This window comes from Diceros bicornis, chromosome 17, assembly GCF_020826845.1.
Source record: "Diceros bicornis minor isolate mBicDic1 chromosome 17, mDicBic1.mat.cur, whole genome shotgun sequence".
NCBI classification, from domain to species: domain Eukaryota; kingdom Metazoa; phylum Chordata; class Mammalia; order Perissodactyla; family Rhinocerotidae; genus Diceros; species Diceros bicornis.
This window is the reverse complement of record NC_080756.1, coordinates 48,316,199-48,559,991: the sequence shown is the minus strand read 5'-3', so window position 1 is coordinate 48,559,991 and position 243,793 is coordinate 48,316,199. Positions and strand designations below refer to the sequence as shown.

The 243,793-nt window shown below is 40.8% G+C and overlaps 3 protein-coding genes across 8 annotated transcripts; 1 reads left to right on the top strand and 2 right to left on the bottom strand.

Moving 5' to 3' along the window:
- Window positions 1-18,304: 18,304 nt before the first annotated feature.
- On the bottom strand, window positions 18,305-51,757 carry MANSC1 (MANSC domain containing 1). 5 transcript variants are annotated; one of them, XM_058558740.1, is made up of 4 exons: window positions 51,706-51,757; window positions 30,303-30,623; window positions 26,282-26,422; window positions 18,305-19,702 (listed from the first exon to the last, which is right to left on the bottom strand). In XM_058558740.1, the coding sequence occupies exons 2-4, from the start codon at window positions 30,523-30,525 to the stop codon at window positions 18,765-18,767; spliced, it is 1,302 nt and encodes a 433-aa protein (XP_058414723.1). In that variant the 5' UTR covers window positions 30,526-30,623; window positions 51,706-51,757; the 3' UTR covers window positions 18,305-18,764. The 5 variants fall into 5 exon arrangements, with proteins under 5 accessions (XP_058414723.1, XP_058414722.1, XP_058414724.1 ...); XM_058558739.1 differs by lacking the exon at window positions 51,706-51,757 and adding an exon at window positions 34,995-35,111; XM_058558741.1 differs by lacking the exon at window positions 51,706-51,757 and adding an exon at window positions 34,761-34,870.
- Window positions 51,758-51,839: 82 nt separating this feature from the next.
- BORCS5 (BLOC-1 related complex subunit 5) lies at window positions 51,840-138,773 on the top strand. 2 transcript variants are annotated; one of them, XM_058558743.1, is made up of 4 exons: window positions 51,840-51,895; window positions 54,797-54,940; window positions 110,770-110,927; window positions 138,063-138,773. In XM_058558743.1, coding segments are annotated over exons 1-4 (534 nt in total). In that variant the 5' UTR covers window positions 51,840-51,894; the 3' UTR covers window positions 138,294-138,773. The 2 variants fall into 2 exon arrangements, with proteins under 2 accessions (XP_058414726.1, XP_058414725.1); XM_058558742.1 differs by lacking the exon at window positions 51,840-51,895 and adding an exon at window positions 51,939-52,287.
- Window positions 138,774-146,432: 7,659 nt separating this feature from the next.
- On the bottom strand, window positions 146,433-223,847 carry DUSP16 (dual specificity phosphatase 16). The gene is made up of 8 exons (XM_058558735.1): window positions 223,393-223,847; window positions 216,428-216,560; window positions 184,194-184,787; window positions 183,077-183,215; window positions 165,178-165,341; window positions 152,939-153,098; window positions 149,647-149,770; window positions 146,433-147,698 (listed from the first exon to the last, which is right to left on the bottom strand). The coding sequence occupies exons 3-8, from the start codon at window positions 184,419-184,421 to the stop codon at window positions 146,522-146,524; spliced, it is 1,992 nt and encodes a 663-aa protein (XP_058414718.1). The 5' UTR covers window positions 184,422-184,787; window positions 216,428-216,560; window positions 223,393-223,847; the 3' UTR covers window positions 146,433-146,521.
- Between the last annotated feature and the right edge of the window lie 19,946 nt (window positions 223,848-243,793).

The following is a 243,793-nucleotide window of genomic DNA, read 5'->3' as shown; positions in this document are numbered from 1 at the left end:
AAAATTAAAAAAATAAAATAAAATAAAATTTAGACAGAGTGATTGCAATAGGCCCTTCTGGGGAGGAAACATTAGAGCAGAGGCCCAAATGAAGGGAGAGTAAAGCATGCGAACATTTGGGCTCTAGTACTCCAGGTGGAGGGAACAGCAGTGCAAACGCTGAGGGGGCAGCATGTTTGGCAGTGTGGATGGACAGTAAGCAAACAGGAAGGTGATAGGAAAGAGCTCAGAGAACACTCAGAGGCCAGGTCCGGTAGGGCGTTGTAGGCTATAGTAATGACAACGGTAAGAGGGATGGGAAATGGAGAGAAGGAAAAAAAGGGAGGTACCTAAGAAAGGGGAGAAGAAGAGGGTCAGTTAAGTGGCCAGTCTCCCATCAGGGGAATATAACTGTGGCCACCCCCTAATAGAGCAGCTGCAGTGCTTGGTGTCATGCAGGAAGCAGACATCAGTCAAGATAAATATATTTTTAAATTTTTTAACGTATCGAGGTGAAATTCACATAACACATAATTAGCCATTTTAAGTGAACAATTCAGTGGCATTTAGTACATTCACAATGTTGTACAACCACAACCTCTGTCTAGTTCCAAAACATTTCCATCACTCCGAAACAAAACTATATTCATTAAGTAGTTTCTCCCCATTTCCCCCTCCTCTTGGCCCTTGGCAACCACCGGTCTGCATGCTGTCTCTATGGATTTACCTCTTCTAGACATATCATATAAATGGAATCATACAATATGACATTTTGTGTCTGGCTTCTTTCACCTAGCATAATGTTTTCAGGTTTGTCTATGTTATGTTGTAGCATGTATCAGTTACTTCATTCCTTTTTATGGCCCAATAATACCCCATTGTACAAGTATTTGCAATCCTGATTTTAAAATTTTTTAGTTATAGTAAAATGCACATGACATAAAATTTACCATCTTAACTGTTTTTAAGTGTACAGTTCAGTGGCATTAAGTACCTTTACATTGTTGTACATCCATCTCAGAATTTTTCTTCTTCTCAAACTGATACTCCTTACTCATTAAACAACAATTCCCAATTCCTCCTTGCCCCAGCCCCTGGTAATCACCATTCTACTTTCCGTTTCTATGAATTTGACTACTCTAGTGCCTCATAGAAATGGAATCACACAGTATTTGTCTTTTTGTGACTGGCTTATTTCATTTACCATAATGTCCTCAAGGCTCATTCCTGTTGTAGCATGTGTCAGAATTTCCTTCCTTTTTAAGACTGAATAATATTCCACCCCAAATGCATATACTACATTTCATTTATCCGTTCTTCTGTTGATGGGCACTTGGGTTGTTTCCACATTTTGGTTATTGTGAATAATGCTGCCACGAACGTGGGTGTACAAATATCTGTTCGAGCTCCTGCTTTCAATTCTTTTGTGTATTGTATTAGGGCTCTCCAGAGAAACACTAGGATATATACATATGATTTATTATGCTGAATTGGCTCATGCGATTATGGAGGCTGAGAAGTCCTGCAATCTGCCCTCTGCAAGCTGGAGACCCAGGAAAGCGGGCAGTGTAGTTCCAGTCCAAGTCTGAAGGCTTGAAAAGCAGGAGAACTGACGGTGTGAGTTCTGGTCCAAGTTCAAAGGCCTGAGAACCGGAAAGCCAACGGTGTAAGTTGAGTCCGAGTCTGAGGCCTGAGAACCAGGAGTGCTGAAGTCCCATTCCGACAGCAGGAGAAGACTGATATTCCAGCTCAGTCAGTCAGGCAGAGAGAAAGAATTCTCTCTTCCTCCACCTTTTTGTTCTATTCAGGCCCTCAAGAGATTGGATCATGCCCACCCACATTGGGAAGGGCCATCTATTTTACTCAGTCCACCTATTCAAATACAAATCTCTTCCAGAAACACCCTCGCAGATATACCCAGAAATAATGTATAACCAGATATCTGGGCATCTTGTGACCCAGTCAAGTTGACCCATAAAATTAACCATCACAGGTATATACCCAAAAGTAGAATTGCTGGATCATATGGTAATCCTATTTTTAATTTTTTGAGGAATCATCACACTGTTTTCCATAATGGCTGTACCATATTACATTCCCACCAACAATGTGCAGTCATGATATATATATTTTTTTCATAATTTTTATTTATTTATTTTTTCCCCAAAGCCCCAGTAGATAGTTGTATGTCACAGCTGCACATTCTTCTAGTTGCTGTATGTGGGACACCGCCTCAGCATGGCTGGAGAAGCGGTGCGTTGGTGCGCGCCCGGGATCTGAACCTGGGCTGCCAGCAGCGGAGCACGCGCACCTAACCGCCAAGCCATGGGGCCGGCCCCGCAGTCATGATATTTTAATGTTCCCCAATTCAGTACATGTGAGGAGGACCGGTGGCTCTGGAATAGGCAATCACCTACACATTGCCTGATGGGTCTCTCTCATTGGTTCAAGAGGGCAAGGTCAGGCAGACTGGAGCAAGCCAGGTGCTCATTATGAGTAGCTAGGGGGTTGGGACAGGAAAAAACAGAGGTTGGTAGTGCTAGAAGAGGTTTGGCGTCAGGGACCAATGGGCCAGTTGAGGGCCTGGACTAGGATGATGCCTCTGAGAATGGAAAAGAGATGGAAGCAAGAGACATCAGAGGATGGCTAGAATCAAAAAGTCAGATAATAATGCTTTTACAAAAATGTGGAGAAATCAAAACCCTCATAGACTGCTGTTGGGAATGTAAAATAGTGCGTCTGCTTTGGACAACACTCTGGCAGTTCCTGAAATGATTTAACATAGAGTTACCATATGACCCAACAATTCCATTCCTAGGTATAGACCCAAGAGAAATGAAAATATATGTCCACACAAATGTTTATAGTAGCATTATTCACAATAGACAAAAGGTAGAAACAACTCAAATGTCCATCAACTGGCAAATGGATAAACAAAATGTGCTATGTCCATAAATGAATTATTATTCAACCATAAAAGGAATGAAATACTGATACATGCTACAACATGGATGCACCTTGAAAACATTATGCTAAGTGAAAGAAACCGGTCACAAAAGACCAAACATTATATGATTCCATTTATATGAAATATCCAAAAGGGGGAGATCTGTAGCGATAGAAAGTAGATTAGTGGTTGCTTAAGGCTGAAAGTTGATGGGGGTATAGGAAGGTGATAGCCAACGGATATGGCCTTTCTTTTTGAGATGATGAAAATATTTTAAAATTGCCTGTGGTGATGGTTGCACATAAAATGGTTGAATTGTTCCCTTTAAATGGGTGAATTGTATAGTATGTGAATTATCTCAATACAGTTGTTTGAAAAAAGAGGGACATTAGCAAATACAGCTTGAACTTCATGAGTGTCTAGTTATGGGGGCTAGAGAGAGGAAGGGGACAAAGAGAATGGCAAGTATTCAATTCATTATGATAGGAAGAATACGATGATGATTTCTGCTGATGGAAATAGGACAGTGTGGAAACCAAAAGAAATAAAAATACAGTTTGGAGGAAGAATCTAATAAGGTTAGGGAAAAATATCATGGCATTGTAAGTTATTTTTAGGTTGATTTTAATTTTACTAGCTTCTTTCCCAGAAAATGTCCTTTCATACATTTTTATATCTCATGGGCCTATATTAAGTCATGGTCCTGGACCAAACACTGAATCAATCTAGGTGTGGCAGGGATGCTAATTCTCCCTCAGTTTCCACACTCCCCTTTTCCCTTTAGCAGAAGAATCTCCACTTTCCCCAGTTTTAGCTGAGAGCACAGCAACTTCCCAGTTTTCTCTTTCTGCTGGCTATGACGACGTGGCTAAGTTCAAGCCAAGGGGATGGGAAAGAAAGTGATGTGTGCAACAACTTCTAGATCGTCGCCTTAAAGATAAAAAACTGCTCACAGTGAACTCTCTCTTTGCTTTTCCTGCAGCCTGGAACGTGGGCATGGAGCAGAGCCCGTCTCGACCATGTGAGCAGGAGTGCATCCCAGGAGGTGATGGTGCAGTAAAATGAAAGTAATCTGCGTTCCTTAACGGCAGGTAGAACAGAATTACCCAGCTAGCCCTGGATCTCTGCGCACTGACTTTCATGAGCGTTAGAAGTGAATTTCCAGGGCCGGCCCCATGGCTTAGCGGTTAAGTGCGTGCGCTCCGCTGCTGGCGGCCCGGGTTCCGATCTCGGGCGTACACTGACACACCGCTTCTCCGGCCATGCTGAGGCCACGTCCCACATACAGCAACTAGGAGGATGTGCAACCATGACATACAACTATCTACTGGGGCTTTGGGGGAAAAAATAAATAAATAAATAAAAGAAGTGAATTACCACCTTATTTAAAGCACCATTTTTGGGTCTCTTTGTTATCATAGCTTGGCCTCTCTACCCAAATTAATACACTACAGGAAGGGGATGAGCTGACTGGTTTAATCCAATCAGGGCCCACCTCTGGGTTTGGAGGTGGGGTCAGTTTTCCCCAAAGCACATGGGTTCTAGAGAGGAAAGTGAACACCTGAATGAAAAATCAAGGGTGCTTTTCCTTGAAGAAAAGAAGAGGAGGGGATGGACATTGAGCAACCAAAAGCAGAAACTGTCCACTATACCTGAGAACAGGGTGTCTTGACTTTGGCACTGTTGTTATTTTGGGCTGGATAATTATTTATTGGGTTGAGGGGGGGTTCCTGTACATTCTAGGACGTTAGCAGCATCCCTGCTCTTTACCCAATAAATACTCTCTGTCATGAAGTAAAAAATGTCTCCAGACATTGCCAAACATCCCCTGGGGGCAAAAGTCTTGCCTTGGGAACCACTGCTCTAGAAAGAGCCTTGAAGCTGCCTTTTCTGCCTCTCACCTCTAGTCTTCTTCTTACACAACTGGTAGATTTTCTTTTGTAACAAAAACATGACTTGCTTGGAAATAATGACTTTATTCTGTACACTCATAGGGTAAAATCTGATCTCCCAAGTAAAGCTTACAAAAACTCTTCACAAAATACTACCTTGCTAGTCTCACGTACATTCCTATTCTCACGAACTTATTGGTCTAGTGATACTGAATTGCTCACTATTCTCAAAGTTGTCATGCTTCTCTTTAGCCATATGCTTTTGTACATGCTATTCTTTCTGCTTAGAGTACCATTCTCCACTTTTCTCTTAGGGAAACTCCCGTAGACTCTTCAAGATCCAACTTGAACCTGACTTCCTCTATTTAAAAAAAAAAAGGCCTTAAGTTCTCTAAGAAAACGTTGTTTCTCCATACTACTTTGTTCATACCTCTAGGGTTATGTGTGGCACAGTTTGTTGTAATTGTTTGTGTATTAACTGCCTTTGAATCTCCAGTTCCTAACACAATGCCTGACAACAGAGAAGTTGCTCAATCACGGCTTGTTAAATGGGTGAGTGAAATGAGAAAAATTGTCACAGGAGTACCTTCAACTTTCACCAGTAAAAATTGTAGCATAGCCAGAGATCATTGGCTTTTATTAACTCAGACTTGGTGTGCAACAGGTGTCTCTGTCACTAAACTGGAAAGCAGGTGGAAGGCTAACCTCAGGACACGGAATTAAATACTTTCAGCACTGTGCCTTGGTAGCCCATGGATCAGCAAGCATGAAGTGTTTAAGCAGTAATTTCCAGCTGCTGCTGCCAGGGAGATATTGAATGATGATCCACAGAAAGTATCATGTTATAGTTTGTTATACATGAACCTCTGTGAGGGTAAACTGCACGTGGTTTGCATCCCAGAACGTGGGCTCATTCTTTTCAAACAAATCCATTTGTCTGTTATCTTTGTAAAGTCTTGATTTAAAGAACTTAAAATATATATTTTGGAGATATAGTTATATCTAATACCTGGACCATATGAGTCCTATGTGAATATCTGAATCAAACTTCTGGTATCCAGACAGTACAAAAATTAGAAGAGTGTGTGTGTCCTTTCACAGAATTACAAGGCTCATTTTTATCTCGTTGGGCAATCTCTCTCTCCAGTTTAGGGTACGCCTATCAGAATATGCCCTCTACACCCTAGCAACAGCCTCCAGATGGCCTTTCCTGCTTCTCATCATTAGTCTTCTTATCACGAGACTGACAGAGTAATCTTCCTGTTAACCCAAATTTGCCATGCTTGGGAACTGAAGAGTCTGTTTAGGATAACACAAACCCTGCAGTTGGGTCTCAGAACAATAAAAATGTCACAAACTCTAGTGGTTTTTTTAAATCTAAAAATCTTAACTCTATATTAACTTTACAGCACAGATACCCACTTTATAATATGGATAAACCAGATGGGACTTCAAGAGCAAGAAAGACGGAGACAGGTGAGAGACAGGAGCTCTCAGCGTCCCCACTGTCATGGCTTGCTTGCTCTGGTCCAGTGGATCTGAACCCTGTCTGCACACTAGGAACACCTGGGAAACTTAAAAAATACTGATGCCCTGGCCCAGAATGAGTCAGAATCTCAGGGGATGGTTGGTACAGCCACTGCTTAAATATCCAGTCATATGTCTGGAGACTGAAAAGTCTCTGTTTCATAAACATGGTGCCCATCCTCATGTGAAGGAAGCAGAGCACTAGAATAGTTCCACCATGACTATATGGAGCCAGGGAAGGATTATTCCCCTCTTTTGCCCCCTACTATCTCCTACACTAACCAAAAAAATAGGATAGTGTTACCAGAAGAAGCAGAAGGGATGCTGGGGAGGGAAAAAATGAAAAAAAATGACTATAGTTAGTATAATCGTGCCTAGGGCTTAAAGTTCATACACTGGGCCTGAATAGCAATTCCTAGCTGCCTAGGTCTTATTTTAGTTCAGGACCTGGGCAGAGTTGAGCTTGAACCTCTAAGTAAACAAGGCTGGGAACACAGGATCTAATACAGGTAGCAGCAAAAGGTGTGGGCATATTTTCCTAGCTTTGAGTGAAGGGCATAAAAATCAGGAGGGAAATTCCCATTTTTTTTTTTCTGTTAAGGGTGGTATAATCCTGGAAATTTGAAGGTAAACATTTATAATCCCCCCCCAAAAAGTTTCAACCGTGTTATATAACGTATAGCCAATTGGATTAAGATATGATTCATAATCTACATGTATAATTCTGTTTCTTAATCATAAAACGTGTGATATTTGTCAATGTTATGATTTAAGGCTTAAGAGAAGAAAGTGAACTCTGCTTTGGCTTCCTCCTGCTCCAACAGAGACAAACTAATAAAAGTAAAGCCTCATTTTTACAGATTGCATATACAGGTGTGGTGCAGAGAAGGCGTTGCTGCTCCAGGTGAGAAAGCCTTGCCCGAAGATCAAATAATCAGCGTGTCACTATGAGTTCCCCTTGACCTAGGCTCCTGCAGGTCTGGAGGGAACATGTATCCCAGGTGGTCTTTACTGAAGAAGGTCTAGTCTTCATCCGTTAGGCAAAATGACCCTGAGGAACGTTGATTCTTACCTACATGCACTCAACTCCCCCTGTGATGAGAGTCGAGAAAGCAATAACAACAATAATAATAAATAGTGACTTCAATTTGTTCTACTATGTAGGTTCTGTGCTGGATATTTCACCTGCCATTTGCTATTTAATCCCCACCATAACCCTGTGAGGTAGAAGTTAGCACCACGTCACTTGGCTGAACTGAGTATGTCTGAGCTAGGTCTTTCAGCTGTTTCTCTGAAGCCCAGGTTTTCCCACTTTTATCCACGACCCAGTGAAGTGGAGGACTCGAGCTCTGGTTCTGTCATTGTCTCAGATGAACCACAAGTTCCAGCACCTAAGATTGGCCCCTGAGTCTCTGCTGAATTTCCCTGTTGCCAATGGCCTCTTGGGCCTTCTTCCAATCACCTGCCTTTGCCTTCCCCGCTCCAGCTTGGGCTGACCATCAGTTTCTACTGTGACTTGGATTCTAGAAGTGAGAGTCTGTCTGTCTGTCTTTTCCCCATAGGCTTATCTTTTGGTCTCGGCATTTTCTCCAAGGCGTACATCCTTAGCCATGCACCTATGTCCAGGCCAGTGGCCTCTGCCTGTTCCCATTGGTATGCCTAATTTCTGGTCTATCCTGCTTGTAGTTTATGAAAGAGGTGTTTTATTAAAGAGATGACTTTTCAGACTCCAGACACAAGATTGGATATTTAAGCTGTGGTTATAGAAATTTTCCTACTCATAAGTGCTATAGCAAATGCTCCTTCTCCAAAAAAAATGTAAATTGTGGATCCTTGTCCTTTTGGAGGGCTAGAAGCTTCCGTGTTAAAAATATAAATGTGGTGTTATAAGCATTTTAAAAAATAACTTTTGGGGGCCGGCCTGGTGGTGTAGCAGTTAAGTGGGCGTGCTCCGCTGCGGCGGCCAGGGGTTCACAGGTTCAGATCCAGGTGCGCACTGATGCACCGCTTGTCAAGCCATGCTATGGCGGCGTTCCATATAAACTAGAGGAAGATGGGCACGGATGTTAGCCCAGGGCCAGTCTTCCTCAGCAAAAAAGAGGAGGATTGGCAATCGGATGTTAGCTCAGGGCTGATCTTCCTCACAAAAATAAAATAAAATACTAAAAAGAAAAAAAAAAAATTTTGTGTTTTTCTAATTATAAAAATATTTGAGGTTTTTAGAGATAACACGTAAAATCAGATAAATATAATGAAACAAAATCAGCCAAAGTCCAATAACTCAAAGGTAGATAATCACTGTGAATACTTTGGTGTATCTGGTAAATTTTCTTTAAGCCTTTACACACACATGAACACACATATATACAAAATTGGCATTATACCTCATATGGCTCATATTTAATATTATCCTGCTAGCATTTTCCCATATCATTAAAATTCTTTTTTTCCCAGCTTTATTAAGATATAATTGACAAAATTATAATGTTAAATGTACAATGTGAAGATTTGATATACATATATATTGTAAAATGATTACCACAATCAAGTTAATTAACACATTTATTACATCACAGGTACCTTTTTTTGTGTGTAAGAATGCTTAAGATTATCCTCTTAGCAAATTTCAAGTATACAATATCACTAACTATAGTCACTACACTGTGCATTAGATCCTCAGAACTTATCTTACAACTGAAAGTTTGTACTTTTGACCGACATTTCTCCATTTCCCCTCTCCCCTTCCCTCCAGCTCCTGGCAACCATCATTCTACTCTAGGGTATGAGTTTGACCATTTTTTTTTTTTTCCAGATTCCACATATAAGTGATACCATACAGTGTTTATCATTCTGTGTCTGGCCAATTTCGCTTAGGATAATGCCCTCCAGGTTCATCCATGTTGTTGTAAATAGCAGAATTTCCTTCTTTTTATGGCTATATAATATTTCATTGGGGGTAAATAGGTAGCTAGATCCCACATTTTCTTTATCATTCATCTGTTGATGGACATTTAGGTTGTTTCCGTACCTTGGCTATTGGAAATAATGCTGCAATGAACATGGGAGAGCAAATATCTCTTCAATATCTCTATCATCTTCAAGATGGTGATTTCATTTCCTTCAGATATATACCCAGAAGTGCAATTGCTGAATTATATGATAGTTCTATTTTTAATATTTTGAGGAACCTCCATACTGTTTTCCATAGTGGTTGTACCAGTTTACATTCCCATAAACAGTGCACAAGGGTTCCCTTTTCTCCACATCCTCACCAGCATTTGTTATCTCTTGTCTTTTTTATAACAGACATCCTAACAGGTGGGAGGTGATATCTCATTGTGGTTTTCATTTGCATTTCCCTGATGATCAGTGACATCTTTTCACGTACCTGTTGGTCATTTATATGTCTTCTTTGGAAAAATGTCATTCGGGTCCTTTGCTCATTTTTTAATTGGGTTCTTTGGTTTTTTTGCTATTGAATTGTAAGAGTTCCTTATATATTTTGGATATTAAACCTTTCTCAGATATATGATCTGCAAATATTTTCTCCCTTTCCATAGGTTGCCTTTTAATTTTGTTGACTCCTTTGCTATGCATAAACATTTTAGTTTGATGTAGTCTCACTTGTTTATTTTTGTTTTTATTGCCTCTGGTTTTGGTGTCATATCCAAATAAATCATTGCAAAGACCAATGCCAAGGAAATTTTTCCCTATGTTTTCTTCTAGGAAACTTCTAGGAAACTTTTATGGTTTTAGGTCTTAAACTGAAGTCTGTAATCCATTTTGAGTTGATTTTTGTGTATGGTGTAAGAAGAGGGTTCAATTTCATTCTTTTGCATGTGGATATCCAGTTTTTCCAACACCATTTTTTGAAGAAACTGTTCTTCCCCCATTGTGTATTCTTGGCATCTTTGTTGAAAATTAGTTTTTCATATTCATTAAAATTCTTTGAAAATATGTTCACTAACTATATAGTATTCTACTTATGAATGTACTGTGAATTATTTAACTAATCCTATTTAGAGACTTAGGTTGATTCTATTGATAAATGTGCTACAATGAACATACTGTGCATTAATTTTTATGTGCAATTCTGTGCCCTTAGAATGGAATCCTAGATGTAGAATTACTAGATGGGACAGAGGGTAAGATTATCTAAAGTAGTGGTTAACGAATTTTTTAGTCTCAGGATCCCTTTACACTCTTAACTATTGTTGAGGACATAAAGAGATTTTGTTTATATTGATCATAGCTATCAATATTTACTATATTAGAAATTAAAAATGAGAAAATTAAAAAAAAATTATTACTTAATTTAAAAATAACAATAAGAAACTCATTATTTTTGAATAAATGGTTGAATTAGTGAGAGGTACAAGTCAAGAATGCAACTTTCCTGTAGGGGTCTAAAGAAATTCTCAAGTTCCTAGTGGTCCCATTTAGTGAGATGGAAAATGGAGGAGCAGAGGGGTGGGAAAGAGGCAGCCTTAATGGAGGTGGAGGTGGGAAAGATGGGGAGTCTGAGGGAGAATCAGCCAGTCTCCCCACAGACACACAGAAATTTTTTCAGACTGCAGTCCACTAGGCGGAACTTCAAAGGTTCATGCCCCATCTTGCTTTGCAAACTTCTAAAATGCCTTCTAAAATACCTGCTTTATAGAGTTTTAAATACCTGCTTTATGGGTTCTTTTACAAAGATTAAACCACTTATCCTCAAAACCAAACGATGAGATAGGCTAGACAGATAGAAATTCTCAGCCTATTCATGAGGAAACTGAAGCCCTGGGAGGTTATGTGACTCGTCTCAGGCCCCTAGGGGGATGGGGGGGAGTAAGAGAGTCACCGCCAACGCGGTTGTCCGGATTGCCAGTCCAAGGATATGCCCACTGATTCTGGAGAGTGAAAATTGCTGGTTCAGCAGTCTGTCTTCTAAATTTGCTGCTTCTAAAAATGACTGAAAGGTATAAAAGGTACAAATCATTCCCTAGCTACTAGGCAGGTGCCTAGTTGTCTTCTGGGGTAGTCCAATCCCTCTCAGCTTTTATGTATTTTCCACTGAGAGACTGAATATGCAAACAGACAGTGGCCAAACCATATATGACAACAGAACTCTGACCCTCAACCTCTGCTGCAACCAGCTCGGGAAGCCAAACCACTTGGTTTCCCTCTCAGGATCCCCACCCCCTCTCCAACCAGGACCAGCCTGAGAAAGCCAAATATACTCCCAAACCAATCACGCAGGATGCCCCACTTCTTGGTAGCCTGACTCCCCCATCCCCATATCAACACCCTGCAATCAGAGCATAGCTGAAGCCTTCCTTTTTTCCACTCTAAAGCTCCCCCACTCCTCTGCCTGCCTTCAGTCTCTGCCAATTGCAAGTGATGGTGGCTGAGTCCAGTCCCTTACGACAGCAAACTCTGAATAAATAGCCTCTGTGCTCATTTGGCTTGTCTTCATTGATTTCCACACTGCTGAATGAATAATGGAGGATGTTATAAAGCCAAGTTATGAAAAATCATCAGTTATTGAACATTCGTAAAGTGCTTCACAATCATTTTAGCATGCCTTGTAAACACCTTGTGAAATACTGATATCCCCATTCTAGAGCTGAGAAAGTTGAGAAGGAACCAGGAGATTAAGTGATTTGCCCAGGGCTGGGCTCAGAACACAAACCCCACTGTGTCTGAGGTCTGTTGTTTATGCACTGAGCTGGGGCTGCACTCTGGACTCATTACCATTTTAAAGCATTTTACTCTGGGTTGAGTGAATATTAAGAAGTAGATCACATTTCAGCCTGGCAGGCGCTAAAGTATTGTTTTTAGTTTGTTTTTCTAAGTTTTAGCAGGCGACATATGGGCTCCATTAACTTTACTATGTAGCACAATTTGGAAGATAGTTTCTTTTCCAAAATATTTTTCACCGTAATTTAACATTTTAAAGTTCAGCACACACCATCAACCCTTGATACTTGTTTTTCTCAAACTTGTGCCCTTTCTCTCTCCACTGCAGGGGAGAGGCGGGGGAGGGGGGTCACAAATCCAGCCAAGGGTAGGCTCCGTGACTGTGGGGGGGGTGAAGGTAACCGTGCCACACTGGACAAAGTCCTCTTAATGCAAGGGCTCTCCTCTTTTTTTTTTTTTTTGAAATATAAGAAGCTTTTTGGTTTTTTTCTCCCCAGGTCTTAGGATTGCTGGTGATGTTGACTGAAGGGGATGTGAAGACAACTGAGACATGCAGAACCTGACTGGAGTCTGAGAAGGCCTGCCTAGAAGGGTGGGAAAGCATGATTCTTCGTAGCACCTTGCTGTCTGCAAATAAATGCGGCTGTCTCTGTTCCTTTCTACCCTGGACATTCACAAAGGAGGCTGTGTGGTCACAGCATTTGGCTTGTGTGCCACTGTACCAGCTGAGCCCAGTGGGGAACATCATAGTGGTTTCTTAGGGGACCCTGGCTGAGGCTGACAAATTTAGCACTGTGTACAGTTTCATTAAATATTAAACAATAACATGTGTTTGCTGGCTAATGGTTCATCTGTCCAGTCCCTGGAATCCTCTTCCTCACCCTCACTCACTCACTTATAAACTTATGCACTAGCTCCATTATTCCTTCTACATTATCCTTTCAGAGTTCTTCTTTCTTTTTGTTTTGTTTTTTTTAAGCTTATTATGCATAAGTCTGCATAAAAGGCCTGCAAATGTGTGATCAGGTGTGTATTGTGGTAGCTGGGAAGGTTTCCTTTTTTCCTCTGATGGTGCAAGTGAGCATCTTTCAGTGACTGTGGGAACAGGCCATCTCTGAGACGACAGGCAGCTCAAGCAGAGCCTGCCCATTCCATGTGTCTCCCCATTCGCAGAGGAGCCAAGCCTCTGAAGGGAGAGGGGATGCTGGAGGGGCAGGCAGGTCTCAGGGCCTGAGGAATTGAGGGGGGTGCTGGGAAGAGAGGGGAGGAGGAGGAGAGGGACGAGGGGTGGCCTAGGCCAGACCTATGGAAAAGCCCAGCGCTCCTAACTTTTATAATTCTTGTCTGGCTGCATTTGGGCTTCCTTTCATCCCAGGAAAGAGAGGCCAAAAACCCAAAGAGTTTAGAAGTCTAGAAGATGTTAACATTAACAGACCTTTACTGATCACCTATTCAATGCACGGGCCACCAGGAGTTGTCACAGCAGAAAAAGCAAGGATGTAGAGCAGAGGACGAGGTTGGGCAAGTCTTTCTATCCTCTGAGCTGTGGTTTTCTTATCCTTTATTGCAGTGAAATTAGAACTAGATGAGAAAAAAATAACCATGAGCTCTAGCCACAGGCGGCAAACAATAAATGATTCTAGCAGAGTAAAAAAATAAAGGAAGATGGCGGTGCTAATCTTCCAGGCACTTTCAGTATTGCTGGGAAGACAAGTTAGCCACATAAAAAAGTGAATACAAATATAAAGTTGCATAGGTAATTCTACTGGCCCTTGATAAAGACAGTGTTTGCATATAATCATTGAAACAGAATTTATTCTTTGATGAGTCCTATGTGTTTTCATTTTCTATTATTTAAATGTAAATGGATGCTTCTCATTGAGAACAGATGAAAAACAAATGTTTACTAATGACATTATAAATTACATAATATACAATGAGACTAAATCTCAAAATTGGACCTCCCCCCTGTCATGTCTGGGTGTGTGTGTTATGAGATGCATTATTTCTATAGGGACTCAGCCCTGCTCACCAAAGTACAGTGTGGTGGACAGAATATTGAGTCAGAAGGCTGGACTTCTTGGTTTCAGTTTTGACTGGTTTGCTAACCAACATCATAATCTGGGGACCCATCACTGATTCTGAGCCTTATTTTGGCTATAAAAGTGCTCTCAAAGTTACTTTAATTTAAAAATTAACAAAAATATAAGAGTACAAACAAAAACACATTCTGTCAGCTCACCTTCTTATAGGCTAAGTGAACTGTACTACCTCAACTCTAAGGAGAGAAATAAACAAAATCAAAATGCTTATCTACTGATTCCTCGGCACATGGTCTTTGTTAAAATAAGAGTATACACTTCATCATTGTGCACCTGGATTGCATCCCACTCTCCTAAAAAATGCATATACGTGGGGTCTTGCCTGGATTTTCTCTTCGTGATATAGAAGCTGTTGCATGGACAGCCGATCACATTACCGCCCATTGCTGAAAGGAATGAACTTCAATGAACAGCTTTTAAAATTCACTCATGATCATTTATGGAGTATCTGCTATGTGCCAAGGACACTATTAAGCATGGGAGAATCATAGAAACACTGCTGTCTCACATATCACAGGCTATTGGTGTAATATATAAACTGATACGTCAGAAGATACCATGGAAGTGTCTTGCTAATGATATACATCAAGCGCCGTGCCAGAAATCCGGGAGGAATGACAGCTCTCCTGAGAGGGTCTGGGAAAACTGTGGTGGAGGTGGTCTTTGAGCTGAGTCTTGAAAGATGAGTGGCAATTTGCCAGGTGAAGAAGGGAAAAGGGCACTGACAAGCAGAGGGACTAGCACGGCTCATGAAAGTGAGAAGAGGGAGAAGGGGCCTGCCGCTGCAGCCCAGGTTGTGTGGGAGGGGGGTTGGAGCTGGGGCATGGTTATGTTATGCTGCGCTCAACGGGGAATCACCCCCGTGGGTATTAGGGAGGCCCAGAGTATACTGCACGATGTATCGTGCGGGTTGTGTTTTAAGGTAACTGGAGATCGTATGGAGGGAGTGTGGGACGTGGGAGTAGAGCAAGGAGAAACAAGTTAGGGAGACCAAACAGGAGGTGGCAATGGGAAGGGTTGACTCTGAGAAGCATTTATGAAAGGGAACAGATAATATGTGGTAAACGCTGGGTGGGGAGGCTGGGGAAGAGGGAGAAGTAGGGTATGATTTGGAAGTTGCTCAAAACAGGGAGACTGGGTGGCTGGGGGTGCTATTGATGGAGGTGCGAGAACATGGGAACAGGATGGGTCCTCCACTCCAGTGAGCCTCTGACTAAAGAGCGACCGTTAACTTCGGCACAGGTGGTCAGTGACGAACAAGAAGCCAGGACATCAGTGGCTGAGAAAACGGAAAAGCCCACCCCGGCGTGAGACCACTGATCTTAATTTCCATGCTTTTGCTCAAGGTAACGTTCAGTTCAACATCATTTAAAAGTTGTTATCTAGAATATAACTGATCTACTGCAAACCTCTTTTTTGGTTACACTGTGTATCATTCAGTTATAAGAATGTCAACAGTAAGAACTCTTGAGCTAGACTACCTGGGTAAGTGGTCTCAGGCATGTCACTTAAACCTCTCTGTGCCTCAGTTTTGTCATCTGCAAAATAAGGATAAAAATTCTTCATGAGGTTGTTATAGGAATGAAATGAATTAGTACATGTAAAAGTGTGCCTGGCCTATAGCGGAAGTACTTTGTGTTTGCTATCATTATTAATAAGTAATGGAATACTAGACTAAAAGTGATACGAATACTAGAGACTTATTATCACAGAACAAGATTGGAAGTGGGCAGTTCCAGGGTTAGTGCTGTTGCTTAACCAAGTTATCAAGGACCAGACTCTTCCCATACCCCACTCTGCCATGCTCGGCTTGTTAGTGATTTCTCCCCTCATGGTAGCAGAAAGGCTGCAGTAGCTCCAAGTATCAAGTCCTTACATGACCAGCATTCCAAGCAGGAAATAAGGGGTCGGGAGCAAAAAGGGCTTTCTTCCTTGGTGCAGTCCTTACTTATCAAGGAGGAGAATCTTTCCTAGAAGCCCCCAGTAGGTTTCTTTTCAGCTAGACCTGGGTCAAAGGCTCGTCCCTAACTGCATGAGCGGCTGGGAAAGAATCAGACACTTCCAACCTATAACAGATGAGGCAAAAGTAGAGCTGGGGCTGGCTGTTGCGTAGATAACCTGTAGTGCCCATCACATTCTGGGAGTGAGTTGCAAGGACGCCTCACTCAGGCCAGGGGTCACTGAGAAACAAGAAGGTACCAGTATTCATGCAGAGTGAATGAGCCATTGGCTTCATGCTTCAGGGATCATTAGCTTTTTTAAGAATAGCTTTTTAACCCAGGTGAGTATTTTGTTGGTGAAATATGGAGACAGGATATTTTTGAGCAGTAAGTCCTTCCTAGTCTTCTCACTGTCACCTTCCCTTCCCACAAACCAAGGGAGGGGGCTCAAAATTCAGTGCACCTTGTCTAAAAGGTTGGCTAGGCTAGTCACTGTTAAAGCTACTTAAAAGAAAGCAAATGGGGCCAGCCCCGTGGCTTAGCAGTTAAGCGCGTGCGCTCTGCTACTGGCGGCCTAGGTTCGGATCCCGGGCGCGCACCGATGCACCGCTCCTCCGGCCATGCTGAGGCCGCGTCCCACATACAGCAACTAGAAGGATGTGCAACTATGACGTACAACTATCTACTGGGGCTTTGGGGGAAAAAAAGAGGAGGATTGGCAATAGATGTTAGCTCAGAGCCGGTCTTCCTCAGCAAAAAGAGGAGGATTAGCATGGATGTTAGCTCAGGGCTGATCTTCCTCACAAAAAAAGAAAAAGAAAGAAAGAAAGAAAGCAAATGCAGGCTTCTTACCCCTCTGATTGCCCCTTGACGCAGCCTCACCCCCTGTGATAGGGGTAATAAGCAGAGAATTGTGTGAGAAGAGCTATTCTTTCCTCCTTAGAGGCACGTCTTAAAGCCACCTGTTCCCTACAATTGCATCACTACAGTCACTGCCAGAGTTTGGGCCCATAGCATCTCTCATCTGGACCACTGCTACAACCTCCCATCTGGGCTCCCAATCAGTTTCTCCATCACAAGAAAGACTGCATGCAGCAAGGTGTACGGAGGGCTACAAAAGAACCAGGAGAAAGCTTTTAAGAACACCCACGGAAAGCCTTATTTCCACTATCTAATTCCATTAACAAAGAGAGGAGAAATTTTAAAATTCCAAGGCACTTAGTTACTAATCTGATTCTGGCCTACATGTGGCTATTCAATAAATACTTGTTAAATTAAACTGATTCAAGGTTTTATTTACTCAACCTACTTAAAGCTTATGTAAACCCCTTGGAGATTTGTGTCAAGCTGTTAAGTTGGAAAATATATGAAAAGTAGTATTTTCAACAGACCGGCTTTCCTCTTAATGAGCTTTATGAGCTTAGGGTAAACCGGGGGGGGGGGGGGGGGGGGGGGGGACGGGTTCTAGGAGAGAGGACGGGAAGGAGGAGGTGAGGAGGAGAGAGGAGAAAAGCCTGTTTCTGTCATTTCCTGCATTTGTCTTCATTGCTATACTTATTAGCCAGCTACTGCCCTCTAGCGCTCATTGTATAAAGATCTCACCTGAATTCCATTTTTATCTTTAAAAATCCTGGTGACACCAGGAAGGCACCAAAGTTCTCGTTTTGCAGATAAGCAAATTGAAGTTCAGAGAGGTGAGGGGTCAAACAGACCGAGACGGCCTCCGGGATTCTTAGTTACCCCACTGTAATGAGTCTGGCAAACTCTCTCTATTAAAAGCACTTCTCAGATATTTCAATAACTAATCAATAAAAACTACAGCTTACTAATCATTTAATAATAATTTTAAGTGCTATCTATTATTTCAAATGTTATTCCAAATAAAGCCAAAATTGACTGTTGGTCAAGTTTAGAAAGGATTTATAAATAACATTGTTACACTTTAAACTTAGTAAAGTTTAGAAAATGCCTATGTTACTTTTTTGTCTGGGAAAAAAAAATAGTTAACCAAAACAGACCCAAAGCAGCTTTGGTCATTTATCAGAACTGACTTCTCATCATCTCCACGTAGGCTAATATTCTGCTAGGATTCTCCCAAAGGAACCTCTTTGCTCACTGATGGGAAAAGGGGGGGGTTGTCATTTTAACTTAGAAAACATATTTTCATCATTTAATCATTTTACTGGTGGGAATAAACTGAAAGTTATCCAGCTGGATGTGTCACTTACAAGAACGTTACTGAGTAACAAAAGATTTATTCAAACATTTAATTGGAAGGAAATACATCTGGAATAAGTTTTATTGGAATTCATATAAAAAGGAAAGTAAATCGATGAGAATTAATATTATAAACAGTTGACTTTATCTGGAACCAGAAATATTAACGAATTGGAGCCTAGAAGTCAACCATTTTTCCCTGCAAAAAGCCAGTCGCTTTCCAATTTATATGGCAATTATACTTTATTACTTTAGGGAGAGCTTTGTTTTCAGATATTTTAGAGACAGATCACTCAAATTACCTATTTGTTTCCTTTCCCCGCTTCTCTTCAAAAAATAAGCAAAAAGAAAGTGGTAGAGGGCATTTGCCTGTCTTCAAAATACTTCAAAAACCCTGCTGAGATCAGCGAGTCAGCAGAAACTCACTGCATTTGGGCCACTAGGAACTACATGAATTAAGAGACATCTAGTTTCGTTCTTAGATGTCAACATAGATCCCATTGATCAAATAATCAAGTCTCGAGTAACGTTTCCTGCGGAGGGATTCTGAGAGCATTCTACCCAGGAGGACAAGGCCTATGGCGAGGAACAGAACACCAAAGAGCAGGGTCCCAATGAGAAGCCACTTTTCAAATGGAAGGCCGCGTAGACTTTGTGGAACACTGCTCAGGGAGGAACTGCCTGGACTGGCCTTCCTATTTTCCTGGGAAGCAGTTTCGTTCACAGTGGAAGAATCCACATTGGACAAAGGAAGTGTAGCAGGGTTATGGGCAGCCTCTGTGCTCAAAGTTAGGTTGGAAATTTCTCTAGAGGGCACCGTTTCTCGTGGGCCTGTGAAACTTGTAGGTGCCTGAAAGATGGCAGTTGGAACGGCTGTTGTAGTCATGCCAGCTTGGGGTGTAACCACAGCACGTGTCAAAACTGTAAAAATGAGGGCTGTGGGAGGCTGAGAAGTGACCGTGGCAACAGGTAGAGATGAGGTGGCCTTCTGTGGCTGAGAAGTCACAGAAGGTACCACGGGAGCACTGGTGGCGGGGAGAAAGGCAGGCTTTGGAGTGGCAGAGATGCTATGTAGAGGTGCCTCAGCCACTGTTGTGAGGAATGTTGTCACATTTTCAGGCAGCAGATGAGCTACGTTGTGTTCTGAGGAAAACCGTGAACTCGGAGAATGGCCTTCTTCTTTATAAACAGGGAACCGTGTACTCGCTGGATCAATCTTGAATAGTTTCTCTGAGTGATCTGAGGACCCAGACTTCTGAGAAAATGCCTCTCTCCATAAGATATCTGTGGGCTCTAAATCACCTGTCAGAGGAGGGGCCGTGGGAGCAACTGCTTGTGAAGACTGGCCGTGGAAGAGAGAACCTTCCTGGGCTAACTCTTGCTTCGGGAAGTCAGTTTTGGCCAAAGATGGAAAATCTGCAAATGTAAAGAAAATAAAAGGGAGACAAATATTTCCACGCTGAGGTAGGTTAAAAAAGTCAAACGTATCAGCTTGTTCCATAAGTCCCCAAAGTGTTGACACTTGCCATTTCACTGAAACTTGTGCAAAATGGAAAAATACAAATTGCTAAATCAGAACCTGATGACACTGCCTCTCCACCACATGCTGTGGTTTATTTCTAGAGCGATGGGACAGGAGAGAAGAAATGTGTGGAGGAGGATCAGGCAAATTAAGGAAGAGGTGGGAGAAGCAGAGCAGAGCTCAGCACGGGCAGCAAGAGCTTTAGGCAGAGGGGGACGCTGAAGGGGCCAAGGCCAGGGAAGAAAGCTGGCCCACAATGATGTGGCAGGATGAAGACTGGCAGGGAGATGGCAGTGTGAGGCACGAGCTCCTGCAGGCTGTGCCAGCTGGGACTGCAATGACAACTGGGAAGCAAGCACTCACTAGGAGAGATGTCACAGTGGGGGCGGGCACAGGCGAGAAAGGTACATGGAGGCAATGGGACAATGAGGAGAAGAGGCAGAATCCTGGGTTTTCGCCTTTGACAGGGAGGAGGAGGAGGGAGCCAGGAGGGTCTGGTCTCCTCTGAGGGCAGAGCCCACAGCAGCAGCAGAAGGCTGATGACATTCTTCCATCAAAACCCAGGTTTCAGCAGCATGCTCAGGGGAGAGAGGCAATCTGGGAGATTTAATTTTGACTCTCAAAAATTAAAATTTTAGGGCCGGCCCCGTGGCTTAGCGGTTAAGTGCATGCGCTCTGCTGCTGGCGGCCCGGGTTCGGATCCCGGGCGCGCACTACTTCTCCGGCTATGCTGGGGCCGCGTCCCACATACAGCAACTGGAAGGATGTGCAGCTATGACATACAACTATCTACTGGGGCTTTGGGGGGAAAAATAAATAAATAAAATCTTAAAAAAAAAAAAATTAAAATTTTAGCGCCAAAGTCTCACGGTCTGAGGACAATGGGACCAATATTTGAAATCACGACGGCCACGCTGCTGACAAAAAGAGCAGAAAACCACACAGTCCCGACTCCTGCTGAGGAGGAATCAGCCTCAGATCCTCCCCACACGGGAGAAAGTTTAGTATTTTGCTCTCCGTCACACACACAATTCACCACAGCTCAAACCAGAAAGGCTTGCTAAGGCAATCAGGTGCAGGCAATGATCACTGGAATCGCTCTCTTTGCTCTGCTGCTTGGCTAATCATTTCACTTACATTAGAACTGCAGAAAACCCAACGAAGGAAGCAAAGGAATTTCTTCACATTTATTGGTTCATTCTCCCCTCGTCTCTTTCCCTTTTCTTCTTCAGCTCCCCTCAATGCCAGTTTCTAAGCTAGATCTCACTCTCCTCTCTGCTAACAAACTGATCCAGAGGCAACTTCAGATGTGTAATACCTTTGACTATTCTATCTTCACACCTCCGAGAGGTCCTTTAGAACTGTCACTTATTAATCCATCAAGGACAAGGGTCAGCAAATTATGGCCTGAGGGTCAAATCTGGCCTGCCACCTCTCTTTGTATGGCATGTGAGCTAAGAATGGTTTCTGCATTTTTATTTTTTTATTTTTATTATTTTTAAAATTTTATGACTCTTTTTTTTAAATGACTGCCTTTTTTTTTTTTTTTGAGGAAGATTAGCCCTGAGCTAACATCTGTTGCCAATCTTCCTCTTTTTCTTTTTTCTCTCCAAAGCCCAAGTACATAGTTGTATATCCCAGTTGTAGGTCCTTCTAGTTCTTCTATGTGACGCCGCCTAAGCATGGCTTGATGAGCAGTGAGTAGGTCTGCGCCCAGGATCCAAACTGGCAAACCCCAGGCTGCCGAAGCGGAACGTGCAAACTTAACTGCTATGCCACCAGGCCGGCCCCCAAGTTTCTGCATTTTTAAATGGTTGAAAAAAATAAAAAAGAATGACATTTTGTGACACATGCAAGTTATATGAAATTCAAATTTCAACGTTCATAAATAAAGTCTTATTGGCACACAATCATGCTCATTTGTTTACATATTGTCTGTGGCTGCTTCGTACTACAAGGGCAGAGATGAGTAGGCACGACAGATTGCATATGGCCCACGAAGCCTAAAACACTGCCCTGAAAAGCCTAAAATACTTATTATTAGGCCCTTGACAGAAAAAGTTTGCAGACACCTGCTCTAGGATATAATACACTACTCTAAAATAATTTGGATGCCTGAAATTCCTCTTTCCTCCAACAATGACAAGAGTTTCTGCTGCAGGTGAATTCACATTCATAGAGACAGCATCACAACAAGATAAACAGCACTTATATTTTTAGGTAGTATCAGATATTGAAAAAGAGAGCAAGACTCAACATATTTCATTTATAGTTTAAAAAAAAAACTATTTAAGAAATTGCTCTGTAATGTTTGTGAACTCAGAACTTAAATAAAGCTGCTGACAAGAATGACCAAAACAGCTGTCTTCTTTCTCAAGAACACAAGCTCAGGGGCCAGCCTGGTGGTGTAGTGGTTAAGTTCAGCACACTCCGCTTCGGTGGACTGGGGTTCACAGGTTCAGGTCCTGGGCGCAGACCTACACCACTCATCAAGCCATGCTATGGTGGCGTCCGACATACAAAATAGAGGAAGACTGGCACAGGTGTTAGCTCAGGGCCAATTTTCCTCAAGTCAAAAAAGAGGATTGGCAACAGGTGTTAGCTCAGGGCCAATCTTCCCCAAAAAACAATGCAAGCTCAAATAAAACAAACCTAGGGCTAGTCCCATTTCTTGATAAGATTCATCTACAGGCAAAGAGCCTAGAACCACACAGGGACCTTCCACACCTGCTCCATTTACCTTACCGCTGATGTTTGCCATTGGGGCGTGGTGCTTTCTCTCTCTCACACGGAAATGAGCCACAGAGGGAACTGGGAATTAGCCTTGTGCCCTTATCCCCTCTTTTCAGTTTTATTTTCAAGTGACTTCACTAAATAAAAAACTTAGGGACTGACTACTACTTGGAAACCAGCTGAGCAAACAGACTCCCAATTTATTCTATTTCTGAATTCCCCTATTCTAATCCTTGGTAGAAATGACATTCCACAAAGCAGCAAAAAAAAAAAAAAAAAAATTAAATAATGCCAAGCTGCAATGGTTTTATAGAATGAACAGAGTACTCTGTCATCTTCCAAACTTTCAGTCTGTAAATATTAGTCAATCATTTATAGGAAATAGAGTTCACCTGGAAACAAGCCACCCAACAGATATCTATTTCATTTCACTCTAAACAGGAGGCAGATCATTTATTTTTACGGGATAATCTCAGTCCATCAACAAGGGCAGATCCATAAATAGAATTACAAACACAATTTGTAAACATCCTGTAGATATAAATAGGCTGCTGCACACTATGTCCCTTTGTCCCTAGATATCAACCAACCTGCTCTGAGCTGATGGCGCCCCCTGGCGGCTGCCACAGGAACTGTCTGATTCTAATTCCACTTCATTCACACTTGACCTTAAAAATAGGTTTATGCACATGCCAAATTCCCTTTCCTCCCATTTCCTTTGCAGAGAATCTTTACCACATACTCTCTCCTTTATATACACATTACAAAAGCAACCACATTATAGAAGTATTATGAAAATCATAAAACAAATTCAACTATAATTTCTAACATTACATCCCAGCAACTATTAACATTTCTGTATACTTCAAAGTCAAAAATTTTTTCATGTAACTGAAAAATAAGTGGATGCTGTTCACTTGAAATTTAGGTGAATTATGGTTTATTTCTACACCTCAAACTTATTTTTTAATATCTGCATCATCTTCCCTCAAGTGCCATCATACTTTACACCCAACCATTCTCTCTGACAACTGGACATTTATGCCGCTTCTAGTTTTTCACTTTTTAAGCTAATTATACAATAAACAGCTTTACACCAATAGCTTTTTCTTGTTTTGGTGGTGTTTCTTTGGTATAGATTTTATGGAAGTAGAATTACTGGATTAAATTACCTATAATTTCTTGAATATTCTGCTTGAATTGTGAAATAGATGACAGACATAGAGAATACACACTGATAGTGGAAGAAAGGACAGAACGAAGAAGAGGTAGTGAGGAGGGATAATGAGGCGAAATGTGACGGTCCAACTTCCACATGATGGGAGCTCCTGCAGCTGAAGAACAAATGTTCCAATCAGTGTCTTGAGCCCTGACCCCTTTGGAAACTCAGACTGGGGTATCCATTTCCTGCTGGATACCGCCCCCTTGCCACGCCCCCACTCCCCGGGTATATAACAGGCTCTGCGATGTTCCAGGTGATCAAAGAGGAACAGTGAGAAGCCATATCCATACCACACTGTGGGTCCCCAATGTTTTTAGCCGAGATTACATACATACAGGCAGCAGAAGTGAAGGAGCCACACAGATCCAAGCAGCCACCCTGGCTGCCGAAGCCCCAAAAGGGCAGGAGGAGACAAGATACTGTCCACGCAAGGTAGGGTCTTGAGTGTCCTGAGACGCCTAATTTGTTCTGTTCCATAGTCTTTTAAAAAAATTATTGTTTTTTAAAACCGTGGTAAAATATACATACGATTTACCACTTTCACCCTTTTTTAGCGTACAGTTCAGCAGCATTGAGTATATTCACACTGTTGTGCAGCCACCACCATCACCCATCTCCAGAACATTTTTCATCTTTTATGTGCCGGTCCTTTTATACTCGGGCTTCCATCACTACTTAGGAAGAATTTACACAAAAAATCTGTGCTTTATGCTCCTCTTTAAGGGAATGTTTGATACATCAGTTTTCCTGGTTCAAGAACAAAACTCAGACACAGCCTCACCCAGGGGACGAAGCAGAGTCAGTGCCCAGGCACCCTGGGCAGTATCATTCCCCGAAGTACTTGCACACAATACAGTCAAGGGAGGACCCTCGATGACACTCCCCCTCCTGACCCCAAAAGCACTTCTCCTCAAATCTTCCCCAGCTCAGCAGACGGTGCCACCATCCATCTAGATGCTCAAGCCAAAAACTAGGACTCAGCTTCAGCGCTTCTCTTTTCCTTGTCCCCCACAGCCACACTATCAGCAAGTCCTGTCAACTCCACCTCTGCAACAGCCCACATGTTTACTTGTCTCCACCTCCTCTACCAACTCCCTGGTCCACAATACCACGGCCTTTCACTTGGACCTCGCCCCCGTCTCCTACCCCTCTTCCCACATCCCCTCCTGCTGCTGTGTCCTTGTCACAATGAGCTTTGAGAAATCACCTTTAAAACACCACACTACACGTCTGCTTAAAAACCTCCAACGGCCTCCCATTACATACCTAGAATCAAAACTCTCTCCCTGGCCTAGAAAGCTGTATGTGACCTCCCTCCTTTCCTTCCTTCTTGCATATCACTCTTTACATGGCTCACTATGAGTCAGCCAGCTGGGACTGGAGTGTTTGTTCTTCAGACACTCCAAAACCATCCTGCCTTAGGATATTGGAACAGCCTGTTTCCTCTGCCTGGAAGGTCTTCCCATGACCTTCTCACAGCAGGCTCGTCACTGTTCAGACCTCAGTTTATGAGTTACTTCTTCACAGATGCTTCCTCTGATCACCTAATCAAGAGGGTCCACCCAGTGATTATCTATCACACTTTCTTAGCTCAATTATCTGCATAGCACTTGTGACTATATTTTCCTGATTATTTATTTATTAAAGTTATTCTCTCTCACTCCTAAAACAGAAGTTCCAGAAGTGAGAACCTTGTTTTCCACGTTTAGTGTTGTATCTTTGTATTCTTGGTGCGTAAGAAGTGTGGGGCACACAGGAGATGCTAAATGATATTTGTTGTTTATTGAGTAAATGAACAAATAGAATATTATTAATAGCCAAAGGTTTAATGACAAACACTTTCTAAAACTCAAATAAAAGGAAATTTGATACTACAAGCATTTCATTCTGAAAAATTAACAAGCCAAAATCTCACCAAGATATATCCAAATAATTATATTATTGTTTGTTTATTTTCTGTATTCTGAACAAATATGTAAGTTCCAAACATGAAGACTGTATTTCCAATGCCTTGCACAGAATTTGGCACACAGTTGATGCTCAATAAATACTTCCCGAATGAACTTCCCTCCAGGTCTGGACAATAAAATCTAGTGAGTTTTATTTCAGAAAATGTGATTGTAAAATAACTGGAACCTAATGACAAACATACTAGAAATTTATATATTCACATGGGTCTTAAAACCCTTTCAAAACAAGAGACCTGTACGCTTATTCCAGTGTGGCTAACGTTGTTCTAAAGGGGTGTTTCAAAATGTTTTCATGAAAGGTCTGTGTACCTTTTATCTTAGGAAAGTAAAAATAAAAACAAAAACAAAATACTATCATTCAGAGGTCTTTCATTGGAAAAAAGATGATCAGTTTAATAAATTGAATTTTAAATGATGAGATTTTTCTGGTGTGCCTCTACATTTGTGACCCCCTTTGGTAGTCTTATTTCGACTCTTTTGTAGAAAATCTTTCACATGAATCATGTCCTTAAATAATTCCAGTCACAAAAGAACAACGTTTTTATTACCTCTAATTATCCTGTAACTCATAAGTCCCTTTGCTGGTTTCAGTGGACAGGCTTCCTCACTGGGACAGAAAAACAGGTAGCAGTTGGGTTGTCTGGCTGTTTTTCGCGTGTCGAAGATCATCAAGTTACACGCCTTATCCCCTGCAATGAAACATTTCATAAGCATTATTTTGAAACAGGATTTTCTTAAGAGTAGGGCCAGCAGGAAGAACTTCATTTATTCTGGTGTCCAACACAAACACCTCTGTTCACTTGCTTGCTGACTGCTGAATCATTTCCTTTTCCTTAGTTTAGTCCTTAAAGCAATTTATAAAGACATGGGGTTTAAAAATCTGAAGTAAGGAAATTTTGGCAAAACCAATGATTAATAGTACATTTAATTCTTTAGGCATAAGCCTTCTATTTGCTAAAATATCCATCAAAGTATACATAGAAATCCTGACTTTGCAATCTTTACACAACTCACAGGTGAGTTGGGCCTTTAGAAACGGCTCTAACCCTAATGATTGATGTATCTCTTGCAAGCTGACGGCATCTCAGACACCTATGAAGCCAGGAGTCTGGCTTTGTGGGGTGAAGTCGGTAAATTCTGCATCATTCATATCATGCCTCCTTCCACATAGGATCTGAGTACTATATGGAATGCAAAGTCAATGTTTTATTTTTTATTTTTTGCTGAGGAAGATTGGCCCTGGGCTAACATCCTGCCCATCTTCCTCTACTTTTTTTTATATACGGGACTCCTGCCACAGCATGGCTTGATAAGTGGTATGTATGTCTGTGCCTGGGATCTGAACCTGCGAACCCTGGGCCGCTGAAGTGGAGCAAGCAAACTTAACCACTACACCACCAGGCCGGCCCCCCTCAATTTTTAATTTTTATCGGAACTATTCTTCTTTTGGTTTTTTCTCCACGTTTCTGCTCTTCCTTATCATTTTTGCTTTTCTATTTTCCTTCTTTCCCCACTTTTCACTCTTAACTTTCATTTCTGGCCTCTTTTTCTCTTCCTCTGACGTCCAGTAGAAATTACTCTTCTATTCATCATGGCCCAGAGTTGGCTTTGGCCTCAGTCTGGTGCAGTCTCACATCTTGGCCTGTAACCCTTGAGGGATCAGTATACCCCAGGATAGGTTGAAGGTTAGGAGGCATACAGCCTAATTATTAAAACCCATGCTCTTTCTCACCACACACACACACACACACACACACACACACACACACACACACACACGACGTAACTGTGTTAACTAACCTTATTGTGATGATAATTTCACGATATACACATGTATCAAATCATCACCTCTGTATATCTTAAATTCACACAATGTTATGTGGCAAATATACCTCAATAAAGCTGGAGGGAAAAAAACCTACATGGTCTGCCAACTGTCACTACCACTTCTTCAAATCAAGCCATGGTTAGGGATCAACCTTGACTCCCTGGATGGGAAATAAGACTTAGCTTCTGAAGGGTTTTTATCATGTCATCTCTCCACTACCCAGGTAACAAGAGAGATACTTTAGCTTTTCCTTTCTCAGTAATGTGATAATTCTGCAATACCATTTTTTGGGGGCACTTGGGTAAAGGTGAGGTATAAGTCCCCCAAATTGTATGCAAAATTTTTTGTCCTTTGCATTTATAGGTATTTTTCTAGAGTCCGTGGCTATAAATAAATTACTTAAGTGTTTTTTGAAGCCCCACACAGTTAAAAACCATTCCTCAATAAATGAGGAAAAAGTCAAATGCATTAACTGAGACCACAATTACCTCTGCTTACAGTAAAGCAGTAACCGCAATTTTGTGTGCAGAATAAAGCAGCAAACCCTCATTTCCTACTAAATGTGCATCATGGAAGTGAAGAGAAATGCAAGGTTTCCTACGGGGCCAGGAAATAGCCACACAGCCTTCAGTCCTGTTTGCAGGGGAAGTTTCTATTTCACATAAATGTTGATATCGACATTTCAAGAAAAACTAGAAATTTAAATGAAATCTCTGTAATTTCCACAAATCACTTCTATAAAGAGTGTCCCAAAGTATACTGCTCAATTTGAGAAGATCATTGAAAGGTTTTTGCCTCCTGACACCAAATACGTGGTGTCTTTTCCATACTAATTCTCCAATTCTCTGATTCTTCTACACTAACTGGGTGTCCTACAATTCAATTCAATTCTGACACTAACTTGTTAGTGTCAGATCCCACAGGTTTCAGAGCTCAGTCCTGCCTGCCCTCACTTCAGATGCCAGTCACAAGTATCAGGTTACTCACATTTCTGCCAACTTAGCTACAAATTCAGGTTCCCACAATCCCCACCCCAAGTTCAATAATTTACTAGAACTACTCACAAAACTCAGGAAAATGCTATACTTACTATTACAGTTTATTATAAAGGATACACATGAACAGCCAGATGAAGAAGTACCTAGGGTGAGGTCCAGAAGGTTCCTGAGCAGAGGAGCCTTTTTCCCTGTGGAGCTGGGGTACACCATCCTCCTGGCACATGGATATGTGTTCACCAACTTGGAAGCTCCCAGAACCCACTGTTTGGGGGTTTTTCTTACATAGGCATAATTGATTAGATCATTGGCCACTGGTGACTGAATTCAATCCCCAGCCTCTCTCCCCTACCTGGAGGTGGGGGGGCAGGGGGTGAAAGGTCTAGGCTTCTAATCAAGGCTTGGACCTTCTGGTGACTAGCACTCATCCTGAAGCTATCCAGGGCCCCATCAAGAGTTCTCTCATTAGTATAAACTCAAGTATGGTTGAAAGGGGCTCATTTGAATAACAAAAGCAGCTCCTATGCTCAGGAAATTTGAAGAGTTTTAGGAACTCTGTGCCAGGAATCAGAGACAAAGACCAAATATATATTCCTTCCTTCCCTCCTACCCTCCTTTCTTCCTTCCTGTATCACAACCATTATAGAAAGAAAAGGAAGTAAAGATCAAAGGGAAAACATATGATTTGCTTGACTAATAAGTCAAGTAAAAATCACTAGTCCAACATTCACTAGCTCTTTTAGGCTCTGATGGCAAGGCCTTGTCCATCTTATTCCCTGTTTTATCTCCAGCACCTAGCAAGGCATTAGGTGCTCAATAAATTTAGTGTTTTTTCCCATTTAGGGAATTAGGAGAGGGTCATAAACAACTGAAAAACGACCACTGTTTCACTTAGGTATATACTTCTCTTTTCAGGTCATGGGTTTAGAGCCTGAATCATGCAAAGGTATGGTTCAAACTTGTGGGCCTCAGTTTCCTTCCATGTCATGGGAATGAGTCAGACTGAACGACTTCCCATGCCCCTTCGAGTCCTGGAAGCTGCAATTAGTGGCCAGTGTGTCCTGACTCACCTTATGCCAGCAGCTCCAGGAAAGGGAGATAAAATGGAAGTTTCGTACTTTCACTTAAAAACAAATGCTAGGGGCCGGCCCTGTGGTGTAGTGGTTAAGTCTGGCCTTCTCTGCTTCGGCAGCGCAGGTTTGCAGGTTCAGATCCCGGGTGTGGACCTACACCACTCATCAAGCCATGCTGTGGTGATGACCCACATACAAAATAGAGGAAGACTGGCACAAATGTTAGTTCAGGGCTAATCTTCCTCACCAAAAAAAAAAAAAAAAAAATCAAATGCTGATTTTTCTATGGGATGAGTTAAGAATTTTATTTCTTGTCTCAACTCCATTTCTCTGTTTAAATGTTCTTTGTAATATCACACTGTATTCCAAAACCCCATGATGATGGTAGCAAAGGATTTAAATAGGATTTTGTTTTCAACATCTTAGATGCCTGTTAGAACATAACACCAGTGGTTCTCAACCTTTTTTCTACACAAACACCTAAGTGATATACTCATACACTCATCAGCTTAGGGGAGGGGAGAGCACATTTGTGGAACATTCCTCCAGTGATTGTGTCACCCACCGTTCTATCCCATTGAAAATCACTAGTATAAACTATTTAGCCACATCAACCAGCTACTTATGTCACAAAACACATGGGATAAAGAGTTGCCACGTGACTACTACTTACCTGATATGCTTTTTGTTGAACAGCAAGAATCAATGCAGTCTTCTTGAGTTAAGGTATGGATGGGCTCATTGCCCCTGATTCCCTTAGAAAGAGATGCCTGGATGTCAATGACAACATCTTCTAGACTCTTGGTGGAGCAATTCTGACTGGTGGACAGCCTTAGTGTCAGGAAACAAATTATTACAAAAGTGTAAGTCAAGCTCCATTCTTGCTTGAAGAACATTTTAGGCTTCAGTGTGGTCAGCCTTCAAAAGTCAAGGATAACCCTCCCTCTGGTCTTAATTTGCTTCAAGAAGATTGCACAGATGATGGAATTTCTCTCTAGAACAAAAATAGAAAATCAACAATGAGTTTTGTTTCTTTTAACAAATTTACAAATTTGTTAAATAACAAATTGACTTGAATTTCCTTCAAGTCAATGTAAATGACTCACAATTTATAGAAAGACAGAAATAAAAATGTATTTTTTATTCATTTCACTTTTAATAGGTTTGAGACAACTTTTCATTAAAAACTTGATAAAGAACTAATAGGCACAAACACGTATACTACCCCATCAATGCTTAAAAGCTGACAAGTGTCTGTGAAGGAAGAGGTATAAACAGTAGGCCTGCCTCAGAGTTCTGGAATCCCTCGTCTTCTTGCCTCTCCTGACCAGAAGGGGAGAGGACACAAAATCTCAAGACACTGATGAAGCAGTGACAAAAGGAGTTATTTTGAAGTATAATTATCAAATTAGTTTTTTAAACAAGTGTACAAAACTCTAATGAAAGAAATCAAAGAATATCTAAAGGAATGGAGAGATACTCCATGTTCATCAATATTGTTAAGATGTCAGTTTCTTCCCAACTTGATCTATGGATTCAATGCAATCTCAATCAAAATCCCAGCAAGTTATTTTGTGGATCTCAACAAACTAATTTTAAAATTTACATGGAAATGCAAAAAGGCCCAAAATAGCCAACACAATACTAAGAAGAATAAAGTCGGAGGACTGATACTGTCCAACTTCAATACTTACTATAAAGCTACAGTAATCAAGACAGTGTGATATTGGTGAAAAAACAAACAGATCAATGGAACAGAATAGTAAGCCCAGAAACAGACCCACACAAATATAGTCAACTGATCTTTGACAAAGGAGCAAACATAATTCAACGGAGAAAGGATAGTCTTCTCAAAAATGGTACTGGAACAACTGGACATCCACATGCAAAAAATAAATCTAGACATAGACCTTACACCTTTCACAAAAATGAACTCAAAATGGATCATAGACCTAAATGTAAAATGCAAAACTATAAAACTCCTAGAATACAACATAGGAGAAAATCTTTGTGACCTTAAAGTAGGTGATGAGCTTTTAGATACAACATCGAAAGCACAATCCATGATAGAAAAAATTGATAGGTTGGACTTCATTAAAATTTAAAACTTCTGCTCTGCACAAGACACATTAAGAAAATGAAAAAAAATGCCAAAGACTGGGAGAGAATATTTGCAAAACACATATCTAATAAAGGACTGGTAGCCAAAATATACAAAAACTCTCAAAACTTAACAATAAGAAAACAACCCAATTAAAAATGGGCAAAAGGGGGCCGGCCCGGTGGCGCAAGCGGTTGGGTGCGCGCGCTCCGCTGCGGCGGCCTGGGGTTCGCTGGTTCGGATCCCGGGCGCGCACCGACCTACTGCTTGGCGGGCCATGTTGTGGCGGCGTCCCATGTAAAGTGGAGGAAGATGGGCACAGATGTTAGCCCAGGGCCGTCTTCCTCAGCAAAAAAAAGAGGAGGATTGGCGGATGTTAGCACAGGGCTGATCTCCTCACAAAAAAAAAAAAAAAAAAAAGGGCAAAAGAAGTGAAAAGACATCTCACTAAAGAAGATATACAGATGACAAATAAGCACATGAAAAGGTGCTCAACATCATTGTCATCAGGGAATTGCAAAGTAAAACGAGATACCACTACTCACCTATTAGAATGGCTAAAATCAAAAAAACTGACAGTACCAAATCCTAACAAAAAACTGCATGCAAATGCTTACAGTAATTTTATTCATAATTGCCAAAAACTCGAAGCAACCAAGATTTCCCTCAATAGGTGAATGGATAAACAAAATGTGGTACATCCATACAATGGAATATTATTCAGCAATAAAAAGAAATGAGCTATCATCCCACAACAAGACACAGAGGAACCTTAATTGCATATTGCTAAGTGAAAGAAGCCAGTCTGAAAGGTATGATTCCAACTATATGACACTCTGGAAGAGGCAAAACTACATTGACAGTAAAAAGATCAGTGGTTGCTAGGAGGAGGGGAGTGATGAAAAGGTCGAGCACAGGAGAATTTTTAGGGCAGTGAAACTATTCTGTATGATGCTGTAATGGTGGCTACATGTCACTACATTTGTCAAAGACTGTAGAACTGTACAACACAAAGAGTGAACTCTAATGCAAACTGACTTTAGTTAGTAAAAAATAACAAAATAGTTTAAAAATAAAAAAAATCCAGCATATGGTAATAGAGCAGAAGTCCTTGTGCCAGCACCTTCCTTGCTAACCGTTATGTCCAACTTTTGAAACAGTAAAATAAGTAACATTTATATTTCCTACACGCCAGTCTCTATGCTAAGCACTTTACATGTATCATGTCATTTAATCCTTATAAGAATTCTAATGAGATACATCCCATTATTATCCCATTTTTAGTTAAAATAAAAACAACCGTGTGATGTATATGCTTCTTTATTAACCTATTAAATAACAAGTGGCACGTCTCAGAACTGCCATAATTTTGAGGTAGTGTCAAATGTAAATGGTATTTTGAGATATGTGCAATAAGTAATACGACACGAAAATATCTGTGATTTCTACTGGCGGCAAATCAGAGCTACCTCTAACACTACTATCGCTTTTGCCTACATGCCTCTTGAAGAAAATGCTATGTTTCAGTTAGACGTTAGTAAAATAAACTTTTCCACAGAAGTTCACACACTTTCTGAATACTATCCATGGACTCCCCAGGTTAAGAATCCTGACACAGGTTACCTTTTTATGCTGCCACATTTTGTAAGTCTCTTTTCTAGCCCTAAAGAAAACAAAAACAGGAACAAAAGAGAAAAACCAGGCCAATACTTTACTTTGAATGGATTCTGACAGAATCTCTTCTCAAGCTCTTGCAAAGAAACCTGAACTATGCAAGGGGATGCAGTAGGAGCTGTTTTCAGTATGCAGCATCTTCACAGCGCCTGGACTGCGAAAAGAACTAAGGAGTTTATCTTACGAAAGATACTCAACAATTATTAGGTAAATTAATTTTCCTAATCCATTATTATTTAGGCCTTAAAGGCCCAAAGTCAAGTTGAATCTTGTTGAAAGATAGAGGGAAAAGGATACAAGTGGGAGGGAGAGGAAGCACCGGACCTCCAATACCTGCTTAACGATAGTCACTAAAACGTACATATACACAACTGTGTCAAATACTGCAAATCATTTTACTCACTGCATAATCGAACCTAATTTATCAAGATGTTTATAACTACACACACACACCCCCTATAGAATATTAGACAATTAGCAGGTTCAATAATGAATACAGGAGACAAATCATGCAAGGAAAAAATTTCCCTTCCTTTGAGGATATGTATGTCGCTCACTAAACTATTCTTCTGCCTCTCCTGATGACGACGCGGAGCCAGTGCCATTTATGGCAGGTGCTGCTTGCCTGCCTGGAGACCCCCTCTGGGATGCCGCAGCCCCGCAAAGACCCCGCTCAGTCCTTCCTCGCCCCAGCCTGGTCCCTCGCGTGCTCCCGGAGCGGTGGGGGAGCCTCGCCCAGGGCAAGCAGAGGAGCCCCTCTCTGCAGGAGGCGACGCTGCCCGCGGCCGGTCTGGAGGACAGGGCGGAGGCGCCTTTACCTGGCGGCGAGAGGACCGCGGGGGTCCCGGCTGCCCTCCCGGTGCGGGGACAGCTCCAACGCACTCGCGGGGAATGAGTGACGAATCCGCGCCAGGGTCTCGGGAGGGCGGCAGGGGATGCGCCGCAGCTCCAGCCCGCCCGGCAGGTTTTGTGGTGCCCAAGTTCCTGCTTCCGTTGCAGAGGCCGAAAGTTTGCCGGGGGGGAGGGCACATTCCTGCACTGCAACCCGGAGCTGCTTCCTAGCAACGTGGAGCGCGGTCCCCTGGGCACAGGCGGGAGGCGAGCCGCTCGCCGCGGCGAGTCCGGGCGCCCCCGGCCGCGCTGAGCCCCGAAGCCGCCTGCCCTGCAGCCCCAATCCACTCCCCCACGCCGAGCACGGAGGCTGTGGGCGCTGCGAGGGGGCGTGGGCGGGCGCTCGTGCTGGCCCAGGGGTCTGCCGCTGTACCTTCTCGCTTCCTGGAGGCCAGAGAACGCGCAAATACACATGACCAAAGTCAAACAGTACAAACATGTATACAGTGGCAATCTGCTTCTCACTTCTGTGTCCTAGTCTAGTCCTCCTCCCCAGAGGCAGCCACTGAGCGCAGTTTTTCCACATTCACGAGTTTACGGTGTATTCTCTCTGGGGCATGGTTATGAGAATCCCCTTTTGATAATTGGAAGCATGGAGGGTCCTCAATTAGTTGGGTTAAATATTATACGCAAATCAAGCCTCAGAGAAGACACGTGGGATTCTGCAGGATTTATTCTTTATAGGTATGGATTACTGACCTTAAACAAATAGACAGCCAGTTATTTCTCCAGCAAAAATGGGTTTATTGAGGATCAGCAAAGAAATGCAATTCAGGGTTTGCAACCATTGTGAGCCACCTGCAAGTCCCCCCAACAAGCAGAGGAGAAACTCTTCCATCCACACCAAGAGGAAGTTGGGTGGGCCACTGTAAACAAAGAGTTGAAGGTGTAGTGGCTTTTCACTCACTGAATTGTGACAGTCTTTCATTGGCTGAGCTTCCTGCCTGTCAAGAAGAGGAAGTCTTGGGGCCGACCTGGTGGCGTTAAGTTTGCGGGCTCCGCTTTGGCAGCCCAAGCTTCACAGGTTCGGATCCCACGTGTGGACATACCCATGGCTTATCAGGCCATGGTATGCCTGGTGTGGCAGGCATCCCACATATCAAGTAGAGGAAGATGGACATGGATATTAGCCCAGGGCCAATCTTCCTTAGCAAAAAGAGGATGATTGGCAGCATATGTTAGCTTAGGGCTAATCTTCCTCATCAAAAAAATAAATAAATAAAAAGAAAAAAGAAGAGGAAGTCTTTCTTCTTCTTGGGCTCTGCTATCATGTAGGGCGTAAAAGCTTCTCCTTTTGTCCTCCGGACTCCAATTTAATGAGGTTTCTGTTTATTAATTTCCACATTTTCCCCTTTTGATCAAGATCTTTCTCTGAAAGCATTGCTGATCAAGAGTCAGGTTTTTCCGGTTTCATCAGCATTTTGTCCCTTGATGCCAGGAAGTCGTGTCCCACATTGGAGGGAAAGTGCACAGATTGGAAACCTATTGTGGCCACATGTGAGTAACAAGGAAGGGTAGGAGGGAGAACCCTCAGGCACTTTTTATCTAAATCCAAATGTTATTAAGATCATAGGCATTGGAGAACATTTGAAGTGTTATGTCATCATTAAGTTTTGGCAGACAAACTTCCAACAGGCCTGGTCCTGACATCTTGTGAAAGCTGTCTCATCAGATGTCTTCTGCTTCAATTCCAGGAAATCTTTACTTTCAGGTCACCAGATGATGTGGAGGTCCAGTCAGGGTTTGGCGCTTTCTTTAGGTGTGTCTCATGAAGCCAAGGGTCTATTCCCTGGAGTTTGGCAGCACAAGGGTTGGTTAACAGTACCTGATAGGGGCCTTCGGTGAGGTTGGCAGTGTCTTTTCCGGTAGACAAAATCTCCAGGTTGCAAGGCGTGATGCTTAAGGTTTTCATCTCCCTGGAGCACACTGTGAAAAGATTGCTACCAAAACATGGTCATTTTTAATAGAAGCAATTAGGCCTTTGCAATATTAGAGTATATCTCCTTTTATCAGCTGTGGGTCAAAAGAGACAGGAGCCAAGTGCATTGGGTGTCCTGTGACTATCTCAAAGGGAGAGAGTTTATGAGTTCCAAAGGGGGTGGATCTGAGATTCAGAAGGACCAATGACAATGCTTTTGGCCAAGATATTTGGAGGGTCTCTACAAATTTTGCCAATTGACTCTTAATAATGCCATTGGTGCATTTCACTAAACCAGAGGATTGAGGGTAGTGAGCACAGTGAAAGTGTTGTAAAACCAGCCAAACAGTGCAGACTGTTGAAGTACCTGACCAGCAAAATTGGTTTGCCAATCGCTATGAAGTTTGAGAAGAGTTCCCCAGGTAGGGATAATCCTTTCCAAAAGGACTTTAATCACAGAAGAGGCAGTAGCCTGTCTGCAAGGAAAGGCTTCAGTCCAGTGAGAAAACAAACAGACCATGACTAAAACATGCTTATATCCATGAGACCGGGGAAGTTGAATGAACTCCATTTGCCAAACCTCAGATGGTCCATTGGGCAGTTTGAAATGTCTGGGTGCAGTATGAACAGGCTTCTCTGGGTTGTATTTTGGACAAGTGGGACAAGTGAGTAGGCACTTTTTGTGGCCTTATTAATATTTCCCCACCAATATTGATTCTTGAATGCCATCATTTTGTCAGTAGACCAATGGTTTAATGCATGTACAGTAGTTAGCAGTGGCAATTTTAGAGTCTCTGGTAGGACTGGGTTGTTATTTGGTCCAAACCAGAACTTTCTCTTTTTATCAAACCAACAATTGTTGAATTTCCAATCTTGTTTTTCCTTTTTGGAGGCCAATTTTTAGGCTTCTCTAGTCAGTTTTTCTAAGTTATCATTTGGGGCAATATCCCTTTGGACCATGACAGAGGTTTGGCTGATGTTGGTTCCTCCAAGGGCTGTGTTTCTTGCAGAAATATCAGCAAGGTGATTTTCTTTACCTTCCAGAGAGTCAAGTTTAGCATGCCCTGGGATCTTAATAATAGCTAAAGCAGCAGGTAAAAGTATAGCATCTAATAATTCCTGAACATGGGGGCCATTTTTAATTTTATTCCTGCTGGAAGTAAGGAAGCCATGTTGCTTCCATAACATTCCAAAATCATGAGGTATTCCAAAAGCATATCTACTATTAGTATAAATAGTGGCAGTTTTGCCCCTGGGTAAAGTACAAGCCTATGTAAGAGCATATAATTCAGCCTGTTGGGGCAAGGTAGCCATAGGTAAAGGTAGCCAAGGTAGCCATGCTGCCTCAAGGATATCAAAAGGAATTGAAATAGCATACTCAGCACAATATTTACCATTGTCACTTTTTAAATAAGAACTATCAGTAAGCCATGATCCATCAGTGTTAAGCAGTCGTGAGGGACTTTGTTAGTAATGGAGGGGAGAATAGCAGGGTTAAGGTTGTTACAACATGAAAGAGTTATGTGAGGAGTAGTTAACAAAAGGATTTCATAGGAGGTGAGGTGGCTGGCTAAAATATATCGAGTGTGATGAGAATTCAGCAGGGCTTCTACAGCATAAGGTACAAAAATGGTTAAAGGGTGTGAAATGAATTAAGAGAAACCTCAACTAAACTGGAGCTGGGAAGGCATATTGGGGGAGCTCTCACACCCTATCGTACATAATCAATTACTCCAAACAGGGAGAGACATGCTTACATCTCTGACAGGAAGTACAACTACTTTACTAATGAAGGAAGATTTCTCTCCCCACCTGGCAACAGCCCAGCCAATGAGAAAGGCCACAGCTCAGCCAATGAGAAGCTGATGCCACCCTGAACTGTTGCTTTTCCCCAATGGACTTTCGTTTAGAACAGCCCCTCCCTACTTCTCCTTTTTCTCTATAAAAGCAAGCTCCCCTCCTTTGTTCTCTGGATTTGCCTATGGTTCACCATAGCATTCACATCCCAAATTGCAATTCTTTTGACTATTCCCGAATGAATTCATTTTGAGGGTAAAATAACTGGCAAATTTACTTTTTAAGTTGACAAGGGGCTCCCACAACAATTTTCTCAGTGGAACTAACCAAAAGGGCAGTGGTAGTAATGGCTCTAAGACAAGGGTGGTATCCTCGTGCCACAGGGTCCAGTTGCTGGCTATAATACCCTATGGGTCACTGGTGGTCCCTGTGTTTTTGGGTGAGTAGCCCAAGAGCATTCCCTTCCCTTTTCATATACAAAAAGGAAAAAGGGAATCTGATAATTAGGATGTCCAAAGGCAAGTGGGCTCACCAAACTCTCCTTTAAGGCCTTAAAGGCTATGTCATGCGGTTCTTTCCCTAAAATTGGGTTGGGATTGTTGTTGTTTAGTAAAACATACAGAAGTTTGGCCATAGGAGAGAAACTTGGAATCCAATTTCTGCAATAACCAACTAGCCTGAGAAAATCTTGCATTTGGCACTTAGTTTTGGGTTTGGGGAAACTTAGGGCACCATGAAGCCTATCTGGATCTAGGTATAGCCTTTATTCTGATATCACATGCCCTAAACATTGAACCTGGGTTTGGGCAAAGTGCAATTTCCCTTTGGCAACTTCCCTTTGGCGACTTTATGTCCTTTTAAGGCTAAAAGCTTTAGCAAGTGGATGCTATCTTCCTGTGAGGAAGCTTGGGAAAGAGAGCAAAGCAGCAAATGGTCCACATATTGCAACAAAGTAGAGCCCCTAGGGAACTTTATATTATCTAGATCTGCCTTCAGGATTTGTGAGAAATAAGAAGGGCTCTCAGTAAAACTCTGAGGCATTGCTGTCCAGGTGAACTGTTTTCCTTGCCAAGTGAAGGCAAAAGGTATTGGCTAGCTTCATCAACTGGAATGCTAAAGAATGCTGCATAAAGCAATTACCGTAAAGAATTTGCTTCCAGTGGGAATGGATGTTAGTAGAGTATGAGGGTTAGGAACAACAGGGTGTCGAGGGATAACAATGTCATTTATTGCTCAGAAGTCCTCGACAAACCTCCCCCCCCCGGCCTTCGGGTTTTCTCACAGATAAAATAGGAGTATTACAGGGACTAGTACAAGGGAAAATGAGGCCTTGAGCCTCGTAATCCTCTAATATGGGCTTTATATCTTGAAGGGCTTCTTTACTTATAGGGTATTGATAAATTATGGGAAGAGGTTTTGAGGGATCTATTTGAACTTGATGGGAGATGTGCTGTGAATTTTACCAATATCAGTTGAAGATTCTGCCCATAAGGAGGGTGGTAGCTGATTCAATAGGGACAAATTGTCTGTGTTTCCAGAATCAGCTCTAGTACCGTCAGAGACAGAGTAAATAAAAGATGTCAAAGGGTCATTTAATTCACCTGGTTGTGTCACCAACTAGGTGCCTGGAGAAACTCAAAGGTGGGTTTGGAAGCAATTAACTGTTTTTCCAAGTTGTTTCTTTTCCTTTTGTGTGTTAAGGAGATGTAACCACCAACCACCCTGAAACTGACCAAGCCTCACCACAAGAGCTATGCCCATGACCTTTGCCTTATTTTTAATGCAAAGATCTCTCCAGGAGGAGCTTAAGCCTCATTATGTGGGAGCATGTTCTCCAGCTGAGCCCGTGCAAGCAAATACCCACCTCTCCCTTTTGAATATTCATTCCCCAACCAAATAAAAGTTCCTGCTTTCCTTTGTTTGGGGATGCCATGCCTTTGGAAATGATTCCTCATGGTCTCCTATTTGTTGCAAATACATTTTACTTTGTGAGACAACTTTCACTGATGTAGAGTCTTATTTAACTCACTAGGAAGTGAGCCCTCTTGGTTTGGTATCAGTTGGCCATTCTGATGATTTCTGTCAAATTCCAGAATTATTTCCCCCTTTCAGGAGGAAGAAATTCTGGCGTGATACTTTTCCAAGAAGTCTTGGCCTAATAAACGAATAGGGGTGGAGAAACTAAGGAGAAAAGGGTGTGTCTTCCTCAAAGGGCCTAAAGAAATGAGAATAGGTTCAGAGAAGGAACTTTTTGAGGTTGTGGGAGATAAAGATTTGGCCACCCTGAAATATATCTCTTTACCTTGATTGTTTTCTCTGACAGACATTTGACCTCCCCCACTAACTGCCTAAAGAATTTGACATGGTGGCTCCTTCCTGGAACAGATCTTCCATCTGATGGCTGTAATATAATGTAAAATAGATGTTACAATGGGAAAGGCACCAACAAGCCCATCTTGTCAGAAATTCTGTCTCTCTGGCCACATTCTCTAGATGGCCCTGCAAGGAGTTGCCAGACAAATATTTACATTTATAAGGGAAATCTCCATTTGTAAAGGTATCTTCCTCTCTGTATTAGAAAGAGGGAGGGGCCGGCCCCGTGGCTTAGCGGTTAAGTGGTGCGTGCACTCTGCTGCTGGCGGCCTGGGTTCGGATCCTGGGCGTGCACTGACGCACCGCTTCTCTGGCCATATGAGGCCGTGTCCCACATACAGCAACTAGAAGGATGTGCAGCTGTGACATACAACTATCTACTGGGGCTTTGGGGGAAAAAATAAATAAATAAAATTATTAAAAAAAAAAAGAAAGAGGGGGGACCACCTCATTTCTAGAAACTTATCAATGTGGAAGGTGAGGCCTTAAATCTGCATAATAACCTTACTCTTGTTTACTATGCTTTAGCGGTAATCTCCTGTAACTGACACCCCCGACCCCCAACATTCTCCTTTGTCTTTAGCTGAAGATGGTATTTAAAACGAGAATTTCTGCTATTGTGTTGAGAAGCGCAGTGTCCCTGGTTTCTCCCATGTATACATGTTATTAAACTTGATATTATTTTGTCCTGCTAACCTGTCTTGTTAATTATTTGGCCAGTCATAAGAACCTTAAGGGAAAGGGCAGAGGGGGATTCTCCCTCTTCCCCTACAAGGTCTATTAGAAATCCCCAGTCTCTGAATTCTTTTAATACTCTAAGGTACGGGCTGCTTTATAGTAGTGGGGTTGAGCACCCAGAGTGTGGCTCCAGTATCAATCAGAACAGAAAGAGATTCATGTCCAATCTGGAGAAATGTTTCTGCAAGCCAATTAAGAGGGATGACTGAGAAGAGCCCCTGTAGTTCCTTGGAGCCCTGTCATTTGGAGGACATTGGAAAGGCTGGTTAGAGAGCTAAAGGCACCTGAAGTGCTTAAATTTATAACAATCTCTTTTCCAACATCCTGGCTGTCTGCAATAATAGCAGAAACTAGGAGGTTTTTGGTTTCACTTAGGGGCCTTCATTTGCTGGAGGTGAAAATTAAGAATTTTAGTAGTGTTTCTTTTAGGTGGCTCATCTAGAATGGGAGAGAGTTGGTTTGCTAACTAACTAAATCTGGGGTGGACATAGTTTCCATTCCATTCTCATCCTTTTACTACAAGGGAAAGGTCCCAGTGCAGCCCATTAATAAACATAGAGTTAAAAGCTACCTGGGTAGAATCAACATCTGAAGGAAGACCAGATTTTTCCTTAAAAAACATTCTGAAGTCAATTGTAATAGTCATGAACAGGTTCACCAGGTTTTTGTGCATAAGCCTGAATTTTGTGCCAGTCAAGAGGCTTTGAGAAAGCTCTAGGAATTGCCCGATGAAGTCGTCTAGCCATTACCTGAGCCTGATCATACAAGTCAGCAGGTTGGTCTCCTGGTTGTAATTCTAGAAACCTTCAAGATTTTCCCAGTTAGCAGCTTTCATCCACAGCTGGGCCTGCCTTCACCGCCAAGCATATAAACTAGCTGACATAAGTCAGAGAAACCAGGCTGATAAATTTGAATGACTGTTTTAAATTCCTCAGCAAATCTGTGAGGATCTTCAGTTATTTTGGAAAAATCTTTGACTATGGCTCACAGTTCAGCTTTAGTTCAGGGAGTATAAAAAATTAGGTGTTTGGCCTTTGGATCCTCAAAAGCCTTAATTTTAAAGGGACAAGTTCTGCTAGGTTCAGAGGAAGATGGAGCCGGGAGAGGTTCAGGGAAAAGGGGAAGTTTGGTGAGAGAGTTAGTATGGGGGAACTGAGGCTATAGAGGAGGTGTAGATGGTACAGAAGGGAAGGAGGAAGATGGTACCGGAGGTGGGGCCTGAGACAAAGAAATTGGGGAACAGGAACAAGATGGTACTGGAAGAGGGGAATATGAGGATTCTGAAGCCACTTTATCTTTTTTAAATTTTTTGCCTCAGTTAATCTTAAAATGTTATCTTGCAAAGAGGCAATTTTAGTCTTCTGATAACGTTTGGAAGCCTCAAAATAGCAATCGAAATAGGCATTCCATTCAGTTTTGGAAATTACAGATCTATGGTTGTCCAATTCAGTTTTAAGAAAAGTAAGTTTGAGGAGTTCAAAAGTTCCCCACAATGGCCGTTGATATTCTAAATTACTTTTGGTTAAATCGTTCCATTTAGTTAGAAATGCACATGAGGAATGACCGTGGTTTTTAAACATACAATCTGCAGGGATCCCTATGGGCTGGGGGGCGTCCTCTAAATATTCAGATAACTGGGATCCCATTTCTTAGAGATTTTTCTCTAGAGCAAAGGAATAATTCTCAAATAGCTTAAACAGCTCAAACAGGCTGCAAGCTTATTACCAGCCAGTTCCATTAGAACAGCCTGATTTTATTAAGATGGACTGAAGGTTGAATCAACGCAGTTCCAAAGAACAGTCCAGTTCCAAAGGGAGTCAGGCCAAAGTCTTGACCAGCACAGTTCCAATGAAACAGTCCCAAAGTCAGCCCGAAGGCTAGCACAGTTTCAATAGAAATAGTCTGGTTCCAAAAGGAATTGGACTGAAGGCTAGCGCAGTTCCAAGGTACAGCCTGATTCAACAAGTCTGGCTGAAGTGCTACTTGAGTACTCACAGACAAACAAGGCCTTAACCAGAAAAGAATGAAGGCTTAAAATAGATCTTGAATAAAGCCTGGGGAGCCTCAAATGCAAAGATGGGGGAAGCTTGAATCCAGGAGAAAGATTCACCCTCAAACTCCAGGCTGGCAAGAAAAGCAGCGAGCTCAATGGGCTCTGTTGTGGGTAACGCACCTGTTTGCTCACCAGCATCAGAGTCCTCGGGGGTCTTCTCAGGATCCCCGTATGGGCCACCAAAATGTTGACTTTAAACAAATAGACAGCCTGTTATTTCTCCAGCAAAAGGGTTTATTTGGGATAAGCAAAGAATTGCAATTCGGGGTTTGCAACCATGGTGAGGCACGTGCAAGTCCCCTGCAACAAGGGAAGGAGAAACTCTTTTACAGTGTGGAAGAGGAAGTTGGGAGGGCTATTGTAAACAAAAGTGCAGTGGCTTTTCGTTGGCTGAGTTGTGACAGTCTCTCATTCCCTGAGCTTCTCACTGGTCAAGAAGAGGGAGTCTTGGGGCTGGCCCTGGCTCTGTGGCCTAATGGTTAAGTTCAGTGCACTCCACTTCAGTGGCCCAGATTCGGTCCCAAGCACAGACCTATACCACTCATTGGCAGCCATGACGTGCAGTGACCCACATACGAAATAGAGGAAGATTGGCACAGATTGGCAATAGACACTAGCTCAGGACGAATCTTCCTCAGCAAAAAAAAAAAAAAAAAGAGAGAGTCTTTTTTCTTCCTGTTGGGCTCTACTATTGATATAGGGCGTGAGAGTGTCCCTTGTGGCCTCCAGACTCCAATTTAATGAGGTTTTTGTTTATTAATTTCCATGGGCTACTAACAATGAAAACAATGGTATCTGTTATAGTTATTAATATTATATCCCTAACATTTAGCATAGTACCTGGTGCATACTAGGTACTCAGTAAATATTTAACTACAATATATTTGTGCATTGAATGAGTGAGAAAGAACTACTAGGGCATAGGCTGTAGAAGTGTGCTTCTAAATCACTGCTCACTCCACCCCCACTCGCATATACACATACAAATGCAACATTACTAAACCACGAACACTTAACTTGCCAAGTGGTCAAACCTTTGACAATATCTCCACCTTGGTTGGTGTGAAAGAACTTTCAAACCTAAAGCACTATGCAATTGTAGATTATTATTCTAGGCCTGATACAGCCAACAGTTTACATCCTAGTTTTAACCAATAGCTACAGGAAGCATATGTTGACAGAGAATGCCTGTGAACAATGGTCCATTGTGTGAAACTAACTCTACCAGCTGTATCCAGAGGATGACCTACTCTTGAATTACAATAATGTTGCGAACACTTGGTTTTAAAGAGTTACCAAAGACAAGGAAATTCCACAGTGATTTCCCATTGGAGTGATTTTCCTGTTGCAATAAGACACTGATGTACACAGTACATTTTATCTCAGCAGATGATATACTTAAGGGTCCAGAGTATACAGAGGTCACATTCAAAGAATTCATAAAGAATGTGACCTCTCTTTTCTATTGATATAAAGAGAAATGTGACCTCTCTTTTCTACTGATATAAACTAGGTGTTTAAATTAGAAATTATATCCATTGTCACCTCATTGCCTGAAGAGATTCCTGATCTTCTTCTCCTGATACTTAAAAGTCCCATTTATGTGGAAGCAGATTTTTTTTTAAGTATTTTATTCAGAAAACATATATTAAACACTTGCAGGGGAAATTAAAGATCAATAAGACAAGGGATCTACTGTTAAGATGCTTATAGTTCAGTAGGGGAGACAAACAAGTAAATCAATTGTGTAAAGAATAAATGTTATGATAGAAGATGCTAATTACGGAAGCTCAGAAGAGGGACATATAATCCAGACTTCTGAGAGGAAGTGCATAAGCTCAATCTTTTTTTTTTTTTTTTAAGACTTTATTTTTTTAGAGCAGTTTTAGAGTCACAGCAAAATTGAGAAGAAGGTACAGAGATTTCTCATATACCCCCCTGCCCCCACACATGCAGAGCCTTCCCCATTATTAACATCTCCCACGAGAGAGGTACATTTTTTACCAAGGATGAACCTACACTGACACGTCATAGTCCCCCAAAGTTCACAGTTTACCTTAGGGATCACTCTTGGTGTTGGACATTCTGTGGATTTGGACAAATGTATAATGACATGTATCCATCATTACAGTATTGTACAAAGTATTTTCATTTCCCTAAAAATCCTCTCTGCTCAGCCTATTCATCTCTCTCCCACACCCCAGTCCTTGGCAACCACTGATCTTTTTATTGTCTCCAGAGCTTTACCTTTTCCAGAATGTCATATAGTTGGAATCATACAGAATGTAGCCTTTTCAGATTGGCTTCTTTCACTTAGTAATATGCATATAAGGTTCCTCCATGTCTTTCCATGGCTAGATAGCTCTTTTCATTTTAGTGCTGAATAATATTCCATTGTCTGGATATACCAGAGTTTGTTTATCCACTCACATACTGAAGGACATCTTGGTTGTGTGGGAGATCAAGATCTGGCCACCCTGAAATATATCTCTTTACCTTGATTGTTTTCTCTGACAGACATTTGACCTCCTCCACTAACTGCCTAAAGAATTTGAAATAGAAGACCTGTTCCACGAAGCAGTTACTATCTGATAGCCGTAATATAATGTAAAATAGATGTTACAATAGGAAAGGCACCAACAAGCACATCTTATCAAAAATTCTGTCTCTCTGGCCACATTCTCTAGATGGCCCTGCAAGGAGTTGCCAGACAAACATTTACAAGGGAAATCTCCATTTGTAAAGGTATCTCCCTCTCTGTATTGGAAAGAGGGGGGACCACCTCATTTCTAGAAACTTATCAATGTGGAAGATGAGGTCTTAAATCTGCATAATAACCTTACTCTTGTTTACTGTGCTTTAGTGGTAATCTCCTGTAACTGACTCCCCCCACCCCCAACATCCTCCTTTGTCTTTAGCTGAAGATGGTATTTAAGACGAGAATTTCTGCTATTCTGTTGAGAAACTCAGTGTCCCTGGTGTCTCCCATGTATACATGTTATTAAACTTGGTATTATTTTCTCCTGCTAACCTGTCTTGTTAATTATTTGGCCAGCCATAAGAACCTTAAGGGAAAGGGCAGAGGGCGATTCTCCCTCTTCCCCTACAGTTGCTTCCAAGTTTTGGAAATTATTAATAAAACTGCTGTAAATATCTGTTTTTAGGGTTTTGTGTGAACATAAGTTTTCAACCATAGGTTAAGTCTTGAAGAATGAAGTTCAGTTCGCTAGATGGAAAGAAAAAGGCTGAATATTCCAGACAGAGAAAACAGTATGACTATTCAGGGAATTTCATCTTGACTGGCACAAAGGTTGCCTATGTACATAGAGGAATGGAGGGAGAGACTGGGGTCCAAGCAAGACGGTTCTCATATGTTGAATTTTAAACTTTATCCTGAAGCCAGGGGGAGTTATTTAAAGTTTTTACAGGGCAGTGACAGGTCCAGAGACCTGATTAATATTCTAGAAAATTCTCTCTGCCAGCCACACGTAGGATGGATTGAAGAAGGTGAGGCCAGAGGCCTTCTGTTTTCAAAGATATTGAAGACGTGAGGAGGCTCTGAACAGGGCATGGATATAGAAGAGAAATTAAAGAGAGAGGCTCTTCAGACTTGGTGACTGGTTGGATGTGGTGGTAAGGGTAAGCAGATTTCTGGCTTGGGAGACTGGATGGATGGAGTGCCAGGCAATAAAAAGACATGGGAGAAGGAGCTGGTCTGGAGTGGATAGAGACATAATGAGTTTTAAAAAACTTGAACCCTGGTTTTATTACTTTTTAGCTGTGTGATCAAGAATAAAATCCTTAACCTCTATATAAAATTAGGAAATTATTACCTACTTTATAGGTAGGTTATTCAGGGCCAATATATATGAAAGTTCTTTATAAACTAAAAAAGGCTGTTCAGTTGTTAGTTATGGCGTATACAGGCCACATAGGCTGCTATTGAGAGGGAAGTGATTTTAAAGGTGCTAAAAGGCATCAGCCCCAAATGTCTCCTACCTCTAAGCCCCTCTAGCAGAATCCTGGTATTATAAATGCCCACTTAATTTTCTTGCTGCCAGACTGTAAGCTTCCTAGGGATAGGGACCAGGTCTTGTTGGATCTTTTATCTCTAGCCTCTAGAAAGTGCATGGAACATTATAGGCTACCAGTGAATGTTGAGTCACTGAATTAAGGCATTTTATCTTCTGATATCATTTTTCTGAATAACAGCTTTACCGAGATAATTCACCTATTTAAAGTGTACAATTCAGTGGTTTTTAATATATTCACAGATTTGTACGATCATCACCACAATAAATTTTAGAACATATTAATCACTTCCAGAAAGAGATCCCCACACCCAGTAACACTCACTGCCTATTTCCCCTCCACTCTCCTCCTCCTGAGCTTTAGGCAGCCATTAACGTATTTTTGTCTCTATAGTGCCTCTTCTGCATGTTTCATATACGTGGTATCTAGAATACATGGTCTGTTGTGATAGACTCTTTTCACATAGCATAATGTTTTCAAGGTTTATCCATGTTGTAACATGTATTAGTACTTCATTACTTTTGGGGAGGGTGGAAAAATAATATTCTATTATATGGATATACCACATTTTATTTATCCATTCAGCAAAAAAAAAAAGATAGCAAAGTAGGAGACCTTAGCCTCCCCCTCCCCCAACACACAAAGATCAACAATTAGACAGCTATCCATGAACAAAAACAGCTCTGAGATTGCTCTGGAGTCCACTTAAGAAACTTCAGCAACACAGTAGAAACAAAACCCTGAGAATAACTGCACATAAGGAGGAGGAAGACAGCTTCATTTTGACTGCATCATCCCATCCTCCAGGCCAGCACTGCTCAGCACCAGGAGGTAACTTCCCAGCTAGAAAGAGTGCCCCTCACCAGGAAAAGAAGAACTGGGTGAGTGACCAGCTTCCCCAGCCTTTCAGGTGCCTCATGAAGGTCCTGATTCAGTTTCACCCCACCCAGACTGGCAAATCTGAGACATAAAGATATAGCTAGAGATGGCTAGGAACAAGGAAGAAAAGCAGGAGCTACCAATACAGCCATGCAATGGGAGCAATCGCAGTTCATAGTGACCTGCTCTGCAGCCAAACCTAGCAGCTTTCACCACTGAAGACACCAATGGCTAGCACGATTACCAAAGACCCCTTGCAGATCTCACTGGATTTTGCCTCACAGGCATTCACATTCACTGACACCAGCTACCTGAGTCCCTGCCTGCCCCCCCTCAACCCCCACCTGGAGCCCAAGAACCACACTGGCAGCCAGCCCAGGCCTCCACAGCTGCACAAGAGCAAGACGCCAGCCTAGACCCCTGTGGCTGATCTCCATCATGTGTGCATGCTCGAGCCTAGTCCCTTAAGCTATGCACTTGCATGCCACCTACCTGATGCCCATACCCAGCCTCCGCAGCTGTGCACATGCCCAGGGGGAGACTGTGCAGCCACAGGAGAGCACACTGACAGCAAGGGCCCCCACAGCTGCTTGTGGGCCTGGATCAGGCCCTGTTTTCTGTCACTGGCCTGCACCACTGCGCTCACCTGCAGCTAGCCCCTCCAGCTGTGCACCTGCATACTCCTGGCCCTAGCCCTGTTACTGGCCTCCACTGCTGTGTACTCATGGCAAGACCCAGCAGCCATGGTAGCGCACACTGACAGCCAGGGCTCCTGCAGCTGCCAGCGAGCATATAGTTGGCACTGGCCTTGGCTGCCTGCCCTGGCCCCCACCACTCCATGTGTGTCTGCAACTAGCCCCTGACACTACACAGGCACCTGCAGTTGGCCCCCTGCAGCTGAGTGTGCACACACCACCAGCTTTCGCCACTACCACTGCCTGCTCAGGACCCTTGCTGCTGGACCTAGAGGTGCTGCTGAGGACCCCAACAGCCCTTGAAGACACTGTAGACTCCCCAGTGCTCACCAAAGACCACATGGTTGTCAATGCTGTGGATCCCAGCAGGCTGAGCCAAAAAGACATCATGCCCTCCCTGCTGGAACCAGAGCCACTACACACCCCCACACTTGGTGCCCTGCACCACTAGACCCAGGGTCACAGCATGCTCCAGCATGCCCCCACCTGAAGGTGAAAGTCTTCTGTTACCGAAGTTAGTCCATAAAGTCTGGAAGGGGTGACTGCTACTTTAAGTGTGCAGACATCTATGCAAGGCTACAGGGATCATGAAGAATCAGAGAAACATGACTCTAGCAAAGGAACACAGTAAACTTCCAGTAACTGGCCCCAAAGAATGGAGATCCAGGATCGCCCAACAAAGATTCAAAATAATTGTTCTAAAGATGCTCAGAGAGCAATAAGAGAACATGGGTAGACAATTTAACAATATCAGGAAAACAATACAAGAACAAAATTAGAAGTTCAAAAAGAGATAGAAAACAAAAAGAACCAAACAGAAATTTTGGGGCTGAAGAATACAATGCTTGAAGTGAAGAATTCAATAGAGAGCTTCAATAACTGACTTGACCAACCAGAAGAAAGAATCAATGAACTAGAAGACAGATCAATTAAAATTACCCAATCAGAGGAGCAAAAAAGAATGAAAAGGAATGAAGAAAACCTAGAGGACTTATGGGACATCATCAAGAGAAACAATGTACACATCATTGGAGTCCCAGAAGGATAAAAGAGGGAGAAAGGGATAGAAAGCCTATTTAAAGAAATAATGGCTGAGAACTCCCTAAACTTGAGGAGAAATTTGGTCATTCAAGTTTATGAAGCTAATAGGTCAACCCCAAATTTCAATCTAAAATGATTTTCTCCAAGACACATTATAATAAAACTGTCTACAATCAAAGATGAAGGGAGAAATTTAAAACCAGCAAGAGAAAAAAAATTTCTCTCATACGAGGGAACCCCATAAGGTGATCAGCAGATTTCTCAGCAGAGACCTTGCAGGGCAGCAGAGAATGGGATGATATATTTGTCTATTATTCAGGTGATGAACAGAATATCTCTTTTAGAATGAAATGTTCAGGCTGGCCCCATGGCTTAGCGGTTAAGTGTGTGTGCTCCGCTGCTGGCGGCCCGGGTTCGGATCCTGGGCACGCACCGACGCACTGCTTCTCCAGCCATGCTAAGGCCGTGTCCCACATACAGCAACTAGAGGGATGTGCAACTATGACATACAACTATCTACTGGGGTTTTGGGGGAAAAAATAAAATAAATAAATAAAAAGAATGAAATGTTCATCCAATGGGAAGCATAAAAAACACTATCCCATCAGTATAGATTAGGGTATGGAACACAAGATAAATATACTTTGATATGGAAGAGGGGGAACAAGAGCCAGAATATGAGTTATACTCCCTCCTTTTCCCTCCTCTCTCACCCACCCCCAAAGAGGACAGATCTGGGAGACGAGCCAATGGCTCTCCAGGAGGGAATGGTCACATTGCTTAGTGGGCACTTCCCAGTCCCATCACCCTGGTGGTTTAGGTAAACCTGAAGACTACAGTCAAATACCACCTCCCAGGAGCCTACTTGATTTCTCAGGCAGTTTTTAGTTCTATCTTCATATTCCCACAGAATACTGAACTTACATTCATTTGCATTTTTCTCACAGTACTGTAATAGTGAGTAGAGGAAAGAGTGTGCGATTTGAAATCAGACATTCCTAAATCCTACTTCCACCACTTGCTACCTGGTGACCATGAGGAAGTTACCTGTTTGTGGGCCTCACAACAGGGTTGTTGTGAAAAGTAAATGAGGTAAAAATAGGGGAAACGTCTATGATATGGTAGAGTAGAAGGGACTTAATCATTCAGTCAATTTTGGCACTCCCTCTGCAATTATATTTATATATGTAAAGTCTCGGCATTTGCTTGAAATTTCGCGAAGCAAACAACATAAAATGAGTTGCAAAGTTCTGAGAACTCCAGAGCCACTCAACTCCTTGATGGTACTGCATTACTAGGTCTACGTCCTTGACCTGCCAAAACTGGCAGTTTCTGTTTTGCATTACTTGTACTCCTTCCTCACCTTCGCTCGTTTCAGAACGGCTTGTGGCTAATTGTCAAGGTCCCCAGAAAGCTCAGAGACTGTAGAGGCATCCACTTTCCTTTCAAGATGCACACACACCCTAACACGTGAGTCAGCATTCTCTATTTCTTCATTTTTCTCTCAACTCCAGCTCCTTGCTTCACCATCTAGTATTTTCTGTATGGTCGTCCACTGCCAAACTCCCAGCTTTAGGAACTGAGACAGAAGCTTTGCATCCAAACAGTTGTGGATTCCAAAGCTAAGTCTATCTAGCCCTCTCTCCATCTGTAAAAGAGGGTTTAAAATTTCACAATATATACAAATATTGAATCATTATGTTGTACACCTGAAACTAAAATAATGTTATATGTCAATTATATCTCAATAAAACAAAACAAAACCAAAAAAAACCCATACATACAACAAAACCCATTTTGTAAAGTTCTAACGATAGGGATAAAGTGCCTAATGTGTGGCTGATGCTTAAAGGTGACGCATCATTACACCGGTAAAGGGCTTACCCTCGAGGGCGGTTCTGGCTTTGAGGCGGTGGGGCCCTTTAAAGCTGCGTCGGGCCTAGCAGCCAGCGCGAGTCTCCCCGCCCTCCGTCGGGTCAGGGGCGGGGGCTCTCCAACCCGGAACTGACGGCCGCGCGCTGCCGGCGCCGCCAATCCGCGTCCCGGAAGGAGCGAGCCTGCGACGTATGAGCAAGTGAGTGAAAGCCGCGCCGCTCGTCGGCCGCAGGCGCGGCTGAAGCCGGGCGTACCCCGCCTCCTCCCCTTGGGTTCCCCCAAAGAAGGCAGGCGAGCAGCGTGCAGCCGCGCCGCGCCTCCTTGCGCGTCAGTTCCCCAAATAGGGCCTGCCCATCCCCCGCCGCCCGAGCCCCTCGCGTGGGCTGGGCGCGCCCTCTCCACGCTTCGGCCCCGCCGCGGCGTCCAGACTGTGTAGCATCCCTGCCCTGGTCCCCGGCCCCTGCTCTGTCGCCCGCCGCCGGGGCGGTGAGCGCCCGTCCCGCCGTTCCTCCGCTGCCACCGCTGCCGGCACCATGGGCAGTGAGCAGAGCTCCGAGGCCGAGAGCCGCCCCAACGATCTGAACAACTCAGGTCGGTGTCCTAACTCCCACCCTCCTCCAGCCGGCCCTGTCTGCTTGCGGAGGGACATGCCTCCCGGCCTAGTGGGGTCTGGGACCGGCGAACAGGAGCGCAGAGAAAGCGGTCACCATGCTTCTTTCTTAAAAAAAGAAAAAAAAAAAAAGTCACCATCTGTGCTAGCCTTGATTCCCCTGATGGAAGCGGTGCCTGTGACTGCAAGCTAAGCCAGCGTGGGTGCCCATGTCCATTATTTATGTTCAAAACAGCTGTTTCTCCCAGCTACAGCCTACTCTTTAGAAGACGACCTAATTGATTTTTGGCTTTAGTAGTCGTAACTGACATGGTGCGATTTGGCTCACACAGTGGGTGGATCGTAGACAGGACCTCTAAGGACAGGTTTGTTCTTAAAAACGGATCTTAGACATGCCTTTTCAGAAGGGATGTGTGACAGGTGTACAATCGCTCTGAATCCTGGGGTGCAAATGTCTCTAGAAACTGCATTTTCCACTTATAAAGTGTCTCGGCTCCTTTTCTGAGATGATGGGAAGTTGGCCAGGATACTGTATAAGTTGGATAAGACGGCGGGCGGTGGTGTTTGCTTCTCTTCTCCCTGTTCATATTTTTAGGATTTCTCTCAGCATTTAAGGTAGGAAGGGGAGGATTATTGTGCCTGGACTGTGGTGAGCACTCAGTAAATAAAACAGCTGATGCTTAATTGAGAATCATTTGCTGCTTTTTTGTTACCCAGAAACCCTAGGACAACTGGAGCTGCTCTGGGTAAACTCCGGGGTTGCTAGTCCAAATTGGGTTAAATCTGGATCCTAACAGGAGCCCTTGATGATAGACCTTCTTTGTTTCTGGTAGGCTCTGTAATTCGAAAATGTAGAAGCTGACAGATCTGGGGTATTCCACACTGAAGCATGTCCTTCAAGCCTAGTTCATTCTAGGGGCTAGATTGGGACAGCTGTTAATGGTGAGCAACATCTGCCAGCTTTGCTGCATTCTTTTATTTCTTTGGAAGACCCAGAATATGGTATCCGTTATACAAATACAGTAATAACTAGTATTCCTTGCTTTCTTGCCTCTGCGTGAGGCCCGAAGCACATTTTAGGGGAAGAAGTGTGGCATCTTTTTAATGTGCTTGCTCACCTACTAACCAGCAGCGTGGGCTCTAACGAATACTATGGCGTACTAACCACTACTAACCAATAGCGTAGGTTAGGATTTGCCTGTTCCCCTGTGCCAAGTGTTTTACATGCATTTACGTTTAATCCTTACAGTAAGCACATTTTACAGACAAGATGACAGAGACTACCTAGAATCTAGTGAAAGCCATTTCTTCTGGGGTCTGGGGAACGAGGAATCATTTTGTAGTAGGAAAGATTTCTGGCTTGAGATTTGTAAAAGGTTAGGTAAATTACCAAAAGAGGTTGAGATATTTCTTGTGGAGCAATAAAAATAGAGATTCTAAGAGGGAATCCAAGCCACAGGAGTCTCTAGCCTCCAGGAGGAGCTGCTCTGGCATCCCTGGATCAACCTTTGAGATGTGACTATGAGGAGCCGGCAAATACTACCTTCCAGAGTGTAAAGCGCGTTAAAAGTTCCTTCTTGCCGCAACCAGAAAGATACTTGGGAAGGGGAGGATGTCTTGGTCTGGGGAGTCCTTGATAGTTTGAATCACTTCCTTCCAGATGGGTTACATTCTCACAAGGGACCTGAAATTGACGTGCCCCTTTAGCAGTCCTACAAATGTATGAATTTTGCCTCAGCATGGAATGGACCTTCTGTTTATTTCTGCCCTTCTTGGACTAATGCCTGTAATTTTATGAGTAAGGGGGCTGTGCCTCAGGATAGAGCCATCGTCTAGGGTAGATAACCAGGGATTTTTCCCATGACTAGGATCTAGTTAAACATTCCTGGCTTGCTGGGATAGGGTGGATAGACAGCTTTGCAAGCCCAGTGTCACAGGGATGGGCCGTGTATAGCAACAACCGTAGACCTCCAGTTCCTTTCCTAACTCTGTTTCTAGCACTGTTGACCTTAGGCACGTCACAGCCGAGTTTTGTACCCTCATTTCCTCATTGATAAAATAGGGACAAATGTCAGGAGGATCAAAGAAGTAAAAAACGTATTTTTTTTTTTGCTTATATTTTTATGTACTGAATAAGAAAATATTTTTAATTACAACAGCAGTTTCATACATGTTATAGGTTCCTGTTAATATTTGAGTTTTTTATATTATAGAAAATAATATAGAGTAAATATATATATGAGTATATGTGTATATAATACATATATATATGTATAAATTATGTATATGTATATTTGTGTATATAAATATATACATAAAATATATAGAAAATAGTTCATCCCCCCTACTCTACCCCCCACTGCAGGATAACTATAGTTAGCATTTTTGTGTGTAAAAATATTCTTTTTAATGACTACCCTGAAAACAGCTTTGGTGAGGCAGAGGTGGCTAACTAACATGCAACTCCTGAGCATGTAACTTTATTTTCAGTGACCCCCTCTCCAGCTAAGCACAGAGCCAAAATGGATGATATCGTGGTTGTAGCTCAGGGCTCCCAGGCCTCACGGAACGTCAGCAACGATCCCGATGTCATCAAGTTGCAAGAGATTCCAACCTTCCAGCCGCTTTTGAAAGGTAAGGGCTTGCATTTTGTTTTATCTGGACTTGCTGGAAAGGTTTGCATAGCCCCCTGCTCTCTCTCCAGATATCCACGTGCCTTACTCTTTCATCTCCTTTAGGTCTTTGCTTAAACGGCATCTTCTCGGTGAAGTCTTCCTTGACTGCCTTATTAGGATTGCAGCCTGTTTTCTCTGCAGCACTTAATCACCACTGGCCTACTGCACAGTTTACTTACTTTTTTACTGTTTGTATTCTCTGCTAGAATGTGAGCTCCATGATGGCAGGAACTTGCTGTGTTTTGTGCCCTGTTGAATCCTCAGCACTTGGAATAGAGCCTGGATAAAGTAGAGACTGAGCAAATGAATGAGTGCATGAGTGTTGTTGGAGTTGGCACCCATCTGTTTTATTTCCACGAGATTTTCATTCTTTTTTGTGGTCTGGACTATGGGTTGACTAGTTCAGATCCATGGAGAAAATCTTTGTGACCACTGGTATACTTGTAATTCATCCTGGCAACTATTTTGTTTGAGCCTTCCTGATTTATGTGTATTGAGGTAGTTACCTTGTATTATGAATTTTATTATTTAATAATCTTGTTATATATTTTTATTTTATATTAATAAATATTTTATTTTATTATTTTCATATCTCCATTGAGTAGTGGCCGTTATTTTCTATTAACTGAATGAGATTTCTGCTGTAAGAATCCCTCTTTCTGTCTCCCTCTCCCCCCAAAAGATTACAAAATATAAATGAACCTAAGGCCCTGGTTTACTTAACCTGGTACGGTATAATATAAAACATCTTACATCTATATAGCTATTTGTATTGAAAGGTATCCCTCTGGCCCCGCAACACACATATCATCCCTTTAACTCTTACATCATTAAATATGTTTGAATGATTTGTGCTAGATCAGACAGATGGCAGAGAGGTTGAACTTGAACCTTCATCACTGATGTGAAATACTATACTAGTTACGCTATTCCACGCTGTACTTAAAAAAACAAAAATAAAAACAAATGGGGGCTGGCGCCGTGGCGTAGTGATTAAGTTTGGTGGACTCTGCTTCAGCGGCCCGGGTTTGCGGGTTCCGATCCTGGGCTTGGAGCTACACCACTCGTCAGCCATGCTGAGACGGTGAGCCACATACAAAATAGAGAAAGATTGGCACAGATGTTAGCTCAGGGCGAATCTTCCTCAAGCAAAAAAAGAGGAAGATTGGTGACAGGTGTTAGCTCAGGGCTAATCTTCCTCACCAAAAATAATAAAAATAAAAATAAATAAAAACAAGTGGTGCTTTATAGATGATCCATATATCATCTTATTCCTCCCAGCACTTTATCAGCTTTACGCATGAGGAAATACAAGCTTTCAATCTTTTCCCACAGGCCTAAGTCTTCGACTTTGGTAAACTCTTCCAGCTCTCACATAAAGCAACACATTACATCTTGTTACCCATCTTATTAGTTTTTGTTATTTTAAGGAATAATGTGATTCTGCAAAGAAGCCAACGTTAATGAAATTTCCATCTCCACATATCCTTGTACAATCAGATTAAAAGACAATCGGATTAAATTTATCTTTAGAAACCTAGAGGTGGACATTTGTAGTCTGTACTCCATCCCTTCTGGAGTTGCACGTAGTACTGCCCAGTCACAATTTTCCTGCCTCTACTTCCTGTTAATTATGTCCTTTCTCCTCCCAAAGTCTTCCAGTCCTGGGTGAGGCCTTATGTGACCAATTTTTGTCCCCTCTTTAGGGAAATGCCAAAAACAACAACAAAAACACAAGAACTTTTTTTGTTAATTGATGTCTTAATAGTTTATAACATTGTGAAATTTTGGTTGTACATTATTGTTTGTCAGTCACCATATAATTGCCTCCCTTCACCCCTTGTGCCCACCCCCCAAACCCCTTCTCCTTTGGTAACCACCCTCTCTGTCCGTGTGATAGTTTATCTTCCACATATGAGTGAAATCATGTGGTGTTTGTCTTTCTCTCTCTGGCTTATTTCACTTAACATAATACCTTCCAGGTCCATCCATGTTGTTGCAAACGGGACAATTTTGTCTTTTTTATGGCTGAGTAGTATTCCATTGTGTGTGTGTGTGTGTGTGTGTGTGTGTGTGTGTGTGTACACACATACATACATATATATATATATACACATACCACATCTTCTTTATCCAGTCATCAGTCGAGGGATACTTGGGTTGCTTCCATTTCTTGGCTGTAGTGAATAATGCTTCAATGAATATAGGGGTGCATGAGCCTCTTTGGATTGTTAATTTCAGGTTCGTTGGATAGATACCCAGTAGTGGGATAGCTAGATCCTGAGGTATTTCTATTTTTAATTTTTTGAGGAATCTCCATACTGTTTTCCATAGAAGCTGCACCAATTTGCATCCCCACCAGCAGTGAATTAGGGTTCCCATTTCTCCACAACCTCTCCAACATTTGTTGTTTTTTTGTCTTGGTGATTATAGTCATTCTGACGGGTGTAAGGTGATATCTTAGTTTAGAAAAACCCCAGAACTTTGAGATATATTTAATAATTTTGGGGGATTAGTGTTTCTTTTATAAGCATTTAAAGTAATACATATTTTATGATGATAAATTGACTAATAGGAGAAACAGCTAGGAGAAGGCTTGGTGTTAAGGGAAGCTAACTTCAGGTTTAAAATCGTCACTGGGAACCTTAAAAGTGAATAATGATGTAGTGCAGTTAATGCAACGCAGCTGGACTTGGTTGCACTGATAGCTGGATTTTAACTGGGACTTGGCCGTTGACTAGCTGTGTGGCCCTGGCCTTGTTTTTCACTTCTTTGAACCTTGGCTCTTGGGAACATTGTGGATAGCTGTGGGAGAGAGGAAAGCTGGCAAGGCGCAGGTTAGGAGGTGATCTGGGATTTGGCGAAGAAAGGTGGTTGATGAGGGTGGTGTGAGAATAGAATTGGCAACGTGTGGCAGTGGCCAGACTGCAGGGAACAGAAACGGCCAGTGAGCATTGAAGTTGATGCTCATGTTTTACTTGTGAAGAAGAAACGTCTTGGACAGTGATTAGAAAAGATTGGCAAAAGAGACAATTGGGTGGAAATAATAATAAGTAGAATTATGATAATAGTAGTAGCTAATCCCCATCCCCCGTACTTCTGCGTGATAGCTATTCTTCTTTCCATTTATAGATTAAAACTTCAAGGCTCAGAGAGTTAAAATTCATTGCATACGGGCCGGCCCCATGGCTTAGCGGTTAAGTGTGTGCGCTCCGCTATTGGCGGCCCAGGTTCGCATCCGGGGTGCACACCGATGTACCGCTTCTCCAGCCATGCTGAGGCCGTGTCCCACATACAGCAACTAGAAGGATGTGCAACTATGACATACAACTACCTACTGGGGCTTTGGGGAGAAAAAGCAGGAGGATTGGCAATAGATGTTAGCTCAGAGCCGGTCTTTCTCAGCAAAAAGAGGAGGATTAGCATGGATGTCAGCTCAGGGCTGATCTTCCTCACAAAAAAAAAAAAAAGAAAAATTAAAAAAAAAATTCATTGCATAAAGTCATGGCTGTAAGTGATGGCCATCTCAAGATGGCATCGACATCGAGTTTTTAAGTATGTTGTATGGAGGAGACTCAATTTCCAATTCTAGCAAAGTGCTGTAAAAACCTCTAGGCTGTCATAGGAAGCAGGGTGATGGGTGTGAGGTGGTTTGGATTTTTAAGTGCAGCATTTGTCGCAGAGCCTCCCGCTTTGACATTGTTCTGCTTGGTGATTTAAAGCCCTGCCGTGTCCTGCTGGGCTGCTGCAGGGGCCACTCATCACTGCCGCCTTTATACTCTGATCTCGTTTCCCCCTTTCCTGCTTTCAGGATGAGGCTATTTCTCAAACTAGTAAAAGGGCCACACAGTGAGGGCTCTACCCCCCAGGTTTGATTTCAGAAAGCTTTTATTCAAGTTAATGACAGTTTATTCTTTCAAAACAATATATTCCAGTATTACACAGAGTTCACTATTGTTCCATAATGTCATATGATGTAATGCTAATGCTGGTGGGTGATCTGCAGAGGCAGTGGCTGGGCGAGTTTAGGGCTATTTGTATGACTGAGGTAATGTTTGCATTTTTAATAAGCAAGCAGATTCTTTCTTTGGTCTTAACTCTTTTGGATAAATATACCAGAGTATAATTTATGCTCCATACTCATGCCAAATATCTGTTCTTTTTTGTTTAGCCAAAAGAATTTCTGGTTTTCATAGCAGTCTCTGAATTAGCAATTTATTTTGAAATGTGAAACGTTTAATAGAAAATGAAAAATTAAAAAATTACGAAGTAGCAGTAAGTGACCACAACAGAATACAAAAGCAAAATGTATTTGATGCAAATTAGTTAGATTCCCAGGGGTTAAATAGGCCCTATAGATTTCTTACTTAAAATGCAACTGCTCGTATTTTTTAATGAATCACACTATTTTCTGTAATTCTATAGAAATGAAGTATTCAACAAGAGAAATGCAACATTGATGTTTTATATATAAAGTTATAAGAATAATTATTCTTTTCACTCCTGGTGATGAATATTTGCATACATACACCAGACACACACATACACACACACGCACATGCATGGGCGTGCATTCACATAGGACATTCTTTGCAGCTGACCTATTGTTTTTGTTATTGACCTTGGTTACAACATAAGATTGTCTTGCTGCCTAAGGAAGGACTGTCCTTATTACCAACAAGGAAGATCAAACATATACAGTGTAGATGCTTAAGTGATACTAACAGCTTTGTTGGGAATTTTGTGTTTAGTTGCTAAAAACATAATATATGTGAAGTAGATTTTGATGGTTAAAAAGAGCCTGGGCTTTTCTCGGTGGAGCAAAATTTCATGGAACAGCAGTGAAGGCTCTCAAATCACATGGAACATTGAGAATTAGTGTTGAAGTTGAAGCTGGGGAAGAATGAATCGATGGAAAATGGTGATAAGAAGAACATGAGTGAGCTACATTTCGAATGACCAGTTTATTCCCATCTTTCTCACCCACTCATCTATTAGCCAGACAAATAAAACAGGTAGAAAGTCTGCATTTATCAGACACCCGTCTCTGCCAGCTGTCAGACCTTATCTCTGCTTTGGAAAATGGAGTGCCAAAGGAGGGGATGAATGGACCTTTTTTGTTTGCTGAGGAAGATTTTCCCTGAGCTAACATCTGTTGCCAATCTTCCTCTTTTTGCTTGAGGAATATTTGCCCTGAGCTAACTTCTGTGCCAGTCTGCTTCTATTTTGTATGTGGGTTGCTGCCACAGCATGGCCGTGGATGAGTGGTGTAGGTCCGTGGCTGGGAACCGAACGCGGGCTGCCAAAGTGGAGCGTACCAAACTTAACCACTGGGCCACAGGGCCAGCCCTGAGAGAGTGGATCTTAATCAGAGCACAGTCTTCTCCAAATGGCTTAAAGGTGTCCTCTGAGCCCAGAGTTGATCCTAAGAGTATATTTTCCCCAAACACCACGTTTGAAAAGTTGATAACTTACTCCTGATTACCTTGTAGATTTATTTGTGTATGTAATAGCTCTTCAGTTAACTTTGTAAACATAGCTGTTAACCAGCAACGTGTGAGCCTTACTCAGAGGACTAGGAAGCACCAGGAAAACGATCGCTTTAAACCAGTTGAGAGGGCCGGCCCCGTGGCTTAGCGGTTAAGTGCGCGCGCTCCGCTCCTGGCGGCCCAGGTTCGGATCCCGGGCGCGCACCGACGCACCGCTTCTCCCGCCACGCTGAGGCCGAGTCCCATATACAGCAACTAGAAGGATGTGCAGCTATGACATACAACTATCTACTGGGGCTTTGGGGGGAAAAAAAAAATTAAACCAGTTGAGAAGGTGAAGCCATTTTGCAAGAGGAGCCTCCCTTTTCCCCTCACTCCAGTAAATCTCCGTACCTGCATCCATTCTTGTTTCTTTCCAATAAATCTCAGAGAAGATGTGTCTGTGCCTTTCGCCGAAACTTAACGCCTCTCCATTTCACTTTTATCTTTATCTGCTGGAACTTTGCCTCTGTACTTGACTTGCCTCTAGCATCTAGCTTAGTGAACCTCTTTCCTCTTGTGCAGATACACAGATCTTCCCATCTTTTAAATAGAAAAGACAAAAATACCTTTTGATTCCATTGTCCCTCCTGGCTACCATATTTTCTCTTTTCTTATCTCTGCTGCCAAATTTACTGACTGCATGGCCACTAGACGCTGTCCCTGCACCCTCGCTACCTCTTCCATTCTTGAGGTTCTGTGGTCAGGCTCTCACATACATCATTTCATTAACATTTGCCTCTTTGGAGGGTTACTGGTGGTCTCTTTTCATGCCTAAAGTTTTTCTCAGTTCACATTCTTTTCTTCTTTTCTGTATTTAACATAGGTTTCCATCCCACTTATTAAACCTCCCTTCCTTTACTTCCGTAACTCTCCCCCCCATCATATTCTGGTTTATCTGTCTCACGCACTAGCCTCTATTCTCTGCACAGCATTGCCTACTGCTCTTGTGGAGAACTGAGGTTCTAAGAGCTTTAAGTATTTTGAAATGTAGACATCTAGATGATTCTAAGTCTACATCATCAGCTTCAGCTTCCTGTGCATTTCTCCAACTGTGAACTAATCAACACAGCCAAGAATTTGAACGCTTTAAATGCAGCATGCCCCATCTTCCTCCTGTATATGTATTAATTTATTTGTTTCATGTATTTATTCAACAGACATTTACAGGGACCTTGTTTTTATTAGGTGAGTAAGACACATTCATGCACAATTGAAAAGAGTGTGTTCTGTAGTTGTTGGGTATAGTGTTTTAGGTTAAGGGATGGGTGATGGTATTTAATTAATTAATTCTATCACTTATTGATAGGTATTAAAATGTCCAGTTGTGATTGTGAATTTGTCTATTCCTTTTATTCTGACTGTATTTTGGAAGTCTGTTATTAAGCATGTACACATTAATGACTATTATATTGACCCATTTATCATGATGAAATGTCCTTCTAGGTATGGTATGATCCCCTATCTTAAAGTCTATTTTGTCTTATAGTGATATAGGCACTCCAGCTTTCTTACACTTACTCTTTGCATAGTATATCTTTTTCCATTCTTTTATTTATTTATATTTTTATCTATTCATCTCTGTATATTTAAAGTGCATCTCTTATAGACAGCATATAGTTTGGTCTTGCTTCTGTTTCTAGGCTGACAGTCTATCTTTCAATTGGAGTGTAAATTGATATGGTTGTATTTAGGTGTACCGTTTTGTTCTTCATTTTCTTTTTGTGCTCCTTTTGATTCCTTTCATACTCCTTTCCTGACTTTTTTGGATCAATTGACTATGTTTTAGTATATCATTTTAATTTCTCTATTAGTTTTCTAATTTTATTTATTTATTTATTTTCCCCCCAAAGCTCCAGTAGATAGTTGTATGTCATAGTTGCACATCCTTCTAGTTGCTGTATGTGGGACGCGGCCTCAGCATGGCCGGAGAAGCGGTGCGTCGATGCGTGCCCGGGATCCAAACCCGGGCCGCCAGCAGCGGAGCGCGCGCACTTAACCGCTAAGCCACGGGGCCGGCCCTCTATTAGTTTTCTTCGTTGTACTCCTTTGCATTATTTTTTTAGTGGTTGCTCTAGGGATATACATCCTTAACTTATAGTTCACATGGAGTTAATATTGTACCACTTCACATAAAATGTAAGAACCTTCCAATGGTATGGTTTCACTCACTCCCACTCCTCTGTGCTGTAGTTGTATATAGTGCACCTCCATGTTAGAAATCCCATGTGGTTTTATATATTTATATATATTTTTTAAACAATCATATATCTTTTAAAGAAATTATGAAAAGAAAAACTATATGTAGAATGTAATGTTTACCCACATATCTACCATTTCCAGAATTCTTAATCCTTTCCTGTAGATTCTAGTTTCCATTTGATGTCATTTATTTTTAGTCTGAAGAACTTCTTGTAGCATTTATTTTTATTTTTTATTTAATTTTAATTTTTTGTGTGTGTGTGTGGAAGATCAGCCCTGAGCTAACATCCATGCTAATCCTCCTCTTTTTGCTGAGGAAGACTGGCTCTGAGCTAACGTCTATTGCCAATCCTCCTCCCTTTTTTTCCCCAAAGCCCCAGTAGATAGTTGTATGTCATAGTTGCACATCCTTCTAGTTGCTGTATGTGGGACGCGGCCTCAGCATGGCCGGAGAAGGGGTGCATCGGTGCACACCCAGGATCCAAACCCGGGCCGCCAGTAGCGGAGCGCACGCACTTAACCGCTAAGCCATGGGGCCGGCCCTCTTGTAGCATTTCTTGTAGGGCAGATCAGTTGGAAACAAATTCTTTCTGTTTTTATTTATATGAAAATGTCAGTTTTCATCCAGTTTTGTTATAAAGTTTTTTCCTTTTTTTTTGGTAATTACTAGGTTTTTGAGGAGAGATTGTGAGACTCTGTGAAATCTCATTTTTCAGCACACTTTTTTTCTCCAGTTATAATATCTATTGATGTTTCTTGCTTGAATTAATTATACAAAGATGGTTGCCAAATAGTGATTTTCTAACTTTATCATTCCTTCTATGTTTATTAGTTTGTATTATGCCATCAGGAAGAGGTTTCTCTTCTCTCTATTTATTTATTCATTTATTTATCTAAGTCAGTCTGGAATGGTGAATTCTTAATTTATTCAATGAGTTATCATCTGTGGCAGTCATTATTTTCAGTCTCAAAATGCTCCAAATTTAGCCAGAGTACCGTCAGTTTAGCTTTCTGTGTCCTGTTGACATGTTCTCATTATCCTTTGAACATATTTTTATTTTCTGACGCAAGATAATATTCTAGACTTATCTGGTTCTTCCCTGGCCCCAGCCCTAGAATCAGGCATTTCTCCAGGAACCCTGGATCTTATAGTGGAGAGTGGTATTTAGAAACCACTCCTAGGCCCTCAGTGGATTTAGCAAGGAAATATATATATGTGTATATACATACATACACATTCACACATTTACACCTGTATTTATTTCTGTATTTACCTATATTTTGAAAATGATGAGTTCACACTGATGTGTTCCATATATTCTTTGATCTGTAGGTTTATAGTTTTTATCAAATACTTTGGCCATTATTTCTTCCAATATTTTTCTGCCCCCAACCCTCCCTCTTTGTGGGACTCCAATTTCTATGTTAGACCACTTGATATTTTCTCACAGGTCGCTGATGTACCTTTCAATTTTTTTCTTAGTTGTTTTCCTTTCTATCATTATTTTGGGTAATTTTTATTGCTCTGTTTCCAGGTTCAGTGGTCTTTTTTTCTGTCGTATCTCTGCTGCTCGTTATCCTATCCAATGTATTTTTAATTTCAGATAATTGTATTTTTCAGCTTTAGAGGTCCCTCTTTTAAAAAAAGTCTTCATTTCTCTGCTTGTCATGCTTATGTTTTCTTCTACTTTTTGAACTACTTTTTGTATTTATAATAACTCTTTTAACTCTTGACTGCTAGTCCATCATTTCTAGATCTGTTTTTTATTGAACAAACTTTGTTCTTGGTACAAGTCATATTTTCCTGCTTCTTTGCATGCCTGGAAATTGTTTATTGTGTGCCAACGTTGTATATTTTATGTTTTTCGGTGCTGGACTTTGTTTTAGTCCTTTAAGGGATATTGGACTTTGTTCTGGCATAAGGTTAAGTTACTTGTAATCAGTTTGACCCTTTCTAGGCTTGCTTTTTAATTTGTTGGGGCTCATCCAGAGCAGGCTTTAGTCTAGTGTGATTTAGTTTCATTACGAAGGCAATACCCTCTGAGTACTGTACCTGTTGCCCCATGTATTATGGGGTCTCTCCACTCTGGCAGGTGGGAACGTGAATTACTCCTAGCTTTACGTGAGTTTCAGAAATTGTTTGGCCTCCTGCTTTCCTGTAGTTCTTTCTCCAGCCTTCTGGAGTTTTACCTCATAAAGTCACAGCTTGGTGTGCAGCCAGAGATTCAAGGTGCCCTGTGCAGATCTCCAGAGTGCTCTCTTGGTGAGCTCCCTCCTCTCCCATATTCTGCTCTGTAGATTCTGATACCTTAGCCTCCCCAGACTCTGCTCCCTCTCTCTGCAACTCACTGAGGCCGCTGGGCTCTTTGTGGATCTCTCTCCCTGGTCTGCATCCTGAAAACTGCCTTCCAGCAGTAAGCTGGGGAAGTGATAGGGCTTGCTTGCTTCCTTCTCTCAGGGATCAAAGTCCTGCGCTGCCTGTTATACAATGTCTGAAAAGACTGTTGCAGATATTTTGTCTGGTTTTCTAGTTGTTTACGACTGGAAGGTATTGTAGCAGTTAATCCTTCATCGACAGAAGCAGAAATCCTCTAAAAAATGCTTTTTTTGTCCATTAACACTTCTCCCATTTTACTTCAGAACATCATGCCAGCGGCCTTTGATTACTACCTTGGTCATTCATTTCTACAATGTGTTGGTAAACACCTGCCAACTGTCTGTTCCAGACAATAGAGATACAAAGAATATAAGACACAGTTGCTGCCCTCTAGGAGCTTTGTGAGTGATTTAGACAGGTAAATAACTCATAATAATGTAGTATGAGTAATACTGGCCGTATGCCCAAAAGACTAGGCATGTGTGGAGGTGAGAATCATTAATTTGACCTGGGAATTTGGGGCAGACTTCACAGAGGAAGTAACATTTGAGCTGGGCCTTGAGGGCTGGGTAGGAGGTAGCTACATAGAGAAGATGGGGTCAGGGAGGGTATTCATGGTTTAAAGAGTCTTCTATATAAATAAAAAGATATAGTTAAAAAATGCCAAAAGAATTCTTTTTTTTTTGTGAGGAGATCAGCCCTGTGCTAACATCTGCCAATCCTCTTTTTTTTTTTTTCCCCTGAGGAAGACCAGCCCTGGGCTAACATCCGTGCCCATCTTCCTCCACTTTATATGGGACGCCGCCACAGCATGGCTAGCCAAGTGGTGCCTCGGTGCGCGCCTGGGATCCGAACTGGTGAACCCCGGGCCGCTGCAGCAGAGTGCGCGCACTTAACTGCTTGCGCCACTGGGTCGGCCGCACCAAAAGAATTCTTGACCAGAATTATATCTGGGATGTACAGCGTTATTTTCTTTTCTTGGTCTAGGTACCTATATTTATGGAGGTTAAATTCTGATTTTAATATCAAGCCATATTAAACATTAACTTCCTGGAGTACTTAACTGTCAAATAGTTTATGTACTGATTATTCATTCTTTTTTGTTTTTTTAAACTTTTAATGTGTGTTATATTATGAATTTAAACAAAATATACGTGGTTTACTTCAGCTAATATCCAAGGATATATCTTTCTAAGCAATATCATTTCCTGCCTGAGCTAGCCAATTACTACTGGAATATGATTGGAAAGATAGATGTATATATTTCCTTTTAAGGCCCTGATTTGTCAGTAGTTTCTGCTAAGTGACAACCTAGAAACATTCTAAGGCTGAATAGTGTAAAATTTTGTCAGTCATCTTCAATTTTTCTACTTTTCCAAAAGTCACATAAAAATTCTTCTATTTTTTGTGTATGGTGATGGTTGTTAACTAGACTTATTGTGTTGATCGTTTTGCAGTGTATACAAATAATTGAATCATTATGTTGTACACCTAAAGCTAATATAATGTTATATGTCAATTATACCTCAATAAAAAAAATTCTTCAATTTTTAAACACATTAGCATTTGAGACCGATATGTTTATTTAGGAAAACTGAGGTTTAGATGTGTTCCTAGAATTAAAAAAATTCTATTCCTCCCACCCCCCAAATTTTAACTGATTATTGGACAAATTAATTTGATGCTAATTTTTTAGTATTTGGAATTGGAAATAGATAAGGTTTTTCACTCCTGGGTACAAGTGGAAGTCACATGCTGTTTTTAGAACTGTGATGTTTCAGAAATTCATTTAACCAAATTCACTGGGCTCTTGCTGTTCATGAGATATTGTTAGGCTAGAGATAGAAAAATGAAAAACATTCTCTCCCATGAGGAGCTCACAGTCTAGTGAGGGAAACTATATTGTTAACAGATAAATTGTGATTCAACATGGTAAGTGCTATAAATAAAGTGTAACCCTTTAGAGAACCTAAAGGATGGAAAACTTATTCTGTCTGAGAGAAGCAAGAAGGTTGACTAGAATCAGAACAACTTAGAAGAATTTATATTCGTGAATAATATAGAATAATAAATAAATAATAAAGAATAATAATAATAATTTCCAAAACTTTATTACACATAAGAAGCCACTGGGAGAAACTTTTTTAAAAATGCTGATTATAGGGCCCCAAACTCAGTCCGATTTAGCAGAGTCAGTTGTAAGGCGTCCGTATGTTAAACTAGCATTCCAGGTGATTTTGAAATGGGTTCATGGACCACACTTTGGAATACATTGAGCTAGAAGTTTATGAATTTGAATCCTACTTGAGACCACAGAACTGTTAGATCATTCAACGGAATGATTCTAGATATGTTTTAGAGATGTGGTCTTCAAAAGAATATTCTGGAATATATTTTTAGGTTTTTACTATTTTGGGATGAACTCTATTATGAAAACTACGATTCACATTTAATGCCTGTACATTAAATTTTGGACTCATTGAGAATTCATTATTTGTAGAAGAATCTGTTAAAAATCACAGGTTTTTGATAATGTTTAAATATTTTTTTCCCCACCAAAATTCAATTTCACAGAAAGGCAATGAAATGCAAAGTGATATTTTAAAGAATAAGTTTGGATAGATAATTAATTATTTGCCTTACATCAGCTGATGAAAATCATTAACAAAATTTTCTAACATGTTTCTAAACATGTTTACTGACATATGAAAGTGTCAGTAAGCAAATATCTGTAAACAAAAATGCAGTTTTGATTTGCAAGATATTTGGAGCAGACATATAACAATTGTGGGTTGCTTTGTTCCTCATTTAGTCTTTTTAATTGAGGGCTTTTCTCTAACTTACAGTTGAAATAGTAGTATATTTTATTCAGTAAATTTTATGGTGTATCAAGATTAATATTTACCAGCTACAAGAGGAGGAAAAAATCATAAATGCCAATGAGAGGAGTTAACAGTTATATAAGCCAAAGAGACATTAAAACATTCTTTAATGCTAATAAATACCATAATTCTTTCTCATATTTTGCCAATTTTTTTCATAAGATGGCCTCCCTTTAATGTAGTTTAATTTACAAGAGTGCTCTTTTTAACAACACTTTTGCCGCTAGATGTCACTAGACTAAAACAATTGGTAAGCTAGTTGAAACTGCTACAACCTGTGGCCTTTGGTTAATTAAGTTTACTCTGTAGCATCTGGATTTCTCATAAAACCAGGTCACGGCTTGCTTCAAGCAGAAGCTGGTTGGAAAATATACATGTTCTGTGACACATTAGTATTCTATAATTAGTTATTTTAGTGTTTATCAGGACAGAAAAGGAAAACATTTACTGACATAGGAAACTTTTAGTGACCTTAATTTTTTGGAGAAAAAACTACTTTTAGTCTGTCACTATACTCAAAGAAGTACTTAGTACACCAAAAATTTCTCCAGAGTTGGGATTTCTCCAGAGTCTTAATCATCCCAGGTTTCTCAGGGCCTAGCACAAAGCTTGGCACTTGATAAGTGTTTAGTAAATATTATTAAGCATTAGGGTAGTATACTGGATGTCGTAGGGGAAAAAAAGGCCACGAGTCCTCCTCTCAGAAAGTCTCATTTGGGAGACAAGAATCTACAAGCCCACGGCTACCGTAAGCCCACAGCTCTGGGCAGTGTGTATGTACCAAGTGAGTACTGCGGTCATTACATTCTGTGGGATTTCAGAGGATCCGTAGCTCTTGGGAGCTGGAGGCAGTGATAGAGGTGTCCTCAAGAAAGGGTATTTAGAGATGTCAAGGGAGGGCAGGTACAAGTGAAGAAAGTAACGAGCCAGGGTTCAAGGGCGGGAAAATGCGGGCAGAAAGATTCAGAAAGATAAGAGCTCAAGGGTCCTGAATTTAAGGCTTGTACTTGGACATAATATTTTTGGGGCGGGGGAAGGGGTGGACATTAAAGAATATTTGGGTGGAAGAAGAGTAATACTATGTTGGGTAGTGTTTTGTAATTTACAAAACACTAGCACGTGAGGAAGGCTGAGTTAAAGATGATTACTCTGATTTTAAAATGCTTCTGCTCCCAAGTCTATTAAAAACACTTCTGCTTAGAAAATATAATATAGATAGAGGGCTTAGCATAGTGCCTGGCACTTAGTCAACCCTCAATAAATGATTCTTGTTGATAATAAATCAGAAAAGAATATTAGGAACAGTCTACAAAATAACTGACCACTGTTCTTGATAAGAGTCAAAGTCATGACAGACAAAGAATGGCTGAAGACCTGTCATACTATGCTTGATCTTAGCCAAAAGGCTGAGAAGTGATGAAGAATTGTCATAGATTGGAGGAAACTAAGGAGACATGCAATGTGGGGTCCTGAATTGGATCCTAGAATGGAAAAGGACATTAATGGAAAAAATGGTAATTTGAATAAGGTGTGTAGTTTAGTTAATTGTATTGTACCAATGTTAATTTCTTGGTTTTGACAATTGTACTATGGTTCCGTACTATGTTAATATTAGGGGAAGCTGTTGAAGGATGTATAGGAACCATATACTTTATGCAAATTTTCTTAAATTATTTTAAAAATAAAAAGTTTTAAAATATAATACTGTCTTAGAAAAGATTACGATTCCATATTTGGACTAAATTTTCTTGAGAGCTCCGGTGTTAGAAGAAAGGTTTTAGAATCTCCTACCTTGTAGAATTTTTAGGATAGACTACTAGGATGACTTAAGGCAAGATGAGTTCCCTTGAACACAGGGAAGTAGAACTTCTGAGGACCCTGAGTCCATTTTAACACCTCTACACATATTGTAGTTAACAGATAAATTTCCCCAATGTCCTGGCCTTTTAAGCCACTTGAAGTTTGACTCTTCAAACTGTTATTTAATACTCTCACCCCCTTTTTCAGGATGTTCACAGTAATCTAATGAGGTTTCCCAGGGCTTTACCATCAACTCATAGCCTATATTTCAATAAAAAATGCTTTCTTACAGAATTCGGCCTATGGGCCTTCCTTATATATTTCATCATATTAACTTAGATTAATTACCTGTGGGCACAGAACAGCAGTGGAGGAACATCTCCTGTTTGTAGAGGTGTTGGGCATAATTAGGTTCTAAAATCAATGCATGAATTTTCTATATACTTATAACCTTGGAAATTTTTAAAATCCTCAATAAAGCATACTTTAAAAATATATATACTCAGGGGCCGGCCTGGTGGCGCAAGCGGTTAAGTGCGCGCGCTCCGCTGCAGCGGCCTGGGTTCGCCGGTTCGGATGCCGGGCGCGCACCAATGCACCGCTTGTCAAGCCCATGCTGTGGCGGCGTCGCATATAAAGTGAAGGAAGATGGGCATGGATGTTAGCCCAGGGCCAGTCTTCCTCAGCAAAAAAAAGAGGAGGATTGGCGGATGTTAGCTCAGGGCCGATCTTCCTCACACACACACACACACAAATATATATATATATGTGCACACACTCCTGTACTTTAAAAGTTTATAAGGAAAGTTTGTATGCACATATCTGGACATTCAGACCTTTTTTTTTTTCTTGTGAGGAAGATCAGCCCTGAACTAACATCTGATGCCACTCCTCCTCTTTTTGCTGAGGAAGATTGGCCCTGGGCTAACATCCCTGCCCATCTTCCTCTACTTTATATGGGACGCTGCCACAGCATGGCTTGACAAACGGTGGGTCGGTGTGCACCTGGGACCACCGCAGTGGAGCTCACGCACTTAACCACTACACCACCGGGCCGGCCCCATGGACATTCAGACCTTTTTGACCTATCATAAACAAGGGATTAGTTTGTAGCTTTTGTTTTGTTTTTCTTGGGATGCCATTGGTATGAGAGTAATACTGGATTCATAAAATCAGTTGGGAAGTATTTCTTCCTCTCTTTTCTGAAAGAGTTTGTGAAGGATTGTTATTATTTTTTCTTTAAATATTTGATATAATTCACAGGGATGCTACTGGGCCTGAGATTTTCTTTACTTGGTATAAGTCTAGATTTTCTCAAGTCAGTTTTGATAATTTTTGTCTTTCTAGGAATTTGTTCATTTCATTTAAGTTATCTAATTTGTTGGCATAAAGTTTTTTGCTATATTCCCTTTTAATCCTCTAACTTTCTGTGAGGTCAATAGTGATCTCCCTCTTCCATTCCTGATTTTGATCATTTGAGTCTTTTATCCTTTTTTCTTGTCAGTTTGGCTACAGATTTATCAGTTTTGTTGATTTGAATAAATCAACTCACTGAATAGTGAGTCAAGTTTTGGTGTCGTTGATTTCCTCTATTTTTGTGTTTTCTCATTGCTTTCTACTGTAATCTTTATTATTTTTCTTTTTTCTGCTTGGTTTGGATTTAATTTGCATGTCTCTTTCTAGTTTCTTGAGGTATAAGTTTAGTTTATTCATTTGACATCTTTCTTTTTTTTGAAATAGTCATTTAAAAGCTATAAATTTTCCTCTAAGCACTGCTTTAGCTGTGTCTCATAAATTTTGATATGTGTTTTCATTTTCATTCAGTTCAAAACACTTTCTAATTTCTATTTTGGTTTCTTCTTTGACCAGTGGGTGATTTAGAAGTATGTTGTTGAAGTTAAAAATATTTTGGGATTTTGCAAACTTTTTTTGATTTATAATTTAAAAAAATTTCATTATGGTCAGAGAATATGCTTTGTAGGATTTAAATCCTATTTATTGAGACTTGCTTTATGGCTCATTGTATGGTCTATCTTGAAAAATGTTCCATGTGCACTTGAAAAAAATTAATAGATTTTATTTTCTAAAGCAGTTTTTTAGGTTTACAGAAAAACTGAGCGGGAAGTACTAGAGTTCCCATGTACTTCCTTAACCACTCCCCCTCCAGTTTTCCCTATTATTAGCATTCTTGCATTAATGTGGTACATTTTTTATAATTGAGGATACCATTTTGATACATTGTTATTAACTAAAGCCCATAGTTTACATTAGGATTCACTCTTTGTGTTGTACATTTTATGGGTTTTGAAAAATGTATAATGACATGCATACACCGTTACATCTGTATCATACAGAATAGCTTTATTGCCCTAAAAAATCCCACCTGTTCATCCCTACCTCCCTACTCCCAGAACCCTTGACAACCACTGATCTTTTTACTGTGTCCATAATTTTTCCTTTTCAGAATTTATATAGTTGGAATCATACAGTACGTAGCCTTTTTAGCTTATTTCTTTTTATTGCTGAATAATATTCTATTGTCTGGATGTACCACAGTTTGTTTATCCGTTCACCTATTGAAGGACGTCTTGGTTGTTTCCAAGTTTTGGCAGTTGTGATAAAACTGCTATAAACACTCATGTGCAGGTTTTTGTGTGGACATTAAGTTTTCGATTCATTTGCGTAAATGCCAAGGAGCATGATTCCTGATCGTATGTTAAGAGTATGTTTAGTTTTGTAAGAAATTGCCAGACTGTCTTCCAAAGAGACTGTACCATTTTGCATTTCCACCAGCAGTGAATGAGAGTTCCTGTTGCTCCACATCCTCACCAGCATTTGGTGGTGTCATTGTTTTGGATGTTACCCATTCTGATAAGTTCGTAGTGGTGTCTTATCATTGCGATTCCCTAATGATATATGATGTTGAATATCTTTTCATGTGGTTATTTGCTATCTGTATATCATCTTTGGTAAGGTGTCTGTTCAGATCTTTTGCCCTTTTTTTTGTGTGTGTGTGTGTGAGGAAGATCAGCCCTGAGCTAACATCTGCCAATCCTCCTCTTTTTTTTTTTTTCGCTGAGGAAGACTGGCCCTGGGCTAACATCCATGCCCATCTTCTTCTACTTTATATGAGATGCCGCCACAGCATGGCTTGACAAGTGGTGTGTTGGTGCGCGCCCAGGATCCAAACCGGCGAACCCTGGGCTGCTGCAGCGGAGCGTGCGCACTTAACCACTTGCCCCACCGGGCTGGCCCCTCTTTTGCCCATTTTTTAATTGGGTAGTTTGATTTCTTATTGTTGAGTTTTAAGAGTTCTTTGTATATTTTGGATACTAGTCCTTCATCACATATGTGTGTTGCCGATGTTCTGTGGCTTATCTTTTCATTCTCTTAGTGTCTTTTGCAGAACAGAGAGTTTTTATTTATTTATTTATTTTTTATTATTTTTTTGGAAGGACCTGCTGTTTTCTTTTTTATTTATTTATTTATTTTTTTCCCCCCAAAGCCCCAGTAGATAGTTGTATGTCATAGATGCACATCCTTCTAGTTGCTGTACATGAGACGCGACCTCAGCATGACCAGAGAAGCAGTACGTCGGCGCGCGCCCGGGATCCGAACCCGGGCCGCCAGCAGTGGAGCGCGCGCACTTAACCACCAAGCCACGGGGCCAGCCCACGAACAGAAAGTTTTTAATTTTAATGAAGTCTAACTTATTTTATGAAGTCCAATTTTTTCTTTCATGGATTGTGCTTTTGATGGTGTATCTAAAAAGTCATCACCAAACCCAAGGTCACGTAGAATTTCTCTTGTTGTTGTCTAGGAGTTTTATAGTTTTGCATTTTACCTTTAGGTTTTTGATCCGTTTTGAGTTAATTTTTGTGAAAGGTGTAAACCATGTGCACTTCTAAAGATTGTGTACTCTGCAGTCATTGGATAGAGTGTTCTATATATGTCAGTTATGTCAAATTGGTTGGTAATGTTCAGTTGTTCTGTATCCTTACTAGTTTTCTGTTTAGCTTTATCGATTATTGAGAGTAAAGTACTGAATTATTCACCTGTTATTGTTGAATTGTCTATTGCTCCTTTCAATTCTGTCAGTTTTCCCTTCATTTTTTTGAGGCTATATTGTTAGGTCTGTACATTTATAATTATTATATCTTCCTGATGTAGTCACTCTTTATCATTATGAAATGTCTTTTTTTGTGTGTGTGTGTGTGAGGAAGATCAGCCCTGTGCTAACATCTGCCAATCCTCCTCTTTTTTTTTTGCTGAGGAAGACTGGCCCTGGACTAACATCCATGCCCATCTTCCTCCACTTTATATGGCATCCCGCCACAGCATGGCTTGCCAAGTGGTGGATTGGTGCGCCCCCGGGATCCGAACTGGTGAACCCCAGGCCGCCGCAGTGGAGCGCGTGCACTTAACCGCTTGCACCACCAGGCCGGTCCCCCATTATGAAATGTCTTTTGTCTCTAATAATACTTTTTGTCTTAAAATCTGTTTTATCTGATATTAATATAGCCACTCACCTATAGTTCTCTATATAGTATTTATCTTTTTTCATCCTTTTACTTTCAACACATTTGTGTTTTTGAATCTAAGATGTATCTCTTATAGAAAGCCTGTAGTTGGATCTTGCTGTTTTATCCAGTCTAACGCTCTCTGCCTACTCTCTGCGTTTTGAACTTGAATTTGCCTTTTTGCTGTTTCTTTTCTATACATTCTGTTCTTACCTCTTTTGTTCCTCTCTTTCCTCCTTGACTGCCTTCTTTCATATTAAATAAATATTTTTAGTGTACTGTTTTAACTCTGCTGTTGATTTTTTTTAACTATATGTATATATTTGTGTGTGTGTGTGTGTGAGGAAGATCAGCCCTGAGCTAACATCCATGCCAATCCTCCTCTTTTTGCCGAGGAAGACTGGCCCTGAGCTAACATCCGTGCCGATCTTCCTCCACTTTATGTGGGACGCTGCCACAGCATGGCCTGACAAGCCGTGGGTCGGTGCGTGCCCGGGATCTGAACCCAGGCCGCCAGCAGCGGAGCGCGCACTTAACTGCTGTGCCACGGGGCCAGCCCCAACTATATATTTTTTGAAGTTGTTTCTTATTGGTTGCTCTAAGGGTTATAATATGCATCTTAATTTGTCAGAATCTACTTCAGATTAATACTAACTTAATTCTGGTAAAATATATAAGCTTTGCTCCAATATAGCTCTATTCTTTTCCCCTCCTTTGTGCTATTATCATATATAATATCTATAATATTTATCTGTATAACATCATATATAATATCTATCTATATATCTATATCTAAAAATATAAATATATTAAAAATATATATTGTAAACCCAAAAATATATTGTCATAGTTATTGCTTTAAAAATGTTTACATCTTTCAAGGAAGTTAAGAGAAGAAATTAGTAAAAACATCTATGGAATCTTTTATATTAACCCACATATTTACTATTTTTGGTGTTTCTCAGTTTCTCTTGCGGCTTCGAGTCACCAACTGGTGTCACTGTCTTTCAGCCTGAAGAGTCTTCTTTGAGGATTTCTTGTAATATAGTTCTATTAGCAATGAATTTTTCTGTGTTTATCTGGGAATGTTTTATTTTATCTTTAGTTTTGAAGGATAAACTGGCAGGATATGGAATTCCTGGTTGACAAAATTTTTTCCCCAGTACTTTGTGTATGTCATTCATCTCTCTTCTAACCTCCATTGTTTCAGATAAGTCACTTTTATCTTGCTGTTTTCAAGGTTTTCTCTTTGACTCTGGCTTACAACAGTTTGTTATATACCTAAGTGTTGATCTCTCTGTATTTTTCGTACTTGGAGATTATTGAGCTTCTTGAATGTGTGGGTTAATATTTTTCATCAAATTTAGTACACTTTTTTATTCTTTCTAGGATTCCCATTGTCTTTGTGTTGATATGCTTGATGTTGTTGCACAGATCTCTGAAGCTCTGTTCATTTTTCTTCAGTCTTCTTTTACTGTTATTAAGATTAGATAATTTCATTTTCAGGTTCAATGATTTTTTTCTCATCTCAAAACTGCTGTTGAACTGCTCTAGTGAATTTTTCATTTCAGTTATTGTACTTCTCAACTTCAGAATTTCTGTCTCCTTGTGGAGAATCTCTCTTTGTAGATTCATTGTTGTCATCCTTTTCTTTCTTTCATTATGATTTCCTGTAGTTCTGTGAACTTATATATAATAACTTCTTTGAAATTTTTGTCTGCTATATCCAGTATCTGGGATACTCAGAGACAGTTTCTATTGGCTGCTTTTTTCTTGAGTATGAGTTACACTTCCCTGTTTCTTTGTATGTCTTGTAATTTTTTGTTGAGAACTGGACCTTTTAGAAAATATATTATAGCAGCTCTGGATTCTGATCTCCCCAAGATTTTTGTTGTTTTTTTTCTTTAAATTGAAGGATATTTGACAATTAAAAATTGTGTATATTTAAGGTATACAATTTGATGATTCAGTATACATATTCATTGTGAAATAATCACCACAATCAAGCTAATTAACATATCCTGTTTTTACTTTTTTATTTGTTCGTCGTATCTTTGTTGAGTAACATGCTTGCTAAACCTATGAAATCTCTTTTCCCTGTGATTTGTGGCCATTGATGTCTCTACTCATTTTTTAAACTTGTTTTTATTTTTAAGTCTGCTTTCCCAAGGGTTGTCCCTATGTCTTCATGGGTTACTAGTCAGTGAGTGATTGAACCGAGGTTATACTCAACCACCTTGATCCAGTAAGGTTTCTGTCATCTGTCAGTGGATCTGTGTGTGGGTAAGTAACACATTCAAAGTTCAGGTTGTTTTCAAGTCTCGCCCATCTTTTACATTCTGGTGAGCCCTTTCGCCTCTCCTCTTGGCATGCGCACAGCCTCATTGTCACCCAGGAGTGTGTGACTGGTTGGACTCTCTTGGGTCTTTGCTGTAAAGGCACACATCCTCACCCAAAAATGAACTTGCCCTAACCATGATCACACCCTTGTGCTAGTAGAGCTTTTGGCCCTTCCCATTTGCCCATCTCTGAAATAGTCAATTCCACTGATATCACTGCTGGTGATGGGTGTTAACTCACTGCTCCAAATCAAGTGAGCCTCTTCCTACTGCAACAGAAAAGCTACTTATTCTTTTTTTTTTTTTTTTTTTTTGCTGAGGAAGATTCACCCTAAGCTAACATTCGTTGCCAATCATCTTCTTTTTCTGCTTGAGGAAGATTAGCCCTGAGCTAATATCTGTGCCAGTCTTCCTCTATTTTGTATGTGGGTTGCCACCACAGCATGGCTGACAAGTAGTGTAGGTCCACACCTGGGATCTGAACCCGTGAACCCGCGCTGCCAGAGTGGAGTGCGCTGAGCTTAACCACTATGCCATGGGGCCAGCCCCTCTTTTTTTTTTTTGGCTGGAAAGATTTGCCCTGAGCTTACATCTGTTGCGAATCTTCCTCTCTCTTTTTTTTTTCCCTTCCCAATGCCCCAGTACATGGTTGTATGTTCTAGTTGTAGGTCCTTCTAGTTCTTCTCTGTGAGCCGCCACCACTGCAGCCGTGGCTACTGACAGAGAAGTGGCATGGTTCCGCGCCTGGGAACCGAACTCTGGCTGCCCAAGCGGAGCATGCCAAACTTCAACTGCTAGGCCATCAAGCCTGGCTCAAAAGCTGCTTATTCTTATAACCTGCCCCATTGTGGCACAACATCTGCTTCAACTGAGGCAGGAGGGATGGGACAAGCCCCAGGTCAGAATGCCACAGATTCCTACTGTTCTTACAGTAGTTCATCTGCTTTTTAGACATAAGTGCTTCTCAGATTATTGTATGCCTTTGGTTGATTTCTCAGGCCTCACAATGGTTGTTTTTATGAATTTTGTCTGGCTTTATAGTTGTTTTTTATAGAGAGGATTTGTTGATGGCCTTACTTGGCTATAGCAAGAAGTCCTACCTGTCCCATCCATTTGCTTTTAATCTAGCTATGTGTTTATATTTAAAGTGAGTTTCTTGGGGCCGGCCTGGTGGCTCAAGCAGTTAAGTGTGTGTGCTCCACTGCGGCGGCCTGGGGTTTGCCAGTTCGGATCCTGGGCACGCACCCACGCACTGCTTGGCAAGCCATGCTGTGGCGGCATCCCATATCAAGTGGAGGAAGATGAGCACGGATATTAGCCCAGGGCCAGTCTTCCTCAGCAAAAAAAAGAGGAGGATTGGCAGATGTTAGCACAGGGCTGATCTCACAAAAAAAAAATAAAGTGGGTTTCTTGTAGCCAACATATGGTTGAGTCTTGCTTTGCTATTCATGTTGAAAATCTCTGTCTTTCAAGCAATATCTTTAGCTTTCTTCCATCAATGTAATTTTAATATAGTTGGATTAAACTCTTCCATCTTGCTGTTTTCTATTTGTTCCATCTGTTCTGTATTCCTTTTTCCCATCTACTTTAGCATTAATCGAATCCTTTTATGATCCAATTTTTATTTCCACTATTGGATTATTATTTCAATCTTAAATATTTTTTTGTGGTTGCCCTAGGGTTTATAATACACATCTTTAATTAATCACCACTTCGCATATAGTGTAGGGTTTTTATCACAGGAAGGTTTTTATACTCCAATTTCCTCGTCATACTTTGTGCTATTGTTGTTATATATTTTTCTTTTACATATGCTGTAAACCCACAATACATTGCTATTTTTGCTTTAGACCAAGGGCAGCAAACTTTTTCTGTCAACGGCCCGATAATAAGTATTTTAGGCATTGTAGGCCATCTGGTCTTTGTCTCAACTACTCGACTCTGTCGTTGTAGCGTGAAAGCAGCCATAGACAATACATAAAAGAATGGGTGTTGCTGTGTTCCAATATAACTTTACTTACAAAAACAGGAAGTGGGTGAGATTTGGCCCTTGAGCCATATTTTGTTGACCCCTGCTTTAGACAATTATTTAGAGCTATTAAAAATAAGAAAAAAGATATTTCATGTTTACCTTCATTTCAGCCATTTCTGGAGATCTTCATCTCTTTATATAGAGCCAAGTTTCTATTTGATGTCATATTCCTTTTGCCTGAAGAACTTCCTTTAACATTTCTTGTAGTATGGATCTTTTGGTAATGAATTCTTTCAGTTTTTGTTGGTCTGAAAAAGTCTTTATTTCTCCTTAATTTTTAAAAGATAATTCTTATCTTTGTTCCTCTGCATGTAGTGTATCTCTTTTCTCTGGCTGTCTTCAAGATTTTCTCTTTTTTCCCTTTTTCTTTTTTTAAAATTAAGATATAATTTAAATACAGTAAAATTTACCCATTTTAATGTATAGTTCTATGAATGTTGATGTTGCTGTACAGTTGTGTAACCACCTTAACAATCAAGATATAAAATTGTTCCATTGTTCCCCAAAAGTTCTCCTATGTCCCTTTGTGGTCAGTTTCACCTCTCACCTCAACTTCTTCTTTTTTTTTTTTTGTGAGGAAGATCAGTCCTGAGCTAACATCTGTGCTAACCCTCCTCTTTTTGCTGAGGAAGACTGGCTCTGAGCTAACATCTATTGCCCATCCTGCTCCTTTCTCCCCACCGCCCAGCAAAGCCCCAGTAGATAGTTGTATGTCATAGCTGCACATCCTTCTAGTTGCTGTATGTGGGATGCGGCCTCAGCATGGCCGGAGAAGCAGTGTGTCAGTGCGCGCCTGGGATGCGAACCCAGGCCGCCAGTAGCGGAGCGCATGCACTTAACCGCTAAGCCACGGGGCCGGCCCTCACCTCAACTTCTGACTACAGTTGATCTGTTTTCTGTCCCTATAGTTTTGCCTGTTCCAGAATGTCATTTAAATGGAATCATATGGTAGGTGGCCTTTTGAGTCTGGCTTTTTCACTTAGCATAAAACATTTGATATTCATCCATGTGGCTATATCAGTAGTTTGTTCCTTTTTTTTGCTGATCAGTATTCCATCTTATGAATCTACCATAGTTTGTCTATAAAGCCACTATAATGGTAGTTTTATGGCTCTAACAATGTTGGCGGGATTGTTTTCCAAAAGTTTAATAAACCAATTCATAGCAAGATCGGCATTGTCTGAACATAGCAGTTTCATATAATATCCTCTTCAACACTGGGCATTATTTAAATATTTTTTCTCCAAAATGGAAATATCTTTATTCTGATCATAAAAGTAATATGTGCTCATTTAAAAGTTGAACAGTCTCTTCTCTAGGCTGACAGTTTCAGTTGCTTGTATAACATGATTTTGTGTCACCCAGCCCTCTGATCTGAAACCTAAATGTACTCCATTTTGGCCCTTTTAGAGTGTGACCCCTAGCACTGAACAGAGTATTCCAGGCGTGAACTGGATCTTCTGCCTTGCTTTGCATGCTGCATTTCTTTTAATACAGCCCAAGTTTGAAGTTGTGTATTTGGCAGCCACATACAGTTGAGTCACGTTGAATCATCTAAAACCCTGCAGTCTTTTTCACATGTGCTGGTGTTAAGCCACACCTCCCTCATTCTGTATTTCTCTGGATAGTTTTTTGGACCTTCAGTGCAAGACTTGACAATCATCTGTAGTTCAGTGTCAGATGTTGTAACCTGTGCTTCTAGCTTGTTGAGGCTTTTTTTGAACCCCCATGATTAACATACTATGAATGACCTCATTCATGTCATTGGAAAATGTTTAATAAGACAGAACCCAGAGCAGAGAACCAGAGGAGAGCTCATGCCATATCATAGTCAACAGACACAGAACTCTTGCCATCTGTTAAGGATAGTTTTTTGTTTTCTAGTTTCTATTTATTATTTTTGGGGATAACAAGATTGCCATCTTATATGTAATTAGTGAGAAGTAATGTCCAGTATTGTAAAATTTACTGAAACTCCTTTTAGTATCTTTTTATTAACACCATGTTTTATTATATATATCGTTAATGCAGTATTTATTATGGTATCCTATGTGTTGCCACTATGTATATTTATTATTAGTACAGTACTTATTTAAAATGTTGAGATGTTTTCTGAGACTTTGAACCATATTATGGACCACAGTTGCCAAACATATGGTGGCAGTGACTAGAGAGAGAAAAATCACACCATTGAAGGGAGAGTAAAACTTCTATTTTAAGACCTGCCCCAAACCTAAATAGGATAGTAGTGTCATGGCTGCTGTTAATTTAGACTGCATGAAATCAACAAAGAGGAACTGCTAGCCTGGGATAGTTAATATCCAAAAGCAAAAGAAATAGGTCTGTAAGTAAAGAAGATAAATTTAATCATGACATCCACTGTTTTCTTTGGCTTTGGTCATTGAGCAGTAGTAGATAAGCCTATTAGTAAAACCACTGTGTCAGGCAGTGCTCCATAGCAATGCAATAAGAGAAAACAGGACAAGGCATGAATAATTATGAAAAGGAAACCAGACGCATAAGGGGCACACATAAGAAAAGGTAAGAGTCATTTGGAAGTCTGATCTGAGGGCTGGAGGAAGGCTAACATTAACATTGTGGCCACATAGGCTTTATCATTCTGCTGTTCTTTCCATTTCCTGCCAATATACTGGAAGAGATTGAAACAGAATATCAAGGCAGCCTCACACATTAAAAGTGTTCCATGGACGTGAAAAAAATGTTCCCAGATATGAGCCTAACTCTCTTTGGTTAGACAACTAAGCCATTCTTTTAGCAAGTTGAAGCCAGTCCCCTTCGACTTGCAGTAAATTCTGGCAAGAAGCTACAGTTCTAGAGACTCTTTATTTTGGCTATGTTTTATCCCTACTTTTGTTTTGGTAACACTCATTGACTCTTAGTCCTTCCAACATGGGGACAGAACACAGGGTGTTGAGGTGAATACTCGGGGTTCCAATAGAAAGTATGTAGAAAGATATTAACTCTCCCTAGCCAGAGTTTTTTCCTTAGGCCTGTATAAGTAAATACATTTTTAATGAACATTTATAATTCTAATTAATTTTGCCCACCTCTGACAGAATCTTTCTTAAGCCTAGCTTAGATTATGTGATACCTGCTGAGAATGGTTGCTCCAAACAGCCTTCTGGATTCAGATCTGAGCTCCTCAGCTTGACATGAAGATCTCAAGAAGTGTTTCTATCCTTATCTCCCACTGCATGCCATGTGTTTTGAGCTCCAGGTTGGACTGCTTCCTTTGCTTTAGCACCTCCATGCCTTTGCTCATGCTGTTCTATCTGAAAGCTATCTTCTCCATTGCAGCCTGATAAAATCTTACCATTCTTTAAGATTTTGATTGTTCTTTTATTCAACAAATATTTGAATGGCTACTCTGAGCTCTAGGCACTGTTCTGGTAGGTGAGCCTCTAAGCAAAATATGAAATCTTTGCTCTTGTAAAGCAAATTATTTTCTAATGTTTCACCCCACTAGAATGTAAGTTTGTCTCAAACCATCTCCTTCATCATCTTTTTTACTTTCTCTAAATTGATATGATACATCTTTACACAAATCATTATGGTGAGAAAGACAAAGGTAAGATATTTGAAGGGATCACTGTGGCTGGGCAGAGAACATTCCAAAATGCTCTAGTTTTAAAAGTATGTGTCCTAAATGTAGAAAGAAGCAAATGTAACCAAAGACAGGTATAAAAAAGTGATATGGACTTGAATGAATAGTGTCAGGATATATAAAAGCTAGGATAAACAGAGGCTTCTGAGGTGAGGGGCATGAAGGATAACTAGAAATACAAAAAGCTATTTTGAGAGCCAAAGCAGCAGGAAGTACATGGAGTCATCTTCTTGTGCCAGCTGAGGTCATGTTAATGTATGACAGAGTAGAACTATTTAACAGCTCTTTGCTTCCATATTTTCTGTCAAGAAGCAAGGTAATTAACTGGAAATGATAGAACAAAGGAGTAGCTAAAATCCCATGTAGAAGACGTAAGTGCAATTAGCTGATCAAAATGCATTGTTTTCTGGTGCTTGTCTCTTCATACCCACTCTATCCCTCTGCCCCTTCCCCACCCCTCCAGTCCAGGGAACTGAAAGAATTTGTAGATGAAATTACTAAACCGACATCTTTAATGAACTGTGGAGAACAGAAGAGGAGCCAGAAGCTTAGACATAGAAAAAAGTATTCCCATTAAAAAGAGGAGGGATGGGGGGAGGGGGCAATTGAAAAAGGGGAGATGATTCCGAAATGTGCATCACTGTAACATTCCATCTGTTGGTTCCAACTCTTTGTACCTACAGAGCTTACTCCTTTTAAAAATATTTATAGACTATTATTGTGCCTCCATCAGCCTTGTCTTTGCAAACTAAAAATTTTCAAGATAAGCCCCCAAGAAGATCACCGGTAAGATGCCACAGGGTTTTGACCTTGACCTCTATCTTAATCAACATCCTATCAGTTGACATAGCTGTTACCAAAGGACCCTGGATATACTTGACACTCATTAAAGATTTGTTGATTGACCTTAAATAAAGAGGTAGAGGCATATTAATCAAATCTGCAGACAATAAAATGTTCGAAGGAATATCTAACATGATGGATGACAGATCCAAGGTTCAAAATGATCTCAACAGACTTGAAAGATGGGCTGAAACCACAATGGCATTTAAAAGCAATAAATGTCATATCCTGCGTTTAGATAAAAAACAATCAATTGCATAAGGACAGGATGTGGGAAAACAGGCTCAACAGCAATTCAATGGGGGCTTTCATTGATATCAGGATCAGAAAGTGGAAGCAGTAGTCTCAGGCCCAGTACTTGGCACTGGTCACTCTATACCTGCAAGAGTGTTCTGGTGTCATGTTTAAGAAGATATTTATAAACTAGGGTATGCCCTGAATAGAGTGACCAGAAGGTCGTTGTCTGGAAACCTTGTCATGTAAAGAAGTCTTGAAGCAGATAAGAGTTTTTAGGTTGGAGAAGAGATGAGTTAAGGGAACACATCTCTCTTCTAATATTGAATGCCTACTGAATAGATAGAGTATTAGATCTACTTTTCTGAAGTCCCAGTGATCAGAACTAAGGCCAATGGGGAGATGTTATTTGGAGGTAGAGTTTAGCTTGATGTAAAGAACTTTCTATAATAATTATTTTAATGGTAATATTTATTGAGCAATTACAATACATCGGGCAATGAGCTAAGCACTTTTCATGCAGCGTCTCACATTTAATCCTCGCAGCAGCCTTGTCATATGGGTACTTTTTGTCCCATTTTATAGATAAGGAAACTGTTGTGCAGAGAAATTGATTTGTTCAATATTGTGCAGCTAGAAAGTTGCCAAATAACTGTTCTTAACCTAGATCTGACTGGTCTCAAAAGCCTGGGCTCATAACCACTATGCTGTTTTGCAGTGGTGCACTCACCATTACCAGGTATGTCTAAGCAGAACTGGAAGGATCCTCTTTCATAACGTAGAATCAACTCTTGCAGTTCACAGAGTGTCGAGGGGCAGTGTGGCATAATGGGAAAACAGCACAGACTTTGGAGTTAATACAGGGATAGAAAATGTCACACATTGGCCATATGATCTTGGGCAAGTCACTTAACCTCTCTGAGCCCCATTTTCCTCCTCTAAAATAAGGATCCTGATACCTACCTTCTTAATGGGAGGATTGACTTATGTGAATAGCATGGCTTATGTGTAGTATGTGTTTGTGTATATCAGGGGCTCAACAAATAATTGCTCTAATTGTGCAAAAATTCCTTCTATCTTTAACAATTATGATCATTGGACTTAGACCACCATTATTTTAACTTTGTATCTTTCTATTTTTTTTAACATTAGGGCTACTTTATCTCTGAAACAATACTTGCTAATACTCCCCAGTTAAAACAGAAACTTTGGTTGCTAGACTTGATTTTGTTTACAATTTTGTACAGATCAGGTGTGTATATTTACTTTTTATAGTTTTTCTGTTGTCTCCCTTGCTGATAGCAAGTAGCAACCACCCTCTAATTTGCTACTGTTGGCTTGGAAACCAAAATAAAAATCAGTAGGTCTTGAGGGGCAGTCCAAAGGGCTTCCTGTTACTAAAATACATAGACGTTAATGCGTGGAATTGTTAATAATTATTTGGGTGACCTGTAGGCCCTTTCCCTGTTTCTTGGCTGTCTGGGAAATTGAAATTATTAAATAAGTGAGATGCAACTGGATATGATACTATTTTTGCTTTTCAGGAGTTTTACAACCTAGTAGAAAAAAAACCCACGGTAATTGACTTAAAGTCTAGGATTTTAGAAGCATAGTGCTCATATATGTTGTTATAATACCTACCATTTGTTGAATGCCTGTTTACCATGTATCAAGTGCTAACACTAGTTGTTTTCCATGCAGTCTTTTTTCTGCTGGGAAAGATTTGCCCTGAGCTAACATCTGTTGCCAATCTTCCTTTTTTTTTTCCCTTCCCCAAAGCCCCAGTACATACTTGTATATTCTAGTTGTAAGTCCTTCTAGTTCTTCTATGAGCCACCACAGCATGGCTACTGACAGAGAATAGTGTCTTTCCACGCCCGGGAACCAAACCCATGCCACCAAAGTGGAGTGCGCTGAATTTGAACCATTAGGCTGTCAGGGCTGGCTCATGCAGAGTCTTTTTTAATCTTCAAAACAGTCCTGTGAAGGAGGTATTAACATCATCCTCGTTTTGTAAGTAAGAATACTGAGCTATGAGAATGAGAGAGATTAGACAACTTGTTCAGCTTCCACAGAGATTTAAACTCAGATCTGTCATATTCCAAAGACCCAGTTCTTTTCATCACGCTGGGAGAAGTGCACGGTAGTTGTAGAAAACAATTATGTAGCGGAATTATTAATTGAGCTGAGTCTAAAAGAACAGGCAGGATTTTGGTGGGATGTGTTTGCTTGGGTTGGGAGGGGTGGAGGAAGGAATTCCCAGGTGGGAGGATAACGTGAGCAAAGTGGGCCTGAGTATGCTGCTCTTGGGGAGGTGGGGTGGAGACGGTGAGATAGCTGCTTGATCCAAGAGAAAGGTGCATCTTGAGGAGGAGTAAGAAGTAAGGCTAGAAAGCTAAATTGTGGCTAGATCAGGGATGCTCTTAAAAACTAGGGAGAGGAATTTGGAGGAGATGCTGTAAGAAACAGTTGTAGTTTTATGTTTGTTGCAATAGGGAGCAGGGTGTTGACCCGATGAAATCTGTGTTTTTTGAATGATTGGTGTGACAGTAGCCAGGGATGGGCATACCAGGTAGGAGACTCTTGTAGTTTTCTAGTGATGAGCTGATGCAAGTCTGGACTAGGGTGGGGACAGTGGAAGGAAGAGCATATTTTCAAGGAAGAAATGACGGGACTTGACAGATTGGGTGTTGGAAATAAAGAAAAAGGAAAACCCTATAGGGTTGCTTGCTTGGGGAAGCAGAATGATGGCAGAATTGGGAAGGGAGATTAATTTTTTAAATTGGCCCTGCAAAACCATAGCTAGTAGGAGTCATTTTGGTGCCACACGCTTATGGTGTGCCTAGCTCCAATCTAGTGCCCCTCTGGTCGTGGAGAACACTTCAGAAGGTGGTGCTGGGGATAGGGTGGGGTGGGGGTTGTGGGGGGCAGGTGTCTTTCAACATTTGCTCTGTTTTCCTGACTTGATTTGCCGTGGGTCCATTAAATGCAGTGTTACGGTCATGGCAAATGCCTCTATGCTGATGTGCTTAAACACAGATGTAATGTTTTATAAAGGGAAGCTAAAAATCTTGGATGGGAGTTGGGGGAATTATGAATCTCTGTATTATTATTTTACGGTTCATGCCAAGGGCCAATTCATCCTTCTGGGTCTGTATCTTTAAACAGAGTAAATGTTAATATGAATTTACAGTACTCATGTTGGAAACTGCTACCCTCATTTAGCAGCCATTAACCTTTACGTTGATAAAATAATGTTCTTAACTAAGCACATGAAATCTGTGCTGAACAGCTGCAGTCTTTCCGGAACAGTAACTTAAAAAGCGCACGTCATACTTGTTGAAAATCAAAAGCGTGTGGGTGGGATGAAGTCACCTGAGCCATTTTCTATAATTACAACTTTCAAGGCCTTTTCCTTTGTCTTTTTCAGGCTGACTTAAAACACACACACACACACACACACCCCAGAAGCACTAAAACACACACGCACCCACACACACACCCCAAACACACACACACCCCAGACGCACAAACCTATGATTTTTCTTATTTTTCTCTATAGTCTTTTTGCCCTTGTTTCTGTTAAATTGTTGCAGGCCCCCAGGAAGGTATATGTTTTCTTGTTCCTCTCCTAGTTTATTTGAAACCTTGTATCTCTGAGGACTTTGGAATCCTCCAAACAGGGCTAGCTGTCTACCTGAAGACTTCCGAGCTATGAGTGACCCCATTGAAAGTATGTCTTAAGTGCTTTGGATCTGAACTGACTCTCTAGGGTATCCCTGGAAACCCCAAAATGCCTTGACATCCTAGGAAATGAGCCAGGAAAATGTTAGCACCATTGCACAACATTTTGTATGTGTATTAGGTTCCTTGGTGCCATCCTAGCCAGCCAGTACTGGAATGTGACAGAATTGGCGCTCATGCCCAGCACCAACCCACACTGGGAATTAACCTCTCCATTCTGATAATTGAGGCTTGCTGCTAATATTCCCCAAAGGAAGGAGAAGTAGAGACTGATATTGTTTCCAGTTGTGCCTTTTAATTAACAGAGGAATGGAATGGAAAGGGTTTTAAAGAAGACTGCATGAGGAGGGATTAGTACCTGACATCGTTCAGTAGTTCCATCATAGTTGGACACGTGTTAAGAACACCAGCACCATTTTTTCCAATAAGCCAGCTGAAAATAACTCGGAATTTTAGCTTATTTTATGTGTAGAATAAAATTGTTGGCTTTATAAAATTATTCATTAAGTAGTACCTTGCCAAAGTGTTGTTAAGCATGAAGGAGTGTAACATGTCTGTCTTACTATTTTAAGGGTCGTTCATTTTTCTTCTTTTTTTCCCCCCTAAGTAACAAAAGTTCTTCACCTAGAATAGAATTTTGGGCTTGCATTTTCTTTAATGTTGATAGCTTTTTCTTGTTACTGAAAGCAGAGGTATCTTTTAAAGGGAGGTTTAAATTATCAAATTAACCGTTATCATATTATCTTTTTCCTTCTTGGTAACAGAGGCAATGCTTTGTCTTCTTGAAGCAGTGTGAAAAGATCTTTGTATACATACATGTATAGTGCCTTGGGTCATGGAAATGAGGTGTTATGTCATTTGTTTTGGAAGATACACTAATGCATCAAAAACAAGTGACAGGGAAAACAAAATGCAGTCAGTAACCTTGTTGCTTCAAAACGAGCAAACGTTTTGGGAGAGCAAGTTCTTGTTGGACATCACTAAATAAGAATGAGTTGATGTCACACTTGGCAAGAAGCAACTCTTAAATTTTTTTTCCATACAAATAGTACAACATGGCGGGGAGGAGGGATTGCGGGCAAAGGGTAAAGAATTATGGGGAAAAAATAAGCAGGAGCAGGAATGTGAGAATGAGTTGCTTGCTGCAAAAGAATTACTATGATATAAAAGCCATGTTTGTTTTTTCGAGAGGAATCTGAGTTGGAACATGAACTGATGAAGGGGAGACATGTTTACCAGGCTCCTCCTACACTCCCTCCGAGACTGTTGTGCACGGATCCCTGTGGAGGGTTGTGTAACTGCCTTGACTCATTTTCAGGGAAGAATGGCCCCTGTAGCTGTTTTGGCTCAATAGAGAGCTGCATCAAGTATGAGTGAAGAAGTCTCTGTAACAGTGATATCACACTCAGAACATAGTCATTTTAATTAGGTTTTCCAAACACCAGGAGGTTGTTCTGCAGCCTGGAGCATGTGCCACCACTACCTGCCTCCCCCTTCCCAGAATTCTGTGCAACACTGGGATTTTGGGCCTGATGGTCAATTTTACATATTCCTAAAAGCCAAAAAGTGTCAAGATTAGCCAAATATTTATTGAAATTAGCTGGAGTTATCTGGCTCAGTGAATGTCTGTTGTCCAGTCTTGCGTAACAACAGTGGGGGAGTGGGTTGGGGGCACTACTGGCATTTTGGGTGGACCAGTCTTCATTGTGTGGGACTGCCCTGTCTTTTGGAGGATGATTAGCATCCCTTCCCACTAAATACCAGTAATACCCCTCCCCTCTCGGATAGCCAGAGAGGCCGTCATTCTTCCAAATCCCCCACCCCCTCCACACCCCAGAGAGGGGACAGAACTAAAACCAATGTGTGCTTTACGGTATTATTAAGCAACACAGTTTTCTTTGATTGTTTCTTTGTTTTGCATAAAAGTCTTGGAAAGTCTTAGGAAGTTGTGCATTTATAATATAGTATAGATTTCATTCAGAATAGATTTCATAAAAAACACTGTTGGGAAAAGAAGTTTGGAAAGATGGATGGCAGGGAAGGACATTGTCAAGAAAGAAACGAGTGAGGTGGAAATGGCTTCTTAACTAGCCTATTATTGTTCCCCCAATCTTTAATTCTGTGAGTGGTTCCTCTTTTTCTGAGAGGCAGCAAATGTATAACCCAGGAGTAGAGGCAGGGGTAGGAGATAAGTTCGGGTACATAACAGGACAGAGAATGTGGGGGAAGAGGCATGTGTGAAGAAAAGATTTGGATTGGGATATAAAGAGGGAAGACATGGAGATAATAAAAGGTGATAACAAAGAAACTGGAGATTTTACATGGCATTGTTAAGCTTACAATGTTGGTATTTCCAGGAAAATGTTGTGTATCACAGATATAGAACTTCCAGGGGGAAAACGCGCCTGAGATAAATCTATTAAAGAGCTTCACATGCACATTGAATTATAGTATTTACTGCCCCTTTGTAGGTTTGAGTTTTTAAGCTTTGCCTTCAAAAGATTCTGCCTTCAGAAATCTGTCTAGGTACTTAGCCAGCCATTGAGGTATACTGTCAGCCATTGCTTTCATTGTGGCTTCCTGGTCTCAACAGCCATTTTCTTTAGACTTTGTTAACTGAGTCACTAACCAGAAGTGTCATATTTTTCCATTCATCTGGACTTTCCAGATAATACAGTGCTTTATTGGGAAAGCTAAGCTTAAACATTAGCCAAATATTAGCATAAAAATTAGCCAAATTAAATGTTATTAGACGTGCAAATAGAGGAAAGTTTTGAGAAATATGAACAAAAATCTCAATAATCTTCATTATCAGTCACTGCTTAACTTATAATCTTGGTTTCGCACCAAGGCTTAATTAATTAAGAATAAGAACATTTCTTTTAATGCTTCCCAAACCTTTTAAATTAGTTTTGAAAACATTCAGTTGTGGGCGTGTCACTGGGTTTTTGGCTTTCTCGCTAGTTGTCAAACACTCTGGCAGTCTTTCTTTAGTGAAAGTCTAGTTTTGTCACAGGCTGTCTTTCTGAGCAGCCAGTGTATCGCTCCCTCCCCTAACTGTCTAGTCTTGCTAACTCTTACCGTGAGTAGAAGTTACCTTGGTCAACCACATGGCTAAAGAGAGAGTATAAGTTTTCCTGAATGTCTCCTAAGATGGCTGAGGGTGGAGTGATGTTGGCATAATAAACCTTCATGGGAAGTGGAACCATAGCTTCCATCAGATTTGCAAAGGGGTCTCAGACCTAAAAGAGTTTAAGAATTACTGCTGTGGACAGAGAGCCTTGCCCTCAATAGAAATTGCCAGCTGCTACCTAAAATTTCTTTTTTTTTTTTTTTGTGAGGAAGATCAGCCCTGAGCTAACATCTGCCAATCCTCCTCTCTTTGCTGGGGAAGACTGGCCCTGGGCTACCATCCATGCCCGTCTTCCTCCACTTTATATGGGATGCTGCCACAGCATGGCTTGACAAGTGGTGCATCGGTGTGCACCTGGGATCCAAACCGGCGAACCCTGGGCTGCCGCAGTGGAGTGCATGCACTTAACCACTCGCGCCACTGGGCTGGCCCCCTAAAATTTCTTTTTTCATTTGGAATATGTCAGCATTTAGCAAAAATAACAAACACTTGAGTCTTCATTTATCAACGTGTCAGATTTTCTTCTTCTTTTGGCTTATATTTTTGAGATTTACTCATGTTGACATATGCCTCATTTTTAACTGCTCTATAATATTCCATTGAATGAATATTTTACAGTTTATCCATTGTCCTGTTAATGTTTGAGTTGTTTCAAATTTTTTCACTATTAAACAGTTTTGCAGTGGGCCTCCTTGTACATGTCTCCTTGTGCATATGTATGAGAATTTTCTCTAGGGTATGTAACAAGGAATAAATTGCTGTCTAGTAGGGGACACATATTCTCAGCTTTACTAGATATACTAAAATTACTCTTCAAAGTGATTATCCTGATTGATATCCTTACTGGCTATGTATGAGAGTTCCTGTTGTTCCACATCCTCAATAAAACTAGATATTGTCCCAGCTGTTCCTTGTTTGCTGGTTAATTTAAAGACAGCGCTGTGCTTAGCAACCATCTCAAACATAGGGTCATATGCAAACTTGTTTTTTTATACCAGGCTTCTTCCTTTTAAAGGACTTGTTTTTGCTTTCAGAGTTACAAATCCACAATAACTATAACATATCTTTTTTTGCTCATATTTTAAAAAAATAGTGTGTTTTTTTTTGTGATCACAAAGTAAATATATGATTATTTTAGATAATTTGGAAAACACAGTTACAAAAAAGAAAATTAAAAATTCCACCACCTAGACATAGCCATTGTTAACATTTCTTGTGTATTTCCTTCTAGTGTAAACATATATATGATATACATTTACTTTATAATTAGAATCATGCTGAATTTGTCGTTTTATATCATATTTTCACTTAAAATTATATTGTGGCATTTCCCATGTTATTTAATATTATTTGAAAACACCATTTTAATAGCTGCATAACATTTCTTTGTATGAATGTGTTATAGTTTAATCATGCTCCCCTTGGAGAACTTTTTTGAATTAAAATAGTACTGGCAGTAAACAATCTTGGTACATAAATCTTTCTCTGAGTTTTCTCTTTGTTTCTTTGGGATAGACTTCTAGAAGAGGTTAGTAAATATTTATGAAATTTGAATAGATTATAAGCAGGGTATTCAGGGAGGAAAAAAAGCAGTCAAGAGAGAGGAAAACAACATGGTTTGGGGGGTCATGAGATCCATTAATTCACTTTCTCTCATATTTGAATTGAGTGGCAAATCTGTCTCTCCCATGAATTTGGAGATCCTTCTCTTATTAGGGACAATGTTAGAGGAAAACTCTACCCTACTGTAGACACCAGAAAGTTGTTTGTTTATTGTAGTATTTAAGGATTGTAGAATCTTAGAATTGGAAAGGACATTTAAAGTTTTATCATCTGGTCCTCTACTGCTTACAGAGTCCCTGAATTGAGTGTATTTTGCAGACTATCTCATTAAAGTAGACTTCCAGCCTTGACTTGCCGAACATCTAATCTCAAGCAGCTCATTGTCATGCAAGGCAGTCTGCTCCTTTATTGGACAGCTTTGCTTGGTTTGAGTGCGGTTCCTTCACTTAAGCCCAAGTTTGATTTCCTATAACTTGCACTTATCGTTCAGTTTGTTTTTTAATAAAAGGCTCCCTAAAAATAATTCTGGAAATATTTCACCTTTATGTATTTATCTTTTAGCTTGTACTCTAATTAACATGAAAACAAACATATGTTTGACCTACTTTTAGTCTGTTTTCTTCCAAGGTATAATTTAGCTTTATCTTGTCTTTATAGTGAAAATTATATTGTAAACACAGGTAGGATAGGATAGAAAAACTTTTCACATGTTTTTGTACTTGGTGGACAGAAAAGTTCCAAAGTATTTATAGGTACTACTCATTTTATTATTATTTCTTAGAAGTTGCATATATGCAGTGGTTTTGGTATATACAGTCCCACTTTTCCGTTAATAATAATAACCACCTTTATCTTTTTTTATTCCTGTCTCTCTCTTTTTTTTTTTTTTTTTGCACAAAAGTGTTAATGTATATTATCTCCTTTAGTCCCTGTACAACCTCTTGGGGTAGCATTTTCACCATTTGATAGATTAGGATGCTGAGGCTCAGAGAAGTTTAAAGACCTTTCCTGTAACACAACTTTTAAAGGTAGAGCCAGGATTTAAACTGAGGTTCTGGGTTTAAATTCTAAAGCCTGTATATTTAACCAGTTTGCAAGTCTGTCTCCCTAACTTACTTATATTAATTCCATCATAAAATCAGATGTATTTCTCTTCAAAAGATGTTTGTGTCTTTGGGTTACTCCGTCAGTGGGTCACGTGGGTAGTGTGTGTGTGTCATGACTGGAGGTGTATTGCTTGGACTTGCTTCTCCTTAATAATCCCAGCTCCTCTCCCCTTGGTTTGGGCACACCAGGGATTTCCTTCCCAGGATCCCCCATCTCTCCCTAGTCGCCTATGGGGCTCCTTCCTGTTTCTGGGGACACTGAAGCAAGGAATGAGAAAAGAGTAACAAATAATTACATAATTTTTTTTAAATATTATCAACTGATATGTTCCATAAAGGAGGATGTTTTCACAGCTGTGTGCTTTAGGGGTAGTGGGAAAAGTCTGAATTTTTATAACTTGGATGTCTTCTACAACAAAGGCACGTGCTTGATGGACTTGGAATGTGGAAACCCGTCCTCAGCCCTGTGATAGGAATCTTTGTGTTTATGGTCATATTGGGATTCGGATATGTTATCTCAGTGAATTTGAGGCCAAGGGTCAGAGAACCAAGGAGTGAGCTTGCTGAATAAATGATTTAATTACCCTAGATCAATCAAGCTTTGACTTCATGATGACGGGATATATTGTGTGTGTATTTTTGCATAGTTGCTAGGGAAAGGAACAAAGTTTAATTCTTGGTATTGTTGACCTTTGGTATCACTTTTATCTTGTAGTTCCATATAACTGCCTTTGCTGAATTTTCAAAGGCTGCAGTCAAGTGATTTATAGATAAGACCTCATTCACTACTTGCACAAGAAGGGCCCATATCTTCAAATATGGGTGACGTAAGTTTACTTTAGAGTCAGGAGTGAGTTCATTTCTTTGGAGAGATATGAACAGAATGTGTGTCTCTTGCTCTGGTGAGAAATAAATTTAAATCAGAACTTTGGAGGAAGTGGAATGGAGTAACTGGGCACTGAGCTTTCAGAAGTTGGGGATCTGTAGCCAAGGCCAAGGGGCACCAATTGTGTGTTTGCAGAAGTTATCTAAATATGAGCATTTCTCAGTATATGAAACCGCGAACGTCTGTGGAGAACTGTTTTGTGTACTTCTATAAGGCACTTATGTGCCTTGGGTCTTTCAGAGATAAAAATACATGATTCCTTCCCTCAAGGACCTTACCAGGTTACTGAGGAGAAAGGAAGAATGTCAATAATAATACACAAAAAGGATGCTATGGTAAATGCCAGAAATGAACCTTCAACCAAGTGTGTTCCAGAGATACAGCCATAAAGAGTAAGAGTTACTCTTACTCATAAAGAGTTAGTTATAAAGTTACTCATAAAGAGTTAGTCATATGGGTCGGCCCCCTGGCTTAGCGGTTAAGTGCGTGTGCTCCGCTGCTGGCGGCCCCGGTTCGGATCCCGGGCGCGCACCGACGCACCGCTTGTCCGGCTATGCTGGGGCCGCGTCCCGCATGCAGCGGCTAGAAGGATGTGCAGCTATGACATGCAGCTATCTACTGGGGCTTTGGGGGACAAAATAATAAAAAAAAAAAAAAAAAAAGAGTCGTAAATGAGCTATGTTGCTATTGAAAACATTTTGATTCAACGTATAACCAAATCTCAAATAAGGAAAACTGTCTTAAGTATAAATTAAGAGGAAAATGGTATTTTAAATTAATTCCTCAAGTAAGTTGCCAAATTATGGACACTAGAATTTCAAGAATTGGTAACTGCAGAGCTCTCATGGCTTGGCTAGTATATTATTTCCCTTAAATTACAGTAATATTTCTGTCACCAAAAATCATTAATTTACAGTATTTTTTCCTTATGTTAATTCTAGCACTTATTTCCATCACTGTGATTTGTTGTCATGATTATTATTACTGTTACTTTACTTACTTAGTATAGGGGATAACATCTGCCTCCTAAGGGTCTCCTGACAATTAAATAAGGTAAAATATATAAAAAACATGCTTAGCACAGTGCTTGGCTAAGAGATTGCCATCATTAATGTTAGCTATTGTTTTTCATCTCATGAAATGTAATGCTGCTTTATATAGTGCCTGACATATAGTTAAATTTTAGTAAATTATGGTAATATGTGGCTTATTGTTTATAAAGGACTTTAACATATATTATCCCATTTAATCCTCTCAGTTACCTTCAAGGTATGTAGTATTATCCCTCTCTTACTGATAGAGAAATGGAGGTAAAGTGTATCAGTCAGATGTTCTGGCTGATTTAAGCAAATACAGAATTTATTGAAAGAATAGTGGAAAGCTTACAGAATCTCCAGAAGAGCTCTAGAGTCAGGTTTTGGGCTACCTACCCAAGCATAATTGCCAAAATCATGCCACAGAACCTCCCATTGAGGTCACTACTGCTGTCATGACCAAGCACTTGACACGCCTTGTACCCAAACAGTGCTAGCTGGCAGTGGAGACTGGACTTTGCCACTGGTTCTGCTTCTGTTGCTGCCTCAGAAACACTTTTTCCAGAAACTGCTGTCACCAGGGAATGTACCTCATGGAAGGGTCCCTGTTTGGCAACATTTGCTCCCTATTTAGCGTCTGGGGTGGATGTATAGATTGTGGGACTTCTGTCACGTGCTTGTATTCGGGCTGCAGGGCTCTTGGTTCTTCAGCTTCTTGGTATAGTAGGCAAATAGGCTCTCATAGGTGACACTTTGCTTTATTGCCGGCTCCTTGGGTCTTAAGTCTCTCTATATATAGAAGGAATACTCTATTTCCTGTTAATTGTATATAAGCTGAGTAGCAATTGAGATTGTTTTCCTTATTAATAGACTTCATGTGTGGAAAAATCAATTTTTTTCTAAAATCCATCTTTTCAGAAAGTAGCTTTTATAAATTAATGATTTGCCTCAGCAGTTTAAGCTACTAATAGGTGAGAACTTTCCATCCAGTCGGGGTGTTTTCTGCAGTGTAAACAATCCTGTGCTTCCCATTATCCATTGGAGTGCAGGGTATGTAATCCTTCAAGGAAGCCATGAGTTAACACCTACAAGAAGGGCGGCCCCTTTGAGCAAGAAAGTCCTGGCATCCATATTTCAGATTTCTTTTTTGTTGCATCCTTTTCTTAGTACTTCATTTGTTTTTATTTAAAGTGAATCTGTGGTTCATCTTTGGGCCGGCCCCGGGACTTAGCGGTTAAGTGCGCACGCTTCGCTGCTGGCGGCCCGGGTTCGGATCCCGGGAGCGCACTGATGCACCACTTCTCCGGCCATGCTGAGGCTGTGTCCCACATACAGCAACTAGAAGGATGTGCAGCTATGACATACAACTGGGGCTTTGGGGGGAAAATAAATAAATAAATAAAATCAAAAAAATTAAAAAAAAAATAATAAAGTGAATCTGTGGTTCATTTTTCTAAAAACCTAAAAAAAGGAATTTCAGGTCCCCAGGGTGGTTGCTGTTGACTCTGTAAAGATAGCCTCCCCTCTTTTTTTTTTTTTTTTTTTGTGAGGCAGATCAGCCCTGAGCTAACATCCATGCTAGTCCTCCTCTTTTTGCTGAGGAAGACCGGCTCTGAGCTAACATCTATTGCCAATCCTCCTCCTTTTTTTCCCCAAAGCCCCAGTAGATGGTTGTATGTCATAGCTGCACATCCTTCTAGTTGCTGTATGTGGGACGCGGCCTCAGCATGGCTGGAGAAGCGGTGCGTGGGTGCGCGCCCGGGATCCGAAGCTGGGCCGCCAGTAGCAGAGTGTGCACACTTAACCGCTAAGCCATGGGCTGGCTCAGCCCCCCCTCCTTTATGGTCGATCTTGATGTGCCCTGCTAAGTCTGTATTTCTAAGAAGTTGTGTATACTTCAGACTACTGTAAGTAGAATCATGTGTTAAATGCCAGTTTTTAAAAGAACACTTTCAGTTCCTTAAAGCAAACTCTTTTAGAAAGGGAAGAATCCAAACAACCATCCTCACTTTGTCTGGAAAGCTGCAGTTTTGGTATATTAACATTTCAGCAAGTGGAGAACACCTGGGTGGGGTGAACACTAGCTGCCAAGTTGCAGGGAGGACCCAGGTCCCCATTTTTACGGGCTGGCGTTCATTCTTCCAGGAAAATGAGACAAAGTGGGCTTTCTGCGTTCATTCAGTGAGAGATGATGAAAGGTTGTGACATCTGAACTATGAATGTTTGTAATGGACTGCATTTCTTTTATTTTCGTACTCGGAATAAGGGTCTTCTGAATTTAAATATGTTCCTTTCTGCAAATAATTCTAAATTAGTCTTGATCCTGTAATAAAAGAACCATGATATAGCAGTATAGAATAATACTTTATCTCTCTTCTCATAGAAACATGGAGTTTTCAAAGTTTAGACTTGGAAGAAGACGTGGTTCAACTCATTTGGTTTTCAGAGAAGGAAATGAGACTTATTTTTGCCGTGGTTTGTCTTTTTATATTTTTCATTTTGTTCCCTGTTGGCCACATTTTTTTTCTTGGCCACTTTATTAGAGGGGTATTGTGCAATATTTTTGCTTAGCAAAAATTAAAATCAATCTACTTGACTTTTTTTTTTATTGTGGTAAAATACATGTAACATGAAATTTATCATTGTAACACTTTTTTTTTTTTTTGTGAGGAAGATCAGCCCTGAGCTAACATCCGTGCTAATCCTCCTCTTTTTGCTGAGGAAGACCCGCTCTGAGCTAACATCTATTGCCAGCCCTCCTCCTTTTTATTCCCCAAAGCCCCAGTAGATAGTTGTATGTCATAGTTGCACATCCTTCTAGTTGCTGTATGTGGGACACGGCCGCAGCATGGCCGGACAAGCCGTGCGTCGGTGCGCGCCCGGGATCCGAAGCTGGGCTACCAGTGGCGGAGCGCGCGCACTTAACCGCTAAGCCACGGGGCCAGCCCTCATTGTAACACTTTTTGAGCATACAATTCAGTGGCATTAAGTACTTTCATGTTGTTGTACAACATCACCACCATCCATCTCCAGAACTTTCCATCATCCCAAATTTAAATTCTGTACCCATTGAACAGTTACTTCCTATTCCCCCCTCCCCTCAGCCCCTGGAAACCGTTATTTTACTTTCTTTCTCTATGAATGTGACTATTCAATGTACCTCATATAAGTGGAATCACACAATATTTGCCCTTTTGTGTCTGGCTTAATTCACTTAGCATAATGTCCTCAAGGTTCAAGCTTCATCCATGTTGTAGCGTATGTCAGAATTTCTTTCCTGGGGCTGGCCTGGTGGCGCAAGCGGTTAAGTGCGCACGCTCCGCTGCGGTGGCCCAGGGTTCGCCGGTTCAGATCCCGGGCGTGTGCCGACGCACCGCTTGTCAGGCCATGCTGTGACGGCGTCCCAGATAAAGTGGAGGAAGATGGGCACGGATGTTAGCCCAGGGCCAGTCTTCCTCAGCAAAAAGAGGAGGATTGGCAGATGTTAGCTCAGGGCCGATCTTCCTCACACACACACAAAAAGTAGAATTTCTTTCCTTTTTAAGGCTGAATGATGTAACATCGTATGTACGTACCACATGTTGCTTATCCATTCATCCATTGATGGATGCTTGGGTTGCTTCCATGTCTTAACTATTGTGAATGATGCTTTTGTGAACACAAGTGTGCAAATATCTCTTCAAGACCCTGCTTTTAGTCCTTTTGAGTATATACCCAGAAGTAGAATAGCTGGTAGTCATATGGTAATTCTATGTTCAATTTTTTGAGGAACTGCCATGCTATTTTCCACAGTGACTTGTATCATTTTACAAGTGGTACATTCCCATCAACAGTGCACGAGGGTTCCAATTTCTCCACACCCTTACCAACACTTAGTTTCTTTTTTTTTTTTTTTTGTAATAGCCATCCTAATGAGTGTGAGGTGGTATCTCATTGTAGTTTTGATTTGCATTTCTCTTAAGATTAGTGATGTTGAGCATCTTTTCCTGTGCTTATTGGTCATTTGTATAATCTTCTTTGGAGAAATGTCTATTCAAATCTTTTGACCATTTTTGAGTTCAGTTGTTTTTTTATGTTGAGTTTTAGGAGTTCTCTATATATTCTGAATAGTAATCCCTTTTCAGATATATGATTTGCAAATATTTTCTCCCATTCTGTGGGTTGCCTTTTTACTCTGTTGATAGTGCCTTTTGATGCACAAAATTTTAAAATTTTCATGAAGTCCAATTTGTCTGTTTTTTCTTTTGTTCCCTGTATCTTTGGTGTCATCCAGGAAATCCTTGCCAAATCCAATGTTGTGAAGCTTTTGCCCTGTGTTTTCTTCCAAGAGTTTTATCTTTTTAGGTCTTTGATCCATTTTGAATTAAAATTGTGTGTGGTGTTAGGTAAGAGTCCAGCTTCATTCTTTTGCATGTGGATGTCCAGTTTTCTCAGCACCATTTGTTGAAAAGACCACTGAATGGTCTTGGCACGCTTGTAGAAAATCATTTGACCATATATGTGAGGGTTTATTTCTGGGCTGTCTATTGTATTCCATTGATCTATATGTCTGTCTTTATGCCAGGACTACACTGTTTTGATTACCATAGCTTTGTAGTAACTTTTGAAATCAGGAAGTGTGAGTCCTCTAGCTTTGTTCTTCTTTTTCGGGATTGTTTTGGCTAGTGGGAGTCCTTTGAGATTCTCTATGAATGTTAGGATGGGTTTTTCTATTTCTGCAAGAAATGTTGGTATTTTGATAGAGGTTGCATTGGACCTGTAGATCACTTTGCGTAAAATTGACGTCTTGACAATATTAAGTCTTCTAATTCACAAAACGAGTTGTCTTTCCATTTATTTATGTCGTCTTCAATTTCTTTCCGCAATGCTTTGGAATTTTTATTGTATAAGTCTTTCACCTCCTTGGTTAAGTTAATTCCTAAGTATTTTATTCTTTTCGATACTATTGTAAGTGTAATTGTCTTAATTTCCTTTTTGGATTGTTCATTGTTAGTGTATAGAAATGGGAACTGATTTTTGTGTGTTGACTTTATGTCCTGCTACTTTGCTGAATTTATTTTTTAGCTCTAAAAATTTTTTTTGTGGAATCTTTAGGGTTTTCTACATACAACATCATGTCCTCTGCAAACAGAGATAATTTTACTTCTTCCTTTCCAATTTGAATCTCTTTTATTTCTTTTTTCTTGTCTAATTGCTCTGGCTAGAACTTCCAGTACTATGTTGACTAGAAGTGGTGAGAGTGGGCATCCTTGCCTTGTTCCTGATGTTCAAGGAAAAGCTTTCAGTCTTTCATCATTGTGTATGATGTTTGCTCTGGGTTTTTCACATAGAGCTCTTATTATGTTGAGGTAGTTTCCTTCTATTCCTGGTTTGTAGGTGTTTTTATCATGGAACGGTGTTGAATTTTGTCAAAAGCTTTTTCTGTATCAATTGTGATTATCATGTAGTTTTTATCCTTCATTCTGTTCATTTTGTGTATTACACTGATCAATTTTTATATGTTGAACCATCTGTGCATTCTAGGAATAAATCTCACTTGGTCATGGTGTGTAATCCTTTTAATATACTACTAAATTCTGTTTGCTACCATCTTTTTGCATCAATATTCATAAGGGATATTGGTCAGAAGTTTTCTTGTAGTGTCTTTGGCTTTGCTATCAGGGTAATGATGGCCTCATGGAATGAGTTAGAGTTCCCTCCTCTTCAATTTTTGGAAAATTTTGAGAAGGATTGGTGTTAGTTCTTCTCTAAGTGTTTGGTAGAATTCACTAGTGAAGCCACCAGGTCCAGGGCTTTTTTTGGCAATGGGGGAGAGAGAGATTTTTGATTACTGATTTTATCTCCATACTAGTTATAGGTCTATTCAGATTTTCTATTTCTTTACGATAGTCTTGGTAACTTTTGTGTTTCTGGGAAATTGTCCGCTTCATCTAGGTTATCCAATTTGTTGATGCACAATTGATCATACCACTCTCTTACAATCTTTTTTATTTTTGTAGATTCAGTAGTAATGTCCCCACTTTCATTTCTGATTTTAATAATTTGAGTCTTCTCTCTTTTTTTTCTTAGTCCATCTAGCTAAAGCTTTGTCAATTTTGTTGATCGTTGCAAAGAACCAGCTTTTGATTTTGTTGATTTTCTCTGCTTTTCTGTTCTCTGTTTCATTTATCTTTATTTGAATAATTATTGTTTCATTCCTTCTGTTAGCTTTGGGTTTAGTTTGTTCTTCTTTTTGTAGTTTCTTAAGTTGTAATATTAGCTTGTTGATTTGAGATCTTTTTTGTTTTTTAATGTAAGCATTTATAGCTAAGAATTTCCCCCTTAACACTGCTTTGCTGCATCCCTTAAGTTTTGTTATGTTGTGTTTTCAGTTTTATTCATTTCTAAGTATTTTTAATTTCCCTTGTAATTTCTTCTTTGATCCATTGCTTGTTTGAGTGTTAATTTCCACAAGTTTGTGAATTTTTCAGTTTTCCTTCTGTTATTGATTTCTTTCTTTTTTTTTTTGTGAGGAAGATCAGCCCTGAGCTAACATCCATGCTAATCTTCCTCTTTTTGCTGAGGAAGACCAGCTCTGAGCTAACATCTATTGCCAATCCTCCTCCTTTTTTTTTTTTTCCGCAAAGCCCCAGTAGATAGTTGTATGTCATAGTTGCACATCCTTCTAGTTGCTGTATGTGGGACGCGGCCTCAGCATGGCTGGAGAAGCAGTGTGTCGGTGCGCGCCCGGGATCCGAAGCTGGGCCGCCAGTACCGGAGCGCGCGCACTTAACCGCTAAGCCACGGGGCCAGCCCTGTTATTGATTTCTAACTTCATCCTATTGTGGTCAGAGAAGATACTTTTATGATATCTATCTTTTTAAATCTTCTGAGACTTAATTTGCAGTCTAACATATGGTCTATCCTGGGTAATGTCCCATGTGCACTTGAAAAGAATGTGTGTTCTATTGTTATTGGGTAGAGTGTTCTGTATATGTCTCTTAGATCTAATTGGTTTACTGTGTTGTTCAAGTCCTATCTTTTCTTACTTATCTTTTGTCTTATTATTCCATCCATTATTGAGAACGGGATATTGAAGTCTCCAACTCTTATTGTAGAACTGTCTATTTCTCTTTTCAATTCTGGCAATTTTTGCTTAACATATTTTGATGGTCTGTTATTAGGCAAATAAGTGTTTACAGTTGTTACATCTTCTTGCTGTATTGAACATTTTATTAATATATAATGTCCATCTTTGTCTCCTGTAATTTTTTTTGATTTAAAGTCTATTTTGTCTGAATTAGTATAACCACCCTTACTCTCTTTTGGTTACTATATGCATGGAATATCTTTTGTCTTCCTTTCACTGTCCACCTATTTGTGTCTTTGGATGTAAAGTGAGTTTCTTGTAGATAGCATATAGTTGGATCATGCTTTTTTTTTTTTTTTTTTGTGAGGAGATCAGCCCTGAGCTAACATCCGCCAATCCTCCTGTTTTTTTTGCTGAGGAAGACGGCCCTGGGCTAACATCTGTGCCTATCTTCCTCCACTTTATATGGGACGCCGCCACAGCATGGCTTACCAAGCAGTGTGTCGGTGCGCGCCCGGGATCCGAACCAGCGAACCCCGGGCCGCCGCAGCGGAGCGCGCGCACTTAACCGCTTGCGCCACCGGGCCGGCCCCGGATCATGCTTTTTTTTTTTTTTTAATCCATAATGCCAATCTCTGTCTTTTGATTGGAGAGTTTATTCCATTTATATTTAAAGTAATTACTTATGAGGAGGGACTTACTTCTGTCATTTTGCTCTTTTTATTTATGCCTGATAGCTTTCTTGTCCCTCATTTCCTGCATTACAGTCTTTTTTTATGTTTAGTTTATTTTTTTTGTAGTGGAATGTTTAAATTCCTTTCTCATTTTCTTTTGTATAGTCTATTTGTTGTTACCCTAGGGATTATATTTAACATACTAAAATTATAACACTGTAACTTGAACTTATATCAAATTAACTTCATTAACATAAAAATGTCTGCTCTTGTACAGCTTCATCTTCAGCCCTTTCAGTTGTCAATGTCACAAAATTACATTTTTATACATTGTGCAAAAACATAATAACTTTCTAAAATGTATTAGTCTCTTAAATCATGTAGAAAATAAAAAGTGGAGTTATACACTATTGTTATAATAATGCTAGCTTTTATAATTGCCTGTATATTTACCTTTACTGAGATCTTTATTTATTCATATAGCTCTGAGTTACTGTCAAGTGTCCTTTCATTTCAACCTGCAGGACTCCCTTTAGCATTTCCTGCAGGGCAGGTCTAGTGGTAATGAACTCCCTCAGCTTTTATCTGGCAATGTCTTAATTTCTCCCTCACTTGTGAAGGACAGTTTGGCCACATATAGGATTCTTGGTTGACAGTTTTGAATATAAAAGTACTTTGAGTATATCAGCCCATTGCCTTCTAGCCTCCAAAGTTTCTGTTCAGAAATGTGCTGATAATCTTGAGGATCCCTTGTATGGAATGAATTACTTTTCTCTTGCTGCTTTCAAAATTCTTTCTTTGTCTTTGACTTTTGACAGTTTGATTATAATATGTCCTGGTGTGGATCTCTTTGAGTTCATCCTACTTAGAGTTTGTTGAGCTTCTTGGATGTTTATATTCATGTCTTTCTTCAAATTTGAGAAGTTTTTAGCCATTATTTCTTCAAAGATTCTCTCTTTCTCTTTTTTCCTTCTGGGACTTGTGCAATATGTTTGTTGGTCTGTTTGATGGTGTCCCACAAGTCCCTTAGGTCTGTTTACTCTTCTTCAATCTTATTTCTTTCTGTACTTGGTAATTTCCATTGTCCTATTCCAAGTTTGCAATTCTTCTGCCTGCTCAAATCTGCCTTTGAATCCTCTAGTGAAAATTTCATTTCAGTTATACTTTTCAGTTTCAGAATTTCTTTTTGGGTTTTTTTTTTAGGTTTTCTACCTTTTTATTGATATTTCTATTTTATTCATACATCATTTTTCTTACCTCTTTGTATATCTTCCTTTAGTTCTTTTTTTTTTTTTTTTGCTGAGGAAGATTTGCCCTGAGCTAACATCTGTTGCCAATCTTCCTCTTTTTTTCGCTTGAAGAAGATTGCTAAGCTAACATCTGTGACAGTCTTTCTCTATTTTGTATGTGGGTCGCCGCCACAGCATGGCTTGATGAGCAGTGTGTGTGTCTGCACCTGGGATCCAAACCTGCAAACTCCAGACCACCAAAGCAGAGCATGCAGACATAACCACTACTCCGCCAGGCTGTCCCTGATGTGGTTGCTTTTGAATGTCCTAGTGTTCAATATCTAGTTCCAAAAGTGCAAAAAGAGAAAAATAAAAGGGAGGAAAAAAGGTGCTGGCCCTTTAAATCCCCTGGAAGTCACTTCAGCTGGAAAAGAAAGGGCTCACAACAGTGGAAGATGTGCAACAACAGTGGCCGCTGCCTCTTTGTCTGCACATTTGTGATCAGAAGCACCAATCAGTGATCAGAACATAGATCCCTGATGTTTGGAGGACAGGGTCCTTTTTGCTCATGTTGGCTCCTACAGGCTGTGTGTAGGTTGCTCCAGGAACAGGTGCACAGCTGCCTGCCAAGGGTTGGGGGATGGATAGCTCCTACTATGCTAAGAGCTGAAATTGACCGAAATTAATCACAATTTACCATCTAAGCCTTCCCCTGGAAGTTGCAAGCCTTCAATAGACTCCAGAGTTCCAAAATAGTTATATCAGACAGATTCTGCCAGTGCAATTGTTGTCTAGGTGGGGAGACAGATTCCTGGTGCATCCTACTCTGCCATCTTCCCAGAATCCTCTCTCTCTGTAATTTTTTAAGGAACTACCGTATTGTCTTCCACAGTGAGTGCACTGTTTTATATTCTCACCAGCAGTACACAAGGGTTCCCATTTTTCCACCTCCTCGCCAATACTCATTATTTTCTGTTGTTTGGATAATAGCCATTCTGCTGGTTAAGTGGTATCTTGTTGTGGGTTTGTTGGGCATTTCCCTAATAATTAATGATGTTGAGCGTCTTTAATGTGCTTATTGACATTTGTATAGCTTCTTTGGAGAAATGTCTACTTAGGTCTTTTGCCCATTTTTGAATTGGGTGTTTGGGTTTTTTTGTTGTTCTATCTTACTTTTTAATTTTAGCTCCTATTCACATCTGCCTTCCTTATATTTAACTCCTGCTTCTTCTGGTAGTCTGCTCTTCAAGATTGGGAACACTTCTTTATTTTTCCTGCAATGCTGGTACATAGAAGGAGGTGTTAGCAAATACTCATAGTGTGGTAGGGTTGGCCAGCCCTACAGGCAGATTTGAAACCCTGCTTATTTGTGGCAACAGTTGGTAGTTGAGGACTTGGGGACAGTGAGGAAATTAATATGAATTGAGTACCTACTCTGTGCCAGATACTGTGCTGGGCATAATTTCATGTAATTCTCACAATACTCCTTTAATGTAGGTAGTATTTAATTTATAGATGAAACGTTTGAGTTCAGGGAAGTTAAGTGACTACCCTTACATCACACAGGTAGTAATGGCAATCCCTGGATTCAAATTCCCAGATCTACCTGACTCCAAAGCTTATACTTTTTCCATTATATCATGCTGCCTCCCTTCCCTGACCTGTAAGTTCAACCAGAGAGCAAGCCATTGAAGCTGGAAATTGTTGAAGGAGGATGAATTGAACATTTGACTTAATTCTTTGAGAGGAAAACGTAGAGGAGATTGTGAAAAGCTAAGTTTGTAACAGTGGACGGGATTCCTTGAAGACACTGAGGTGTCTTATTTGTGGATGCTGGTCACCTCTGTGAATGCTGATTTGTGGAAGCTGTGTCTGCTTTTGGCTGTGACATCCTCTGTTCTTGTTTCTTTGGTAGCGTAAACCAGGGTCATTGGCCATGGACAAATGGGTGCCTGAACCTAGATGGATGAAGTGCTTCCCATAACCTATCACAAATTCCCTTGAAGCTGAGTGCCCTTTCACCTCTCTGAGTCTTAAGAAAGGAAAGTGTAAAGGGAACAGATATTTATCAAGATCCTACTGTATGCTAGGCAAACCCTAAAAGGGCAGTGGTTATTATCCCAGTTTTGCATATGAGACAACTGAGGCTCAGAGATATAAGGTAAACTGTCCAAATTCACACAGCTAATAAAGGGTTGAATTTAGCTTTTCCTGTGCTCCCTATCTTAGTCCATTTGGGCTGCTATAACAGAATGCCATAGACTGGGTGCCTTATAAAAATCAGAAATTTATTTCTCACGGTTCTGGAGGCTGGGAAGTCCAAGATCAAGGTGCTGGCAGATTCAGTGTCTGGTGAGAGCCCCCTTCCTGGTTCATAGACAGTCGTCTTTTTGCTGTGTCCTCACGTGGTGGAAGGGGCAAGCGAGCCCTCTGGGGTCTCTTTTATAAGGGCACTAATCCCATTCATGAGGGATCCACCTTTATGATCTAATCACCTCCTAAAGGCCCTACCTCCTCATACCATCGCATTTGGGATTAGGTTTCAACATACGAATTTTGGGGGGACACAAACATTCAGTCTATAGCACCACCTCAGTGAGAATGTTATTCTCTCTTGCCCTCTGGTAGTTATTGGAAACTGAGGAGGCAGATCCTGGGAGCGTTGTTTCTATCCCCACCAAAAATTGTGGGGGGCTTGCATGTTATCTTGGGCTTGTTTGCACTTGCTGTCTCTGCCACATAGTTCAACCAAAACAATAATGATAGCCATTCTGGGTGGCTCCTCCTGGGTGAGACTGGTGCTCCTCTGAGGTGACGAAATGGAGATAAAAGTCCCTAAGGGAACCGGTCATAGAGGGCACCCTTTTTCTAGATACCCCAAAGGAACTGATCACTAAGACCCATCACAAGATCCTGTCCAAGTTGGGCGAGTGTTTTTAGATTTTTCGCTTTCTTTAAGAGAAGGCGAGGGAGTGCCTTTGAGAACTACAGTTGATATTAAGTAAAGAATACTCGTGGCTTATGTGCTTGTGTCTTTGAAATATAACGTGACCAATAGAGTCAAAAATCCCTTATTACTTCTGGGGGGGATTTCTTTCTCCATAATCTGTTGCTTAATTGTACCTTCACAATAACTTTCATCAGTTGCATGGATTCTGCTTTCTGGATTCTGTAGCAGGAAATGGAGCTTGCTGTACTGTTTCTCAGATGTGGGCCCCACTACTTATAATACTAATTTCTAGTCCTGGAAGTGGCTAAGCCTCTAAAAGTTAAGGAATTCAGTTTGGTAATAGCCTAGGTTAATACCCATATGGTTCTGAACTATACTTTAGAAAAACTTTTTTTTTCTATCTGATGTTTCAGAAAGAAAAAGATTGCTCAGCAAAATATTTTCCAAATTTCTAACCCTGATGATTTTTCCACTCAACACTTTACACAAAGAGGTAGGTACAGATGGCAGTTTGCTGGATCTGTGTAATACTCAGTCTTGGTCCTCACCCATCCCCTGGAGCCCACTCTCCGTTCCTGTAGAAACAAAGTGGTTTCAAGAGAGTCTTAGGAAATGTCTCCAGTATTTGCTATTCGCAAACCCAACCCTTAATATATGGAATCTATTAGATCAGGTTTTTAACTCAATAAACATCTACTTTGTGTGCATGACTGTTTTAAGCCAAAGAAGAGCTAGAAAACTGAGGGTAATGGCCCTGTTCCCTAGCACAGTAAGAAAGACATAATTTAGAAACTTTTATTTAACATGAAAAGCTAACCATAAATATATGGAAGAATGGAGGATTAGGAGTGAAGTGTCATGATGTCTGTAATTTTTTAATGGCTCAGGAAAAGAAAAAATACAGAGAAAGATGAAGTAGATATGTTAAAATATTAGTTGTTGAGTCTAGATGGCATTAGAGTATATGTTTTTTTCCTAGTTTTCTATATGTTTGAAAATTTGTGTAATAAAAAATAAAAAAAAGAAACAATCTTATCCATAAAGAACATTTATAAACTATACAAAGAATAATTTCAAGGTGACATATGGTTCATTCTCTATTACCTAAGGGTTTAGGTTATTATTAGAGTTGGTAAGTAAGAATTACAACAGAAGTGTAAACCAGAGGCCCCCAGAGGCCAGGCAGGTAGTGTGGATAAGTGAAGCTGGCTGGCCATGAGACAGTAGGAAGTGGTGGGGAGAGTAGACACCGCACTGAAAGCATCTACAATTTTTTAAAAACTTTATTTACGTTCAGAATAAAAACAGTTCTGAGGGCTGGCAGTTTGTGGTCTCCTAAAAATGACAAAATTGACCATCTCTAAATTTACCCAGCTTTCTGTTCTGCCTCCTCCTTTTATCAGAAGATGCCGGATTGGTTCTGTCGTCAAAACGAGGAGATGAGTTCTTGACACTGGAGTGATGGAAAAACTTTGTATCCATTGCTTCTAGGATTGGCCTGTGTTGCCATAGCTTTGTAGCTTTAGCTGTAGAAAAATTGGCCTGTCTTCTTTTTTTCTGTCTTGCTCATTCTATGATCTGGAGCAAATTTGTGGTAGGTTTTCAGAGATTGCTGTGAGTCAAAAAAAGCACATTCTGATAAAAGACCCATCTACCTGGGTTTTGTTTTTAGGTGATTAATTAGGGGGAGGGTATAATTGTTATTTATAAAGGTGATTTAAAGTATAATTTCTTTGACTTTGAAGTTGGCTGGGCAACTTCATTTGAAGACCTTTGTGTGCCTTCTAGATTTGGCAACTTCCTTGAAATCCTCCCACCCCTTGTTGTTTTAAGAGGTAGAGTAAGGGTTTTGTTTCGTGAGCTACAGTTGAGTTCTAAGCCCTCTGCTTCAGCCTTCTGGAAGTTAGGCTGGCCCCATGGCTTTTCTCCTCCCCATTCTTCAGTATAACTCCCATAGTCTTCTCAAGCACTGGAAATCTTCCTCATTCACTTTGTAAGAGCAGATCAGACTGAGACCAGGCCTCACTCTTAAGCATCTGTGGAGAATACAGAGTAGGGACCCTGAGAAGCCTTTTTTCCTCCTAAGTCTTCCTCAGCTCACTCTTTCCTTGGAATTCCTGCAATAGAACTACATCCTCTTAACCTCATTTGACAGCCTTTTACGTCCCAGGTGCTTTATGCTAGAGACAGGAGATAAAAAGATAAGTAAAACATGGTCCCTGCCCTCTACCATCTCATAGTTTGTAATGAGGCTTTTAATCGCCTTGGAGAAGGTATTATTTTAAGATGTGTTCAGCCAGATAAACCTTGGTGAGAATGAAAGACATGGAACTTGTTTTGACTTATAAAACTGGGGATACTTGGGGTGAGGGAAGAGGGGAGAACTGCTCAAGAAGACATTACTAACAGATGGGAAGGATGTTAGCCACTTTTTTGTTAAAATGAGTTTATTTATTTAAAAAATTTTAAAAGGGAAATACATTCATATGGTTTAAAAAGTGTTAAAAAGATACTATGAAAGTCTCCCTCCCTACCCTTGTTCCCTAATTCTTGTCATTTCAGAGTTTGTTTATGGAAGTATATGCCCATAGGAATATATCTTTTTATTTGCTTGTACCCCCCCCCATTTTTACCCAGTGCTAGCACACTGTACACACTATCCTATATACCTTTCTTTTATTACTTAATATCTTATGGAGATTTTTCTATGTGAATATATACAGAGCTTCCTCATTTTTTTCTGTGGTCATATAATACTATTTATGGATGTACCTTGATTTAATTAACAAGCTCCCTACTGATGGACACTGAGGTATTTGCTCATCTTTTACTATTACAGTCATTGCTGCAATGAATAATCATATGTATATATTATACTTCATTTAACGTGTGCTAATGGATGTGTAAATTTCTAGTAGTGAAATTGCTGTGTCAAATTTTGATATCCAAGCCAAATTACCCTCTATGGAGATATTATCGACTTACACATTGATCAGCATGCCTGTTTCCTCATAGTTCCACCTGTGTTCCACCTGTGTAATTTTTATCATACTTTTGGATTTTTACTGATTTGATAGGTGAAAAATGGCTTGCAGTGACGTTTTAATTGCTATTTTTCTTATGATGAATGAGGTTGTGCATTTCTTCTTATAGTTGAGGCATTGGTATTTCCATTTCTATGAAATACCTTTTCATATCCTTTGTCCATCTTTCTTTTGCTGATTTTTTACTTGCCAATTTTTAGGAGCTCTTTATATAATAGGAAGCTTACCCTTTGTGATATAAGTTGCAAATATTTTTCTCAGGGTTTTTGTTTGTTTGTTTTAACTTATGGTGTTTTTTGCCGTGAGGAATCTTGATTTTTATATTGTTGAATTTATCAATGTTTCCTTTATGGCCTTTGCATTATCCTGGCCCACTAATGATGGCACAAAATCATTCACTTCTCTTCCCACGATGTAAAGAATAGCTGACATTGTGTTCCCTTTTTAAATTTTTTCATTTCTGCATCTTCTCCTAACAGTTTCCTTATACATTTTATTTTTCTCAGTTTCTTAGACAACCATTTTAATTATTAAAAGGTATTAAGTAAATACATCTTCCAAAGTTTTCAGTCAAGAAGGAATTTATATTCCTGATACCTTGAAGCAGTGTCATAAGGTCAGGAGCTCTGTATTGGAGAAGCCACTTAACTAGCTATGTGACTTTGGGAAAGTTACTTAACCTCTCTGTGTCTTGGGTTCCTCATCTGCAAAATGGGCTAATAATACCTTACTTTCCAGGGCAATTATGAGTATGAAAAATAATGCACATGCGGCACTTTGCTAAGTGCTTGGCACATTCTCGATGTTCCATAAATAATAGTTGCTATGATTATCATTAGCATATAATAAAAAGATGCAAGATTAAATTTGTCTCTTACCTTGTATTCATTAAACTTATTAAGCTACTTTATTCACAAGTTTATTAGTAGCCATTTCCATTTTATTTGATTTCATTCTTTTTTTCTGCTTTGAAGGGCTATTGAGTGGCCAGACGTCCCCAACAAATGCCAAATTGGAGAAATTGGATTCTCAGCAGGTGTTGCAGCTCTGCCTCCGATACCAGGATCACCTCCACCAGTGTGCAGAGGCCGTGGCTTTTGATCAGAATGCTTTGGTTAAACGAATCAAAGAGGTAATATATTGTGGGAAGATAACATCGCTGACTCATCATTGGGATTCCCTCTGATTCCTGAGTTCTTTTCTACCGGGCAGTAGAGCCAGTGATCCCAGCTTTATGGGAAGTAGTCATTTTCTGTCTAAGTCTTGACATTTGTCCCCATGGCTTTGGGAGATTGTTTTTCCTAGCAGTAAAATGTGATGATGAAAAAGAGTGGTCCATGGAGCTAGACTAATCTGGAGGTTGAATCCTTGTTCACTGATTATTTGCTGGGCAAGTTACTTTACTTCTCTTGGTTTCAGTTCCCTCATCTGAAAAATGGGGCAATAGTAGTATCTTACCCCAAGGGTCAAGTGAAGATTAAATTGCTTAGTAAGCGTTAGCTATTATTAGTATGTATAAAGTCCTGCCATACTAATTTGCTCTAGCTAACATTATATCTTCAAATCGACTTGAGCTGTTTCCTGTATGTAATTTATATTTTGTTTTCCAATAGCTTATCAGTTCTTTGAGTGCAGGAGCCTTGACCTCTCCCTCAATTATATTTTTCACTGTGTTAGCACATGAAAAGCTCAGTGATTCTTGTTGGTTGGATGGAAACAATTAGGCCTACTTAACCCACAAGGTTTTGTGAGGAAAGAAGCAAGATAATTCATGTGAAAGTACTTAGTAAACTAAAGAGCATGGTACAAATGTTGAGTAATTGTTAATAACAGTAAGTAGGTTGTTCTTTTAAGCGCTTAAATATATCGTTGACTGGGCCACTGCATGGCACAGCTCTGGGAGCACTAAGGTATAAGTAAAGACGTTTTTCAAAGTTTTCAATCAAGAAGGGATTTATGTTCTTGATACCTTGAAGTAGTGTCATACAAAGAAGAGGTCAAGAGCTCTGTCTTGGAGAAACCACTTATGTGAATGGCACCTTTTTGGAGGTGTTTAACAAAATAGTCCTGGTCATTGACTCAGGCGAGAGAAGAAGATGGACATGAGGAAACACAGGAAAAGGTTTGAGAATCACTACAAATTAATTATCAATTAATAATTAATAGACATAGTGCATCCTTGAGATTACAAAGTTGTCATCAGTTATATTGATTTAAATTTGCTAACACCTCCAATATTTTATTACTTATCTTTCACAAAATGTTGTATGCATATATGCTTCTCTCCTGAATTAAATACTTTTATTTGGAAGACTGTTAAATATGACCTTTCATATTGGTTGGCATCGATGTGGCCTTTCAAATATTATAAACTTATTTTACTACATTATGATCTACTGACCTTTAAATCCCAAACATGACTATGGATTAGAATCACTTGGGTTTTTTGTTGTTTGTTTTTTATTTTTTATTTTTTGTGAGGAAAATCAGCCCTGAGCTAACATCCATGCTAATCTTCCTCTTTTTGCTGAGGAAGACTGGCACTGAGCTAACATCTATTGCCAATCCTCCTCCTTTTTTTTTTTCCCCCCAAAGCCCCAGTAGATAGTTGTGTGTCATAATTGCACACCCTTCTAGTTGCTGTATGTGGGACACGGCCTCAGCATGGCCAGAGAAGCGGTGTGTCAGTGCGCGCCCGGGATCCGAACCCGGGCTGCCAGTAGCAGAGCACGTGCACTTAACCGCTAAGCCACGGGGCCGGCCCTGTTTGTTGTTGTTGTTGTTTGTTTTTTTAAAATTTTATTTATTTATTTATTTTTTTCCCCCAAAGCCACAGTAGATAGTTGTATGTCATAGCTGCACATCCTTCCAGTTGCTGCATGTGGGACGCGGCCTCAGCATGGCCGGAGAAGCGGTATGTCGGTGCGCGCCCGGGATCCAAACCCAGGCCACCAGCAGCGGAGTGCGTGCACTCAACCGCCAAGCCATGGGCCAGCCCTGTTTGTTGTTTTAATACTGAGTTCTCCTCTCCCCCCAGTAGGTCTAGGAGGTAGTCTGTGAATCATTATTTTAATATACTTAGCAAATGATACTGATGCCTGTCTCCATTACCTGGGATTTGGGAACCACTGGTCTAGAGCACTGTTTTCCAAAAGAAGTTTTACAAAACTAGTTCCATGTAAAGGTCAAACTCTTTGTGTATCTCATTGCCACCCTTGGAAACTCACAATGTGTGTTATCTTATTAAAAATTCTTAGTAATCTCCCAGTAAAGAAAACCAGCACTTTTCAAACTTACTTGATTTCAGAACGTTTATTTTAGGTAACATCTATTAACATCTTATAGAGGCAGTGTTTTTTAGAACATTCTTTGGGAAATGCTTTTGTAGACGTAAGACCTTATCATTTTTTACTATTGTGCTGGAAATTAACTATGACATTAACTCTCAGAAACAGTATTTTAGAATAAATCAACTTTTTAATGCTTCTTATCTTCTTTTTGAAAGCTCCTCTAATTCATACCTGTCGTTTTGTAGTTTAGGAAAGTGTGGTACAGAAAACTTCAGTGACTAGCTCATTGTCAAAGAGCAGGGTAAAGTATTTTGTAGCTGATAGTACCAGACAGAGGTCCTCATAATACCACATTTTCAAGACTCCAGAGCAGTGTTGCTTGGCCCTGAAGGTGTGTTAGAATCACCTGGGATTTTTTTCCTCCAATATCGATGATGAAAAATTTTATACACACGCTAAAGTAGACAAATAATGGGAACCCTCGTGTACTCGTTGCCCAGCTGCACGGGCGTCAACTTTTGGACACGCCTGTTTCATCCATACCCCTCTCAGCCCCTGCCACTGCCCCAACGGGGCTCTTTTGCAGTAAATCCCAGGCATATCATTTCATTCATAAATATTTAAGTATATATCTTTAAAAGTACAAGAGTCTTTTAAAAAACTTTTTAATTTGAATTACTTTTAGACTTAGAGAAGAGTCTCAAAAATAATTCAGAGAGTTTCTGTATACCGCTCACACACCTTCCTCTAAAGTGAGGATCTTCAGATCTTTGGTACAATGGTCAAAACCAGGAAATTAGCATTGGTACGATACTGTTCACTGAGCGGAGACCTATTTGAATTTCACCAGTTTTTCCACTAACAAAAGACTCCTTTTTTAAAACACAGCCATAATACCATTATCGTACCTAAAATATTTAACAATAATACCTTAGTTCATTCACTATAGCTGAGGTGCTTTTAAGAAAATACTGCTGTGTAGATCTCATTTGAAACCAATTAGACTGAAATCTTTGAAGGGTGGTGGGTGGGGAAGGGAGGAGCTGGGCGTTGGTATTTATGAAAGTATTCCAGATGATTCTAACACTTAACCAGGGTTGAGAACCAGTGTTGTGGAGCATTCATTTAAAATTAATCTGAATTTAAAATTCTGTTTGAGGAAATTGGAGATTCACTTTGAGTAGACAGTAATGACCCAGGATTGTTGCAAAACAGAGACTAGTACTCACAGTACTGAGCAGTACCTCGGCAGTTCTCTTAGGGCAGAGGAGGTGAGCACTCTTAGGGTTTTTGTTGGTGACTTGTTATCTCTATTGGTGAGTGTTATTAGCAAACTCCTGAAACATACACATCCATCTGTGCTCACTTCGAACCTAAGGGTTGAAATTAGTCACTTCCAAATGAATAAAGCAGAGGATGTAGTTTTGATCAAGCACCAACTCTCTGATATTATTCCAGATGTTTCCTGGAAATTTGGCTGCAAGTGTGAGGAAGTAACATAATGCTATATGTGTTGAAAAGTAAGGGAACTTAATAACCATGGAGCTGTGTGTTAGTGGAAGTGTAGAACTGGACCAGCCAGAGAGGCCTATAAAGTTATAGTGTTTGTGATCACTGAAGTTTGGATCAAAGGAAACGTGGCTCTAACTGTTTCTGATTTAGATAAAAGAAAATCAAGGAGTTAGCTAAGCTTTCCTGTTGCTAAATTTGGATGATGCTCTTGAATGGAAAGTTTCTGTTTTACAATCGTTTGTGTATGAGAGAGGAGTAGAAGGTAGAGGCGCTCTTCCTTCACAATCAGCCAGTCTCGTAATATACTTTGACCACTAGTTTCCTTAATGGCTATAGGATGACCCCTCAGCCAACCAGCCAGCATTGCTGAGCAACTGTTGCAGGCCTGCTTAGTGTGAGGTCCTTTAGGGGTTAGAGAGAAATGTGATGTTGTCCCTGCTCACTGAGAGCTTAGTCTAGCTGAGAGAACAAAGATACACGGAACAGTAATATGAAAGATGAGGCACTGTTGATGGAGAGTGCTCAATTGTGATTTATAGTTGAAGTTCTGTAAGAGTTAAAGATCAGGATCTGCTGGAGCAGGTGAGGTTAGCTAGGTCTTAAAGGAAAACTAGGATTTGGGAAATGAATGGAGAGAGAGAGGAGAACATTGCCGGCTAAGGAAACAGCTTGACCGTCTTAGAAGAAAATTAACTTTGGGGCTTCAGGGGACAGTGAAGAAACTAAACTTATTCAAAGAAATCTTCTCTGCATTAAGAACCACAGAATGTTGGACTCGGAAGACCTTAGAGACCTTCTGGTCCAGTGCCCTCATTATTTAGATGCAGAAATTGAAGGTTTTTAGAGAAAGTAAGCAATTTATCCAGGGTCACAGAGTGAGATAGTGGCCAAAATTATGGAATTAAAAGTGGATGAAGATCAAAGGAGGTTTTGTGTTTTTTGTTTTGTTTTGTTTTTGCAGGTGGCATACTTGACCATGTTTACAGGTTGAGGGGGAAAGAAACAGAAGAGAAGAGATCAAAGATAAAGGTCAGAAAGGGGATTCTTAGAGCAAGGTCCCTGAGGAGGCGAGAGAGAGTGGGATTTAGAGCCCTGGGGCATTTGTTTTGAGAGAACAGGGAGGAGATGGGCAAGTTTATAAAAAGAGGATACCTGGCAGAGATCAGTCACTCGAGAGGAGCTTGTGGGTTCTCTGAAGAAGAAGGGAGGTCATTTGTCAGGAGTGACTGTTGTGTAGTAGTCCAGTTGTGAGGACTGGGAATCCCTCATTGAGGGCTTGGCTGAAGGGGGAAAACTTCTACCTGTGTTTGTGGGCGATTTAGCATAGTGGTTCCGAGTGTGAACTCCAGAGCCTGGTTGCCTGGGTTTAAATCCTGGCACTGCCTCTGACTAGCACTGTGACCTTGGACAAGTTACCTAATCCTCTGAGCCTGAGTTTCCTCTTCTGTTACGTGGTGATAAGAATAGTGTCCACCTCAGAAAGGTTTTAGTGAGAGTTAAATGAGTTACTCTATGTAAAGTAGCTAGGAGCACGTCTGCCCTATATAAACACTACAGTGTTAGCTCTTGTTATTGTTTTAAATATAAATAATTACGGGGCCGGCCCTGTGGCTTAGCGGTTAAGTGCACGCACTCTGCTACTGGCGGCCCGGGTTCGGATCCCGGGCGCGCACCGACGCACCGCTTCTCTGGCCATGCTGAGGCCGCGTCCCACATACAGCAACTAGAAGGATGTGCAGCTATGACGTACAACTATCTACTGGGGCTTTGGGGAAAAAAAAAAAAGGAGGAGGATTGGCAATAGATGTTAGCGCAGAGCCAGTCTTCCTCAGCAAAAAGAGGAGGATTAGCGTGGATGTTAGCTCAGGGCTAATCTTACACACACACACACACACACACACACACACGCCTAACCGTATTGCCATGAATTGGCCCATATGAAGTTTCTTGATACCAGTAGCAGCCTAAATGTTGACTCATTTTAACCTCTACTCTCAACAACCCAAGTGTGATAAGTAAATAGAGGCTAGATGGATCATTGTTAGCCCACCCTGTTTTCTTCAAACCTTGCGCGATTTCTTCCATGCCCTGGATCTATGACTTGTGGAATTTTTGTAGTCAATTTAACTGTTCTGCCTTGTGAATAGCGAACTGGTAGCTGGGGAACATGGATCATGAGGAATGTGGAACTGAATGGCAGCAAATGATTAGTCCTTGGCTTCTAGGCTGTGGAGTCATCATTTCTTATCATTTTCAGTGATTCTCTGTGATATCTCATCATTTCTAATTAAAGATTCAAGTTGACAAGCAAACTTTCAGTTTCAGGTCCCACCTGTCACTGAAATTTGGGTTAAGTGAAAGGAGAAAGGAACACGCGTCCTCCTCTAACGTGAGTGCTTTTCCCCAGGGGTGCGGGAGGTAGGGGAGGAAGGCAGGAGGCAAGGCCACAGCTCCAGGAGGACAGAGTTGAGACATTTGGAGCTGTTCTTGTCGCTGACCTGGATCGTGTTTCTGCTTTATTCTGGTTGCTGTCGATGGGTAAAGATGTTCATAGATTAGAATACCTTCTTAACTAAGACAAAGCCACCAGGTTTATTTTGTTACAGTTATTGTGTGCTTGCTTAAAGGCCTTGAGACTAAATTCATGATATGATTCTGGAAGTCTCTGTGTTTTTCATTCTTAGATGTGTTGATAAGCAGGTTATTTTAGCATAAACCAATGTGAAGCATTGAATGGAGGTTCAGATGAACAGGTAAGAGAGAATTGCAGTTCTTAGAATATGATTACATAGGATTATAAAGAGACCCTGCAGTTTCTCTAATTTAGTCCTTTCATTGCATAAATAAAGAAACCAAAGTCCTAGGAGTTTATTTGGGACTTGCCCAAGGTTTTTCTCCCAGTAATGACTAAGATGATAGAAGATGAGTCTTCCGGATCGCCAGTCCTCTTTGCCAGTTTACCATACTAGTTATGTTCTGCTTCTTTGGAATCTTCCATTTCATTTTTAGTTATTCCTTTTTCATGCAGTAGGCACTCAACTAGTGTTTGAAGGAGGCAGCTCCCATTCCTGGGCCCGCACACAGGGCTGGGCAGGGATTTCTTTCTGTCGACAGTACTGTAATGTTTGAGAACTAGCTGTAGTCGTTTTCCAAGTATTTGACCTGACTTCCTGTACCATGTTTCCTCCCATGGGGCTGGGGGAGAGATTGATCAAGGTTCAATGAGTTGCTTACAGTGTTGCACAAAGAATCAGTGTCTGATCTGGCATCAGCATTCATCCTGAGCTCCTTCAATTAAAAGCCTGGTTCAAGCGAACCATTGGCCAGGTAAGGCTGTTACTCTTCTGCCACCTTGAGCTGAGTCTCCTTTAAATGACAGCCTTGTTGGATTCCTCTTGCTGCTTTTAAACATATCCTGGCATTGGTTGCTGCTTGCTTGACCTCATTCTAAAATGGGTTGGGCTTGTTTGTTTAAAACTACAAATTTTGACAAAAGCATTGAGATGTTGGACTTCTTTTTGCTGACATACTGAAGGCAAGGCATTTCAAGAAAGTTTTGTGTTCCCTTTCTATCTTACAAGTTACGCTGGTATAAATTTCAGATTGAGACCTTCCAGTATAATTATAGTTTTCCCCCTTGTCCTTTGGGCAGCCTTTCCTTTCGGTAAGAAATACAGCTGGTCCCTTGGGTGGCAGGAAATACAGATGGGGGATTGGGCTCATTCTGGTTTGTCTGGCTGTAAGGTATGCCGTGTGGTACTTCCTTGGGCCTAGCCCCGCGCTTCCCTTACATCAGCACTGTCCTGCCAAAAGGCAGAAATCCTGGAAGAGGGCCCAGTCTAGTTTATTACTTGCCTGTTGGAAATGTAGGCTTGTGTTGTTTTGGCGATGCATGAGCAAAGCCCAGTTATTTGACTGTTCCGAGATTTAACTTCATGCAGATTCTTGGTACTGACATATGACCAAGTGTGAAAAGCAGCCCCATCTCCCCACAGTTTGCCTGCCCCAGACATGGCCCTAGACATCTGGCTCTGCCAGCTTTCCTAGTACCGGCCGCATGTGCCAGGCACTACAGCCCCTGTCCCTCTCCCTCCTGCAGCTCATTTCCAGTCTGCCAGGTTGGGCAATGCTAGAGGCCCCATGTAGCCACCCCTCTTGTGAGGAGTGTCAGAGTAACTGCAATCTATAAGCCAGCAGGTAAGCAGTATTCAGGGTACATGGGTTATAGAACTGGAAGTAGGCTGGGAAAAGATATTCCCTGTCCTATATCTCTTTCAGTGAAGAAAGACAAAGAATTTTAGCAAATTTGAGTGTTGCTGCAATGCCGAGAGCAATGCGTGGCACATAGTAACATTTAATAAATATTTGTTAAATAAACAACTTAATTATTTCAGTATCTTCATCATAGTGACTGATAAGCTTTCTTATTCTATTAGAGAAAATAAAAGGTTATAAGGGTTGTATTAGGTAGGGTAGGCTAGACTGCTACTATAAATAGACTCAAAAATGTGTAATGGTTCAAATGCAACAGAAGTTTATTTCTTGCTCGTGTTTCTGATTAGCAGATGACTCTTCTCCGTTGAGTTCAGGGATTCGGGCTCCTCCCATCTTGTGGCTCTGTCATAGCCAAAGACCCACATTGCTGATGGCATGCAGTTGGCGGAAAGGGGAAAAAGAGTGGAATAGCACAGATGGGAGGTTCTTACGGGCCAAACCTGTTGGTGTTGCACATCACTTTGGCTAGAATTCAATCACAGGGCCACAGCTAACTCCAAAGGAGGCGTAAGTGTGCCCAGGGTTATACTAAATTTTGAGCTACATTTTGAGCATCTGTGTCATCTTTGAACTTATATTTCAAAAATGCATCTGTAGCCCAACTTTGAGATTCAGAAAAGCTGGTGCAAGGTTCCATGGTAAATTTCACTTGGTTTAAATCTTCCTGTCAATGAAAACCAAGCGATATAAAGAACACTCTTAAGTTTTTAATGTTAAGTGAAAAAACTAGGACACAGCATTATATAGTCAATATTGGCAATTTCAACTATGTTAAATGTCCTTAAAAATTAGAAGGAAACATGACAGTTAGTTGTGGTTGCCCTTTAGTGACGAGATGATCAGTGGTATTTGTTTTAGCCTGCTTCGTTCTGTTTTTCTATATTTTACAAATCTCTGTCTTGAACATAGCCCTGGTGGTCTAGTGGTTAGGATTCTAGTGGCTGTCACAGCTGGGTTCATTTCTGGTTAGGGAACCACATTACCCATCTGTCAGTTGTCAGATGGTGGTGGCTGCATGTTGCTGTGATGCTGAAAGCTATGCCACCCGTATTTCAAGTACCAGCAGGCTCACCCATGGTGGACAGGTTTCGGTGGAGCTTCCAGACTAAGACAGACTAGGAAGAAGGGCCTGGCCACCCACTTCCAAAAAAACACCAAAAAAACTGGCCACGAAAACCCTGTGAATAGCAGTGGAACATTGTCTGATGTAGCACCAGAAGGTGAGAGGATGGCGCAAAAAGACCAGGCAGGATTCGCTCTGCTGTCTGCAGGGTCACTAGGAGTCAGAATCAACTCAATGGCAGTATAAACAAACCTTGAACATGCATTTTTTTCCAATTTGCAATACTTCTATTCTTTTTTTCTCATAATATATGAGCCTTATTAGGGTTCTGTCTCCATGGCTACACGTTTTTGACTCACTGACATAAGAATATGCCTTTCAGAACTTTGTATGCATGCTTTACATGTCTACCTCATTTATGAACTCATTCAGCTCTGTGCCAGGCTCTTTTCTAGGTGTTGAGGATATCTCACTGAATAAAACAGACAGAATCCCTTCCTCATGCACCTTCCATTCCATTGGGGAAACAGACAATAAACGAGGTAAAAAAGTAAAATATAGGGGCCAGCCTCATGGCATAATGGTTAAGTTCAGTGCATTCTGCTTTGGCGTCCCAGGTTTGCAGGTTTGGATCTTGGGTATGGACCTTTACCGCTCGTCAGCCACGCTGCGGCAGCGACCTGTGTGTAAAGTAGAGGAAGATTGGCACAGGTATTAGCTCAGGGCTAATCTTCCTCAACAACAACAAAAAGTAAAATATATAGCATGTAAGATAAGTGCTATGAATAAAAAGCAAGAAAATAGATTTGAAATGTCAGTGGGGTGGAAATTTTAGATAGGGTAGGCCAGGAAGACCTTACTGGAAAGGAACTTTTAATATAAAGACCCCGTGGCTAGTACAGAGTGAGCCAGGAGACTCTTCTTTAAAACTCTGTCTATACTGAAAATTTATCAAATTTTTTGACCAGTGACAATCACGGTACCCAAGATTCTGTTCATTATTAACAATCCAGTCATTGTCATATTTACCTGGTTGTTCTGAACTGGAGACTTATTAGCTATCTCTGTCGTCAGTTGGAGGACACTTCCAGATCCATACTGCTTTTAAATGCATCTCTAATTCTTTCAGGTCTCAAAGATTTCTCTAGGATGTGTCCCTAGAGGTTGAGGCAGCAGTTAACTTTTTTCTGCCCATGTTGACAGACTATACTTTAATATTGTAAGATCTTAGATGCCATCCTGGCATCACTCCACAGTTCTCATTCTACACATGAGTAGAGAGAGCTTATCACTGTCTGAGGTCATATCAGACCATTACTAGAAATTGCTCACACAGAAAGTTAAGGTGACAGCCACCCTGCAGCCCAGAGCAAGTGGAATAATGAATGTACTCTGCAGGACTACAAGGAGCTGTGTAAAGGAAAGGATTATTTTAGGCAGTGAAAATGTAGCAAGACCAACAAGGAGGTGATTGCAAGGTGTTATTCTGTAGAAGTATGAACATTAGTGGCACAATTGCAGCATAGTTTCAGTAATGATTTCTTCCTATATCATAAGGTACCTCAGCCATTCTCTGTCACCTTCCTGAGACCTAGATTCTCTGTAAGCAGTTATTTGCCTGCCTTTCCATCTTGAAATAGTCATAGTTGTATTCTGCAAAATCCACTAAATTCAGACTGCTCTCTGGTCTCCACTCCTGCCCCATGCCTTCTGCTGTGCTCTCTCTCTAGAATCTGCTCCCCATCTCTGCCTAATGAATCCTGTACTCCCATCAGTATATGTCAGCAGCCTGTACATAAAGCATTCCTGGTTTCCCTTGGTCAGAGAGGATCTCCTGCCTCATTTCTCTCCTGGTGCCTAGGAAATGTTTGCTGGATGCATTTGTGTAGTGAAGTTGAGTTGTCACCTCAGCTCTCTGCATGGGGAATGATATGGGCCCGTCCACTCTGGATCAGGCTCTCGCATGTCAGGAGAGGTCATCCAGCATAGTGTTTAGGAACACAGACTCGGACATCAACTGAGATATACCAATTCTATTAGTATCACCATCATCATCATTATCATCATCACATGTTGAATATCTACCCATTCTTTCCTCAGGCATATGGTAGAGGATTTTAGCTGTAAAATATTTACCTCCACAAAATCTCCAAAGTCTGTTCTTTGCTCTGAGTCAGGAAAGGGGTTGTGTTCATGGATACTTTGGGTACATAAATGAGGGAATTATAGAGCACATAAATAATCCAGTTTTACATTGTTTAGTCACCTTAGCTCAGGTTTTAAAATATTGAATGTGTCACTTAGGTCATACAAACTTACTTTATTGCCCTTTAATCCTGGTCGTTGGAAAGGAGAGTCCCGGTTGCTGATGGGGCTCCCCGATTTTCTCCACCGTCCAGTTACTCCCTCTACCAACATGGCTTCTCCAGCTCCTCTCCTAAGGTAGTAGGAATAGTAGTAATAATAATACAGCTGTCATTTTTCACGTTCTCCTTGTGCCAGGTCTGCAACAGGCATTTTACATATGTTATCATCTGCATCCGACAGATAAAGAAACTGAGGTTCAGAGCCCCGAAAGGTAAACCATTCAGGGTTACACAGTTCTTAAATGGTGGAGCTAGGACTCAAACCCCCATGAAAAACCCACATTTGAGACTCCACAGCCCGTGCTGTTTCTACTGTTCTTTTTCATTTCTCTTCAATTCTTGATCCAAAAGCTTTTTACTTCCCAGCTCCTCTCCTTATTTGTGCGTAACGCTCAGATGCTTTCCCTGACCAGTGTTCTCTCACAATCTTCTCCTCATGGTTTCACAGTATCCTTTTATATTTCAAAAGCAATCCTTATAGGATGCAGCCACACTTAAAAAAAATAACCCTGAAGACCCCACGTTTACATCTTTAAACTGGCAGCTCTGCCTACTTTGAGGCTAACTTTTCCACACTCCCAGTTGATCAGTTTTTGAGAAAGGACCTTTTAGCAGCATCTCAGAGGACTGTGGCTGGAATGAAGGTGAAGCCAGAGAGTGGGCTCGTGCAGAGGGGCTCCGTGCTCCCCACCCTGCTCTGGAAGGACTGCAGAGCAGAGGGTCTTTAGTTAGTCAGACAAAAAGCAGAACAGGAGTTGTCAAGGAGGCAGAAGTTCTTCTGAGGTGTCTGTCTGCCCTGAACTAAGATCTTTCATGGAGTCCAGGTAAAGCTCTCCCAAGGGAGAGGGGGGAGTGCAATTTCTGCCTTCAAGCTTTTATTTTTACCGTAATCTTTTTCTTTCCCTGATTTGCTGCCTTTCAGTGTCACTCACTAGCCCTTTCTTGGGGAGGGGGGGGGGGGAGGGTAATCTGCCTGCCTTTAACATGTTTAGCTTTGGGAACTGCTTAAAGCTTTTGAGATTTCTCTCCTAAACATAAGGCCGAGGGGAAGAAGGCATAAGGGGAATTGGGCAAGTGATAAAATAATTATTGGAACAAAAGGATGCAATTCAAATTCCTGAGGTCCTAGTATCTCTTAATTCTCTTGAAGACCTGAATAAAATTTGTTCCTTTACGAAGACATTGCGTTTAGATACATTGTTTGAACAAGGAAACAGGGTCACTTCAAAATGTCCACTATGTGGTAATCGATGCCATGCAGCTTGTGGTGTAATTAATGAAAACATTGGCGGCAGTCTGCCCATTGTTTGTGCATTGCGCAACAGGAAATGGCAGACTAATAAGGAGCTGGAGAAGGCTTACGTAATTCCAGAAGGAAGCAGAAACTGCGCCCAGTTTTGACTGATATCCTCCTAATTGCAGACCTAGGCCCACCTGAGCAAGTTCCTATTCTTAATAGACATGGAGATTTTGTTTGATTTGACTTTGTCGTTTGATTTTGACATCAATTAACAAGAGTTTTTCTTATGACCAGAAATGGTGTCTTGAAAAGCTTTGTTTTGGATCACTGTTTTCACACACAGTTTTAATTTGTTTGACAAGGGAGAACAATGGAAAAGGAAACATCAGTGACTGACTTTTGTCGCTTAGGACAGTTGACAGTGAACGTGGTGTGGTGGCCCTTGGACTCAAGAGATCTGGAGTCCGGTCCTGGCTCTGTGGACTTAGGCAAATTGCTTAACCACTCTGGAGTCATTTTTATCTGTAAAGTGAGGTGAGTGGGATTGAATGGTCTCTCAGGACCCTTGCAGCTCTAAAATTCTATGTTCTAAGCCCCCTTGGTGAAGTCAAGGATTGTGAAATGCTTGTACAAGTGAAATGTCAGAGTACAAAGTGTACAGACTGACTTTGCTAGTGAAAATGCCATTCAAGTTTATCTGCTGACAAATAGTTTATTCCCTTTGGTCTCCGTTCTCAGTTTTTGTTTTGTAAATGTCCATGTTATGTCTGGTAATTTGTTATTTCTATTATTAGAAAAATAAATATTGGTGGTTAAATTAGAAACAAAAGTGTTCTTTCACTCCACCTGAAAACTGTAAAAATGACCATTTAAATTCATCTGCTGAGGGTTTCAAAAAGGTATTGAGCATGTTGCTCAACATAGTATATTTTAATTGAAATGAATTGACATGTGAATTAATTAACTCTGTAGAAAAGAAAGGCGGAGATAACGCGAGAAAGCACAAGTTTGAATTCTGGCTTCCCTGCTAGTACTAACTGTGTGACCCTGGGCCTGTTTTGTGATCTCTGAATCCCCAATTCCACAACTCTAGTAGGAGAATTATATTTTTCCTATAGGATTGTTGTGAGGAATAAAGATAACACATATATAGTACATGGTACAATGCCTGACATTCAACAGATTGGATCCAACTCATTGGATAGTAGTTGTAACTATTATGCATTGTTTTATTAAATTAATTAAAATAACTGGGGAATAGCTGAATATTACATACTGTGTTCTACCTACTTAGTCATCCTAATATGATGTACATAGATTACTCAAAGAAATAGTCCCACAAGTATAGATTTCAGTTTTTGTTTTTGGTAGACCATCCACGTAGACTGAGATTTGCCAGAGATTCTTGTCTGATTTACAGATCAGAGGTATGATATGAGAATAAATGACAAGAGTTTACTCTTATAAGCTGTCATAGCAAACTATTGTCTTCAGAAACAAGGTCACTTCAAAATGTCCAGTATGTGGTCATTGGTGCCATTTAGCCTGCGGTATAATTAATGAAACCATCTGCTCATTGTTTGTCCATTGTGCAAGAGAGAGGCACCCTAGAGCAGATTCGCACAGAGAACTCTGCGGAAATGGTGATCTGGAGGAGGGTTAAAAGCCAGAAACACACAGGTGACCTTGAAAAGTTTTTGTTGCAGCCTGGCATACCCTGATCTTTATAATCTGCCTTAATCCCTACTAGAGGACAAATGGAAGATATGGTGGGGATAGAAGGTGGAGGGTGGGCTAGAACGTGCCAAACTTTGATTGGTGGCAAGGGGCGTTCCACTCTCTGAGTAGAGACAGCTAATTAAAAGTCAAAGACAAAATCAGGAGGTAGCTGATGTATGAAAGCTAGAGCAACTAAGACTAAGCACCAGGTTCTTAGAGTGGAAGAAAGATCTTAAGAACAATGTACCCCAGTCAAAAGTGAGATTAAGAATGTGGCCATCATTGAGTTAGTTTAAGAACAAGCAAGGAAGGTTCCAGGAGATTGCTGACAACTTGACTTCGAGACATCTCACCTTTTCATAGTGTACAGTTCAGTGGTTTTTAGTATATTCACAAAGCTGTGCATCTAACACCACTATCTAATCCAGAACATTTTCATCACCCCCAAAAGAAACCCCATATAAATTAGCAGTCACTCCCTATCCCCTGTTCTCCTATCCCCTGGCAACAGCTAATCTACTTTCTGTCTCTATTGACTGCCTATTTTGGGCATTTCATATAAATAGAATCATACAATATGTCCCCTTTTGTCTGGGACTTATTTACTTAGCATAATGTTTTCAAGGCTCATTCACGTTGTAGCTTTTATCAGTATCACATTCCTTTTTCTGGCTGAATAATACTCTCTTGTATGGGTATACCACATTTTGTTTATCCTTTCATGAGTTGATGGATGTGTGGGTTGTTTCCACTTTGGGGCTGCTATGAATAGTATTGCTGTGAACATTTGTGTACAAGTTTTTGTGTGAACGTATGTTTCAGTTCTCTTGGGTATATGCCTAGGAGTGAAATTGCTGGGTCATATGGTAACTCTGTGTTTAACTTTTGGAGAAACAGCCAAAGTGTTTTTCAAAGCACTGCCCTATTTTACATTCCCACTAGAAGTGCACAAAGGTTCCAATTTCTCCACATTCTCAGACACTCGTTATTGTCTGTCTTTTTATTTTAGCCATCCCTAGTGAGTGTAAAGTAGTATCTTTTTGTAGTTTTGATTTTCATTTCCCTGATGACTTAGTGATGTTGAATATCTTTTTATGTCTTTATTGGCTGTTTGTATATCTTCTTTGGAGGAACAGCAACACAGATTTTGCCCTTGGGACAGTACTAATTTATAGAGCTATGCTAGCTGTTCTCTCATCAGGGAAATTGGTAGTTCTGAGATCCAGAATGCGTGAAAGGGTGAAGCTTTATGTAAAACACTGAAGCAGTTTCCTTTGAATGTGGTCATATAATTTGAGAATTTCTTAGTTTTATTTTAGTGCCATGAAAAACAAATGTCGCAGCATATTTGGCCATTCAGTGGAATTTGTTATAATAATATAACATGCTCTGTTTTGTTTTCACATCACTCTTGTATATATCTTCTTCTTTATAATCTTCATAATACCACTGTGAGATACGATGGATGGATGGATAGGTAATAATATTATTATTATTACCACTTTTAAAAAGTAGAAGCCGAGATTCAGTTTGTGATTTGTCGAGGTCGCACGACTAGTAGGATTTAAATTCAAGCCTCTGACTTCTGTCTTTTTATGGTAATAAATTATGAGCCATATCAAGGCTTTGCAGGGTGAGCCTACATTGCTAAAAATCAGTAATGTGCCCATCTCCAAACAGACATTTGAGGCATAGCCAAGTGCCCACAGATTGTTAGCTGACCTCAGAAGTCATTAGTTGTATAGCTCTAAAACAGGATGTTGTCATTTTTCCTTTTAGCTCCTTTAGCTGGAAAAACCTTACAATACAAGAGCAGAATTGTAGGGCCATCCCCAGTGGCCTCGTGGTTAAGTTCGGCGCACTCCACTTCAGTGGCCCAGGTTGGGTTCCTGGGCGCCGACCTATATACCACGTGTCTGTCAGTGGCCATGCTGTGGTGGTGGCTTGCATAGAAAAAGAAGAATATTGGCAGCAGATGTTAGCTCAGGGAGAATCTTCCTCAGCAAAAAAAAAAAAGAAAGAAAGAAAAAAAAGCAGAATTGCATATCACTGTGTATTCATTACATTTTAGGGCATAGAAGGATGTCCATGGAAAGGAAGAACAAAGCTGGGGCTGGATTTGGAATGTGAGAAGAGAGGCAGACAGCCCTTGGTTAGCTGGCCTCAGCCCATCATGGCTTCCATCTCCTCACCCCTTTATTCCTAAAGTGACCTCCTTGGGAGACAGGGATTTAAATGTAGAATGAGTGCAGAGAGAGTGAGCTATTGCGACCACATAAAAATTGACCTTGAGGCTTAACTGAGAGACATCACATTTAAAAGCTGAACATTATTACTTTTAAAGGGTAGAAAAGATGAGTGACTTTTTAAAATGTAGTCTCAATTAAGTCCTTAAGCAGTCTTTTTTCTTTTTAACATTTTTTTTAAACTTAAGTACGTTAGGGAGAAGAAAAGCAACAGTCTATCGATTGTATAGACTTGAATTTTGTTAACTGCAGAACACAATTTACCTACTCATTTTTCTTTTGACCTATGAAAAGGTTATTAAACTTGCTTGTGACTGCCTTGTACATATCTACAATGTTAAGGTTTTAGAATTTAGAAGATGTATAATATCTTTATGAAGCTCTTATGGTTGTATCACACATCTTTTCTAACGTAAAACTATAGGCCCTTGTAGTATCTATCAGTACTTTGAAAAAATTACCTTTATGTTGAAAAGGAAATTACATCAAGCGTTTAGACATATTCCATAGAATGGCCCTCCTGTCCTAAACCAGCATCAAAGCTTACTTTATCAGGAAATTTAATTTAATTTAATTAATTAATTTATTTATTTATTGTGAGGAAGATCAGCCCTGAGCTAACATCCATGCTAATCCTCCTCTTTTTGCTGGGGAAGACCGGCTCTGAGCTAACATCTATTGCCAATCCTCCCCCTTTTTTACCTCCAAAGCCCCAGTAGATAGTTGTATGTCATAGTTGCACATCCTTCTAGTTGCTGTATGTGGGACGCGGCCTCAGCATGGCCGGAGAAGCGGTGTGTCGGTGCGCACCCAGGATCCGAACCTGGGCCACCAGTAGCGGAGCACGCGCACTTAACTGCTAAGCCACGGAGCCAGCCCAGGAAATTTTATGTAACAAATTTTTTGAAGCAATGTACTCTTGTTGGAGAAGATACCATTTATTAAAGCTCTTGTGCTTGCTTTCAAAATATTTTTTGAAAAAATATATATACATGCATGTCCACTTACATATTTTTATTTTACCATGTTGGGTAGCACCAAACAGTGGTAATAGTTCCTCATTCTTATGGCTGGGTATATGAATCAAAAACACATGGAAGGACTTATAGGTAAATAATGATTTCAGTTATTACATAGTGTGAAATGTTTCTGTAAGGAAACTTTGGGATGAGTAATGTGACTCTGTTGTAAGATTTTCAGTAGCAGAAATTCAGAACAAAAATAAAACATGTCAGCAAAAAACACAATGGTAAATTGTCATCTGAGTGGTTGTGTAAGCCTCGCAGATAGTTCATGTAATAGAGATGAGGCATAACGACAGCTCCCCGCCTTTGCACCAGAGATATTACTGTGTCTATTTGGATACCTTGAAATGTCATCATTTTTTTTTTATAATTTTATTTATTTATTTATTTTTCCTCCAAAGCCCCAGTAGATAGTTGTATGTCATAGCTGCACATCCTTCTAGTTGCTGTATGTGGGACGCGGCCTCAGCATGGTCGGAGAAGTGGTGCGTCGGTGCGCGCCCGGGATCCGAACCCGGGCCACCAGCAGCGGAGTGCGCGCAGTTAACCACTAAGCCATGGGGCCGCCCCTCGTCATTTTTTTTTTCTGCCCTTATTTACTAAATTTCTTATCTTGCTTTTCCATTTTGCACGTAAAAGAGATTTCTCTATATAGTGTCTATTTCAGTTCACATATATTTTATAATTTATGGAGCTCTGTTTTTCTGGGAGCTGTTCTGGGTGTTTGTACGTGTTATCTCCTTACGCCTCATGTCAACCCTATGACGTGTAGGTACTATCATTATCCCCGTTTTAAGGGTGAAGAAGCTGAGGCTCAAAGAAGTTAAGTAATTGGTTCAAGGTCACAGAGTAGTCAGTCATATTGACCCAGTTCTGACATCACTATCTTCATCTGCAAGCTGTGAATAGTTGGTCGTAAAGCTGGAATGGTTACTTCACATTAATTCTTTGTTTATTTTGTTGCTTCTCTAGAAGCCCTCTCCCTTCTGAGAGATGCCCACTCCTCTCAGAGTGACTCTGAGTCACTCACCTCCAGCTCAAGAATGCCTTCAAGATGTCTAAATAGGTCATTTGCAGAGTCTGGATGGTCAGTTCACACCTGCGTTAAAAGCTCTGTTCAAACCTTGGAAGGTGAACTATTGAGAATTTAAGCCAGTGGGTCTGAAAGCAACTGAGTCCTGTTCTGCCATTCCAGCTCAGTCAGGACAGAAGCTTCCATGGAACAGGTCCCTCCTGAGGTTAAATGTGCAACCTCGGTGGGCGCTGGTGTCATGAATAGCCATGAATAGCCACTTCTCATTCAGGAGCCGTCACTACCCAGCCATAAAGGATTGGATTCAGGATAATCTTGGTCATGGGCTGGAAGTCTCCAGAGTCCTCAGAGTGATTTGAGAATCGGCCAGAATTGTCCCATTCCACACTGTGTCAGGGTTTCAGCAGGGGAGTTCTATTGAGACTACAGTCTGGTTAACATCTAGCTACTCATTTTTTTCTGAGCTGTAGTCCAGCTTACTTAACCATGCCTGTTGGTACCATCCTCAGACAAGTTTCACTCTTACACCTCCTTGGATCCTTTGTCCCAAAAGAGCCAGATGCCACTTTGAGGTGATTGCTGGCACGACTTTCTCTGGGCTCCTAGCCCATTTCCAGTGGCTCTTCACTGGCCCCATCCCCTACTTTTCTTTTTAATAAATTCAGTTGATATTCACTTGATCAGCTGGAGGCTCACTTTCCTGGAAGGGATCTTAATTTTTTTTTTGGTGAGGAAGATTAGCCCTGAGCTAACATCCAATGCCAATCCTCCTCTTTTTGCTGAGGAAGACCGGCCCTGGGCTACCATCTGTGCCCATCTTCCTCTACTTTATATGGGACGCCACCACAGAATGGCCTGACAAGTGGCGTGTTGGTGCGTGCCTGGGATCCGAACCTGCAAACCCCAGGGTGGCGCAGCGGAGCGCGTGCACTTAACTGCTGAGCCACCGGGCCCTTAATTTTTTTTTTTTTAAAGATCTTAAAAGGATATTTTCCTTAGAAATTCAGTTAATATTGTAGTGAGACAGAGGCCCCAGGTCAGTTCTTCTGAAAAGATCCCAAATTTGGACTTTGTGTTAATAGTGAGTTGTAAGAGTTCTTTATATATTCTGGATATGTCTATTATTGTATATATGGTGAATATTTTCTCTTAGTCTATGGCTTGCCTTATCATTTTTTATTTATTTATTTATTTCCCCCAAAGCCCCAGTAGATAGTTGTATGTCATAGTTGCACATCCTTCTAGTTGCTGTACATGGGACGCGGCCTCAGCACGGCCGGAGAAGCGGTGCGTGGCTGAGCGCCCAGGATCTGAACCCTGGCCGCCAGCATCAGAGCACGCGCACTTAACCGCTAAGCCATGGGGCCGGCCCCACCTTATCATTTTCATAATAGTGTCTTTCAAAAAGAAGTTTTAAATTTTGATGAAGATCAACTTAACCATTTTTTGTTTTATAGTTAGTGCTTTTTGGACCTAAGTAATCTTTGCCTACCTCACAGTAGCCAAGATTTTTCTCTTATGTTTTCTTCTAGAATTTTTTTAGTTTTAGCTTCTATGTTTAGGTCTGTGATCCATTTTGTCTTAATTTTTGTGTATGGGGTCCAGGTGTTTTTTTCCCTCCGTATAGATAGCTAGTTTTCTAGCACAAATTTTTGAAAAACTTACTTTTCTCTGTAAAAAAATCAGTTGACACAAATGTTTGATCTATTTCTACACTCTCTGTTCAGTTTCATTGATCTGTATGTCTCTATGCCAGTACCACACTATCCTGATTACTGTAGCTTGATAGTAGATCTTGAAATCAAATATTATAGGTCTTTAAACTTTGTTCTTTTTCAGAATTCTTTTGGCCGTTTTGTGTGCTTAGAGTCAGCTTATCAAATCCCTGCAAAAAATGCCTTCTAGAATTTTGATTCAGATTGCAAATGAATCTGTAAATCAATTTGGCAAGAATTGACATCTTAATGACGCAGAATCTTCCAATCCATGAACATGGTATACTTCTCCATCTTTTGAGATCTCCTTTAATTTTGCACAACAGGGTTTTGTAATATCAGTGTATAGGTCTTGTACAGATTTTTTGAAATTTTCCCTAAGTTTTTCATATTGTTGATGTAATTGTAAATGGTACTTTTTTATTGCATGGTCCAGTTGTTCATTGCAAGTATATGGAAATACAATTTATTTTTGTATATTGACTATATATCTTGCAGCCTTGCTAAATTCACTTGTTGGCTTTTTAGTTTTTGGTGGATTCTTTACAATTTTCTGAGTACACTAGCATGTCATCTGTAGATAAAGATCTTTTTTTTATTGATGTTTTAATAGTTTTTAACATTGTGAAATTCTGGGTTGTACTTTTTTGTTTGTTCTGGGTTGTACATTTTTGTTTGTTCATCACCATGTATCTGTCTCCCTTCACCACTTATGCCCACCCCCCACCCTCATTGTCCCTGGTAACCACAATACAGTTTTCTCTGTCCATGTGTTGGTTTATATTCCACATATGAGTGAGATCATACAGTGTTTGTCTTTCTCTTTCTGGCTTACTTCACTTAACATAATACCCTCCAGGCCCATCCATGTTGTTGCAAATGGGATGATTTTGTCTTTTTTTATGGCTGAGTAGTATTCCATTGTATATATGTATCACATTTTCTTGATCCAGTCGTCAGTCGAGGGACACTTAGGTTGCTTCCACTTCTTGGCTATAGTGAATAATGCTGCAGTGAACATAGGGGTGCATAAGCCTCTTTGGATTGTTGATTTCAGGTTCGTTGGATAGATTCCCAGTAGTGGGATGGCTGGATCATAGGGCATCTCTATTTTTATTTTTTTGAGGAATCTCCATATTGTTTTCCATAGAGGCTGCACCAGTTTGCATTCCTACCAGCTGTGTATGAGGGTTCCTGTTTCTCCACATCCTCTCCAACATTTGTTGTTTTTTGTCTTGGTGATTATAGCCATTCTAACGGGCGTGAGGTGATATCTGAGTGTTGTTTTGATTTGCATTTCCCTGATGATTAATGATGTTGAACATCTTTTCATGTGCCTATTGGCCATCTGTATATCTTCTTTGGAGAAGTGTCTGTTCATTTCCTCTGCCCATTTTTTGATCAGGTTGTTTGTTTTTTTGTTGTTCAGTTTTGTGAGTTCTTTATATGTTATGGAGATCAACCCCTTGTCAGATGTATGTTTTGCAAATATTCTCTCCCAGCTGGTGGGTTGTCTGTTCATCTTGATTCTGATTTCGTTTGTCTTGTAGAAGCTCTTTAATCTGATAAAGTCCCACTTGTTTATTTTTTCTTGAGTTTCCCTAGTCTGGGTAGGCATGTCATCCGAAAAGATTCCTTTATGACCAATATCAAATAGTGTGTGGCCTATATTTTCTTCTATGAGTTTTATAGTGTCAGGTCTCACCTTCAGGTCTTTGATCCATTTTGAGTTAATTTTTGTGAATGGCGATAGCAGATGGTCCACTTTCATTCTTTTGCATGTGGCTGTCCAGTTTTCCCAACACCATTTATTGAAGAGACTTGCCTTTCTCCATTGTATGTTCTTAGCTCCTCTGTTGAAAATTAGCTGTCCGTATATGTGTGGTTTTATTTCTGGGCTTTCAATTCTGTTCCATTGATCTGTGTGTCTGTTTTTGTACCAGTACCATGCTGTTTTGATTACTGTTGCTTTGTAGTATGTTTTGAAGTCAGGGATTGTGATCCCTCCTGCTTTGTTCTTAGGATTGCTTTAGCTATTTGGGGTCTTTTGTTGCCCCATATGAATTTTAGTATTCTTTTTTCTATTTCCGTGAAGAATGTCATTGGGATTCTGATTGGGATTGCATTGAATCTGTAGATTGCTTTAGGTAATATACACATTTTAACTATGTTTATTCTTCCAAGCCACATGCATGGGATATCTTTCCATTTCTTTATGTCATCATCGATTTCTTTCAATAATGTCTTGTAGTTCTCATTGTATAGGTCTTTCACCTCCTTGGTAAGATTTATTCCTAGGTATTTTATTCTTTTTGATGCAATTGTAAATGGTATTATCTTTTTGAGCTGTCTTTCTGTTAGTTTGTTATTAGCATACAGAAATGCAACTGATTTTTATAGATTGATTTTGTACCCTGCAACTTTGCTGTAGTTGTTGATTATTTCTAATAGTTTTCCAATGGATTCTTTAGAGTTTTCTGTATATAAAATCATGTCATCTGCGAATAGTGAGAGTTTCACTTCTTCGTTACCTATTTGGATTCCTTTTATTCCTTTTTCTTGCCTAATTGCTCTTACCAAACCTCCAGTACTATGTTGAACAGCAGTGGTGAGAGTGGGCAGCCCTGCCTCATTCCTGTTCTCAGAGGAATGGCTTTCAGTCTTTCCCTGTTGAGTATGATGTTGGCTGTGGGTTTGTCATAAATAGCCTTTATTATGTTGAGGTACTTTCCTTCTATTCCCATTTTGTTGAGAGTTTTTATCATAAATGGATGTTATATCTTGTCAAATGCCTTCTCTGCATCTATTGAGATGACCATGTGGTTTTTATTCTTTGTTTTGTTGATGTGATATATCACGTTGATTGATTTGCGGATGTTGAACCATCCCTGTATCCCTGGTATAAATCCCACTTGATCATGGTGTATGATCTAGATAAAGATCTTTTTATTTATTCCTCTCCAGTTTCTATGCCTTTTATTTCGTTTATTGATTTGTTGCACTAGCTAGGACCTCTAGTACCATGTTGAATAGAAGTGGTGAGAGTGGATATCCTGGCCTTACTCCTGATGTTAGGGAGAAAAATGTCTTTCACCACTAACTATGATGTTAGCTGTAGCTTTTTCGTAGATGCCCTTTATCAGATTGAAGATTGTTCCTTCTATTCCTAATTTGCTGAAATTTTTCATAATTGAATTTATTGAATGTTTTTTCTGCATCTATTGAAATGATTATATGATTTTTAACCTTTATTCTGTTGAAATGGCAAATTATTTGGTTTTCAGATGCCGATAAAGCTTACATCCTTGAGATAAACCTCACTTGGTTGTGATGTGTTATCATTTTTGTATATTGCTGGATTTGATTTGGTAATATTTTGTATCCGTTTCTGGCGGTGGACCAACCAGGTGGGAAAATAGGCTACACCATACATACAAGGTATTTGGAACAAGTTGGAGTGCAATCTACAGATAACTAATATCTTAGTAAAGCCTGCAGTAACACGTAAAAATACTCTCACCACCTTTTTCACCTGTTCTTTGAAATGTACTGCCACCAGGGACAGTATATGAATATGTAGAGCAAGGCTTGAAGTTTGAGTTTGAGAGTAAACAATGAATTCCTTGAAGGCAGGGACTTGATCTCATTCATTTCTATCAGAATAAGATTAAATTCAACTGGTGTTACAGTGGCTTATACAGAATGGAAATTTATTTTTCTCTCCCAGGCCTGGTACTACTCTCACCCACAAAAGTCCTCACGGACCCAGCTTCTTCTAGCTTACTGCTCTGCCAACCCAAGGATGTGACCTGAGTTATTCTCATGGTCTAAGGGGGCTGCGTCTGCATTTTGGCAGCAGCAGAGTAAAGGAAGGGACGAAGAAGACGAGGAGCAAAGAGTGCGTGCCGGCTAATATACCCAGAAGATGCCATGAGAGATGTCCACATATACGTACCGCTGACGAGAACTTAGTGTGGTCACACCAAGGCAAAGTTTTGAGGCATGAGTCATGGAGAATAAATAGTCATTCTCTGTTTTTTGGAAAATTGAATCGTTTTCTCATTTAAATGGTTTTTCTGGAAGTTCCTGAAACAAAGTTATTTGCAACATTTCTGCTTCTGGGCCTGAGTTTCTTGGAATAGTAAAGTCATGTTAACAAAGACAGTGGAAAAGAAAAGTCATATTAATGTACACAGTAAGTTCTGTAGATGTTATCTAGTTTGGTTCTCAATATCTATATACCTAGGACCTCATGTGACCCATGATAGTACTCAGTAAATGTCTTTTGACTAACATATATTAAATATGTCATTCCTTGTTAGAATCTTTGTGCCAAAAGTAGCTTTAGGAATGGTGAATGAGGGTATGTTCTAGCTTGTCACAATGGTAAAATTCAGATTGTGTTACATACTGACTGACTCCTGAAGTCATTTCAGATGTGCTAGACTAAGTCTGTACCTGGATTCATGGTACGTACAGAGATGGGGATTAGAGATTAGGGATTAGGGTTCAGGAACAGGGTTGCCTCAAGAGAGCAAAGGGAAGGGCATGAGAAATAGGCATGTCACCAGTTTTATTACACTTTTCCTGGTATTAAAGTTTTACTTGCACCAAATTGAGACTTTCTCTGCAGCAATCAGAAAGAATGGGAAAAGATTTAAAAGGCAATAACTTTTCCATCATGTGATTTGATGTTGTTTAATGCCATGCCATGTACCAACTAAAATCTCATGTACCACTAATGGTACACTCTCTCGCTTAGGAAATACGTGTAAAAGGAAGATGCTGGAGATCTGGGTTCTAGTCTTGGTTCTGTCACTGTGCGACCTTGGAGGTCACTCACCCTTACATTTCCTTTTCTGTGGTTTTTTTTCTTCCATGGACTCTCATGGAATTGGCTCTTGAAAGACATACTGTAAGCATGTACGAATAGCATGCTTGAATTACATGTGCTCACCTGAGCATTCAGCATGACGTGGCTTTGGATAGAAGGTCTGGATACATTAAACATGGCCCCAGCTGGATGTGGAAATGTGGAGGGAAGTGTATGCCATTTGAAGAAGTACCTTGCTAAGGTTGTAAAACCTGTCTGATCAGCTGTAAATCAGGGGGAGTGGGTTGATTGCTTAGGGGCCTTAGACATGATAAGTTAGAGCCTTGGAGGCCATTTCAGAAAAACTCCTCAGGTGCCTGTCCAGTCTGATAGAGTTGGGGGTGGGGGGACAGGAATGCCCCTGCCAAGTGAAATGTGAAAGCCCGAGAAGGTTCTGAGTTCTGGAGTAGGCTGTTCAGTGAGCTGTGCTGGTTCTTATGAGGATTCCAGCTGGCTCCCGCATCTACCATTGTCTCTCTCAACGTGGAGTATTTCTAGGTGCTGGATTGAATTGCCATCCTGATAGTTGACTTTTATGGACACAATAATTTCCTGGCTTACTACCTCCATGAATGACTGAACAGGGTTGCAGAGAAACCTCAGAAGGTGTAGGTTATTTAGAGTCTCCTGTTCAAATGGATTTTTGTTCCCCTGTGCCCTCCTCCCACTAGCTGTCTTTTTGTCCTCTCGGCATTTCAAAACAAGTGAGAGAGGAACCAGTGTGGAAAAAACAAGCACTAAGCTCTTCTAACATCTGCCCTCCTCACCATCCCTCTCTCCCCTACACACAATGTAAAATAGAACTGGTGATTTTTTGTTGGGGCTGGCTTTGGTCTCTCATATATTAGTACATTTTGTTTTTGTTTATATCACACCATTTTCAGAGGTGCTGTGGTAACATGCACTGAGTGCCAGCATGATGCTAGGGTTGGCAAGGGGGCATACTCCTGGAATAGACAAGAAGGAAGGGCTGGACTAGCATTTGAACTTTGGGATAGAAATGTGAGTCTTGGTAGATTGTTTCTTCCCTGGGCGGGGAAGGAAACAAGGCGGGAGGGAGTGGGTGTGGGTACAGTGCAGAGGAGGGATATAGGCATCCAGCATGCTAGAGGTTCCTCTGTTCCTCCTATTTCATCCAGATGATAAGTTCCAAAGAACTTCACCAGGGAAAGAAAAAAGGTCACAAAAATGGGGAGACCAGACCATAAAGTTTGTTTAACTAGGGGAGAGGGTGCACGAAGCGTCCTCACAGTTTGCCTCACATGGTGTGGACCTGAGCCTTGGTTGGCATTTTGGTCCTGGCAGGGAGAGGCCCCTCTTTCCATGCAGTTCGCCCCTGAGTGACCGCCGGTCTCAGCCGTGCAGGGAGGAGAGGGAGGAATGAAGAACGCGTTGTAAGGCTCCTCTATGCCGTGCCCAGTCCCATGCTCGATGGGTTTGCATGTGGTATCTCATTTCATCCTCACAACGACCCTGCAACTCTGGAATTAGTTCCCTGTTGTTTTGCAGATAAAGACCCTGAGACAGAAAGGATACGTATATATCATCTCAAGTAGAGCAGAGCCAGATGCACTCTGATCTGTGATTTCCAAACCCAGGATTCTTTCATGTCGAGACAGAGAGAGAAATCCCAGGGTCTCAACAAGGTATAAATGGTCACCCTCCCAAAACACAGAGCCAGAAACAGTCATCTCTTTGTCTCCCTCTGAAGATGGTTTGGGGCAGAGGTTGATAAAGTGTGTTCGTGAAGCGTTGGTTTGTTTTCTCTCCCAGTGCTTCCTAGAAAGCTAGGCAGCTTCCATCTGACCTGTGGGACTCGACCTCATGCTGATCATCTGATCACCTCGTCCTCTTGAGAGGACTGACTTCAACTAGATTTAATATGTTTCACTTCTTTTCCCCTTCTACAGATGGATCTGTCTGTAGAAACTCTCTTCAGCTTCATGCAAGAGCGCCAGAAAAGATATGCCAAATATGCAGAGCAGATCCAGAAAGTCAATGAAATGTCTGCCATCCTGCGCCGCATACAGATGGGCATTGACCAGACTGTGCCGCTGATGGAGAGGCTCAACAGCATGCTGCCAGAGGGCGAGAGGCTGGAGCCCTTCAGCATGAAACCCGACCGAGAGCTCAAGCTGTAGAGTGGCTCCTGGCCTCCGGCCTGGCTGTGGTTCTGGGGACAGAGCCTGGCACCCCCCACACCCTGTGGACATTTGGAACCGAAGTCGTGTCACGTGACCACGGCTTGAAGCTGGTTGGAGGTTTTGGTTCTCCCTGAAGCAGAGGTGAAGCAGTCTGGCTGGCCTGAAAATCTTTGTCCTGTCCCTTTCCTCTGCATTCCCCCTATGCAAAATGAACCAAACTAATTCTCAGTGATAACTGAAGTTGGAGCGTTCGAATTATTAGGAATTTGTTACAGAACTCTGCATTGGGAATTTTTATTTTGTTTAGATTTTTTTTTAATTGAAAGTGTATATTATCTAGTCTTGCTTGTGGATGAAAATACGGAAAGAAGGGGAGAAATATTTTAAGAAGCTCGGTGTCCTGGATGCCTTTATGAAATTGTACTCAATAGGCTCTCCCGGTTATTGGTTGTAAACATAAAGAACCAATTTAATCCAGGTCTGTGTGTTGTTACTCTTCCTACTGACGATTTACATCAGATCAGGTCTTTATCTGGGCACCCTCTTCCTGCCCTGGTGAAACACTGGTATTTTTGTTGTGTCCCTTGTATGTTGTCATTGGAAACTAAAGACTCCCTTTCTACACCCTCATCGGGTGGTTCATCTCCCACTGATAACTGGTTTCCTTGATGCAGACATAGTTTAGGTTTCTTTTTACTACATCAGTACTATCATGTATTAAATTTCCATATAATTGAGGATCTAGTGCTAGACTATATTCTAATCCATTGATCTTTCTCTCCATACTGTTTCATGCTGTTTTAATATTATAATTTAGCAGTACGTTTTAATATCTGACATGGCTCGACTAGGTCTCATCTGCCCTCATTACTATTTTTTCATATCTTTATTTTTTTTTAAATTTTACATTGGAGAAAAGTTGAAAAAATGATACAAAGAATACTCATGTTCCCTTCACCTAGACTGACAGGAAGTGGCATTTTTAAGCCATCACCATCGTTGTCTTTGTTTTGAGTTCCTGGAGTATACAGAACCCAGTTCTGAACAGAAGGACTTGCTTGTAGCTTTCAAAGGACGAAGGGCTGGTTGTCTACAGAGCTATAAGAATAGCTCAGGAATCAGGTGCCGTTACCCTCACTGCACTTGATACAATTTACAAATAAAATGAGATGCAGACTGAGCCTGTGAGGATGGAGCTTTCTCACTGTGTTTCAGCAGTTAATGGTGTGAACGTGGCAGAAAGGTGACCTAGCATGGCATGAAAACCTCAGCCAGCTAGCTCTCCAACCAACTGTTTTTCTTATGAAGAAGTTAGACAAAACATGGTATTAACTTAGATTTGGGTCCTAAGTAGTTAGGCCACTTATTACTGGGGAGAAGAACAATAGGCAAACTTGATACATTTTTTAAAAATTCTAGTTAATTTAATATTTATGGTGTGTGGTTTTGCAGTGTTGTCAACTTGGCTAAGCCGAACTGTTTCCCAGAATTCCCTTCCCTGTTCTTTCTGGGTAGGGTTGGCCACAAGAGAAATGTGCATGAGATTTGTTAGTGGGAGTAAAGGCATATTCCCACTAACAAATAACCCACGCTTATTCGCTGCAAGTCGCTGTGGGTTGGGTCTTGTTGCACCTCGTGCACGTTTTCAGGGATGTGCAGCTCCCTGCTGCAGCTGGGCCCACAGCCCCTCCAGCTCTCATAGCACACTTCAGCTTTTCCAAATCCGGGGCCAGGTATGCTACTAGCTTCTCCTTCAGGTCATCTGCAGCAGGGAGGATGAAGGCCTGGAGAAGAGAGGCCAGTATGGGTTCTGCTGAGAAACACATGCTGGTTCCAGCTTGTTGCTTGCAGGCTTCAGTTGTCCTGGCTCTCCCTCACTGCATATCCAGCTTCTTTCCCAACCACCTGCCCGGTGACTTCAGCTGAAGAAGAAACAGCTGAACCAGGACTCTTACCAGCCGCTGAAACTAACTGCTTAAGGTCAGTCCCTGTAACCACCCCCTTATTCCACGTCATTCCTAGTGGTTCTTCTCTGATTGAACCCTGACTGGTAAGATGTCATTACCAGTCTTTGCCATCCTCAGTATTTTACTTTTTCTGATGGATTCTGGGAATCAGAGTGATTTGCTGTTTCCAGAGCCAGTCATGCGGGGTGTCTGTTGGTTAATGCCCAGTGACCTACCTGGATGCTACAGGATATTTCAGGGATGAGGAGGCAGCCTGGAGTAGCCAAAGAGCCCTGGCTGGAAGTGTCCAGCCTTGATCCTTGATGAGTCATTTAAATTTCCCTGCGCCTTAGTTTCCACCTCCGTGCAGCATCAGCGGGTCTGGATGGGCTCTCAAGCCCCTTCCAGCTCCAAGATTCCAAGTCTGCAATTCCAATACTTCCCTCTTTAGTGACGATGAGGGGGACATCATCGTTGTCCCCCTGTTGTCTTTACCTGTTGTCTCTGAACACTGGCCCTAGGTCTTGAAAGTGACGTTAAATTCTGAGTCCTCGAGGGAGAGCTTCTTTCCTCCTTTTTCTTAATTATAAATTAGATAGGAGTCCAGTGGCTCCCTTCTTTTAAGAACCTGTTTTGCTTATCAGTCTATTCAGCTATATTTATGAACACCACGAAGTAGGCCCCTGCACTGCGGTCTTCTTGTTTCACTAGTTGAAGTGGAAGGTCAGTGGGAGCTGGCCTTCACCCCTTGTATTACGTGTATGTAAATTTACAATAAATGAATTGTGGGGTTAAGAGCAAGTGAGATTGTAGATTTCATGAGCACCTTTATTATTTGACAGATTTCATGTCTTTGTTTCCCTCAAAAGTTGTATCATGCTTAGTAATTTAGATTCTCTGCCAGAGTTTGCAGCCTATACCCTGGGATATAGGAATGCAATCAAGAAATGAGGGGTTTTTTGTGAAGTATCCTCTAGGCATTTCTTTGCTTTTTTCCTCTGATGTATGAGAAAGGTACACTCTAGGTATTACAAACATGCCATTTCCAAGGTTACACAAACTAATGGTCCCGGGGGACTGACATGTGCCACTGTTGTGTTGATTTGTAGAACTTACTTAGCTTCGGTATTTCCCCCAGCAAGTCCCAAGGCAAAACCAGGAATCTTCAGAAATGAGGGCTGTGAGCAAACATGTATTAAAATTCTCGCGACTGGAAGTTTTGTCTTCCCAATTTGTTTACACCTCAGCTAAACCCAGATACAGGGTATTGAGTAGGAAATTACTGAAAATGTTGATAGTGAGGATTGAAGGGGAGAGTGACGTGAAAACTTTTCTTTGTCGACTTTCTAGGTGTGAATTTTTTTAATCAAGAGAAGTAATTGTGCTTTTCTTTCCCCTCCCGACTTTCATTCCTCTGTTAAGAGCTACATAGTGACAGAGATGTCATCGTTGTTCACTAATTTATAATAACACTTAATTTCTTGCACACACACAAGGCATGCACCTTCATTCAAATGTCATCACTACAGAGGGGAAGCGTGACCAGTAACTTGATTATTCACATGCTTCAAACCAAAAAATCAGAACTTCTTTGGCAACTAAATCTAGCTGCCTAGTATAACAGTACCTCACATGGTCTGGTGGTGTGTGTATCACTCTCAGGAATTTGCTCAGGATCATCAGTGTCAATATAAGACCTGATAGAATTGACTTGATGACTCCATTTTCTTCACCAATCAAGGCATATTCCTACTGCTGCCTGTTTTTATATAGTGAAGCGTGATTTATGCTGGAAGCTTTTATGAACCAAATACTTTAAATTCAGTCTCTGAAACTGTCGTAATTCCCCGACCAGAGAGGATTCAGGCGACAGCTGAACTAACCCATTCCTTACCCTGTTTGCCTGTGACACTACTCCTACAAAGTCACCTTCTGCATTTCCTGTGGGACCACATTTCCGACTCCAGTGTTTTAGCTAGAACCAAAGGGATGAAAGTTGTTTCTACATAAACCCAATTTGATGTCTATCCACATAAACTGCAACAATATGATTGACTTGTAAACATCCTCCGAGATGAGGCTGTAATTTTCTGTAATTTTCCGTTGATTTCGCAACACTTTAAAGATATAACCAAGTATAATTATGCTGTACAAGGATGAATGGGCGCCACAGAATGCCAGAAATAACTTACTTCCCTCTTCCATTTATAGATGCAGAAGAGTAATATTCAGAGGAAAGCACCTAGACAAGTTTTGTTTCCTAAACCTAAAACGTTTCTGCTTAGTGTCAGAAAAACAAAACTAGACAGGCATATTTAAAATAAAATGACAGTGAAGTTTTTTGTTTCCTTGAGGAAGATTGGCCCTGCACTAACATCTGTTACCAATCTTCCTCTTTTTTTCCCCTTTTTCTCCCCAAAGCCCCAGTACATAGTTGTGTATCATAGTTGTAGAGTTGTAGCTCTTCTATATGGGACGCTGCCTCAGCATGGCTTGATGAGCGGTGAGTAGGTCCTCACCCAGTATCCAAAGTGGCAAACCCTGGGCCGCCAAAGTGGAACCTGTGAACTTAACTGCTACGCCACTGGGCCAGCCCCGACGGTGAAGTTTTGAGGGTAAAAGGTTTTCATCAACTAGTCCCAGTATGCACACCCTCCCTTTCACATTTACACCTTCCCTGTCTCCCCTTAGTCTAAGCCCTGTTCTGATTTTAGTTGTCAGACCCAAACTAGTCCTCCAGCACCAGCCTACTCAGTCTGGTCTCCAGTGTCTGCGTCAGTAGTAACTGGCTTGCCCCGCAGCCCGTCCCAAGATCTACACCTCCGCATCCGAAGCCTCTCCCTGAAACACTGCTCCCTCCTGCCACCTTCCATCTGGAGGCAGACTTACTCCACACTCCTTCATTGTTCTGTCCCACGCCCACCTCCATTTTTTCACAAGGTCCTGGCCAGCACAGCTCTTCTAGTCTTCGCTCATCCAGTCCAATCCTTCTTTTCAATTTTCTTAACTCTAACTTCAACTCAGAAGCCTTTCACAACCAACTTACGTGACGTTACTTGTGATTCTCTTTATCATCATTATTCCCTCTGCTCACGGTGGAGGTAAATGCTTTATTCCTTCAATGCGTAATTCTATATTGACAAACTGATGAGACTAAATTCTAGTCTCATAAATCATCATGATAGTGTCATTTATAAGCAGAGAGATCACTAAGATAGATAGATATACATGGCAAGGATGGAGAACAGATTTTTGAATAACTATTTCTCCTCAGTTTTTCCTATAAGAATTATAAAACTGGTTACATATTACATTCATATGTACCATGAATGTGTATATCTGGTCTTTTTTCTTCCTACCCTGTACTCATTCTGCATTGAATCAGCAAATATTTAGCAAGTGCCTTAGGTTTCTACAGTGTCGTGTGCATTTGGTACACACAGTAAAGAATGAAGGCTGGCACTAAACTGTTAGCTCATGATCCTGCCTTTCGTGTGAATGACACAGCACATATCTGATGACCTCACCACTTGATTCTGAGCTAAATCCTCTTTGGCGTGAGAACAGCAGGACGGGCTCCACTGCCGCCGCCTCTCACAACTTGGACGTTGCTGTTCCCACCAAGTTTATAGCTTCAAAGAGGGGTCCTTTCTCATATTTATGTATAAACAGGTACCAGTTTTGATTTTATTTCATCATATTAACATACATGACACATCAAAATGAGAAATGCACAATTTAACCATTCAACAGCTTGCCATACTCCCAAAGAACACTATATTCATATTAAACATTTATACAGTCTTTCCACCTAATTTTACAAATGTCCTAAACCATTTTCCAGCATTTCTCACATAGAAGTCTAGTTTTGCTCTTTAAAATGACCATTCTGTATCATCCTAGTAGACTCCAGGGCCTCCCCACGATTACGTGCTGAAGAGGCCAACCCCACACGGCCTGCAGACACCCCAAGCAGCTCCAGGGCTGCACTGAGGCTGCCCTTCTGCAGGGTAGTCTTGATTCCGAGAACTGATTATTTGACATTAGCAATCAAGGACTACGGGTTGTAGTGTCTGACTACATCACAGTCACAGGAAGGAAGGGGACCGTGGCCAAGAGAAAGCCCAAATGATGGAAGGCAAACTGCTGCCCAAAGATCTCATGAAAACCACGTCCCCAACCCTTGAAACATACTAACATTAGAGCTATTGCTTTCATTTCTTAACAATGTTTGACAGTTGTGACCAGACTCTGGAAACAGTGAGCTGTTACCCATTTGGTGTGCGTATACACAACACATCAAAAATTGCTGTGTGAAACCTTGAGAATGTCTGATTACATCCAAAATTTAAATGTATATAGAAAAACCAACTTACATTTAACAGAACTTTTTCAATATGGTAACAATGCGCTCAGTTACCCTCTTTCTGCCCTCACTTGATACCCACCTCACAGCACGTGACTTGTGCATGACCAGTTCAGTGAGGGTCATCGTCGTCGTGATCAAGTCAGTTTTGAATCATGTCATTCTGTGCTGGTTTTAGCAGTCACCATAGGAAACATGAAGTCACATCCTAGTCAAAGGACTGTCCATTTCTCAAACATAGAAAAACCTGAGATATGAGTCAGCAACTAGCTACACTTACAGTAAAGAACAATGATAACACCACCCCCCACCTCCAAAAAGCTGCTGACATGAATTAAGGCTTCAGAAGAGGACCACACTGTTGACAGAACTCAAGCCAGGAAGTTTAAAAGCAGATACATACTATCACTTGTGTACTTGTTCTAATCACCGCCCATTTCAGCTGCCAGGATTGATTCCATACAGTGATTGTAGGTCAAGGGCTGAGAGATGGCCTTGGTCCCGCTCCATTCTGATATGTCCCTTCTACTAAAAAAAATGCTGGGGACAGTTTCTGAGAATAGCTTGGCCGTGGCTTTCCACTCTGCTCACAAGGAAACAAATCCAGCCGCCGTCTCCTCACCTCCCTATACTGTTTGGTTCTGAACCTTCCTTGCTCACTCAAGCCTCCCAGCCCTATTGGTAAATCTGAAAGTCTAAGGAAGTTATAGAAATACCACCCTCATCACTTGCTAAGGGGAAAAAACCATCAAGAAAAGAACCGTTTCCTGCTTCTCCTCAGCAATTTTACCTTCTTTAATCTTTCCATAGTCTTCCTCCTCCTTGGTAGTTTCCTATAAAATTCTGCCTTATTGTTACATTTTTACAAAATGTATCTGTGCGATGAAACAAATGAAAAACATCTACTTTGGCTGAGAACTTGAAGGTGCTGCTGCTCTGCTACCAAGTAAATTCACATCGGGCTTGAAACCAAGTTAATCTTTACTTCAAGGATTAACAATCCCATTTTGAACAATTCTTTGATTTATAAAGAGGGAGGCAGACTTGCTTAGCCTCCCAACCTTAGCTTAAATCATTATGCTGCCAGATTCCTGGCTGTTAAATTGAATCCCAGATGGTTTCCCTTCTCTTTCTTCATAAAGCTGAGAAGAAGAAAGAAAAACTGAACTACCTCCATCCAGGCCCAACTGGAAATTTGTGCATAGACAGTTGAAATTGGTCTGAAAAGTGTGACTAGCTACCTACCTATTATTCACAATGCCTAGAACACGGGCTACCAGACATGGGAGTGGTGAAAGGCCCGACTTTCGGTCTGAGGTACTGGGTTTGCTCTAAAGGAGATCTTGGCAAGGCCCCCTAATGGTCCGTCCAGCAGAATGATGCTCGTGTCACTCAGCTGTCAGGTGAGCGTGAATTTGTTAGTCAGCTTTGGATGTGATCATTTCTCTTGGATTTACCATTAGGTTCTGTCCCTAATAGGGTCTACCCACCCGACCCTCAAGCTGGCTCAGTCTCAGCGCTAAGGTGCACTATGGAAGGGACTGGACAAAGACTAGCATTTGAGATTTCTTTGTAGCGCAACATGAAACTGGTAGGGGATTCTGTCTCCAACACCAAATAGAACTTGATTCAGTAAGCACAAGAGGATGTGCAATTCATTGCAGAAAACCGTTTCAGCTGTTTGGGGGGGAATCTAGCATATGCCCTTCCACTTTTGTTGGGAGAAATATTAGCAGATCTCTCAAATGCAGATGTTAAGAGAACAACGGTGTTGATCCATCTTTTGCTTTTACACCATAGCTCCATTTTCCAAAAATATATATGTATGTACATATATATATTTCAGATTTACAGGGAATATTTTTTGTGAACAAGAAAAAAACTGTCCATAGAAGTCACAAGAGCCTCTCTTCTCAGGAGACCTCGATGATCTCCATGCTGCCCGAAAAGCTGGACTGGCTGCCCACCTTCCCCAGTTCCTCCCGCGACCTGTTCTCGGACATGATGCTCTCTCCAAATTCCATCTGGCAGCTTCTGCGTTTAAATTGCTTTTCAAAGGGGCTCTCTTCGTGCCAGCTTCGCCGCGAGTCAGCTCTGTCGCTTGGCTTCTGCCGCCTGCGCACAGAATAGACTTGGTCACTGCAGGTGGGCAGCTGGCTACAGCTGTAGGCGGAGTAACTGGCATTGCCTCCATAGATGGCTGAGGCAGAGTAGAAGTGAGAGGACTCTGTGGCAAAATACCAACTATTGGTCAAGGAAGGGGTGGAGGTCTGGGGAGCCAAGATATCCGAGTGCCAGCCCTTGAGGCCCAGCCCTGCGGCAGACTTCGCGAGGTGTTGCTGGCTGGTGGAGAGGCCAAAAAGGAAGTTAGTGTGGTAGTTGTCCTCCACACTTCCACTTCGATGCAGCGGAGATAAGAGGGACCTTTGGGTGGCACCACTGTTGCTGGTTCTTACTGAGTGTAATCGCTTGCTCTGGCTATCTGAAGGCCTGGTAGTCTGAGGTTTCTTGGGGATGTTGGCTTCCTCCTTATCGGGACTGGTTTCTGGAGTCTGCTCTGATACTTCCTCAACTGGAGAGAACTGGCATAGCTTGTTGGTCCCATCCAGAGTGGTGGAAGGTTTGTAATATTCCAGAGCATCTTCTGATGAGGAGAAACCATGCAAGGACGCTGCCATACTGGCTGAGTACGAAACGGATTTGATATCCAGAGAGAAGGAACGCTTGAGCTTACTGCTGTCTTCCAGCTTGTCTGAGGCCAGGTGGAGGCCGTTGAGCGCCTGTACCAGCGGGCTGTCCTCCAACAGTGATGGCTGTCCGCTGGGCACACTGGCAGCGTGCACAGGCCTTTGCCCTGCTGCCTCTGAGGTAGCAGAGTTGGCACAGGGTGGACTGAGGGACATGTCGCTTTTCTGTCCACCCTCTGAGACCGCAGGGACAGGGTCATTCGGCTTCTCCAGGTGCAGCAGCTTGAGTTTGCTCTTTGGCCCTGATGCTCCAGTCTGCTTCTTAATCTTCTTCTCATAGTCCAGGAGTTGGCCCAGAAAATTGAAGTTTGGAGATATAGTAGGTCTTTTTTCTTTCACAAATCTATGAAGAGAGGAAAAAAACAAAAAATTTTGAATTTTATAACCACATTTTATCTTAATATATTAAGAGAATAAATGAGATAGGGAATTATTAGACCCTCCCAAATACCTTTGGAAGATGACTGGTTTAATCAAGGAGACACCTCAAGGTGGAGAATACAAGGGCCTCTTCATTGGGGGAGCTTTATAACATGCCCCTGGAGCATCCTAGAAAGAGGGGGGCCAGGTCCCAAAAGCCCTCGTTTTAGCCCCCTTATTTTCAAGGACCCAAGTCTTCCAATGTAACTGGTAAGAGATGATTCTTTCCTCACCACCAGGACTGCCCCCCAACATGCCCCCCATGGTACCACCATCAGAAGTGCAGTATAACAGCCACTCTCCAGCTTCAATTTTCCAATATCATGCTTCTCCAAGCCCCCAGTCACTTCCTCAAAACATTTCATATTCTTAATTAATGACCAAAGAAGAGGGTATCAGATGGTCAGAGCATCAAAGCATGCATTTCTGAGTTCCTTCTCTTTGTACTCAACATGACAGAGTAACCAGCCACAAAATGGTCTCTGTGTGCTAAGCACTATGCAAATACATTAAACAGAGCATTATCTTATTCAATCCTCAAAACTACCCTAAGTCAGGTGGGTGTAATTATCCCCATCATTTAGGTACACACAGTCCTTAAGTGACTTTCCCAAAATCACACAGCTACTAAGTGATGGCACTGCGATTCAAAACCAGGTCTAATGTCTGGGTCCATTTGTGTAACCACCATGTTAAAGAAGATTCATCAGGGGGTCGAAACTTGTAACAAATAGCTTGTATGTTTCACTGCAGAAATAAAGACTCTTATAGACAGTAGACATTCTTTAGTGGCCCCTGACCCTCAGAGACACTTCTCAGAAGATGCAGAGTGAAACTACACTGAAAATTTGTATTGAATACGGAAAGAGAAAAATCAAAAATAAACTCCTTGGCAATTGAGTAACCTAAAGCAAATTAACAAAGCCAGAAATAACTGGCTCAACTAGAACAAGTATAAAGGCAGGATCCTTATAATAGGACTTCGTAACAAGATATGAAGGTGCCTTTTCTTCTGGTTTCTACGTGGCGCAAGAGGACTTCAGAGAGAAGAGCCCGAATGGAGGACGAGGGGGCTGGTGCAGACAAATGGAGGACTCATCTCCTCAGGCTTCTTCCTCAAATGAGAAGCTGTTCAGGCAGCTTGTTTCTTTTTTCCAAATTTTCCACTTTGAGAAAAAGTTCAATAGTTACAACAGGCCTGCTCCATGCGACTACATTTATTGATCCTTTATCACATGAAAAGTAACCAGCTCTACCCAACAAGACATGCAGAGGACTCCGATTCACCAACCACTAAACAAAACCCCAGTCCTTGGTGCTATTGCCATTTGCCCCACATTTTGAGAAGCAGGGGTCAACCCAGTCAAAATTACACACTGCAAAATCTGGGCAACTCCAGAAGGGAGGAGATTTTACTCAGTGAATGGAGTTTGACAATTATTTGGTTTTACACTTGCATGTATCAGGCTCTTTCCTCACAGTGAAAGAGACACAAATTTGAAGTAGAGTAGAAATTCTATAATGAGTATTCTCCAGGAGGTTTTTTCCCATATGTCAATTAGAAGAAATGGTACTTCCTCAATTAGGGAAAAATATAAACTCACATAACAGGATACAGATCTCTGGATTTCTTGTTTCTTAAACTTAAAAAGTAGTCGAGGATGAATCTAACACACATTAGGGTAGAATTAATGCTACATTATAAAAATGCATTCTTCTCCAGTCTTTGAAAGACCATTTAAAAATCCACAGTCACAAGAGTGTAACTAAAATCATCATGATCTGCTTTAATTTGGTTTCTCACCATCATAGCTCTTCATGTTTCGGGTCAAATGAAAAGACAATCACACAGGTGTGGTTCGTGCCCTCACCTGTAAGCTTCATCTAAGGACATGTCCATCCTCTTCATGATGTAGGCAATAGCGATGGTGGCGGAGCGGGAGATCCCAGCTAAACAGTGCACGAGGACACACCCATTGGAGGCTTTCGCTTTCTCTGTACGAGTCAAATTCAAGAAGGGTCACTAACAACAACTTCGTTCAGCAGTGAAATCTTGTTTCCATTTACTTACTCAATGTCTTTCATCTGACAACTCAAAGTAAATCTCATTTATTCACCTATTTTTCCTTTCAATATTCTTTTAAGGAGATAGTGGAAGATAATTTGCCCACTATTTACATATAGGACAATGAAGGTCCAAAATGTTAACGAGCAGTTTGTCCCTAACTCAGATGGTCTGACTCTTAGTCAGTACTTTTCATCATGTATTTTTTACATTATTTATTATTTTAATAACTTTCCTTGAGTATAAATCCTACATTGTGATTATGTGATTCTCCCTGTTTAGTGTAGAAAATTTCAGAAATACAGAAAAGTACAAAGAAAATAACATCCAAAATCCTAAGATTTAGCTAATATTTAGTTTACCCATGACACTTCAACTTTTTTCTAGTTATGTAGGAGATATTAAATTTTTTTCCAGTTTTGAGATATAATTGACATATAACATTGTATTACTTTAAGGTTGTACAACACAGTGATTTGAGATACAGAAGAGATATTAAATTTCTAAGAATATTTTTTCATTTCAAACATATGTGACATAACATTACTACTATTTAAAAAGCAGGGAGGGGCCGGCCTGGAGGCGTAGTGGTTAAGTTCGCATGCTCTGCTTCGGTGGCCTGGGGTTCACAGGTTCGGATCCTGGGCGTGGACCTACACACTGCTTATCAAGCCATGCTGTGGCAGGCGTCCCACATATATAAAGTAGAGGAAGATGGGCATGGATGTTAGCCCAGGGCCGATCTTCCTCAGCAAAAAGAGGTGGATTGGCAACAGATGTTTTCTTCCTCACAGAAAAAAAAATAATAACGTAACTTTAAAAAAATTGAAAAAGGGAGAGGGGGCCAGCCCGGTGGCACAGTGGTTAAGTTCAGCATGTTCTGCTTTGGTGGCCCAGGGTTCGCAGGGTTACATACATTATCTATTTTAATCTTCACAATATCCTTATAAGGTAGATACAGTATCTTCAGTTTCCAAATCAGGAAACTGAGGAACAGAGACGTTTTAAGTTAACTTACCCCAAATCACTTAACTAATAACCAAGGAAGACGGGACTCAAATACAGTTTGGCTCCAAAGTACAGACTCTTAATTACCTCTCTGTATTGCCTACATGCAAAGTCATGAGTTAGGTGTGGTGAGGTGGGGCAGGAGCCAGGGAGACAGCGAGGAGGGAGGAGAGCCCGCACCAGCAGCCAGCTGGGACTGGGGGCACCTCATGAGGGTCCCACAGCACAAACAGGCAAACCGTGTTTACTGCTGCCTACATTAACTAAAAATAGACATAAAACTCCATGAAAATGTGAGTCCTTTCAACAAACCCAGACACTTACTGAAATTTAACCTAAGTAACAAGAACAAAAAACCTACGGGCCTACAAGTTATTACATCCTGGTATGAGGGGGTGTCTTCAAATGACATACTCTGCCATGACTAACGATGGCTTAAAACGCCCTGGAGGAGCACATGTGGGCTGGATTCCAAAAACGGGCTGGAGATTTTGCCCTGAATTATCTGGGTGGGATAAGGACGGTGGCCCTAGTAAATAGGGCCAACCAAGTGAAGTACTGCTAAGTAAAAATATTTTCAGATGTTACAAATAAATTATGATGTGTTTGTATGTGTGTATTGAACGAACTTGCAACATGGTAAAATTCCTTTTGTATGAATTAAAAGTGGCAGGATGACTCCAATATCTCCCACGAGAGAAGAACTATGTTGGCAGCAAAGTTACTCATATTCTCTCTTTTCTGCCAACCCTCCTAAAGCTTTGACATTGTTATGACTTAACAGAATCAGGTTCTCTTCTAAATAGATCCTGAAATCGAACTTTTAGCTGAAATTAGAGCCAAATGTCTCTGGATTGATGTGACATACAATGGGAACATTAACCAAAATTGTTATTTTGTCAAGAGGCAAAACTGAATGATATGCTGACTATTTCCTAGAAGTACAATGGTGGGGGGATTAATGTGGGGAGTTTTGTTTGTGATTATTTTAATGTCAATTATCTAAGCCATTTATCTTCAGATGGTTCACAGAATGTAAATTAAAGGTGAAAACTCTTGGCAATCTGGAATCTTGAAAAAAAGAGAACTGTTTCAGAATTATCCAAAGTTCCAAAAACATCATCTAGAAAATTCCTCTCACAGGTGAAAGGATATAGTGAGAGGTTTAATTTACATAACTTCACTTTTTAAAAGGAACTAGCTCTTTTTTTAAAAAAAAAACTACAGTAACCAATTCAGAGTATTTAATTATGGATTTGAGTGCTTACACTTATGTGACTAGGGGGAAGAAAATAACACAACTCCTCCCATGGAGCACCAAGAGTCACACCTTGTTACGTTGCTCAGGAGCCAGCAGTGATTCTCCTCCACTGAAACCACATTTCACATACACCCCACCAGTTTACTGCCAGCAGACCTGATCCTGTGGCGCTCAAATGTCACAATAGCACCTGAAGCCAAAAGTCAGGGAGGCTCCAGGACTGACAGGCCCAGTGAGCAGAACAAAGTATGTACAGATCAGATCTCGTCACAACCAACGCCGAGGAAATGAGCAAGTGTGTGTGCTGGAATTTTATTAGATCCAGTAACTACTTGAAATTATTGGCACATGGACTGAGGCTTAGAAATCTTGTGACATAAAGATTTTAAATGTAATGGGATTTGTTTTCACAGGGTTTAACTTTTCTCTGGGGAAAACATAGCAGCAAGGCAAAAACAGTTTGAGGAATGCCACCAGTTTCCAAAGTCTTTTATAGGATTTGAGAAACTGGGTAAAATATTTAACCCTAAAAGTGGAACTGATTTTCAAACACTTACAAATACATAATCACAGATCCCATCCGCTTAACCTGGGTGGTGTTAAGTTAGCTAGAATGTCACATGGCTGGTCCCTTAGGGACGGCATGGCACACACAGGTGGCCGTGGCAACTAAATGAGATAAGCAGCATCATGTGTTGTTTTTGGATTTCTGAAATCTCCGAAATAGGCTCCTTTTCTCTAAAGAAAAACAAAGGGGAGGAAGAGAGGGGGTACACTTACACACGAGACTATAACCCAAAGGACCTGTGATGTTACTTGAGCTACTTACCAATGAAATCGACTGATTTGTCCAACCACGGCAAAATCTTCTCACAAAAGCTATCATTCACAGGCACTCGCAGGAAATGCGACTCGGGGATAAAGTCGGGCTTGGGGCAGGTGTTGCTGGCATTTAACACGTAACCAATCCCATTCTGCTGCATCAGCTCCTACGAGGGGATGAGCAGTAAAAGTGACTAATAATATACACACTCATTACAAAACACACAATCATTTTGAAAGAGCAAAGTTTGATCATAATGATAAAAGTTACTAATTTCCTTGAAATAATCAGAGTTCATTCAATCGGTAAAATCCAAAAGCTGAGCAGGCACGACGACATTCAGAGACATAAGTTCAAAGCAGATTTTTTTTTAAGGGCACAAAAGGCTGTTTTAAAATAGTATGCATGAAGATCACACATCATCAGTATAGTCAACTCTCTAGTATCTTCATGACTAGAGAGACAAGCGGAATAAAGAATACAAAATAAAACCACAACCATTTACCATGACTTGAGAATATATGCACACACAACAAGAACCCTTTCTTCCCAAACTGAACATGCTGGTTGTTCTCTGACACCGTACTAGGCAGTCTTCTCTCTCTAAATACTCTCTTTGAAAGCTGAATCTATTTCCACAGCTTTAATTATCAGCTCTACCTGCTGATGACTCTTGAATCCTCTTCAATTTCCAACCCGTATTTCCAACTACCTACTGGATGGTCCTCAGGCCCTTCAAACTCAAAATGCCAGAAACTCAACACACTATCTTTCTCCTCTCTCTGCCCCAAGTTCCTGATTCCTTTCTGTAATCCAACATTGGTTTATGGTAATAACATCCACCCAGACACTTGAGCTAGAAAATAGGATCATTTCATTTCGTTTCTCTTTCTCATGACCCCCATCCACATATCTGCCAAATCCTTACGGTATCCCCTCTCCTATTTATCCTCTCCTCTATTCCCAGTCGCCCTCAGTAGTCAGCCCTCACCATGATGACAAAGAGCCACAGGGAGCTCTTGACGTCTGCAGTTTTCCTCCCCAAACCATACACTGAACAGAAGCTGGAGTACCCTTTCTTATCATCAAACACGGGCTAAGTGCTTTATCCATCGTGTCTCATTGCCTGCCCCTGTCCCATACAACCTCCACATCCCCAAACATCACATGTTCACACCCTTCCGTGCTGCTGTTCACACTGCTCCTGTGCCTAGCAGGCGCTGGTCCTCTTCCTGATGATTCTCTTCCACTTTTCCCACTTTGTTTAAATTAACCCTACTATGAACTCCGTCCCCCTGATGCATAATTCACACTACAGAGAAGGACCCAGCGTACTGTGGGTATTCTTGTCTCTCCCATTAGGTAGTGAAGTAGTGAGATCTTGGACTGATTCTTGCTTGTTTTTCTCCCTTTAGCACCAGGTACACAGCTGCATTCAATACGTACGTGTTTGTTCACCTAACACTCGGTCCACCATCTTCCAGGCAAGTCCCACTCCGTTTCATCACCCATTGCTCCTCTCAGGAAATGTTCTAAGCCTGAAATAATTCTCTTCTAAGCAACTCTGGTCACTTCTTCCATTTCTTGGAATGCTACCTCCTCTACAAGTCTTTTCCAACTACCTGAAAGACAGTGGGTAATTTCCTTCCTACTTTACCCTCCCGAAACATGCCAATTCCCTAATCCCTTCATTTACCGCATTTGGCATAATAAATACACTTTATTTTACATAAAAAGTAGACTTAATAAATCCAGATCATGTGTGCAGCCCTTGATCAACTGAGACGACATTGTCAAGAAACAGCTTCTGGAACCAGGCGAGCTTCTGAGAGTGACCGACCCTCCAGTCTTCCGATGTCTCGTGTGCTTCTGTAGGTTAATCATCAGGCTGTGAAGATCTTAATGGTGTTTGCTGCTAAACTTTTAAACGTTTGTACATGTAGCAAAGGTCACATCTGTTTTTCTACGCTGAGATTATCTACCACTGTCTGACCAACCACAGTGTCTGGCCTGTAGAACAGCAAAGGTCACTGGAAAGGTTCAGGCCTTTCTCACCAACGGTCCTTAAAGACAGGAACCATTTTATATTTCTTTCTCCTTTCCACCAACAGAACTACAAAAATTTATTAAATTAAAAGGAAGTAGTAACATCACTTTCCAGTTCTGAGAAAAGGGGCTGAGACTAACTGTGTTGTCTGCTACACACAATCAACAGGCAGTTCTCACTAAGGACAAAACATGTCACAGGTCAATAATGACTATCCAATTTGATTTCCCCATAGGAACAATAAAACAATGGACACCTCTGACAAGTAGCCTAATAACCTACATTTTGTAGAAATGACCACTTAACCTTAATTCAATAAAAAAATACTTGTTGGGTACCTTTGCTAGAGGCCTATTAATAACATACTATTATGGCACATGGCACATATTAACAAAATACCTTCTAACATTCAATGAATGCCTACTATGTGCAGGCTACTATGCTAAGCATTTAAATGGACTGTCTCCTTTAATCCTCACAACCACCCATTGATGTGGGTACTGTTGTTATTCTCATTTTAAAAATGAGGAAACTGAGGGGCCAGCCCAGTGGCATAGGAGTTAAGTTCACACGCTCCGCTTCAGTGGCCCGGGGTTCACAGGTTCGAATCCCAGGCATGGACCTACCCACTGCTCATCAAGCCATGCTGTGGTAGCATTCCACATACAAAATAGAGGAAGATGGGCACAGATGTTAGCTCAGAGCTAATCTTCCTCAGCAAAAAGAGGAGGATTGGCACTGGACGAGCCAGTCTTCCTCACAAAAAAAAAGGGCGGGGGGGGGGGGGACTGAGGCTTAGAGAGGTTACACAATGTTTCCAAAGTTAGGCAGCAGGCAAGTGGAACAGAGTCAAAATCCACATCCGAGCATACTCATCTCCAGCATCTGTCCTCTGAATGGCTGTACTCTCCTGAAGTCCTTCTTAAAGCAAATTAGACGGAGCAATAAAGTAACTAGCCTACACCCACTTTTTTTTAACTAAATGAAGTATTAGAATATAAAGTTTTAATTTCATTCTTTTTTACCCTTTTTAACTGTAACAAAAGTAGAAAGTAAAGGAGCACCTCTGGGCAAGGACTCTTGGAACAGACTCTCGGAGGGCCTCAGGATGCCAGACAGCTGCTTGAAGGGACTTATCCCAGTCTTATTTGGCCCCCTTTGATCCTTACTGTCACCGCAACTGCAGCTGGAGGCATTACAGAGCTGGTCCCTCTGCCACGTTTACTCCATTGCCTGCCATGGGCTGAGGACGGGCTGCCCACACGCACGTCCACGGCCCTCACGCTGACCGCCCCACGCACGCAACTGCAACAGCGCAGCCACGGCTGCACAGCAAGGATCATGGGAAAGGGCAGTTCTGACTGATTTCAGCAACAGCAATAATCCCAGCTTACAACGCTGTTTATACCTCAAAAGTATTCTTCACTTATAGAACAAGGTACCATAAAAGATGCATTTATTTTTTTTAAACATTTTATTTATTTATTTATTTTCCCCCCAAAGCCCCAGTAGATAGTTGTATGTCATAGCTGCACATCATTCTAGTTGCTGTATGTGGGACGTGGCCTCAGCATGGCCGGAGAAGTGGTGCGTCGGTGCGCGCCCGGGATCCGAACCTGGGCTGCCAGCATCGGAGTGCGCGGACTTAACCGCTAAGCCACGGGGCCGGCCCAAGATGCATTTAAATAGTAGCTTTATTTTAGATAACTGGCAAAGGGGGAGGGGAAAAAAGACATTAATGTGTTGAAATTGAGTGATGATAAAATAATTTAAACAAAAAATGAAATGAGAAATAAATGGAATAATTTCAATAGTAAATAACTTGATTTATAAAAATTTTACTTTAGAAAAATCTATTTATTAAATCAATTATCCAGCTGCTACCGGAAATTCTCTTTGTAATAAGATGGGACTTGATAAATAAAACATGGTCAATTTTAAACACAAAAAAGCCAACACAAATCCTAAAATGTCATCATATAAAATTTAAATGTAATTTGGCTACTAAATTAAATATCATAAATAAGTACCCTCTCATGGATTGTACTTACTACGTCAGTGGAAAAAGTCAGTTAAAGAAGGAAATCATTAAAAATGATACATATATACATGAAAAATTTTTATTTTTAACTCAGAACAAATAAATGTACATGAGTTCCCTAATTTCTGATGCAGGATCGCAGCTTTTTCTTTTGTTTTTAATAATTAGCTGATTGGAGTTCTTAAGCAAATCATGACCAAATGCGTCGACCACTTACAGATTCCTTTTCTTTAAAGAGCAAGAATCTGTGAGACGACACCAGCACAGAATCCTTCTAGATGACGACTGTCCCCTAAATATTTTACAGTTGCCTTACTCCCCCTCCCAGTTTAGACAGAAAAAAAAAGTAAAGCAATTTCTTTCCTGAATCTTTCGAAAACATTTAACTTAGGTCATAGAAAAACAACTCTATTCCCTCATTCATATTTCATTGGTGTATGTAATATTTTAATGTACGTAATTATAATAACAAAACACTGGCCTAAACAGGTTTGAGAACAAATACAGCTGCCTCCTGGTAAGCACACCATTCAAAGGGTGCAAGTAGACAGGCTACAGCCAAGAGCCTACTGCCAGCCCCGAGGCAGCGTTCACCTGCTGGGGCATCAGGGTGGAGAGGTCAGTCCATCTCTGAAGTCAGTTCAGGCTTCTGCTGCAGTTTCATGTAACTATCCCATTAACTCGCTCTCCTAATTATTTTTATGAATGTCCATATAAGTGGTGGAAAGGGCATCTTACGTCAATGTTTCTGACTGGAACTGGGATGGAACTACAATGATGAAGAATGCGTCTGACTGTTTTGTAGAATAATGATTGTTTTTATTCATAGACGGATGTCAATGACTCTTAGTAACTATTATAAAGTTATTTATGTAATTCATTCAGTTTTGTTTCAGTATGTTGTGTAAAATATTACAACTGAGCATTACACTGTCCCATAATTAAACATAATCTTTAAGCTTCCAGAGAGGAGTCATCTTATACTGTTTAATATTTAGAAAACTTTGTGCTAAGTCTACTCACACTTGCTTTCTACTGATAAAGTAATCTTTCTTCTCTGGCCTTCAATTATCCTTCTAACACCTTGGCCTCTCTCTCAGTTCTCTGAACCACTCACCTTAACCCCTCAGTCCCATGAGACCTAGTCTGGTCTCTGCCATTGCCAACCCCTCCCTAACCTCTGCCTCACACAAGCCACTCTAGGACTCCTCCTCTCCTTCCAGCTTACTCTCTCTCACGCCACCACTCCTGGAATCCTTCAGTCCCCCAGCAACTACGATCTGTTATCCTACCTCCTTTTCTCTCTCCTTCATCCTCATCACGTCTGTCTCCTTTCCTTGCCCAACTTAAATTCTGTGGTCAATTATTATAACCACTTCCTTGCTTTCACTCTCAATTCCTCTGTCCCACTATCACTTCTTCACACTCACTTGGCCAGATTACAACCCTGGTGAAATCTAATTCTCCACCTAGTCTGCCGCTGCTCCCACGCGGCTGAATGTGGCCAGAGAAAAACACTCGGCGACGCTGCCGGATCTCACTCCCACGTCACGCTCCTCAGCAATCATTTTATTCCCCTAGTCCATTCACTTTCTCTCTCTCTTAGATGCCGTTCCACCCATTTCCCTTTTTCTTCAAACTCTCTATATGTCCGCCTTTCACCCTCACTCTCAGCTGAAGGACGATCTTGTTTCCCACTACACTGGGAAAATTGAAACAATCAGAAGCAAATTTTGATAAACTTCCACCACCACATTTAGCCTCAACCTGCATGTGTACCTATACACTCCCCCTTCCTCCTGTTACTAAGGATGAACTCAGTGGGGCATGGAGTAATGAAACGTATACGGGTACTGGCCCCAGAAAAACCAGAGCACAGCTTAGCACGTTACCGTTCATTACCTGAGTGATCTTGGGTAGGTTAGCTGACCCCCCCTCAGCTTTAGTTTCTTCACCTGTAAAATAGGGCTAATGATGCATATTTTATAAAGCTGTTATGAGGATAAAGTGACTGGCACATAATATAAGAAAGAATCTCATTAAATGTTAGTTCTCTTTCTTTATTCTTATTTTAAAAATAGCTCATGGGAATATAAATTTGTGCTGCCACTATAGAAAACAGTATGGAGGTTCCTCAAAAACTTAAAAATAGATCTACCACATGATCCAGCAATTCTACATCTGGGTATTTATCTGAAGGAAATGAAACCACTAACTCGAAAAGATAACTGCACCCCCATGTTCACGGCAGCATTCTTTACAATAGTCAAGATATGGAAGCAACCTAAGTGTCCATCAACGGATGATTGGATAAATAAAATGCGGAGTGTCTGTATACACACACATATAGGTGTATATATGTGTACATATATGTATATGTATGTGTATGTACATATACATGTATATATACACACACACATGTATATAATGGAATATTATTCAGTGATAAAAGGAAGGAAATTCTGCCATTTGTGACAACACAGATGGACCGTGAGAGCATTATGCTATGTAAAATAAGTCAGACAGAGAAAGACAAACACCGTATGATCTCATTTATATGTGGAATCTAAAAAAAAAGCAAACAACAACAACAAAAAACAGATACAAAGAACAGATGGGTGGCTACCAGAGTCAGGGGGCGGAGGGGGGTGAAAGGATGAAGGGAGTCAAAAGGTACAAACTTCCAGTTATAGTATAAATAAGTCATGGGGATGTAATGTACAGCATGGTGACTATAGTTAATAATACTGTATTGCATATTTCCAAGTGGCTAAGAGAGTAGATCTTAACAGTTCTTATCACAAGAAAAAAGAATTTGTAACTGTGGTGATAGCTGTTAACTACTCTCATTATGGTGATCATTTCACAATATATACAAATATCCAATCATGCTGTATACTTGAAACTCATATAATGTTACATGTCAATTACACCTCAATAAAAAAATAGCTCATAAATCATATGGTATGTGAATTATATCTCAATAAAGCTGTTGCCCTCTCCCCCTGGCCAAAAAAGCCAGTAATGTATATTTTTCACTAATTCAAACTGTCCTTTCTCCTAATTGGCCTTAAGCAGGGAAATTACACTGAATGGAGCAGGCTAGATATAAAAAGTGTTCATCTGCAAAGAAGAGATCACCCCTAAGAATTTAAAAAATGGATTCTAGTTTCAACAGACAATTAAGAAAACTTTCAAAAAATAATATTTGTGATTCAAAATTATTATTGATTATGATTTCCATTCACTATTTCTTCCCTTCAAAAGTTTTTCTCTGGGGCCGGCCCTGTGGCCTAGTGGTTACGTTCCGTGCGCTCTGCTTCAGGGTCCCAGGTTTGGTTCCCAGGTGTGAAATGACAACACTTCTCAGCGGCCATGCTGTGGCGGCGACCCACATACAAAATAGAGGAAGAATGGCATGGATGTTAGCTCATGGTGAATTTTCCTCAAGCAAAAAGATGAAAATTGGCAAAAAAAAAAAAAAAAAGAATTTTAGAAAAGTCCTTTCAACTTGAAAAATAAAGTTTATTTTCAAACAAACAAACAAACAAAAAGTTTCTCCTAAACCATGAAATAAACTTTCCCTTGTGGTTGGACCAGTTTCTAAATATGGGCTCCAGGAGCTGTTGATGTAGACTGTGGAGTAATATATGGAGTATAGCTTAACATATGGGCTTAATAAAACTGCTCTATTTAGTCAGGTTTCCCAAGTTGAGCTAGGCTAAGGACAGAGATCCCATTAAATCACTGTGCGCATTGCAATTCTAGATAACAGAATTGTAATTTTTCAATTCAACGAGTAATTTTGCATCTGCCACTCCTTCTGCCTTCACAATTGACCTTAAGTCCTACTTCCTCCTTCTAGCCTTCAACCCACCACACCCGTTGTATCCACTGCTCACCTTAGCATCTGTATACTCCACCTCGTGATGACAGTAATGAGGGTCCCTATAAACCAGGAACGGCACTTGGCGCTCAGCATGTCATTTCATTGGAACCTCACATGAACACTGGGAGGCAGGAATCATTACAGTTTGTAGGGAAGAAACCGAGATTCAGTAACTTGGCTCAAGTGATATGGCTGGGAGGGTGGAGACCCGAGGTGCAAAACCGCTCATCTCCAAGGCTGGCTCTCAGCTGTGCTGCCGCAGTATCGGGGGTTATCCTGTGAGTCCGTCACCTTGTCTCGTGAACTACTGTTGAATGAACAGGTCTTGTCTAACCAACTTGTACACTGCATGGTGTTCTACACATAGTGGACAGGGAATAAATATTTTTGCTGATAATTTTGATGACCTTTTGTCTTCCTAGGTCACATGGAAACCCTGAAAGCAGCATTTGGCTATCTGGGGTCTAGGCTACTGCCTAACTCTCATAAGAGAACAACAGAGAAAGTGGCAGTAGTCCTAGTGGCAGGCAGAACAATAAGGTAGCATAGGAAAACCAATCCTACATGTTAAAAGACTGAAGTAAGAAGCCACACAGAGAATGCTGACAGCACACTGTTTAAAATGGGGAAGGGGGCGACAGAACTGCTTTAGTGAAGAAGCTGACGTGTTTCACCGCAGATGCAGCTCTGGGTTGGTAACTACTCGCCATCGGTAATTCCATCATACACTACGTGCATTTAAGTGAGAAAAAAGTCCCTATTTGACATTTTAAGTGATAGGCGAGAAAAACGATCAAGAACTGTTGTCTTTCACATAGTAACTAGAGATTGTTGCTCAAATCCCACGCAGTTCAGAGGTGAACTGGCACCAGCAAACCACTTTTAGTAGAATAGGTGTTCCTGTTCCAACTCTAGTACAAAGACTAGAGGATCAAAGAACAGACTGCAAGAAACAAAAGTACAGTTGTGAGGAAAAAGGAAAATAAAAGTATTCTTTTTGCTACCAATGACTTCTTGTGGTCTTTTACAGAAGAGCCATGTCTTTGAAACCCAAGTAAAAATTAACACACGCTGAGAATGCCGACCTGCACTGTCCAATGTGGTCGCCACAAGCCACATGTCGTACCGATCACCTGAAACGTGGCTAGTCCACACTGGATGTCCCGTAAGTATACAACAGACACCAGATTTCAAAGAAAGCACCAAAAAAATGTAAAATAGCAATAATTTTTTATATTGATTGCATGCTGAAATGATAATATTCAGATATACTGTGATAAATAAAATGTTATTAAAATTAATTTCACCTACTTCTTTTCACTTTTTTAATAAGACGAGTGGAACATTTTAAATTATGGATGTGGCTTGCATTATATTTCTACTGGACAGTGCTGGTATAGAATATGATGTGGAAAAACCAGGGAAAGAACATCTCAGTTGTAATTCAATAGACTGTTAAGATTTGTCAGTCCTTCACAGCAGTCCTTCCCTGTTCTGGAGAGGTCCATTTTCCAGAAGATGAGTATTTCTGGTGATATAGAAACACAGGACTTACAGCCAGAGCGGCGTGGGTCTGAGCATGATCTCTGCCGCTGACCAGCTTCGAAGTCAGTGACTTCCCAGCCAAAACAGCGTGGGTACGTGACTGAACGCTCAGGGCCAACCCATCTCCTAATCCTATTATGAGGGTTAAATGCAGTAACATAAAGAGCCTAGCATTTTAAATGGTAAATATTATGATCCTCCTAAGAAAATTTCTGTGACATGCTTTTAACATATTTTGGTGGCACTTTATTAAAAAAAGTAATAAAATTAGTGGCTTTGTGGTTGCTGTTTTTAAAGACTTCAGCTTTTAAATTTTAATTAAAAGGAATGTACTATTAGGAAAGATGATACAATCTTCATCTTTGGATATCTTTAAGAAAAGAATGCATGTTATGTCTTCTGGAAAGTTTAAATCCGAGTGTTGAGCAGGAAGGTTAGTTTATGCTATCTGTGAAACAGAGGCAAATCTGGTTCTAAAACTCATCATCACCTGGGTGACGTTGCAGAACTCATTTAACATTTCTGGAATATCGATTTCCTCATTTATCGAATAAAAGAGGCTGATTAAATGCTCTCTAAAATCCCCTTCAGCACTAAGACTCTTCTCAACCATGAATCTAGAGGTTAAATATAAATTTCTATTCACCACTTTCAAAGCTGCCAGCCTACCAGTGCCTTTTTTTTTTTTCCTGTGAGGAAGATCAGCCCTGAGCTAACATCCACGCCACTCTTTTTTTTTTTTTTTTTGCTGAGGAAGACTGGCCCTGAGCTAACATCTATTGCCAATCCTCCTCCTTTTTTTTTTTTGTCCCCTTTTTCTCCCCCAAAGCCCCAGTAGATAGTTGTATGTCATAGCTGCACATCCTTCTAGTTGCTGTATGTGGGATGCCACCTCAGCATGGCCGGACAAGTGGTGCGTTGGTGCGCACCCGGGATCCAAACCCAGGCCGCCAGTAGTGTAGCGTGTACACTTAACTGCTAAGCCACAGGGCGGGCCCCTATCAGTGCCTTCTTATCTCTCACTGTCCCCTGTCTATGCACCTGTTTTAGAGAAGCTTCTGACAGTCTCCCATAACAACTACTCGCCCAAGCTGTCTTCCCTGTGAACTTCCATAAACCCTACAACCATTTCCTCTCAATGCATCTGTGGATGTATCCTGTTTAATATACATTTAGAAGCCAATTAAAATAGAGAACTACCCTCCTCACCCTCAGCTCCAGGTTTCAGTTGAGCTGCTCTCACCTTGCAGGCACTTAGAAAGTTGTTACCTGACACATTTGTTAAATCTGGAAAAGGGATATAGCAAAATAAATGTACCATTTAACGTCAAAAGTAACAGAAATGATCAGTAACACAATTATTTGTAAAATCACCTGCTGACTTGTTAAGTTTTACTTGGGGTAATTCTGAACAGCATCTTTAACTAGGAATTTTATTTCTTGTTTTTTATTTTTTTTGACCTGAGGATTAAATGAAGCATCTCCAACTTTGTCTCAGAGATGCATGTGACTTTAGGAAATTAATTTTGCTTTCTGTGACATAGTTTGCTTATCTCTAAAAGAGAATTAATAATAATCACATGCTCAAGGCACTGTGACCCTACCAGAAAGACTCAGTACAGATTAAGAACAATAAGCTATCAGATTTCAAATATCTCAAGGTGAGAGCAGACACAGTAACAACAGTGTCGAGGCAAAATTTTGAAGAGGCAGGAGTTCTGAGAATAAAAAAGAGAAAAAAAAAAAGCCTCATCGCTGCCCAATGATAGGGTATTTTTGCTTTCCATGTGCTAAAACAAGCCAATCTGGAAGCTTATTTTATAGTCAGCCCAATTCTCTCAGTGACTCAAGGAGAAAATGTTAAGGTCCTGCCCTTCACATAGGAAAGCAGCAATTGTAAATCACGAACAGCTGAATTAAGGTCTTTGCTTGCTTTTTCAATTAGAGATGATATAAATAAGAGGCTTCAGAGAAAAATCACTTTTTCAGGCAGTAAGAGCACTGTTTTCTAGCACTACTGGTTAAGAGCATAAAGCCATGGAGGCAGACAGATTTTACTTCTACTACTGTTATGCTTGTACCATTATATGCAACGGCCTCCATCAGTATGGGTTCCTGTATGGGGCACACCTTGCTCAGCATGGCCCACATCCCTTCCAGCAAGAATTATTCTCTTCCCTCTTCTTTCTCAACCAAACTGCTCCTATGAGCTCCAGACAGGGCGTGCCTACTCTTGCCCCTGTCCTCACCATCTTGTTATCACCTCCCCCTACCCCTCCAGCCAGCGGTCATCATGAGGCCCTTCCTCAATCCAAGCCCACCTGAGTCCCTTTCTAGTGCACTGCAATAAATAAATACATTTCTAAATGTGAAATAACCTAGGAAGCATCAGCCTTCTTGAGGGGGCCCAATTACTGGAATAGAACAATTAATACCCTAAGAAAACAAGGCTAAACGTCTGAAAAATCCTGTCCTATTCCAGGTCTCTGGGACCTATGAGGAACAAGCAAACATGACAGCAGTTTAGGTTTCCTATGGCAATCAGCAACGTCAAACAAAACAGGCTCCAAAAGATGATGCAACTGCTCGCTGGGGAGTCACAGAGGACGGTGTACTTCCTTTCTGGGAGCGGGTGTGTTCGCAATGACAGCTAATGGGCAAGCGCTGTTTCTCCAGCTGCTAACAATAAACCCTGCAACGAAGGATATTTTCAAAGCACCCACCTTGTTGAGGACATCTCGCTGGCAGCCAAGATAGAGATTGGGAAGAATTCGGGTTGGCCCAATGTTGGCAACAGGTAAGCAAGGCTGAGAGATGCAGGTAGGGACTAGAGTGGACTTTCCTTCACAGAGGCCAGGGAAACAGCGGGAGAACTCAGCAAACCCACCTAAGAACAAACATTATAAAATTATGCCATGCACAAAGGTAAAAATCAGCCTTCTGTTAACTACTCAAATAAAACTGTTTAGAAAGAAAAATCAAATCCCAGAGATGCAAGTGGACACCACTGCACACGCACTCCTGTCTCAGCTGCCAGCTGCTGAGTCTGATGTATAATCCAGCACTGAGTCTTGGGTGTAGGGCCACAAGAGGGATATGCAAGCCCTGGAGGCACTTTAAACGGCTCCCTTCTCCTCACTCTCTTCATTCTCCCACATCCTACACTTTCTCCCTGCTCCCCAGCCCCCACGTGAATGCTTCCTTGTGGAACTAAAGAGGATTTAAAGTAGCAAATAACCAAGTCAAGACAACTATGCACAGAAGCAAAATGGGGATATAAAAACATGTGAACTGAGGCCAGATGTTGTTTCTTCAAAATAAAAGTAACTTAAAAATTCTTTCTAGGGCCGGCCCCGTGGCTTAGCGGTTAAGTGCACGCACTCTGCTGCTGGCAGCCAGGGTTCGGATCCCGGGCGCACACCGCTTCTCCGGCCATGCTGGGGCCGCGTCCCCCATACAGCAACTGGAAGGATGTGCAGCTATGACATACAACTATCTACTGGGGCTTTGGGGGGAAAAAATAAATAAATAAAATCTTTAAAAAAAAAAAATTTCTTTCTAGAATTAACCTTAAATCTTCCTGCTATGTAGGTTTTTTATTTCAAAGGTATCACACACATAGTCATCCCTACTCTTACAAATATTCTCTACATCAAGGTTCCCATAATTACCACTGATGCCTGGGTCTCCCCAGGCATCATTTTGCTGAGCACTATGAAGGAGTGCTGACAGACCCTAATAGCTTAGGGTATATGAAGCCCTGGCGGCAAGACTGCCGGACTCAGAGGAATTTAGTTCTTTCTAGTCCTGTCCTTATAATGATCTGCTCTATGACTTTCATTAAGTCACCATCTTGCCACTTCTCAGTGCAGAGAAATCTATCTAGGCATAAAGGCACACTCACCTCCTTTGGGAAAAGAAAAAATGAATAAGGTCTTCACTGGGTTTTCCAATCTAAATATTCCTTGCTATCCAAATCCAAACCCAGGAACTAAATAGATTCTGATAAATTTTCAGATAAGTCCCTTGCTATCCAAACCCTCACTACTCACTAAGTTCAAACTCAGGAACCAAAGAGATTTGGATCATAGAGAATACTTGTATATTTTTCATACTCTTTAATTAAAAAACAATTAACATGTTAAATCTTATTAGAAGACAAGGCAGCCCCACTTTTACCTCTTTAATCAAGCCTTAAAGACTCTACAATCTCATTACATATTTATCTCCATCTCCTTGTACGTCTATTAGCCTCTAGTCCACTTCCAGAAGCACACAAAATACACCCTCAAAAACTGCACAAGTGCAGGGAGTCGAGGGGAAAGTGTCAGCCCTTATCATCCCCTGTGTTATGTCCAATTCAAGCAGAATTCACTAGACCCTGTGTCTATCGCCTAGGCTCAGTACAGTTCTACAGCACAAGCTGGGATGGCAGGAGTCGGTGACAACTGTGCCCCCTGCAGAATGCAGAAGTGCACATTCCTAGCCTCCAACCTGACTAAGTGTCTACACCGTTTTTACCCATAAGCAGTTTGCTTACTGAAGTTCTAAAGGTGACCTGATGGCAAGAGTAGGTGGTTCCATTATAGAAATCCCAAATTCCTCTGTGTGACAGATGAGGCCCTCAGGATCTGAACCTGTACAGAGTCACGGTTTCATTTCTCATCATTTCCAAACATGCCCTCCAGCCACACAAACCTCACTGTTATTTCACACTTTCACACTGTTCCTCATCCAGGAATATGACGACCACCAGTGCCCTGGCCCGTGCATGCACACACAGCATACAACCACACACACACAAGCCCCACGACCGTGCGGGCTTCACCCCTTTCTGGTTGTCTGATTTGGCCAAGCTATTTAAGCCCTCTGGCTATTAGTTTCCTAATCTATGAATGGGGATAATGATCATACCTACCTCACAGAGTTGTTAAGAGGATTAAATTAGTTAATACATCTAAAGTACCTTGTGCCTGGCACATAGTAAGCACTCTATAGGTATCAGTAATTATTATTTCAAGATGGTGATCATATACATAGGACCCGGCCTCCTCTGTGAGGCCTTCCTCTGCCCTTGATCTGCAGTGAATTGTGTAGCTACACCTTGTCAGGATTCACCAGAGAAACAAAGGGAAAGAGGCAATGGTTCTAAGGTTACATTTCCAAAGTGTGCTCCAGAGCACTGGTGTCCTGCAGGAAGCTGACAGATGAGATATTGGTCCAAAAAGTAAGAGAAATACTGCGTATCGCATGTCCCTGGGAGAGTCACGGCAGACATTAGCATACTGACGGCTCCAAAAAGTATCTCCAAAGAAACTGGTTTAATTTCTCTTAACTCAAGTAAGTTTCCCAAACTCATTTGACCATGGAATGCCCCCTTCTTCTTCCCCCCCTAAAATCTATTAATAGCTAACGGAACTCACACTGAAGGGAACACTATGCTAGAGCCACTGCCACTACTGAAATGGAGCCAGAATTCCCACACCCGAGAGTATAACCCACAGACAATCTCAAAAAGGGGTCGGCCGATATTGGCACATGGATATGAGTGTCACTGTTTAAAATTTATCCTTTTGTTTCTATTAGGGTTTTGTTCCTTTTCAGTCTAATTACATAATACAGTTATTTAAGGTGAGGATATTTTCCCAAAGTAGTTCTTCTAACAATAAATGTTAAGTCTCATCATTCTTTGCCTATCTTACACCTACCCAACAAAAAAACAGGCACTATTTTGATTATAGTTTAGCTGTATGAGTTTAAAGTTTAACTTCTATTAATGTCTGTGGTTCTGGTGTTTCTCTAAAGAACTGTTTTCATATTTTTTTCTACACTGGTTCAAAAACGGTTCATGGGATGGTCTCTCATTTAAATCCAACAAACCAATATTCTAGTAAATGTGCTCAGAGAAAAGAGGAATCAGATGATCCAAGGAAACTCCACTTGAATTCCATTTTATTTATTTATTTTTTATTTATTTTTTTTAAAGATTTTATTTATTTATTTTTTCCCCCCAAAGCCCCAGTAGATAGTTGCATGTCACAGCTGCACATCCCTCCAGTTGCTGTATGTGGGACGCAGCCCCAGCATGGCCGGAGATGCGGTGCGTAGGTGCTCCCCCAGGATCAGAACCGGGGCCGTCAGCAGCGGAGTGCGCGCACTTAACCGCCAAGCCACGGGGCCGGCCCGAATTCCATTTTAAATGTAAGTAATCAGAGAATTACTGAACATTTACTATGTGATGAGCATTGCTCTAAGCACCCTACCAGTATTTATTCAATCTTTACAACTACCTATGAGGTAGGTGCTATTATTATCCCCATTTTATGGATAAGAAAACAGAAGCTCAGAAAGACACAGGACAACACTGGGAGAGCAGGGAGCCCAGCAGTCTGGCCTGGAGACTGCACTCGCAATGACTGGGCTCCATCGCTTCTCTGAATTCCACGGGATTAACTCTCTCCAGGACGTGGGGACAGCCTTGCTGACACCTGCGGGGTCCTGCCCTCAGCAGCCGTGACCTGCTAGGTCTCAACACCAGGCAGAAAATCACCACAGGCCTCTCCCAAACTGAGAGAACAGGCTTGCTTCCCCACAGCCATCTGGTTCAAAAGCTTCCACGAGAAAAAAGGGAAGGAGGTCGGACATGACCAGAGGCACTGAGACGCACTAATGCGCTTCGCATGAAACCAATAACAAAGTTTACAAATGAACTAGTTGAAATATAACTATAGTCACTGGTTTTCCTGATCAGAGTTTGCAGGTTGGTAGTGAAACTGAATCTCTGTCTGGACGACTTTCAGGCCATCCCCACAGAACCAGAGGGGATACAACCCTGCAACAACCGCAACCTGACAGCCAGCCAGCCTGGGCTGCCCCAGGTCAGCGCTATCGCTAATGAGTGCAGCGATCTTCAATCCCCGAACTTTGGTAGACCCCAACAGTGAGTGTGGCTCTAGAAAATTCTAAGACAGAGAACAGAAACAAATGAGAGAAAGGATCCAGTATTCAGCCTCAAAACAAAACCCCAAAGCCAAACAAAACGACAATAAAACATTGTAAAACACATTATAAAACAAAAAGAAACTTCTTTTTTAGAAATCTTTTCAACTAGTCTCTAGCACAAACCCAAATAACCTTAAAATATTTAACAGATTCCGTTGAAATCAGACCATTCATTTAGTGCTCAGTCTGGCTTGAAATGTCCCAAACCATGGCTCCTAGTCACTTCCAGAAAACACTACCTCAGCCAAAGAGTACATTTTCCCTGATCTTTATCTCTGACAATGTTCCACTCTGCTGACATCCTCCTTCATTGACAGTTTTTTCCATTCGCTGACCTTTCATTCATTGTTGTACTCTGGTGACCCCAGTTTCATTTCATTAATTAACAACAGATGAGCCACTGCCTGATTTCCCCGAACCCTTGAACAACTATCTGCGGCCTCATCAGCAACTCAGTTTTGAAATATGTCTAAAATGCCCCTCTTCCTCTTACAAACTAGATCTAATAAGAAGAAAAGTACAATTCACTTATGTAAACTTTTTGTTACAAATGGCTGACAGATGCACAGAATAGAGTCATCTTATCCGCCCTTGTCATAACTCTCCGCTGTCCCCAAGACTCCAAGTAAGATTCCATCACAAGAAGACAACATCAGTTCATTAGCCTCCTTTGTTTACTGTAAAAAACAGTCCTGAAAAACTCACAAGCTTCTTGAAAAAGTTTTAAAATATTTTTTAAAGTTGTTCAAGGATTTGACTCATCGTCCAATCTTGCCAAGTTTCTCTTATCCCTAGATTTTATGCTGTTTATCATCTGGGAATGTAGAAAATAGAAAGTTGTATAACCCATATGTGCATCCTTAAGATAAACCTGAATCTAGGAACAGCTGTATCCACTATGCCCCTTTATGCTGGAAGTATTTGTTTTTAAGAGAAGCGAAGACACACAGGCAGATACCCTCGGTCTGTAGAGAAATGTGGATGGAGAGACTGGCAGACAGAGACATGCAGACACCTTTGGTCTCTACAGATATGGATGGACAGGCAGAAAAACTGCATTGTTAAAATCCACATTTGTTTGTTAGTGTTCCACAAATCCAACCAGTAGAATGCGTGTTTATAAATAAAAACGTATAAATTACTTCGGACAGAGAAAATACTTGGTATAACTTAAACGCATTCATATGTGTATATCACTTTATTCTAATTCAGCCGAGAAAAATTTCTTCCCTTAAGAGCACCTCTTTCACAATTCCAAGCGTAAATACCATTTTCTGTAAAAGCCAATGTGAACCACCTTTCAATTTTCAGAGAGAAAAAATCTTCCAAGTAAAATAAAATACATACAACAACTCTACTAAACAATTAATCACTTTTCTCCTCCCTCTGACCCTTGCAATCAGTTACAAATCACGTTTCTTCTTAAAATGAAAGAATATGTACATATTAAACAAAAGTAGCACTTTCCTACAGCTTAGCGATGTTAAGGAATTTTTTTAAGTCCCAAATTCTAAAAATGGGTCTGTATCCTTGTAGTTCAACTCTAGATAAACGTCAGTTCCATCACTTTAAAGATGGGTCCCTGCAGGGAGAAACAGAGGACTTCCCCACCGACGCTTCAGTTCAAATGGGTAGCGCGTCATTAGAGCTTCCTCAATTGACAGAGCTGCCCAAAGCAGGAAGGAAGAATCAAAGGCAACTCCCTCCCTCACTGTGAATGGATTCTGTGGTTCTATAAAGAAACAGTATTTACACAAAGCTCTACTTTGTGAAAGACATTTTTCTAAAAAGTCATATACAAATTTAATTTTTGTATATTAAATTATTTTCAGTTTATAGTTTTTAAATTATTTCAGTTTCATAGTTTTTAAATATAGTTCTCATGTAGTTTAATCCTTTTGTAAAACAAAGACTCTCTATTTATGACGTAAATACAACCCATTCAGTTACTTATTCTAGAATGTATGAGAAAGATTTAAGTGGAGGTTGCCTGCACCTGTAGAAAACATAAAATACTGAAAACAAAATCCGCTGCTTTGCTATTACACAAAAGAGACAACCCTAATACTAAAAATTGAAATGCTGAAATGTATATTTCACAATAAAGTATTTTAATTGCTCCTAAGAGTAATTATTTTATGCTTTAGTCTGAAGTCACTGATTCAGGCAACTTTGTTCTCTAGCCACTTAAAAACAGACTCCAGTTGATTACAATTCTTCCAGGGTAAGCAGACTACTCACATGGAGAGTTAAAACTAGTTAAATAAAATGAAAAGGAAAATAAAGGCAATAATTCTGTACTCCCAAAAAAGCAAAAATATGTAACTGTAACATTCCAATGTATACAGGTTGGTCTGTAAGCCAAGCCACACAGGTTTGATAAATCATTTCTGGGAGTGTAGAGAGCATGGCATATTTTTCTCAATGACATAAGCAATGTTCCATCTACGTCCTATCTAGGCAACTCTCCACTGAGCAGCACTGAATCAATGAGCAGCACTGAAGAGAAAAATCCCAAATGATATAAAGCGTTAATTTTAACTCTTATTCCATCCACCTAAGACGCAAGTGGACAGACAGCATTTCTGTGGAGACCCTCCAGGAAGCCTGACAAGTAGCCTACATCTCATAAAAGTTGTCGCATAAATAACAGCTCCAAAAAAGCTCCTTTTGTATTAAACAACTCGACCACCTGGTACAGTTGGGGAATGGGAAATTCTAGCTAATCTAATTTTTGGATTAACAGTTATCACATATACAACAAATGAATTAAAATTTTTCAAAGTACCAGCATAAAAAAAAATCACTAAATACTAAAATAACGCAATTTATAATCTGTGATTCATAACGTCTAGATCTTGTTATTCCTCAAGATAACATTATCTAGATCAATTCAATTGGCAAAATCCAGAGGTGTTGTTTACTAAAGAGTTCTCAGAGGATGTAGTGATATTTTTACTATTTTACTGACCTTTCCAATGGGCAATACTCAACCATGCCCAGAAACTCCTCCTCTTACAACGCACACACACACACAGAGACAGCCAGGCAGGACTCTTAATAAGGGCCCTCAAACAAAGACTATTCTGAAGAGTGCAACCAGAATAACCAACCAAAAGGAATATGGCCAGAATCCACCGCTTGGCAGAATAAAATCAACAAGTGTGGTAGTAGGAGAGCCAGATTCACAGAAGCAACCCCGACTGGTCCTCCAGTAACTTTAAGATATGAAGACAACAGCCAAGCAAACAGTACCCTGGGACTTGCGGAGGAGGAAGGATTTAGAAGGCCTCTACTTCCATCAGCATGGAAGGGGGAGGTTATTAAAAAGATCATATTTGCTCATTTTCACCTGAAAACCAAAGAGTTCCAAGATTGTATTTTTGGACTTGATGTCCCAAACTCCATTCTAACATCTTCAACCCCCTTTGGTCATTTTCACTGGAAAGACTTACTGATACTTTTTAAATAAATTTAAAGCCAAAATCTCCCTCTCTTTCATTCTGCATCCCTGTTCATGCCAGCCCCACTCTCCCAGCCATCTCAGCAACATGCCAACACACTGATTTTCCTTATATATAATATAACGTCTCTTCTATCTGTCCCTGCCTTTCCACTGTCCTGCCACCACCCTAGTCCACGACCTCTGCAGCTGATTATCAGATAAATTCAGTAATAGCTCTCTCTGATCCACTTGGCCTTTTTCCAACTTCTTTCCACTCTGCTGCCAGATAAAGCATCTTAAAATAAAGTTTTGATGTATTCTCTGCTCCCAAATACCCACAGAATAGAATCCTTAGCCAGACATTCAAGATCCTTCATAATCTAATCTCAATCTACCGTCCAACCTAATTTCCCCTACCACCACCCTACATGTAACAGGCAAATTAGTCTTCTTACTGTTTCCCTAACACACCTGTGCTTTCCCATCCCAGGCCTTTGGCAATTCAGTGCTTCGAATCCATTTTATAACTCCTTCCAAACCACAGGCGAACACAAGACACACCTCTTCTACAGCAGTATATTCCAAAATTTTTTACCATAACCAATAAAATACATTTTACATCAAAATCTTCTGAACACCCACATACACTCACCACTGAAACAAATTTCACGATACAATCTTCCCTAACCATGTGAGCTGCTCTTTGATACTTTCAATTCTATTTTGTTGCATTAAAAAAAAAAACTTGCCTGACCAGAGTATCTAGATATGGTCTTGCCAACTTAGAACTTCTATAAAATTTACAGCAATCATTTGGCAATAGCTATTTACCACTGACTCGATAACCGTGAATTATCTTCGTGTGTGTATTATGACCTCTTTTTTCTCTGGCTGTAATACACTGTAAACTAGTTACGGATAAGAATTATGTCTCACACTCCTTTGTAATCACCTCAGCATTTAGCACAGTGCTTGGTACCTAACTAGAATTCAACAAATGTTTACTGAATCCTTCCTTGTTACAATGAATAGTTGTTGATGGACATAAGTCTTGTATATTTTTGGTGTTCAAAAGGATTTCCTGATTCCATTCAAAGCTGAAAGCTGTGTTGGCATGGGTGGGGGCCCAGAATCTGCTTCCTATTCCTAGATCACAAAGCCCCAGAAGACTCTCAGGGAGAGAGAGGAGGCACAGGGCAAGAAAAACATTTTTCTGCTACTAAAGGAAAAAAGGTAAAATTGGTAAATGCTGCTTTGGTCATCCAAAAGCAACAGTGAGTCCTCACTGCACTTCTGCCACATCCAGGCGACTTCACATGAAAAGTGGAGAGAGAGAATTTTTTCTGATGTCCCTAAGTGGCTCAGAACTCCATAATGGCCTGACCTCCATGGCTCAGGGAGTCAGGGGCACATCCCTAAGGAAACTAGACCAACTACAATCATCCCCCAGCTGAGGATGAAGTGGCTGCTAGATACGTCTACAGTGACCATCAAAGGGCTCAATGAAATGAGATTATCCATCAGGAGATAACTCTACGAGTCAAGAGGAAAAGGGAATACGAGTCTGGTGTCTGGAGAATGACTCTTAAGAATCAAATTTGACTAACGTGTGAACTGTCCATGAATCACCATACAACTCATTTCTTAGGCCTTTCTAGGTGAAACTCAAAGCTTTCTAATCTGTCCTGTAGTAAGCTCTCCCATAAGTCCACTTCTGTGAATTCTACTCGATCAGCAGTCCTCCTCTTTCGCCAACTGCACAGCTTTCCTGGAGACTTCAGAGAGCAGAGAGGAAGAAAGGAGTATCTGTTCAGTCAACCAAACACTAGAGACCACCGGGTCACACATAAGTTCAAAGAGACATTTAATGAGGACCTGCTATGAGCTGGACACAGTGCTAGGTAATGGGGACAGTGGTGACCAAGACAGAGGTCCTCTTTGGAAACGACAGTTTAGTGGTCAAACTTTAAATAATTAGATGAATACCTAACTAATTATGGTAGGTGGCCAAAGGAGTGCGCATAACAGAGGAAACCAACTTTGCCTGGTAGCTCGGGAAGGCTTGACAACTACACTGAGTCCAGCAGGAGACACCTAGGTGAACTGGAGAGAGGAGAGCGCCTCTGTGAAGGTCCAGAGATTGATGCTGGAGATTTAGAGCAACGGAGATCAGGCCTAAAGAGCTGAAACAAACATAAAACAAACTGAAGGCTTAAAATGGCATCAGATGAAGTTCAAGAGGTAGGCAGGAGCCAGCCACTAAAGGGCCTTGTGAGTCAGTTAGGGTTTTTGGAATTTATCCTAAGAGCGCTGATGCATATTAAACTGAGGAGTGATATAATCTGGATTACATTAAAAAACATAAAATAAAAATATAACTTTGGTATAGTGTGAATAATGGACTGGAAGGTGGCAAGACAGAGGCTATGAGAAGACTAGTCAAGAAGCTCTTGGTGCAATCTGAGGGAGGGATGATGTTGGCTTGACTTGGTAGCAGAACAGGAGAAGAGCAGACAGACTTGAGAGATCAGAAGAAAGATCTGGTGACTGGGAGATGACGGGTGTCACAGCCTTATCTCCAAAGACTCACAATGCCCACCACAACAAAGTACAAATTTATCCTTCTGGTATAAAGGGCTTGCATAATTTGATTTCTTTTCCTCTCAATTCCCATTTCTCCCCTTCACAAAAAATTCACTCTAGTCTCCTCACTGCCCCCTAAAATCTATGTTCACTCCTGACATTTTTAATCATGTTTTTCCCCCTCAATTAGAATGCCAAGGACCCTCCCCACCAAAATCTTGTCATCTTTCAAGGCTCAATTAAAATTCCATTGCTGTAATCAAATCTTCCCCACCTTCTACAGACTACACCAAGTCTTCCCTCACCACTGTATCACACAGTTTAGCACATGACCATATGCCTCTCTGTTTCATCCACTTGAGGTGTGTTTTCCCGAATTAACCGCTAAGTTCCCAAAGGCAGGGACAAGCCTTTTACTTTTCCAGTACCCCCTCCCCCAGAGCCTAACCACAAAAGTGTCCAGAAAACACTGAGAGACTGACTGAAAGAAAAGGCCTGGACCTGGCATTCCTCCAGAGCACACGGGTGACAGGACTGGGGCAAGGGAAGACTGATGTCATCATTGTCATCTAGGGTGCTTTTGTTTGGCTTGTGCAAAATATCAGGATAAGGAACCAAGGAACTATCTTTAGTCTGGTCAGTAGTCCATTTTTTAAAAGACACAGCCTCAGGCATTATGTCTTAGCCACTGGTAGCTGGAAAGTGACATAAACTGGCTTACTACATGGCAGGTAGCAACTGGAAAAAAGATGATCCAATTTGGTTAGCCTCATGCAAACCGAGCTCAGAAGCAGAGCCAGCAAATACATGGCAACCATAGGGCAAAACAGTACCTATTTTTAGTCTTTTTTCAGTGGCTCTCAGTCACTGCAGCTTTTTAAACACAAAAAGAGCCAATTCCTGAATAACTGTAGTGCTTTTACTGAAATCCATTAATTTCAATCTCTTTCACCAACTACTACAGGGTTTGAAATGGAACGACTGAAGACTTCCCTTCTCTAGGCAAAGGGACAGAAGAAATGCCAAACTAGATAAGAGAACTGATGATAGCAATAGCAGGTACAGCTCCATTTGTAACCAGGAAGGTCCGGTTCCACTATACTTCCATCAGGGAAGAAAATAACCGATTCCATTAAACCAAAACTATCCACTAATTACACAGAACTGTTGACTGGATCTAGCTCCCTGTTCAATTAAAAATGTATCAAGAATCAAATGCATTTTTATTCACTCCCAGCTCTAACTATAATAGCAAATCTAACTCAAAACAAAAAAATACGTATTTGGCCTCTAACCATAGCAAACATTACTCTAAGACCCTAGCTGTGTTCAGAGACTAAACGTTTATAAATGCCCTAAGCACTGTACACAACATTGCACCTAATAATAAGTGCTTAGTAAGTGGTATCTTCTATCAATATTCAGAGCTAGACTTCAGAACAGAGTAGTCAGACTTTTATTTGATGATCCCCCTGGCTAAAATACTTTAATGCTTTAAAATCTTTTATATACAGTATATTTTTATATATTCCTTCTTCCATCAAATGTGAAGAATATGACTCTGAAATCCACAAAGAGGCTGACAAAGAGCTACCACAAAAAGAGCCTTTCGGGATAAACCTGATCTGAAATGGGCACCCTTGATCCACAGTCCAGCCTCCTGGTAAAATTCCAGAAGACTCTGGGATTATTGTGGATACGGGCCTGGGCGCATAGTGAGAACAGTGAGCTTGGGAGAGCCTTTCAAGGGCTCTGTTATTTTCCTCATTTGTAAATGAAAGGGCTGAAGTCCGTGATCTATTTACAGCTGTAGGGTTCTAACCTGTGCCTCCTCACAGGACAGAAATGAGCGTTATAGAACTAGTAAACTGTTGTGGGTCCTTTGTGCTTTTACTCAGAGTGAAACAGTGAGGAAAGAGAAGGAAATATAACACAGTATCTTTCATTTGTAGGTTGATCTTTATTGCTACTAAATTAATCCATTTATTCTCTTTTCTCTATGTTAGCACAAAATAAAAGTCCAAATTCAGTAGTTTTTCTTTTTCTTCTATTTTTCAACAGGCACCTTAGAAATATAATAGACAAAGGCAAGCAGAATAAATTAATACATAGTGAATAAGTGAAGGCTAAGAGGGGCCAGCCCCGTGGCTTAGTGGTTAAGTGCATGCGCTCCGCTGCTGGCGGCCCGGGTTCGGATCTCGGGCGCGCACCGACGCACCGCTTCTCCCGCCATGCTGAGGCTGCGTCCCACATACAGCAACTAGAAGGATGTGCAGCTATGACATACAACTATCTACTGGGGCTTTGGGGGAAAAATAAATAAACAAAATTATTAAAAAACAAAAAAGAAAAGAAAATTGAGAACTGGTTTTTTAAAAAAAAAAAGTGAAGGCTAAGAAACAAGATTATTTTTTAAAAACTAGTTTCCTGAAGGTTAACAAGACCAATAAAGTTGATCAATAAGTCAATGTTGGCAACTGTTTTCTAACTCATAATGATAACAGTTTAAAAAAAAAAAAAGACTATTGATATAGAGATTTCGCATGCATTATCTAATACAATCCTCACAATAGGATCCTCAGTTATAAAGTCCCTTTTGTGAAACAAATGTTTATGTCACACCCACTCTGTCACTCCATTAATTCAAATTCTTAAGTCTCGTGCTTTTTTTAAACATCTTGTTAAAAAAAATTTTATTGAGGTCACATTGGTTTAAAACACTGTGTAAATTTCAGGTATACATCATTTTATTTCAGCTCTTTACAGAATGCATTTTGTTCACCACCAAAAGTCTAGTTTCTATCCGCCTGAAGTGTTGTTTTTAAAGACCGCTGTGGGAGGATGCATGCATCTTTAAACTGTGCTGATTCAATAACTAACTTCAAATTGGAAAAAAATGGTTTTGCCATTACCTAGCCATCAATGACGATGGAGAACTTTCCAAAGGGATCCAAAATCATTCTTTTTGGCTCAGACGAGGCTGCTACTGATAATGAAAACCCTTTAATCCTCTGGGGGGTGGGGGTGGGGGGGGACAATGCTATGGTTTGGTTTGGCTTGGTTATTGGGAAACTTACTAATGGCTAAATGAATAATCAACTTACATTTACATTTTAAAATATAAAAATATAAACCATTTCAACCATTCTCAATTCATATGGATTCAAGGACTTGTATCTTCGTATGAGCGGAGCTAGGTTTCTAGAGCTGTTAACTCTTTATCAAGGTTCAGTATTGAAGGATCACACAAACTTAGCACTGTTTAACTGCAGCAGCATTTTTATTAGATCTTAAAAGCATGTTTAAATCTACTTAGATGGAAACATTTTCATGTTAGATACTCTTCCCACAGCAGCTATATGTTTGCTCTATCCGAGCAAAGACATTTTGCAAATCATTTATTTCAAAACAATCTCTCGCTTTCACTACATTTTCAGATTAGTTTCATCACTGTTTAATACAATCACTTATATTCTAAACTAATAAATCATATGAAATATAAATGGTATAAGCCTACATGTAAGCTAATTTATATATCAAACATTTACTGAAAACTTAAGAAGTGCGAGGCATTGTGGGGAACACAAAGATGAACAAGACATAGTCCTCAGCCTGAAAAAGAGAATCCAGTAGCGGAGGTAAGCTAACAAATGAAAAAGATAAACAACAATATAAGGTTTAAATAAGATTTTAAGATAATAATGAAATACTTGTGACAGGATGGCATATGGCTGTCAAACATTAAACATTTTGTTGAGAATACTGACTGGGCTTAGAAAAGGGAAAGTAGGTCAGGCGGGGGTCAAGGTCCCTGAGCGCACAGGCCCACAGATGTGGCCAAGAGAGGCCTTCACTGCAGAACCAGGTTCTAAGTTTCAGGATTAGAAGGCTTGGGAGTCGGTCTCATTGATAATCAGCTGTCAAAGTGGCTTAACAGAACCCCTCTCACCTGGTAGAAGCTAACGTGTACTGGGCCAGCCACCCCCGCAAGCAGGACCTGTTCCATATGAAAGGATTAAGCCCACCACATTCCAAGATAGCTTCCTCTAATCCAATCCCCCCGCTTCAGGAAGGCTTCAGTTTTTATGTCCATGTAACTAGTCCTATAGGTAAGTTGGGGTCTCCTCTTGTTTGAGGGAAAGAGCTCATTCAGATGCTTCCTCTATCAGTTCCTTGGGGAGGGCTTCTTGTTCCCCTTCTTCAAAGTCATTTTTTTCTGGGTAAGGTAGCCCTGCAAATGTGAATGGAATTCAGGCCACAATTCTTCACTTCCATATATAATAACCATAAGAAACCATTTCACATATCTAATGCTTTTTTCCTGAATAATCTCAGAGTAGCGGAAAGCTCTAAACTGATGGAGAAATTATTCCAAGAAACCACTTAGTCTTTCTGTTATCACATACATCCACTTGAGGCTGACAAGCATCTCTAACCGTTGAAGCAATAGGGGCAGGGTGTAGTGAAAATCGTCTTGTGACCTTGCCACTTCCTGTAGCACCTGTGAGAAGCTAGTGTGCTTTTCCATGGTCAGTGATCTCCCCTCAAGCAAAATATTTAAGAAACATTTGTTGATATGTCCTTCCATCCCACATCCCTGGAATGTCCTCTGAACAGCTGGACCTTGACAAAAAAACAGGCTGCCAAGAATTGAAGGCCATACCTTCCCCAGCATTCTCTCCACTTACTCCACTTTTCTATCTCTCCAAGGAACAGACTCAGTAACCAAGGGAATTTCCAATTGGTCAGAGGCTTTCGGGTGGCTGAGGAGGCTTTTAACCATCCGGAACCCTATCTTCGGTGTCACATGAGATCTGGTTGCTCAGAAACTCCCAAACAAGGCAATTCAGTCCCTGAAGCCACCTCTTAAGCTAAAAGAAATACAGTATTCTAGGGCGTGGATGACAACATGGTGCTGTCAATACATTCTGCGTGGTTCTTGGTGCTGCCTCAAAGGACTTTCGTTTAGGCCTAGAAAACATTTCCTACATGAAGTGGGGATGTCAGGGTGTTCTGACTCAGAGTGTCATTCCGTGTGTCCCTCGGGTGGATCTAGAGAATCAGAATGAGTCCTTTTTCTTCCTTACCGACCGATCAGTGCCCCTCCCAAAGCTACACATGGCTGATAAGAACCTTCCCCAGTAACAAAGGAGTGCTCTTTGGTAAAGGGGAGAAAGGGCATTCAGGTAACTAAAACACCTGTCCTGGAAATTCAACACGAGCTCATTCCTCCATGAGAGTATCTGCTTGGCCAAGCTGTCAAGTCAGAGCCCTCCAAAGGGAAAAGTGCCTCAAGTAAGAGCGAGGTGGGATAACCACTTTGCTGTGAAGCACATCTTGGTGTGTCCTCCTTGAGCACAACCCTGATCCCATTAAGAAGATTTCAAGGTAAAGTCCCTCACAGTGGCTACAAGAAGCATGAAACGAGTTCCTAAACTCACCCTCCTGGTCTCATGTAACTCTAATAACAGTTGTCCTACTGAATACTCCCAATAAAAGAATGTGCCCATCAACGAGAGACAGAACCTAATATTATAATTCTCAGTTACAGAATTCTAAAAACTACACTCTAAGACAAGCTGGCTTCACTTAAGGACACTAACGAGAGATCAGGCAGAATCACAGCATAAACAAAAGGTGTGGCAACAGACGATGTGAAAGAGACAGGAAACTATGCTTGTTCTCTGAGAACTGAAGCGAAAGCTGATGAGACACTGGAGACATGGAAATCTTATTTAAACATGCAGAGTTTAAAAGTGTTAACACACCAACAACCGATTAATCCTATTCTCTTAAAACCGAAATGTTTATACTTCTAACAATCAATTGCCAATAGTACCAATTTCACTGTACCCCCTCTTTGCGACAAAAGACTAAAGGTGTGAAAATGATGATACCTGCCAATATTTGGTTTTTCTTAGATCAAATTTTTAAAAGCGCTCGTGCCTATCACTGTAGCAGAATCTAGCAGACACAGCAGCTTTGTGTTAAAGGTTACTGTGCAACCAGAGATCTAGATGCTATCCCAAACTGAGCCACATACCCCCTACCTTAGATGGGTCCCCTCAAATACAAGACTGAAGCTTTACTGGGAATTTGACTATGGACAAGTCTTTCTGCAAGTTTGTGTTGGAAGGAGAGGGTGAGCTCTATACATTCTCTCCTTAGGAAGGCTCCAGCCTAACTGAGGAAGCGTATTCCAGCTGCTCAATAAGAGACACGTTAGCCTTTGGGATCAACCCAAGAATTTGAATATCAAACTCATTGCCAACTCCCAAGATATTTGATTTTTCTGAAAAACTAGTTTCCTAATCTAAGTCTATCCCTTCATTCACTCTACAATTCTGACTCACACTGATCCCAAGCTTTTAAACGCTAAATACTGACATTTAGCACTAACTGTCTTGTCAAGCAAAGGGCCTTTTCTACAACCTCGTCCATCTCGTTTCTGGTGCTACCTCAGTTGGACAGAATTATAGCTCGTGGTTGCTAGAAAAGCAAGGCCTCTGATCACAGAAGCAGATAGCTTCAATCCTGCTCAGTCTAGGCCTAGAGGAAAGAAATGACTCATTGCAACTCTTATTATTTTCCAATTTCCTTTCTCACACACTGTACACAGGTAGTATTTTCAATGTGAATCCAAAGCTTGTCTGGTTCTCTGAAAACAATTTTTTTTTTTTTTTGCCTTTTAGGTCTTTTACATTGTGATAATGCTGTACTTAAAGAGAATATTTAAATGTAATATTAAAGAAATATTCAAAAGAAAAAAAAAAAGGTTACTGTGCATTGTCAAATTGTATTCCCCACTCTGAGCCAGTGGGATGAAAGGGCTTTAGCAATGTCTGCAACACAGGGGAAGCAAAGGATGAACACTTTGCTTTGGAATTCAATGAGATGGAACTCTCACACCGCCCTCCTTTAGGGCAGATATAAAATATTTAGTCCTTCTCATGCATATTATAAAATCATCTGGTTGCTCAGCATTTGCAAGTTGAGACTTTTTTAGTTGTTTAAAAAAAACCCAAAAATACACACGTAAACAAGTTTTAAAATATTCCCCCTAATTATTAGAAGAAATATTCTACACACATTCTTTCCCTATCTCATTGTTTATAACATCCAAGAATGCTGATCCTGATTGCTGGAGTCCACTTTAACTATAAATGTTTAATATGAGTTTCACACCGGAATACTGGTCTGGTCCTTGCTACATGAGGTGGGAACTAAGAGCAGGAGCTGAGACGTAGAGCATTTGGTGGCTTGATCACAGGTGAACGTAAAAATTCCTGGGCAGAAGCAGCTGGCTTTGAGCTATCTCTATGGGCACACAGTTCCATGTGGCACTTCCAGCTAAGAAATAGCAAGTGAAGAGGCATCTGAGCTAAGTCAAGACGCATTGACCAATGTGGAAGAATGATACCATTCAAGTTAAATAGAACAGTTACATCAATCAAAAGCCATAAATAAACCATTTCACAGAATAACTTCAAAGTTGTGATGATCTATTGTACTTGGAGCTCACTATGACATACTGCTTTACTCACAGAACTCAGTGAGATTCCAAGCCCTTTCAACTCTCCCACGAGCCTTACCTGCAAGCAGGTGAACCGAGCTGAAGCTCTTCTCCAGTTTACCCAGAAGTACAGTGAGAAAACAGTCTGAAGACAGAGAGGCAACATCTTGGGAGCTTTGATCGTAAACTACAACCTTCTGACTGCAATCGATGTCGACCTACAACGCAAATGTGAGCTGTTAGGAAGGAAGGCGAGGAAAATAATCCCATAAACTACCGGTGCTGACGCAAATAACTTCTCGTTTTCAATTAATAATCTGAACACAAATGAGACGCGGGTGACTTGTGGATAAACCTAACATACAAATGGCTTACGTGCTTGTAAAAATCAACGTTTAAAAGGCAATCTGGATGCTATTTCTGTGTAGATGTCCTCAAAACTCTTTGATTTTAAATCCTTTATGCTCTAAAAGGGTAAAATGTGTACAACTAAATGATATGCAAAATAAACATAACAATCCTTGAACTAAAGAAACATTTTAAAGATGGTTTCTACGTAACAACAAAGAAATCAGTTGTTTAGTAAAATTAAAACATCAACTCATTTTTACTCCTGAAGAAGAGAAACAGCCTTACCTACCACAAAGATGACAGTTTGGTATCCCAGGAATAACTTTCCTTGAAGATAATATCCTTAAGTCTTGACCAACCTCACCTTACCTTCCCACAAATAAAAGCACTTCTAATATAATTAGTTTCTACTTTTTCCCAAGGCACTTTAAAAAATCATTTCCTTTCAGTAATTTGTAGATAATACAAAATAACATATTAATATATTAATTATTAATACACATGCTATATTATATAGTAATAATTACTACTAATAATACAATGTATTAATTATAACTTTTTATTAGTGTTTAAATTAATAAAACAATTTTAGCAAGCCACTAATAGGAAAACATAGCACTTGACCAAATTAAAACAAGTTAACCTTTCTGTATAGTTTAGAAATACTCTTAATGGTGACAATATGGTTAGTAAATTATTTTGAGGTATCATAAGGTACCAAAGTTTAAAAAGCAACTAAAACTTCCTCATATTACTTTCTCCCCTTAAAAATGAGGCTTCACTTAAAATTATTCCTCCTTCTGTGTGTCTATTTATTTTAAAAAGGAAAAAAAGAAAGCCTTTACCTTATGTTTCGCTGAATGCTGGATGAGCTCTGTAATTAACACTTTGTCCTGTTGCAACCTTCGCTTCATAAGCTTGGAGCAGTTGATATTAATGGCTTCCAAAATGTGGGATGTATTGTATTCCACAAATGGCCGGCTATCAATTAGCAGCACTTTTTCCGTTCCACTTTCCAGCAGAGCCACCAACCTCTCAGTAACAATTTGAGTCCCAATCATCTCATGGGCCATGACAACAATAAGTCCTCTTTTCCCACCTCCCTCTTTAATTTGCCACGATGATGTAATGGTGGTGTGCTCAAAGGCTCAGCCACTCCATTGTACTACAACTGTATGAGGTCAGGCTGGTGGTGACTGGCAAAAGCAGAGTTAAACCCATTTTCAGCAAGAGCCCTCCAAGTGAATGTCTCTTTCTCTTTCCCGCTGATGTGCTCTTGCAAAGGGCTCCTTCCACAAAGCAGCCCCTCACATCTGATTCATAAAGAGATGACTGGAATAACCATGCCACAACAAAAGATGCTTTGGGGCGGCCAGTGCATTACATCATTCTTTACCTTTGCTCCCTCGCTCTGACAGCTTCGCACTGAACTGAAAAGCCTACACGAAGGGAGAAAGAGAGACAGAAAACAAAACATGGGGTCAAAAAAAGAAAGAGCATCAGATTAGAGAGAGTGTATGATTCATAATATTTACTCCATTAATCTAATTCCACACGACACACTGTTTCATTGGAACAAACAAACAAACAAAAAGGACAAATAGGTATGGCTTCGGAAACGTACTAATGATAATTCAGTTTTAACTCAAAATACAGAAACTCAAAGCAGAAAAAACAAGACATCTTCATGAATTATAATCACATGGGGCCCAGAACTAAATGACTCGTAATATGAAATCAAAAGAGCTATAAAAAGCTGCTTGAAGTATTATTATTCCAAATGGCTTTCCTCCATTTTATTTGTACTCCTTGAAAAGAGCACAAAAAACAACAGCCTGGGACCAGGTTGGCGATTCCATATTATCAGGACAAAAAATCTTTTTTGATGGCCTGAGAATTACTGTGATGGTAGGAGTGTGCGCACGCGCACGCGCACACACATACACACACACACACACACACAGGCACAAGAGCAGCCGGAGGAGAGGCAGGAAAATGAGAGGTTCTATAAATTTCAGCTGCCTTTTAAGGAAGAGGAGGGACAACAAGGGCTGATATGCCTGTCATACAAACCACTGAGCTAACTGCTGGGGCCTGTGATGTACCCAGCTCCACCCAAGGCGGCCTCACAGCCGTGACCCCGGCCGGCCCATCCCCTCCTGTCCGTGATGCTTCACAGGCTTACCTCTCCCTTTCTCATGCCTCATTAAGAGAATCACCCACTCCCAGCCTTAGAAAATCTCACAGCTTAACCTAGGACTCTGGGTCAGCAACCTAGACATACAGAGCCCTCAATACCGGACCCAATGCTTCCCTATTCTTGCCAAACTCCTCTACTCGACCATTTCCTAACTAACACTAGTCAGAGTTTTGTGCCTGTAGCTTGGACCCCACCCCGACCTTCAATATTCTCAGATTTCTATCTCCCCTGGTCCATCTCTGCTTATATGAAATCCTCTACTACATAAAACTAGATGTCTACTGTTTGCATTCATCTTCTGGAGAATAAACTATGTGATGGCAGAGGTTCTGTATGTATCCTACCTCTACAGTGCTCTGCACATAAGATACTTAATTTACATTGTTACAAGTAACTAAAATCCTCCAAAAACGATTTAAGAAACTGAATAAATAAATAAATAACTGATTTCAGATCAGGATGGTAGAACACTCAAACCCCAATTTCACTGGATCCTACTTCCTAATTTCAGACTTACAAATCAGAAACTGAAGCATATGGAGAAGAGGGAGCAGGATACAAAGAGAAGTGGCCTTGCCACTGACTTGTTACGTAACTTGGGACAAATCCTATAACTTCTCTGAACCCCACTTTCCTCACCTATAAAATGTAGATTTAATATTGGCCTTGTCTCCTCACAAAGCTTGTTTTGAGAATAAAATTACCTAAGTTATCTAAAGTGAGTAAGTAAATAAGCACCTACTCCTCATATACAGAAAGAAAGAAAAATGCTCTCAAGATGCCAGTGGGCGAACAGAGCTGCCTTGCGTCTGGAACCTAAAAGATATCACTCAGCAGATAAAAACAGAAGCCATTCCATCCTCCTGGAGTCCAGCTTCAACCCAGCTGTGCCCTTTCTCACAGAGCCAGACACACGCGGAGTTAGAAGGCACCTGAGACATCATCTCATCCACCCTCACATTTTACAAATCACCTCCACACAATACATGATTTGTCCATTTCTTCTCTTCATTATATTAATGTATTTATTTTTTGTATAGCTTAACCGCAATGAGGTACAAAAGTCACCTCTATCTTCAATTGAAGAAACTAAAGCGGAGAATTTGTCCTAGTCAATCAACCAATACATTTTTGCAAAGCACCTACCAAGGATATAGCACTGAATCAAGTCTTGACTGCTCAGTGATAGCTCACAGCAGTGTAAGGTCCTGTGTTCAGATTGTCTGATTCCCCAACGAGGGCTCCTACTACTGGGTTACCCTGTTTCCCCTACGTATCTGTTCCCATAATGAAACTGAACCGAGAAAGAACGACGTGACTTGGCCACGAGGATGCCCCAGGTGGCACAGAAAGTGGAAATTCGAGAAGAGCAAGTTGATTCCAACAATGGCACCGAGTCTCCAAGTCTGATTGGCTCTTCTCAATGATAAAAAATCCGGATGAGACAAAGCAGTTATCTGGGTTAGCAGATAGAGGGACAAAGGAAGGGAGAAGACAGCAAACATGCAAAAGCTGAATCAGAAAGTTCTCATCTTTGCTTCCCTTCAGCCAAATCTCATAAGCCCAGATCACTGAAACCAAAGATAGGCAACGGCCAACAGTTCTACCAGGCAGAAAATGGTCATTCTCACCCAGAGCACCAGTCAGTAGTTCCAGATACAAAAAGACTCCTTCCCTGACCATGAAATGTCTGGTCAAAGTGACCCTAATCTGAGGATGTAATTGAAGCAAAGGAGTGAACGTGCAATTAGGATAAAGCTGCACCTTTCATGTTGCACTGAGGCCAGCTGGAGCTCGCCTGTTACACCTGTATGTCCACGGTCTGATTTTCCGTGATCCCAAATCGGTTATGTGAGAGGCAGAGCCCTGACAAGGGGGTGTGAAGGGTTGGGTAACAATAGCCTTAAACCTTTTTTTTTTTTTTTAACAGCTAGAGAATTTTGGTTAAGTCCTCATCCCGGGCTACAACTCTAATTTAGAAATTACTCTACATTCACTGTTCATTCTGAAGAATGTCAATACTCTGAGACCAAGGACACGTCTGTGACAGTTTTGTTTTCAAAATCTTCAGCATCAAATAAGATTGAAAAGATGACAAGAGAATATTTTATTGTTGGCAAAACCACCAAGCTAATCTTACCCAAAATTTCTACAAGAAGTCAAAAGGAATAAAAATTCTTAGACTGAACCACAGGGGCCCAAGTACATATAATAAAACCCAGGCCGGCTTTGTTATTTATCTATTTACTTAGCCAATTTTTAAAGTTTTAATTAACTTCTTTCCATTTTTAATAGGCAATGTATTCACATTGTTCATAAAAATAACAAGTATAAAAACGTATATATACTATGAATACATATAGTTTATTGTATGTCCATTATATTTCAATAAAGCTGTTACTGAAACTCCAACAAATACATTTAAATGAAAAAAATGAATACATTGAAAATCCTCCTCCATCCTTGTCCTCCATCTGCCCGAGTCTCCCCAGACCCGCCCTCTAACTGGTGATCACTGTTGACAGTTTCTTCTGATTTCTTCCTAAGATTTTTTTTTAATGAATACAGAATAAAACACACATATTCTTTTCCTTTTGCTTCTTTGTTCAACTGGTTACACAGTATATACACTGTTGTGCATCTTGCTTTCTCTTTCACTTAAAATACTCCAATTTGGTGGGTTTTTGCCCATATTTAACTAGAATGTGATACAATCTATATATCCATAGGTCTTCGTACATGCACTTTTAGAAATCTAAATAAAACATGTAGAAATACTTACCCTTGAAAGGCAACCCCCCCTTTCCCCCAGCATTACACCTATTCAGTTAGCTGTCTGCCTGAGCACCTGAAAGCTGGAGAGTAATTCATGACAGCGCGCTTGAAGGGTCAGCAAATTATTCTCTGGCCTCCTAGTGAGGGAGTGTCCTCTGTAATTACTCGGACTTGAATGTGACAGTGCACATTCACGGCAGTATGGAATTATCTTTTACACAATACCCTGTTGTGACTTTGGCTGTTCCCACCCAAAGAGAGAGCAACACCATGAGTTCCTGGGGGAAGGAGACATCTACATGGTGGTCGCGGGGCCACTGAAGGTCAAGAAGCCACCATGTCGTGGTTTAAAGCCTCCTGCAAGATGCTGAAGGACTTGCTGGCGGTGGCCCTGGCCACTGCTGTGTCACTCTGCTGCTGATCCTGAGCAGGGTGCTCACGGCCTCCCAGCTGTGTTGCCCTCTTGGCTGCCAGGGGAAGATGCTGAGGGGGCCCCTGGCCAACCCCGACAACCAGGAGATGGGCCGGTGGCCGGCGCAGCAGAGAGACTTTTCTGAGGAGGAGATTGGTGGGGTGGCTCAGCCTACCATCGAGGAAATCTGAGAGGGAGCAGGCCCTTCAGAAAACAACTAAATAACCCTTTTACATATGCACAATAAAGTTTTCTATTTCTCTAAAAAAAAGGTCAATAAACCAGTATTTATCATACTGAAGACTAGTAACTTTAACCAGGGCCACTAAACAAATATTTGCGAAGTATCCCACTTTCAGAAATAAAGATTCTAAAAGACTTTATTTACCAAGGGATAGAGACAGGCTGAGGCAACATTTTAGTATAACAAAATGACTGTACAGATCAGGGAACAAAATGGGCAAATCCCCTAAAGAAATGCCAATTTTGGTATATTTGACATTTCAGAAATCAATTTATGTTTTCTAACATTTAATATTTACGTAAGTTGTACAAGAACCTTTCCCCTTTAATAAACAATTTTTTAAGTTTTTCTGTATAATTTATGTTTTAGATTCCATTCAGTTATCTATGGAAATGTAGCTATGATTTATAATGGAAATCCATGGAGTTTTATTTATTTAAATTCACGCTACATCCAACTTTGCAAGAATATTAATGGAGTAAAGTATACTACTGAATTAAGTTATGTCAAAGAACCAAAAGTCTACTATTTTAATGATAAGATGAACCAGTGCAGTCTGTTTTAATTAAAAGAATGATATAAAGTCTAACTGTATAAAAAACAATAGCTGCCATTAGAGAAGTTAGCTAAGAGGAAAAATTTTTTGTTTTGATTTTCGTCAGGACTTGTAGGCTTTTTTTTTGTGTGTGTGGGGAAGATCAGCCCTGAGCTAACATCCATGCCGATCCTCCTCTTTTTGCTGAGGAAGACCCGCTCTGAGCTAACGTCTATTGCCAATCCTCCTCCTTGCCCCCCCCCAAAGCCCCAGCAGATAGTTGTGTGTCATAGCTGCACATCCTTCTAGTTGCTATATGTGGGATGCGGCCTCAGCATGGCCGGACAATCGGTGGGTCAGTGCGCGCCCAGGATGCGAACCCGGGCCGCCAGCAGCGGAGCGTGCGCACTTAACCGCTAAGCCAGGGGGCCGGCCCCAGGACTTGTAGCCTTTAAAGCTAATGCCCAACCAGAAAATTTTTAAAAGATTAAGGTCATTTTTAAATGATTCTATTAAGCATCTCCCTCTTCTACTCAGATGAGGTGTGATTCAACTTTCCAGACGTGATCCTGGCTTCTAGGTCAGTCATACTAACACCGGGTATATCCCACCAGAAAAAAGGTGAGAACCTCTCCCACACACAATTTTCCCTGTCTAACCACAGGTTATTTTCTGCCAACAGCAGCAGTTATCTGTCACCAGGCACTGCTGCCCTAAAATACCCACTCCCCAGGCCCACATCAAGGCAGCAGGCAGGCCAGGGACCGGGCTCCACGAACACGCCTGCTCGTCTGAGAAGTGGGATCCACGAGGAAGGAGGGGCCATCCCTCAGAGAGGCATATTTCCATTTTAAACACTTCCTTTTACAAAGAAATTCTCAGGAGAAGGCAAAGGATCCTATGGCTATGGGGCGCTTTGAAGGCCTGTTCAGTGAGGAGAGCAACTGAGCCTTATTTGGTTGGGTTTGAGCTCAAGTTCAAATTCTCAGAGAATTTATGGAAAGGATATAATCTGGCGAGAAGTTTACTTTTATTAAACTGCAAGGCGGTCTTAAACTTTTTTTCCTCAATTAAAGTAAAGAAGTAGGCAACAAGATACACCAAACAGCCTTTCAGCAGAGCCTTAAACATAGCCTTTCAGTAAGAGAAAAACTGAACACATCAAAAAGGAGAAAAGCAGGCTATCATGTCTGAATGCAAGCAAAAACATCTTAGACTTCGACCATCTACAGTGACTAAAGCAACTCTGCCTCATACGTGGGGGTTAACCCTGACAGAAATTCTGAGGTCTGATATTTGGTAAAATACATTCAATTAAAAAAAACCCACTCTCACCAAAGCCAAGAAGGCTATCTGAGCTTAATGTGTTTTTTCATTGCCTATTAACGTCTTGACCATATTTTCTTACCCCAAAATAGAGGACGCATTCTGGCAAGTGGTGGCAACAAAGGGACAGACCGCATGAAGCACGTCAGATAGTACTAGACATGGAGACAACACTGGTTAGCCGTAAAATCCAGCCGCTCTCACCAGCTTACAGCACTGCTGCAAGAAGCCACTCCTATCAGAGGCTCAGGCTGCTGACACACATCTCAAGGAGCCACAGATGCAGGCTGGAAGAACGGCCATCCTTCAAAGAATAAATAGAATGTCTTTGCTTCAGACACAGGCCAGCCCAGGTCGAGTCCAGATCCGGGAGAAGTCTTCCCCGAGCTTCTGATAAGGAAGAGCACTGCACTCTGGGTACCAGCTCAGCTGGAGCCTCATCCTTCCTTCTTAGCACTGCCACCTGTTGACACTCACCTGCTCCACCAGCTGCCCCTTCCCTGATCCGCCTGAGCTCTTCCTTCCCGCCCTCCCTCCTCTTTCCTTCCGCCACACCATGTACCAATCCTAGACATGCTCCTTGCCCCCAAGGCTCCCTCACTTCCCCTTCCACATTTAACGCTTCCTCCTGGCACCTGGCCTGAAAACCAAGGACTCTACCCCTAGAAGAGAGGCCTGGATATGAGGTGGTCCTGAGAGAGGGGGAACGGAAGGATCTCCGGATGGAGGCGCTGGGTGAGAGAAAATGTGGCCAGGGGTTGGTTTAATCTGAGAGTTGAGAAAACGTTTTGGAAGGATACTTGCAATAAAGATGGGCTAGAGGCAGGAGAGGAGAGATTCAGAACAAACCGGACAGAGGTCAGCCTTCCTTCTACATCCTGGTTTTCTGGAGCATCTGTCAGGCCTACTGTAACTTTACAGTCAACTAACAGTTATGGCGCACCTATTAAGTGCCAGGCACTGCTGTGGAAATGCAGCAAAAATGAACTAGGCAAAAGTTCCTGTCCTCCTAGAGTTTCTAATGTAGCGATGGGAGACGCATAATAACAGCAACAACAAAAACAAATATGTTGTATGAGAGATGGTAAGTGCTATGGAGAAAAAATAAAGCAGGGAAGGAAGAAGGGGAGTTGGGGTGCGTGGTTAAAATTTTTAGAGTAGTCAGAGAAGGCCTTCCTCTGATGTTTAGTAAAGGTCATGCAGGAGGTGAGAGAGTGAGCTACGTGGATACCTAGAGACTGTAGCTAGCTCTGTCTGTGTCAAAGGCTTGAGGCCAATGAATATCCTGGCCAAGGTAATGCCAAACGGGGCAAATGCCAATAAAAGATGTGGCAGGTGTTCGGTCCTTCTTCTTCAGAACTATGGTTTCATCTATTGGAAATCAAGCATTTCCAGGCACTTGAATTTTTAACTTTAGTGTGGGGAAAAAAAAAAAAAAAAAAAAAAAAAAATATATATATATATATATATATATATATATATATATATAAATAAAAAAGTTTAGTATAGTTTCTTTCCTAAAACTACAAAGGGAGAAGCTGTGGTTCCTATTTTAGTGCGATTACTTAGCAAAGAAACGCGAAGAAATACTGTAACAAGAAAGATTATTATTAATGTTAATTTAATACGATTCTTCCATCTCCACAAATGTGTTGTACCTAATAAGAGAATCTTGGTTTTATAGCACAGAATGTAGTAAAATATCAAAGACATGTTAAACAATATGTATGCTTGAATAGATCTATACAACAAGGAAGTCATTTGAAGGATCTTTACATTAAAACAAAGAAAAAACGCTTTCAAGGAGCTCTCCTTGCCAGAAGGTGTATCAAATACTTACCACAAAGACTTTGTAAGTTAGATCACTGTATTCAAGGGGTTGGTTAACACTAATACAGGTTTATAATCCTTATCCACGCACCACCTTTAGCCCACTCCACCCCCAAAACAACAAAATTCCACTACATGAAAGATAAGGTGTACTTTCCTGACAAAGAGCTAAATTACAAAAGATATTACAACTAGGGTAAACATCTGGACAATCTGGAACACAGTCTGATGGGAGAGGGGTTATAATTTAATTTTTCCAAAGATCAGAAGGCTCTAGGAACAAGTAATGGAAAACAATTAGAAATCATCAACATCAAACCTCCTACCACTGCCACTTGAGCCCAAATTTAGAATAGTAATATTCCGGAATTTTATCTACTTTAAATCTCTTAATACTAAATAAGCAAAACTAGAATGCCCAACTATATTTTCCTAAAGATAATTTCAAAATGGCTTACAAGGATCTTTTCAAAGTGACTTACAAGAAACTACTTCACCTTTCAGTGAAAACACATGATGTGAAAAACAGTGGAAAAGGCCTACATGTGCAACAGAGGGGGACTGGCTAAGTAACTTATAAATTATGACAAATTCTGCAACACAGTATCATGCAACATTTTAAAATGATGGTGTACAAGTGTACTTCTTGACGATGAAAGATGGTCATGATATATTAAGAGAATAAAATGAATTCACAGAACAGTAGGTAAAGTAGAACCTCAAATACCCACAGACATACAAACACACAGGATGGATATATTCAAAATGTCGCCATCGTTTCACTTGGGTAATTAAAGGTAATGTTATATTCTTTTCCATAATCTTGGAAAGTGCAAAAAACTATTACAAAAAGGGCAAACATACACTTAGAGCTGGGTACTATGACTGCAGGAGTCCTGCCCGCACTCATCTCATCTGTACTGTCAAGAAAGCGTGGGTTCAGGCGAGGTCGGAAGATAGGCAAATATAATATAGGGAAATTGATGTTTACCCGCCAGGTAAAAGCTGAATTTTTGCTTCACAAAACAACTTACAAAGAATTATTATCAATAACAATAACATTTGAAACAAGAAAAACTAAATTTTAAGTCACACACTTGTGACTATAAACCTGGACTTTTAAAATAGGTCAGTTTGGGCCGGCCTGGTGGCTTAGCGGTTAAGCGCGCGCGCTCCGCTGCTGGCGGCCAGGGGTTCGGAGGCCGCGGCCCGGGGTTCGGAGGCCACATCCCACATACAGCAACTAGAAGGATGTGCAACTATGACATACAACTATCTACTGGGGCTTTGGGGGAAAAAAACATAAAATTAAATTAAATTATAAAATAGGTCAGTTAGGGTATGATCCTTTTAATAAAAAGGTTTCTTCTGTATACAAAGAATTTATAGTTTTCTTTTTAAAATTAATATATTCCCTAACACTCTTAAAATGTATTTCAATTTAAAAAGTTTCCAAAATAAACTTGCTAAATCATCACAAATGAAACACCGTAAGACGTTCATTCCTTTCACTGGAAAAGCACAGATTCTTTTAACAAAGTATATACAGCAGCTTCGTCACTATTCTCAGCTTCAGCTTCTAAATAGACACGCACAACAAGAGTTGAACACATTCCAGGCGTGGCCTTCAAGCCTGAACCACACCTGCTTCCAAGGCCCCGAGGCTAAAAATAACTCTGGGGCCTCAAGAACGGGACAGGAGCCAGGCCCAGGGGTAGCTGCAGGCCCCTTGCTCAGCTCCACTAACAGTAAAAGCAGGAGCTACATAACTCCACGATCACAAAAGACTCCACCACAGGCTTCTTTCTGTCTCTGTGCCCATCACCTCCATCCCAGGCCTGCTCGGTGTGGACCGGGACTCAGGAGACTTGTTCCTAATTTCAGCTCCTCTATGAAGATGCTATACCATCCTAACAAGAGTCACTTGACACCCTCACTTCCTCCTCACCTGAAAGGAGGAGTCCTGTGATCACCGACATCTCAGGATTATTTCACTAAGAACATGACAATATTGCTGTCAGCGCATCTCGGGTCTCAGTAAGGTGCCCTAACAGGGAAAAAGGACCAGGGCCGATTTGATCATCACAGTCACGTTAAGGAGTTTATACGCTACAACACACAAATTAAAATGGGCAACTCCTGGGCAACGGCTCCACAAACAGCATGGCAACCGCTCCCAACAATTTCTCTTGTGGTGGGGGATCTCCAAGGTTGGCTGAGACAATGACTTCCACCCTCTGGGAGGCCCCTCTGGGGCTTGTTACTCCACCAGGTAAGGAATCGAGAAAGGGAGGGAGGCCAGGGGGCAGAGGAAGATGTGGTGGCAGCATCACAGTTCAGGCCAGGCTGCTAGGCTGTGCTAATTTAAGTCACCGCATCTGTCCTCACATTTCCCCTTCTGGGCCCCGGGAGTGCATGATACCAGGAACGGCAGCACAGGGCAAAGCGGGTGACAGGGCCAGGACCTGGGCCGAAGAATCACAGTGCCACACGACAGCAAGGAGACCAAGTCCAGCAGAGCAGCCGAGACGGGAGCCAGAGTGCCCTGTCCTCATCCCACAGTTCCTTTTTCCACTCTGTCCTTTTCACCTTCTCTCTTCTCCCTGTAACTTGGCCCCATCACGTCATCTAACTGCAGTTTCGTGCCCTTATTTGTGCTTAGAAGCTTTGCCGTTTCCCTCGCTCTCCCTCTCCTCTCCTCTCCATATTCATCCTCATCTCTCTCTTCATGACTATAACCAAGCTTCTTCCTTGCTAAGGTTAAGCCCTCATCACTAATCCATTTTTTTCTGTTTTTTGGGGGGAACTGCCAAGGCCCTTGACATGTTGCTATTATAACAAGTGATCATAACTGTGAGACAGTCAATTCGTGGATTCAGGTGTATTATCAACCTTTAAAATCTTTTGGTTACTTGTTACTGTAAAACAAAAAGTTTTATTTTGGAGGAGGCACGTAAAATTTTTTCAGTTTAGTATTTCATACATGGTTCTAAGACTGAGTGGAGATGACTAATTCAGTATCTTGCGTTTTCATCAGCCCTCAAATGCCCTGATGACCTAGATACTAAAGGGTAAAGCCTATCTAACCTCAGAGGAAGACACAAATTCTCAACGTTTTCACACTAGATTATTTAGAAAACCAACAATCTGAATTATTTCATGATCTAGTGCTCAGATTCTTAAAGCAGAAGTAAGCTCTGCACGTGTGGACAAAGTTGTCTTGATCAAGAGTCTGACTGGAGAGTTCTGATGGCACCTGTGCCAGCAGCATCCCGGCCCTGCCCTGCCCTTCCTCCACCACCAACCTCGGGTGACCACTAGTTCTCTTCTCAGCTGAGCACAAACCCATCCAGAGGACCTTCAAGGAGCAATAGGAAAAGGCAGAGTGGAAAACTCAATAATTACAGGCCCCTTATCTCAGCTCCCATTAACTCTATTGCCTAATTTTTTAAAAAAAGATTTCCCACAGAGTTTGAATAACAAAATAAATAGTAATGGATTATAACCCACAGAATAAAATAAATACTCATGAGCCCAAAAAAAGAGATTTACCACAAAACACTTGCTTCACAATAAAAGTTTGAGAAGATGGTGTTTCTATTTACCATTTGTTTTGCTTTGTTTTCTTTTTTAAGAGGTTACTCTGTCATCTTTGGACGGGACTACACTTTGCTCCCTCTATAAATTCCAGTGTGATGTCACTTGGGTTTGGGCCTGCCACATGCAGCAGGGAACACCTTCCCATCACAGTCTCAATTTCCCACTCTGAAAAATACCAATGTCTGTGTTGGTTTAAGTTACATTAACTTAGGTTTTTAAACCAATACAGGGCACTGTGGGAAAAACAGAATAGATGGGAGGTCCCCGATATTAATTAGTTGAGTAAACAGTTGAAAAATTTTATTTGGACAAATATAAAAAGGTAACGTGCTAGCAGACGTTCAGCAAGTCAAAGAGGAAGGCTTCTTAGAGTTTTGAAGGAAAAGAGGGACATGAACTGCCAGAGAGAAGAGGGAAGAAAATTCCAGATTAAGAAAACGCATGAGCAAAGGTAGAGGGATAAGTTGTGTGCAGATTTTCCTGGCTAGAGGACAGATTATATCAGCAAGTAACAAAATAAGTTGGTGAAGGAGACGGGGCCAGCTGGTGAAGTATCCTGCAAGTCTATAGCCGTCTAAGCCACCATGAGCTTTATGAACACAACATGAGAACATTACTGGAGAATTCCACTCTGGTAACTCCTATGGATTGAAGTGAGGAGAAAATGGAAGTAAGGAGCCTAACTAGTTATAACCCATACAGTTTTAGCCAAAGATGGGCTCTGGCTAGAATGGTGACTATAAAATCTGACAGGAAAGGAAAAATCCAAGAGACTGGTAACGGTCTAAACCCAAGGCAGTGTGCCTGGCACAGAAGACATCCTTATTAAATAACTGACTTCCTGACTGAAAGTGCCCATGAAAACGGCTATTTGGACTACATTATTAAATTATTCCACCATAAAAACATCCGAAAATATCTCAATACCCTATTCTGTCCCTGCTTCAGATGAACCAATACCAAGCAAAATGAGCAATACGTACAGGTTCAAGTTTTACTAGTCAGGTCACTGTTTATAAACCAGAAGAATTAGGCGTATTAAAAGCTCAAAATAAAGTAAAGCAGCATGTAAACAGAGGTGGACTCTGAATGTTGGCATTATGGGTGACTTTCTCCTATATATTTTTCAGTATATATACGTATATATGTATGTATACATGTATACATTATATATATACACATCACATATATGTATGTGTGTATATATAACTTTTGCAACAGAAAACTAAAGTGTATATATATAGTTGTAACCAGTTATAACTCATGTCACGCTCATGCTGTTCAGAGGAAGAAAGAAAGAAGATTTGGAAGTGAAAATACTGGAGCCTATTCTCTGCATTGCTAAGTTAAAATTATTTTGTATGAATCATTAACCAAAATAAGTTTTAATAAGAATCGTGGGATTCATCGAACAGTGACTTAGTAGTGTGAAAACATTAAGGAGATTTTAAAAATGTAATTACGTAACCCTATGACAACCATGCTCCAAGGCACGACGCATTCCATACAAAGCAATATAAGGTATATGGTTCAGTATAGGGCAATGCCCCTTTTCCAAAGGTAACCTTCAGTATCAAAGTCTACATATTCAAAACTAAAATTAAAAGCAAAATCATTACAAAGACAACAAGCTTGCCACAAGTGAAATTTAGTATAAGGCAGAGCACAGGATTGTCTATTAAGAAACTCAATGACTAAAATACCAAAATATCCAGTTTCATCATCTCATCTAAAATGTAGTCCATCACACAGACCCTAAAATTAATGCTCACAGAGCTCTACTGTTTTATCCCACTGCACAGAATCCCAAACAGGTTCAGAAGAAACCTATCACCATTTGCTATCAACACATTTAAGCACCACAGAGCACTAAATATCAGAGACTAAAAGGCCCTCTACGTACAATGCAGTAAATGTACAGTTTTTTCTCTTGCAAATAGTGTTTGTTCTTCTGAAGTCTGGAGTTGTGGACCTTCGCTAATCTGTAAAACTCCAGAAAGAAAAAGTAAATGAGTTAGTGGAGTTCATTTATTGAGCACCTACTATATTCAATTTCCTATAGCGCAACTTCCCACGTTTGTCTAATTGCAAGAATTACTTAGGAACTTGATAAAAAAAAATAGGATAAAAATGATCACCCAGGCCCCACTCCCAGAGATCGATACTTGGGGTCTGGAGTGGAGATTGTGAATTTGCATTTTTAACAAATGTCCCAGGAGGTTCTTAGGAAGAGGCAAGTTTGAAAAACAGTGTCCTAAAGACATGTTTGGTTCTCTCAATGTTCACATTCAATCAGTTGTCGAGATCTACTGATTTTCGGTCTCGCTCACCTAGAGGACATAAAGGTGCAAAAGCTGTGTTTGAATTGAAAATAATGGCACTGGGACTTGCCAATAATGGGAGGGATGGGAAGTCAGCCAGAGACAACTCAAACCTCATAGCTGAAGCAGGGCTTCCATTTAGTCTAGTGCCTGCCTCCTGGTAGGTTAATAATATCCCTTTTACAAAACGTTAAGTATTTGCCCAAAGTCACACAATTCGTCCTTGATGGAACAGAAACTAGAGCTTCTATAGAACAGAACACAACCTTATAGCTTTCCACAACCCTTAGGGCTTACCATACACTTTGTAAATTTTACTAGGCTCTTGAAAGGCACAGAAAGCGACAGATTTCAAAAGATAAGAAATAACACACCCTTTTAAATACTTGATGTGTGTGGCTGAGAAGAGAGATGGCCTCACCAAAAAGGCAAGCCTGCTATGAAGCTACAGATCAACAGCCACGTATGAAACAGAGAACAAAACTATGAGACAACAAGCCCTCCTAGAACACAAGACCCCTGGGAAGCAGAGGCTTGTCTGCTTCACTGGGTCACTGTGCAAATACAGTGAGTATGTAGAAGAATAATACTTTGCAAATTGTAACATTTGCTAAAAAGGGAATGACTCAATACAGGATTAACGGAGGAGCGTTTTGGCTAATGCAGTAGTTCTGAACCCTGGCTACACATTAAAATCACCTGGAGAACTCTTAAATATCCTGATATACTCAGACCAATAAATCAGCATCTGGGGAGTGGGACGCAGGCATCAGTATTTTTTACACAAACAGGTAGAGGTGGATTCTTTACCACCTCCCAGGCCACTTGGAAGGCAGCGTTTAAGAAGGAGCAAGGGAAAACTTTGGAGACACACACAGTACTCTAATTCATCGGACCTATTTCTGAGATGTGTGTTTTATAATATCTGCTGGAAGTCTGGGGTTCTGAATATATTATCAGGTAATAGATCACACTCTCAATGTCAGTTTCTATAATTCCAATAATAATAATAATGGAGCTCAACAATTCTCTTATGACACCCAACAAAAGATCACAAGGATATGCTGGGGCACAGAACTCCACCTGGCATAATAAAACAGTTTATGGTTGAAGCAATCTGGTTTCCAATCTTTCTTCACTGTTTTTTAGATGTAGATGTATCAAGAAAAGATTTGTAAAGGTTGGGAGGAGACAAAATAGAGCTCAGTGTTCACCTGTGTATGAATGCAAGTTAAATAAATATCTCCACCCAGGAATTTCCCATTACTAAGGGCAAATCACCATTACAAGGGCATACAATCTTTTGTAATTCCTCCCTCTAATCCAATCCTGTAAAACTTCATTAGTAAGCTGATGATGGAAACCAAGATTTGGGCCTCCAGCCAAACAATCTATATTACATTAAATAAAGGACATCTCCACCCTTCTCAAGGTTGTGCCAGCAGTTATTTAAAAAAAAAAAAAAGGTGGCATTCAGAGTCAGGAGTTTTTATTCATAATACACCTTATTAACATACAATAGAAGAAACACTGGACTAGAAAATGCTCATTTGGCTGTCTCCCTTGATTAGCAGGTCTATCTTGTGTCTCATTCACTTAAACAACAGTTTTAGAACATCTATTTTGTGCAAGCCTTTTTGCTCGGGCACCTTTCAACAACACAATTTAAGGCACTATCACAGAAATAAAATTTGTACACAGGTATCTGCAAGGCTCAGGGTGACAGGAACACTCCAAGAATGGGAGAAGGGAAAGCATTTCTAGTGGTGATGTCAAAGTCAACAGGGAGGAGGTGACAAATCTCACCAACATATATTTACCCTGGATGCTCTCCTACTCCAACTGCTTAGGGTGCTACACAGTCTCTTTGTATCCATAAATAGCTCTGGCCAAAGGGAGTTTGGAGAGACTGGGAACATCACTAGCCAGCAAACTCTTCTACGAATTCTGGAGGCAACTTCTTTCCTGGTCCCTGAAGGCTGGCTGCTTCCTGCCAGGAAACACTTACAGATTCATCTTCAGGAGGCAGACAGGGTGCTGACTCTCATTGTGATACAGACTTAGCAGAGGGAAATGGGGAGGGGAAAGACAGTTCATCTTCCTTCAGACCCCAGGTATACACGGTCCCCTCCTCTAACACAAACACAAACATAAAGAATAATAAAAGGCAGGTACCGGCTTTACCACGGATAGTTATCAGACAAGATTACTCTGACATTATTTCTGCCCATCAGCATCTCCCACAAAGCGTAAGCAGGAAAAATAAGAGGAACTCTTATTAAAATTGGTTCATTTTATTGGAAGGCCCACTAAGACAGGCAAAAGACATAAGCTCTCATGAGCCAGAGAATCTATAACAGTCGCAGACAGAAGTGAGCAGTCGAGGTACCCATGGTCCTCAAGCTTTTTAGTCTACAAACCATTTCAGAATGGCAAAACTGCCCTGGTCCACGTCTTCCTAACAATTGTTCCTCTGACTACTCCTGATCCCCTACAAACCCTAGAGGAAACAATGGCCAAGAAAGCTCTGCAGAATGCTATAGTGAGATATGAAGCCTAGATCAGAATTTAGATACGAGAGTGGTGAAAAAATGTGCACACAAAAACTTGTACAAGAATGTTCATAGCAGCATTATCTATAATGGCCAAAAAGTCCATCAATTGTCGAATGGATATGCAAAATGTGGTATATATCCATACAATGGAATATTATTCAGCCACAAAAATGGAATGAATACTGATACCTGCTACAACATGGATAAACTTTGAAAACATTACACTAAGTGAAAGAAGTCAGATACAAAAGGCCACACATTATATGAATCCGTACATATGAAATGCCCAGAATAGGCAAATGTACAGAGACAGAACGTAGATTAGTGGTTGCCAGAGGCTGCAGGCAGGGAGAGTGATGAAGAATGACTGCTAACATGTACAGGATGTGTTCCGGGGTTGACAAAAATATTCTGGAGTTAGATAGTGGTGATGGCTGCACAGTTCTGTGGATTTACTAAAAGCCACTGATTTTGTATACTTTAAAAGGATGAATTTTATAGTTGTGAATTATATCTCAATTTCTTTAAAGGGGTAAATTTTATGGTATGTGAATTATATCCCAATAAAGTTGTTATTAAGAAAATAAAAAAAGACAAAGAAAGGCCAAGGAACTATACCAAATAAAAGGAAATGAAAAAGATACGTGACAAGTGTAGTATCTGGTCCTCAACTGGATTCTGTACTAAAGGACAAAAAATGCTATGAAGAATCCTGTTGGATCAACTGACAAGACTGGAATGGTGTGCTGGAGAGAGGTATTAAATCAGTGTTAGGTTTACTGGGGTTTACGTTTACCTTGTTCTTTGGAGACCCACTGAAGTGCTTAGAGATAGAGGCCCATAATGTATGCAACTTACTCTCAAATGGAAAAATATATCATGTACACATGTGAAGAGAGAGACAGTGACAAAGCAAAGGCAGCAAACTTAAAAGTAGATGCTGATCTTTTATCTTTTCTATAAGTTTAAAATTATTTCCAAACGAAAAGTTTAAAGTAAAATATACATAATCCAAGATCCAAAAATTCTACTTCCAATAATTTGTCTTACATAAATACTTGCCCAAGTACATTATATGTGAAAGATTGTTCACTGAAACATTTGTAATTGTAAAAAGTCAGAAACAGAAACAATCTCAATGTCTATGAATGATAAATGGGCTAAATATATTGTTATACCAACGTGGTATTATTCACATGGTTGTGTAAAAAGAAAGATGCCTATCTCTATATGTACTGATGTAGAATGGTTTCCAAAAATATATTCTTTTGTGAAGAAAAAAAACACACACACATACGGATACAGGAAGAATGGGATAATCCCCAGCAACAAAAGCAATAAAGAACTCAAGAAGCCTAGGAATGTTTTGATTTAGTTAGGAAAGAATTTAAGCCTGTTCTCTATATTTAGTTACAGAGCTAGTTATTTGTATTTGTAGATACAAATAATTTTCTCTCTTACAACATTGATAATATAAACTTTACTAACGAAAAAAGAAACTAATACAATCTTGGACGCCTTTCACTCATATGGTTAACTCAAAAAACTTCTTTACACTTTTTTTAATTCAAATATGACATATATCCAAGAAGCATACAAATCATGAATGTACAGCCTAAAGAACTTTTACAAAGTTAACATACTCATGTAACTACCATTCTGATCAAGAAATAGAAGACTCCAGAAGTCAGCCTCATATACTGTCCCATCAACTAATCTCCCTCCCTAAAAGGTAACTATTCTGACTTCTTACACCATAGATTCGTTTTGCCTGTTTTTGAACTCTTCTGTGTCTCAACTCTTTTGCTCAGCATTATATCTGAGCCCATGTTGTTGTAAATAGCAGTTTTTCCTGTTCACTGCTGTATAATATTTCATTGAATATACGACAATATATTTATCCATTCTTCTACTGATGGACCATTTAGGTTGTTTCCAGTTTGGAGTTATTGTGAATTGTGCTGTGAACATTCTTGTACACGTCTTTTGGTGAACATAAGTACAAACTTTTGTTGGGTATACACCTAGGAGTGGATTTGCTGGGTCAGAGGCATGATGAGTATGTAGAGCTTTAATATAATACTACCAACTTACCAGAGCGGTTGTACCAATTTACAATTCCACCATCAGTGAGAGTTCTTGCTGCTCTACGTCCTTACTGACACCTGATATTTTCTAGGTTTTTTTGTTGTTGTATTTGTTTGTTTTTAAATTTTAGCTATTCTGGTCAGTATGTAGTGGTAATTCACTGTGGTTTTATTCTGCATTCTTTGATGAATAATATGTTCAGCACTTTTAGAAGCTTTTTTGACCTTCCACATTTAGATCTACAATTGACCTGGAATTTATTTTTGTGATGTTAAGGGTCAAAATTAGTTTTTTTCAATATGGATAGGCAATTGATCCAAGATCATTTATTACAAAGATTTTTCTTTCCACATTGCTGTATAATGCCATCTTAATCATAAATTGTGCATACATATATTTATGTACAGAGAAATATATATTTATTACATATATACACATATACACACATACACTTATATATAAATATATTTGTGGGTCTGTTTCTGGTCTCTATTCTATTCCACTGATCTGTTCATTCTACACTGCATATCCAATAGGGTAAATCCCGTAATTTTGTTTTTCCTCAGTATTATTACCTTGGCTATTCTTGCTGTTTGTGTTTCCACGTAAATTTAAGAATCAGCTTGTGTAATGGTTTTGGAGATCTTTCATGAGATTTAGTCCTGGGTATTTGATATTTTTTGATGCTATTATAAATGTTATCTTTGTTTTTTTTTTTTTTTTCCTCCCCAAAGCCCCAGTAGATAGTTCTATGTCATAGTTGCACATCCTTCTAGTTGCTGTATGTGGGACGCGGCCTCAGCATGGCCGGAGAAGCGGTGCGTCGGTGTGCGCCCAGGATCCGAAACCGGGCTGCCAGCAGCGGACCGCGCGCACTTAACCGCTAAGCCACGGGGCGGGCCCAAACGTTTTCTTTCTTAAAATTTCATTTTATGGTTATTACTGTTATACAGAAATATATATTTTGTACATTGATCTGGTGTCTAGGAATATTACTAAACTTAACTCTTTAAAATGTATTTTTAATTTACATAAAGTAAAATTCATGTTTTTTGGTGTACAGTTCTATGAGTTATGAGCTTTGACCAAATGTATAATGTAACCATCAGCACAACTAAGATACAGAAGAGTTACATCACCCCAAAATATTCCTTCATGCCACTCCTTTGTAATCAACACCTTCTCCCCACCCTCAAACCCTGGCAACCACTGACTTGTTCTCCATACCTATAGTTTCGCCTTTCTAGAATATGACTTAAATTGAATCATAGAGTGCATAACCTTTTGTGAGTGGCTTCTTTCACTCAACATAAGGCCCTTAAGATTCATCCATGTTGTGGTACGTATCAACAGCTTGCTTGTAGGGATGTACCACAGTTTGTATATTCATTCACCAGTTGTAGGACATTTGGGTCCTTTCCAGTTTCTGGTAATTATGCACTTATTATATTTTTATTATGTGCCATTAAGTTGACTCCAACTCCTGGCGACCCTATGAATGAGTGATGTCCACAAAACATTTGAGTACAGGTTTTTGTGTGAACATAAGTTTTCATTTTTCTTAAGTAAATACCTACAAGTAGGACTGATGAGTCATATGGTACATGTACGATTATCTTTACAAGAAACTGTCGAACTGTTTTCCAAAGAAGTTGTACCATTTTGCACTCCCACCAGCAACATATGAAGGTTCCACTTGCTCTGCACCCTCACCAGAACTTGTTATCATATTTAGGAAGTCCCTATTTTTGTTTGCTAAGAGCCTTTTGTCATGAGCAGATACTAGACTAACAAATGCTTTGTCTGAATCTACTGAGAGGGTCATATGATTTTTCTACTTTTTTACAGTTAATGTGTTTGAATTATATCAATTTTTTAATACTATCAAAACATTTTTATACATATATTCTCTATTTAATTAGAAAAGCTTACTTATTATTACACAAATTATGATCAAATCTTAAGTTACTCTAGTAACAGATAAGAAGGTACATGGATAAATGAAGTCTAACAAAGTTCTAAAAGCTACCATCTAGCCAAAACCACATGCTTGCTTCAGTCACATTTGCTAGCAAATCTTTCCCCACCAAACACAAAGCAGATCAGGGAAATGATGACCAAATCACAGTCCTAGAGCCATATGTACCACTCTAATGTTTAACAGGTGGATTCTGAAGCATCCAAAAGGAAAAAGAACTTCCATTACAAACAATATTCATGTTGTAATAATAGTAACGTTATATATGTTTAGAAAGCAGAAATGAAATTACAGTGTATTTCCCATGCAATATAAATAAATGGATGAATAATGAAAACATCTGATAGCTTTATATATTATAAATTTATGAAATGCTATCATTTGGAGGGGAAATCTTACACTCTTTTGATGACATTAATTAATTCTGGCCTACTAATTACCAACCATAAGTTAGTTTTATCTTTTCACTTTACCTGAGTTCTGGTGGTTGTGTTTTTTCACAATTAAATGACCAACCTATGATCAGAGGGATGGTGATGAAGAGCCCCAGAGGGCCTAGATAATCTTTTGCAATGAAATTGTCATGTTACCAAATGCATTTTCAATCCTTGAGTTGACTGTATAATCTCGGTTAAGAATGACCTAGGGCAGCTCTGAACATTTTGGCAGCTTCCCTCTGTATAGCTCCCTGAAGCTGCCTCAGTACCCTGCATTACCTCCTCTGTTCACACACCCAGCTATATTTAGTATTGTGGCAAAAGAAGGGACTGGTAATAGTCCATCAAGACCCGGCAACATGCCAGAAAGCAATGTAGATGTCACAGAAAGCCAAGCACAGAGACAATGCTGGACTAGGTATCTTAGGTTCTACTGCAAGCACTACCAACAACTCACTCTTTATGAGTCACCATGCATATTCCTCACCCGTCCCTATTTAGTTTACTGGGTTTGCTTGTTTACCTTATTATGTCATAGAGTACTGCTAGCATTAGAGCATTTTAAGTCACCGTACCATATGGCGATAACATCTATCTCCATATAACTAAGACGACCTCCCTAAAGATTGGTTATCTGTCAGATAGTATCTATAAGATGCAAAAAATTAAAAATATCATTTTAAGTCACCGTACCATATGGCGATAACATCTATCTCCATATAACTAAGACGACCTCCCTAAAGATTGGTTATCTGTCAGATAGTATCTATAAGATGCAAAAAATTAAAAATATCAAATACCTAAAATCTAAAAGTAACTCTAAGCATATCATAAGAGAGTCCACAGTACCCTTCAACCTCAACCACTACAATCACATCGCTTCTTTCTTTTAATTACTACCATAATATCACTATAGACAGGGAATAAACAAATCAGTTGGGTAATATTTCTTTAAAGCTGGTATTTAACAAAAATATATAGTTTTACAGAAATAAAAATTCCCTGAATTTGGGCTGGTTGTTATTTGCTATATGTATTTAAAACAACAACAAATACCCTGTCCAATGAACTTTGGCTTCTATTTCCTCACCATCATGAGTAGGTTTAAAAAAAACAACTGCTGTCTATCTCCAGGGCAAAGTACAAGTTCTACAGCTCCACCACACACCCACCACACACCCACGCCAGACCTGTGAGAGCAGCAGTGAAGGAACTAACCCTCAGGCCCAGGATCTGAAGGTGATACCATACTATAAACTATAAGACGAGTAAGATTAAAAGTCAGAAAACCATAAGCCCAAGAGAACCCCCGTGCAGTGCTTCTTCCCAGCCATCAACAAAGATTTCTCAGTCCAAGGGCAGATATTACAGGGTTTCACGGAAATTTTAGATGCTAGAGGTCAGCTGGTAAAAGGCAATACTCTCAGAACTCAGAATTTTAGAGCTGGAAGACACCTCAATTATCATCTTGTCCACCCCCCTGATTTTACAGGTAATGAGGAGGAGGAGGGAGAGGAAGAGGAGAATGAATCTGAGGCCTCAAGTCCTCTCTGGAGTACAAAGCCACCAGTACAACATATACTGGTAATGCCTAGAAACGGGAGAGGCTACTCTGCCATTACTATACTCCACTCATTCCATTCTTGTATCCCTGCACCATGTCACACCTGATCTGTGAGTAGTTCTAAGTTGCTGATTCATATTTTAAAAAGAAAATGACATCTTACAACTCAAAAACAAAAAAATCAAATAACCTAGGGGCCGGCCCGGTGGCGCAAGCGGTTAAGTGCGCGCGCTCCGCTGCTGCGGCCCGGGGTTCGCTGGTTCGGATCCCGGGCGCGCACCGACACACTGCTTGGTGAGCCATGCTGTGGTGGCGTCCCATATAAAGTGGAGGAAGATAGGCACAGATGTTAGCCCAGGGCCGTCTTCCTCAGCAAAAAAAGGAGGAGGATTGGCAGATGTTAGCTCAGGGCTGATCTCCTCACAAAAAAAAAAACAAAACAAACAAACAAAAAAAAACAAATAACCTGATTTAAAAATGGGCAAAGGACTTAAATAGACATTTCTCCAAAGATGATACACAAATGGCCAACAAGTATATAAAAAGATGCTTTATGCATGCTCATGCTAATCATCAAAGAAATGCAAATCAAAACCACAGTGAGATATCACCTCACAACTGTCAGAATGGCTATTATCAAAAAAAAAAAAAAAAAAAAACAGAAAATAATAAGTGCTGGCAAGGATGTGGAAAAACTGGAATCTTTGTGCACTGTTGGTGGGATTGTAAAATGGTGCAACCACTATCCAAAACAGTACAATGGTTCCCCAAAAAATTAAAAATAGAACTATCATATGATCCAGCTATTCCACTTCTGGGTATATACCCAATAGAATTGAAAGTAGGATCTTCAAGAGATATTTGTACACCCATGTTATAGCAGCATTATTCACAATAGCCAAAAGTAACTGAAATGTCCATCGATAGTTGAATAGATAAACAAAATGTGATTATACATACAATGATAATACATAATTATTCAGCTTTAAAAAAAAGGAAACCCTGTCACATGCTACAACATGGATGAACCTTGAGGACATTAAGTAAAATAACAAGTCACAAAAGACAAACACTGTATGATTCCCACTTATATGAGGTATCTAAAATAGTCAAATTCATAGAAATAGAATGTAGAATGGTGGTTACCAGGGGTGGGGGGAGGGAGAAAAGGAGATTTGTTGTTTAATGGGTATAGAGTTTCAGATTTGCAAGATGAAAAAGTTCTAAAGATCTGTTTCACAACAGCGTGAATATACTTAACACTACTGAACAGTATACCTAAAAACGGTTAAGATGGTAAATCTTATGTTACACTACTCCCCCCTTATCTGTGGGGGGATGTGTTCCAAGACCCCCAGTGAATGCCTGAGACCACAAATAGTAGTAAACCCTACATATACTATGTTTTCTCCTATACACACATACCTATGATAAAGTTTAATTTATAAATTAGGCACAGTAAGAGATTAACAACAATAACTAATAAAATAGAACAATATTAACAACATATTGTAATAAAAGTTGCCATAGGTCTTAGCAACCTCAGAATACAATTTTTTTTCTTTCCTTAGTAAGTTGAGAACTTTCACCTTTTCACTGAAAGGAAGCACTTGACGGCTTCTCTTCGGGATATCTGAACTGCCAGCAGCACTACTCTTGTGCTTTGGGGCCATTATTAAGTAAAATAAGGGTTACTTGAACACTAGCACTGTGACACCTCAACAGTCAATCTGAAAACCGAGATGGCTACTACGTGACTATGGGTGGGTAGTATACAGCGTGGATACGCTGGACAAAGGGATGAGTCACGTCCCAGGCTGCCCAGAGTGGGATGGCTCAAGATTTCATCATGCTACTCAGAACGGCGTGCAATTTAAAACTTATAAATTGTTTATTTCTGGAATTTTCCATTTAATATTTTTGGAGCGTGACCGACTGTAACTGAAACCATGGATAAGAGAGGATGACTGTATTTGTTTTTACCACAATAAAAAAAATGAAAAAAAAAAAAAAGAAAATAGCAATAGATCTCTTACTTTTTCTTGCTGTGTCCCTCCTAACTTTTAATCCTCTGTAGGTGCCAAGAACTCCTCGAGGACACTGTCTTCCTTCTCACAAACTACCTTACAGAGCAGGCAGCTAGCACACTGCTCTTCAAGTAAACAGGGCAGGTCTGCAATCACAGGACAGAAGGGGAAATGGCTAGGAGAAGACACCAGGTGAACTGACCTCTACTTCTAATTGTGACTTTATCCCTCGGCCTAGGAAAGTGAAGACGGATGTGCTGGACCCTCAGTGGAAGAACCCCTAGGGCAAAAAATAAGAAGTCTTTTATGGTGATTTGTTTAAACCATGAAGAGAAGACAATCAATAAAGAGATGTGGCAACAAACTCCTTGAGGACCAAGGCCACATGCTATACTACTTCGCATCCTCTGATACCTCACTCTTAGAAGTCACTCACTACATACTTGTTCATGCTGATGACCACTGGCAAAAAGAATGGATCTTTTGTCCAGAAAAAAGCCTACCAGACTCAAGCCAAAGAGCTTATTTTAATGAACGAATTAAGGTCATTTCTTTTTTTTTTAATAATTTTATTTATTTATTTTTCCCCCCAAAGCCCCAGTAGATAGTTGTATGTCATAGCTGCACATCCTTCTAGCTGCCGTATGTGGGACGCGGCCTCAGCGTGGCCAGAGAAGCTGTGCGTCGGTGCACGCCCGGGATCCAAACCCAGGCCGCCAGCAGCGGAGTGCGCTCACTTAACCACTAAGCCACGGGGCCGGCCCTAAGGTCATTTCTATAATAAAAATCTCCACTGATTTCACAACAACTTTTTTTTAAAAACTTGTATAAAACTATTTTTTCCTGGCTAGTGGATACCACAGTGCCTAACATTCGGTACTCGGAAACTCCCCCCCAAAATACTGTATCTCTTTAAAAGAACATTATCTAATGACATTCTATTAATGAGATAGACATAGGCAGCATCTAAGATCCTGCCACACAGGTCATTCATTTGCCAGAAAAAATCACTTGCATTTGTCTTCCAGTTGGGTCTGTAGACAAGAGAAGAAGGGGTTTTCCGATGTACATGATTTTTATTGTGGGTTATAAAACCAAAAAGCTATAAAATCAAGCTTCCTGAATATTTATATTCACAAGGCTCTTAGTCATTCACATAATGCAAATGAAAACAACTGCTTTAATTACGTACTTAAAAGGGTTTCAGTAGAAGGAAAAGTTTCTGACAGGCGTTTGGATATTCGTGGTAATGAAATTAGACACTGCCTCTAAGCTGTTTAAAGCAGCTGTTAAATGTGTGTACATACATGTATTTTATTCTTAAAAATACACCCCAATTGCACATGCCTTTTGGCCCCTTAAGTGCCACAGTTAATAATGTTTATCTCCAGGATCTCCCAATACCCATAAACTACAAATAAAATGCTTTGGGATTCTTCTTAAGACTTTTGTTAGAGAGAAGATTAACACTTTTTAGGTTAACATTTTAACAGCCTCTCTTATAACCAGTGTAATTGCTTTGTAATTGTTAGAGTTGGGAATATGATTTTCCACTCACAGTATATCCAAATTTATATAATCTTGACAGAACTCTATACCAGGAACCAGATCATCACTTTCTCTGAAACACGAGTAGAATCCCATTTCAAGGTACTTGAAACATCAGAGGTTCTGCCTCATTTAAGTAAATTTAGTTGCTACAATGCACAAAAGGAATCACTTTCCTTTAGCTGACCTTCAATTTTATCTAAAGCAAATATGCAGTGCGAACACCATTAACAAATAAAAGCAAGTGCCCAACAAGCAAAAGGGGATGTTCTCCTGGTTTCTAACAACAGTACTTAAAACGCCTCCTCTGTTAGGACAGAGGGCATCTTCTCAGAACATTGTACTGAGGGTATTTTGATTATAGACCATACACATATACGTATATGTTCCCCTATTAAAATAAAAATGCAATTAGTTTGCCCCTTTCAATGGAAATTTGGGGCAGAAGTAATATGAGTAACTGCCAAAAAGGTAAAACCTAATTTTAGCTTTAACCTTCCACACCATCGAGATCTTTATTAGAGATACTACCCAGCTATTAAGAAGCCTAAAAAACACCATTCCTGTCTACTTTTTTGATTTAAAAAAAGGTAATAAAATGTGAAAGGGTCAAAAGACAGGAAAAAAAGAAGAGAGAGAAGAATTTTAGAACTGGGAAGTTACCTCAGAGATTATCTAACAGAATATTCTTATTTCACAGTTGAGGAAACTGAGACCTAAATGTCTCTAAATTAGCTCTCCAACTACTCGGGATACAGGTCTGTAGACTCTTTCACTAAAATAAGATAGAAAACGGATATAGCCTTGCTTGAGGGGGACACTTAAAACAGTCTCCGGACTAAAGGATTAAGTTGTTTTTGCAAGTTACTTACTACTCTTTGTGCTTTCCTGTCTGCACCCTTGTGACAGACACACAGTTAGCCAACTACCCAACAGACATTTCTTCCCGTCTAACTTGCTAACAGAATCCCAGCTGTTCCTGGGCAGCAAGCAGCGTGCCTAAGCCTAGGAAATGATACACGATGCACGTTATACGTAAACCGTGGCAATCCCACTCCCCTGAGCCATACTCATTGCCTCGTCTCTCCTGTGAGTGGGGGCAGTCTTGTGAAACAGTTCAAGCAAATGAGACTTAGAGAAAATCGGATGGGGGCCGGCCCCGTGGCTTAGCGGTTAAGTGCGCGCGCTCTGCTGCTGGCGGCCAGGGTTCGGATCTCGGGCGCGCACCGACGCACCGCTTCTCCGGCCATGCTGAGGCCGCGTCCCACATACAGCAACTAGAAGGATGTGCAGCTATGACATACAACTATCTACTGGGGCTTTGGGGGGATAAAAAATAAATAAATAAAATCTTTAAAAAAAAAAAAGAGAGAAAAGCGGATGGAAGCTTCTGGGAGGGATTCTGTTCTCTGTTAGGCAAGCACAGGAGGAGGGATTGCCTGTTCTATCCCCTTCCTCCTTCTTACCTTGAAAAGGGATGTGATGCCTAAAGCTGTGGCAGCCATTTTATGACCTAGTGGCAATAAGTGGAGATGCACAAGATGGCAGAGTCAAAGATTAGAGAGAACCTGGGGCCTTCAGGACATTGCTGAACAGCTGAACCAGCCCCGAGACCACCTACCCCTGAAATTCTCTGAACTACACAATAATAAACAGCTTACGGTTTAAGCTTCTGTTAGCGGCTTTCTGTTAAGTACAGCTGAAAGCAGTCCTGAATTTTAAAAAATTTTTTCTGCGGCACGTTATGAACTTCCTACCCAATCTCACTCCCATTACAAACATATATTCTGCTTACACTACACGCAACTAAAAAGTGACAAGGTTATATTTCTCCTGAATAGTTACTAGAGACCAATTCAATTACTTTATAGTTATAGTAGCTCAACTCTACGACCCTATTAAAATAAACGTCATCAGTAGAGAAAATATTAGGGAAGAAAACACGATTTAGAATCACGTTTGTTCTTGATTACTGACTTTGATCCTTCCTTCTGCCGTCTCAAATCCTCTGTGGAAATAAGTACCACATAAACAGCAAACTGATAAATGCTATCTATTTGAATTAAACTCTTCTGTCTCCTTTAATCATAACGGCTTGTTAGTAAAAAATAAAGCTTGTTAGTAAAAAATAAAGTATTAAAATTTCATTTTTGAATTTTCAGCCTCAAACCTGGCCCAGCTGGTATTTTCATACACTGATGCCTGTAACCAAAGCTCAGAGACTTACCAGCACTACATTAAACTCATGGCGTTGTTGTTTTCTCCTACTATAACTGAATATATGGGTTATAATAATAGAATTTGAACACTGGTAAGACATTAGAAGTCAGACTACCCAGCACAGCTATTTAAAAAGTTACTTTACCTATATGTGGACATGCATTTAAAATATATGTTCATCTCCATGACTCCTCTCGCACCCATCTCTGCACCTCCCTGGGCCCCACTCTTTCCGTGTCCAGTGCCCGGGAGAACCCAGTTCACCCCACAGTCTTCCTCTCAGCCCTCCGATGCTTATGTCCACTTAGTCCACAGCCCTGTGCTGCCTATAGCTGTTCCCATGATCACTAATGTCTACTCCGTTCACTCTTCTTGCACAATTTCTTCTTTCTAACCTCATGTCTCGTCATCCCCCAGCTTCCTCAAAAAATAAGGTCAACAGCCTCCCTAGTTGGAAGGAACAAACAACCGCCATGGGCATCTGCCATTTCCTCTCAAGCGTGTTACCATCTCTCCCCTGCTGTCATTCAAGGAAAAAATGGCTGAGTACTCCTGATTTTGAGCACAGATATATACGATATGAACACATATATATATGTGCATATATGTGGGCCCAGCACTTTCTTATTTAAAAAAAAAAAAAAAAAAAACACACAAGGAGAGCAAATGTTCATTTTTTTCCTTAAGTTGTAAAGTGCTTTTGCCAACTCCTCCCTTCCGTCTACCCTTTACCCACCACTCTCTCATGTTATATGACCTCCCACCCATTGTGGTCTCTGGGTCACATGGCTCATCCCACACACTAGCATACTCCCTTGTTCCTGACAAATTAATCAGTTAAGATGGAACCATCACTTGATTGATATAGATGTCTGTGTCAGACTGCTCTAAAAATATGTTAGGACAGGGCACTAGTTTATATCAGCATTCTCAAAGCGTGGGCCAGAGACCCCTGGGGGGAGGCCCCTGAGAGCCCTTCAGGGGATCCACAGCGTCACAACTATTTTCAGTAATACAAAGATGTTATCTGCCTTTTTCATTCTCATTCTTTCACGAGGGTACAACACTGCATTCAGATACGTGGCGTGTGACGATAACGTATCACACTGACAGCTAATGAAACATATGCTTGCATATTGCTGGTTTTTAGAATTTCCTAAGGTAGCAAGTTGAAGGTACAAATATCCACGTTTTCAGAAATTAAGTCAGTGTGTTCTCACCGAGAACTTCTATGTACCCAGCAATAGCAATCTTTGGTTATATCTGCTATAATCTTCATAACCTCATTATCATCCAAAGAATTCGTTGCAAGTTTAAAGAAAAAGAAATTGAATGTTTTAAACATTGACATGACGAGCTCTTTAAAAGCAAAAGATTATTTTCAAATTAGAATTTAAAAAGCCACTGAAGCACCATACAGGGAATATTATCAGACTGCACTGGTTGGAGCAGTGCACACAATAGCTGAGAAACTAATAAAGCTTTGTATGGTTGACACTGCTGAATGTCCACTGGATGAAAAGTCAGTAAAAGAAATCACGGCAATGCCACTTACCAATGACGCAGTATCTCACTAAACTAGAGATTTTGCTGCAAACATGAACTACAAGTTAAAATCTCACCTGAAGGACTGTACTTTTGCTTTATAAGTGGTCAAATCCACAGATGCGGGTGGACTTAGTATTTTTATTATTTAAGTATCCAAACCAATTAATGATTGAGGGAGGTCTTCTTTTATGTGAATGCGTGGCAACAAATACAAGTGCTACTGAATTATTCAAAGTTTTAAATAACTTTTTTGAACCTCACAATTTATCCTAAAACAACCATGTTGATATCTGCTCTGATGGTACAAAAGCAACGGTGGGTAAAACTGCTGGTGCTGTAGCATGAATCAAGGCAGGGGTACAAAACTGTACTAGCAATCATTATATTCTTCACTGTATATCAATAATTTTAAAAAAGCAGTTTCACTTAACAGTGTCCTTGATGAAACAATAAAAGTTATTAATTTTATTAAATCTCACTCTTGAGAACTTGGTCTTTGTGATATTCTGTGTGACGAAATGGGAGTTACACAAAAGCACTTCAGCTACATACCTAACACAATGGCTGTCTTGAGGAAAAGCATTTATGCAATTGCTCGAGTTGTGAGCTAAACTATACACTTTTTTCAGAGAATACAATTTTTGCTTAAAAGAATGACTGGCAGACAACTTACAGTTATTCAGACTTAAGTATTTGGCAGATATTTTCTCTAAAATGAATAAAGTGAGCCTGACACTTCAAGTAAAAAACTGACAGTATCTATTGCCAAAGTAAAATTTGAAACTTTCGAGAAAAAATTAGAATTTTGGAAAACTTGAACTCGACTCCAAAATCTTACAAGATTTTTTTGATGAGATTAATGGTCATATTAATGACTGTGATTTGTTAAATATTGTGTAATCAAATATGTCAACATTTAAAAGATCTGCATAACTCAGTAAACCATTATTTTTCAAATGACCAATGTATGATGTTGCAAAATCACATACAGGGCAAAGATCTTTTCAAAGTGTAAGATGGACCGATAGATTTTTTTTTTTTTAAGATTTTATTTATTTATTTAATTTCCCCCCAAAGCCCCAGTAGATAGCTGTATGCCATAGCTGCACATCCTTCTAGTTGCTGTATGTGAGACACGGCCTCAGCATGGCGGGAGAAGCAGTGCGTCGGTGCGCGCCCGGGATCCGAACCTGGGCCGCCAGCAGCGGAGTGCGTGCACTTAACCACTAAGCCATGGGGCCGGCCCGGACCAATAGATTTTTAATGTTACAGAGTACAAAAAATTCACTGATATGGTTTCAGATTCAACATGACAACCAACCTTTAAGAATCTACCATTTGTTGGGTTTTGATGTAACAAAGAATATTCACAATTACATGAAAAGACATTAAAATATTCCACCCTTTTTCAACTATGTATCTGTGTACGGTCGGGTTTTCTTCATACGCTTCAAACAAAACAACATATCACAATAGATTGAATATAAAAGGAGTTATGAAAATTCAGCTGTCTTCTATTAATACATTAAAGAGAGTGGCAAAATGTAAAACAATGCCATGCTTCTCACTACATTTTTTGTTTTGGAATACTTTTTTCATAAAAGTATGTTATTTATGTTAACTTTTAATGATTTTGTTATTTTTAAATGAATAAATACTTCAAGTATTTCTCAGTTTTAATTTCTAATATGGCAAATATTGATATAGTCCACATAAACAAAAGATCTTGAATCTTTTGCTTGAAATTATTGAATCCTCAATAATTTCTAAGAGTGCAAAGGTGTCCTGACACCAAAATGTTTGAAAATTGCTATTTTATAACATCACAAAAAAGAGCACTTATAAGACTGTGTATATAAAAGAATGGGCACCTGAGAAGGAGTCAGCAGATCTCAGCTCCAGTTCTAGCACCACTTCTTACTTGCTTTGGGATGTGGATCAATTACTCAGTCTCTCTAAGGTCTTAGTTTCCTCATCTGTAACATGGGTAATTCATGTCTCGTCCTGAGGATAAAAGACCAAATATATCAAAGCAATTCATAAACTACAGGTATGTTATTATTACAAGGTCTCAAAGTTAAGAGTTTTAAATACTGCTTGTGACCATATTTCTACAAAATTCTCCCTATTCTTAAAAATTTATTACTAAAAGCAGAACTTACAGAAAACGCAAAGTGGAGATTTTTGTAATTTTATTTTATTTATTTTTCCACCAAAGCCCCAGTAGATAGTTGTACGTCATAGCTGCACATCCTTCTAGTTGCTGTATGTGGGACGCCACCTCAGCATGGCCGGAGAAGCGGTGCGTCGGTGTGCACCCGGGATCCGAACCTGGGTCGCTAGCAGCGGAGCATGTACACTTAACCGCTAAGCCACGGAGCCGGCCCAAAGTGGAGATTTTTGATTAGCCAAATAGCTCAAATGTCCAACCACATATTTTACTGTATTAAGTTTCTTCCCCTACAGTTATAATTGATAACATATTTTAACTAATTATTATGGATATTTCCAAGGATACACAAAAGTACAGAAATAGTAACAACCCCAATGTACCCATCACTCAGCTTCAACAATTATAAAAAATTTGCCAATATTGTTTTGTTTATTTCCCATTTGTGTGTGTTGGTGCCTATCCTAAAGTTTTTTTTAAAACAAATATTAGGCATCATATCATTTTGCCTATAAACACCTCCATATGTATGTTTAACAGACGAGAATTTCTAAACGTGACAACAATACCATTAATATAGATAAAACTTTATGGTTATAATTCTTAAATATCATCTAACACATACTCTGTTTTAATTTCCTGATTATCTACAAAAAAAGATCTTTGTTAGTTTTTAGTTGGTTTGCATTATCAAAATATCATTCTTACCAGTTCATTTTCAAGTGAACACAAGATTTTTACCTAAAGCTAGGAAGGAAGAGGAAATAATACTACGCTTTATATACCATGTACAGTTTACAAAACGAAGTCAAGAACTATCTACCTGAGGAATGTGCTTCTCCCTCAACCAAACAGCAAACAAAAATAAAAGATGGGGGCAGGCCCCATGGCCTACTGGTTAAGTTCGGCATGCACTGCTTTGGTGGCCTGGGTTCGGTTCCTGGGCGCAGACCTACACCACTCGTCAGTGGCCACGCTATGGCAGCAACCCACATACAAAATAGAGGAAGACTGGCACAGACGTTAGCTCTGCGCGAATCTTCCTCAAGCAAAAAGAGGAAGATTGGCAAACAGATATTAGCTCAGGACGAATCTGCCAGGAAACGACACAGCTCAGCTGCTCAGGAAGAGAAGGATTTGATAGGCGACAACCACCTGCCATTTCAGAAAAGGTCAGGTCAGCCACAGGGTCAGGCAAGCGGGAGGCGAGGTGAGGGTCCAGGTTCTAGAGGGAGCAGACAGCTCAAACAAGCCAGGTGCTGTAAGGCGACCTCCTGCAGGTTTCAACACAAAGCTCAAAACACAGTGCTCTAAGCCAGAGATATAATGGAACCACGGTCAAAAGTAACAGTTGTGAAAATGAATTCAATTTATTCAGCAAACACTTATCAAAAGCTGACTCCACCAGGCACTATCCTAGGATAGGAGTTCTATTTTTTTTTAAATTTATACAATGCAAACAATAAACAGCATATACTTCTCTACGCATGTCTTTCCTTATTAATTTTAAGGGAAAGAATAGAGATATTTAATACGAATTACCTTGCCATATACCATTACAATTTGCAGTGCATCTTTTTTCTGTAAACTGCAGTTTGTCCCACCCCTCATCCAGACACTAAAACAAATGTGAGTGCTACCGTCCTTCCCAAATATTTTTGAAGAGTACACATCACATTAGCTTTATCACACACACCACAGACCTCTAGCATTTATATTCACAATTCTTTTCTAAACGGAGTATTTCATTTAGAAGGAAACCAAGGGAATGCTGAAGAATTTCCTACCTCCTCTGAAAATTGTTTTCTTTTCCATAGGCTTATCCCAAGCACGTCAGAATGTATTGTAGATGAAAGACGTCAGAATGTATTGTAGATGAAAGATGGTTGGGTGCATATAGAAAATTTTTTGAGAGTTTTGGTCGACAGACACACATACACTTAATATAAACTCTTTTTGGAATCCTTTATCTCAATTTCACCTACAAATTTTTTTAAGTTTAAAACTGCAGAAACAGTGGAGAAGCGGAGGGAACATATTTCTTAAAGAACGCTTGAGAAGTACTTAATTAATGTGTCCAAAAACATGAAACAGTCGCTAAGAAATTTTTAGTTAACATCATACATGACATCTCAACAACAAAACACCTGGCAGTCAGATAACTAGAGTAAAAATCCAGACTGCCCCATTTCAGAACAGACACTTTTGCTTCATGTTTCTACTATTTGTAGAAATAGTAAAAAATTCTAAGCCTAAGATAGTATTTCCAGTGAGACCACTAACTCCGCTACTAATCTTTAAGGAGACGTAATTAAGCACACAGAGCCCAATAAAGTCCAAATTTACCACTCACTTCCTGCACCCTGTGGACAAGACCTGGAGAGGTGTCATCCTTCCTTTACCCTACCTCACCTATCCGGTAATTAAGCTGAATAGCTACTTATACTGTCTGGACCTCTTTTGTTGTGTGTGCTCTCATACAAGGAACCATCAAAACAAACGTGGAATTTAGCTTCACTTTATAGCACTATTGTGACTATTGTGCCTAACTGAGAATCAAACCTAAGTATACAGCCCACACATCACAACCCTAAGTACACTGTGAACAACGATATTAACCTCACTGTAAAAACATGATTCTTAGCAAATGGCAGTGAAAGAATTGTAGATAAACTGTTAATGAGGAGTTAAAAACTCAAAGCTTGCAAGCTTCAATCTAAAAAATATTATGTAAGTTTCTTTAAAAAAAAAATTGGTTAAGATGAAGTTAACGTGTAAACTTCGATTCAAATTCTCCCACTACAATATAAGTTCTACAACAGTAAGAACCTTATTTTCCACTGTTTGCCCAGTTCCTAGAACTGTGTCTAGCACGTAGTAGAGGCTCCAAATAAATTTGCTGAATGAAGAGATGGATGAATGGCCTCCCCTTCTGACCTCCCCCACTTCCTTTCCTCCATACACATGTTAACCACCCTTTAAGGCCAGGGTCAAATTCTATTATCTTTATGAAAATTACCTCCCTGAATCCTCTAATCTCTCGCTCCTTTAGACTATGAGTTTGGCCCTTCCCAGCTACCTAGTAATTGTTTATCTTTGCATATGCACATACCTCCCTTAAAATTCTTATAAGCATTCTCTCCATATGAAGAGCACAGACCCACGTCCCCAACTTTTGGTATCCACCTCGGTACACGTAAATAGTGTACCATTAATAAATGTTTTGCTTGATTGATTTATATCTGTAGTTAATCCAGAAATCAATTTAGTTAAGTTTTAACTTTTTATAATCTATCGCTCCCTTTCCAATAACTCAACTGAATTTGCAATGAGTCCCCCCTCTATTTTAAATTTACTGCTGGCAATTTCAAGTTTTACGTTCTCATGTAATTATAACTTATGTTCATAATTTACCCATTCCCCACCCCCAAGATTAAATGTTTTATGTAATAAAAAATCATGTGACTTTTTGGTGATACCTATAATGAAGTATCTAACCGCAGTCAAGGAGGTCGAGTTTCACCACCCTCTTCTTGCTCATGAGGTGTTGGAGGGTATTTTTTCCCTTTATGCCTTTTTCCTTTCATACCAAGATGTATCCCATTTCCTTCTTTACTGATCATACTCCTGGCAAGCTTTTATTTCTTTGTACCTGTCCCTGGTAATCTGCCTTAGATCCTTCTTTTTGAGCCATTCCTGTTTCCTCCAGCCATTTATTTGATTAAATTTCGAACTCCCCTTCTCAGTCTATGTATGAAAATGGCCTCTTTTTAAAGCCTAAGCTTGCTTCGTTAAATCCGGCCAACCTTTATGAACCTCATCCCTTTCTATACTCAACCCTTGATTATCTGGGCTAATGAAATGTACAAAAATATAAGATTACCCACAACCCATGAAAATCAGAAAAATTTGACATCTGGCTTTGGAATGTATCATGTGGCTTTGGGCAAGATTTACCTTCTTATGTTTTTGCTTAAGCCAACATTAGTAACATTTTCTTTTATGATGGTAGATATCTGTCTCAGTTTTAAATTTTGATAGTTAATTAAAAAAAAATTAATCAAGTATCAATTGTGGCTTTTCCTATGAAGCCTTTTTAATTAGTTTTTTCAATCTGTTGAACTCTGTCATAAAATCTGGTTTCTGTTTCTCCTGATTTATTTCCTCCCTTTTCTCGGGATTCTGATCCAAATCAGCTTATCCTATATTCATTTACTTCTTCAATTTAAAGTATCATTTGCTTGCGAACGCAAAGCATTTTAAAAACATTAAAAGTCCAGGGAAATTTTTAGTCCAAATAACACAGGATAGAAAACTCCACTTTTTTTAGGACTCCAGGAAAAGTTGGTTTGTAGGATAAATTACACTAGTAATTCTAGCAAATTATATTTAGTAGGATATTACGATTGGTTGAAAAATAGGAAAACATTAATATTGGACAGCCATCTAAGTCAGTTTCATCAATATATAATCCCATAGGCCAAAAACTCTATGGAATTAAATTCCCAGTACAGGCATTTATAGCAAATAGCATCAAAACAAACTCACACATAAATCCTGGCTCTTCTCCTGACCCCAGCCTAAACTCTGCACCCATCACAGCCAACCCTAACCTGACGTCAGCCTCACTTCCACAAATAGGTTTTAAATGTATAAGAAAAAGGAAAAGAACTAGGTTAACAGGATCTTCTCTTTTGCCCCCTTTTCAGTTACTGCCATTAAAGCTTCTGGGCAGAGAGACCCCTTATCTTCAATTTTACATGACTATTTTTACTGTATAGGTACTCCATTATTTTACATCTGAATGTAGGTTTATAGTGCTTGAACCGACTTTTTTCCATACACTATTCATCATATTACCAACAGAATTAAGGATAAACTCACTTTTAATTTTTCCCCCACATGGAACTTTGATAAGTATAAATGATTTTACCTAAAAACCAACTTGTAGGCTGGGTGGTGTTATTTAGTCTAAATTTTTACATAAGATGTTAACCAAATAAAAAAAATCTTAACAGCAACCTTCCACACAGTCCTCAAACTCAGTAAATTCCACTTTATTTTGAAAACACAAAAAACTTGCACAGTGCCCAGTCACATTTTGACTAAAATACCTACACAAAGCCATAATTCTTAGTTTTTCAATTTACTTCTTCAGGTTGCTGCCTTCACCAAATACAAAACTCTACAAGTCTCAATTAATTACCGCCTCTCAAGCTGTGTATCGCCAACATCCATGATTCTCAAGAAAAAGTAAACAATTTAAAAAGTAACAACTGGTGAGAATTCTTTTTCTTATTTTAAAAATTTACCTTAACTTTAAAAAATCTCTTTTCTTCACGGAGTTGGAAATAGTATAAATCCTCGAGGAAACAGTTGTCACCTATGTGCACTCTCAATCAGCCCCATAAAATGCGTAGCAGAAAGACGCATTTTTCTGACAGTCTTAAGTTCCCCAAATAGCAGTCATAAGGTCTTTCATGGATGGTAAATTTCACACACACACACCCCGGAAAGAAAGACAAGAAACATACCTGGTCATTTTCTAAACAGGTTTGATAGGTTTGGTTCACTTGTAAGAGGAGAGTATTTACTTATAATCTTTTAACACAGAAGTAGCAGCCAGAGCACTGGGTAAATAAAAACTTCAGAGAGTTTTAAAAACCCTGCATCTTAACTCACTTCCCCCTGGTTCAAGGGGACGGCACAGCAAACCCCACGGCAAATGAGATTATGCAACAGGTTTTTCCTCTCCCCTTTATTCATCCCAGGCTGGTTGGAGGTGTGCTTACTCCCAACAATTTGAGACACCCAGGACTTGAGGATCTTTGCAGCTGACGTCTAATAAACTTTTTCAGGATTTTGCACTATCCATTCATTTTAAGATCTACTTGTATTTTCTCAAATTAATTACCAGGTTTTTTTTTTTTTTTTTAGGAAATAAACTCAGCCTTTCATAAATACTTTCCTCCCTGGTGTTTTATTACATAAAACTACACATGATAAACAGACGCTCGGCTGTCTCCCCGGGCTTTTTTATTTCTCACGTTGTACGGCTAGTGTAAATAAAGAAGTCACTGGCGCACCGGGCCCCCCAACACCATGCCTGGCCCCAGCATGCAAACCGAGTTTTTGGTTGGTTGGCTGGTTTGGTTTAAGAAAGCAGCACCGTCACCACCCAGGTGGCCTCGCTGCTTACACCAAAGGCGAATTGGGGATAATGGGAACAGTCAGGCCGGGGCCCCACTTGGCAGGAGTGTTGTGTAACAGTCGCGCCTGGAAGTGAGCAGCTTCGCCCGCGAAGGGACCGCGTCCGCGGCGGCGGCTCCTCGCGGCGGGAACCGGCCGCTGGGCCCGCTGTCCGCCGCGCGGCCGGGGGCGCACGGACCGAGACCCCGCGCCCGGCTGCCCGCCCCCTTCCCGCTCGGGCCGGCCCCCAGCAGGGCCTACACCCCCGCCTCAAACGCTCGCGCGGCTCCAGGCCGCGGTCGCCCCCACCCCGCCTTCCGCGGAGGTGAGCCGCCGCCGGGGAAGGCAGAGCCGGCGGGGCGAGCGCGCGGCGCCGGGCACCCGGAGTCGGGCGCGCCGCGGAGCGTCCATGCTGCCGCCGCGAGCCCCGCACCCTCCCGCCCGCACGGTCCGCGCGGCCGGCCCGAGGCCACTTACTTTGGGGGCCGCCGACCTCCCGACGCCGTCTGGGGGAAACGAAAGTTGTCACGGCGTCTCCCCTCGGGCCCCCGCGCCTCCCGGAGTGGCGAGGCGCCGCCGCGGAGCCGGGAGGGAGGCTGCGCTCGCGCTCGCGCCCGCGTCCGTCCCGTCGCGCTCTCCTCCTCCTCCTCTTCTTTTCACTATATTATCTTCTCCTTCTCTGCGAGGTGGGTGGGGGCGGGAGGCTTAGGCAGAGAAGAGACGTTTGCAACTTTTCTTTACTCTTTCTCTTCCACTACCCCCCCATCAGCCTTGAAAAAACAATGTTGAAAGGGGTGAAGAACTTGGGGAGGTGAAGGTGGGGGGCCGCGTGGGGAAAGCGGAGGGGGGAGGGAGAGGTGATAATAATCGTTTAAAAACTGGTGAAAGCCCCCCAAACAGCGATACGCAGAAAGAGGGGGAAAGGCGGGGGGGTGGGGTGGGGGGTTGGGGGGAAAGAGAAAGAGTCGCTGGTCAGGAAACTTCAAGCGCGGATGAGGTCATTGGTTTAAAAATAAAGAGATGGCGTCACTTGAAACCAATCCCAGTGAATGAACTCAGCGGAGCCCCGGGGAAAGGAGGAGACAGGCGAGGGCAGGGCGGTGGGCGCCGGGCGGGGCCGCGCGGCCGCCCGAGCCCCGAGCGCGCCTCCGCGCCTCGTTTGGGCAGCTCGGGGCGGGCTCGGGTCACGTTCCGTTCCAGAGTTCGGCGACTCCGAGGCAGGTTCCGCAGGCGCCGCTGGGAGGAGCCGGGGCTGCCCGGGGAGGCGGCCCCACGGCCTCCTCCTTCCGCGCCCGCGCGCCCGCCGACCCGGGCCCGGGTCCTCGCCCCGGCCGCGCGCCTCCAGCGCTGCGCCCCAACAGGTATTTCAGGGTGCCCCCCACCGAGACGCAGAGCCTTTGCCTCCTCCTTGGGCTGTTGCCAGCTGCCTCCCCAGCGTGAAGAAACGCAAACAATTATTTGAGAGAGTTACAGTCGCTCTTGCAATAGTCTGACGAATCCAAAATGCAGGGCACTGCCATCTCCTAGGAAAGAGGAGTTACAGGTACTTTAAGAAAACTCACACGAGTGCTGTCAGGTATTCAGCCATCTATATGTGTTTGTTGTCGAAAGCCCCCACTTGAATATTCCTAACTTCTATTATTTTACTTTGCATATATTTACAGATTTAATGAGTATGGGCAGCCTAAAATTCTCTTTAAAAATGTTTTCTCCGTCGGGCAGCCCAGAAGCATCTTGAAATCAGACCAGAGGTTCACTGCCTCTTGAGAGGTGCAAGACCCAGTTGATTTAACTCCACACGCTTCGTGCGTTTCTTATTTGGATTCATTAAAACAGCTTTGTTTTGAGACTACATTACACACTCTGGAAACCTAGAGACCTGAGGTGGTGACAAACCAGGACTTGGAATCGCTGAATAGGACAATCAGAGCTTTATTCTAGTGTTCTTTGAGCATTTGAGCATGAAGCTGCTTCTACTGAGAAGTACTCACGTGGATATCACATAACAAAGATGTGATTAATGACGGAAAAGCACACTGTGAGCGGACTGCTCCGTGAGCCAGAATTTATGTGTAGGAATAACCTAGCTCCTAAAATATTCCATTTGCAATGTACTGGATTTGGGACGTTGGTCCCTAACGGCATCTTTGTTGCCGAATGTCCATTTGGACACTGCCTGAGGAACTTTTTTAATTGGCAAAAGAACTGAGAAGCAGGTTTAGGGTAGGTTAGAAAGATAAAAACAGCTCCATGCTTCTTTTCCGCCTTTAAATCCCGCAACGGAAGGGCATTCGTTATTATTGACCATCATTTAAGATTAGTATTGGGGTAAGCCTCTGGGAACTTCCGGCCCATCTTTTGGAGAAGGAGAAAGAGCCCATCTGGAGACCGGAGACTGCTGAGCACTTCAGACTGTAAAAGCAGTCTGAAGGCCATAGATGCAGAGCCGATGTTCTGCGCCTGCCTTTAACCTCTTTAAGACTGCTGAGGAGAAGCAATCTCTCCGGCTGCCCCCTGTCCTCTGGTGGCCAGGGTTGTTACTGCAGCTTCAGTGAGATTTCCTGTGCTCTTCGAGTAAACCTCTAAAATTCTGCTAACCGTGGACCTGCTGTTTTTAGAACAGTTTCTAAGAGGCAGTTGGAAAGGATCTGCATCTCAAATCTGCTTAGTTGGAAGAGTTGCATTTGGCGGGAAGGAAGGAAAAGAGCGAGAACCCTTATCCTAGAGGTTGAGAGCATGGATCTTGCCTGGATGAAAGACTCAGAGAATTATGGCGCACCCTTTACATGCTGCAGCTTAGTAGCCTTACTTTGACACATCTTGACATCTCTCTCCCTTCTCTTCATTTATACAACAATTAAATTGTGCCTTACATGTATGTGGGGCTATGATAGCTATTATGGGAGCCTCCCCAGTGTATATCATCTAATTAGGGAAACAAGACATAGATTAAAACTAATTAAAAACTAAATTAATGATTGATGGCATACAGTACTGGTTAAAAGAGTCCAGCGGATGGGCCGGCCCCGTGGCTTAGCGGTTAAGTGCGTGTGCTCTGCTGCTGGCTGCCCGGGTTGCGATCCCTGGCGAGCACCAACGCACTGCTTCTCTGGCCATGCTGAGGTGGTGTCCCACATACAGCAGCTAGAAGGATGTGCAGCTATGACATACAGCTATCTACTGGGGCTTTGGGGGAAATAAATAAATAAATAAAAGAGCCCAGCAGAGACAAGGAGCATTGTAGGCTGGGGTTGTCAGGGAAGGCATCTTCTCAAGAGCTTTGACCTCCTCCTTGAAGGATAGTTAAGATTTAGTTTGGGGTCAAAGGGCTCAGTGGAAGGACTATTCTAGAGGGGGAATGGCACGAGCAAGGGTATGGAGATGGAATGAATAGGTGTATTCAGGTGAGGGACCAGTAGACCCTTCTAATAGTAGTAGAGATTAGAGTATATCAATTAAGAATTAGGCTAAATTTAAGAGATTTAGAGGCACATTATGGAGTACTTGAATATTAGGATAAATAGCTTGTTACTAGTCCAGCAAGTTAACATTGAACAAGTTTACTTCACTAAAGAGTACATTTCTCCTTGTTCTACTAAAAGACTTTCTCTATATGCTAACAACAAACATGTGGAAACAGATTAAAAATGCAATAAATACCATTTACAGTTGCTCCAAAGAAAATGAAATATTTAGGTGTAAATCTAATAAACCATGCTCAGGATCTGTATGCTGAAAATTATAAAATGCTGATGAAAGAAATTAAAGAAGACAGATAATTGGAGTGACTTACTATATTCATGGATTGGAAGAACCAGTATAGTAAATATGTCACTTCTTCCCAAATTGATCTATAGATTTGACACAATTTCTATCAAAATCCTAGCAAGGTTTTTTGAGGGCATAGACAAGCTTAACCAAAACTACTTCCAGCATGTTTAAAAGGGTGAGTGAGGGCCAGCCCCGTGGCTTAGTGGTTAAGTGAGCGCACTCTGATGCTGGCGGCCGGGGTTCGGATCCCTGGCGCGCACCGACGTACCGCTTCTCCGGCCATGCTGAGGCCGCGTTCCACATACAGCAACTAGAAGGATGTGCAACTATGACATACAACTATCTACTGGGGCTTTGGGGGGAAAATAAATAAATAAAATTATTTAAAAAATAAAAAAATAAAAGGGTGAGTGAGGGCTAGATTCCCCAGAGGCAAAGAGCTCACATACTTAGGGCACCAGCAAACCAGGGGCTCCAGTGTCTTTCAATCGGATAATCTAGAAAGAAGCTCTTTTCGTTTCAGTACATTTGAGTGTATGGTTTAGTATTGTTTTTAGTTAAGTTAAATTTGGGGGAGGAGCACCAAAATTTTTACTTAGAATTAAATATGAAGGAGGAATGCCATAATCTTTAGTGCTTAGAGCTTCTTAAGGTTTTAATCCATCCCTGGCTGAAGTTTAATCATTCATTCAACAATTATTGAGTGCCTACTACCAGTATATAATTATTGAGTGCCTACTACCAGTATATACCTGTGCCTGGCTTTGAGAATGTGGTTATAAATAAGAGACGCAAGGCTGCTTCCTTCGTGGAACTAACATTCTAGTGGGGATTGAAGACAATAAGCAAACAAAATCAACGGCCAGGACTGTGACAGGATTAACTATACAGGGGGAAAACTGGGTGATGTGAGGGCAAATGATTGAGGGTAGGGGGGAAGGAAGGCCTTCATGAGGTGGGGACATGTGAACTGAGGCCTGAAGGATGGCAACCAGAAAAGGGTCTGGGCAGAGGAAACAGGTCACTCTGAGACTCTTCAGCAGAAACAGAGTGACTTGTAGAGAGTTAGTGTGTTCCCAGAGCACAAGGGAGGCTAATGCAGCTCAAAAGTATAACATGCGGGCCACAGGAGCCAGACTATGTAGGACCTTATAATGCGTGGTAAGGAGTTTGCATCCTATTCTAAAAGAGTAAGCAGGTTAGTACATGATCTGATTTATGAGGAGGATATTTGTAAGTAAGCATAATAATTTAGTTTTGAAAAGAGAGTGTTAATAACTTTCTATAAATATTTAATTTAGCAGCTCCCTTTTCCAAGAGGAAGGAAATATTTTTGATCATTTAATCTCCAGGGATCCCTTTACTGTCCCAAATCCAGTGTTCTTAGCCAAGGATTCATGGATTCCTAGGGAGTACATGGATGGGCTTCGGAGGGCGTAGCAGCCCCCTAAAATTTTGTGAATATTTGCCTATGTGTTTTTCTGTGAGTGGATCCCTAGCTTTTAACCGATTTTCAAAAGATTTTCTCACACACACACAAAACGAAGAAGACATTTTATATTTAAGTCTTGGCTGTGCTTTTTGGATCGTAGTTGCTGCTACTGTCCTAGGGCTCATGGCACCATAAAAATGAATCACAGTTCTGGAAAGAAGCAAGTTCTGCCTCAAAGAGGTGACACTATGTTGGAGGAGAGCAGTATTTGTGACGGAGTAGGAGGGAGCATTCCAAAAGTTTGTCTACGAAGGAACTTCATGGAAGAAAAATTTTACCTATGTAATGTGAGAATTAGAAGATACCTAAGACTGGGCTGGCCCCGTGGCTTAGCGGTTAAGTGCGCGCGCTCCGCTGCTGGCAGCCTGGGTTCGGATCCGAGCGCGCACCGTCGCACCGCTTCTCTGGCCATGCTGAGGCGGCGTCCCACATACAGCAACTAGAAGGATGTGCAGCTATGACACACAACTATCTACTGGGGCTTTGGGGGGGAAAAATAAATAAATAAAAATCTTTAAAAAAAATAAAAAAAAAAAAAGAAGATACCTAAGACATTACCTGATACCATCCCATTCACTTTACGTATAAGGAAGTGAAGGTCCAGAGAAGTTAAGTGGTTTGCTCAAGGATGTACAGCTAGTAAGGGACTAAACTGGGATTAGAAACAGCTCTTCCAGCTCTCAGTACAGCACTCATTTAAAGGTTTACAAAGACACTGGACCAAATATAGTGTTTCAAGTTCTAATAGGATTAAGTGTTCAATTTCATTCAATTAAATTAAACAAATGCATGCTCATTCCTAAGAAAACAGAAGGAAAGGAGGAGGTAAAGGAGCTCAAAAACCTAAAATCCCAGCTCTGAAAGAGATGAAAAACCTCAAGGTCGAATTAAGACGTACAGCCAAGAAAGCGTAAATAGCAATAACACTGTGTTATCAGTGTATATCTGATCTTTCTGTGTCAAATATGTAAATAGATACAATAAGTTATAAAAACTAGATGATTTATGGGCCGGCGCCGTGGCTTAGCGGTTAAGTGCTCGTGCTCCGCTGCTGGCGGCCGGGTTCGGATCCCGGCGCGCACCGACGCACCGCTTCTCCGGCCATGCTCAGGCCACGTCCCACATACAGCAACTAGAAGGATGTGCAGCCATGACATACAACTATCTACTGGGGCTTTTGGGGGAAAAATAGATAAATAAATAAAATTAAAAAAAAAAAACAAACTGGATGATTTGTCACTTAGCAATTTGTCAAAGACTTTAAAAATGGATAATCCCAGGACTAGATCAAGAGTCTGGAGAAACAGGCCTTTTCAATACCACAGGTGAGAGTATAAATTGGCGAAACTATTCTGCAGCGCAATTTGGCAATATGTTTTCAAAAGTCTTTAAAAATGCGTACCCAGCAATTCCACTTTAAGAATTTATCTTAAGGAAAAGATAATACTATTTCCCAAAGACATATAAATAAAGATGTTAACCATAATTTAAAAAAATAGCTAACATTTATTGAAAACTACGTCATTTAATCCTCACAACAATTATTACCCCCATTTTACAGTTAACGTGCTCAAGGTCGCACAGTGAATGGAAGAGCTGGGATCTGAATAACATGTACTACACATCTAAGCAGAATTGAGATCACAGAGGCCTTATAGGCTATGCCACAGGGCTGCGACTTCACCAAGGTAAGCAATGGGGGAGCCACTGAAAGATTTTAAGCAGGAGAAATGACAGGATCAGATTTGCATTTTGCTGTGTAAAGAGTGGTTTGGTGGGGAGGACATAAAGCAAGATAGGAGACACTTGTACAAGTTAGAGAATTAAATGTAAATGGAGAGAAAAAAGATTCACAAGATATTAAAAAACTAGAATCAAAAGGACCTGATCTAACAGCTCACTGAGCTGTTAAGGGGAAAGGCAGTATCACGGATGACCCCCAGGTTTCTGACTCCAGCAAATGGTTGGATAGTGGTGCTACTTACTATGGTGAGTGGAAAGATAAGAAGTTGAATTTTAAGGATGTTGAGTTCAAGGTGCCTATGGAACCTCAAGAGGAATAGACTGTTGCATTTATGGGTCTGAAGCTCAGAGGCCATGTCTGGGCAGGAGACAAAGATTTTGGATTCATTAGCCATATTTAGTTGCAGTCATGGCCAGTGGATGAGATCATGCAGAAAGAGTGAAAGAAAAAAGGTGTTGGGAATCAAGGGAATACTGATGTTTAAGGAAGAGGTAGCCCAAGAGAAGCTCATAGGGAGACTGAGAAGGAGAAACTATAAAAGAAGAAAGAAAAGCAGTGGACATGGCTGCTACAGACAGCCAAGAAAAGAGACTTTCAAGCAAGGAAAGAGTGTGTTTCCAGTAAGTTAATGCTCTGAGAAGCCCCATAAGATAAGGTCTAAAAAGTCTTTCTTTGAATTAGCAATAAAGTGATCATGGAGAAGATGGTTTGACCAAAGACCATCTTGCACACGCAAGATTGTGGTGAACTGAAAACGGAATGAGAAGGAAGAAAATGGAAGCAGTAGAATAGAAACTACTCTTTCAAGAAGCTTAACTGTAAAGAGGAGAAAGAAATGATAATACCCAGCTACAGATATAGGACACTTAAACCCGACAAAGATCCTAATGACCTGATAACCAGACTGTTTGTTTATTTTGTTTTAATCAAATAATTCATAACAAACGTATTAGAAAAGTACCCTGAGAAAAGCGAATTTCTCTATTGCAATCTCAGGAAAGTGCAGATGGACTTCTGCTGTCTACAGCCCAAACTTTATTTTCAATATTATGTCTAACACACATTTGGGGTTTTTGTCAAGGTTGTTTTGACAAGTCTTTTAATAACTGTGAAATAAAATATTAAGAATAAAAGAATTATCATTGCTAACATCACATAAATTTATCTTCCAAAATGCTGAAAAATTCTTTTATAAGCAGAAAAACAATGACGGTGGTAGTAAGGGAGGAAGTAAGTAAATAAAAAGCTAAAAAATATTTGTGAATTTTTATTCTTTTCATCTGACCCTGAAGGAAAAAAATTGGAATGAATAAAGTGATGTCCTTTGTTCACTGATATAAAGAACATGAAAAAAAAAAATGGTGTCTGTTTTTGAAGGCCAGAGATTTTTAAATAGTTTTTCTGCTTTCCAAGTATAGGTCTTAACATGCTCAGTTTTAAAACTTGCAGTGGTTTCCTGGGCTAACAATGACAACATTCAATAACAACATTCATGTTTATAAATGTAAACATTTACCTTCAAGAACAGTCTTTAACCAGTAACTGAACCTCTTGTTTGATGTTGGTTAAACAGCAAGATAGGATATTCTGACCAAATAGCAAAATACTGTTTTGATTCAAAGGTACTTTTTAAATTTATATAAAGTCAGTTTCTTAATGTATTGAAGAAAAAGGTCTAGTCCTCTTTGGGTCACTGAGTTTTAGGAATACCTCAAACCACTACTACAAAGAAACTAGAAATTAATGGAATTTGAAAATAAACTAATATTGCCGTGTTAAGTGAAATACACAACAATCAGCTCTTTTGTACGTGGTGAATACTGGGTTTTTAACTCTGACAGCACTAGGAAATCACATGTTAGAACTCAAACCCAAGTTTTCCCACAGGAGGTTTTGTTGAGAAGATAAACAGAAATACAAAATATAAGTAGTTCAAAATAATGTTTTAAGGGGCCAGCCCGGTGGTGTAGTTAAGTTCGCATGCTCTGCTTCAGCAGCCCGGAGTTTGTGGGTTCAGATCCCCGGCTCGGACCTACACACTGCTCATCAAGCCAGGCTGTGGTGGCGACCCACGTGCAAAATAGAGGATGGGCATGGATGTTAGCCCAGGGCAATCTTCCTCACCAAGAAAAAAAAATATTTTAAGCAATGCCGCTATCTTAGAATGCACTTCTGTGATGATTAGTCAAACTTACTTGGATATGTGCTACAAAAGTTGGAAAAAATGAGAGAGAGCTCACTGAGCTGGGGCAGGACAGTCAGCTAGCTGCAAATTCCAGCTGTGCCACATACTGGCTGTGTGACTTGAGGGAAACTTAGTTTCCTCCTCTGTAAAATGAAGGTAATTAATACCAACGCTCCAGAGCTGTTGTGAGGTTCAAATGAATATTAAGTAAAGCCCTCAATACAGCACATAGCCCACATGGTAAACACTCACTACGTACTGACTCCTTCTTTTTTAGGAAAGGCTGTATGTAGAACTGAGTTAGATCTTGGACAATCGATTGAATTGGGACATTAAAAGAGAATGGCAAAGCTCATTCCGGGAAGAGAAAACACACAACAGGGGAAAGGTGTTCAAAATAGTTTAACTGAAGCAGAACATTTGTATTGAATAGTGTATAATAAACCTAGAAAGCAGTTTGGGGCCAGGTTACATAGGGCCTTAGCCAAAGAATTTAGCTTTTTTTTTTTTTTTTTGTGAGGAGATCAGCCCTGAGCTAACATCCGCCAATCCTCCTCTTTTTTTGCTGAGGAAGACGGCCCTGGGCTAACATCTGTGCCCATCTTCCTCCACTTTATATGGGACGCCGCCACAGCATGGCTTACCAAGCAGTGCGTCGGTGTGCGCCCGGGATCCGAACCAGCGAACCCCGGGCCGCCGCAGCAGAGCGCGCACACTCAACCGCTTGCGCCACCGGGCCAGCCCCAAGAATTTAGCTTTTATATTATAAGTAGCAAGGAGTGATGGAAAATTTGGTTCCTTTTTAAAATTATGCTTTATTGGCCTTATTTTCTATTATAAAGCAACACGTGCATTGCTGAAAGTCTGTATTAAAGAAAAGTATAAAGTGTAAAGAAGAAAATCAAATCACCTTATTTAGTGGTTTCTCTTGGGAGAAAGAAAATTTTTTTATTGTTATATCCTTTGGTGGTATTTTGATTCAATTTTTCTTTTACCATGTACATTTATTATTTTAATACAAATAATGAAATTTATAAATACATGGAAACACCAAACACATTTACATAACTGGTTTTTTGTTGCTGTTTTTGTTGTTTTTTTTCTGAGGAAGATTGGCCCTGAGCTAACATCCGTTCCAATCTTCCTCTATTTTGTTTGTGGGTCGCCGCCACAGTATGGCTGCCCGACAAGTGGTGTAGGTCTGCACCCAGGAACTGAAACCAGGCTGCCGAAGCAGAGCGTGCTGAACTTAAGCGCTAGGCCATGGAGCAGGCCCCCATAACTGTTTTTTTATGCAAAGGTTTGCCTCTAAAAATGGAATTGCATATTTGGGATGGTCAGATGACCAGTGAGAGCTCCCCAATGCTGGGACAAAGGAAATTTGAGCTACACATTTATAGGGTACAATGTTTACTTATCTTTATTATGGAGTATCTTGTCTTATAATTTCAATCTATAGTTGTAATATTTTTTTCCTTTAAATTTTAGTACAATGAAGTTGTTTAATTTTTCAAAAAAATATTGCTACCATCACATTGTCCAAAGATAACCTCTGGGGACATTTGGGTGTAACTTCTCCAGTTTAAAGGGTTGAACTTGGAAATGGATGGGATAAAAGTGGGCTTTTAGGCCGCTTAGTCTGACCAAAGTGTATTAGGGACATCGAAGGAAGGGGATCATAGAACAAGAGAGACCAGGTTGGGCTGTGGCAACAATTCAGGCATAAGTCAAAAAGGGCCAAGACTGATATAGTGGCAATGAACAGGGAAAGAAAGCAACAAATGCAAGAAATAGTACAGAGGGAGAATTGAGAAGACTTGGTGATTCATGAGCTATGGAGGGTGAAGGAGGTGAGTAATGAAAGATAATGCTAAGGTGTCACCTTTGGAAATTTACATAAGCTTCAATTTTGTCCTCTATAAAATGGGGTTAATAATTGTCCCTTCCTTGTAGGGTTGTTGGGAGGATTAAATGGATGACGTCTTAAACGCTTAGCACAATAACTGGAAGGTACTCTCCATAAGTGTTAGCTATTATTGTTTTTACAGCTGTTGAATCTAGATGACTAGGTTAATAATGAAATTCTTAAAAGAAACTGGAAAGTCAGGGTGGAGGTCTGATTGAGGTGGGGGAGGTGGGGTTGAGCTATATTTTAGACATGTCAAATTTAGGTTTATGGTAGATAGTAAATTAAAACTGTTCAGCAAGAAGCCACTACAGGCCAGCAATGTTTTGGACAATAGGTACATTCTAGGAAGACTCCACATTCATGAGAAGCAGACATATGGAGAGTGGATACGCACTGCAAAGTATTATCTGCACCTCTCTCCACAACCACCATTTATTCGTAGAAATTGCCCTAACTAATGAGCAATCTCCGTATGTACTGACTTCCTGGCTGAGTGGCTCTCCAGGCAGGACAGATATCAAAGTAGTAAAGTGCCCAGGCATTGGAACCAACTCTTCCACTTACTATCGTCTGATTTCAGGAAAATTAACTCTCTAAGCTTTAGTTTTCTTGTTTACAACACGGAATAATAAAAATTTCCACCTCATAGTGTTGATGGGAGGATTAAATGAAACTGTTTAAGTGAAACCCTTGATAAAATATAAGATGTGATATAAATACCAAGCATGGCTATTAATCCTGTCTCTCCTGGAGGTTATGAGTTGTATTTATATTTCCTCTCCATCCCTTATGGTGCCAAACATGAGAAGCACTCTCTACTAATTGCTGATCACTTTGCCCCTTGACAGTGGTCTTCAGCCTCTCCCTGTGTCTCAGTCTCTTTGGGAACTTTGTTGCCCATGATGATGTGAAATCCCAGATGCCAGGCAGCATCTTTGGGGCAAGATGGTCTGTCAGCCTTTGTTTGGAGAGACACTCTCTATTAATGTTCTATTGCTGCTGTAAACAAATTACCACAAACTTAGTGGCTGAAAATAATACAAATTTATTATCTTACAGTTCTGGAATTCAGATATCTAAAATGGGTCTCACTGGGCTAAAGTCAAGGTGTCAGCAAGGTGCATACCTTCCAGATGCTCTAGGGGAAAATCCATTTCCTTGCCCTTTCCAGCTTCTAGAGGCTGCCTTGCATTCCTTGGCTCATGGCCCCTTCTTCCATCTTCAAAGCCAGCAGCAGTGGGTTGAGTTCTCACATCGCCAACCCTCTCTCTGGTTCTCCTCTTCCCCTATTCAGGACCCTTGTGATTACACTGGACCCACCTGGAAAATCCAGACTAATCCCCCTTTGTTAAGGTCTGCTAATTAGCAACTTCAGTTCCCTTTGCAACTTTAATGCTTCTTTGCCGAGTAGCCTAACATTCAGAGGTTCTGAGGATTAGGACAAAGACTTTGAGGGACCATTATTCTGCTGACTACAGCTTCCACAAAGAAAACTTCAGGTTTGCCCGTGCCTTATCCTTCTGCATTGTAGGACCAAACTGCTTCATCAGATGATGAGCAGTCAATCACAGTTTGACAATTATAATAGTCACAATTAGGAAGTATTTCATGGTAAGATTTTTCTTCTGGTCTAATCCTGATTTTGCTCCATGCTTAAAGATATATTTGCAACCAAACACAATGAATATTAACTAACTAAAATTTTTAAAAGAAATAATGATCCCGGTAAATCTTCTCCAGCATGGGAAAGAAAAGTTTATCATCAAACATTAATTTTTATAAGTGATATAATGTTCATTTTATTTCTGAGACTAAGCCAACCCACAAGTCCACCATGGTCATTACCAATACATCTCTTATTTCTTTAACAGAACCTCAACAGCATTGTTTTCATTTTAGCTCCATTGATGATTAATAGACAGCAGACTATGTCTTAAGAAAGACAGGTGAAAAATATCAGGTTGCAAGGCAGCATGTAAATATATCAGAGACTGGAATTTTTTTTAAGGGGTAAAAGGCCATCAGTACTATTTTAGGAGTACCAGGAGTTCAAATACTGTAGTTGGAAATGGGTAAAACCTCAGTATCTTTGAATTTCACTCTGAAATTCAGTATTCCTGTCTTTTAAGTTCTTTTATCTCTGAGGTATATAAATGTGCTCAAAATAAATTGATTCAAATCCCCAATGAAGGTAATTAAAAAATTTCTTAGTAGTTGATCCTAATTTTCTAGTGGGTAGGAGGCTAGCCTTAGTATGCGATGGAAAGAATATTTAACTTGAAAAACAGGAGAGGCTAGCACTAAATTGTTTTATGACTGTGGGCAGGACACTCAAGAGAGAGAGCCTTATTGCCAACACTGTATTTACCTACATTATCTCACTTAATCCTCACACCAACCACCCCAGTTGGTAGGAAATTGAAGCTCTAAGATGTAAAGAGACTCCCACAATCGCACAGGTAAAAAAGAGGCAGCACTGGGATTAGAGTCCAACTCTACCTGACTCCAAAGCTTACACATCCTCTCTCCACCACCCTCAACTGCTCTTCCCTGAGCCTGAAGTTTCCTCATCCACACAATAAGGGTGTTGAGTCGCACAATCTCTGATGCCCCTAACATTTCTCACTATATGGCCTTTGCAGTTGGGAGGGGAAAGGGAAATCGGAAAGAGGTCCAGACACTGGGCAGAACATCTTTCTCTCCTAAGTGGGAAAGCACTGGGGCCATGTGTCCTACCTGTGCTGTCTTGACTCCCTGACCTGTGAAACGAGGCTGCTGCTGCTGCCAACACCACAAATGATGATGGTATTCTAAATGCCCACCACTTTAAAAAAGAAACAGGTTTTCTAATTCTCCTTTGTGAAGCCTATTTTTCTGAATTTACATTTCCAAAAACAAATCTGTCAACACTTATTGTTGAGAATCTTATTGTGCCCAACACTGAGTTAAATTGTACTGAGAAGCTCCACAGGGGACAGCAAAGAAGTATAAGCGATAGTCTGTGTTCTCAGGGAACTTACAACTAGCTGGGGGGCCACAACTAACACACATAGCAATTTTTAGAAGACAGTGTATAATGCAGGACTGAACGGTGTAGTCTGGACAATATGTACTACAGCAGTCCAGAGACAGGGGAGATCAATGTAGGCTGCACTGCTCGGAGAAGGCTTCGTGAGAACTGGGGCAAAGACAAAGTTCTTTACTTTGCATTCTGGGCTAGTCTTTCTTGGCCTTCTCTGTAATTATGAAATCCTGGTATGAACCTTTCACATAGTTCAAACATTCTCAGTTTTGGAGGCTGCATTGGTGTCCTTCATATCACGTCATCCGAATGCCACTTCATCTTTATTGGCACATACGGGAGGGGTAAAACCCCAATGGTATGCAAACACCGTCATGGATACTTGCTTCAAGCCATGGGAAGTTTCATGCAAAACCAGTTTCTCAATAGGGCAAATGTTGTGTAAAGGTGTAAGCAGCTTGAGAAACTAGTTAAACGCAAAGCCTGTCACAGCAAGAACCAGATTTGAATGGGGACACTTTCCTGTCCCGGCTATGGTCTGCTTCCAGCCCCTCACCTGTGGAGACCCTATGCTTACGCATTTCTCCAACCCTTTGGCCCAGAGGCCACAGGACCTTGTCCCATGTAGCAGGAACCCCTTATCCTAAATCCTCCTCATCTGCCCATCCTCATGTGCCACTCTATTGATAAGAGACTCTAGGTCTGAACAATTATTTCAGAATTCTGGATCCTTCCTGACCCTCAGACAAGTATGTATCCCTTTCTCCAAATTCCACCCTAAATATAATCTGGGAATACAATCCCAAGAGATAGTCTGAGTTGACAAGGTAGTCTAGTAGATTAAATATTCACTGTATTTCCTGTGTATTCTGAAACAATGCTAGACTGAGGAATATTTTCTCAGCTAGTTGAAGACACAAAACGAATACACAGGAAATAGTATCTTAAGTGTACCTGATGCTAAATCAAGGGAAACTTGTTCAGAAAAGTGAGAAATTGGTAAGTACGGAAGTAATGAGGGAATGTTTCATGGAGGCAGGGTTTAGGATGGACCTTAAAGAATGGGAAGAATTTGGATAGGCAAATTTGGATAGGCAGGGAAGAGAAATTATGACGTTCTAGAAAAGAGAAATACCATAACCAAAGGCAAGAAAAGTGGAAGATGTATTCATGGAAAGCCAAGGTGGTCAGCCTGACGGGGGAAGGGTGGCATAAGAATGTGCATAGCAAGAATTAGTGGGAAATGAGATCATATGGATAAGATGAATTCATCAACAAACTTAGCAAACATTTATTAAGTGCTGATTAGGTATCAAGCACTGTACTGGGTCTCTTACACGTAATAATAATAGCTTATACCTATTAAGAGCTTATACTGTGCCAGGCACTGTGTTAAGCACTTTACATATATTATCTCATTTAATCGTCACTACAGACCTATGAGGTATGCACTGTTGGTATCTCCATTTTACAGATGAAAAAGATGAAGCCCAGAGTGGTTAAGGAACTTGCTCCAGGTCACACAGTCACTGAGTGGAAAAGCCTGGATTTGAACCAAAGGAGTCAGCTCCAATGTGGGCTCTGAGCACAATACTAACCTGCCTCCATACCTATTATCTCATTAAATCCTTGTAAAATTCCCTATGACATACGCATTATTATTTCCATTTTGCAAATGGGGACCCAAGGCTCCAAGAGTCAGTGAATTGCCCGAGGTGGTTCTGCTGAGTACAGAGCTGGGATTTGAAAGCAGGTCCACTAATTCCAAGTCCATTAAACTTTCCATTACAATACAGCTGCTTGGCTGAAGGATTGTCTAGAATGGGATCAAATTAGGGGAAACTTTAACAGCCTGATAAGGGCAAGAAGCCTATATGATAGGAATAGGGAGGAATTTAGGTTTTGAACAGACGTGACTTGATTAATGAAGACAAGTCTAGGTCTGGCATCTGCCTGGCACAGAAAATTGAATCAAGGAAAGAGTGGACACAAGCACAAGATGATATTAGAGGTGGTAAGGACCTAGAACTGGGTATGGGAGGAGTGAGGGAAGGACAGAAACAATGATCAATATTTCAAGGAACATCTGATTGTTCTTGGGAACGAATGGCTGAGGGCAATGAAAGGAGATTAAATCAAAGAGGACTTTGCTTCTTGTCTAAATGACTTAATGGACTATTGACAGTCCCTGAGAGGTTATAAGAGCAACTGGTTTGTGGGGAAAAATGAAGGTTGTTTTTGGACGTGTTGCAATCTATTTGGCAGAACAATGACTGGCACATTCCGGAGGAAATGACCAGTAGGCCGTTAGGGATGTGGGATTGGCACTCAGGTAGAAAGCAGACGCTGTCAGTCATATCTGAAACAAGCTACACAGGACCACTGAAGGGGCAGACAAGTCAGATCCCAGGGAAAATAGGTTTTTCACAGAATAAGCCAGAAGTCAGCAGACAACAAAAATATAGCATAACAAACGAAAGCAGGCTCAAGGGTAAGCCACAGGTCGGGGCAAGCTGGTAGGGCCAAGGCAGAGATAGAAATTAAAGGAACACAGCAGCAAATGAAATCTCACTCGTATCAAGGAGAAATGACCACTGAATAATTTCCTGTCCTGTTTCTGGTATTTTGGGGTGTTCTCCTATTGCAGGAGCCAAACCCAGCATAACGGATGGGACCCTGCCGTCTGACCCTGCAGAACAATCAGGAACTTTTTAGCAGGGAGTACACAATCTACATCAGCATAGGGAGAAAACTGAAGTCATCAAAAAAGCCCTCTCCCCTGAATTGTACATTTAAAAATGGTTATAATGGTAACATTTATGTTATGTATATTGTCCCACAATAAAAAAAGGAAGTCCTCTCTCCTGAAAATATAAATGTCTATGGATCCCACAGAAATCTCCAAAAGCCCGTCTAATTTATCATCTCCTGGACTTACCTCTTTTTGTCCAAAATCTTGATTTTCTTGCCCAAATTGGTGGCTGTGCTGCTGAGAGGATGAAGGTACTTATGAAGCCAGGGATGTGGTAGCTACCTGGCTCCCATGTCCCTTTCAATCTGGAAAGAGAATGGGTAGTTAATTGTAGTCAATTTGCAGTAGAAACTCCTCTTCTGGTCTTTCTGCTACCTCTGTCCTTTTCCCAGAATGTTGAGAACTCGATCCATTGGCCATAGCCCCACCCTCTGTGACCTCTTCTGCCTGACAGAATTAAGAAAATGAGACAGAGCAACTCAGCCAATACTTGGGAGGGACTTACCTGAGGCAGAGACTGGGGAGTCCGGTGATTTTAGTTCTTGCTTATTGCCCTCCGGACGCTTCTTAAAGTTCCAGGGCCCTTCTAACTGGCTTCTTAGAGATCGTCTCCAAGCCTATACACAATTCCTTACCTGCTCAGTATATAACCTGGTCCTAGGTCAAGGGTCCTCCATAAACCAGGGCAGCCTAAAGGGACTCCTACACTCTTGGAAGTAGCTAGGTGGGGTTATTTTACAAGTGAGGAAACAGGGGCCCAGGGTTGTTGAGTGGTTTGCCCAAGGGCATGCACCTGGTTAATTGCAGAATGAGAAGGAGATGCAGGCCTTCTGCTCCACTCTCTAAATCTCTTTTAGCTAGAAAAAGAGATCCCAGATGAAATATTTGGAATTCTATTTTTATTAAAGCTTTGCTTTCCCCGTGACTGATCTCTTTTGCTGCCTTTATCTCAGAAGATGTTTAAAATGCCTGAAAATGCCGGATTAGGTGTCCAGAAGAGAATGGTAGCAGCAGTGATGGAGGGGTGAAGCTCACTGGTTACCCACAAAACCATCACAGACTGCCTCTTATGCTGTGGCTAAAACTCGGATCCATGCCCTGTCTCAGCCCTCGTACAGTGGAGCCTGGTAAGGGGGGGCCTGTTTTACTAGAGCTCTCTAGTCCTTTCTGTCGTTGCCCCAAGCTGACCTTGATCTCTCCCTCCGAAATCCTTGATTACCAGTGTCAATAGGCAGCTAGTCAGCTTGGGAGGGGCCCTCCAAGGCTATGGCAAGATAGAAGAATGACAGTACAGCTCATCATAAACATATTTATCAGGCAAACTTCAGGAAAAACTGGTTGCTCAAGCTTGCCACCTCAAGAAAAATAGTTTTGTGTAAAGCTTGACATGGTGTGAAATAGATGTATGCAAGTTTATTACCACACTCATTTTGGGAGGCATCTGTGAGTCACTTCAGCATACAAAAAGATTCTTCTTTTTTTTTAACCTGGAGGTATTCAAGCTATAAAGTTAACCAGAGAAATGGATTATCTGTTTTCATCAAGCATATATATCTTTTCTATGGTCATTCCCTGAAAATGTAGGAATTCAAGTTTAGAACTTTAAAGTCATAGAGTCATATACTCATGAAATAGTAGAGCTGTGTGGGACTTGGAAATCCTCTAATTCAGTCCCTAGTTTTGCAGATGAGGAAACTGAAGTTTCCCATTATTAGGGATATTGTACTTCTACGCAGCCCAAGATTACACTCATTTCTTTACAAGCCAAAATTGCACCGTTGGCTCCATGGAGCTGGTGGTTAACCTAAAACCCATGGTATTTCTCATATAAACCACTGCTCAGCTAGATTTTGCTTATCCCAGGTTTATACCGTAAATTCCCTAAAATTTTGTTCAAGAGTTGACGTTTTCCCTTTCCATTCCATTTTGCTAGTTTTAACTCCATATTCCAGCCTATGATTTGAATTTTGGTTCTGCCTTAAGCTTTATAAGTGTGTTTGAGGAAGGAGAAGATCATTTGCTAATGTGCACTTTACAGTGTGCTTGCTATCTCATATTTAATAGCTAAATTGTTCTAAACAAAACTCTATAAAAAGCATTTAATTTGGAATTTCACCTAGCTTTTCAGATCCTCAAGGAAGGTGGATAACCTTTATTCCTTGATACATGAAGTTGTTCTAGAATGGGCCTTTTCTCCACAGGGCAGAAGAATATTCTCCTAGCTTGTCTCCTACCAGGAACTGGTGTGCCTGGGGTACCATGGTGAAAGGCCTCCCACTAAACTCCAGAGTGGAGGAGTCTTTTTTATGTCCCTTTTGATGTGTCATTTAATATTTATGTTCCATTAGCCATGAAAGCTGGAGGAGTCAAGAAATTTAGGAGTGGGGAGGAAAGAAAGGAAGGATTTCCTAATCTCTTTTGTACTCAGAAGGATATCTGCTGTATGCAAAGGGAGAATTAACTTGAGTGAAATATTTGTGATCACTTTATATATTCTAAGTAGCCAGAAACCTAAGAATTATCCCTGACTTCTTCCTCTCCTTCACTCCCCCCCATACTGAATAATGAGAATGGCTAACATTTATTAGGCACTTACTGTGTGCCAGATACTGTGCTAAGTACTTTACAAGCCTGACTAACTTAATCCTCACAACAATTATCATGATTTTACAGATGAGAAGACTGGCACTTTTAAGAGATTAAATTACTTGCTTGAACTCACGTGTCTAGGAATGGGGGGGCCAGATTCACACCCAGGTTATTATGACTCCAGAGCCCCAAGGCTTAGCCACTGTAAGTTTATTCCAGGTTCTCTAAGAGAGCCACCAGACATGATGTAAGTTTGACCCTTATGAATCATGGAAGGAAGGAAGGTAGGTAGGTTGGTTGGAATGTTGGTTGAGTGGAAGAATCTTAGACTACAGTGCAGTTCTAAGAAAGTTCGGCAAAGCTGATGGAACATCTTGAAGCTAAAGTTGCCCATCAGAGAAGTCCCACATTTCCCAGGTATGGACCTGCGTTAGTATCCCTCCCACACTCAGTCGTGAAGCATCCTATGAGAAGATTGACCTCCTCAAGAAGCAGTGATGGATTTAAAAGCACAGAAGCTGGGGTTATCAGTCAATTGTGATGCTTTCCAAGAGGTACATTTTCATTGCTGCCACATTATGTCACACTGTCTCTTCAAGCAAATCTGCTGATTTTGTCTTCAACAGGTGTCTCTACCTACTGCCCTAACTCAAGCCTCTGTCATTGCTCACCTAGACAATTCCAATAATGCTTTAACTTATTTCCCTACTTCTAGTCTCAAGACCCTTAAAACGATTTCCGGCAACACTACCAGGATGATCTTTTCCATGCATAAATCCAACTATGTCATAATCCACTTTAAGAAGTTATGTGGAGGGCCGGCCCCGTGGCTTAGCGGTTAAGTGCACGCACTCTGCTGCTGGTGGCCCGGGTTCTATCCTGGGCGCTCACCGACGCACCGCTTCTCCGGCCATGCTGAGGCCGCGTCCCACATATAGCAACTAGAAGGATGTGCAGCTATGACCTACAACTATCTGCTGGGGCTTTGGGGGGAAAAAAAATTATAAAAAAAAAAAAAGAAGTTAGGTGGAGACTTCTTTTTGTCAATCTTAGAATAGGTATGATGATCCTCTAGCATATACATGACAAGAATCTCACCAGGGCCGGCCCCATGGCTTGGCGGTTAAGTGCGCGCGCTCCGCTGCTGGCGGCCCGGGTTCGGATCCCGGGCGAGCACCGACGCGCCGCTTCTCCGGCCATGCTGAGGCCGTGTCCCACATACAGCAACTAGAATGGATGTGCAACTACGACATACAACTATCTACCGGGGCTTTGGGGGAAAAATAAATAAATAAAATCTTAAAAAAAAAAGAATCTCACCAGCTTTCATTAATGAGGTCAATTTTAAAATTGCCTTGTATTCTTTTTGGTAAGGTCATCATTATGATGTTTATATATGGGGCTATCCCAGTTA

What these genes read in the sequence shown, in the direction of transcription:
- MANSC1 (XM_058558740.1), bottom strand. Translation starts at nt 30,525, where the DNA reads ATGTTCTTCAAGCAAGAATGGAGCTTGACTTACACTTTTGTAATAATT. An exon ending in TTCAACAAAAAGCATATCAG is followed by an intron (nt 26,423 to 30,302) that starts GTAAGTAGTAGT and finishes GTTTCATTGCAG; the next exon opens with GGGATAAGGCGTGTAACTTG. An exon ending in GAGTTACAGGATAATTAGAG is followed by an intron (nt 19,703 to 26,281) that starts GTAATAAAAACG and finishes TTACATTTGCAG; the next exon opens with ATTTTCCATCTTTGGCCAAA.
- BORCS5 (XM_058558742.1), top strand. Translation starts at nt 52,230, where the DNA reads ATGGGCAGTGAGCAGAGCTCCGAGGCCGAGAGCCGCCCCAACGATCTG. An exon ending in CAACGATCTGAACAACTCAG is followed by an intron (nt 52,288 to 54,796) that starts GTCGGTGTCCTA and finishes CTTTATTTTCAG; the next exon opens with TGACCCCCTCTCCAGCTAAG. An exon ending in CTTCCAGCCGCTTTTGAAAG is followed by an intron (nt 54,941 to 110,769) that starts GTAAGGGCTTGC and finishes TCTGCTTTGAAG; the next exon opens with GGCTATTGAGTGGCCAGACG.
- DUSP16 (XM_058558735.1), bottom strand. Translation starts at nt 184,421, where the DNA reads ATGGCCCATGAGATGATTGGGACTCAAATTGTTACTGAGAGGTTGGTG. An exon ending in CTCGGTTCACCTGCTTGCAG is followed by an intron (nt 165,342 to 183,076) that starts GTAAGGCTCGTG and finishes GTTTGTTCTTAG; the next exon opens with GTGGGTTTGCTGAGTTCTCC. An exon ending in TCCTTAGATGAAGCTTACAG is followed by an intron (nt 147,699 to 149,646) that starts GTGAGGGCACGA and finishes CTCTCTTCATAG; the next exon opens with ATTTGTGAAAGAAAAAAGAC.